The sequence below is a fragment of the Pongo pygmaeus genome, chromosome 9 (genome assembly GCF_028885625.2).
Source record: "Pongo pygmaeus isolate AG05252 chromosome 9, NHGRI_mPonPyg2-v2.0_pri, whole genome shotgun sequence".
Taxonomy (NCBI): Eukaryota; Metazoa; Chordata; class Mammalia; order Primates; family Hominidae; genus Pongo; species Pongo pygmaeus.
The window spans coordinates 130433691-130706188 of NC_072382.2; the positions used below are offsets into that span (position 1 = coordinate 130433691).

The following is a 272498-nucleotide window of genomic DNA, read 5'->3' on the forward strand; positions in this document are numbered from 1 at the left end:
ATGTGCTTTGAGGTTCCCCATCTCCCTTTTCTGTGCCCTCTCCCTTACCAGGGGATTTTTCCTGTGCCCAGGCATCCCATGTTTCTTGAAGTTCTGCCCCAGAGACAATTATTCCCTCCGGTGGAGTGGAGAAAACAAGAGACTTGGAATTAAAAGACACATATCCAAATCTGGATGCTTTCACATGCCAGTTCTTATCTGATTGCCCCAGAGCTTCAGTTTCCTGGAAATAGCGGTAACCACCCCACAGCAAGTAATTATTTTATTATATTATAGTAGTTAACAGATTTGGGTTTGATTTGAACAACAGAGACAAGAAGAATTAATTTCTGCTCTTGTAGATGAAGCGAAATTTTTTCAACCAGGTAAAATTCCCTAACTTGCTCACTCCATTCATTCCTCCAACCATCCATTCACTCAATAAACACGTATTCTGAGCCTACTATTGTGTTAAGTAGCACTAAGTGATGAGAGCTGAAAGAGAACTCAGACCTTGGGAAGGAGGCTAACAGAGAAACAGATGGTAAAGCAGGATAGTGGCTGCGGTGTTTAAAGCAGCCCAGCAGATGAGGAAGGGAAGCACAGTGCACCCTAGAGAGCTCAGGAAAGGTATCCTGAGTGAGGAAATGCCTACCCTTAGTGTGACGTGACAGCTTAGAGTGTAATAGGTAAAAAAGGCAGAGGGAAAAGAAGGCAAGGATGAGGCCGGTCGCGGTGGCTCACGCCTGTAATCCCAGCAGGTTGAGAGGCTGAGGCAGGCAGATGACTGAGTCAAGAGTTAGAGACCAGCCTGGCCAAGGTGGTGAAACCCTGTCTCTACTAAAAATACAAAAATTAGCTGGGCATGATGGCATGTGCCTGTAATACCAGCTACTCAGGAGGCTGAGGCAGGAGAATCGCTTGAACCCGGGAGTTGGAGGTTGCAGTGCGCCACTGCACTCCATCCAGGTGACAGAGTGAGGCTCTGTCTCAAAATAAATAAATAAATAAATAAATAAATAAATAAATAAATAAATAATGAAGGCCAGGATGAGCTGAGAGGAAAAAAGTTAATTCAGGCAAAGAGAGGCAAGAAAGTAGAGTAAGGAAAAACAGCATTTCTGTGTTGCTAGAACATCAGAAGGTGGAAAATGATGAAAAATATAGGTTTTCCTGGCACCCAAGAAACTCTAATTTTAGAAAGAGAACTCTAAACTCAACCCCTCCTCCCAGAACTACCTCTGAGACTATCTGATCCTTCGAAGATTCCCAGGTATGTTTAATTCATGCTGAAAATGCAAGGAAAAATAAAATGTGATCATCAAAATGTTCAAAGCTCCCTCCAAGTCTCTCTCCCATTTTCTGTCCCTTTTGTGAGCACCAATCCCCCAATGGTAGGAAGCATTTGTCTAAAAATAGCCCTTCTAAAAGACCCAATCTTTTCTGAGTTTCGTAAAACATCTGCTGAACAGTTTCCTATAACTGTTTTTGGCCATTAAATCAAAGCTGGCAAAAACAATGTTCTGTTTCTGCCTTTAAAGCACAGAATCGCCATCAGGCCTTCCTCTCAGACCCAGACGACAATGGGGCCAGAAATAGCCACGGGAGGCTTTGAAACACCTAAAGGCCCGGGTCCAAGCACAGAGTTACTAGTGTCTTGTTTTTCTCTCTTTTAAAGAGGCTGTTCATCTCCCAAGTACAGAAGAGAAACTTAGATAGGCCTAGCCTCCTGGGAGACGCTCTGCTCCCCATGCAAATTACCACCTGCAGTGGTGGGGCGGTGTGGTTTGTGCAGCTCAGGGCTGGCAGAGAGCAGAGACCGGTAAAAGTCTCGTCCTGCGTTGGCAGGGGCAGCCACACATGTGGAGTGGGCGTGGGGGTGAGCTGGCATCTGGCTGTATGGTTGCACCGTCTCTATCTTCTGTCTATGCTGTTCACTGGGCTCCTATTTGCTCAGGTGGCACAGAACATGGGGGTTTGCAGCACAGAACATGGGGGTTTGCAGCACAGAACATGGGGGTTTGCAGCACAGAACATGGGGGTTTGCAGCACAGAACATGGGGGTTTGCAGCACAGAACATGGGGGTTTGCAGCACAGAACATGGGGGTTTGCAGCACAGAACATGGGGGTTTGCAGCACAGAACATGGGGGTTTGCAGCACAGAACATGGGGGTTTGCAGCACAGAACATGGGGGTTTGCAGCACAGAACATGGGGGTTTGCAAGTCCAGGGGAAAATTCACAGACACAAGGTCGAAAGATCTAGTAGGTTCTGTCCAGACTGTGCTTCCAACTAGCTGAGCGTCTTTGGCAAGACGTTTTATCTCTCTGACCCCGTCCGGGCTGCAGGCATCAGTGCAAAAACTGCTAGGCCTTGTATACTGCAGGAGGAAGCCAGGGCTTGGTATGATGCAGACAGAGGAACTGCTCAGGGCCAGGCAGTCAGGCACTAAGAGCAGCTCAGTGCTGGAGGTCAGCTGAGGGGCACGCAAGTCAATGGCAGTGCTGGAACCGAGACCTCTGTCCGTGTGTACAAGACCCAGTCAGGGGCTGAGGACACGTGAAACTGGATCCAGCCCCCGGAAGAAAAGAGGCTTTAGAATGCCTGGTTTCTCTAGGATAAGACTTCAGTCTGTACAGTGAACTTGAGGATTAGGTCAAAAACGTCAAGGCAACCTCTTGATGCCAAGGAGTAAGAGGCCAGCATGACAGGTAAAGGGACACACGACTGAGAGATTCCAGAGCACAGGGAGAGTATCTGTGGTGCATGTCTATAGGTCTCACATGGCACATGCTTTGGGTCCCAAGACTTCATACTGTCTTAAAATGGGTGACGGGGACAAAGTCATCAAACATTCAATGCCATTGTCAGAGCTGGCTCAGAATGGAGATGAACCCATCTGTAAGCAAGGTGTGAGCAGATGGGGATGAGAGCAGCTAAGAGTGCAAGGCTGGAAGAGGGCTGGACGCGATGCACTGTGGCCCTCCTCCCAGGTCAGCTCTCCAGGCTTCTGTGCACTCTCTCCCAATTTGTACAGAATGGTCCTCACAGGCTTTGGTAGAAACTGGTTTCCATGTTCCATGTCCGTCATAATCTGTGATAGACTCATAAAACAATGGAGGATGGTCCCTGTAATCTGTGGATACAGTTAGGTGGATACCAGGTCTATAATTGCAAGAGCAAAATGAGGAGTGGGAGTGAACATGTCCTTCTCATTGTGGATTTTCCCTGAACATAGTCAAGTAATGGTCATGACAGGAGAGACGCTGACTCATTTTCTCTTTTTCTTTCATACCTCCTTCTCTCTGTCTGTCTTTTCCTTTCATCCCTCTGTCCCCCCCTTCCCTTCCCTTCTTCCTTCCTTCCTTCCTTTCTCTATCTCATACCAGTTTGTATTAGTAGCACTCTGAGAAGAGTTTAATTTTAAAAAAAAAGATTAATATTTTACCCAAAACAGCAAAGCCAAAAAACAGTTAAGGTAAAGAAAAATATACTAAGAGTGAAAAAAACCTTCACTTAACGCTACTGCTACCAGAAGACATGGTGCAAATTTGCTCAAAAAGGCATCATCTAGGAGATGCACGCAACATCTGAGCAAAGGATGCAAAGCCTGCCAACATTTTAGCTTGTTTGTGAAATTATTTCTGCACACTTGTCATTTTTTGAAGCAAAATGTGAGGTCTATTTATAGAACTATATTTATTTGATAGACTAGCATTGAATGGGCTGCTTTAGGGATTGCCTGTTGCAAATTAACTCCGCGTGTGTGTGTGTGTGTGTGTGTGTGTGTGTGTGTGTGTGTGTGTGAACTTGGGATGCAGTAATGAATAGCTTGGGCTGTGCTCATAGCTCCTGCGTTCCCACCCCATTCAAAACCTACCCCTCACTCTTTCCTGGCAGCCATGCACAGACTCCCAGACCAGAGCTTGGACCTGCATAGTGCCTCTGATGAGCACAGCATGTCAGCTACTAGTATAAGCAAAAGCTCAGCCAGGAAGAGGAAAGGAATGGGGCATCAGGTGGGCCAAAATGCTTGCATCCAATATTGTAACTTGGGGGAAAGCTTCATAGATGATCATTTTAAAATGAATTCAGTCAGTTTGCCATTTGGTTCTCATCCTGCCTATCCAGGGAGATGAAAGATCAGCCCCCAGTTTTCAAATATTATATTGGACCATGCAGTAACAACAAAGTTGAGTAAGACTCTGGGTTTGCCCAATCTCTGGTCCCAGGCTCCTGTCCCAGCCAGCCCTCCTGCCCAGCCTCTCTATGCTGCCGTGCTCCAGCAAGCATAGCTGTGGCTGTGATGTGCACAAGACACACGTGGAGAGGTCCCTGAACCCCAGGAAGCAGACCAAGCCTCCCTGGCAAGGGCCTGCTGCTGCTTTTCCATGCTGTGGCTAGGCAGCTGGAACAGCAGGCACAGCTGGGTCTGGCAGTGGGCTCTGGGCGTGATGTTCATCTTCACCTGTCCTTCATCAGCAGGTTCAGGGCACTTTGCATTTGGCCTGGGAGTGCAGCCCGCTGGGTCCTCCCCAACTGCTTTTAGGGAGCCCTCTTTTTTGCTTCTGCTTCACCCTTCCCTTCCTGTAGAAAAGACCAGTCCATTCCTTGGGGGAGGCAGACGTGACCAAGACACCTGCTGTGGGTAGGAAGGAAAGGGGAGGACGGTTAGGCCGTCTCAGCTGTGCCCATGGTGGGCTTGCGTGACTGAGTGAGACCACGACAGCTGTGAGTCCTGGATAGGGATGGATTCTACATTCAGAGAGAGCTCAGGTGGCTGTGGGTGCCATGCAATATTCAAATTCACCCAAGCCCTCATGCTGTGTGTGCAAAGGGGCAGGACTTTGGACCCCTCATTCTCTTGGAAGCAATGGAGCTTGTAGGGCTGAGAGGGCAGCAGGCAGCCTGAGACCTCACAGTAATGGGCCTCGGGCCCTCCAGAGCAGGCTTCTGATGGCTTAAATCTAGGGATAAGGAGAGAAGGCAGCCACGGACAGCGCTCCGTAGAGGGGAGGCAGCCTCCTGCACAGTGCAATGCTGGAGCAAGAGCACAGAGCCTCATGTGTGCATGCACACACACTCGCTTCCTCACTCACACCCCCCAGTCAGACAGCCCCAGCCTCCAGGCTGGCTCCTCCGCCTAGCTTTGTGTCTAAGGGGAAATTGCTCAGCCTCTCCGAGCCTCAGATTCTTTCAACAACAACAATAGCAACAAAAATAGGCATTTAAATAATACTCATTTTACAGGAGGGCTGTGATCATCGAGTACAAGAGTATATATAAAGTGCTTCCCAGTTAGTCAACAAGTATTTACTTAATTCCCATCTATTCCCTGCGGGTCTATGGCAAGCACTAGGAAGACCCTAGAGAATGAAGTCAACACTGTGGCTGGGGGTGCGGATGCCGGAGACGGACAATAAACACGTGAGCATGAGGCAAATGTGCATTCACAAGTGCTGACGATGACCTCTGAAAGATGGTGCTGGGATAGAGCAGTAGGGTGGCAGAGGGGGGCCCGGCTCTGCCCAGGACAGTCCTTGAGGAAGGGACATTCGGGTCACAACCCGAGGGTGACAAAGGGGGCAGCTGTCAAAAGTGGCAATGCTGTGTCCACTCCAGAGCACCTGCCATGTGTCACCAGGCTCTTGAGACTCAAAGTAGAGTTTGCGACCTGGTGAGGGAAGACAGACGACGAACCATGAGCAAAAGAAACTGCAATGGGCGTTGAGTAGGGTCCTGGAGTTGGGCAGATGGTAGGGGAGGGGGAGAATGCTGCAACCTCACAGAGTGGTCAAGGCAGGCATATTGAAGAGGTGGCATTTGAGAAAAGATTTGAAGATTGGCAGGAAAGAAGAGAATCATGATCTGTCTGCTCTGGCTTCTTTGGAGGACAAGCAGCTGACAGGAGAGCAGGAATAGCATCGGGAAGGTATGAGAAGGGCGACAGAGCCACTGCAGAACTCCCAGGGAGACAGAGCAGGGGCTCAGCCTGGCAGGGTGGCCACGAGGAGCCAGAAGCCGCTGGCCGCCCCAGAGAGTTGTAAGCAGATCCAACAGGCTTCGCTGACGAATGTGAGTTGTGAGAAACAGAGAGGTGTGGAGCATCACCGCAGGGGCGTTGGCCTCAGAAACTGGGAGCCTGGAAGGGAAATTGCAGAGCAGGAGAGGACTGCAATGAGCCGCTGTGTGGCAGAGATCAGGCGTTCAGCTGTGGCCGTGTGAATTCCGAGATGACTGTCTTGTGAGTTCCCTATGTGTGGAGTCAGAGGGAGTGGAGTTACAGGGGCTGGAGTTACAATGTGGAGTTACTGGCACATAGATGCCTTCTGGATCCCACAGACTGGAGGAGAAGAGAATAAAGGACAGAGAACCAAGCACACTCCAAAGCTAAGAGATTGAGGAGAAGACCGAGAACCAGCAGAAGGTGCTGAGTAGGGACCAGAGAAGCAGGAGGGAGAGCCAGGGAGAGTGGCAGTCCAAAGGCCCACCGAGGAAGCGCAGCAAGAGAGCGAGACTGATGGCATCACCTGCCACCAAGAATAGCAAAACAAGACGAGGACCAAGCATCAACATGCTCATTTCAAAGGGATCTGAGGGTTGCCCAAAGGCCTCCATCTCCAGAAGTTTCCTGTTCAGGGGTAATTCCCTCCCCACATTCCTGAAATTCCTGCCTAGAATTGCTGATTGGACAGAACAGCAAAGGCCAGGCATGGTTTCCAACACCAACCCACCTCCACCCTCGGGTTCACAAGCACAAAGGGATGTCACCATGGGTCTAACCAAAGAAAGTGGAATCAACCCTGGAGGGAAGGGGGTGATAACAGGAGTATTGTGGGGAAAAAATGGTCCAGGGAGTAGACACAAGTGACAGCCCTCAACAGTCACACTTTTCAAATAATTTTGAAATTCCCTTCTGATTCCTACACATCTCTCATCTGAAGATGCAGGTTGCTGAGGGCAGTGGGCACAGGCTGGAGGTCCTGCTTTTGTACAGAGACAGCAGCAGGCTGCCGTAGGGGGCCGAGGAGCACACAGGGAAGCCTCATCCACAGGTCCTGAAGCAACTTCCCCATCCCCTGCACTAGTGTTTACGGATAGGAAGGCCTGGGGCTGGGCCATGGAGAGGAAAGCCCAGGGTCTGGTCTGCCTGCTGCTGATAAGTAATTCCACAAGACAAGCAGAAGGAATCCAGACAGAGATCTAAGAACATCCAGATGCCCGGCGCAGCGGGCCCAGTTCCTGAGCCATGACAGGCTTTAATGTGCGCCCCAGCTCTTGGGGACAGAGGCCTGGCTGCCGGCCCTTCTGTTCTCTGGCGCAGACCCAGGCCCCCTGACCAGGGGAGGGGACTACTGGCTCCTTCTTCTCCACACTCCGAACACATGGCCCAGGCCCAGGACAGTTTTCAGAATTGAACATGAGCTGCTTAGTATGTACTTGATCATTTAAATGAGGTGTATGTGCAGGACCCTGTGCCAGGTACTTTAGATACTTCAATAGAGTTGATCCTCACAGAGAAGCAAGCTGAAAAATAATCTCTATGGTGTCGCTGAAAGGCAACCAGAACAGACAAATAAGAAAATGAGGCTCAGAACAATGAAGTACTTTTCCAAAGGCTGCACAGCTAATACACGGCCCCACTGCATTCCCATCCAGCCCCTGCCACAGCATCCCTGGGCCTGAGAACACGGCCCACCACCGACACCAGCTTCCCGGACATCTGTGGAGAAAGAGAATACTCAAACATTACATGCAATTTTTCTCCTTCTAAAGCATTTTGCATTAAGAAAGAAAGGGAGGGAGATCTAACAAAGCCACAGACCATGTATCAAAAAGCGCAGCCCAAACATCTCTGGATGCTCACTTCCCTGCATTCTCCTTTCTCCAGAAAAACAGTAAATTGCCTACTTCCTTCTCCTATGAGTTTGACAGAACAAAGAAGCACAGGACAAAAGCAGGGAAGGATGAAGTGACAGCCGCAGAACTATGGCTAATCAACTTGCCCCATATCAGAAAGGCAATGACCGAAGCAAGGTCTTTCCACGTGCCTGGGAAGAGGAGCTGCCCAGGGGAGGGGCTCTCCTTCCTGACTTGAGACCACTCGTCATTCTGCCCAGCAGATGGGATAGCAGTACCAGGAGGTGGAGAGAGGCAGAGAGAGGAGAGGAAAGAATGGAGTGATGGTGAATGAGGGAGAGAGTTGGGGAAGAGGGGGTAGGTCCAGAAGGCCAGGAGACCAGGCATGTTTAATTTGAAGGTTTCTTCCAGCCCCCAAGTCTATGAGGTCTGGTGATTAGGAGAGAAAGGGTGAGCCAGAAGCTGAGACTCCAGGACTTTCACTGGGAAAGGCCAAGCATGAAAGAAAAGGAAGCCTCTAGGTCTCTAGGGTTAGGATAGACAAGGAGCAGCTGGGGGAGAATGTGGAAAGCAGAAAATGGGGATGTGAATACATGAGAGAGGCTCTGAGATGAGTAAAAGAGAAAAGTCACCAAAGATAGAACAGCGAGCGGGATGGAGGTGGGCAGCGAGACGCATCTATAACGCACCTTATTCCTGTCCTCCACCTCCTGGGCCAAGGCAGGGGCACACGATTCTCCAGCCTGGGACCCCAGCTGCCCCTTTCATAGCCGCACAATCTCTTTGCAAGCTGTGGTTTGTGGGCCTCTGTAGTGCCTGAGTTCCCCACTAGCCCGAGCTCTATGAGAAAGTAGGTTTGTCTCATGCCCCAGGTTGGCACTTAGGGGTCACCGGTGGGGTGGATGGACAAATGAATGCAGGAGGCTCTTTCACCCAACGTGACTGATCCTCCACAGGTCTCTCTCAAGGGTCCCAACCCTACTCCCCACCAGGCTCTGCGCTGTGTGTGGGGGACTGCTTCTCTTCCCTCCGGATTTCCAGCTCTGCCTCCAGATCTGTCTTAGAGATGAGAAGCACAAGGTTGGCAGAGGTGTGGTCGTTGCGTTTGTCTGCTGCCTCCAATCTGTGCTCCGGCTGGGGGAGGTGGGGAGAGGGATGGGAGGTAGGAGGTGGAGAAGAGGCTGTATGAATACTGGAGGAGTAGAGAATTTTAGCCAGAGACTTCTTTTTTATTGCAAGGAATGGGAGAAAATGTAGTGGGACAGCAATGTCTTTTCCAAGCTGACCCTTTTTCAACATGAAAACAAAAGGCAGCAGTGGAAAGTGATGTCAGGACACCAGTAGTGTGTTTGAAAGGCAAGATCCCTGAGTCCAGTACCAACTGGCCCCGCACTCCCAAATCCAAGGCACTTCTACTGTAGTTTTTCAACAAATTTATATTCTGACCTGAGCTACACCAGATAGTACTCAGTGCTAGGATCAGGGCACAGAGCAACATAGACCCCCTAGGTCCCCGTCCCAGTGGAGCATACGGCCTGCAGGGGGATGGAGGATTGCGGTTGTGAAAAGCGCTGTGGCAGAAAAGCACAGGAGGCTCTGAGAGCACAGAACAGGCCACCTGGCTCCACCTGGGAGGTCGGGGAAAGCAGCTCCTATGAAGTGACTTTCAGGAAGAGGCTGAGGAGCAAGGAGGAGGAGCTCAGAGATGATGGAAAGGGATGGCACGGACCTGGTAGGCAGCCCTGGTTGGAGAAAGCCTGGCCTGCCTCAACCACAAAGAGGCTGCTATGGCTAAAGTGTAAAGATAAGAATGGGCCTAGGCAGCTCCACTGACAATGAGAAAACAGAAAGGCTGGGGACACAAAGACCGCCCTGGAAGCTGAGGGTGACCCAAAGCAATAGGCCTGCATACATGTAAAGTCGAGGCCTGTGTACGTGAAACCACCTAAGACGTGCAGTGACTCAGAAACAAAATGAGTCAGGCAGAGGAGGCCCACTGTGCCTTAGGAAAGGTGGGGAGTGAAGGAAGGCGGGCACCATGGAACCAGAGCCGGAGGACCCAGCTAGGCGCTGGGAGCAGCATTTGTAGCATCAGGGGATGCAGAGAGCAAGTCCAGGCTCTGCACTCACCATTGAGTTAGGCTGCGTACAGCCAATTTCAGCTCTGCATCCCAGACTGCAAAGATGGCAAGTGTTCAGGAAAAGGAATGAGCTCAAATAAGTAGGGGAGTCTTGGAGAAGGAAGTAGAGAAGGCTGGAGTTGAAGACGACTAAAAGATGGGTAAATGAGGTGGAGGGTATTCCTGGGTGGGGTAAGAAGAACAAGCCTGAGGGAGGGTGCACCCGGATTGTGTAGGGGGCAGCTGGTCAGGGGGATGGGTCGGACCTGCAGGGCACTGGGCAAGGAGGGCCTTTGAGTTCTGGTCAGGGGACGTCCTTGAGAGGCAAAAGAGGGCCACTGGAGGATTTTGAAAGGTGAGCAGCAAAACAGCATAGGTTGGGGAGAGCTTAATCCAACAGTGGTGCACAGCCCGGAGGGGAAAGAGGGGAGGGAGGTAAGTCAGGGGCCACAGCAGCCTAGGCTGGGCAGGATGGGACTGAGGGGTGCACCGCAGGCAGGGGAGAAAGTGCCAAGTCCAAGCATTTCTGAGCAGTAGCACGGACTGGGAGTGTTGGTGGAAAGCTGGCTCCTGGGTCTGAGTGACTGGGTGAAGGCAGGGCCAGTCTCAGTGCAGAAGGGCAGGCAGGGCTGGGAGAGGCCAGGAGAACAGATGGGGAAGGGGTCACTTTTGAGGAAACCCAATACACAAAATACATTAAAGGGAGCTGCACTGGTTTGAAAGTAGAGGCACTATGAGCCCTAGCCCTCAGCCCCCCATCCTCACACTCAGATCTCAAGGACTTCCCAGAACAAGGCTGGAAAGTCCCTGTTAGAGCAGCTGAAGATCGCAGACCAACCCCGGGGCAGAGATCAGGGGCAGAGATGAGGATCTGGGGTCACCAGCATGGAGCTGATAACTAAAGACACATATGGCATCACCCAGAAGGACAGAGGCGGTGCAGTGCTGAGCGGCGGGGAGGCTCCCACTAAGCACCCACCCTGTTTTGCTGTTTCAAATGCCAGCTCCACGGTGCCACAGACACCATCTCCTGCTCAGGACTGTCCTTCCTGCACTGCCTCTCCTGCATCAGACTCTGTCTGACTCCATCTCTCCCTCCCTTTCTATGTGCCCCTGGTCCAGCACACAGCCTCCTTGTCTTCTTTGCTTCTTTCTCTCTTCTCCCACCTGCACAGGCACCCGTCCATCTGGGCTCCTTGCTTTAGACTCTCTGAAGCTTCCCACCGCCACTGCCCCCTCATCAGGTCTTTTGGGTGGCATTTCTGATTTATTTTTAGCCCCTGTGCTATCCTGAGGATGTGAACAATATTCCTGAGTCATGGTTTTGCACGGAAGCAGAGGCAGACACTCCCTGCACATCTCTGAAGATGGCTTATCAACCTCTCGCCAGGCCTACAGGGGAGAGAGCTTTATCTGACAGTTCCTCTTCTGGATGGACGTTTTTCCTTCTTCCCCTCCACCTCCAGCTCAGCCTCCAGCTGCTCCAACCCAGGGGGCTTCAGTCAGAGAAGCCAGCTGTTCTGGGGCAGCAACTTGAGCTAAACTCACCCGTATCCACATCGCATCCTCAGTAGAGTTGGCTTCAGGAAAAAGGGATTGTGCAAAAGCCTCTGGTGTTTCTGTGATTGAAAACAGAGAGCAAACCAGTTCAGAGAATGAGCAAGGTGAAACTGTTTCTAAAGAGTCCTGTATTGGGGGCCAGAGACTTGGGTTCTAGGCTTGTCACCTTAAACAAATCACTTAATCCCACTCAAGGAGTATATTCTAAATCCCTCCTCTCTGCGAGGCTCCAGCCTGGGTTCTGGTTTCACCTGAGTAAAACAAGCTGATCCTAGTAAATCATAATAATGGCTGTATTTATTGAACAATTACCACATGCAATGCAACATACTAGATACTCAGAAACATTGACATTTTTCACAGGAAGAAACTGGATCTCAAATTGTTAATAAAGTCGTATGGCCAAGAAATCTGGATTTAAAATCATTTTGGTGTCATCAAATCCCAGTTATATCCACTCCAACTCTCTCTTTCTCCCTGGGCCTCTTCTAGCCCCGGTCGTTACCTGCCCTCACTGCAGAAGAAAGAACAACCAAATCTTAGACAATTACCCACTTGCCAGGTACCCCGGCTGGCAGGGTAAAATTCAGTGTTTGGGGAGCTCAGAGTGATGAGGGATTTGGAGATCCTTCACATTACAGACAACAGTCACCAAGCAGGACCCCACGCTTGGCTAAGCCTGTGAAATATCTAGACACAAAACATCTCTGCCAGCCAATGCTCCCAAATGGAGAAAAAAACATTTTGTGTCTGTAGCAAGACTTCACCCAACTCTATCATCCAAATTTTTAAAAGTAAATTCATTTGAATTTTGTCATGTAGTGCCCAATGTGACAGGATCATCAAGTGTAAGATTACAGTGTCAAACCGAAAAGACGCAGCTTCCTGGCCTCTTCTCCATGTCCCCTCTCTCTCTGTCAATCTCTCTCCCTCCCTCCCTTTTCTCAACAGCAAAGCCCTTCCCCCTCCCCTGGCCCCACACATATACCTTTGGCTGCAGCTTGAGAACCACTGCCTGCCTTTTAGATGCTTTGTGATTTCCCAACAGAAAATAGAAAACAATGTGCAAATTACATGGCTGGGGTAAGAGGTGGGAAAGAGAAAGAAGTCCTGAATCAAACTCAGAGACTAGTTTCTTCCAGATGGACGTGAATAATCCCAAGGGTGTTGCTCAGAGAGGGGCCAGTCTGCTGGCCTTGATGCAAGTCCTGGGACCCGGCTGTTCCCTGTAGGATATTAGTCACTTTATAAAACCTCTAGGCCAGTTTCCCAGGCTATGGGGCCCTATAGGCAATTTCCCATAGGGTCTCAGAGCCTGAGAACCTATGCATTTCAGTGCCTGGTGGTCGGTTCATGTTGCAGCAGATGTGATTTGCCTCTTGAAACATGACTTCAGCAAATGTCCCAAGACAAAGCTGTAAACTTTCTTAACTTCTCTCGCAGAGGGAGCTCCAGGACCCAACCCAGCATCCCTCCTTCTGGCCATGACACGTGTCAGAGCCTGGGGAAATACAGAGCTTTTGCCTTGAGGAAATGCCACACGTGTGTTTCCAAGAAGCCACACGCTGAGAGTTCCAGGGATGTTCTTGGGGCAGATGAAGGGACAGCAAAGAGCTTGGAGCAGGAAGTTCGGTCCCCAAGGCACTTCCGAGAGGAAGCTGAGGAGGGAGAAGCGTGGACTCATAGGTGGCCAGATTCAGAGGTCACCCAGCACGAGTCCCTTCCACAACACTCCTGTCTTGCATTCGTTGGGTCTTAGCTTAAACTCCACCTTCCCCTCCCCAGCAACTGATTTCACCATTGGATTCCTTTCTAGGTTTTAACATTCTTCAGTAGCTGACAATCACATGGCAGGGCAGGGTGGTAGGGATATCTCATCAATGATGGAGTAAGGAAACACACTTATTCATTATTCACTAAGTCTATCAGCCCTAAAGGTTTCTTATTTCCAAACAAGAAGGAATTCAGATTTAAAAGAGGCAGAGAGATCAGAATGGATGACGATTAGAAGAAGAGAGGAGGCGGGAGGCAATGCGGCCGAGACACCAGACCAGGAGGGGAAGAGCTCCAGGCATCAGACATCTGTGCTGGGCGGCATCGCCCGACCCACAGGTGAGCGCAGGCCCAGCCGGGGTCTTACAAAGAATGTCCTTGTGTGGACGTGAACGCAGTCAGCGATGCTATAGAGGTGAATCCCTGGACACACTCCCTTCGGGTGGCCCTGATCACCAGCCACTTGAGTCCTTGTGTCTGTGTCTTGATCTATCCCCGAATTACAATAGCAGCTTAGGATAAAGCTAAAAGCATGCCTCCTAAAAAGCAAAACTGGTATTTTCCTTCTTGATGATGAAATACGTAAATGTATCACTTTGTAGTGAAAAGATGATGCCTCCGTAATCAGAGAGGTCACCTTGAGGCCTGAGTATGTAGTTTGAGGCTGAGGGCACAGCCCTTTGTTCCAAAAGCTCCTTGCAGTTTTGCTGTTGCTTAGGTTAGATGATTGTTTTTACTTTTTTTTTTTTTAACTTGTTTTTATAGTGGCATCAATGTTCACATCCTATGAACTCTGTCCCCTAGAACCCAGAAATCTTTTCTAGAAACCAAGATATTGTTTGCTTCCTTGAATTGTCTTTAGAAGTGCAGAATTTAGGAAAGTGATGGGTGGATGCCACCCTGCCCCTTGTGATTGACTCCCGAGAGTTCGGAGGGTACCACGCCCACCATTGACTTGAGCTGCTGTCTTTTCTTCTGTTTGTGGCCATCATTGCCCCAGGTGTGCTAAGGAGACCTGTGTCAAAACTTACATCCCACATTCCTGCCTTCCACAACCTATTACTTGCAGTGTTAACCCTAAAATGCCCACATGTATTGAGCTGATCTTCTGCATTTAAGAATTTTTCCCCTGTCCACCAGAACCTCTGTGTGTAGGGGTAGCATTCATAAACCTGAGTTTGCCTTTGTTTTCTGCCCTTGTTAGACCCTGCTACATGCAACAGACTCAGATTTATATTTGTTGTAAAGTTGTAAAAATATTATGAAGTCATCCATTTTCCTTCCGTCTCCACATCACTTAACATCTGATTCACAACTTAATGTATGTCCCAAAAAAAGAAAAGAAAAAATGGTTGGGGGGAGCAAAGAAAGACTCTTTATCACTTAAAAGCAATAAAACTAGACTGTTCTACATTATATAATAATTAATAAATAAAATAAATAAATGTATCACTTTAGTTCTGAGGCAGTAGTGTCAGCTAACATAAAACTAACATAAAAACCAAATAAGATTTAAAAAAAAGGATTCCAGAATATGGGGCCTTATCCTTTATTCCAACCCCTAAATCCAACCCCCAAAGTCAACTGTCTACCTGCAGGATGGGCTCCTCAAATCCCTGGGAGGGGCTCTAAACCCACCATTGACCTTTCTTGAAGGTCTACCCAAGAAGCTTGACTCTGAATCAAAGAGTAAAGGTCAGGGCGAAGGAGAAATCGAGAAGCTTGGGAGAAGACAAAAAGAACACGCCCAGGCCATCCAGGGATCTAACTTGCCAAGTTTTAAACCAACCTTCTGAGCTCTAACAAAACGCACACCCCAGGGTATTAGGACTGATTTACTCTGGCCTGAGGTGACTTCCTGTTTTTGAAGAGAAGAGGTGGGTAGCAACTCAGAGATGGGTTCTGGGCACCGGTCGGCTTTGACAAAACAGTCCTCGCTTGACTTCAGCATAACTGGGGCAGATAGGGCGAGATAGGATTACTCCCCAAACAAGAAGTTTCACAACCAGGCAGTCCGCGTGCATAGGAGAGCGGGGAGTGGGGTTGGGGGGTGGGGTGGGGGGATGCCAATGCAGGGGCGGGGCTCCCAGGCCTGAGAGGGAGGTGACAGGCACTGGTGAACTTGCAGGGTGACTGGCTTCAGTTGTCTTTTCAGCAGGAAACCAAAAAACAGTGCTAAAAGAAGGTGACTGAGAATCAGAAAGACATACTAGCTGCTACTGCCCGTAGCCGGCCTTCTTGCGCTTATTCCTCCATTTAATCACCAGAAGGGAACTCACAGAGGGTGGCAGCTCATTGCAGGGACCATAGGACTAAGGTGCACAATCTGCTCAGTAGGGCAACAACCCACACTGAATTTTTTAAGTAAGACCGAGTTTCAAATACCTCAGTCAATAAAAGCCAGCAATTAGACCACGTGTCCTGTTTCAATAACGAGAGTGAGGTTGCCACCACCATGGGCAGCAATAAAGGTGTGAGCTTGGGTCTGACTTTGCCTCAGGGGTGCCCCCGGCTCAGCAACCACTCTACATCAAACAGCTCACAGATCCCCTCCTCCACTCACCCTTTTCCCCCCGCAGGTGTTCTTTTTCTGAATAGCAACAACTACCACACCCCAGCGTGTTGTTTGTTCACTGGTGTTCCTCCATTTTACCTTGAAACACAAGAAAGCATCCAATAAATAATGGCTAAAAGAGTAAGTCAGTGTAGGGAATCTGTTATCTATGTTTTTCCAGCCAAGCTTCTTATGTATAAGGCCCATGATCAGAGTTTTACAATTCTGTATCTTCTCGGTGTCCTGTACCCAGTAGATGCTTTAATAAACACGCACTGACAGATCAATTCCAGTGGATCCTAGGTCTGGATGAAAAGAAAGGAATAAAGGACAGGATCCCAGAGGGCAGGAGGGCCCACACTCAGTGATGCTGAGTGTTACAGAGAATGCGCCTGTCACCAGGATCCTGACACTTAGGGTGCTCACTCAACACCACTGTGCCTGGACCTTGGCTTGCCTCAGCCCAGAGAATGCTGCCTTGCAGTCACGTTCCTCCCCCACCAACTTCCCTTTTCCTCGGACGCTCTGTTTACAGGCTTTCCCCAACCTACGCTCAGTGTGACCTGGTCTCCATGTGGTTTCTGACATTCTGGACACCTAAGTCCACTAGACCAATCGCTCTTGACCCCCATTTAAAGACATGAAACCCTTGGTTTTTACCTAGCAATCAATCTAACTGCAGCTGACTTTCTCCAGGGGTGAATCTCTCTAACTAGGAAAGCACAATAAATTTGAGGGTGGGATAGGAATATGACTGGAGAAGGGTGGAAAAGACCCAATCATCTTACTTTTTTGTTATGTCTAACAATTGCAGGTGCTTTCATACAAACCTGTTGCCCTTAGCAACCATCCCGAGGACTATAAGTTAAGGTTTCCATTTCCATTCCACAAACAGAGCATGAAGGCACAGAAAGGTCAACCCTCACAGTATGCTGCTGGGGCACAGCCCTTCTGGCCCGGCTCCCACACAGAGTCCCCGTGCAGTTCTGTGGGGTAGTCCAACCCAGCCCAGGATTTGGGATCAGAGAGACCTGAGTCTAAATTATGCCACTGCTAACCTTGAAAAATGTATTTAAACTCACTAAGCCTTGGTCTTTCTCATGTGAAAATTAGAAAATTAGAAAAACAAAACATCTAGCTCACAGAGTGTGTGGTATTTAAATGAGATAGCAGCAGACACAAAATGCCTGGTCTGCATCTAGGCATTGCAGATATTTGATAGGGCAAAAGTCAGCATGTAAAACTGTTTTTTTTTTCTAGAATGCCAGGCACACTACCAGATTCAGCAAAGCTTGCAAAAATAATACTAGCCACCAAAAAGAATGAGAAAAGGGAGGACAAAAAAGGAGAAGAAAAAGAATTAAGGTAATTAGTCTATTTGCACTAAAATAATAATTGTAACGGTAAGTAAGCTAGCTGCTATTTGGATGGCTGGAAAGTTGTTAACCACAACATAATGCAATGAACATATATATATATATATATATATATGGCATAGAGGAAGGACGGAGGGATGCTCTCTGTATAGGAAGGCCTCACACAGTACCATCTGAAATGGGTCTTTATGGATGACTTGGACTCTGACAAGGAAGGAAGAGGAATTTTAGGCAGAAGGACTCACACATGATAAGTCAACACCCCGTGTTTAGAGTGGGGGACTGAAGCAGGGGCCGCCTGGGGAAGTGTGGGAAAAGAGACTGGGAAGGTAGGAGGGGCCATACCATGAAGGGCTCAGTTTGCTGACTGAGAAATGAGACTTTATCTCTGAGCCTCAGAGGTTCCCAGTAGCAGGAGGTGGGGAGACATGACCAGATTTGCTTTGGAAAGAACTATGGTGGCTGGGTAGGGGACACAGAGGAGGGGAAGTTGGAGCAAGGAGACGATTAGCAGTCACTCCAAATAGGAAAGTCACACATGGATAGATGGCACCATATGGCAAAAACAGTGAAATCCTCAACGTCAAAGGTGAGCCCCAGAATCACTAAAAACTAAATCTTAGGTTGGGTTCCCTGGCCTAGGCGATTCCTCCACCTCTGTGCAGGAGTCACCATGAACCCTATCTCTGCCTTCCAGCTGCCGTCCAATCCAAGATAAAGGTGAGTAATCCAAAGGAAAGAGCCCCGAAAACCAAAGGGAATATTTATTTTAAGTAGCTTGACGTCTGCAGGAAGGGGGGAAAAATCTACCAAGGCCTGAATGGGGAGTCATGACATTCACAGAGCCTAGCCATTGTGTAAAGAGAAAAGTTCCTCAAGATTATGTTTGTCCAAGAAATCAGACAGTTTACGGTCCCCAAGTCAAAACACTCAAGGATTGGAAGCCAGAGTTTCCTGGGCTGAACCCAGTTACTAAATAAAATGAAAAGGAAAGAGCAATTAGATGCCATGAATTGTTGTTAAGCAGGTGGAGTTGGTTGCCAAGGCTTGAATCCAGCAGATGCAACAGCAGAAACTGGGGCTTGCCAGGCCCCCCGCCCCCACCCTCTGCCCACCACCCCTGCTGGGGTCACTGTGACTGGATCTACTCACAGCTGCAAACACCCTCATGCCATGGGACACCAGGGAGCTTGAGCCTGTCTGAGTCATGTAAGCCAGCCAGATCATTGCCAGGCTCGCCCCAGAAATCAAGAGACCCCTCTCTTCTTGCTACTTGGGTGACAGTCTATACTGGTGTCCTGCAACAAATGACCACCAGAAGGAGCATGCCAGCCCTCCTTCATCCTTATTGGAGGTGTTGTGAGAGGTGGGGGAGATTTTATCACCTATGGGAGAAGAGGCTAAACCCAGGAAAACTATTCGTGTAAGGACAGTAGGGAGGAAAAAGGGAGGAGAGAGAAAGAATGACAGGGAGGCTGCCACGCCCTTCCAGAGCCTGCTCTCCTCCTTCTTCATCTAGCTCCTTCCACATCTACCCCGAATGAGCTCTGGAGCTGAACTTGGTTGCCCACAGAGTTCTTATCAGGACCACCCTGGCTGAAACACTGAGGGAAGAAGTAGGGACAGCGATGAGGAAAGAGTGCTGCTTGACATTGCCATGCCCTATCTGTGCGTCAAGTCACTGAATGTGACCTGTTTGCAGTAAGTTAGAATCCAGCTGCCGCCTGGGAAAGAAATACACCAGGCCCCTCTGGGCAGGTTGTGTGTGTTTGGGGTTGCCCAGTGACCCTGGAGATTGCTCAGATGTCTCCCACATGATCACACCCAGGTGGCCTTCAGAGAGGTATACACTCTGAATTAGGGTCACTGATGGAGTGGCAAGGTGTTTGGGGCTTGAAGATTTGCCGAAGTGTGAGTCTTAAAGATCATATTTGTGGAGAGATCCTGAAATGTCTCCACATTTGGGACATATTTGTGTTTGAGGGTTACAGAGCAAAGATTCTCTTATCAGCACAGCACGGGGTACAAGAATGGCAAGTTTAGCTCAGCAGTCAAAGTCATGAGAAATTCAGAGGGAGGTGTGAAATTTCTTCTTAAAACTGAAAAGCAAAAGCATTTCATAAACAAATGAAAAAGGAAAAACCCCAGCTAAAATCCGTAAACTATTAACTATATCTGTTTATTTAAAAAAAAAAAAAAAAAGCAGATGCAGAGCTTTTTCGTCAATAAGCTAAAAAGTTCTTTTTTTTTGTTTTTCGTAAGCCTGTTTTAAAGAAAGCTCCATTTCTCATGACTGACCTTCTGAGAATAGAATGAGGTGTTTTCTGCAGTGGAGTCTGATTATTTCATCACTACCGAAGAGCACTGAGTGATCACCCACACTGCATGGCAGAAAACAGAATGTACTGTTAGACCGCATTGATGCCATCAAAGTGTTTGTGGGGCGTAAAATTAATATTCGGCTTATGAGGGAAGGCCAGGGGAGAGGGTGGGTGTTGTTTTGCATCCCGCATCAGGACACCCTGTATTTAAACACACTTCGTGTCATTGAGGGTGGTCTCAGAACCCATGCACCCAGAACCAAGGTCCCCCGTCAGCCACATGGAAAGGCAGCACCCCATCCCTTCCCCTTAGTGCTTCCTGACTCTTCTCCTTTTGCTTCTTACTCCTATTTTTCCCCCTCCCGCAAAGAAAAGAGTCCTAAACCAGATCACATTAAGACCTTAGGGATGAAAGTAGCCATCCCCTTCTGAAGGTGTTTGCAGTCTACAGAATGGAAGGATTCTGGCCAGGGCTGCAGGAGGTAGTGGTGAGCATGAAGACAGGAAGGCTAAGATCAAAATCGGGGACCCTGGATGAGATTGGAGGGGCCTTCTGAGTGTACCACACATTCCATCAGATAAGCCCTAATCGTTTTGCCAAAGGGAGGGATTTGAGGGGATCATAGCAAAGGTTCTTTTATCAGCACAGACCCAGGAAGCCCTGCAAAGGTGAGGAGAGACAGCCAATGAAGGATGAAACTGAGTGAATTTTAGCTTCAGCCCCAGGTTCTGCTCAGCAAAAGTTGAAGATCTGGTCATTTATAGACTCCTGGACTTAAATCAGAAGAGCCAGAACCTCAACATAGCGAATACAGGAGCTAGGTGACACTGAAGGCACCTTACCCCTCCATATCCTGTAAAACAGGGATGATCACAAGAGAAAGTTGTGAGAGCTGAAATGGGCTGATGCACTTGAAGGCTTTTTCACTCAGAGATGGTCAGAAGATATTTGCCAGATGATTTCCAGATGTGCCAGAATGGGGAGCACTCTCTTTTGAGCAGGATAGCTCTCTCCCACACTTAATGTATGCCTGAGAGGAGAGAGAGAGACAAAGAATGATCAGACTGTACACCATTTGTGGACAAAGGGTCATCATAGGGCTTTAACAATTCTCCAAGAGCGCTGGTTCCACATAGAGGCTGACTTCACAGGCTGGCATTGGGATTAGGCCAGAGGTCAGATAGTAGGTGTGGCAAGGCCCCAGGTGGGCTAAGGCTGGCCGTGGAGACAGGTGGGTTTCCTGTTGAATGCTTCCAGGGAAGTCACGCCGTCTGGAACCTCAGATTTGGCAAATCAGCAAAGGAAAATTGGTCGCAATTATTTTCCAGGGCTTCCATGCTCTCTGATGTGTTAGATTCTTGTTAGCATTAACCAGAGTTAAACACTTGTTTTATTCTGTCGGTGGAGAGACAGGTTTTAGAACACCTTCCCTGACAAGGTTAAGGTTGCAGGTTCTGAAAATTATCTCCGGTCTCCAAAGTTTTTGTATTTCAGTGTCTTTGGTGCTTTTTTGTTTTGTTCTATTTTAAGGTAACTTTATAGTTTTTTTTTTTTTTTTTTTTTTTTTTTTTTTTAAGTACAGGTATGTTGAGCACAGAAACAAACAAACAAAAAAAAAAAAACATTGCAATAAACTTGACTTCTGAAAAGTCCTCTCATTCTTCCAGGGGAGGAATTTTGTTTTTTAGGAACTGTTTTTCATAAAGACAAAAGTCTTAGCAGTTTGGATTTCGGCCTTTGAGTTTTTCTTTTCATCGTGTAATTTCAAATTGTACTGAGGTCCTTTCTCCTGGAACCTAGAGAATACAGCTCAATGGCGCCCCCTGAAGGCCAACGTAGAGGGGTACAGTAAAAGAGGATAAAATGAGGAACCTCCAGCCCTCCCTATCCGACCAGCCAAGACAAACCACCATCTAGGCCCAAAGGCAGGTCAGCGTGTAGCAAAACCCAATAGCTGCATTGAAAACCCAGTTCTGACAACAACAAGCTATTTCTGCATGTTCCCACATAGTTGAGAAGAGATTGAGCTTTGGCATAAAACAAGTCAAAGGCCTTGGATTGAATTCCAGCACAGACAAGTTACTTAATCTCTCTAACTCACTTTCTCTTTCTGTATAATGTAGAATACAAAGTAATTTTTTTTATTGCTTACTATATGCAGGCTTTGTCCTAAATGTTTAGCATGTGTTAGCTCACTTAGTCCTCGCTAATACCTTCTAGTTTGTGTGCTATTAGTACCTACTTTGTACAAATAAGAAAACTAGGGCCTGGAGTGAGTCAGAAGCCTTCACAGCTGCTAACTGAAAAAACCAGGGCTGAACGCATGTGGTGTGGTCCGAAGCCTGGACTCACCGCCACATGTCACACTGATGCCCATACCTACCAGGTGGGACCACCGTGAGGACTAGAAAGAGAAATGTCAACCACGTAGCCCTGGACTGGTGCAGAATAAATGCCCAACAAATAATAGCCATAATTATTCCCATTCTTTGTCGACCACGTTAATAAAAGCTACCATAGAGGCAGGGAACCAGTCAGAAGAGATGACTAAGGGGATGCTTACTGCATGTAGGAAAATCAGTTAACGCTCATGTAACTGACTTATTTCCCTTCGTATACTGTCCTTCAGGTCCATCCATGTTGTCACATATGGCACGATTTTCATTTTTTTTAAGGCCAAGTAATATTCCACTGTCTGTATCCACCCATTTTCTTTATTCACCCATTGATGAACATTTAGGTTGTTTCCACATCTTTGCTCATCTTGACAGTGCTGCAACAAACATGAGCATGTTAATATTTCTCCAAGATCATGATTTCAATTCTTTTGGATAAATACCTACAAGTGGAATGGCTGGATCCTATATTAGTTCTGTATTTCTCTTTTTGAGGAACCTCCCTACTGTTTTCCATAGCGACTGTACCATTTTACATTCCCACCATCTGCGCCAGAGTTCGAATTTCTCCACATCCTCACCAACACTTTTTATCTTTTGTTCTTTTGATAACAGCCATCCTCACTAGTGTAAGGTGATATCTCATTAAGGGGGAAAATTATATGAAAAGGAAGCATCAAATTAATGGGCAAGAAAACCAGTACATAGTATTTGGACAGTTGGCATATTACTTAAAAATTATGTATGAATCCAAAAAATTAATTAACTCTTACTATAAATTATTAGTATTCTGATTGTTGACATTAACCTGTAACAACAGGAAAAAAAGTTGGTTCAGGAAGCACTTCCCAATTACATCTGTTACAAATGCAAGGAGAAACAAATACCAGGAGAAACTCCTTTGCATACAATATTTTAAAGAAAAGGACAGGTGAGTTTTGGGATGCGAGGAGAGGGGCAAGAAACTGTCTTCTATATGGAGAGGGATCTTGAAACATATCTTCCAACAGGAGGCCAAATGCAGGGGGGCATTGCTTTCAAGAAACTAAAGGTGCTGAGTGCCTCCCAGGATAACAGTTAATGAGCATAAGCTGGGTTTTCAAGAAGTCTGAATCTATTCAACTACGAAGTAGCTTCCTTCAACTGTAGCAGCCTTGAGAACTTGTGTTCTGCACCTACAGAGACCCCTTCTGCCCAAATGCTGGTGGTGCAATGCAGCCAACCGCTGCATCTCCCAAAAGATGCCGGGAAAGAGGCAGACACCCAAACCCACCCTGGGCCTGGGCAGACCCCTCTAGTCTCTGACAAGTCCGGGCACTGCTCAGACCTTCACGTGCACACCTAGGGCCCCTGCATTATTCAGCAAGCTCTTCCCAGGCTCCCATCTGGCATCAGGCTGGGAGATGCTGGGCACACGGATGAGCAGGTGGTGCCCCTTTTCCATGGGCTACCCAGAGCCAGCTGCAGGACAGCACTGAGAGCACACACCTATAATGTGGGGCAGAGGGTCACATCGAGGACCCTCCCAGAGGGGAGTTATTTGAGCTGCTCTGGAGCAGTGCAGACAAGAGGGTACAGAGCACAGAGGCCTGGGGTGGGGACTCCCAGGGACCAGGAAAGGCATGAGGTGGGAAGTGGGGAGCCAGGCTAGAAAAGGCCTTGTGAGTCCTCTGGGGGAGTTGCAGCTTGTCCTATTAGCCATGCGCAGGCTCTTTGGTTTTCAGAGAATGAGGATCATTCACAAGGGTGACTGGAGCTCCTGAGGGATGTGCACACCTGGCCTGAGGTTGAGATGACACAGAAAGAGTCACAGGGCCGGGGTCTCCCGCAGAGCTAGTTTTCTGTTTGAGTGTCATTTATCACCTCTTTCCAGAGGACAAGATGATGGCTTTATAACCAAAGGGGTTGGCTATGGAGGCCTCTATTAATTTCTAATTGAGAGCCCATAATCACCACAAAGAAAAGCCTCTACCACCCAGGACTTCTGGGGAGACTAGAATCCAACTCAGAGGTGGTTTATAACAAAACAGGGTGGAGAAGATTAAAAAAAAAACAAGGAGTTTAGGAAAAAAGGCATTACTAAATTCTCCTTCATAGCACATAAGGTTTTTAAGGTAGGTAAATCACATCAGCCCAGCCACACTCAGTGACCTTTGTGATGGAAGAGGTGACCACTGAACCAGTAAAGAAGTCACAAGGGTCCCAGGCCTGACCTTTAGCATTTCTGTGATTTTTAAATATCCATAAAACAAAGGTCCATATGAGACCCAATGGAATCAGAAGCCCAAGTCCCAGCTCAAGTGGGGCCTGGCCACAGCAGGCTCTGGCAAGTCTCTGGCCCTGCAATAAGCCCTGGGGGCTTCCCTGGGCTCTGGGCCTTGCCTCTCCTGTGCTCTGGGCAGCCTGGGTCCATGGGAGAGGAGTGAAAGTCTATTTGGCAAAAAGAACCAAACAGAGGGTTGCTCTGCTTTTCGAGAAAGCAGCACCATTGTCCTGAAAACCTCTACCTCCAGATCCCCGGGGATAACCTGAAGCCTGGAACATCACTGATGTCAGCTTCGTGAATACCCTGTCTTCTCCCACAAGCTCAGTGGAGGAAAGTAGATGGCCTCAAAAGCTCCTGTTCCCATGCAGGGGCTCCAAGTCAGATCACAGGCCACCTCCCCGGGTCCCCACCCCTGGCTTTGTCATAATCCTGGCTGCCCAGTGACAGCTCTCTTTCTGGGAAGGAGCAGAAAATGGGGCTCCCTGATGTCCTGAAGGGGTCTAGCCTCAAAGCTTCTTGCCAGGCTGGGAACAGGTAGAGTGGCCACTTATTAGGAGTTAAGAGGTCAGTATAAGTGCAGAACACTGTTTTTTAAAAGTGTGTCAGGAGCCAAGTAGACACATGGAAAAGACAATTCCTGATAGTCTCACTTTTTTTCATGAAATGGGAATTAAAAGAGTGTTAGAACAGGGGCTGAAATAGTAAAAGAAAGCTTGAAGTGAGGGGGTAGAGGTGTGAACTAGGCAGTAAGTGTCATGGAAGAAAAACCTTACCTAAAACAAGTGAAAGAGTTGATGAGAAGCTCTGAATTCTAGCTGAGTTAAAAGACCATGAATTTTAGTTGTAAAGTTGTAGTTTTTAAAAAACTACAGTTTTTTTTTTTTAAAGTCAGCATGGTTGTGTGATTTGTTTTATCCCTATTCTGCTTCTCAAGGCGTAAGATCAAAAGCAATGACTTGTAGCACTGAGCCAGGGTTGGGAGTTCATTGGATGTGTATGAAATTTATTCAGTTGACAAATATTTATTGTTTTTGCAATGCACTACTCTGAATATGAAGGGTGAAAAAAAGCAATACAAACTCTGCCCTTTTATAATCCATAAAATCTAGTGAAGAATGGTCATGACCCAAGAGAGCCAAGGGTAATGTTGATGGAGTGTGCTCCATATGATCAATCACAGGGGAGAGAAGAAGGAAGTGGGGAGACCAGGGGATCAGAGGTACCTGTGAGATCAAAGATCAGTCTTACTCATAAGAAAACTAAAAGAGTAAGAGACCAGTCTAAGACTAGAACATCAACTTTGCTATGGGAAGCAGTGATGCCAAGATCCAGGTCAGGACTCTGGGGCTGGAAAGGAGAGGAGCGGAGATGCAGGTCATTGGAGCAGGAGGTCAAGACTGGGAAGCCAGGCTGGTAGGACAGGCCATGTGCTGAGATCTAAAACAGGAGTTAAGGTAGAGAAGAAGTTTTAAGACAGGTCCACACTCTCAACTAATGAGGAAACACAACCTGAAATTTGGTTCACTGGGGAATATGGGCCACAGTGGAAGATGAACTTTTATTTAAAAAAAAAAAAAAGAAGAACATCTGGTGGGAGTTCTGGGTACTGAGAAAATATTCCACTCCAGGATCCAGTGCATGTAGATCAGAAAATGAGTAGCCTCCAGCGAGAAAGTGCATTTCCACTAAAACATTTGGGTGGAGAGAGTGGTATATTACGTGGGGCTTCCCAGAGAAACAGAATCAATAGGACAGAGAGAGAGAGCATCAGTCTAGCCTCACACTGCTAACAAAGACATACCCGAGACTGGGTAATTTATGAAGAAAAAGAGGTTTAATGGACTCACAGATCCACATGGCTGGGGAGGCCTCACAATCATGGTGGAAGGCAAAGGAGGAACAAAGGAATGTCATCCATGGTGGCAGGCAAGAGAATGTGTACAGGGAAACTGCCTTTTATAAAACCATCAGATCTCATGAGACTTATTCACTATCACGAGAACAGCATGGGAAAAGCCTGCCTCCATTATTCAATTGTCTCCGCCTGGTCCCTCCCATGACACGTGGGGATTATGGGAACTACAATTCAAGATACGATTTGGATAGGGACACAGCCAAACTATATTACAGAGGGAGATTAATTTTAAGAAATTGACTCCTGTGATTGTGGGGGCTGGCCTGCAGGCTGGAGACCTAAGAGAGATACAGAGTTTTTGCAATTTGAGTCTGAAGGCAGTCTGGAGACAGCAGTTCTTCTTACTCTGGGGACTGCAGTCTTTTTTCTTGAGGCCAGGCCTTCTGCTGGTTGCACAAGGCCCCCCCAAACACATCATGAAGGGTTATCTGCTTTACTCAAAGTCTACTGATTTAAATGTAAATCACATCTAAAAAATTCCTTCACAGCAACATCTAGACTAGAGTTTGACCAAACACCCATGCGTTACAGCCTGACCAAGTTAACAAACAAAATTCACCATCACAAGTGGTCTTCGTAATGGTAGAGGATGACGAAAAGCTTGACTGTAGATTCCTAAAACTGCAATGGCAACAGTTGGGGAAGAGAAAAAAGAGGGAGTGGAGCCACAGGTGAAGCAGGGAGAAGCAAGAGGTTAAGAGGACAATAGAGAAAGGGAAATTGGAGGTGGCTGGGGAGAAGGGGTTCCCTGTGCAGTGACCACATGTTGGCGGCATAAGCAGTATGGCTGAATATAGTCAACTGCAAATACCTGACCTTTGGTACAAGGTATTTTGGTGCCCAACCTGAGCTAGGATTTAAGACAGAATTTGGACTGGCCTTTGGGAAACAAAAGGGCTGCCCTGGCTCCTCCTGTGATTCCCCACCTTCTCCACATCCTCTGTCTCCTGGAGTCTATTCCAGATGCTCCATCTCCCTGTTGGGAGCAGTGGTGAGAGGCTAGGCTGGAGCTCATCAAGTTAGGTGCTGAGGACATGAAATACAGGAATGAGAGTGAGAAATACTCACTCTCAGTGCTGTGCAAGGTCAGGTCACACTACCTGCTGCCCTGAAAAATGGCCATGCCAGGTGTGTCAGGGCTCCCTGCTGCACAGAGAAGAAAACAAACATGCCACCCAATCTTGGAACTCACAGGCTAATGCTGACAATATTTTAGTAACAGGCATAAAAGACAACTGAACAGTTATAGGTTGGTTTGTCTGTTTTTATCCAAGATGGCAGATTCGAGGCTTTTAGCATACCTCAGCCACTTGGAAATAGAAAAATAGAACATAAAGGTTAACTCTGTGAGCTTCAATTCAAAAAGGAAAATGGGAATCTACCAGAATCATGGACACCCCAGATCTCAAAGAGAAGAATGACAGCAAACAGCCCCTGTGACAGCATCCGGCTGATAAAAGTGAGTGAAGCCCCACAAGTGAGAGAGGCAGAAAGCCCTCGTCTGTGGCTTATCTTTCCCCTGGGGATCTGAGCAACCCAGGCCAAGGGATTGCACTTTGCTTCTCCTAAGCCCTGGAGCTAATTTGGGGAGATGCATGGAGGTCCAGCGAGGTAAAGACACCAAGAAATGCTGTAGACATTTTCTTAGACCTGGGACTGAGAGCAGGACACCATTTTTAATCTGGGTGCATACTAAGTCAGCCATTCCTTGGCAACCCAGTAGTCTGGCTGTGCAGGCATTGTAGTCTCAGGCCAGAGACTGGAGCACCTGCTCTGGAGCAGAGTAGGAGCCTCCACAGCCAGAACTGTGGAAGGCACCTCAGCAGTAGGTGCTGGAATTGTGCTCTCCCTCATTGCAAGCCTGGGGTGGGAGGAGAGCTACAGCTGCAGTTTCTCCTGGATGGTGAGACTTGTAGCCGTGGCCAGCCTGGAGACCTGAAACTGATCTGTGTGTGCCTTTGCTGGGTCCCCTACCCTGCTCTCCTGAGATCGTAGTGCAGTGGGGCCCTTTCTACTCCATGCCCAGACAGATCTCCAGGCATTAGGAGCACTCATTCTCTTGGTTCAGCAGCCTGAGCTGCTCCACCATTCCTAGACATAAGATCTTGGTGCAATGGGGCTCTCTGCTCCTCGCCCAGGCAGGTCTCCAGATTTTCAGAGTACCTGCTAGCTTGATTCGGCAGCCTAAGTTGCCCCGCCCTTACTAGACATAGATTGTGGTAAAGCAAGACTCTGCTCCATGCCCAGGCACACCTCCAGGCATTCAGAGCACCTTTTCTCCTGGTTCAGCAGTCTGAGCTGCCCTACCCTTCCTATGCAGAGATCCAGGTGCAAGGGAATCCTCTCTGCTACATGCCCAGGAAAATCTCGAGGCATTCAGAGCACCTGCTTGCTTGGTCCAGCAGCCTGAGATGCCCCACCTCTCCTGTTCAGAGATTTTGTTTCAGGGGTACTCCCTCTGCTTCAGGCCCAGGCAGTTTCAGGCATTTGGAGTATTGCTCACCTGGATCAACACCTTAACCAGTCCTATCCTTCCTGTGCAGAGATCCTGGTGCAAGGAGGCCCTCTTTGCTTCGTGTCCAGGCAGATCTCCAGGCATCTGGAGCTCTCACTCTCCTGGATTAGGAGCTTAGGCTACCGCACACCCATCCCCAAGCAGAGAACTTGGAGCCAAGGAGGTTTTCCAGCTCCATGACTAGACACACCTCTGGGTGCCTGGTGGCTACCCACTGGATTCTCCCTTAGCACTGGTGCTTATGACTGCCATTAGGGGAACTGCAGGAGAACCCGCCTGGTCCAGCCCTACACTTTGTGGCTCCTGCCCCTTCAAGGCTGAGCAGGGAGCTCAGACCACTGGACATTCCACAAATCAGCTCATTGCCTGAGGCAACAGAGAGCTTCTCCCAGTAAACAAGGATCAAATATATACCCAACCACATTGCCCGCAGGTGGCTCATACCTATAAATGCCATCTATAGGCTTGTAAGATGAGCTGCACAGCCCAATATAAAACCTGCTGGAAGAAGTGCATATGACTATAGAAGCAAAGTCAAAAGACTCTACCCTGAATTCTCTACAGTCATGCCTCCTAGGAATTGGGGGAAAGAGAAAGGGAAAGAAAAAGAAAAAGAAAAATCCTAACAGTATAGGGTGAGAAAGAAAAAGAAAAATCCTACCTGCATGAAAATAATTACAAAAATTAGAAGTGCCAGCATCTCCAAATGAGAGGAAACCAGTGCAAGAATTCTGGCCCCATGAAAAATCTGAATGTAGTGACCACATCAGAGGATTGCCCTACCTCTCCAGCAATGGTCCCTAACCAAAATGGAAACTCAGAAATACCAGATAAAGAATTCAAAGCATAGATTGCAGGAAGCTCATTGATATCCAAGACAAGGTTGTAAATCAACACAAAGAAATTTCTAAAACAATTCAGGAAATAAGAGACAAAATTTTAAAAAGAAATGAATTAGAGCTTCTAAAACTAAAAAAACTCACTTGAATTTCAAAATACAACTGAAAGCTTTATCAATAGACTGGACCAAGCAGAAGAAAATTTCAGAGCTTGAAGCCTGGTCTTTTGAACTAACTGAATCTGACAAAAATAAAGACAAAATATTTGTAAAAGGTGAGTAAAGTCTTTGAGAAGTATGGGATTATGTAAAGCAACCAAATATACAAATTATTGGCATTTCTGAGAGAGAAAGAGAAAAAGCAAACGACCTGAAAAATATATTTGAGGGAAAAATTTAAAAAAAATGTCCCTAATCTTGCTAGAGAGGTACACATCCAGATATAAGAACCCTAGGTACCTGCAAGATACTATATAAAATGAACATCACCAAGGCATATAGAACAGAACATCACCAAGAACAGTCACCAGACTGTCCAAGATCAATGCTAAAGAAAAAATCTTAAAGACAGTAGAGAAAAAGAGCAGATCATGTACAAAGGGAACCCCATCAGGCTAACAGTGGACTTCTCAGCAGAAATTTTACAAACCAGGAGAGATTGAGGGCCTATTTTCAGCATTCTTAAAGAAAAGAAATTCCAACCAAGAATTCATATCCCACCAAACTAAGGTTCATAAGTGAAGGAGAAATAAAATCTTTTCCAGAAAAGCAAATGCTGAGGGAATTTGATACCACTAGATCAGCGTTACAAGAGATCCTTAAGGGAGTTCTAAACACAGAAACAAAAGAATGATACCTGCTACCACAAAACACAATTAAGTACATAGCCTGCAGACCCTATAAAGCAAAACACAATAGAAACTACAAAGCAAACAGCTGACAACTTCACAATAGGATCAAAACAGCAAATATCAATATGATATTTGTAATGAATATCATTACAAATGATAAATGTAAATGATCTAAACTCCCCACCTAAAAGCCACAGATGTCTTCAAGAGACCAATCTGATACATAATGACACCCATAGGCTCAAAGTAAAGGGCTGGAGAAAGATCTACTATGCAAATGGGGGGGAAAAAAAAAGCAGCAGTCATCATTGTCATGTCAAATAAAATTCAACCAGAAGACTTAACTATTCCAAATATATATACACCCAACATTGGCACCTCTAGTCCATAAAACAAATACTTCTAGACCCACAAAAAGACTTAGCCATGCAATAACAGTGGGGGACTGTAAGACCCCTACTGACAGTATTAGACAGATCATTGAGGCAAAAAACTCACAAAGAAATTCTGGACTTAAACTCGACACTTGACCAGTTGGACCTAATAGACATCTACAGAATACTCCACCTATCAGCCACAGAACCAAGATTGACCACCACTGAAATAATACCAACCATGCTCTCATACCACAGTGGAATGAAAATAGAAATCAATACCAAGAAGATCTCTCAAAACCATATAATTACATGGAAATTAAACAAATTGTGCCTGAATGACTTTTGGGTAAACTATGAAATCAAGGCAGAAATCAAAAAAATCTTTGAAATAAATGAAAACGGAGACACAACATATTAAAATCTCTGAGATACAGCAAAAATAGTGTTAAGAGGAAAGTTTATAGTGCTAAATGTCTACTTCAAAAAATCAAAAAGTTCTCAAATTAACGATCTAACATAACACCTAGAGGAACTAGAAGAACAGGAAAGACTAATCTCAAAGCTAGCAAAGGAGAAGAAAATAAATAAATCAGAGCAGAACTGAATGAAATTGAGACCGAAAAATCCGTACAAAGAATCAACAAAACCCAAAGTTGGCTTTTTGAAAGGATAAACAAAATCACTAGAATGGTAGCTAGAATAATAAAGAAAAAAAGAGAGAAGATCCAAATAAGAACAATCAGATATGACAAAGGTGACATTACAACCAATCCCACAGACATACAAAAGATCCTCAGAAACTATTATGAATGCCTCTATGCACACAAACTAGAAAATCTAGAGGAAATTGATACATTTCTGGGAGCACACAATCTCCCATGATTGATCAGGAAGAAATTGAAACACTGAACAGACTAATATTGAGTTCCAAAATTAAATCAATAATTTAAAAAACTTACCAACCAAAAAAAGTGCCCCAGATCAGACAGATTCACAGCCAAATTCTACCAGACATATAAAGAAGAGCTTTTATCAATTCTACTGAAACTATCTCAAAAAATCAAGAAAGAGAGACTCCTCTGTAACTCATTCTATGAAGCTCGCAACCCCCTGAGACCAAAACCTGGCAAAGACAGAATGTGAAAAGAGAACTATAGGCCAATATCCCTCATGACCATACAGGCAAGTATCCTCAACAAAATACTGGTGAACCAAATGCAACAGCACATCAAAAAGTTAATTCACCATGACCAAGTAGGCTTCATTTGCAGATGCAAGGTTGGTTCAACATATGCAAATCAATAAATGTGATCCACAACATAAATAGAATTAAAAACAAAAAACATATGGTCATCTCAATAGACACAGAAAAAGCTTTCAATGAAATTAAACACTTCTTCATGATAAAAACCCTCAAGAAATTAGGCATTGAAGGAACATAGCTCAAAATAATAAGAGCCATCTATGACAAACCCATAGCCAACATTATACTGAATGGGCAAAAGCTGGAAGCATTCCCCTTGAGAACTGGAATAAGACAAGGATGCCCACTCTCACCACTTCTATTCAATGAAGTACTGGAAGTGCTAGCCAGAGCAATCAGAAAAGAGGAAGAAATAAAAGGCATCCACATAGGAAAAGAAGAAGTCAAACTCTCTCTTTTCATGAATAATCTGATTCTATACCTTGAAAACCCTAAAAACTCCACTTAAAGGAACCTGGATCTCATAAATGGCTTCAGCAAAGTTTCAGGATACAAAGTCAATGCATAAAAATCGGTAGCATTTCTATACACCAAAAACATTCAATCTAGGAGCCAAATCAAGAATACAATCCCATTTATAATAGCCACAAAAAATACCTAAGATTATATCTAACCAAGGAAGTAAAAGATCTCTACAAGGAGAAATACAAAACACTGCTAAAAGAAATCATAGATAACACAAACAAATTGAAAAATATTTTATGCTCATTCACTGGAAGAATCAATATCATGAATATCATCATACTGCCCACCACCAATGTCATTCTTTACAGTATTGGAAATAACTATTCTAAAATTCATACGGAAACAAAAAAGAGCCTGAGTGGCCAAAGCAATCCTAAGCAAAAAGAACAAAGTTGGACGCATCACATTACCCAACTTCAAACTATATAATAAGGCTACAGTAACCAAAACAGCCTGGTACTGGTACAAACATAGATACATAGACCAATGGAACAGAGTAAAGAACCTAGAAATAAAGTCACACACCTATAGCCATCTAATCTTGGACAAAGTTGACAAAAATAAGCAATGGGGAAAGGATGCCGAATTCAATAAATGGTGCCAGGATAGCTGGCTAGTCATATACAGAGGAATGAAACTGTACCCCTACTTTTCACCATATACCAAAATTAACTCAAGATAGATTAAAGATTTAAATGTAAGATGTCAAACTATAAGAATCCCAGAAGAAAACCTAGGAAACCATCCTGGACATGAGCCTTGGGAAATAATGTATGCCTGTCCTCAAAAGAAATTGCAACAAAAACAAAAATTGACAAGAGGCACCTAAATGAACTAAAGATCTTCTGCACAACAAAAGAAACTATCAACTTCTGCACAACAAAAGAAACTATAGACAACCTATAGATCAGGAGAAAATACTTGCAAACTATGCATCCAATAAAGGTCTAATATCCAGAATCTAGAAGGAACTTTTAACAATTGAACAAGCGAACACCAAATAACCCCATTAAAAAATGGGCAAAAGACATGAACAGACACTTCTCAAAAGAAGATATGCAAGAGGACAACAAATATACAAAAAAATACTCATCATCATGAATCATCAGAGAAATGCAAATTAAAACTACAATGAGATACCATCTCACACCAGTCATAATGACTATTGAAAAGTCAAAAGCAACAGATGTTGGTGGGGCTGTGGAGAAAAGGAACACTCATACACTGCTGGTGGGAATGTAAGTTACTTCAGCCACTTTGCAAAGCAGTTTAGATATTTCTCAAAGAACTTAAAACAGAACTACTATTTGACCCAGCAATCCCATTATTGGGTATATACCCCCACCAAAAAAAAAAAAAATTATTCTACCAGAAAGACACATGCACTCATATGTTCACCACAGCACTATTCACAACAGCAAAGTCATGGAATCAACCTAGGTGCCCATCAACAGTAGATGGGATAAAGAAAATGTATATATACACCATGGAATACTACATACCCAAGAAAAAGAATAAAATCATGTCCTTTGCAGCAATGGGGATCCAGCTGAAGGCCATTATCCTAAGCAAATTATCACAGGAACAGAAAATCAAATACCACATGTTTTCACTTACAAGTGGGAGCTAAACATTGGGTACTTATGGACATAAAGATGGCAACAATAGACACTGGGGACTACCAGAGAAGGGAAGGAGGGAGAGGTCAAGGGTTGAAAAACTCACTGTTGGGTACTATGCTTACTACCTGGGTGACAGAATCATTTGTACTCCAACCTCAGCATCACCCAATATGTCCAGGCAACAAACCTGCACGTGTACCCCCTGAATCTAAAAATAAAAGTTGAAAAAAATACCATTGTACAAATTTTAAAACAACAAATAGAATTAGCATCATACAAACATATTCTGCTTGTGCCAGGAGCCGAGTTCAGAATCCAGTACATTCCTGTTCAGTTTTCACTGTCCACAAATGATCTGCATTGTGAGAGCCTGAACTCTCATCAGCTTGGGCTCTAGAATCTACACTGTCACCAAACTCAAGCATTTATTGACTGCCTACCATGTGCCAAACATCGTAATACACCTTGGGTCCATCGTTTCTGGGTTTTTTGTTTAGCAAATCGGCCCTGGGGCAGCCTACTGGCCCTCCTCTATAGGCCTAGACTACAGAAAAGAGACGGCTCACCTCTGACCACACCAGGAGGCACGGCCCAGTGGCCAGGCACTCTGACTGCAACGTCCGATCCCTCCACCACTCAACCACAGGGGAAAGTGTGTCATTCTCAGAGTCCTCTAGGCCACATCTAAGCTGCTGCGCCTTCCTTTCCCTCTCTCCCCACCTGTTTCCATGAATTAGAAGCCACTGAAATGTAAAAGCAAATAAATAACAAAGCTTAGCAGGGACTAAGAAGCTGAGAGGGCCACTGAATGTCCCAGCACTCCGCCTTCCTGCCCATCTGAGAGGCCGCAGGCAGCCAGGGAATCTCTCACTCCTGGGGCGCCAAAAGCAACAGGAGCCACTGACCAGAATTCCGTTTGCTTTTTCCCCTCCTCTTCTCTGGATGATTTTTCCATTCCCTCCTTGCCAGGGCTGCTCTGGAGGACCCAAGGGAAGCCAGGCCAGCTTGCTAACTCAGGAAAATGGCACATGTGGGCCATATTCCACATGCTTCATGTGGGTTCAAGAAAGGCCAGCCAGGGTTCTCCTGTAAGAAGTCTGATTTTTTTAAGGGAAGTGATAAAAAGAGACACAGATTAGTCCCTGCACCCCCTCCCATGTTCCCTTCTTGGCCCCTAGCACTGACCACTGGCCAGGGAGATTCTGTAAGCCTCCTTGTCTTCCCATTGTCTTACAAAGGATGAATCCCAAGGAGGCAAAGATGGGTCCAGGCAGTCCATGCAGAAGGGAGGCTTCTGCAGATTTCACTTAATTTAATCATTGTCAAAAGCCTAGCAGGAAAAACTAAGGAAATAAAACCTGAATTACTGGATTTTGGTTTTAATTACTGTGCTGAATATGCCTCCTCTATTTGTCATATTTTCACTTTGTTTGATCTCTGCGTTGACACAGCCACAGTCTGGAATGAGGGGATTCTCAACAAGCTTCCCATTCTCTCAAAATGCCCACTTAAAAGGAAGTCCAGAGCTCCCTTAGGACTTGCTTACCTCCTCAGTACTCTTGGCTTTCACATCCTCCTTTTCATTTCTTCATCCTTCAATTTTATGACATGCATTTATGAGAAAACTATGAGTACTTTTCATCTGATTTCCACACAATGGAGATGTTTTCTGTTTCATCCTGGGCTTTCAGCTTTAACCCCTTCAATGGCTCCTCGCCCTACAGCAGTGGCTGGACCCCTAAGCGCTGCATACAGAGGCCTCACGCCATTTCTCTAGCACACGCAGGCGAGCTACTTTCCCCTCCTGGACTATACCATGCTGTCTTCCAGCTTTGGCTGGAATCCCTAGCCCACCACGTTCACCTGAAAAATCTTGATTCGCCCTTCAAACTCCTGCCCAAATGTCCTGTGAAACTGTCACCAGGAAGGGTTTGATGTGTCTCTAACTCTCATAACGCTTTTTACTGTACATTGTGATTCTGTTTGTTCAGTCCTTCCGACTGCATTGAGCTCTTTCTGGGCAAGATCCATACGAGTTCATCTGTGAATGCTCAGAATGTAGAAATAGCATTGCTTGGCTGTGATAGGCACTCACACTCCTTCTTGTTAAATAAATAGATGAATGGATGGAGAGAGAGTGAGAGAGAGGGGAGGGAGAGACAGACAAAAGGAAGGAGGGAGGGAAGGGAAGGGAGAGAACTGGAGTTCTGATGCACAACTTTCTTTGTGTAAGATTATAAAGGTCATCTTTCTGTACCTACCACCTCTTTGCTGATGTCTTTTGTTCCATTTCCAGATGCTCAAAGCTCACGTCAAAAGAAAACCTCCACTGTCAGTATTCCATCCGCCTCTATCCCTCAGATAATATTCCTCTTTTCTTCAAATCCCTTAGCTCCTATAAAAATTACAGGTCCTAAGTCTCATGCCTTCATGACTCTTGAAGGGAGAGGGTGTGAGGGGGATGGCAGAGAAGCTAATTCACACTGTAGTACTGCTGACTATTACTTATCCCCTTTCATTTAACATTTGAAACTTCAGCAAAGTTTTTATTGCCTTAACCCTAATGAGTGAGAGTTATAAGATGTGGATTCCTCTGCCAGGGGATATATTTTGCAGGGCAAAAGGGAGATTCTGGACCTCTTTAATTACCCATGGATTTTATACTGTTTGTATAATCACACCAAATAACTGCTTTATCCAAAGCTAAAGTAGACCCATGAGGGTGCCTGCCTAATAGAGGCCCTTAAAGTCTCCAAAATCTTTATTTGGAATCTACAGAGGAAGTCTGGGGATTTGGGGCAAGTGGGGAATGGAGCAGAGAGATAAGGAAAAAGAAGGAAGGAAGCAAGAAAAGAAAGGGGGGGGGAAAAAGAAATCCTCTGGGAGCGTTCAGTGCAATTTGACTCCTCTCTTGCACATGCTTAATCCATGAGCCGAAAGTCTTTACAGGATCTGTCAGTGCTCATGGAAACAGGAAACTTGCAAGGAAGTCTCTAAAGAGGAAGATATGTTTCACAAGATAAATTAACACTCTGTAAGCCCAGAGATGGTCCTTGGTTGGGCATGAGCTAAGACAAAAGGAACACTAAAGGATTCTCAGAACATAGAGCATGGCGGACCAACACGAATGGGCACTCTGGAGGCTGTGGTTGCTCCTGCTGCCACAAAGAGGAACACCAAGACAATTGTCTAGATGAATAAGTCCCCCTCCCTCCCTGCCCTGACTGCTATTTCTTTAAATACCTAACATTTCAGGCAGACAATACCTCATGTCATTATAACCTAAGTGAATCTCAACTCCTCACTTCCCTCTATAAGCATAGAGTCTCTATCACAGTTTTCACTCCACTCTGCTAAGAAATAATCTCTGACTACCCAATACTGGGGTAGGGAGCCCTCCTATCTGCTCCCACAGCTCCCACGATTATGCTACAAAATAAACTGCCCCATAATCACCTGATTACTTGTCTGAAATCCCATACTCTATATACCCAGATAGAGCAGAGACTAGGCCCTCTTTACTCTGATATCCGTAGCTAAGTACAATGCATGACACATGATAGACATTGTCTTGCCATCTGTCAACTAAGCATAAGGCAGATATTCAATTAATATTTGTTGAATTGAATAAAATATTGGCCCCACTTAATAACAAGAGTAAATACGTATATAGTGCCTGCTGTGTGCCAGCCGCTGATCTCATTTAATCTTCACAATGACCCTCTGAGGTCTATACTAGCATTTTACAGATAAGAGAACTAAGACACAAAGAAATGGAGGTCTTGCCCAAGAACACCCAGGAAATAAGTGGCACACACAGACTGTGGACCCAGACGGTCTGGCTGCATAGCTGTGTTCTCAACCACTACACAGCATTGTCTCTCTTAAACTTTGAGAAACTTCCAATTAACAAACAATTACTCCAGCTATTCCAGATCTGGAGACAGAGAAGGCTAAACAAGCCGTGACTCCTTTTAAAAATATCCAGGGATATCTTGTATTAACCTGGGTCAGGGTTCCTTAAAGCATTCATACACCAAGTTATACTCTACCAATCTCCTCGAATGGTGTAAAGAGCATGCTTTGCAATGCACTAGCAAAAAAGGTTCTGTGGATCTTAAGTGCTACAGAGACCCCTCATTCATTCAAAATTCTTCCACTATTTAAAAATTTTTTCTCTTTCTAACATTGTGCTGAAATCCCCTTTATCATCATAGATGAAGAAAAAGGAATAGTATAAATATAATCCCCATGTTACAGGAACAAAATGATTCTACCACTTCAGGAACGCAGGGGTATATTATAACCATCTGATATGGAAATTTCTAATAGATTTTCAGTCTATAAAATGGCCCTGAGACAGTCTCCTTCAGGCACTACACCAATAGCACTGTGATAGACCTGTCCTTCACATTCGCAGTGACAGACCTGTCCTTCACATTCGCAGCATCCAGTTCCAGAGCCTCAGTGGAGGCCAGCACAGCATATGTCTAAATATTTAGAAGTTTAAATAAATCAGGCTAGCAAACTGGTACATAAATATGTTCTGTCCTCCTTGATAAATAAGCTTTTGCAATGACAATGTCATATAAAGCATGTTTAATAGTGTTAAAAATGAGCAAAATATCAAAGACTAATAGAATATAATTTATCTTGAAGGCTTGTTTGTTCTCTTAATGGACAAACAATGTTTGAGTGAGAATAAAATAAAGACAAATATAAAGAATAAATTGTAATATATTTATTCCAAAAACTTTATTTCTCACACTTACATTTTGGCCAAATTATTAATTATATAGTTGTAATCAGGATTTTCACATAATTTATGTTCTATCAAAAGTACTAACTTAAAGGTAAAATGTAATTTTACTCAAAATGTAAACATTTTGAATCTATGTTACCAAAAACCTAAATTAAAGTGAATATTAAGAGGGGGGAAATTAAAATTATTGTTCATATGTTTTCAGAAGTTTTTCTCTTTGAAAATTCTTTAAATTGGGAGGGGGGAGGGATAGCATTAGGAGATATACCTAATGTAAATGATGAGTTAATGGGTGCAGCACACCAACATGGCACATGTATACATATGTAACAAACCTGCACGTTGTGCACATGTACCCTAGAACTTAAAGTATAATAAAGTAAATAAATAAATAAAAGAAAATTCTTTAAATTATGTATTAAAATTAAAAGGTCAAGTACAAATTATGGATAATAAATATCAAATTTTAAATAAAAACTGATTATATTAATAAAAGCTGACATCTTAATATAATTTTTGAAAATTTAAGATTGTTAAATAATTTTATAAAAAGGAAACTATTTGGAATTCTAACATTCACTGTCTTTTTAACTCAAGTGTAAAGAATAATTATCACACTTGAGTCATGTCGTCTAGGCCTCCATGTGCACAAATGCAAGTGTAATATGAATTGTTCAGTATTGCAAAATGTTCCTGAGGCACCATGCGCAACTATTGCAAACACTGTGAAAATGTGTGAGTTCCTCCAAAACCACACCTCAAAACACCAAGACATGCAAGAAAATGGATTTATACTTCTTCAGGCAAGTCTCCCTTGCATTTGTGCCATTTGAGACAAAAGACTTGAAAGATGCTAAGTTTGTCTTTTCTCTTGCCTACGGTTAATTCTTCCTCCATGCACATCTGCCCGGCCCTTCCCAGTGCTGGCAGCAGCTCTGACCCCATGCCTGTACAGTTCGTGGACTCCGGGCAGAGAATGGTATCCCTGGGACCTGCCTGGCACTAGTCACACTAGCAGAAGCACATAGGTGTGGGGGCAGAAATATGTGCCTTTTCTTTCCTTTCCAGAGGACTTGCAACCTTACTTTTGATTTTCTCTTTTAATTAAGGGTTAATCTCAGAGCATTAATTTCCCAGGAGGTAAGCTTTCTGGATATATTTTATTATTTGTTTTTAATTATGATAGATTATGATCTGGATGGAATTTTCCAAACAAATTATCTTCTTAGTTTGTCAAGGTTTTCAAGTACATGATGTATTTTTGTAAATGTTCCTTGAACACATGAAAAAGTATTTTTAAATTAAAATATGAAAGTATGTACACATAATTGAATATCATATGTGTATATATACATAATATATGCATATATGTATATGTGATTAAATTGCATTTATTGATTATATAATTCAATTTACCAATAATCCTACTTGTTTTTGTCTGCATGATATTGCAAGTTCTGAGAAACACACATTGTAGTTTTCTCCTGTAATGTTATTTTTATCAAGTTTTTTCTTTTTATTACTTTTTATGTATGGCTTAATTCAAACATTTATATCTTATATATCTTCATAAATTATGCTTTTTCAGCTTTTCATAACTAGGCTTCTTTTCTTCTTTTTAGTGTCTCTAAATGTAAACTTTTATAAGATTAATTTTACACCTTCTTTCTTTTTATTAGCATTTATTGGGTGTAATGCTTATTCATTTCTTGATTTTAAACTAATCATTTCCACTTTAAGTGCTTTTCTAAGGGACAGCATATAACTGAATTATGTTCCTTAAATTCCAGTCTGATATCTCTGTTTTTAATAACACAATTCAGTTCATTCATATGTACTGCAATAATAAGAATGAGGAGGAGGAGGAGGAGGAAGAAGAGGAGGAGGAGGGAGCAGAGGAGACTCACTCATCTAATGTCGCCATGTTCTAAGTACTTTATGTAAGTGAACTGCTCAAGTCTCAAGCCCACTAGGGCTATTAATCACAATACCATATGGCTGCTCAGTTTATGTTTGCTATTAATTTTACTTTGCTTGTTTCTTCTTTTTTCTTTGTCCCTATTTTTTCTTATTTGATTAAGTGGCTATTCATTGTAGTTTCCCTCCTTGTTAGAGTTCTTCTGGAATTTCATCTCCCTTGAGGGCTAACATTTTTCTCCAAGTGCCCTTAATCCAGAATGTAATTCTGTACTATTGCTTGAAAACAAAATATCAACTCTTTCTCCCTCCAAGAGGCTTTTTTTTCCCATCTTTCTATATTCTAATACAAAGAGATATTTAAAACATTACCTCTTCCTACTCCTCTTTGCCCAAAAAGTAATATTCACAAAATTGTTCCTTTTCCACTCCACCAGCTCATTTTATGACAATTGTTTAATCCTGGAACAGTATTAGGATCTCCCTTATAGCCTGTATTGTCTATACCTTTATTTTAAGAACTATCGTCTAGCACCCACAGTGCATTTCCAGAACAGCCTACCATTAATCCATTAGATTTTAGTTTAGATTCACTGGTTGTTAACGTTATTTGACCATTTCATAATTTTCCCTGTTGCAGACAAGGGGTCAGATGCCAGCCTGATTGCTTCTTATTTATCTATAATTTGTTCTTTCTGTCTGGAAAATTTAAACATTTTTTACTCTAATTTTGAAACTTGGCAATTTTACAAGAATGTGCCTACTAGCATCCAATATTTATTATATGCTGGAAACTAAACAATTTTCATGTATTAATTCATTGAATCCTTAGAAGAAAACATTATGATACAAATACTGTTATTAGACCCATTTGACAGATGAGAAAACTGAGCTCGGAGATTAGGTGCATGGCCCAAGTTCAAACAGCTCATAAGTAGTGAAGTATTGGAGGCTTCAAGTCCAAATGATTTGTCTCCAGAATCTGTGCTGTTGACCACTCACCACGAGTACTTTTTTAAAAATTGAACTTGACTGGATCTTCATGCCCTCTTTGATTTTGTAGACTTAAGGTTTTTTTCAGCTGAGGAATATATCCTTCTATACTAGAGGTTTTTTTTTTTTAATTGACTTCCTTTTGTGGGTTCTTTTGTATCTACTGCAATTGGTTTAATTGTCTCTATATTAGTCCATTTTCAAGCTGCTGATAAAGACATACCTGAGACTGGGCAATTTACAGAAGAAAGAGGTTTAACAGACTTACAGTTCCACGTGGCTGGGGAGGCCTCCCAATCATGGGGGAAGACAAAAGGCATGTCTCATATGGTGGCAGAGAAGAGAAGAGAATGAGAGCCAGACGAAAGGGGTTTCCCCTTATAAAACCATCAGATCTGGTGATATTTATTCACTACCATGAGAACAGTATGAGAGAAACCACCTTATGACTCAATTATCTCCCACTGGGTCCCTCCCACAACACTAGGAAATTAGGGGAGCTACAATTCAAGATGAGATTTGGGTAGGGACACATCCAAGCCATATCAGTCCCCCTCCTTCACTGTTTCATAGTACCATGGACGTACACCAGTTTCAGGTCCACTGAGCACATGTAATATTCTGGTTACTTTTCTATCAGCTGCTCAAGGGCAGGTAATTTGTCATATTCACTGATGTATCCCCCTTATCTATTTTAATGCTTGACATATGGTAGGTGCTCAATAAATCTTGGCTATTATTAAATAAATGGAATAACCTCACTCCCAAATGTACTATGCAATGTTGATTAATACTCTAGCAAGTCCTCCAAACTCTTTCCTTCTATCAATCCATGGGTATTTATCTCACAGAGCCAGCTATGTCTATGCAATGTCTGGTTTACACCTGTATTAGTCCCTCTCACACTGCTAAAAAGTACTGCCCAAGACTGGGTGATTTATAAAGGAAAGAAGTTTAATTGACTCACAGTTCCGCATGGCTAGGGAGGCCTCAGGAAACTTACAATCATGGTAGAAGGTGAAGGGGAAGCAAGGCACCTTCTTCACCCTGCAGGAAGGAGAATGAATGCAGGAGGAACTATCAAACACTTATAAAGCCATCGGATCTCCTGAGAACTTACTCACTATCACGAGAACAGCATAGGAGAAACTGCCTCCCTGATTCAATTACCTCCACCTGGTCTCTCCTTTGACATGTGGGGATTATGGGGATTATAATTCAAGATGATATTTTGGGTGGGGACACAGTCAAACCATATCAACACCCTATCTTACAGGGTCACAGTCGGCCAGCACACTCTTTTTCCCACACAATCAGACTAAAAGCACAGTACTGTTTTTCTATACTCACAACACTTCTGACACCAAATGTGTGAGTCTGTTCCACCCCAAATTATTTCCCAGTTCTCCAAATACCCACTAGGTTTCCTACAATTCAATTCCATTTTCACGTTACCTACCTGGAGTTAGTTAATGTCAGATCCCACAAGTTACAGACTCAGTCCTACACGGCTGCCCCCACTTTAGATGCCAATTACGGGTCCAGGCCTCCTGCACTTCTGACAGACTAGCTATAAATCAGGGCTTCTCAACAGCCTCTCTTTGAGATCAATAATGTGCTAGAATGGCTTAAAGAACTCAGTAAAAGTTTATCATTACCTATGATTATCAATTTATTAGAAAGGAGATTTTAAAGGATACAGATGAATAAGAGATACATTGAGTGAGGCCACAGAGGGTCCTGAGCACAGGAGCTTCTGTCCTTGAGGAGTTAAGCTGCACCACTCTCCTGGAACATGGATGTGTTCTTGTTCACCAACCTGGAAGCTCTCCAAACCCTGGTGTTCAGTGTGTTCATGTGGTCTTCATTACTTAGGCATGATTGATTAAAGCATTGGCCATTGGTGACTAAACTCAATCTCCAGCTTCTCTTCCTTCCCTGGGTCAGAGGATGGGGCTGAAAGTTTCAACCCTCTAATCACATGGTTGGTTCCTATGGGAACAGCTCCCACCCTCCAAGAGTCACCTCCTTAGCATAAAATCTGATATGGCTGAGAAAGCTTTATTATAAATAACAAAAGAGGCTCTGCTCATACCCATCACTCAGGAGAGTCCAAGAGTTTTAGGAGTTCTGTGCCAGGAACTAGCGACAAAGCTCAAATATATATATACACACACACACACACATATATATATACACACACACACACACACATATATATATATACACACACACACACACATATATACATATATACACATATATATTTATATATAATTTATATCTATTTATATATATACATATATACTATATATACACATATATGTATATATACATATATGTATAGTATATATACATATATGTATATAGTACATACATATATAGTATAGTATATATACATATATGTATTATACATATATACATATATAGTATAGTATATATACATATATGTATTATACATATATACATATATAGTATATATAGTATAGTATGTATACCATATATAGTATATATATACATATATAGTATATATACATATATACTATATAGTATACATACTATACAGTATATATATACTATATAGTATATATACTATATAGTATATATATACTGTATAGTATGTATACTATACAGTATATATATGGTATACATACCATACAGTATATATATACTGTATAGTATATATATACACATATACATATATGTATATATGTATATACACATATACATATATATGTATATATGTATATACACATATACATATATGTATATATGTATATACACATATACATATATGTATATATGTATATACACATATGTATATATGTATATACACATATACACATATGTATATATTTATATACACATATACATATATGTATATATACACATATATTAAAATATACATTTATATATTTATATATAAATGTGTATATATATATTTATATATAAATGTACATTTATATACATTTATAACTATATATTTATATATACATATTTATATATTTATATATTTGTATATAATTTATATATATTTATATACATATATACACATATGTATACGTATGTATATATGTGTATATATGTATATATATAAAATTTTAATATTATCATTATTTATCATTTCATTTTTGGCCCAGTCTGGTCTCAAACTCTCTGGCCTTAAGTAATCCTCCTGCCTCAGCCTCCCAAAGTGCTGGGATTACAGGCTATATTTCTTATTATGACGCAATATCCCATAGACTCTGCAGCACTAATTTTTAAGCACATTTTAAACACCCTTGTATTAATAGAAAATAAGGAAAAGTTTTTAAGAGACATAGGAAATCCCGGAATCCCCAAAGGAAGGAGAGATCTATGCAGCCGGGGGTGGAGGGGGTCTGGAATTGTAAGAGTCTTTCTGACTGCAGCAAAAAGAAATGCTCATTCCACCCTGAGGGTTACACACCCACAAACCACCTGCTGCCTGTCATAAGGCTGGCTCTTGCCATTTCCTCCTCTTTGCCAAAAGCTTTATGCTTTCATCTTAATTGACTAAGATTTATTTCTCTGGTAGCACCACTCAAACCTTAAAATAAAGGCAAGAAATGGCATCTGGCCTCTATTTAAGCCCTCCACTTAAGACCCTGCCTCCCTTCTATTAACATTCTTCTTAAGACAGAAAAAGACAAAAATTCCCAAAACCAAAAATGAAGCATATTGACAGAATCTGAGAAGACTCCCCACAAACACGAGTCTGATGGAACTTGACTGATGAAAGCAGCCAAGGGTGTGGGGGATGAAGCAAGTGGGCCGGTCACCTTCCCATGCCAGTCTGCTCTCCCTCCGCAGTGCAGGCACTTCAATCCAGAGGGTGCCTGTGCCCCAGCCCTCCCTCACACCCTCATCAGGACTTGCCTCCACAACTAATGAGAACCTGAAAAGCCAGGAATAAAGCCAGGCAGAAGCAGCGCATTGCCTCCCGGGAGGTGTAGGCATCAGACTTAAGCATAAAAATGCCCTGTCATGCCAGGAGACCAACCTGGAAGAAGAGCTGCCAGACACTGGGAAGTTAGCTCAGCCCTGAGTGTACCTGACATGTGCCTGTTAACATGAAAAGGGGATTCAACGTAGGCTCCAGGACCCAGAGGACACACAGGAATCCACATGCTGTGTATATTAGCAACCATTTTGTTTGGTTAGCAATGAATCTTATGGGGAAAAACGCAATAAAAAAACGAGAGAGAGAGAAAGGGAAAAAGAAAGGGCACATCATCTTAAAGACTCTTGGAAATATCAGACCTCTAAAGAGGTAATTTCAATAGAATGTCAGGAGATATGGCATCTTTGAAATAGTAATAGGACACCTAAGCAGAAAACAGAATATGAGGTAGAAAGAAAGACAGAGAGAGAGAGAGAGAGAGAGAGAAGGCGTGGTGGCTCCTCACACCTGTAATCCCAGCACTTTGGGAGGCTGAGGCGGGCGGATCACCTGAAGTCAGGAGTTTGAAACCAGCCTGGCCATTATGGTAAAACCCCATCTCCACTAAAAATACAGAAATTAGCTGGGCTTAGTGGCAGGTGCCTGTATCTCCAGCTACTTGGGAGGCTGAGGCCAGAGAATCACTTGAACCCGTGAGGTGGAGGTTGCAGTGAGCCGAGATCGTGCCACTGCACTCCAGCCTGGGTGACAGAGTAAGACTCCATCTCAAAAAAAAAAGAAAAAGAAAGAGAAAAGATGAAAAGATATGAGCAAGATAATGGAAGATAACAAGCAAATAAAAAATATAATAGAATTAAGATGTTGGAAGGAAAAAGTAGAACTGAAATTGCAGAAAAAACAATCAGCAATTGGAAAATAGACTTGAGAAGTTTTTCTAGAATGCGAAGGAAAGGGCCAAAATGAAAACAAACAGAGGAAAGATGCTAGACATAGAAGGCAAAGAATAAAGGTCTAGTGTGAGCATGATGGTGTCCAGAGAAATAAACCAAAACGATGGAAACCAGAGCAATGACTGCAGTCATAGCTGCACGCTTTTGAGGGGAAAGCAATGTTTTTGAGACCAAAAGTGATCACCATATCCTAGACAAAATCAGCAACAAGTAGCCACATTCCATCACTCTATTGTAAGCATGTGGATAACAGGAAAAATACCTTAGAAGTATGCAGGTAGGAAAACCATGTTACTTATAGTGCAACAGAAAATAAGAGGGAAATAATATGCTCAGCAATGTTGTCTTCCACTTGTGAAGACAATAAGAAAACATTCTCAACTATACAAGACTTCAGAATAGAATACTGCGTACCCCTTTGGCACACACACAGCAAATGAATGAGGAATTTCAGAACCCAGATATGAGAGTGTCAAGGTGTCACCATACTGGCAGGCAGCATTTAAACAAATTCCATGTAAAGTTGAACCTAAGTAATTGTTTTAAACCATGGTTACAAAATTAAGTGCAAATGTCAGAAGTGATTTTAAGAGAGCAAATACAGAGTGTAAAAAATGAATATATTGGAACCATTATCTAGACTAAAAACTGAGGAAGAGGAAAAGGGAATGTGGCAAAGTAAAAATGGTGTAAATGTATATCATCTGTCGGAAAGGCTTTAAAAAGCAACTTTCTTCACTTTGGATAATTAAAGAAATGTAGATTAAAATAATTTTTTAAAAAACCAACTATCACATCTAGATTTCTCCTGTCAACAATTAAGCATGTTCAAATCTCTACAATCCTTAAAACATGTTTGGGTATATTTTCTTTTTTTTCTTTCTTTCTTTTTTTTTGAGACAGTGTCTCGCTCTGTGGCCCAGACTAGAGTGCAGTGGCATGATCTCGGCTCACAGCAACTTCCGCCTCCCAGGCTCAAGTGATTATCCTGTCTCAGCCTTCCAAGTAGCTGGGATTACAGGCATGCGCCACTACCGCCTGGCTAATTTTTCTTTCTTTCTTTCTTTTTTTTTTTTTTTTTGGTATTTTTAATAGAGATGGAGTTTCACCAGGTTGGCCAGGCTGGTCTCGAACTCCTGACCTTGAATGATCCACCTGCCTTGGCCTCCCAAAGTGCTGGGATTACAGACGTGAGCCACCACGTCCAGCCATTTGTGCATATTTTCAACCCCACATCTCCTGCTAACTTGGTGATTGCCAGTCTTCGTTGCATATCAGAATCACCTGAGAGCTTTCTAAAATATCTCAGTGCTTGGGTCCAACTCCCAGAGATTCAGATTTAATTTGTCTGGAGAGAGGCCTCAGCATTGGGATTTTTTTTTTTTCTTAGATGGATTCTTGCTCTGTCGCCAGGCTGGAGCGCAGTGGTGCGATCTCGGCTCACTGCAACCTCCGCCTCCCAGGTTCAAGCAATTCTCCTGCCTCAGCCTCCTGAGTAGCTGGGACTATAGGCCCACTCTGCCAGGCCCAGCCAATTTTTTTTTTTTTTTTTTTTTGTATTTTAGTACAGATGAGGTTTCATCATGTTGCCCAGGCTGGTCTCGAACTCCTGAGCTCAGGCAATCCGCCCGCCTCGGCCTCCCAAAGTGCTAGGATTACAGGCAGAATTTTTTCAAAGCACTTCACGTAATTCTATTATAAAAAGTTGAGAACCATGGTTAGCCCTTTCTCAGCAAAATTCCTAAGTTTTCATAAAACCTGTCTCCATTCCTTTTTCTCCTAACCTGTCCTCAAACCACAACCACCAGGTTTCTGCCCCATCACATCTCTGAAATAGTTCTTGCTACACTGAAGGCCCAGCAACTCTAACAGAATTTCCCTGTCCTCATCTGAACTGAGCTCTCGGTGGTTGTAGGTGCGTGTTCTGACCCTCCTTTTCCTGACGCACTCTCTTCCTTTGGGTGCTGTGGCTGCACATTTAGCTTTTTCTCTTATTTTGCAGTGTCCTTAGGAGGGTCACCCTCCCTACCCAGTCAGTACAAGTTGATGCTCCTGAAGGCTGGGTTGCAGACCCCCTTGTAAGAGGGAACCTCACACTTTTTGTATTTTTTATTTTTATTTTTTTTGAGACGGAGTCTCGCTTTGTCGCCCAGGCTGGAGTGCAGTGGCGCGATCTCGGCTCACTGCAAGCTCCCCCTCCCGGGTTCACGCCATTCTCCTGCCTCAGCCTCCCGAGTAGCTGGGACTACAGGCGCCCGCCACCACGCCCGGCTAATTTCTATATTTTTAGTAGAGATGGGGTTTCACCATGTTAGCAAGGATGGTCTTGATCTCCTGACCTCTTGATCCGCCCGCCTCGGCCTCCCAAAGTGCTGGGATTACAGGCGTGAGCCACCACGCCCGGCCGGGAATCTCACTCTTAATCTCCTTCATGAAAGACAGTCTCCTGCAAGCCGTGACCACAACTTCCATCTCGTCTCTGATTATTTCCAAGTGTGTTTCTCCAGCCTAGAAATGTCCTGCAAGCTCCAGGCCACACACCCCACATGCACATGACATCCCTTGCCACCTCAGGCTCTCCTGCACCTCTCTGCACTCATGACCCTCTCCCTCAATACACCACTGTCCATGCAGCCACCCAAAGCTAGCAGCCAAGATGTCTCTTGGAGCTCTCCCTCATTTTCACGCTCCACATCCAACCCGTCACTAACTCCTACCCATAGCCCCTCCTCAGCATCTCCTTTTTCAAGCACTTCTGCACCTCCGCGCACTGCCACCAACCCAAGCCCCACTGCTGCAGTCTCTCCAGCCTCCAGCCCATCCTTGCCTCAAGTAGGTGTTGAGAGTCACAGGTCTATGCTGTCAGCCTCCTCTAGATTAAAACTCTCTGATGCCATCCCAGTTTTCTCAAGAGAAAGTACAAAGTCCTTAGCATGGCCCCTAAGGGCTTTCATGGTCTAGTTCTGCCTTCCCTCTAGCCGCACCCCACCATCTCCCCTCACTATACATTCCAACAGCGACCTTGCAGATCCTCAGATGTGCCGAGCTGCCTCCTGACGTGGCCTTTGCCCATTCTTCTCCCTCTGCAGAAAAGGGTCTCCCCTACCCCACACACCCTCCCTCACTCCAGCTAACTTCTTTCCATTTTTGCCTAATCCACTCAAGCATCATTTCTGCATGGAACCCTTCCCTGACTTCACAGCCCACCTTCCTGTTTACCCACAGGTCTAGATGTGTGACTACACCCCCTAACCTTGTACACATGTCATTTCCTTTAAAATAATCACCATATTTATAATAATACGCTCATCTTTGTGTATTTCTGACTAAACGTCTGCCTTCTCCACCAGCCAGTATGTTCCACAAGGACAGGAACTCATTGTTCCCAGAAACTTTCAAGGAGCAAGTGCTCAGTAAGTGTTTAAGGACAACTTATTAAAGCAAACTAAATATGGCCTGAGGACTCTGCACCTCTATATTTGAGTACTTGTGGATGAACTGCAACTTAACTTGACTGGTAGACAAGATTGAAAACCTAACTTAGGAGTATGTGCCTGTAACAATAGCTGAGTCTTGGCCAATCCCAGCAGCCCTACTTCAACCATACACTGCTGAGTGTTCAAATAAGGCAAAGGACAAACTGTAACCAATCCAGCTGTTCTGTACCTCACTTCCGATTTCTGTATGTCATTTCCCTTTTTTTTTGGTCTATAAATCTTCCACTACGTGTCTGCACTGTATGTAGTCTCTCTGAATCTGTTGTGATTCTGGGGGCTCCCCAATTAGCAAATTGTTCCTTGCTTAACTAAACTCCTTTAAATGTAATTCAGCTGAAGTTTTTCTTTTAACAAACTAAATCTAAAAATTCTTTTATGTAACACAAGTGATTTTAAAAATGAAATTGTAAGAAATGACAAAGAAATACACAAAACATAAAACTAAATAATGTTAAGTTCAACCATAGCTATTTTGAAAATAGATATAAATGGTTTAAACATGTTGCCATATTCAACGATCACAAAAGGACATGTAAATTTTCATGTAATATAATAGTAAAAAAAGAAAAAAACACTGTACAAACAAAGCTTAATTTCTACCTCTTCTCCAAGAAAAACTGGAAAGGAACCTTTAAAGTGTTAACAGCAGTTATTCTGGGTAGTAAAATTATAGATTATTTTCAACTCTTCTTTATATTTTTCAAAATTATCTGTCGTGTATAAAAAATCAATCTTTTAATCAGAAAAAAGTTATATCTGTCAGTTGTGTTTTCTGTTATAGGTTACAGAAAACTGAATTCAAAGTGAGTTAAATAATAACAGGAATGTATGACTAACATAACTGAGGAGGTTGGGTTATGATTTAACCTGCTTTAGTTTCCTGCAAATCTCTTGTTTTCAGTCCATTTCTGTGATTAGCTTTATCCCCAGGTTGACTTCCCTCATACTGGTAAAATAGCTACAGTGGTTCCAGGCTTCCCATCCTCACACCATACTATACAGAAGGAGAGAAGCCATCTACATGCCACTCTGATTGGACCAGCTTAGGACATGGGCCCATTTCTGAACCAATCACTGTGGCTGGGAGATGCTGCTAGGTGATTTCTCCATAGCTAGAGCTGAGGGTACAGTCAACCTCCCAGAGCCACATGTATCACCATGCAGAGATACTGTTCTCTTACAAATACCTGCAGAGAACGTGGAAGCCTGACAGACATGTCCACTGCAAACATTTTGAAATAAGATACTGCTTACCTAATTTTAAAAATTAAAAGGCACTATGATGCAGTGAGAACAGCATTGGGGCCAACAGGAGGCTTGTGTTCAAAGTCATCTGCCACTGACTTTGACTAGATACAAGATCATGGACAGTTCTTTATCACTCTGCATGTTTCCTACTCTGTGAAATGGCGACCCAAGAGACTGTCATAGGAAAGGAGCACTCTCTCCACTGTCATAGGAAAGGAGCACTCTCTCCACTGTCATAGGAAAGGCGCACTCTCTCCACTGTCGTAGGAGAGGAGCAGTCTCTCCACTGTCATAGGAGAGGAGCACTCTCTCCACTGTCGTAGGAAAGGAGCACTCTCTCCACTGTCGTAGGAAAGGAGCACTCTCTCCACTGTCATAGGAAAGGAGCACTCTCTCCACTGTCGTAGGAGAGGAGCACTCTCTCCACTGTCGTAGGAGAGGAGCAGTCTCTCCACTGTCATAGGAGAGGAGCACTCCCTCCACTGTCATAGGAAAGGAGCAGGGTAATATGGAGGCTGATATGAATTTGCAGATTTGGTTGCAGGAAGGTAAAGAAGTTGCCTCCTGAGCGCCTCTCTTTTCTCAGTGCAGTAGGACGCAAGGTCCTCCTTTGGGAAGAAAGTGAAGTAGGGATATGAGAGGCTTACAGGGAGTAGAGAAGGTTGAAAATGCAAAAAAGTGAGAGAATGTTTGAAAAAAATCAAAGCTACACCATAGAGTCTTATGATTTAGAATAAAAACAGCTATGGGTGGGAAATGGACTCTGCAAATGTGAAATAGAGAGAAGCCATGAGAGAAGCCAGTGGTTAAAAAAGGATTCACTGAGCAGACATTTGCTTTGAATTTTCTAAAATGCAGATATTCTCTTTCAGTAAGACCTCCTTATAAAACTATCCACAAGGATTTTCACATGAGTCACAAGTATTCCTACAGAATTCCAACTAATGGCTGGGTGGCGTAAAAACTTACCTAACTTTTGAGTGTCATCAAGACTAAGCCATTCATGTTAAATTCAACTCAGCCTAGAAAAGACAAGAGAACTTCACAACAACAACAACAGCAACAACAGAGTAGCCTTTTTCTGGAGTCAGCAGGAGGAGCGAGTGATACAGCTTGGGAGTGCAGGATTAGGGATAAAGTTCAATAGGTGACCTACAGAAGGGAGTTCTCTGCAGAGGACATGGGGACAATATTACTGAAGTCCTCTTTTTTCCCCATCTCAGGCAAGGTGGGGTTATAGGAAGTACCCTTGGACTTTTCTTCAAAGTATCCAAGAGCTTACCTTCCTGCCCCCACCCTTTCTGTTTCAGTGAAAACTTTGCCTGGCATCCCAGCCTTGAGGAAATTTACCTCCATGGAAAAAATAAATTCTTATCTCTTGTCCCAGCTCTCAACAAGAATAGCGTAGCTGTTTCTTGTGAGTCCCAGTCTTGTTTGACAATATAATGAGATCTGGTTAAACAGATGAAAAATGCCTCAACCTGAGTGTTTATCTCAACCCTGCCAAAGTGTTCAGCGCCCCCCGCCACTCCACCCCCAGGCATTCCCATCTCTGCAGAGAGGGTCAGGAACCTTTAATGGCAGCCGATAGTCCTAAACTGGCATCTTGCTACACCAAGCCACTTTTGCAATAGCAGAAGGCAGGAGTTTCTGTCAGTTTGAATTTCCTGGAGTGTACTGGGCTGTGTCACAATCTCAATGCTGTCTGGCGGCAGTTTGTTCTCTCCAATCCCTGGAATAGAATAGGAAAAGAAAAGCAAGACTGCAAGAAAGCAGTAGAAGAGCAGGTTGGCAGGTGATACTCAACAGGGTATTTGTCTGGGAATGGGCTGGACCTGTGGGGGCTGGGATCCCACCAACACATTAACCTGACGAACCCTCGCAAGGTTCTGGGGAGCTAATCACAGGGTATGGCAGAGTCCTCAGTTCAGGCTGAAGAGTGGCCATGCCTTTTAAGCGAAGTCTACAGAGCACACAGTGAGAGGGAATTGGGAAATAATCTGATTAATGTATACAAGGTATGTAGCCAATCAGGATGATTTTGGATGAAAAGTGCCATTTGTCTTTAAATATTCAATGTGAGAATTACTCTGATCCATCAGATGCCAATCCACCCACCTCCCAGAGTTTAGCGTCTTGAGCTTTCTTTATCTTCCTCTGATCTTGAGCAAGGATCTCTAACGCTTATCACACTGTGTTTTAATTGTTTGTTTACATGGCTTTCTCCACCTGACTGAGCTCCTTGAAAACAAGGACTGTCATCTATCACAGACCTTGACACCTAGAAGGAGCTCTTTAGATACATAGTAGTTGAATTAACCAGTTAGTTAATGAATAAAATAAGGTAATTTGAAAAAAAAAACCCACAAAACTGTACGTGTTAAGGGTAGCACTTTGGGATTCCCAAGAACCCCTGCAAGAACCAGATGATCATGCATGCCTATGAACCACACTCCAAATCAAAGGAAAAACTGCTCAATGCAGTTTTTCCCAGCTGCTTCAGAAAGAAATCAGCTTCACCTCCACTTCCCGCTCTAGCACTGAGGAGCATGGCTATTCAGCTACTGAGCTACCTGTGTTTCTCCAGCTAGACTTGGTTTTAACTAAGGATCAAATGACTTCCAGAAATACTGCTGAAGGGGTAGAAAGATGCAAGTATAACTAGATATTCCAACGGATGGTAAAAGATATTTAAGCAAGTTATTTTTATCTGGTATTTACTTTCTTTCATTGGTTCACTTCATTTTAGAAACAGTGTATTGCATTGCATTGCACTGTATTGCATTGTATCATATGGTAACTTTATTTCCATGTGTTGCCTCCTGCACTAGACTGTGAGTTCCTTAAAGGCAAGGAGGGGCCTTGAGTTTTTACCTGCCACAGTGCTTGGCACATAGTACTTACTCAATATTTGCAGAATAGAAAAGTGAGAATCATTTAAGGGTCTAAGATATACCTATCACTTATATTTCACTTTGTCTTCTTTTGACATGGATGATGTTGCTTTTTATTATTTTTAATGATGAACATGGTAATTTAGACATAGAGGAAAACCATAAACCTTAAATGCCTTGTGTGGGTTTTTTGTGTATATTTGTTTTGGAGTTTTGCTTTCTTTTTTAAGCTTGTACAAGTGAAATGAACGCCAAATAGTCTAACTGCACAAACTGCCTTCCAATAATGGTGGCTTGCCCAGAGCCCAAGGAAGTCTTAAAAATAAAAGGGAAGCCTACAGTGAAGAATGTGAGGCAGGCAAGAGAGGAAGGGAATCAAGGAATGAAACCAATCAGGCAAGAGACAAGACAAACAAGAGCAAAGATGTGTATTACCATGTTCCCTTTAGATCACCTCCATGGTGTCAGGCCTGAAATAAAGCTGCAAGTCCTCCTGAAAATTGAGATGTCCCTTTTAAAAATGATCTCTCCAGTTATCATTGGGGCAGCTTGCTCCTCGAGGGGAGGGTCGTTAACCTTCTGCCCTCCCTCCCTAACCCTGAGGTCCCGAGGGGTATCTGTCTAAGAGACTGGTTTCCAGAGGGGGGGTCAGTATTCCTCTCTTAAGAGCCCCCAGAGCAAATGACTGAACAGATTAGGACGGATTAGACAGATAACAACCCAGACCTTTTTACAAGCACATTTTTCACCCGACACTCAAATTCCCTTCTGTGCCCCACAGTCTCACACAACCCGACGACTGGATAGTATTACTGAAATATCTTTGCGCCAGCCGAGTGCGTGGAACTGTGCAAAGCCAGATGTTCTTGTAACCCTGTTTTACTGAGTTATTTATATCCATATAATATTTGACATTTCCTGTGTTGTTAAAGAGTTGGGGGCCTTGACGTATTTTTAAGAGAACAGTGCCGACTTTTCATTTTTTTCTTTGATGCCTAGGACCAGAAATAAGTATTATAAAGAAGGGCTGTATTAAACACATGCCTAGACACCTAAAATCTACTTTATTTTAATGCCTTTCATCTTAAGTGACCTTCGTGAACAGAAAGATGCTAGAACCATCTAGAAGGAGCATATGAATTAACCCCACTATGCAATAAAAACATGTACCCATGGGCCTAAAATAAATCAGCCAATAGACAAAAACATTTAATAAGTATTGGAAATATAATCCACATTTTTAGGACTAAACTTTATGGAGTCTTAATACATGAACTATATCATCTCTTTGAACTTGATAGATATAGAAAGGGCTGGTTAAAGTATTCTCAGACTTAATAAAATATTAGCTGGCATATTTCTCTGGCTAAATGAAATAATGGAAACTTTATAGAGTTGAAAGTATTCAGTTGATCTCAAATGGTAGTAATATTTAAACTGTATGTGAAAATTGATATCCTAAGGTAATCATTCTGTTTTCTTTGTTTATTGTAAGGATCCATTCACAAAATATTATTTTTGTTTTTGAGATTTCCACATTTTTAAAAAGCTTTCCCCTTCATAGGATGTGACAAAGGGGGATGGGTCCTGATTTACAGCCAATTCTTGGCATTTCTGGTTGCTCAACACTGAACACAAGGGCCACTGAAAACAGAAGTAAGATATGAATTATTAGGGGTCTCTTTAGTTTTCAGAGTTGCTTTATAAGCTTATTCAAAACTACCTATGTTAGAGGGGAAAAAAAAATCAGCTTTCTTTCCTACAAGCCGAGGAGGTGTGCATATGTTATTGTGCAGAGAAATTTCCAAAATAGATTCCTTCTTCCACTTTGTGTCCTATTCCTGTGCCCCGCTCCTCGGCCCTGACTCCCCCGCACCCTACGCAACACACGCACACACATTCTCTACCCCTCCTCACTCTCTGAAGCTGAGGGTCCTCCTGACAAATCAAATCCCTCTCTCCCAGTTTGAGAAAACAAGATGCCACAACCTGCAGGGGCTCATCTGAGCACAGCGAGCCTGCCCACTCCAAAGCAGCAATCAAATCCCTTGTAAATCCTCTAAGCTGTGATAAGTCTCTAGTGTTCACATAATAGGGTCAGATCCTCTTGGGGCAGATAGGGCAGGACAGCCCTCCAGGGAGCTGGCTTGCTCATCTGTGTGGCCAAGTCCCCAGCTCTTACCACCAGCCATATCAGATTCTGCGCTCAATGATTCCAGGGCTGCACCGCTGCAGTGGTTGAAGTGGGGGAGGCAATGGGGAAGGCCAGCACACTCTAACGGCTGACTGGTTTTATTCTGGATCTGCGGCTCTCACATTCTTCTAGACCCTCACTAGGCTGCTAGTCTCTGGCTCTCAACTCAAGGTCTTGCCCCATCTCCTGAATCTTTGATTACTTTTCTCTTCCACTCATGTTTACCTACCATTCTTTTCTCTTTTTTTTAAGTTTTTTTTTAATTATTATTATACTTTAAGTTTTAGGGTACATGTCACAACGTGCAGGTTAGTTACATATGTATACATGTGCCATGCTGGTGTGCTGCACCCATTAACTCGCCATTTAGCATCAGGTATATCTCCTAATGCTATCCCTCCCCCTCCCCCTACCCCACAACAGTCCCCAGAGTGTGATGTTCCCCTTCCTGTGTCCATGTGTTCTCATTGTTCAATTCCCACCTATGAGTGAGAACATGCGGTATTTGGGTTTTTGTCCTTGCGATAGTTTACTGAGAATGATGATTTCCAATTTCATCCATGTCCCTACAAAGGACATGGACTCATCCTTTTTTATGGCTGCATAGTATTCCATGGTGTATATGTGCCACATTTTCTTAATCCAGTCTATCATTGATGGACATTTGGGTTGGTTCCAAGTCTTTGCTATTGTGAATAGTGCCGCAATAAACATACGCGTGCATGTGTCTTTATAGCAGCATGATTTATAGTCCTTTGGGTATATTCCCAGTAACGGGATGTCTGGGTCAAGTGGTATTTCTAGTTCTAGATCCCTGAGAAATTGCCACACTGCCTTCCACAATGGTTGAACTAGTTTACAGTCCCACCAACAGTGTAAAAGTGTTCCTATTTCCCCACATTCTTTTCTTTGAAAGACTCTCACTTTTTCCCCCACAATATATGTCTTCTGTCTTTGCTTCTTTCCTATTTACTTCAGAATCTTTTCCTGACTGCCACTGACAACCTCTATGGAACTCCACTGGGGCCAGCTGTGATTCATTGGGAGAGCAGGCAAACGTACCGGGAACCTGTTCACAATAAATGGATCCCGGGGTGCTGGTCACGGTGTTGGCAAAGAGGTAGAATTCTGTTCACAATCTTCTTCCATCAGCTTTCAAATCCACACCTGCAGTAGCTTCTCACAGCAGCATTTTATTTTCTGAAATATGAATTGCAAGTACCAAATGCAACCCTCTATTTCATCCAGCTGCCTTTGATGAAACAAAGACTCAAGTTCAAGAGCTATTTTCTCCAGAAGCTCTAACACTTTTTTTTCAAAAACATCAATTGTCTCACCTAGTTGGAGCTTATGAAACAAAGGTCCCAAGATATGGCACTGGGGTGGGAAAGTTCATTTTACATGGAGGCTTTCACAGTCACAAGTAATACCATTAGCCTAGCAACTTCTCTGAGAAAAATGGACTAATGGATGTGGATGACTTAAGACAATTGATCAATACCATGCCTAAAACAAGCAATCAAAAATATATAACCCTGGGGCTGGTAACAGTGAAACTCCTGAATGTGAGAACAGAATGCTTAAGTCTAAAGCATGACACCCACAGTGATAATTTTAAAAAAAATGGCATTCATTTTAGAAGAGTTAGGGGATATCTCTTCAGAGAATCACAGATTCTCACACGTGATGGCTGAATGTAAATAAGGAAACACGTGCCCAGAGCTTGCAGTGCCTGTTATCTAATAAGCACTTTATAACTTACAGCAAAATCATTGTGATTGTTATATCAGGAATAGGTGGAGTCTCATCTTCAAATAAAGAAATGGAGGCACAGAAAGAAAAGAGTGCCTTCTGCTGGGCAAAACCACCTCTCCTTACTTCTACCCCTAATTCTTATTCTCAGAACCAATGCTGTCTCTTAGAGTGGCCAGAGCAACCACCTTTCAACTCCCAATTCCCATCTTATCAGCATAAGAGTCAGGCATGGTTAAAAAACAAACATCTAGTCACCAGATGTCCCTAACATCTGGCTAAACCCATAAAACTATCCTCTACCACCACTGCCTCCTTTCTAACTCCAAAGTATATGGGGGGAGGAAAATTATGAAATCTCTGATGTCGTGAAATAAGATCTTGACATATCCATCTTTTTTCTTTCTTCTTTCTTTGTTTTATGTCCTGATTCTTTCCTCAACATTCAGAGGCATTCACATGGCCATAAGGAGAATTTTGATTTCTATAACAAGAGGATAAAAATAACATATATTTTAACATTCCATTATTTTTAATATTTAATATTCCATTCATCTAAGCACCTGGGAATCAAAAAGAAAGGTCCAAAGTGTACAATGGCATAAAATGTGTGCCAGAACACAGAGGAAGAGAGAATTAGAAGACAGGAAAGTGGTCATACCTCCTATCCTATCCTAAAGAGACGTGATGATGGCAACCTGGGTTGGTTAGAGGAACAAAGGTGCTGAGGCCAGGACCTTGGAATGTGTCAGTGCCCAACACAATAGAATTAAACCTTGGGGAATGGGACGAGGGGGGAAGCCCTCATAGAAATAGTCCAGCCCCATCAGCAGCCACTGCACTAGGGACCTTGGTAGAAACAGAATGCAGAAGACCATGCCATTCTATTCAAGAGATGCAGATCAGCTGACCTCAGCTCTATCAGGTAAGAGCCTTCTATCAACAGCTTCCTGGAAGAGGCCTCTGTCTCCTGCAATAGAAGCATTCCTTGCTGGGCTCCAAGGCTTTGCTGAGCCCCAGCATGGACACCAATTCGTGAACATCCCAGGACACGCATCTGACCCATAGATCAGGAATTGTTGCCTTACTCTTAACCAAGCAGAGATGACTTAGAAAGAAAAGCTCAGTGCTGGTCCTTGGATGTGTCTAGACCAGCGTTTCTCAGCCTCAGCACTATTGACACTTGGGGATGGGTAATTCTTGTCCTGAGCATTGGGGGATGTTTAGTAGCATCGCTGGTCTTCACCCACTGGATGCCAACAGCATGCCACCACCTCCTAGTTGTGGCCATCAAAACGTGTAGGGGCACAACTGTCCCAGTTGAGAACAATTATCTAGACAGTTAGGAGACCTTCCCATATTAGACTGAATCTGTACCTACCTTCAGTACCCCAGGGCAAGTTGTTTGATCCCTTGGCAGCTGCCTTTATGACCAGCAAGACACTGTTTCAGACATTATCTCAGTAAGTGCCTCTGTTTTAACAGTTTCAAAATATCTGAAACACTCACTACTTTCATCAATGCTATATCACACACGTTTAGAGTTGTGTGTAAACCAACAGCAGCACAAGGTATTTCTTTTCCTAGTACGGTAATAAATATAGTAGTTAATTGTAAAGGGGAAATTTGTATTAGCTTAAGGAGTTAAGGAGCCATAAGAGGAAGCTAGATAATGAAGAAATGAGTAGTAAAAACCTAAAAATGGGAGAAAGCCTAATACAGAATTAGAGACTGGCGGCAATTTTTGTGGAATTGACAATTTCTTGGGCATATGCTTAGGGAAGTATTAGGTTGGTGCAAAAGTAATTGCAGTTTCTGCCATTACTTTACTTTTAATGAAAAAAACTGCAATTGCTTTTGCACCAAACTAATATCATCATCGTCAAATATTTATTAAATATTTATTAGTAAGCTCTACCCCTTACCAGCTGTATTACGTTGAAAAAGTTTATTAATTTTTCTAATGCTTTTTGTTTGTCTGCAAAATGGGGACATAATAACCTACTTTACAGGACTGCAATGCAGGTGAAGTGAGCTAAGCCATTCAAGCACTTAGCTCAAGGCCTAACAAATCATAATCCCTTGACAAAGTTAGCCACTATTGCTATTTTCATTGTGATGGATTCATGGATTGAAGCGACATACGATGGCAATCATAATATTTTGCACAGCATGTTTTGAAGCTTTGACATATTACATCTTCACTCAGCCTTGTGACATAACACAGTGATCAATACACCCCTTTAACTGAGGAACCAACGGTGGACCAGGCTTGCTCCAGACACACACTTAGTACCTATAACTCTAGGCCAGGTCCTCTGATTCCTACTGGAGTTCTCTCTCACTAGGTCACTTTACACCATGCTGAGTCTAAAACCCTAAATCAGTTGGGATGATTCAAGCTGACTCAGACGGCTTAAACAAAAAGTTGTATTTTCTCATATAACTGAGCATCCAGAAACTGGGCAGATTCTAACACCATGAAATCAGGACTCTTCCTACATTTTGCTGAGATTTTCTCCATCTGCCTTTCTCTGGGCATCAGCTTTGTTCTCAGAGTAGCTTCCCCCATGGTCATAAGGCAGCCACAGGTAGAAACTGAGGCAGAGAGGGAGAAAATGGCTACTTATGGTTCCTCTTAAAAGTGAGAAAGAACATTTGCAGAAGCCTCTGCAATCTTTACCTCAAATAGAATGAGGGCAAATGACCACTCCTGAACCAAATGTTTTCAAGGACAAATGTGCTCTGGTTTATGTAGCCCATGCTGGAGCTGAGGATGGCTCCTCCCTGCCTGAGAAACTCAGGTAGTGTTGGGGAGAGATGTGCACCATGGTAGGGTCCCCTCAGGAAGAGAAGAAGAGGGACTGGAAGCCAGGTAGGACTCCAAACCCTTTAGGTGTTCAAAACTAAATGTCTTCTTATCGAGGACATTGTCTAGCTTCTACATTCTTTGTGGCGATCATCCAAAAACGGGAGTTTGAGATGAATCTGATAAAGCCCTCAATAAAGAAGTGAGATTTGAAGGTAGAGGAGGTCCAAGAGAATTGAGGGAATTATATACCCCAGAAGAGATCCTGGAGAACTAGATCAAAAACAGGAGAAGTCGCAGGTCTGAATGAAGAGAAGCTGAATGCACAAAATCCTCAGAAAGATGAAAATTCCTCGTAGATGAATTCCAAAGTCTTGACCATCCCACCAACTGCTTCACAGTCTTTCCTGTCATTTAATTTGCTCCAAGTAACAAAAAGCAGCTCTGCACCCTCCGTTATTTAACACATTGCAGGGAACGTAGCTCTTCAGCTTTTTATGGACGGTTTGTTCTCTGAAACATCATATATCTGTAGGAGGGCTTTAAGTGTTAGATTTACTTTTCGTTTCCAAGGTTTAGCAGCAGCTCATCCACAGATACTACCTTGTAATGGCCTAAAGACGTCCCCTGAGAACAGAGGTGAAGAGCTGAGAAAACCTTTCCTTACATGCCTAGGAAAAATGACTACGAGGAAACGCTTTCCTCCTGGGTTCAATCCTGAAAGCCGCTTCTCTGCATGTCCTCGCAGAAGGTGGAGAGGGGAAATCCAGTGGAATCCAGAGGGGAAATAACATCCTTACAGGTCAAAGAACAAAAGACGAGAGAAAGGCATGGAGTGAATGAGTGGCATTTTGCTACTACACTATTTCCTGAGTACACTCAACTGCCTGCCCAGACCCAACACCAAAAGGTAGGAGGGGACAGCTTCAAGAGCCGTGTGAATCTTCCAGGTCCCCATGGGACACCAGGACAGCAGTCCTGCGTGCACCCAGCTTCTGGGCTCCATCCGTCCTCCCTGCGTTCCAGCACAAGGCCCCAGGTTCTCACCCCACTGGTAGGTCAGTGCTAAAAAAGATTATCACCAAGAGGAAGGGACAGAAGCCTGAGAAGCTGACCACATAGTTCAAATGCATCAGCTCCATGAAGTTCTACCCAAAGTCTCCCAGATGACTCACTGCCACTACCCCCTTGGACACACCCTCTCTTTCCATCACTGAGTGCAGAACAGTTCAACCAGCTTGTCTATAGCCACAGCCCCTAGAAACTTGGGCACTGATTCAAATCCCCATGAACAAATTCCAAAGTTGGGAAATGGGGCAAAAAACAAACCAAACAAAAAGAAGAGGCCACTTGTTTGTGAGATTTTTCCCAGGCTCACTGTTTCGTGCATGTGAGGACCTGTGCTGGGGGTCTGGGGTCTTCGCCTAGTGAGAGGCCTTAGGTAGGTTGGCCAACAGGAGATGTTGTTGGACAGTCCGAGCAGAGGTTCCTCCTCTGTCCACACATGTGCTCACTGTTAATGCAAGCCCCAGCTTTCTGTTTCTGTTTATTTGTCTGGAGTTGTGTTGTTTTATTAACCAGAAACTTGAAAAGGAGGCTGTCTTTGTTGTGTTGCCATTTGGCAGAAGACTAGAGGTTACAGTAGCAAGTGGAGCCTAAACATTTTTTTTTAATCTCGATGAAAGTTGCTTCCAGATAGAAAAACTATATCCGATTCCCTGTCTGCCATTGAACCTCTGAAGGACTTCCCACACCTTACCTTCAAATAACAGAACCTCTGCCAACGAAAATGGAAAAACATAAATTTTTGCACGTAAAATGAAAAATCAGAGAGTGCAGACAGGCCTGTGTCAACAGGATATTTTTAGACATCAGTGAATTTTTTAAATGAAGTTTTAAGACATTTAAAAGTGTCCTCTGCACATGGGGCTGGGATGTGCTTTTTAGGATCTTTGCGACCCTTAGCTATCTGACCTCATTTTCAGCAGTGCATCAGATCCCCATTTAAAAGACTAGGACCTAGTGTGGTGGCCCACGCCTGTAATCCCAGCAATTCGAGAGGCTGAGGAGGGAGGATTGCTTGAGCCCAAGAGTTCAAGACCAGCCTGGGCAGCATAGCAAGACCCATTCACTTAAAAAAAATTATAAATCAAAAAGACTAGGAAAATAGAGACCAAGATGGGGGAGAATGATGTACATAAGCTCTCAGTAATTGGAAAGCAGAGGTGAATATCTAGATGCAACAACTCCCTGATAACCACACCTCTTAGGGCAAAGTCTCTATCATCATTCCTGATTTTATCTCTCAATATTCATTCATTGGCTTTCTTCCTAGAACTTAACCATCACCCCTTTATTGTGCATTTCTTTTGTCTTTCTCGCCACAGCCTGAGTTTCTTATCTCTACACTTAAAGAAAAAAAGAAATTAAGTGCAGAAAGAGCCCTCCTGCAAGGTTCTCAGAAACTCTGTCCTTGGATCTCAGCAGAATGGCTTTAAGATAGAGGGTGACCATGATTGACGGGCTCTGGTGCGGCTCACTTGTCTCCAGCCCTGGCCCTTGTGCCAGGAGAGGAGATGAGTGCAGCAGCTCAATCTTCCCTCTATTTCCCCCAACAGTCACGGGTGGCTAAGTCCCAACAATCAAGTTGTGGCAGTTAGAGGCAGGAAACGGAATCAGAGAAGAGAGACTCAAACTTACCCACCATGGAGAACCCAGTGTGCCTCCAGCTCTTCCAGGTCCCAAAGTCCCTGGCCAGATTTGCACCTGAACAAATCCTCTAGGGCTCAGATGGCCTATTGCTTTTCCCGAACTCCTTTAAGCCTGTGTCTGGATCCCCACTAGCTGGAGCTGCTTAGATACTTTCCAAGGAGCTGTCCTGAGGTTCCTGCATACAGAACTGACACCATAGGATCAAGTTGCGCACAAAATTCTGGCCTGAGAGTCAGGCCATGTGATCCCAGCCTTTCTCCTGACCACATGAAAAACTCAGAAGACAAATTGCTTCACTTTGGTTCTCAGTTTTCACCAACTCTGACATATGCTGGGTCTGAAAGTAGAAGGACAGAGTCCTATGGACCCAGTAAGAGATGCCTTTTGCCAGCACCTAATATTCAACAGTTATTTTCTGTGGCTAGTGCTGCCTTTGATCAAATAGAACATGTTTATGGAAGCTGTAGAGATGACACTAATACTAATACCTACATGGTGAAGATTGGGGGCTCAAGAGAGGCAACTTTTCCTACACTAATACAGGAGTAAGGAGGGAGTGAGAGACTTTTTTAAGTAGCTAAAGAGGATTGTTTATAAACTGGACTAGATGAACTCCTAAGGCCAAACACAATTCACTTTTCAACACGCCACAATGTGTGTGTGCATGCATACCTGTAAGCTGAAAGCTTTCTTGCATTAATAAATAGTTCAAGAATACTATTGGATTATCGTGTAGCCTAGCTTGGTTTAAAAGTGAGTCAGCAATCAATCACTTATACTTTCTGTTTTTCTGATAAATGGTAATTTATGAATACTTCCCTATATGGAGACTAATTTCAATGCAAATAGTTTAGCAGTTTTTTTATTAGACATTTTCCTGGTGATGTTACTACTTTTCAGAATAAGTAGACTTTGGCAACTATAGCTACTAAAAGCTGTAGAATTTAGTATAATCATATTTCACCAATTAAGTAAAAGAGGACATTTAAGGCAAAAATATACTTATTAATAGAGCTAATATTAAGAATTAAGTTCCAGATATGTGCTAAGTGCTTTAATACAGAACATAATTTAATCTTTATTAGAAACCTTCAAGATGGTTGCTATTACCTATTCTTATTTCAATGGTGAGAAAAATACAGCTTGCAAATGTTAAGTAACTGTCCAGGGTCGCAGAGCTCATAAGGAGCAGAACCCTGACAGAAGCTTAGGTCTGTTTGGCCCAAAGCTGGAATCTTCACCACCACACCATATTGCCTCACAAAACAGTTGGTAATGTTAGTTCAATGGAAATTACTGAATCATTCTTTACAGCACTATTAGCCAATCAAGTTTTTGACTCCTTAAGATATGTTCAACTTCCTATAGATCTTTCTTTTTCAAGGAGTCTTCTAGTGAGAAAAAAGGAATGACTAACTTTTTAATAGCAAATGTAATCAAAATATGGGCACAAATAAGTCTCTGTATGTACAGCATTACATGATTTTTCACATCTCACTTTGGAGACATAGTACCCTTAATTTCTTAATAATCCAGAGGAAATTTATGTTACTTTGTACCTCAATACTGAACCATTTATGTTACATTAAATATTGATATTTGCAGCTCATCTTAGCCATTTGTGACAAAGTTAAGCAAAATATCATGACATGATGCATTAATAAATAGCAATGTTGTGCATATAACTTCCTTAAAAGATGCACTCGAATGTTAATGTTTTTAAATATTATTGAGGTGTCAACTTTTCTCAGTTTTATCTACAGATTCAACACAATCCCAATCACAAGTCCAGCAGGTTTTTTGAGATATTGACAAGGCAATTCTAAAATTTATATGGAAAGGCAAAAGTCCTAGAGTAGCTAAAACAATTTTGCAAAAGAACAAAATCAGAGAGCTCGTGCTATCCATTCACACTATGGCTTTGAGATACACTATTAAGTTACCATAATCAAGCACTGTGTTGCTTTTTGAAAAAGGATAAGCATATAGATCAATGGAACAGAGCAGACAATCTATAAGCGGACCCACACAAATGTGGTCAACTGGTTTTTGACAAAGTACAAATGCCACTCAATGGAAAAAAATAGACTTTTTAACAAATCATACTAGAACACTTAGATGTCTGTATGCAAAATAAGCTAAGTAATTAACTAATAAACCACTACATATGCCTCACACCTTATACAAAATCTAATTTAAAACAGATCATAGGCTTAAATATAAAACTTAAAACTAGGCTGGGTGCAGTGGCTCACACCTGTAGTCCCAACACTGAGGCAGGAGGATTTCTTGAGCCCAGGAGTTTAAGACCAGCCTGGGTATCAGGGTGAAACCCTTTCTCTTAGAAAAAAAAAATTAAAACTACCAAATTTCTAGAAGAAAACATAAGAGTATATTTGCATGGCCTTGAGTATGGCAAGGCATTTTTAGATATGAGAGCAAAAGCAAGATTCATAAAATAAAGAAATAAAAATTGTACTTTATCAAAATTCAAAACCTTTATTCTGAGAAAGACACTGTTAAGAAAAGCAGAAGACAAGCCATACATGATGAAAATGTTAGCGAACATAAATCTGATAAAGGATTTGTTTTCAGAGCATATATTTTTATAGAACCCTCAAAACTCAACAATATGAAAAATAAAATACTGGACAAAAGATCTAAACGAGAGACGATACATGAATGACAAGTATACCTGTTAAAAAATGTTCAGCATCATTAGTCATTTAAGGAAATTCTAATTAACACCAAGGGTTGGTAAATATTAAGATTAAGAGCAACTCTGAAATCTGCAGGTGGGAATGCCAAACAGTACAGCCACTTTAGAAAACAATATGGCATTTTTTTGTAGAGTTAAACATTCACTTGCCATAAAACTCAAAAATTCTACTCCTAGGTATTTACCTAAACAAATTCAAAACTTATATATTATCAAAAACCTGTACCTCCAATAGCTTTGTTCATGTTCACCAATTTGGTGAGAAATTGAACAAACAAAATTTGGATAAAATATGATACATCTATGCAGTGGAATACTACTCAGCAATGAAAAGAAACAAGTTATTAATTCACTCACACAACACTAATGAATAATAAATGCATTTTGCTAAGTGAAAGATCAAATCCAGATCCCAAAGGCTACGTATTGTGTGATTCCATTTACATGACTTTATGAAATATATAAAACTATGGGGAAGGAAAACAAAACAGTAGTTACCAGGGGTTGTGGGTGGAGAAAGGGGCAGCACAAAAGAATCTGAGGGATGATGGAGCTGTTGTACAAGATGGTGATGCTACACATTTTTCAAAACCTGTAGAACTGTACACCACGAAAAGTAAATTTTATGATATATAAATATTAAATATATGTAGATATGTGTAAATATTAAAAATAACCTCAATTTCAAGAGAATACAAGATGAAATAAAGACTACAGCAACTGAATCTAACTGTATTGTAGATAGCAAACACTTTGAAGGGTTGATAAAGAAAAGAGATGATCTAAATAACTTTGGAAAACATGTTTTGATCAGATGCTGTAAGGCTGAAAACAAAAAGAACTATGCACAAACATTTGCATTTCTTTCTCCCAGGAGTATAAATTAGCAATTTTGAAACTACAGGTATGAAATGGTTGAACAAATAAGTAAATATATTGTTGATAGTAAGTGCCAGATTTCTCACTCTTGGGGAAATAGATTACAAATAATCAAAGAGGAAATTCTAGAATGAACACTGTGTTATTGGGTTGGTGTTGGAGGTGTCAGCATTAATCCATTTTTAACATATATACAAATTGGTATGTTCTCAATTGTGTCCTCCCAAAATTTATAGGTTGAAGGCCTAATCCCCAGTGTGACTGTGTATTTGGAGTTAGGGCCTTTAAGGAGGTAATTAAGGTTAAATGAGATCTTCAGGGTGGACCTTAATCCAATATGACTGGTCTCCTTATAAGGAGAGGAAGTAATCAAGAAGGCAAGTGCACAGAACAAAGGCCAAGTGAGGACACAAGGGGAAGGCAGCCATTTGAAAGCCAAGGAGAAGGCTTGAAGAGAAACCAAACCAACCGATGCCTTGATCTTGGACATCCGGCCTCCAGAACTGTGAGAAATAAATTTCTCTTGTTTAAGATGCCCAATCTGACATTTTGTTATGGCAATCATAGCCAAGCAAGATACAAACAAACACAAAGATACAGAAAAATCTATGTATATATTTAGGTTAGTATACACACATACATTTCCTTGTGGGTCTGCTGAGGGACCTTAGAAGCAGTGGCACCAATTTAGCAGTGAGGACACCTAACTCCCAAATCTTGGTTCCTAAGTACCATTCTCCATTGAAAGAAACCAGAGATTTTGGGAAAAGCAATTGATTCCATGGCTGGGGCAGGGAAAATACAAGAGGATCCTAGAGTATCTTAAGGCACCAGAAGGTAAGGAAGTGCTAAAGAAAAAAATTGAAAAAGATAGTACACATCAAATGGAAGCAGAAGTCAACCTGGAAGAGCTCTCAAAGAGCAAAGTCAGAACATATGAGCAACAAAATATATTATGAGAGGAATGGATTTCAATCCAGAGAATAAAACAAATATCCATGAATGAGTCCATACTGATGTTGATAGATTATTAAATAAATACATAAATAGAGAGAAGGAACAACTCTTCCTTACAAATGAATTCCATTACTGAATGTAAAAGGAATTAGTGCAAGCACTCCTAGCCCACCACAGTAATTATTGCTTAAGGTAAAATCCACCAATGAGTGTTAAAACCAATGAGCAAAAGAGTAAGAAGAAACAGGATATTTGTGTAGCTTCCAAGTATCTCCCCTCAAAATGCTTTTTATTTGCAAGATATCTTCTCCCAACTGCAAAGGAAAAAATAGCAACTTTACAGTGGCCCCTGGCCAGCAGCAGTTTGATGAAGTGATCAAGGTTAACATCATAATACTAAGATCAATGTCATGTACCCTGATATGGTTTGGCTGTGTCCCCACTCAAATCTCCTCTTGAATTGTAGCTCCCACAATTCCCATGTGTCATGAGAGAGACCTGGTGGGAGATAATTGAATTTTAGGGGCAGGTCTTTCTTATGCTGTTCTTATGGTCCTGAATAAGTCTCATAAGATGTGATGGTTTTATAGAGGGATTTCCTTGCACAAATTCTCTTGTCTGCCACCATGTAGGATGTGTCTTTTGCCTTCCACCATGGTTGTGAGGCCTCCCCAGCCATGTGGAACTGTGAAGCCATTAAACCTCTTTTTCTTTATAAATTCCCCAGTCTTGGGTATGCCTTTAGCAGCAACATGAAAATGGGCTAATACATACCCCCCATCATGAGTGCTGCACATCACCTCTGCGCTGTTCTGCAAAATATGTAACTTTAATCATGAGAAAACACCAAACAAACCCAAATACCCTATAAGGTATTATCTGGCCAATGCTCTTCAAAAACATCAAGGTCTTGAAAGAGAAGAAATGACTGAGGAACTATCACAGACTGAGGAGACTAAGGACACCTGACAATTAAATGCAGGGATTGGACCTTGGACCAGAATGAAAACCAATGTAGAAAAACTAATGAAATCTGAGTACTATCCAGTTAAATGCATGGTATGAATACTAAATTTCGATCATGGTACCATGGTTATAAAATATGGTAACATTAGGGGAAGCTGGGTGAAGTGTATGCCTGAACTATCTGTCCCGTCTTTGCAACTCTTCCTCCTGAGATGAAAGGAAGAGAAATAACAGGCAAAACTGAATCTTTTAAACTTCGAAAGAAGGAAGAGAGTTATGGAAATCAGTGAATTGGTATTATTAGTGAACAACCCTCACTACCACCTAAAGTGAATGGAAAATGAATCTATTTCATAGGACATGTTGATAGAAACTCAACTAGCAAACATGAGATTAGAAGTTAAACAATGCAAGTGAGCTCTAGCCCGGCCCTGTGGCTCTCCCTGCAAAGTCTGATCAATTACTTAATGTTGCTGGGACTCAGCTTTTTCACATGAGGCTCAGTTTTCACCAAATTAAAGATGGTGATAACACTAATGATGTCCTTTAAGGAAACAACGTATTTAAGCTGCGCCATGGAAAAAGAGGTAATTTCTGTTTGGGATTCTGTTTCTTCGTCTGGAAATTGAGCACAGGTTTCTCTCAGGTCCTGTCTAGTTACATGTGCCTCTAAGTGCTCCATAAAACATATTATATAAATGTTGTAAACCTAGATGACAGGTTGATAGGTGCAGCAAACCACCACAGCACATGTACACCTAGGTAACAAACCTGTGCATTCTGCACACGTATCCCAGAACTTAAAGTAAAATGATAAATAAATAAATGTTGTAATAGAAGAACAAGATCAGATTTTCTATATTCACTCATATCTTTCTTTGACAAAAGTAAAATGTGAGCTTTTTTATGTCCGTGAGTGGCTTTTCAATAGCACATGTATTAAAACTTAAGTAAAATTTTCTCTAAAGATAAATGTGAGAGGTGGAAGGGGACAATTCCCTTTACAAAAGCAATCTTGATTTATAAAGTTTTTAAAATGCTGAACCATGGTATTTATATAACTGTTTTCCAAATGCAAAAAATGTAACTTGTGATATAACCAATTATTAATTGATGCCACTGATACACTTGATATCAGCTGCATCACTAATGTCAGCTGTGTACCCATGGAACACACATATGGTAAATCTGTATATCTGCATCTGTGTGTGTATATTCAAACAAGTAACTGTGGGATGGAGGTTATTTTGTATGTTAGAATACCATATTAAAAATGTGCCTGGAAAATAACCCACTCTTTAGCTCTGACTCACATCATTGTTGATCTTGGTAGGTGCCACTGTCCTACCCAGCAGTTGCAAGGGAGCTGAAGTGAGAGGGCCTAAACACCAGCAATGTGTTCCCTTCATTCCTGTCCCCACTGGGGCAGGCAGGAAATGCCAGCCTCCTCACAGGAAAGCCTGTTGTGGTGAGATTTCCCGATTTACTTTATAAATGCAAGAAAGACAGATACAGGAGGAGATAAGTGCTCAAGGTTGTGAGTGCTTATCATCTCATGGAGTTCTGGGCCCCACAGTCATGGCCAGTTTCTCTTGTAGGGATGCAGGCCAAAATTCAGTTTGGTTCCAAGTGGAAAGAACTGTGCAACTGAAATATGCCAGTCATCAGACGAAAACCATTCCAAACAACTTGCTGGCTATTCACCCTGAGTGATGTTCTTTCTTTAGCAAATTAAGAGAACTTCACTTTTCACCTTGACTGCACATTGGGCTTACCTGGTGCTGGGGTTGTAAAAAAGATTGGGGTGTCTTGTTCCCTAAGCTAATAGCTGAAGTCATGATACCCACTTGACTCTTGCCTCTGTTGACTTGTGACATTTTCAGTAGGAACACTCTTCCCTGGCTCTGATGTTTTACTACTGATGACACTGAAGTAAAACATTTAGTGGAATGAAAAGGATAAGGAACCCAAAAGTACAAGACAATCAAGCGAGTGGCAAGCTGAGAGAAAAAAGGACATGTTGAATTAGCTCAATTTTTAATCAAGCACGCTCTAGGAGCTACCCAGGCCAACTCATTCTCTGGTCAGAGCTTGGGGAGGGGAGTGGTAAGGGTTGGTGAAGGAGAACACTATTTCTTCAGGGTCCACTTCACTCTACCCCTCCTCTTCTAGTCAATTTCTGTAAAATAGAACCCGTGATAATTATCACCTAAAGAAGCAGCATCAGGATGTATATAGACAGGGAAATATAATTTCCTACTCTTTCTATCTCCACATTACCAATCACTTTGAAGCAATGAAAATTTCAGAGTCAAATACTCAGCTCGTCTGTGTGTCCAATCTTTTAAAAAGAGAAAATAGGATTTGGATAAATATTTATGCCCCTCTTTCCCTCCACCAAAAATCTAGGAGAAACTTTAGTTCACAAAATCTGATTTTAAAACACACTAAGAAAATAAAAACATGACTTTACGTTTGATCTCTTATCTAGGGAAGCCAGGTTCCCTCAGAGGGACTCTCAAGGCTGTGAGTCCCCAGTGTTTATTGTGTTTAGTGGGCCACATTGTTTTGTGTTCAGCTGTGAAATGCATTGAAGTACTACTGAGTGGTCATGCTGTCTCTCTGGGACCCCACTGTCCCCTGTCTGTCAAAGTTGAGGGTAACAATAACAATAATCAAACATCAGACATCAGACCAATATTTAATCAGGCAAGTATTTATGTAGCATCTTTTCTCTAGAATTTAGAAGCACTTGACCAAACACATCTCAGTTCTCCAAAGACTGTCCTTAAGCACTAGTGCACTAGCATTAGGGATATCATGTATACCTTCTCATTCAACTATCTCCTCACACTTCACCCCACACCTACCAGCCCCTTTAAGAAATATACCTAAAACCTTTATGTCAAATGTAATTGGCATTGGTGCAGCTTGACTTTTACAAGTTCCCTTTCTTTCTTTCTTTTTCTTTCTTTCTTTCCTTCTTCTTTCTTTCTTTCTTTCCTTCTTTCTTTCTTTCCTACTTTCTTTTCTTCTTTCTTTCTTTCTTCTTTCGCTCTCTCTCTCTTTCTTTTTTAAATTAAGGTCAGAAAGAAAGGAAGAGGAAAAAGATAATGGCGTCTATGCTCTGGTTAACACTGTTCTCTATTAACCTCAGTGGCTACAGTATGTTTTGTATTTCTGTGGCACTTTTCTCAATGGTGTCCCAAAGGATTTGGGGTTTTTTCCAACTAACACAATCATCTTCCACCTCAAAGTCTCAATAGATAGACCAGTTGTCCCACTTATGCAATAATGTTTTGGATCCTTTAAAGTTGCTGATTTATTTCCCGTCAAACTGTAATGTCATGCTTTTTCTACAAGGAGTCCCAAACTTTATGCTTTCTTTTAATTGCGCTCTCTTTCCTCCTTTTCAGGGTTGAGTAAGGCCAGATTGATAAAGAAAAGATAGCAATCTTTGCAAATCTTTGCCTTCTCATCAATAGCAAAGTGATATTACTCAGGTCCTTTTCACTCCCCTTTCCCCAGGACACATGAATGAATGACTGATTCCATCAGAAAAAGCATTCCACTCTTTAGAATCATACTGAAATTATTGCAAAGGATGAATTCCATAGTTTTTAAACAGGAGCAGCAATGGAGAATATTTTCCAATAACCTGAAAAAATATATAACCATAGATGAAACTAGTAATGTGCTCCTTAGAATTATGTAATTTTAAGCTAGAATAGGCCTCAGAGATTATGTAATAAAATATAATAAATTAATTGATGTTTATGAAGAGATGAACTTGAGAAGAAAAATTTGCTAAGGGAGTTGGAGGGATGAATATACAGTACATAAAAGCTTTGGTCTTAGAACTCCTCTTTGCTTTAATGCATAATCTTACTTGTCCTCCAATAACCTGAGCTCTGCATCCTCAATCCTAGGGCACATTACATATACTTGATTTATGAATGGGAGGAGGGTAAATCTGTTTGTTTGGGGGAGAACCTTTCTGCTATACCGGTATGAATGGCAGATCCCTCGCCCCAGCAGCCCCTCTTTTGCCCCTCCTGCTACCCATCCAAGGATTTTCTTCTACACCTGGGATATGTATGAGTGTGCCTCTTTCTCTCTCTCTCTCTCTCTCTCTCTCTCTCCCTCTCTGTGTGTGTGTGTGTGTGTGTGTGTGTGTGTGTGTGTGTGTTGGTACATGATGGGAATTGAAGGTCACACACATCCTGGAATCCAAAGCGACCCCTGTCTGATCATTCTTTCTATGGTCCTTGCTCTGGGTTACTGCCTCTATTTCCTGAACTTATCTCGCTCACTAGATTTCCCACCCCTTCTCTCTCTCTGAAATGCCTGGGAGCTCAATCTAGGTTTGCAGCCTGTCAAGGGCTACAAGAGGATGCAGATAATGAGAGATAAGGAGGGTGAGTCCCTGTTGGCTACCCTTTAAAATCTGAAATTGCTTGTTTGAAGCACAGGAAGTGGCTTTCTGCCTTCACCATCATTAAAAGCAAAAAGAATAGAAAATCCACAAAGGAGGCAGAAACTCAGGGTGGTTTTGAACTTTATGCGGAGTGGAAAGAACCATAAAGACAGGAGCACTGCTTTGCTTTATACACAAAGCCACACATGGCAAAGCAAAACAAACAAAACAAAACACATCGTGGGTTCATAATAGATACTGATCATCAGAGTAGGTTCTAGAAGGGTTGAGTGAAAAGAGTCACCATTGTTTATTCCCTTTTACTTACTTGGAGAAACCAAATCATGGCAAAATATTATTCCTCAGTTGTATTGGTTTACTAGAGCTGCCATACAGAGTACCACAGATTTCGTGGCTGGAGCCTCAGAAATTGATCTCCTCGCCGTTCTGGAGGCTGAAAGTCCATGACGAAGTTATCAGCAAGTTGAAGTCTTCTGAGGTCTCCCTTCTTGACTAGTCGGTGGCTGCTTTTGCACTGTGTGCTCACATGGGCTTTCCTCTGTAATCGCATATGTCTGTGACCTAATCTCCTCTTCTTATAAGGACACCAGTCATACTGGATAACGGCCCACCCTATGATCTCATTTTACCTTGTTCACCCCTTCTAAGGCCCTGTCTCCCATCACCGTCACATTCTGAAGTATTGGAGCTTAGGGCTTCAACTTGTGAATTTGGAGAAGATAAAATTCAGCTCATAGTGCCAGTCATCAGGAGCAGAACCAAGACTGGAACCCAATGTTCCTAATCCTAGAATATTAATTTGCCTTATGTTCATATCATTTCCCTGGGCTAAATAATCTTACAGAAGTATATCATGTTCAAATTTGAAAGTATCTCATGATGATATAATATAGCCCTCTCATTTGCCAAATAAGGAAGCTAAGTCCTAATTGCCTTGCTCAGAATGATGGAGTACATGGATGATTCAGAGGGTCACTGTCCAGATATCTTCTCCTGCTCTCCTACTGGAGTGCCCGTCTTGGATTCCAATCTCTTGCTACTGTAACCTCCACACCAGAGTCTCTTGCTACCCAGGCTCTGCATTGCAAATCTATGGCCCAGGGAAGCAGCTTGGTATAAGCTGGCAAGAGAGCATAACTGTGGGGCAAGAACCCCCTCCTCACCCAATTCTCCCTTTGGAGGGGTAAGTTGGCTTTAATGAGTCCTCCCTGCCCCCAGCTGCCTCTCTCTTGCTCCTGCTTCATGGCAGCTGTTGCCAATTTCAGCAATTTTCTTCTGGTGAATTTAAGTCTCCAGGTGACAAGGGAGTTGGCCATATCCTCCTGGAAAATAAGATAGCCTGGGTTCTACTCCCACCCCACCCCTGAGCCTGGACTGGGTGGCTAGGGCTCACTTTCCCAGTGGGCATGTCACAACCCTTCCCATCACCACCCCCTGCCACATACACACAGCAGGCTTCCAGGTGTATGCTCATTTCTTAAACCCTATTTGAAAGGGACTTCAGATTCTTCCTTAGTTCATTCTCAGCTCATCTGTTTTCCTAAGACCACCAAGATTTTGATCATTTGCCTAACCCTTGGAATGAGTACCCATTCTGGCTTCTGAAATCACAGGAAGAATGGGAAATAGGACACACACACACACACACATGAGTTTCGTACAAAGCCTAGGACACTGGACCCTTCATCTGCCACCATCCCCCAGGGTGCTTGGAAGGGGCATGATCTCTCTGGTTAAACCATTTATGCACAAACGAAGCAGACCCACGAGCACTGATTTTGTGTAACCCTCCCTGCAAAGCAGAAAATGAATCAGTATCACTCAGGTAAAACTTCCCTGTCAGTTTTTCCTTAATAACAATGTGACAGTTTTGTTTTGTTTGTTTTATACTTCTCTTATGAGTTATTGGTTAGACAGAAGGGAGGTAGCTTAATAGTTGTTCCACTTCTCTGCCTAAGGATATCAGTGTGGACATTGGATGTCTAGCTGTGAACAAAACAAGCTCAACTTTTGCTTTCAGGGAGCTTACAAGATATTGGAAGGAGACAAACATTAAACAGATACATCTACAAATAAGGATGCAATAACAACTGTGAAAATGTGAAGAAGGAAGAGCTTCAAATCTAGAAGTGATCTCTTAGAAATCTCTCTCAGGAAAAGAAGGAAGGAAGGAGGGAAGGAAGGAAGGGGGGAAGGAGGGAAGGAAAGGAGGGAAGGAGGGAAGGAGAAAGGGAGGGAGGGAGGGAAGAAGAGGAAAAACTGAGGATGGTGAGATATTCGACAATTTGTTTAGTTCTCACTTTCTCTAATACAGCTGAAGCCTTCATTTTCAAATCTCCAGGTTTCCTAAAGAGAATCTATCTTTAAAGTGCATGACATCAGGGTAGGATGCATTATCTGATATGGGAGCATCTACTGTTTTATTTGCAATTGTTTGGAATAGTATGCTTGTTCCTTTGGGAGGGAAGATGATCTCCCCAAGAATCCCAAGAATAAAAATCTGGGGCAGTGGATCTAGTCCTTCAGGCCCCCTCCCCTCCCCAGGCCCCCTGTCTTGTTTTCCTAAGCAATGGTCAGGAATGTGCGGGGAGGGGGATGGCGGGTAACCCAGCCCTCTGCGCCCAGCCCAGGCAGCCCCAGTCACAGTCCCAGGCTGGCCTTTCACCTCATTGCTCTCCCGGCTGCTCTTATTAAGCAGCAAAATGTTTCAATATGTGGAACTCGGGGGGAGGGATGGGAGAGAAAAATCGGGATATTGTTGAGAAGGAAATAACGAATAACCCTGCAGCCAGTCCTCATACCCCCCACGTGGGGAGATCTGGGTGATAAGTGTGTTTTCTCCTGAAATGGAATCCTAGCAATTGCCTTTTGGTCAGAAATGTCCAGAGCCAATTGGGGAAGGGGGTAGGGGGGGCAGGTACTAAATAAATTTTCTCGAAGGTTCCAGAGCAAAGCAGTCAGGGATCTGGGTACCCAAAAAGGAAGGAAGAGAACGCTTGAGAAACAGAAGCCAACTCAGAGAGGTGCAGGAAGCTGTGGGGTTTGTTTTTGCAAACTGACATACTCCCATCTCCATCCTTACCTGTCACCTCTCCCCTGCCACCATGCCCCCCCCCCCCAGGTTAAAAACAACTGTGAACAACTCCCTGTTGCCAGAGATCCACAGAGGAGAGTGAAGGGCGGGGTGCCGCCCACCCCAAAGCACAACCGACTCAGCAATGCAGGTTCTATTTTGTGGGTAATGGCCCTGGGATTGGGCAGTGGAAAGGGCCCATATGAGCATTGACTCAGAAATCTGAGTCCCATTCAAGTGAAAGATTGAGCAACGTTCCAAATTTTAAGAAAACACAAATTTGACAACCCAGAAACAACTCCTTAACAAGAATGCTTTTAAATGTTTGAGGTTTTTTAAATTAAAACCTCATAATAGGGCTGTTTCTATGGCATTTGCAATCCACTTTGCTCTTATAGATACTGCCCAGAAAAAGTGGATCAAAAAGAGGTGTATTCTTGGTGGTGGTTGGGAGGGTGGGCGCAATAGGACTCAATAAGGGGAAGGAGTAACCCTTACGAAGGAAAAACATAAGGGCTCAAAAAGTAAAAGAGAACTTTACCGATATCAAGTTTGAGGAATGATTACTTGCATATCGATAATTTGGAACTTTCAAAGAATAAATAATCAGCTCAAAGAAGCCTGGGTCTGCATGTCTTCTTTTGGCTTAGCTTAGTTGTATGTCTATATTTATGATATGCGTGCATGATTTCTAGCGTGCTTTAAAGTTTCCTAGTAACAGAGAGTGGTTTCTAGAAAAGCAGCTGGGGGCAAACGGGTGGCTGTCCTATTAAGAACAATTCATCAGACAGCAGTTGGAATATTGATAAGAAAGCGGAAATCAAATTACAAGAAGGGGAAAGAGAAAGGAAGAGGGAGTGGGACCCAGAGAGCTGGCGGGAGGCAGCGAAGGGGAAAGCTGCAGTGCACGCATAGCTCCTGCATAGCGGCTCCTGCAGCCCCCCAGGATGCGCCCGAGCTGAGGCTGCTTGTCTGCAGGCCCTGGAGAGAGAGGCAAACTTTGACTCCAGGCACGCAGCGGGTTTAACTCCTCACTGGCAAGATTCTGGGAGCTCTGGGCACACAGGATAGGCACCAAGAACTAACACATCCTGGAGCTGCCCAGAGTTCCGCTCCTGCGGGCTTAGCAGGAAAGGGTGCGTAAGGTGAGTGCCCACTTGCGTCCGATCCTCTTGGGGCGATGCAGGGTCCGGGCGCCTCAGTGTGTCTCGCTGCTTGTTCTGGTTGCAGTCGGGAAATGCGGGACTTTGGGGTCTCCTCCTTTCTCCCATTTTCTCTGACTTTCTTTTTTTCTCCTTCTTTCCTCTCTGTTTTCTTGTAAATTACACTTCGACTTTCAAAAAACAAATGTAGGGGACCGGTGGGGTCGCTGGGGTGGGGGGAGAGACTGAAGAAAGTGCGCCTGGGCGGAGGAGGCGAAGGGAATCTCTGGGCCCGAGGAATATACCTTGTCCCTGCACTAGTGTTCTCTTGTGGCTTCAGGAGCCAAAAAAAAAAAAAAAAAAAAAAAAAAAAAGCTGGGATTTGTTAGTGGGGAGAAAAGTGCTTTATCAGAAACACATTGGCTGCCAGAGAAGCTGTGAGCTGCCACGTTAAAGATGGTTAGGAGAAGGAAGGAAAGGAAGAGGAGAGATACGGCCGCCAGAATGGGCTAAGTCAGAGAGAGACCCACTCACGCAGAGGCACCTGGCAACCTAGGGTGGCTTTTGCGCCTTCCAGCCCAAATCATCAGACCTAAGTAAGACGCCACCTCTCCTGCCACTAAAAATGAGGACCTGACAGTCATTGTAACAGTCTGTTCCCAAAAACCTATTTTCTTTTAAAAGAGAGGGGCTCTGGGAAAGGGGCCTTCACAGACCTCCCTAACCTTGCGTTAGTCTTCCTCCGTCGCCGGGGCCCCAGCAGGGAAGAGCAGCGCGGCTGGATGTTGGCAGAGAAAGGGTGGAGAGGAAGTCAAGCAGGTCTGTGTCCTGAGGGGCGAGCGTTGGCAGCTCTGTAAGCTTCTGCTCCTCGGGCTGCAAGAAAGGGGAGTCCTGCCTCCATCCTGGTAGCGTTCTCTCCTCAACACGCGCCAATAACTAGAACATCATGGAGTTCCCAGAACAAACTGCGGGCATCCCCAGTTCGAAACTGCCCAGGCCCTGGGGGAGGCGGCTGTCTGATTTCGGGCAGGGGAGAGTAAAAGGACTGTAGGGAGGAGACCCAATGGTGTGAGGTGGCTCTCAATCCTCACCGTCCCCTGGCTGGAAGCCCGGGGACGGGACTGAGGCGTAGGGAGAGTGCTCAATACCCAACCACTCGGACCCTCCCTCGCTGGACTAAGCGGATCTGAGCCTCCCAAACCCCTGCAGTCTCTCCATCTGCATCCCCACTTCATCACCACCATCCCACCATCCCACCATCTCTCCCTCGCTCCACTCGCGGGTAACAGAGGCTTCTCCCTCCCAGGCTGGTTCTTGGGCGTTCCCGACCCTTCCTCAGCAACCCACGATGTTTCAGACAGTCCCCGACACGTCGTCTTACGTCAAGGTAAGACATGGCAGCGTCTTTAAACAGGTGATGACCCCCAGCTTCTACCCCACCCGGGCCTATGGTCCCTTTTCCCTTTCCCGGGAAAAAGGGGTAGGGGTGGAAGTGGGCCCTACTCTCGGCTCGTGGATCTCAAGCTAGGGCGCTCCTGGCCAGATGAGAGTGGCACAGACCCTCGGGAATCCTAGGTTGAGAAGCAACGCTCCTGACGGCTAGTGTTTGGGAAACTGGGAGCAGGAGAGTCTGGCGAAGCCTGTGCGGGAAGACCCAGCAGCTCGGCGCGTCAGGTCCCAATGGGTGGTGTGCTCTGAGCCTCTGGCGCACAGCGTGTTCCCTGCATTAAGCGCGTGAGCGCGCTTGTGTGTGAGCGCGTCTGTGCATGTGTGCATGCGTGCGCCTGTCTGCATGTGGGCGTGTGTATGTGGGGTTGTGTGCAGGTATGCGGGCGCCACGCGCTTCTCCTACAGGTTAGACACGCGCTCAGCCCTCAAGCCCACCTTCTTTGGCCCCGCCCGCCCTTCGGAAGCGCAGATTGCTATATTTGACAGCACATCGAAGGGTTTTTTGTTTTTTTGTTTTCTTTTCCACAACAGTTTCCAAGAATGTAAACAAACTGAAGCTGGGACACCTGGGTTACAAGTTAAATGAAAATCCGCTGGCTGGGTGGGGCGGGGAGTGCGCACCGGGAGGCCCTGCCCATGGGAGGGGCGGCGACTAGGCCCCCTCACGCCGCGCAGCCGCGACCTGACGCCCTCCGAGTAGGGACCCAAAGCTTAGGACCATCTGAGCTAGTCCTAGAGCGGAGGAGGAAGGACTCTCCGCGGTGCTGCAAACACCCGAGTACTTTTCCCAGATTTCTGCCCCGCCCTCCCCATCCTGAAGCCCCGCCTCCAAGTGCTCCCCAGACCCGTCAGTGAGGCCCAGCTGAGCTCCCTCGAGTGTCGGGCAAATGCCAGGGCAGTGCCTGGGCCTGTGTGATAGGGTGCAGACTCTCGGGTCTTGTCCAAGGATTGCCAATTATGCGTCCAACCCTCCTCAGATCTCTCTAAAGGAAAATTTGTCACACGGACGCATCTTCCCACTCATACACCTGAGGTCTGAAGGAGTCACTCGTCATTTCAGGAAGGGAAGGCCTAATCCTAGAGGTTTGGCCCAAAAAGGGGTGTTTCATTGACAATGCCTGAGTGAGTGAGTGAAGGAATGAATGAAATACAGTGTAATTCATGTAGCAATAACCAGTGAATGGATGGATAGCAAATGACTCCCAGGAAGTTACAGAGCATACTTTTAGGTTAGACTAAGGCGCGCACGGATTGGCTGTTCCCAGTTTTCCTGAGAAGTTTAGGAAGACGTAACCCATCGCACTCCCACCACTCGGGGTACCCGAGCCCGGCAAGAGGAGCTCTCACTTCTAGCTCTGCACTGAGGATTGTAAATGGCCTCGGGGCGGGGAGCTGCAGTCTCTCTCCCACTCATAGGAACCCTCGAGTCCATACACACCCCGGGACCCAGGACCTCAGGGATGAGGAGCCCTAGAGGGGCACGTGGGAGCCCCGGAGCCCGACCCAGGCCACCGGTCAGGGACAAAGCAAATCGGTCCAGGATTGCGCAGCGGACCCCCCTGGGGGGCGAGGAGACGGCAGTCTGGGAGCTGTGGGCCGCCAGAGAAGCTGCTCGCTGCAGGAGCTCTTTTCAAGGGGGAAAAATGGATTTTTCAGCAGCCACAAAGTTTGTATTGTTGCACAAAGGGGTGCATTGATGGCGGCGAAAGGTCTGCGTGGCAGGGACAATCTTGGGTCTGTTCCACCGGCTTCCTCCACCGAACATTTGCCAGAGGGGCACAAACAGTCGCAGGCTGCCAAGCCCCTGCCGTTGCCCGGCAGGCACCCGGCTCAGGAGTTGTTGACAAACACCGCGGGCCCAGGCGCCCAGGCCCCATGAGGGAGGAGCCCAGCCTGGCCCCGAGGGGCCAAGGGTGCCCGCTCCACTGGGATCACGATCAGGACAGTGGTCTGGGCTCTGAGGGGTCCCACAGAGAGGTAAAGGAGGTAATTGCCCACACAAGAGCGCTTTAGGTAGGAAAGGGGCAGGGAAGAACAAGGGAAAGGGAGAGAGGGAAGAGGGTGACACTTAGAGACACTGACATGCAGTAGTTGATGGATAACCGCAACGACGTTAATAGCTACCTCTCAGCTCTTACCTTCGCCAGCCGCTGCTCTAAGCGTTGTGTCTGTATTAGCTCATTTAATATTAACGGCAATCTAAGGTGGTAGTCCATTCTGCAGGCGAGAAACTGAGGCATTGTGAGGTTAATGTGATGTGAGGGGCAGAGCCAAGATGCATATAGTAATGGCAAAGTTGTGCTGGCTGCCAGGCAAGTTCTAAAGGCTTATTTCGTCTTTACAACAGCCCTTTGAGATAAGTCCTATTATAACCCCATTGTACAGATGAGGACAGTGAGGCACAGGGAGGTTAAGGAACTTGTTCAAGTCCTCAGAGCTAGTAAGTGTAGAGCTAGAATTCAAACCTAGGTGCGCGAGTCCTCAAACTGGAACTTCCGCTCCTGACATTTTAAGGATGGAGGCGTGGAGGGACCAGGAGACCCAGTGGAGTAAACCTGACCCGCACCTGCACGATGCCAGCGCAATGCAAAGCACTTTCTCCTAGCGCGCAGAGCACATCTCTGAAAGCTTCTCGACCGTCCTTCGCCCAACACCCCCGCAGGACTGGCAGGGTCCTCCTTTTTTTCTCTTTGTGTACCCCCCAGGTTCCTTGCTCTGACTCCTTCACTTATCAGCCTGAGGATTGGGCCCAGGCTGCATTCTGAGGCAGATGCCGTCTTCCGCCTGTCCCCCGGACGAAAGGAGGTTGCTAGCCCCAGAATGTTCACAGCGACGCACCCCTAAGGTGGTCTTGCCGGCGGGTCTCGAAGCTGAGTTTCAAGGCCACGGATCTGTTCTTAGAGTGAATGCTGTTTGGAGCGGCTGGGAGGAGGGGGTCTGATGGAGATTGGAGAAGCTGAACCCACCTTGGCCCCATCCCAACGGCCCCATCTTGGAGCCGCCACTGGGCGAGGGTCCGGACACCTGGCTGGTCTCCACCTCTTGTCAGCCTGCTCTCTCTGGTCAGTATTGGACTCCCTCGCGGTTTCCTCAGCGACGCCGCGTGGTCTGGGGGCTCGGAGACCCTCCTCCTCCCCAGGCCGCCCGCCCCCGGCCCTCCCGCCGCCGCGGCCTCCCACGTAGCCTTCTGAACCCGCTCAGCGCTAAGGCAAGAACCAGCGTGGGGAGCGGGCCGGGCGAGCAGAGGCTCTAAATCTTCCTTCACTCTGTGAGTAGATGAAGTCTGAGAAACAAATTCAAAGCAGGCGCGCCTGCAGAGCCTTCCTGCAGAAATATTCCCCGGCATTCAAGCGCATCCAGGGGCGGCTTGAGCTGCCTTGTTTGGCTAAGGTCAGACGAGACTCGAGTTCTCCAATAAAAATAAATCTCAAATTAATTATGGCCTCGAGCGAGAGGCCAGACACTTGAAGCTGCATTTGTGCAGTCTGGAGTTCTGGCGCTTGCCCGCCCACCCCTCCGGTTTTCTCCCGCCCTCTCCTCCTCGCCCTTTGCCAGCTCGGATACCCGCTGCGGCCGCGCTGGACCAGAGGCGGGTGGGAGGGGAGGACGAAGGACGGAGGGAGACGAGCCGCCCGAGACATTCTGCCAGGCCTGGCATCCTGCGGAGTTTCAAGTGACGGAGCCACCCCTGGGTCTGGTACCCCGGGGACCAGGCTCAGATCGTCAGGTCCGCCCACCCCAAACCCAGTCTGGGGCCGAAGAAGCCCGGGAAGCCCGTGTCTGGAAAGTCTTGACCGGGTCAAAAGGGCTGACATTGAGCGAGCCAAGACACGTTTCGACCCGCCGCTCCCCTCCCGGGGGAAGCAGGACTTCCGCATCTTTGAAAATACTGTCAAGTGCGAATGGTGCGAGGCAAGTCGTCTCACCAGCGTTCCAAATGAAAATGCTCCAAATCCAAATATTTCCTGAGTATTCACGCCCATGTGCACGCTTTCTGTAAGTGACCCCAGACTTGGAAATGTGTGGTGGGCTGTTTTGTTGTTGGGACATTTTTTTTTCTCCAGTTGGTAGCTTTTGTTTTAAATACTGGGAAGAGCTTCCTTGGCTGTGAGCTGCCTCTGACTTGAAAGCCAGCCCCGAGCTGCTGGAAAGTGAGCTGTCGCCGATGGCACTCACACCAGCTCCTGTTCAGCAGCTCTGCCCAGTCTGGGAAAGGGTGAGGCCATTGGAGCCATGGCGAGCCAGGAAAGAGGGTGTGCACAAGTGTGTGGGCAGGGGCAGCCTTCCCCAAGCTAGGCCCAGAGACTGAGGAAAGAGGAAGGAGAGAGGAGAGGAGGGAGAGGAGAGGGAAGGGAAGGTCTGCCCCACTAACACAAGACAGTTTTCATTTGTAGCGGCCCTCACCGCAGGCTCTCTATCAATTTGTCTCAATGCAAACATTCAAAATATTCCCTTTGGCTGCTCGTGAAAACAATGTGAGCTGCCAGGATCAAACCATCTTTCCAGATGTCTGGTGGTAACCACATTAAACAGGGTAGACTTGTTTACTATTGTGCTTGGTTAGGGCGCTTCAGGATTTAAAAAAGCAGCAGCAGCAGTGGAGTTGAGCATCAAACCCCGAGTTACATAAAAGTAGGGCAAACTGACCCACTGGCATGCCAACACTGGATGGAGGAAATCCAAGATTCCCGCAGAGATCTAGTCAGAGTTAGGTGGGGTCTTCTTTCTGGGTGGAAACCTCTGTGAATGGACAGCAGCTTCTCCCGGGGCGCTGAAAATTGCCAACAACAGTGACACCAGTGACAGTCTGTAAGTCACAAAGGGGCAGTCGTGCCTGTGTCTATGCATCTAGTGGTGCCTATGCCAGCCTGTCCACTACCCCCCACCCATCTCCAAAACTATGAAATTGCCGTAGCTTTGGAGAAAGAGAAAGTGCTATGGAGTTCCACAGTTAAAAACTAAAGGGCAAGTCTTCAATTTAATCTAGTTCCATATTGAACAATTCCAATCGGGGAGGCAGCTGGTGCTGAAAGGAATTGGGGGACAGTATAGGGATGTTCGGGTGACTACTGATTAATGTAGTGAAGATGATCTGTCACTTGCCAGACCAACAGGAGTTGGAAAGAGAAACCTAGCCATGGTGTCTGCCACAGAGGTACCCTCTAAAGTGCTAGAAGGAGGGTGGGGGGCAGTCGCCACCTGTGGGATGCCATGAACAGCCTCTGCAACTGCCCAGCACCAGGAAGGGGGGCCTCCCAGTGGTGGAGTTGGAGTCCTTTCTGGCTGAAAGAGGAGCAATGTGGCTGGGGTGTGCGGGTTTCTGGTGAGGTCCGGGTGGGAAGCCGTCTCTCCGCATTCTCCTGAAAGCTCTGTTGTAGTTTGAAGGTCGGTAGACACTGGGCTGAAAAGGAAACAATTTGGGGTTTGAAAGGATGTAATTCATTCTTCCTTTCCCGTTAACCTCTTTCCTCTCTGGAAAGCATGTGGAAACGCTGAAGGGAGGAGTGAGAGGGCAGGCAGCCTGCCGCGGGGAGGAAAGGGTTAAGCCTGATTTCTTTTAATTGAACTCCAGAACTGGTGGCCCCAGGCAAAGGGGGGGACTGACCCCGCTAGCGGTAACCAGATGTGGCGGTCCCAGGGGAGCCCCGGAGCAGACCCCTGGATTGAGAAGCAGACAGGAGCAGGGGGGAGTCAGCCCGGCCCCCATTCCACCATCCACCCTACCCCCACCCCCCCCAACACGCACACTGAGTCTCAATTGCTGGCAGGCTGCACCCGCCGCCACTCCAGGTCTGGTCACGTTCAGACCCGTGTCTGTATTCGAACCCAAAATTGGAGCCGAATTGATGAGACTAATTTCTAGAGAGGGAGGGGGAGGGAGGGAGGCGAGTGAGCTCTCGGGCTCAATTGCTCCTGAAGAAATAAAGAATTAATAAGTCACCTTTTTTCGCCTCTGTGGACACCCTTCTGAATTTTTTTCTTCCAATTGACTTGGATCTCCTCTGGATTTTTTTTTCCCTCTTTCCCCCGTCGGACTCTTAAATAAAAGTGAGCAAGTCCAAAGCGTGGTCTGGAGAGCGTGGACAAGGTAACCTGTTTTGGATGTCCGGGAGAAAGGAGTCCGGCCGAAAGGGCCCAGCCCCCCGAGGCTGCTCCAACTGCGGCGCGCGGCGGCCCAGGAGGGAGGCGGGGAGGTCTCCGGTTTGGGCCGGGGAACGCCGGCCTCCAGGCTGGGTAGGGAGGACGGCAAAGAGCGCGGGCCTCCGGGTCTCACCCCGGGAAAAGTCTGGGTCTGCGCTGCGCTGTTGCGTGCTGCGCTCCTGGGACCTGCTGACTGTCCTAAAGGGAACGTCCCGCCGTAGTGTCAGTTCCCTGGGGACCAGGAAGGGCGACTCTTGCCTGGGAGTCAGTGCTTGGGCCGTCGGGTCCGGGTAAGCGCTGGGGGTTTGGCTCGAGAAGATGCGGATAGGTGGCCTAGGACGCCGCGGATCTCCGCCCTCTGCGGGCACCGGGAGCACAGGGTCCAGGCGCGCCGCCCCGAGGGGCCCCTTCTCCTAACAATGCGCCCGGAATGGAGTCCGCGCCCTGACAGCGCGGGTCAGCCCGAAACCGCCCAGAATCCGCTTCGATGAGTGGGTGAGCCGCTCCGGGAGTCTGCCGCGTCTCGGCAGCGGAGGGACTGAGTGGAAAAATTCTTACTGGATGCACTTTTTAATGGTTGGTTTGCCTCGGTTTGCGTCCGAATCTTCCCCGGCAGTAGGCGCTGGGTTACCCGCAGCCCTAGTGAACTCTCCCTCCATACCCCCCCCCACCCCCAAAAAGTTTGTCTCCGGCTGGAAAAAGCATTAATGAACGTATCTGTGGGAAGAAACGGAAAGTGAATGAGTCAGGATGGCCACCTTCGGCCAACCGCCTCAGGAAAAGCAAAGAAGCCAAAGGTCTTTGGCTTTGGATTTTGGGGGAAGGTGATGGGGGGAGGTGCAGACTTCGGGAATCAGGGCGCGGACGCTGGGCGTGGACCCCGTCATTGTTCCCGGCTAGCTCTTATCTCCCAGGAGCAAGTATCCTGTGTGCGCAGCGCATGAATGTGTCTGGGCATCTCCGCGTATATTTATATAGTGTGTGATGCGAAAAGCAGGACCAGCCGAGGGGAGGAAGAGGGGGTGTGGGGGGAGGGAAGACGAGGGAGAGCAGAGGGGAGAGAAGAGAGAGGAGAGCTCGAGGCGAGAGAGAGAGAGAGAGAGAGAGAGATAGGACTTCCTCCCCGATTCGCAAAGTGAAGTCACTTCCCAAAATTAGCTGAAAAAAAAGTTTCATCCGGTTAACTGTCTCTTTCGCTCCGCTACAACAACAAACGTGCACAGGGGAGTGAGGGCAGGGCGCTCGCAGGGGGCACGCAGGGAGGGCCCAGGGCGCCAGGGAGGCCGCGCCGGGCTAATCCGAAGGGGCTGCGAGGTCAGGCTGTAACCGGGTCAATGTGTGGAATATTGGGGGGCTCGGCTGCAGACTTGGCCAAATGGACGGGACTATTAAGGTAAGCGGCGGGGCAATGGGCGCGGGCGGCGGGGACCGGCCGGGGAGGCGAAGCGGCGGGCGGGTAGGTGCGGGGCCCGCGTCCCGGAAGACGTGGCCGCTCTCTCTTCCTTCCGCGCCCCTGCTTCGCGCCGGCTCCTCCGGCGCTCGGGTGGCGAGTCCTACTCGCGGGCCAGTCGACCAGGCGCCGCATTGAGGGCGACCTCTCCCGAAATCCCTGCCCCAAAGTGGAGCCCGGCCCCCTCCCACCTCGCTGCCCGCCGGGCTGCAGGAGGGGACGGCGGGAAACCTGGGGACCCCGGGTGCCGACTGGAGTTAAGGGCGAGAGACCTCGGGGTCCACCACTCCCACCGGCACCCGGGGCTCCCTGGCCCCAGCGCTGGGCACTGGGCTTCCTCTCGGCAGAGGCCGAACACGGCGGGGGCGGGGGCTGCAGTCGCCCCGGCTAGGGTCCCTGCCTGGTGGGCCCTGGGGTGGGTAAGTGGCCTCGTCGCAGGAGGGTAGGGGTGCAAGTGAGTGTGTCGGGGGATCTATCTGAGCGGGCTCCTCCAGATGGAAGCCCCTGTTTACATGTCAGCGCTTTCCCTTCCTCTCGGCACTGAGTCGCCCGGCTCTCGGCGCTGGAGAGCCGCCGGCTCCGCGGGACTCCTGGGCCGGCCTCGCCGCCTCTCCGGCGGGGAACCTTCCCCAGCCCCCGTCCGCGCAGATCCCTAGGGCCCCGCGCCCCCGCCCTTCGCGCCTAGGCGTGCGCCAGCTCCAGGACCAGGGCTCCTGGAGCTGTCGCCTCCGAGAGGGTCCTGCGTCCTTCGGAGCCGCCCCCGTGGCAGGGGCAGGCTGTGAGCCCGCGCCCAGCGCCCGCCTGGCCATTCCCACCCCAGCCGCCGCCGCCACGCCTGGGTCTAGGTTGCAAAGTGCAACCCAGGCGGAAAGGTGAGGGTTTGGGTTCGCGTCTCACTTCAGAAAAGTTGACTGCTGTCTCTGAAAGGGTTCGCCAACTGGGGCCAGGAGCAGAGAGGAGGGACACCCCCTAACGTGACGGGCCTTAGAGGACCTAGGGGAATGAATGGGACCAGGGGTTAGCTTCGAGGCTGCCGCGCAACACCAAGCGGGAGTTTGTCTGGAAAAACTATTAGGCTGGCGAGGTGGGGACTGGCAGAGCCCGCCATTCCCCAGAACCCGAAGGAATCGACTCCCTGCTCAGGGCTCAGCAAGAGAAGGCTAAGATGTTGGGCTCAGAGAATTCAAGAGATTTTTATCTTCTGGGTGGGGTCGTGGTTTTTATTTTCTAAGTTTTTTTTTAAATGAAAGTTTGAAATATGCTGACTTAGGTAAAAGACACCAACCGAAGGAACTTGCAAATCTGGAGATGAGATAACTGATTGTAATGGGTTAAAGGGAGCCTATAAGAGCCTATAAGAGCCTGGGTTCCTCAAACCCAAAGTGAGTAGGTGAGAAGTAGGTGACAGGGGATTCCTGCAAAGACCCGAGAGTGGGGGTCATTGGGCCATTTTATGCCTGTTTCTCTGCTTCCTGTTGATGTATTCATGCAAGTGTCTCTGTCTTTCTGGGTTTAGTAATGAGATGCTCCCCTCTAGAAAACTCCCTCCCCCCAATCAGAACAGTTACCACTTACTCTGAAGGCCTCTTCTGATCCAGAAGGGTGGTAAGATGGCCTCAGGGTCCTGATGTGGACACCCTAAGGAAAAGTGAAGAAATATGTCCACACTGCTTAAACTCTGCACACAGGCCCTGAGCAAAAGGAGGAAGCTGTGGTCTGTGTACCCAGGATGTGCTAACCTCTTTAGATACACACAGGGATTGGCATGGCAGGCCTCGAGAACAGGCTTAGAGCAGGAACCTGACACTTCAGGCCAAGGATGGGAGTGAAAGTCCTTCCTTTTTATGTGGGTGGTGGGAGCCATGAGCTCCTCCAAACCCTCCCTGTGAGCAACCTGTCATTCACCTAAGTTACCTGGCTAGGCTGAGTCCCCACAGGGCTACCTTCAGTCTCCAAGCATTCTGCAAGATTGAGCCTTTAGTGTATATTTTGGTGTTTAAGTTGTGTGAAAGCCACAGTTTTCTGTTGGCATGTGACCTCTGGATCTTGGGATTTCCAGAGCCTGTTCCCACAATAGTTCAAATACTGTGCTTGGAGAGGGCAGCGGACCAGGAGAGAGGCCAGCATTCTTCTGCTCTCTTGGTGAGAATGAACCATCCATTAAGCCTGTTTGAGATTCATAGTCATCACAAAAATGAAACAGTGGAACTAGGTTACCTCTACAGTAGTATCTTCCCAATCTTCTCAGTGCCTAAAATATGCTCATATGCGTTTACAAGAACACTTGCCTGTATGTGTGCTAAATCCAGCCCTACACTGATCGAGGTTGAAGACACTACAGAGAGAATCTAATTTGTGTACACAAATCCAGGGTGTCCATTTCCAGTTTGAACTGCCTGGAAAAATCAGGTTTGAGTGATTCTAGGATGTGATTTTATGCACCTGTATAGTTCTTCCTCAAATATAAGGCATGTCTATATTTCAAAATACCTGTGGGTCTTGGCACTTAGGTGGTATTTGGTGCAGGAAGCCAAGGAAGTCTGGATTTCTTCACAGAAGCCCTTTATTTTGTGCATAATTTGCACAACTCTATGTGATTACAAAATCCCAATCTTGTTGCCCTCCTTATAAGTCCCTCCGTATTATATTCTCTTCTCTTTTCCAAGAACAGCTCCTGGAAATGCTCTGACCATCACACTGGGAGAAGCAATATTTGCTGGAGCCATGCTACTCTTTTGTCACGGACAGGTTAACTTGCAGTATTAAACAACACCCTACCCACGCCCCTGCTTCCCACACTGATATTATCAGTGTTAAAAAGCACATGATACTGTTTGCTGCTTTAAGAAATGACCTGGTTTCAAAAACTGCATCTTAGTTTTAGGCTGGCTTCAGTTGAATCCAGTTAATTTCATCTATGAATGCCTGACTCAGTGCACATGGTGTGATTACAGATGGGGAGACAGAGAAGACAGACATGGTGAATGAAGGTGGGAAATAGAGAATGAATGGTGGATTTGGAGTCAGAAAGCGTGGGTTCATTCTCAGCTCTGCTACCTAGTAGCTGTGTGCCTTATAGCAAGGCACTTCTTGTATCTGCTTCCTTATCTAGAAAATGGGGCCAAAGCACCTCCTTGCCACAAGGCATAGGAAGAATTTTTAAAGTCTGCTACCTTGGCTGGATACACATTAAATGAACTTCATGTGCCTTACAGCAAGGCACCTCTTGAAGCTATTTCCTTATCTAGAAAATGGGGCCAAAGCACCTCCTTGCCACAAGTCACAGGAATAATGTTTTAAAGTCTGCCACCTTAGCTGGATACACATTAATTGAACTTTACTTTTGGGAATGGGCATACTAGGACAGATTGGTCAGAAAATTAGAACACAGGTCCAAATTTACCATCATGCATATTTCATTAATTCAACAAATATTTATGATGCATCTATTATGTTGCAAGGCTCTGCACTGTGTATTGAGGATAAAACAGGGGTCAAAAACCTCCAGGAATGTAGACTCTAGTGGAGGCAGCTGACACATACAGAGAACAATCTCAATCGAGTGGTGATATATCTTCTGAAGAACAATAACGCAGGTTAGGGAATGCAAAGTAATGAAGCTATGTGGCCAGGATGGTGAGGAAAAGCGTGTCTAACAAAGTCACAGTTGGGCAGAGACACTCTCTCGTCATTAACTCAGAAGAGTGCAGCACCAACCACACAGCCAGTCAACAATGGACAAGCACAGCAGGAAAGAAGGGCCAGGGTTACTGCTGGCTCTGCAAGGCCCTGGAGGGCAGGTTGTCACTGGCAGGGCAGGGAAACATCTGGACAAGGTTTGGAAGAAGTAGCAGAGTGAGGAATACTTGGGAACAGAGGCTTGACTTCTGTCCTCAAGAAGGTGTTGCTGCCTCCCTCTACCACACACACCTTGTAATCTCCATGTCACCTGGATTCACAAGAACTCCAGACAAGATGGTCTCTGTCTATTGATCTGTCCCCGTGACCACACAGAATTGCTCCCCTCAGGTAGTTACCAAGTGGAATCCTGTTTTGTGTGTGAATATTTTCCACCAAAAGGCTTCCTTCCAGTTCCACTGCCATCCAAATTTAAGTTTATAGGTTGGCAACTCCAAAGCTTTAGAGAGTGTTTAGCTTGACTTTCTCACTTTATGGGTGGGGAAACTGAGGTCTAGGTTGTTAAATGAATTGTCCGAGATCATACAGCTAACTACCAACAGAGTCATGGTGAAAGTTCAGGGCTCTGAACCCTTAGGCCAGTGTTCTTTCCACTATACCATGAAAATATCATTTGCTTTTGTTACATTTTTATGAATTATAGAATCATGGAGGCAGTGTGTGTGTGCTTGTGTGTGCATGTGTGTGTGTGTGTGAGAGAGAGAGAGAGACAGAGAGAGAAGTCTTTAAAAGAAAAATCATAAGGAATTTGGCACTTTACACTAAAGACACCTCTGGTATTTAATGAAAAATAAATAAAATTGTATCACCACCATCTTGAATTATTTTTATCCTTAAAGAAAAGAACAAATTCCAAATTTTTGGATAGAATTTTTATACAACTGTTTTCCAAAATAAATCCTTCTTTTCCAGCAGACAAAGTAAACAGTCTCCATTACAAGGAGACAACCAAAAATATAGTAGTTTACTGAAATACCCAAGCCCTTCTACATATCATGGGCAGGTAGACTGAATTCTTATTTCCGCTCCTTTAATAATGGAATATTGGACTATTTAAATAAAATCTATTAGAAGGCATCCTATGGATCCATCAAACTGTGATGTAAGTAGGTCTTGAATAACAATTGCATTAAAAAAGATTTGGGATTTTGATGTCTCTTTCTGTTTGGGGTTAAACAGTTAACTTGGCATTTGTTTAAAAAACAGTTGATTTAAACCAAGCCTCTTTCTAGGTATATAGCATTAGTCTAATGCCAGTACTAAGTTACCCCCAGCCAAAAAAAAGAAAGAAAGAAAAGAGTTGAGAAAATTTTTGTATTGATAGTTTTTTTGTTCTGTACTTAAAACATTCCTTTTAAGTCTATATTTTGCTTGTTGTTTTGTAACGAATTAAGTAGGCTAAAGGACATTGTCTGTTATATACACACAAACACACACCTACACACACAATCTCATAAAACCTTCAACCAGCCACAATAGCTTTTTTCGTAATCTCAGAGTTATGCAGGTGTCTTTTCCTCTGCAGAAGACTACACCCTGTTTCAATTTCTGTTGCTTTAATGATTTCATATCTATAGCGTTCTTCCCATTATGTATTAATTGATCCATGGGATGGTATCATTAAGTGATGTCACTCTTTGTGTATTATAGTTCTGCCACTGACCTGATAGACCCACCATCAGTTGCCTGTGCACTGAGATGTTTCCCCAGAGGCTATGGATAGGGTTATACGTCCCCACACTATCTGCAGGGCCAGTATAGTGCAAATCTGACAAAATTTAGGTAATCTATGGAATAACCCTTTCCTGTGCAAAGCTAGCTGGCCTTATGGGGATTGGTGGTACCTCAGTCTCAGGGGCATCATAAACTGACCAACCATATGAAAGTGATTGCATGTCTGTTAGGCAGGGACTAAACTATGTTCTGTGAAGATAGAACCCCAATGGCAAAAGGGCTCTGCCAGGAGATCTAGCGAGAAGATAAGCCACGTGTGTGTGCCCCGCAGAACGCAGCAAGTGTTACCATAGCCCTGAGAAAAGAAAGGATGATTTGAACTGGAGAGACAGAGAAAGACCTCATGATAATAGTTGTTTATGTAGGCCCTTTCATAAACCTCTTCACAGATCATACAGTCCCTTCACAGATCACTGACCCACACACTCTTGCATCCCATTCTCACAGTAGCCCTATGGGAGATAATACCATGATGTCTCTACTTCATATGGAAGAAGTTAAAGTTCAGAGGAGTGAGGCAACTTGCCCAAGAGTATAACTAACAGGGGACAGAGCTGGGTTTCAAGCCCAGTGTTTCTCATTCTCGATTCCTGCTTTTACTACACACACTGGCCACACTGCCTCTTGGCACTGGTGGATCTAAGCCTGGCCTTGAAAGATAGGTAGGTCTTGCACAGGAAACTATGGTAAAGGGCTTTCTGGGAGAGTGGAAGGGTACTTTGGGGAGGAAAGTATACAGGTGATGAAGAGGATGGGACTGGAAAGACTGAATGGAACTAGACTACAGAGGACCTTACATACTATAACAAAGAATTTGGGGGTGAGTATGGTGGCTCATGCCTGTAATCTGAGTTCTTTGGGAGACGGAGATGGGTGGATCACTTCAGCCCAGGAGTTCAAGACCAGACTGGGCAACATGGAGAAACCCTGTCTCTACAAAAAATACAAAAATTAGCTGGGCATGGTGGCACTCACCTGTAGTCCCAGCTACTCAGGAGGCTGAGGTGCGAGGATCACCTGAGCCCGGGGAGGTCAAGGCTGCAATCAGCCATGAGCGCCACTGTATTCCACCCTAGATGACAAAGTGAATACCTGCCTCAAAATAATAATAATAATAATAATAGCCTGGGTCTTGTAACATGTATAGAAAGGAGGAATGAAAACTTGTGACTAGAGGGATGATCTACATAGCTGTACAAGTCTCTTAGAAAAAATCCTTCCTACCCTCTGCTCCTTAGGAAATGAAGATGGGAGTGGCTCCATCACTTATCAGAGGCCACACAAGAAATGAGCAGCAGTCAGGATTAGACAACCAGAGATAGATTCAGGCAACCAGCAGTGCTGTCTTCTGTCTTCAAAGACACCTGTTGATTAAATATGGCATAGGGGGAGGGAGGAGAAACTCTATTTCACCAGATGACATAAAACTGTGATTATCCTTCTCATCCCTTCCTTCCCAGGGGATTTCACCATGAGCAATCTTTTCAATTGGGCCTTCTATCCTGGGCTACAATTTTAGTTCCTTTTGAGAATGAGTCAGCAGATAGTGCTTGAGAGGAGACAAAAGAAAAAAAAAATGTCTCTCTAAAACTCAAATCAAATTTCTGTGGGCCTTCAGACAAGTCTGACATTTTTCCATGAGTTGGCTGGGCCCCTGGTCTCAGTTAGGAATACTGACACTTCACCCCAGCAAACCAAAAACGCAGAGACTCATCACCGTCATTCCAAGTAGGATCAGAGATAGAGTGTTCAGATGCATTTTCAGATAATTCAGATCAACTTTACAGTAACTTCAAAATTGCTCATCCCTACAAAAATGAACCAAATGCTAACATATTTAAGAGATTTGCCATCTTTGGGAAACAATGTGTCTGCCATTTAGTTTAAGATCAAAATCTCAGAGTATGAGAATTTTTCAAATCACCTCAAAGGGAAAGCAGACTTGAACACTGAAATGCTTTCCCAAGAGCAAGCCCCATTTACCCAGCCAGTGCTATGTGTCCAAGGCAATGAAAGATCTTATGTCACATCTCAGTGCACACATGCAAGAGGCCGGAATTACAGGTGCCATGGGAGCTTTAACCTTGAATTTCTAGACATTGTGTGGGTTTCACATGTCTACTGGAATCTAACACTCCAGTAGCAGAGTTGTTAGGTCTGAAAATATGGGTATTCATTGATGTTATGGGAAAGGAATCGGAGAGTGAGCAATTCTGCAGTACCATTCATGTAGCAAAAGTGTGAAAACAAACAGGTTAATATTAGAAAATTACTCTGCTCGTGAGTTGTTTTAAGTTACTGCTGTTACAGTCTATGGAAAAGCATATGTTTCCATTGAAATTCTCATGTCTACAGAGTCATTTTGTCTTTAGACATTTATGACTGGATTCATACTCATTCATGTATTCAATATTCATTCATGTATTCATTCACCCAAATGTTGAATAATATTACCAGGCACCAATCTCAACAGAGCATTCATGTAAATGAACAAGAATAAGATTTCTATGCTATTTCTTCCAGACTTTGAGAGAGTAGAGATTTCTCTTCTTTCTGATTTTCAGCTCTGAGTATTGGAAATTCCAACAGAAGCAATACTCATTGGAGAAATCTTTATTTGTGGCTTATGATCATAAGGATGGTTAGACACATTTTCTTAAAGGTAACAACCAGTTTATATTCTCCATTGCCCCTTCACCCTTGGTGATATAATCTACTGTAAGGATATTTTTGGAAGGCCAAGGCTTCAGCCAAGGATATTTCTTCTTCTGATTCTCTCTTTCTCAGCTTTAGTTCCTCTATTTATATATTAACATGGGGCCAGGCACGGTGGCTCACACCTGTAATCCCAGCATTTTGGGAGGCCAAGGCGGGTGGATCACCTGAGGTCAGGAGTTCAAGACCAGCCTGGCCAATATGGTGAAACCCTGTCTTTACTAAAAGTACAAAAATTAGCTGGTCATGCTGGCACATGCTTGTAGTCCCAGCTACTTGGGAGGCTGAGGCAGAAGAATTGCTGGAACATAGGAGGTGGAGGTTGCAGTAAGCCAAGATCGTGCCTCTGCACTTCAGCCTGGGCAACAGGGTGAGATTCTGTCTCAAAGAGAAAAAAAAAAAAAACATGGAGAAAAATACTCTAGGTAAGGTGAAAACTGAATGAGAAACTGAGAAAGAATATTTATCATACATAAAGCATAAATGTCCTATTATACAAAGACTACTTACAAATCAATAAGACACACCACTTAACAGAAAATAGGCAAAAATGCTATGAATAGACAACATTAGAAAGAAAATACAAATGGGCAATAAATATATGAAAAGAATTTCAAGCACATGCATAAAGACATTCAAATAAAAATCATAAAATTCCAATGTTTATGACCTAGGAGGACAGCAGAGACTAAAACAGCTTAATGTCTCATGTTGGAAAGAGTAAAGGAAATGTCACTGTCTTATCCTCTTGGTAGGAGTATGACTTGGTATAATCTTTCCACAGAGCAACATCTATTTGAGAAGTTAAATATTTATACAAACTTGATAATGCCAATTCTACAGCTATGTTCACTCAGATATATGTACAATATGTTTATTGTAGCATTGTTTGTTACAGCAAAAGTTGGAAATAATCTAAATGTCCATCAGTAGGGGACTAGATAAACAAAGGAGGAAAGATTCATATAAGAAAATGCCATGCAACTACAAAATGGGATAAAATCAATTGTCGTATACACTAATTTAGAAAATTCTCCAATGTATATTATTACATGGAAAAAAGCAAAAAGTTCCAAAATATTGGGCCGGGCACGGTGGCTTACTCCTGTAATCCTAGCACTTTGGGAGGCCAAGGCTAGCAGATTATGAGGTCAAGAGATCGAGACCATCCTGGCCAACATGGCGAAACTCTGCCTCTACTAAAAATACAAAAATTAGCTGGGCGTGGTGGCGCATGCCTGTAGTTCCAGTACTGGGGAGGCTGAGGCAGGAGAATCGCTTGAACCCAGGAGGCAGAAGTTGTGGTGAGCCAAGGTCGCAACACTACACTCCAGCCTGGGTGACAGAGCGAGACTCCGTCTCAAAAAAAAAAAAAGCAAAGAGAGACACAAAAACAGACTTGTAAAAAGGTGAATGGGCACCAAGATTTTATCCTGAATGTGCTGGTCCCGGTGACTTTAAGATTCTAAATTGAGGTAAATACAGGGAGAAATTGGCTGGCCTAGGATCCAGAGACCTGAGTTCCAGCCCCAGCTCTATCCCAAACTAGCTATGGGATGTTAGGCAAGTCACTTCACTTCCTCATCATTCATGTTAAAGGTCTTCTCATATATAAAATGAAGGTATGATTTCAAAATTTCCTTTCAGCTCTCATGTTCATTTGACTCTGATCCTAGACAGGCTTTAAAACATTTCTTATTTGGGGGTGTGGATGATAGAACCTCACGTGGATGTTCTATCTGATCCTGTGTGGCTCTTCTCCCATAATCTCAGGGCTACATTTCATACTGTGGAGTGACCCTCAAGGCCAGGTGAAGGCAGGGGCTCTCAGCAGGTGCTTGGTGAGTTTCTCTGAGCTGGTTGTTTTTATTGCCAAGTGACACTGGAACTGTGCTAATCCCTTTTTGTTAATGCAAACTAAGAATAGGGCCTGACGCCACTCTGGGGTCTTAGATTCTTTTCCAAAATTTGGTCTCATTTAAAATCCAAAACACTCTTTGGCTCCAAGCGTCTTTCCCTGGCCTTTAAAAAAATCCTGTTTAATTGAAAGGAAATTGAATTTGTCTGGTTTTGATTCATTTACACTTAGCTCTTCTAAAAACAATAATTTGATGTCCAAGAAGAATTTTGAGTCTCTTAATGGGTTTTCTGGAAGGCTTTTTTTCTTCTTGTTAAAACAGGAAGTGGTGTTCTATGGGCAAACACAGTCAACCCCAGAAGGCCCCAATTCAGTTTGAAACTGTATCACCCACCATTTTGCATGGGTCCTCATGACCTCAAGCTAAGGCCTTTCTTTCCCTAATACTCACCTAAGAGAAAGAGATGCTCATCTTTTATCAGAAGGGGAATAAAAATGAGGAAGAACAATCATAGTTATAAAGAGAATAAGTTATCTATCCAGCTCAAGGTGCCAATATCTATTCAAACCTTTAAGACATGTACTTGATCCCTGTAACAACCCTGTGATGCATGTAATATTTCCATTTTGAAGAGGTTGGGTAAGTTACTCATGGTCATACAGGTAGAAAATAGAAAAGCAATGATTTGAACCTAATCCTGTTTACTTCCAAATTCCATAAAGCTTAGCCACTCTGATACATCACCAGATTGATACATACATCTCCATATAGTTTAGGCTACAAGCCCATCTATGGGGACCATGTAGGTTTTGTTACTATTTGTTTTATCTCTTTGTCTAAGTGACCACTATCCACAGTCTGCACTGGTCAGATTCATGAAACTGCTCAATTTTTCACCACTCTTTATTCAAGAAGGCCTATTTCCCAGGTAAGAAAGCCTGCCTGGCTTTGTTAGCAGGTGCACTGGTGTGAAACTGACAGGTTCTGTTTTTACATAATGATCCAATGAGTTGATTTTTAAATGTTTTATAGCTCAATAGAGAATGGCATATTCTTTGACCTGCCAAGGCTTCCTCATCTACCCTTGTACCTTTGTTCTTTCTTCCTTTCTTGCTCGAAATCTTGCTCTCTTCTTCATTCTATTCCACTCATATACACACAAAACTATACACAATTTTTTAAAAAAAATAACAGATTCAGGAGGTTATATAAAACACAAAGAAGGGAATGTTTTGCAAGGTTAAAAGGAAATCATTGAGTAGGGCTGACTTCAGGCTCCAGTTTCTCTTGAATAGCCTTTCTTGTTATTTCAAGGCTGATTGACTTATAACTGCATCCAAAGCTGCCTCACACCAGTTCCTTTTATCAGACCAAGTGAGACTTCCTGTGGACTGGCCCAGCTTCCTGATATATTTCCTTTTTCCTTTGGCAGAACAAAGAAAACCATAGCTCCAAGGATCCTTGGGAGCAAACACAATTTAGCCCTGAAGAACCTATTATTTTAAAATTTTCATTCTCAATGCGTAGGGCCAAGCGCCTGCCTTTGCTTTTTTTTTCCCACAGCATTCTGTGTAATGTCCCGATGAATCCTATGTGCAATTACCAGGGGTCGATGAACTACTTGAATTCATCCTAGTTGTAGTTTGATTTTATTCAAAGTAGGAAAATTAAGCCATTTTCAGTGCACAAGCACCCCCACCTCATACATGCATACACCTTCAAGAGGGATGTGGAACACCTCTCTACATAGGGTTTAACCTTTTGTTACCTGAGCTCAACACAACAGGCGTGCAAGAAATCCCCCTTGTCTAGAGATTTCAACCTATCTGTTTTTGCAGTTCTGACTCTAGAAACATGCATATAGGAAAAGAAGCTTCAAGGTGTATCCAAAGGATCATCAAAGTCAGTTGAAGAAGAAATTCCAGAAATTGAGTTGAGATCACTGCTTTTCTCTTTTGCCTGGAGTGTCTCCCACATCACTCCTTACAATGTGGCCTCACTATCCACTCTACACATTACTACTGAAAGACCTTTAGGCATGACCCAGGGTAACAAGGGAGCACTGTTAAGAAAGCTGCTTGTTTCTCTGTCATATCTCCCAAAGCACCTATCACACATTGCCAACTTAGGACAGCCACCTCCCCAGTAGTCTCGGAAAGAAAGAGGCCATTGACGGAGAGATAACTGAGGCTTCAAGATGTAGTGTGTCAAAAGATGGGAACTAGGCAAGAGCCCCTGGAAACAGAACTCAAGTATTCATGCCCCCAAACACCATGCTCTACAGTGAGGGTGTTTTCTGGAGCAAAGACATCAAGGCTCATTTAACCCACAGGGACTCATGCTTCTTTGGTCACTGGTCCTATTTTCTGACCATTGTCATAATATTCCTGGGTGATTGAAGAGGGCACTTTCCATGGGAACCACATGGGTAAGTGAGTAATCATGTAGCCACCCAAATTTTACTAAAGTATATTTTTCTCTTTAAAAGGATTGCTGATTTGGAAGAGGGTAAACAACAAAACAAATGTAGCTCTTCTGGCAAGAGGCATTTCTTAGGGCTAATTCAACATGGTTAATTCATAATGATTTTTCCTAACCCAATCCTCATTGTTATCATGTCTAGTTGAAAATGGATTTAAAGAATACTCACAAAGAAGAAAATAACTCAGAAACTATGTGACATGAGGAGACTGTGAGGGGGTTATGGGCACGGTTGGTGTGCTCTGCTTCGTATAACCTGCTTGGGCGATAGCAAAGGCAAGGGGTTAAAATGACTGCCCCACACTATGAGCTTGGGATCTTTCTTTTCCCAGCACAGTACTCTGTCAATAGCCTTGTACCCAGGTTCATGCCCAGTCAGGAATCCTGAAGAAAAGATTCATACATTATCTCAAGCAACTTCCCCTGCCCTGATAACACTGCCTGTAGAGAACCATGCTAACCTGCCCTTCGACTTCTCCATAATGAGAACACATTGGTCAAAGGCCACAAGTCTTCTTTCTCAAATACAGTCTTTGGTGCAACATAGGACTTCCCTAGAGGTGAGGGACTTGAAAGCCACCTGTACTTTTTGCACTTTTCTGGAAAGGAGAGGGAGAAAGAGCAGGTGACTTTTCTAGAAATGTCATTTCAGGAAACCAGCATGTGGAGACTTCCCAGGGTGCCTTGGGGAAGGCATCCAGCCCTGTGGCTGTGCTGCTCTGGGCTTCTAAGCCATTCCTTCTGGAGACTGTGGGTCTCTATAAACGTACTGAGTCTGAAGTGTGCTAAAGGAATTACCATGGCTCCCCCTCCCTGCCTTCTTGGAGTTTGCCCCCTGAGTTTTGTAGACAAGCCATGATGGGGCAGTAGGACTGGGTTTAGAGCTCATCAGAATTATTTATTTCTTCCTATCAGTTTGGACAGGGTATGACCCAGACTCTTCTCTGCCCAGAGCACCTTTTTAAAAAATTTAAAACCCTGTGTGTATTTCATGGGAAATTTCACACGCCTGTTTCTGATTCACTTCCAATTAAAGGCTCAAAACACTGGTTTTGTAAGAGCTCTTTGATGATTCAGATTCTTGTTGGTTCATCTTTTCTTTCTCTCCTAAATGTCCATAGAAGCTTAATAAATGTTGTTCAGACATTTGCATGCTTAACTGTTGAAAATAATTGGAAACAGGAAAGAATGTTTTGTTAGTGTGCACAGTACAAGCACACTTACAAGGGAAGGAGAGATACAGCCTCAGTGAAGGGAAACTCCTGGGAAAATAGGGGTATCCTTGAAGGTGGGTGCCTTGGTCTCCCCATCACTAGGCATGGGGGAGGAGGCTTTCAGCTCAGAGCTACTGAAAAGGGAGAGGAGCGTTACATGAGACACAAGAATCCTTTTTACTGTGGTCAGTTACCATCAACAAGCAGTCAGTTGCGTGGTCAGTCTCATCCAAGATGGAACAGGTGGACTGGCATTTTCCATATGCTAACACTACTTTTAACTCCCTTCTGATTGGAAGGAGTTCGTTGTCTGCTATTAGAGCAAGCCTCATTCTCCACCTCCTTTAAAAACTTTGATGGCGAAGTTGTCTGGGTGCACCTGTGCATAGCTCCCCTGAGAGAGTTTTATATATCGGTCCCTCTAAAGTGCTAATGTGGGCACCAGCTTGGGTGGTCCGAGTTCTGTACCTGGTTTTGCCTTAGGCTGGCTTGGTGACATTGGGCAAGTTACTCTCCCTTTCTCAGGGGGTCCATTTACCCAAAAGGATTAAGGCTTCTTAATGATCCTCTTCTTCCATGGATTTGGTAAAAATCTGGAGTAGTGAGTTGCTTTGAGTTTCTTCAAGAAAAGCGTGAATTAATTACTACACTTTGACTAACTCCTGGGTGGCTCATTAGATGGCTTTCTTGTTGCCAATGTAACAAGACTGCTGTAAACCATGCAGCATTTCAGATTCCGAGCCTTATTTGGACTTTTTACTAAAGAAAGAGCATTCGCCCTGTCTCTTTATTTGTCAGGCAAAGTTCAGTCAGCCAATATTCAGTTAGCCAAAGTTACCAAATGTGACTTCATGCCCACGCGATGTAAATATAATGTGTGAATGCTGTGTGCTGTAAGGTGCTTCTTGCCTAAGAAAGGTGAGACAAAACCTTAGGAAGGCTGGCAGTAAACCTCTGGAGTATTTTGCCAGATTACTGTGACAACGGCAGAATGATTTTGTGAAAGCTACATGCAGTCTGAAGTTTGAAAATCTAGGTTCAGACCCACTTATTAATTGTGTGGTCTTGGGTCAGATAATAACTTCTCTAATCTCCTTTCCTACCTGTAAAATAATAGTAGTACTGGTAGTAATAATACGTAACATTAATTTTTCTACCAACCTTACTAATAATAAGAATCAAAAGTAGTATGGAAGTAAAAGCACTTTGTAATTGTAAAGTGCTGTGCAAATGCTAGTTGTTATTATCTTAGTTATTATTCTCATTCAAGTCGATGCATGAATATAACAGATAATAAACGTAACTTAAATCTGTTGGGTTGCTTTTTTCTGGCCTTAGTGATTTCAAAGACTTGCTTGCATGTGGTTAAATTCATCAGTTAGTGACTTATTCATATCTCTTTGCCCATGTAGACACCATCCCCTACAAATGCACAAGTACAGATCAAACATCCCATATTCCTCCTTTGCCTCCCACGTATCCGGCCATTGTTCTACTTGTGAAACTCCCATCCCAATCAATGGGGGGTTTACGTAAAAACCGATGGCAGGATATGAGTGTGGCTTCAGGAATTCCAGGCTTATGCTGCTGATAAAGAGAGTTGTGTCAAACAGAAAACACCAGAGAATAAAATTCTCCTGTCCAACCTATGCTACAGCACTCCCTTGTGAATAGTTTTAAAACATCCGTCTGGCTGACCAAATACCTATGGCTGCCTCCACCCATACATCTACGCCACCTCTTCTATTATCTTCCCCACGTCCTTGTGGTAATACAGTACAGAACCAGGCTAGAAGTAGGTTAATTCAGAGGGAGATACCAGTAGAACTGAACTCCCCTGATTAAGGGATGTGAATTTAATTGGGTCGTGACAGTCTGTATTAAGTGTAAATGCTACTAATAGGTTTAACTGACTTTGGTGTGAGTGAAGGGACAACAGAACAAAAGAAGTAATTTGCCTTGAAGATGATCCTCTTTTAGTGTTGAAGTCACAAGTGATGGAGGCCCTTCTTTCACTTAACGAGGCCAAGAAAGCTGGGTTGGTCTTTATTCTCATCATGCATCATCAATATTTTAGGAAAGCTCGTATTGCTGTCTTTCACAGTACACTGCACAACCAAGTATGATTATGTGACCAGAAGTGAAGGGAAGGAGAACATTTGCCCATATTATACCCACACTGAAGTAGCTCAAAAATGAAGAGATGAAGAAAGGAAAATGGGGTTGACCATTTCCATTTAAGTGCTCATTCAGACATTTAGTATTAAAATGATGAACTTCTTTTACAATCTTTTTATTGAATGCGTTGAACCAGGTATTAGGGTTTTATTCTTGGCCAACAGAATTGGGATTTCAAAGTTCATGAGGCCGAACACTGAATGCTCAGACACTAGTCTGTAGTTCCTAGGGACCACAATCCAGCTAAGATCAGCCCTACTGCTTTTTCTCCATGACAGCAAATCACCACCAAGACCAAGATGCTGTATTGAAAGAGCATGCTGTGTTTTTCCACACTAACACCACAGAGTGAAGGTAAAGAGATTAGAGAGCATCTCAAATTTACATTTCAAATTATGAAGAACATCTGACACAATGAAAGCAAATGCAGCCTAGCAGAAAATTTATTTGTCTATCTTTATGATGTTGGATTGTATAAAGGGTTTGGACAAACTCATTGTCCTACCACCTTAACCATGTAAAAAAATATAATCTCTTCAGCTACTAAGTTTCTGATTTTGCATTTGATTTGGGAGCAATAGTATTTTATTGGGCAATACAAGGCTCCAAAATCTCTCTTTTGAAGATATTCATGTGTAGGAAACTCTGTAACAGATATAGCTCTTGCACAATTTTTAGGAGAAGAGATTTGGGAAACTTTATCAGTTTTTCTCAACCTTTTTAACTCTATCTTAAAGTCCAAGGAAAGTGAAAGATTAAGAAAAATTTCTTTATCAGGGCTGTCCAACAGAACTTTCTGCAAACATGGAAATGTCCTGCACTGTTCACTATGGTAGCCACTGTACTCTCTATTTGAGTGGCTATTGAATATTTGAAATATGGCTAGAGGAAGGAAATGTAAAATTGTGTTCTTTTTTCATTAAGTCAATTAAATTTAATTAGTTGATTAATCTAATTAATTAAATATGGTTAGAAGCTACCATAGTGGGCAGTGCAAGTCTGTATCATTCAAGTTGAAAACATCATCTTGAAATCTGAATTCAGTCAGAGGGGCATATTTACATGGATTATTTTGATCTGAGTCAGCAATGTGTTGTCCACATGGAGACTAACACTTCCATTTATTCTTATGACTAACATTAAAGCAAAATAAAATGAAAAGTGAATGTTCAGCATTATCATGTTGGCCTGGGGCTGGAGCTAAGTTTTCTATCCCATCTCCTGGCTTCATCATCAATTCTCTGCTGACCTTTAAGAATGTAATACTTTATTTCCCTTTTATCAAATGAGGGCATTTGGAATTTATCAAAAGGATATTCACGAATCATGATTGAATGTTTATTGGGCTTATCAAAGAAAGTTATGGGCTTTGCCCTATACCTTTTCATTGAAAAATAATCTTGGCCAAAAAGAATCCCTATTATACATAATGGCGATTTCAATTTCTCCATTTGCAAAATACTGGCATTGTACTTGCTTATTTTTAAGGTCATTTTTAGCTCTAATGCTTTATGCCACCACGAAAATATGATTTCCTATTACGTAGTGCTCCATACTATTAACAGATGGTTTGCTTTTCTAGTTCCCAGATCCCTATAACCATTTGTAATATTTCTTCTTAAGTATAAATGTGAACAAAGCAACTTTAATTTAGCAAATAACCAGCTAAAGTGGTAGTCTTTGTCTTTTTTTAAAAAAATTTTATTTTAAAACTTACTAGTTAGACTGGTAGTCTTTGAAACCCAATTTCTCTCCAATGAGTATTCCCTAGGTTTGTATTCAACACAGTTTGGTGGTTTGTCCTCTCCAAATCTCACGTTGAAGTATGATTTGCAGTGTTGGAGGTGGGGTCTGGGGGGAGGTGATTAGATCATGGGGACAGATCCCTGGTGAAGGAATTAGTGTCATCTCTGGGTGAGAAGTGAGTTCTGGCTCAGTTAGCTCGCCTGAGATCTGGTTGTTAAAAGAGTCTGGGACCTCCTCCTTCTCTCTCTAGCTCCTGCTCTTGCTATGCGACACGCTGGCTCCCCATTCACTTTCCACCACAATTGTATGCTTTCTGAGGCCTCATCAGAAGGAGATGCTGGCACCATGCTTTCTGTACAGCCTGCAGAACCATGAGCAACATGAGCCAAATAAACCTCTTTTCTTTATAAATTACCTAGCCTCAGATATTCTGTTATAGCTACACAAAATGGATTAAGCTAGTGCTGTTCTGTGGTACACTGTGTTAGTCTGTTTCCACATTGCTGGTAAAGATATACCCGAGATGGGGCAATTTATAAAAGAAAGAAAGAGGTTTATTGGACTTACAGTTCCACATGGCTAGGGAGGCCTCACAATCATGGCGGAAGGCAAGGAGGAGTAAGTCACACCTTACATGGATGGCAGCAGGCAAAAAGAGAGCTTGTTTAAAAACCATCAGATCTCATGAAACCCATTCACTGTCATGAGAACAGCACAGGAAAGACCCACCCCCATAATTCAATCATCTCCCACCAGGTCCCTCCCGCAACACGTGGGAGTTATGGGAGCTACAAGATGAGATTTGGGTGGGGACACAGAGCCAAAACATATCATACACTTTCCAAAGATCTATATCCTTGATATCCCTGAGACATGAAGCAATTTCTCTCTACCCTTCATACTTCTCACCCATGGATAATAGAAATATATGGCATGCTACACCTCCTGTGGTTTTAGAATTACTGTGAGGAATAAATACCCCAGTCTTTCTCATGGGGAGATCTGACCTCATTACTGAGGTCTCGCTAATGAGCAGACCTATAGCAGCTTTTTCTTTGGAAGTCTTCAGGTACACATCATTGCGAAGGTCCATCCTGTGTCCGTCACTGAATGGCATAAATTTGTGAAGTGAACTGTTTAAAACAAAGATGGGCAGACTCCTCTCAGAAAATGAGGCCATGTTCCTAGAGGTCCAACTCTATGTAATGGTCTTAGGGGTGATGAAGCACTGTAGTCCTGCTTCTCACTCATACCTGCCCTCCAGAAAGGATAAAATTGTAAATGTCCAATTAGAGTCTTTATTAGTCTCTTCCTAACTATGCAGAATTTATCAATAGTTTGACAGTTCTGCAGCTCATGCCTTTTCAGAAAAATCCCTCTTCAGTTTAAAACATTCCACCATTGTTTTTTGTTGTTGTTTTTTCAGATTGCATTGGGAAGAAGGTAAGGAGTATGTATAGAATACAATTCTGTGAACAAAGTGAGTGAGTTACTTGCTCCTTGAGGGCAGAAACTCTGGCCATTTGCCCTCAAGTCCTCAGTGCCTGACACGTATCCATGTATTAATTGAGCAGCTTCTATGTGCCAGTTGCTGGAGTACAGCAGTAAAGCAGACAGGTATGGTTCCTCCTTGGACAGAGGTAATAGTCAAGGCAAAAAAAAACAGGTATTGAGCTTGTTGTTATAAGTGCAAAGGGTTCTACGAAAGGGGAAGTATGGGGTGCCTTGGGAGGGCATAACATGGGGACCTAACCTAGTCTCAGAGGTCAAAGGCTTCCTTAAGGAAGTGACATTTAGGCCGAACCCTGAAAGATAAGCCTCGGAGTCAGTATGAAAGAGAACAGGCCTTTCAATAAGTCTTTGCTGGATGAGTGAATGGGAAATGGCCACCCGGGGCATTGCTAAATTAAGTACCTTGAGCTTAGTCATCCTAACCATAGTCCCCCCAGGCATTATCTGTGTGGCCATAAGCCATTTTCTTAGCCACTCTCTTCTTCAGTAAAGGCAAGTAGAGTGTAATGAAGAATATTGTGAGAGGACAATTACCTTAGAAGGCATTATCAGACTAATGTTTTACTGAGTGCATAGAGTACATATGTATAGGTTAATATGCCTTTACTATGCAATGCATCCAGAAATTTCAAAGTCAAGAAGATTCTAGGAGGCTGAATTCCACCTTTAGAAATCTCAGCCTATGAAAGCTCTGGGTTTCAACTTGATATAACTCTTCACTGGCCAGGAAAAAAAAAAAAAATAAAGGCAACTCTTTGGCAAATAGAGCTCTGGAAGATGCGCTGGCTGGCGCTGACATAAACTGCTGTCCTGATCTCCATCAAAGACGTGGGCCTTCTCATGCTGCAGTTTCCTCAACTGCAGAACAGGGAGATTCTTCCAATGATAATTTTACCTCGAAGTGATGTTGTAATAAAGATGGCGGTAAAAGCATTTTGCAAGATCAAAAAAAGAAACACCTACTAAACAGGCATGCTATCTATATCTGGTGTTTGTTAGAATTTCTGAGGAAACCCTCTGATCTAAGATTCTAGAGAGTCTACAGAGTTTGATAACTGGGATTGGCTTTTAAGATCTTTTCTGGAATGGCTGTTCCCTATACCTCATTATTACTTTAAACAACTTTGGCAGGAGATATCAGTAATGCCAATAACAATAATGACGATGATGATGATGATGATGATGGTTACTGAGTAGTTACTGATCAGCCCAGCACTGTGCTAAACACTTGAAGGATTTTTTTTTTTTTTTTTTTTTTTTTTTTGTGTGTGTGTGTGTGTGTGACAGAGTCTCGCTCTGTTGCCAGGCTGGAGTGCAGTGGTGTAATCTCAGCTCACAGCAACCTCCGCCTCCCAGGTTCAAGCAATTCTCCTGCCTCAGCCTTCCATGTAGCTGGGACTACAGGCACGCACCACCACGCCCAGCTAATTTTTGTATTTTTAGTAGAGACGGGGTTTCACCATGTTGGCCAGAATGGTCTCGATCTCTTGACCTCGTCATCCGCCAGCCTCAGCCTCCCAAAGTGCTGGGATGACAGGGGTGAGCTACCGCACCCGGCCCTTGAAGGCATTTTAGCACTTGACTTCCACCACAGCCCCAAGGAATCCATCTATCATGACTCGCACGCACCCAGTGAGAAGAACCAAGACATATGAAACTCAAGTGACTTGCCAAAAGTTGTGCAGCTAGCAGGTTCTGTCTGATACCAAAGACTTTACTCACTGCATATGTGAAATATTTTGAGATTTTCAGAATAAGAGCTCAGGGTTGCTAAGTGATTAAACATATACAATTAATTATTCCTGCCCTGGAAGACAAGAGTGTTACCATTAGCAGAAGTTTATTTTTGCAATTCCTCTGGCCTTCTGGTGTTCCCACATGCCTCCAACCCTTTTCCTAACTGTATTGCTTGCCTGTTGTTTAAAGAAAACAAAAATTTATTTTCAAACTTGTCCAAATAGAAATGAATTGCATTAAAAATAGTGAAAGCCACAGTGAAGGACTGAAAAGTTGAGGAGTCAATGACATTTGCAGAGCCCCTGCTGTGCAAGTTCTATGGGACTACCAGGACCGAGGCTATGTTTTATTAATAAGATCTCAATGTGTAAGGGTCATTTTATTATCTCCGTATCCCCCGTCCCACCTCGTTTAGTTGGATGATCTAGAGAGAAAACAGCATTTCTACCTTCTTGCAATGGAAACAATAGACTTTGCTTGTGCCACTTTTATTTTCCCACTGGGGAATCTGAGAGATGACCTGATTGAATTCCACCCATAAAGGTCATGCTTTGAATTCAAGGCAGAGGAAAAAAAATGAAGAAAACATTTTGCATGATACCCCACGAGTCCTGAGCATGCTGGGGCCTCTCCTGGTTGCATTGTGGTCTGCTGATAAGGATAACATTGATGACAAGCGGAACATTTCCAGGACAAAGGAAATTCCCTGTTGTGTTGTTTAAAGGAAGCCACCATCCACTAAGGAGAGAAAGGTTTGTGATGTAGGCACAGATTTCCTTGCAGGAGAGGCAGGGAGAGCTGCCAAGCTGCTTGTGAGTATGCCTGTCCCTAATTTCATCTGGGGAAGCATTTGCGTGGTTAGAAGTCAATAAGGGGTCATGGCAGTTTATGGCATTGGTAGGGTTAGGAGCCAGACTGTTAGAAATGGAGGCACATTGGCTGGGGGAGTAAAGAGGCTGATTCATACAATGCAGCCCATTTAGGAATCATAGCAAAAGCACCAGGAGATTTAGAGAAGTTGATCTGGTTTTGAGTTTAAATTCTGGACCTCCTTCTCTCCCCACCCCCTCCAAGCCAAAATGTCAGAAAAGGGCCTGGTTTCCCTTTATGGAGTGCAAAATAAACAGATCCTCAGCAGCAGGAGAGGGGCCTAGTTCCCCAGCCCATAATGCCAGAGCTGGGGGTGGGGGTGCTGTGGGGAAAAGCAGTTATTCTTCTGTCTGGTTAGTATTTGGCATTGACTTTCATTTTCTCCAACCTCTGTTTTCTAGAAGCCTGCCTGTACGGGAAGTACAGGAATAAAGAGAAGCTGATCGTGGGGGTTTTCTTGCCAGACTTCAAAGGAGGTGGATTTTGGATTTTTGATAGTTTGGAGAGTTAGTTCCAAAAGTAAAAGCTGCTTTGGGGACTTGAACCTAGACACTGGGATCTTAGCCATGCGCCCATCAGAGCCGCTGCTCTGCTCCTGATGGAATGGAGTGCTCTGGGCTTCCCACTCTCCTCTCCCAGTCCAGGAGGGCTGGAGCTCTGGGCATCTCAGGGTCAGCTGCGGTGAGCCTGGCCACAGGGCTCTGAATTCCTTCTGGGCTTTGCTTGGTTTGAGTGGGTGTGACCGCGAGTTTACTCTGGAGAAAACTGAGACAAAGAGTCTAAATTGGGCAGGATCTTGAATCTAATGACTTGTTTACAGACCCTGTACTTTTTCCAGTGCAGGAAGGAGGAAGAAGGCAGGGCACGCTCGTCACTGTGGGCATGGGCACATCGCTGTTTTCATCCTAAGTAGGTAGGACAGCTTCAGAAAGCAGCAGGGCATCTGCCTGGCAGCCAGCAGGCAAAGTGGCATGCTGTGTAATTTTCCAAGGTAGGGAGGAAGCAGTGGCGGCTTCTGCTTAGTCCTACCGGCTTGGCTTCCGGGGCACACGCTGCTCTGGGGAGAGTGCCTGACCCTGCCACATGAAAGGTCTTGCTTCCTCCCACTTCAGCTTCGAGCGATGGGGAGATTACCCTCCTCACGCCTGCTCCAAGTGCATCACAACCCAGAGCACCCAGCCAAGAATGCACACCTGTGACGGGGCTAAGGAGGCCTCACTGGACCTGTGTAAGGAGAGAGGAGATTCCCGGGAGGACCTCACTGATAGAAAAGCACACGCATGATGGTTTTGCTATTGTGTGACATTTATTTCATAATTGCTACCTGTAAGAAATTCCTTGAAAACGAAATAGTATATGGCAAGATTTAAGGACTTGCTCTTCCAGATTCTGGAGGTCCTTCTGGAGCCCAGGGATGCTGTTCCTAAGGCATGTACATGCTGACGGTCTACCCGCAAGGGCAGTTTGGGACTGCAGGGCAGGCAGGAAGTGTCTTTCTTTGTGTGCATGACAGGCGGTTTATAAACATCTCCTTTACTTCCCTTGCCAACCCACGAGTATATATTGCAATTACCACATTCTGAGGAGGAAACTGAGGCTCAGAGAAGTTAAATCATTCACTCAAGGCCACACATCTGCTGAATGTGTCATGCTACATCCACTTTGCACCTAGTTTGAACAGGTTTACAAAGCAAGAGAGTAACTCCTGCATGCCTGGGTGCCTGAAATGGAAAAGGGGTGGCTCTAAGATGTGGTCTACTACCTCTCCTGGACTGTTGCAGTTGGGTGTGGCTGATTTGAAATTGTGCTTCAAAAGAATGAGTTCTAGTCCCTGAATAGAGGAGCTCACACCACAATGCACTGTAGATCTTTGTGATCCAGAATTCCTCCAGATGTTCCCATAAGGATCTCTAAGGTGTTGCTGGGGATGGTACATGTATAGGGAGTGTTCCCTGGGAGCCTCTGAGCCCTCCTGGCAGAGAAGCCTCATAGATAATGGCATCCCCAGAAAACTCTACACTTGGAATGGGACCCAAATTAAATATAGCACCAGCAACACTAACTGAGCCACTACCTGGAATATGCCAAGATACAGCAACTAACACTTTATGTTTGTCATTTGCAAACCCTATCATGTCCGTTACTCCATTCAAATGCTGAGAAGTAAGCAGGGCAGCTATTATGATTCAAAAAAGAGGCCACATCTTTGTGGATTTGGGTTCTAATCCCAGCTCCTGCCATCATTAGATGTGTGTGGTCTGAGCAAATCCTTCCACTTCTCCTAACCTTAGTTTCCTCATCTGCAACATGAGAAACTTGCTTTCCAAAGTGCCTCAAGCTATAGGAGTGGGGATACGGGAATGAGTCTCCCCAACATTCAGAGGCTCCCCCAAAGCTGGCAGCCCAAGGCACACCACTGAGTGCCACTGCCTTCCCCTCCCCTCTGCTGGCCGGATACTGACCAATGGAGAAACCAGGACTGGGGTGGGAAGGAGTAGGTGGTAAGATTCTTTTTCACTTGTTTCCTGCACCTGGAGACAACAGCAAGACCATTATTTGGATGAGTTATTGTTTAGAGTTTTGTTTGTTTTGGTTTGGGTTTTTTTAACTTTATGAAAAGAAACGCCTATTTTTCAAATTTCAATTGTTCTTTTCTACTGCCTGTCCAAGCTCACTACTTTTCAAGTGGCCAATCCTTGGGTAAATCTTAGTGAATAGCAGTCGACTGTTATTTATCTGTGCCCCATGCTGGAGGTGCAGACTCGGTGAGACCAGCAGAGCAGCTGAGGTTAGACTCAGTGGAAAATCCAGAAGTGCAGATGTGGATCCAAATTGGGCTGAAAAAATCTCATGAGATCAGGCTTTCTTGGACTTCCTGCTTTTAGCCTAAGCACTATGTTCAACATAAACGAACTTTCGGTATTTTGAAACTTCCGTTTCTGATCTCAGAACCTGGAAGTAAAGAGCTGTTGTGAACATTTCCACAAATTTTTTCATGGTTATTCTGGAGGCAGAGTTGAACCCTGTAATTACGGAGCTTTGGGACTCGCTACACCCACAGTGGCCTGCCTGGATTGCAGTATGGGAGAGGGGAAGGCATTTTGGTGAAGAGTCCAGGCTTTGGAGACAGGCAGGACCCTGTTCAAATTCTAGCTCTGCCATTTCCGGCCATGTGACTGGACCTGTCAGAGTCTCAGTTTCCTCATCAGTTAGATAAAAAACAAAACAAACAAACAAACAAACAAACAAAAAAACAGTTCGTAACGTTGTGAGGACAAAATGGTCTGCGTGTGTGTGTACTCTTTCTCCCCTTTCCCCGTATGTGTGTGTGTGTGTGTAAAATCTGTAATATTTATTTACTTATAGCTTGAATAAGTTCCCCTGGGAGTCTCAGGCTGCCTGCCTCTGATAGATGTGACATTGTGAAGTTGCTGAAATCCACCTAATTAGCTGTCAAACAGTGCATTACACAAAGACAGCGAGGGCTCTGCATTCAGTCTAAGCTCTATAGGACTGGCACGATCTCTGGTGGACTTGAAGGACAACGGAGACTTACAGCAAATTTTGGGAGCTGAATTACATTCATCCCGTCTGCTCATGTTTCTGGAGCCTCACTTGCTTTCCTGGGACAAGCAAGGGCAAGGCGCTGGGCAGGTCAGTGCTGTGAGAAAGCAAGGTGCTCCAGTGGCATGGGGTCACCGACTGAAATGGACAAGAGCTATGCAGGGCAAGGAAAAAGGGAGGAGAGGGAGTCAGTGCCAGGGGAGACAAGGGACATGGAAATCCCACCCAAGACTGCTGAGAAACAGCACTAAGTTAGTAAGCCCATCCTGCAGGTGCTACTACTTCTTCTCTGTTTCTTGGCTTACTTTTTTTAAAAAACTCATTACATGCATCAAGTTTTTTAAAATAATGATTTCAAAAGTGTCACTTCATCCTTGTATAAAATTTAAAACATATAGAAAATTTCAAAATAAGAATGTAAAAGCACCCATAGTCTCACAATACAGAAAGCAGCCGATTCATATTTTGGTGCCCTTCCTTCCGGTCTTTATAATGCAAATATATAGACATATATGTATTATTTTATCTAGCCAGAATCATATTGCTTTGTAACCTCCTTTTATTCTCTTTATATTAAATTACGGCCATGTTCCTGTATCATTAAATATTACACTATATCACTACTTCTGATGGAAATACAGCAAACCACTAAACACAGAAGTCAAGTCCTGGGCTCTGGAATAGTATATATTATTTTAGTTATGCCCAGCTTCTGGACCTGGGATGGCATTTTGTAACAGAGGCAGCCTTATCTCTTTTGTATTTTCATAAAATCTTCAGTATAGGCTCTAAAAAGGAGCCCACGTGAAATGCTGAAAAGACGATGTTTAAAAAGTCACAAAGTCCCCCTAGAGTCATACAACCAGAAACACTGGGGGGTGGGGAGGCCAAGCCGGGCCTTTGCTCACCTCCTTGTGCCTCTTAATGCAGCCCAGATGGAAGCCCGTCCAAGAGCGCATTGCAGGCAAGCCCAGAGCCTGATCTGATAGCACAAAGACACCCACAACTCTGAATTTCCTGCTACCAGGAGGCCTCTTTTTGCATAGGCTGTTTGATTTACACATATGTGGAAAGCAGCCACTAATAATAGAAGGGTTGCCTCTTTTCTTCCGTTGTCAGACTCCGCGGGCCCTGCTCAGCGACTCCCGCGTCTCCAAGCAGCTGCCTGCCACTCTTTCTGCCCCTCACAGCAACAGGGTCAGCCGGGCTCCTTGTAAGAAAGAGGCCAGGCCCTCTGCGCCTTCTCTGTGTGTGGCGGAGGTGGGGAAGGTGCTTTCTGAGGGCTCTTTGTCTGGCGAGCAAGCTGGACCTCTGTGCAACAGAAGCCGCCTCTGGCCACCCCCGGCCCTTCCCCCTCCACCAAGTCAAGTTCTGCACAGCCAGTGTTTTCTCCTCCAGCCCCAGCTAACCTGAGCTCACTCAACTAACCCAGAGAAGCTTCTGGAGAATCTGTCCTTGCCAACTAGGGGCTGGCAAGTTTGTGAGAGAGAATTAATTCTCTGTGAGCCCCTTAAGACTAGTAACTATGTGCAGCTCACCCCTGTAGGATGCACCACAGAGAGCAGGAATGGTCAAGCCCTTCAGGGATGCCTTCTTCTGCTGCCTTGATTCACGTGGTGCCATCCACTCAATCATTCATTCATTCCGCCAGCCTGTACTTGGCACCTCCTATTCTCGGCATGGTGTAGAATATAGGGATGGAATGGAGGCGAAGACAGACGAGGTCCCTGCTGTCATAGAAGAAACAAATAATAAAAAGAGAAGAAACTAGAATTGAAGAGTCTGTGGTGGGGATTGCAAGGGAGATGCCTGTCAAGTTATAAAAGAGCCCTAATACTTTTTTGCTTTATGTTTGAAATTGTGACCCTGTCCTTAGCCTATTCCCAACCAGCCTCAAGCATGGTTCAGTCTCACAGTCCAGCTGCTGAGCTGTAGAGAGACCATCTCTTTATACAAGATCAATTATGGGCGCAAGAGCATGCCTGGCTCAAGCACACAGACCCACAGACCCTTGTGGTCAGGGAGTTCCTACATGAACCCAAACCTTTGGGGGCTGGGATGTTTACTCTTGGCACGCTGGGATTTCCTGTTTCTAAGAAAATGGGCCTAGATGCTCAGCTACATTAACCAAACAACATGTTGACACAAATGAATCTGAAGCTTGCCAGCTCCAGGATCTCTAGAAGGTCAGGTTTGGGAATGAAGGCATTTGGGTGACTTTCCAAACTCTGAATCCCAAGCTCAATGACTCAGTCCAGGTATTAATTTGAGGGATCTGCTTCCCTCCTCTTCCTGCCTAAGAAGGCCCCACTAAGTGGCTAGAGTCAGAGGCTCCCTGGTCATCCTGAGTAGTGGGAATGTTTCTCCTCTCTGTCTGCAGCTGGTCAGAGATGGAGGCAGCCCAGGTAGTATGGTAGGATGCTCCAAAAGACCCACCCCGCAGAAGCCTCCATCACGTTTCCGTCTGCCTGAAATCCTCGACATGAGTTCACTCCTTTGAACGTCCAGGAGGTTCACGTAAAAATGTAAAAGTTACCCCTGACATGACTTAACCATATGACATTTGACACATGACTATATGACATTTACTATATGGGCTGAGCCTAGCAAGGTCCTGGGAATATGGAAAACCTGAAACATTTTGACAGGGTATGGAGGAGAGGAGGGGGAGAAACCAGAGGAAAAGCTGACAAGGTCAAGGGATGCTTCTCAGAGAAGGGTGAAGGGCAGGAGGGGGATGTTCAGGCGAGGAGCAGAGCAGCCTGGAGATGCCAGTTTGGTGATGATGGACACCTTGGCTGCTTAGCCAGAGATGGCCCTCACAATGCCATTCCTGCTGTGCCCACCGCCCACAGTGCCAGCAAACACTGCAGGATTTGCTTGCTCAGACTTCAGGCAATGCAGCTTTGTCGGCTGGGGAGGATCTTACCATTTTTAACCTGTGTTTGAACCAAGAGATTTGCGTGACCTCCACAGGAAAGTTCAACTATCTTCCAAAAACGTATAAATTATCAAAGATGTATTCTATAACAAAAATGACAGTCCTTGAGATGTGGTGGATTAATATCGCTAGATCAGGAGCTACTCAGATGAGGTAAAGTCCCTTTGGGAAAGCGCAGAGCCTGGGGAATGAAGGATGGAGGCCAGTGTGCAGAAAGGCCATGCGGAAACACCTCGTGCAGTCATTCTCCTATCGAGCGCTGGGAACCGCGGGGTGGGGGAGAATCCAAACAATCGGGAGGAAAAATATCCCTGTCCTAGCTGTTCAGGCTGCTGTAATGGAGTCCCATAACTGGGTGGCTTATCAACAGTGAATGCTTATCTCTCAGGATTCTGGAGGCCAGGAGTCTGAGATCAGAGTGCCAGCATGATCGGGTTCTAGTGAGGGCTGTCTTCCTCACTGTGTATCTGCGTGGTAGAAAGAGGGCAAGCTAGCTCTCTCAGGTCCCTTTTATTAAGGGTACTAATCCCACTCTGAAGGCTCCACCTCCATGATCAAATCACCCCCTGAAGATCCCACCTCCTATACCATCACATTGTCCATTAGGATTTAATGTATGAGTCTGGGGAGGGACACAAACACTCACTCCATAACAACATGACAGCTGGCACCATGGCACGATTAAAGAGAAGAGAGGAGCAAGTGGGAGCTCAGGCAGTGTAGGTGGGATGGAAGCTCCCTGTGGGCTTGGACTCATGTAGGAGGGCTTCATGGAGGAGGTACACTGTGGTGCAGGAAGGCCCATCTCCATGGGTGTCTATGTCTCCAGGTGATGAGTCAATGTCTTTGCAAACATCAGAAACCCAAGAAGCATGGTGAGCAGGAACACTATGGGTAATCTTAGGAAATTTGTGCACAAGGACGGAGACATTCCAGAAAAAGAAATAAAAGAGATGCATTCCTATTGCCATATACGTGCTGAGCCCCATGAAGCAGTGACGCATGGGAAAGAAAGGGGAAGAAGGAGGATAAGTATAGGAAAACCCTGCTTGAGATTCCAAAAGTAGATCAATGGAACCCATTTGTTCTTTCATTGATGTAATCATCCTTTATTGAGTACCTACTATCCTGGGCAGTGTGCAAAATTGAGAATGCAATTATGCATAAGACATGGTCCCTGTCTTTGATGAATTTAAGATCCTTTGAAGGAAAGAGGTGTAAATGAACACTCACACTAAAAACAAGTGTTTTCATGGTGCTAGGTGCAAAACATCTCAAAAACCCAACCGCGGGAGCAACCAGCTCTACTGGAAAGACCCAACAGAGTCAGGAACAGATTTATAGAGGAGGAGGAACAATGGAGTTGATTTTTTCTTTTTTTTTGAGATGGAGTTTCGCTCTTGTTGCTCAGGCTGGAATGTAGTGGTGCCATCTCGGCTCACTGTAACCTCCGCCTCCCAGGTTCAAGCAATTCTCCTGCCTCAGCCTCCTGAGTAGCTGGGATTACAGGTGCCCGCCACCACGCCAGGCTAAGTTGTTTGTATTTTTAGTAGAGACGGGGTTTCACCATGTTGGGCAGGCTGGTCTTGAACTCCTTACCTCAGGTGATCCACCCGCCTTCGCCTCCCAAAGTGCTGGGATTACAGGCATGAGCCACCGTGCCCGGCCTGGAGTTGATTTTGAACATGACTCAGAATTTACCAGACAGGATATTCCAGGGAGAGGGACCAGCACGGAAAGGGTGTGAGCACGGGATGGTGTCAGGCCAGTGAGAGTGCCACTGATATGGGGCAGCAGGTGAGGAGGCAGGACACAGGTGAGGCCTGACCCCGGAAAGCCTATTGTGCCAGGCTATAGGGAATTTGGGTTTTCTGTTGTCAATGACGGGAAAATCAGTGCAGGTTTCCAGAAGAGGATGTGACAACTAACATTGTGTTCAATTGAGTTAAATAAGCACTTATAGAGTGCCTACCACATGCAGAACACTCGCTGAGTCGAGTATGGATGATACAAAGAAAAATCTATCCCAGGCCCTCCTGCTTACACTGCCTGAGCCTCATGGGACCCCAAATAAGTTTGGTAAGGAATGAGTGGGGAGAAAGGGTAAGGAGAAACAAGAGCACACATCGTCTTGATATAGGATCGAAATGGGTGCATGGTTCGAGGAGAGGCACAAAGGTTTATGGAGGTAGAGATTCCCAATGTCCCAGATTTGTTTCTGCACTCTCAGGTCAAAGCAGGCCTTATTTAGGAGGCCCAGTCATTCCTCATTTCCCTTCCTTGGTAATATCACTACGATTCTCTCTCCGCCCACCCGCCAAAGTGTTTGATGAAGCCTGCAGAGAATGATGGGGTTCAGTAAGAATGCCAGCAAAGACACAGCATAAAAGCCACCCAGAATGGGGCTGACAGCGTGGCCTCTTGATAGTCCCCCGTGCTCTGTCCAGGGGGAGGATGCTAGGCTGAGACTCTAGGTGTTCTCTTGGTTTAGATAAAAACTATAATTGACCACCACAAGTGCCAGTGGATGTGTGAGGGTGAGGGGAGAGCTGAAGATGAGTAGTTTGTTCTGATTTCAGTTTATTTTGGGCTCTTCTAACCTCAAGTCTGTGTTCAGCTAAAGATATATGGCTGCATAGGCAAAGGGACCCGTTAGGTGAGCCTGAAGGTAATTCTTGCATAATTCTCAGAAACTCAATCAGGGTCTTCCTGTATCTCCTGCTTCCTCCCCTTTCCCCTGCCTCCAACCTACACATGTTAGTGCATCCACATGCACACACATTCAAGCAGGACATAAGGCAGCTGGCCAGTCCGCTTCAGATCATAACCAAAAGTCTTGGCCCCTCACCACTCACCTGTCAGCCTCAGGCAGCCACGGACCCAGCATGGGAGGCACACTTCTTGAGAACTACCCTGATGCCCAAATGCCCACAAATGCCCACAAACCCTTAAATGTGTCTAGGAACCTTTCACCAACTGAAGCCTGACTGCAAGATAAAGCAAGGACCTTTGGAATGTAATAAATGATTTCTAAAAAGACATCTCATCATCCTTTCTTTCATTCTCTCTCTCTCTCTCTCTCTCTCTCTCTGTGTGTGTGTGTGTGTGTGTGTGTGTGAGTTGCCTCAGGGCTGGTGGTTTCAAAACTAGCAGCTGCAAACTTATGAAGGGAAAAAAAAACCCAAACCACAAAACCCCGTCTTGTGAAAACTGTGTGCCAGTCTAAAAGTGGCAGTCCGTGCAGGAGAAAAAGCCTGTTAACGTTCAGGGCAGAAGCAGGCAGTGTGAGATCACAGCTGGCTCTTGACAGTGAGGAGGAATTCGAATGTGTCCTAGGCATGGGGAGAGTAGGGGACAAGGACAAGGCAGAATAGAAGCAGGAGGGGACTGAGGAGTCCAAATCCTGGCTGGCCAGGGGAGGTCTCTCTGGAATGGCTCCCTGCTTCAGCTGAGCTCTCTGAAAAATTCAGCTTCCCAGATGCAAATCAGACCAGCTGCTACTATCACATCACTGAGTCTTCTTCCAGAACCCCCAAGGTCCGGTCTCCCCTCTCCATCCACTCAGAAGCTTCTGAAGCATGACTGGCAGACATAAATCTCCCCCAACCACTGGCTCAGCCCCCCTGCCCTCCCCTGAAGCTGACACCCACCCATGCTCCCCTGTGTAGGCTCACCTTTCAGAGCACTCCCGATTACACATTAAGACGCTGCCCCAACCCAGCCCCAGACTCCTACTCCATGGCTAGTTTCAACCTACAACTCAATCCAGGGGTGCAGGGGGCTGGGGGTGCAACCGGGAAGCCCAAGGGAAGACCCACTTGGAAAGAATAAGGGTCCTGCCTGGCCCCAACACTGGACAGAGGAAATCCTCAGGTGTCATCAAAGGTGAAGACTAGAGAAGGAGGGACACTAACCAGCCTGGCTATTTCTCCTGCCACCCTCCCACCCCCCTACCCCCACCCCCGCCTAAGCTCCACACCAATGGCCTCTGGCCAGAACAAAGTGGATACTTGAGTCACTTGGCTAGATAGTTGGGCGGCGCCCTCTTTTATATAGGAAGGGCAGGCCATCCATAGGCCCACAGACAGAGACAGGGAGGCCAAGCCCCAGAGACCACAGTGGAACAAGTGTCTTGGGGTGCTTTGCCCATAGGTGCAGCTTAATGAAGGACAGCCAGACGACACGGATGTAAAAACGGGGCAGCAGAAATCTAGTGTGAATATTATAAGTATTTGAGGAGAAGCAAAGTTAGTGAAGTGATCAAAACGGAATGGGGTTAATGACAGAACACTTCAAGGAGGAAGTTAAGTTCTGAGTAGAGTTTGAAGGAGGGGAGGGACAACGGCTGGGGCAGAGGGGGGAAGAGGAAGTGTGTTCTGCAGGGGAGGGTGCTGTGTCTTTGGGAAGGGCAATACTGATTGCATGGTGGCCCTGGGAGCTGTGCCACTCTTGAAGGTCCTGCCTGGAGTTAATATTTGGATATATTTTCAAAGAGGGAGAATCCTCTTCTGTATTAGTAATAGGCATGTCTGTAGTTGATAGAATGTAGATTTTGGAAGGAGCACACTTCGGAATCAGATCTGAGTTGAGATCTTAGCTCTGCCACTTATAAGCTGGGTAATCTCCCAAGCCTCACCTTCCTGAACTATAAAATGAGGAAATTATTTCATAAGGCTATGGTGAGAATGAAACGAGATAACTTACGCAAAGTCCTTAGTTCCGTACCTGGCAAACAGTAGCTCCTAAATCAATAATGGCTAGTATTATGTATATACTTTATAGCTTATGGGTTAGAAAAGCAGCCACAGCAAGCCCCTTTAAGTCCTCTAGAGGAAGAGTGTAAGGAGTTGGGTGGTCTAGAGGCTGATCTCAGCAAGTCAGGCCCTGTTTCAACCTTTCTGTGAGATGCAGGCAGCCAGGACCTGGATAGAGCCCAAGGGCCAGGTCTAGAGTAGTGGTTGCGGAAAGTGCTGATGTATCAGCTTCAAAGGCTGACTTGCTGCAGCCCAAGGCCTTGGTACACAGATTTGAGTGCCATCTGATTGAGAAGCAGGTACATTCAGCCACATGTGTTCATAAACGCGTAACAACTGGCTCTCCAGGTTTGTGTAATTTGCACTTATTTCATGATGCCCAGCTTCAAGCTCCCACTGGGCACACAGTTGAGAAGAGATGCATGCAACTGGCTCTCAGGAACCTCATGAGCCAGTTCCAGCACACCACTGCATCCAGCCACCCTGTCCCACAGCCACGGCCCATCTCAGAGCAAAAGAGGCACCTGTCCTCTACGTCTGGCCTAGCTTTGTCTAAGTGGAGAGGTAAGGAGTTAAACCGGAGAGAACACCAGGCATTCCTGCTCTCTTCTCTGTCCCACACCGGCCAGAAGTAAAGCTTCCCTCCCTGACCCACTTCCCCTCAGGCCAGTTCCATACTGACTAGCAAGTTCATTTTCCTCACAAGCTGAAACAAAACAAAACACAAAACATGGCCCTCTCCCTTGGGCCTTCAGCAGAGTAGCTCTGCTTTAAGAGGAATCACAGGGTGCAGCCCCAAATGCCATGGAGTCTCATAGTGCAACAGGCCGGGGGCTGACGCTGTCTCCACCAAGCTCACCATGCAGGTGGAGCGGCCAGGACATGGGCATGCCTTGGCCTAGGCAGTGCACTTCTGGATTCCCTTTGGGAGGCAGCAGGGAGGCTATGGCTTCATCCCTAATGAACTATCTGGCAGAGGCTATCACAGAATCATGGGACACTAGAGCCAAAAAGAGCTTAGTAATCACCTGTGTGTCCCTTTGCTGCACAATGAGGGTGCTGCGGCAGAGGCCGCACCTCTTAGCTGTGTCGCCTCTGGAGCTGGACCGCCCTCTCTGGCCTGCTGCTGGTGGTGCTCCTGTGTGTTGACGCTTGGACACTTTTTGAACAACATTTCTTCCATAATTGCAGTGGCCCCTGTGAGTAAAAGCTCCCTCAGGCAGGTTCTGTGCCTTCTCTTGTCCATTTTCCTTGGGCACCCCGTATGCCCTGAGCGTCCTTGTGACCAGAGCCACTCCTGTTTTGCAGTAAGGGAAGCCATCCAAGGAGCAGAGTCAAGGCAAACGTTCCAGTGCGTTCTGTATTGGGATTCTTCCCTTCAGGCACAGAAATTCTCATTTGCACTCCCCATTTGCCCTGGTGGGCATCCCAGCTGTACCTGAGTATCAGGTAAACCTGCCTTGGCTACATCAAGTCCAGGGATATGATGAACCATCTAGAACTAACCACATTCAATTAGTCCCCTAGCCAAGGGTGGGGTGAAGGAAATGAGAGGAACCTACAACTTTTTGCAACCTCTACTCCAACCACCAGAGACACACCCTTCTGCCTGATGTTCTTTGATTCAAGGAGTTGACAACCACTTTGGGTCTACACAGATATGACACAGCTACCCGTGTCTGCCTCGGTTTAGAAAGAGCTGGCTGAGCTCCTGCGTGAATCCTAAAGACAGGATGGTCACTTGAGTTTCAGCTGCAGGGAGTCTTCTGCTAGGCACCTCTGCTTTGTAACCGGGTGTGTATGAGGGCAACACAAAGGACTCCCAGCCCGGCTCCGCCAAGAGACTTTGTTGTGCTCCATGGTTCAAAGAAAAAAGGTAGGGGGAGAGATTAATGGAGCAAGAGGAGGCAAGCTTATTATATTTATCAACCATGTTCGCATTTCAGGTGCCCTGATTTATCTCACAGGTGGGAGGGAAGAACTGCTGGCAACCCTTCTCTCAGGGCTGTGAGTTTTGGAACAGGATTTCCTCTGCAAGTTGTCAAAGATCAGATAAAAGTCTTAATCTCAGGCACACACAGCCACAGGCTTTGGCCTCTGCCACTGTGTGTTCAGCTTTCAGTGATGAGACTGAACAATGGTTGGCGATGCTCTGCATTTAAAGAGGTGGGAAAGGGAAAAGAAAAGGATCAGAGTGGAGGTATGTGAGGCATATGGCGCTGCCCGTGGGAAACATGAGTGCACCAAGCAGGCTCCAGAATGAACTCAGGACTTAGGACAACTGAGGTCTCCTTTTGCTCCCTTTGGTGTCCTCGTACCAGGCGTCATGTACACTAAATGAATGCACATACCTGTCACCTTTTTTAAAAGGATGGCAACCAGATCATTCACCTCTCCTTCCCCATACCAAGAGCCCGGTTCTTGGGAACCAGGCTGGAAGAGCGTGTCCCGGGTACTGGCTGGTGGGACTGTGGCAATGGGAAGCATCTTGACCTTGTTCTCCAGAATGTTTTTTGCTAAAGAGATGCTTATTTTTTCAAAATGCATTCTATAACTTTAATGCCTTTTCAGAATAGAAGAACTGCAAATTTTAGGCACCACGTTGATTATGTGGCACTGTGTTAGGGAGTGCTCTGAAGAAACTATGTTGATCTGGCACTTGACCTTGAAACATTTCTAATATCAGAACACAAAGTTCATTCATGTTGCCAGAGCTAGTCAACTGAGTTAGCACTGCAAGTTTCAGGAAACAGAAAAGTCGAAAATCTTGAAATCTGGATTCTTTCCATTCTCAAGTCCCACTCTGATTTGTATATTATTAGCACCTTGACTATGCCTACCTCGTATTGTGCACTTGTTAAGTGTGTACTGTGTTAAAAACTTTACTTATATTCTCTCATTCCATCCTCACAACCCTATCTTACAGATGAAAACTGGAATCTCAAAGAGGTTTCCTAATTGGCCGAGGTCACCCAGCCTGCGTGTGTAGACCACACATTTACGGTCACCTTTGTGGATCAGCATCTCAGTAGCTGCGCTGCTCATCCTATTCATTTCTGTGCTTACTCAATAGGGAGAAGAGCTGGGTATGGAGCAAATCGGTGCTACTCAAGTCAGGCCCAGTATCAAGAACATGCATTCTATTCTAGAATGCTGATAAATACACTGGCAGTCCCAGAAAGTTGCTTCCAAAACAGTAAAGAAGGGCTCTGGAACAGAGACATATTTTCATTTCTTTTTGAAGGTTTCCCTTTGAGAACAAAGGTGGTCTGTGGTGCTGGGCCCTTCAAGCCCTGACACCCACTCCTTTTGTCTCTGCCTCTTGGGATCTTGGGGGAGCTACACCAAGGGCTGCATGATGGATACACCTGAAGGGATGTATTTATTTGCCAGGGAAATGTATTAGGGAGAAACAAAGACTAATTAATGATTTTCAGGAGAAACTCAATCTATGGAATGAATGGTTTTCCCAATGGGCTGGATTTAGAGGCTCACAGAAATCCTGCATGCTTCCATTGCCATTTCCCATCCTTTCTTAGCCTTTGCTGAATGTGTCCAGAAATCTTTTGCAAAAGAAAAGGCACCAGTCTGTTTGCCTTGAAAATGAAGAAACCAAAAAGTGTAACATCCTTCTTCCTTCTCAGGTGGAGTAGTTAACTTTACAAGTGCTTTGAGAGGTCCTGAGGAAAAGGCACATGCCATCACGTCCTCTCCCAGTGAAAAAGTTCATAATAATCTGTGCAAAACAGCACCTTTGGATAAGTTCAATGTGGCTATATATAGACGCTTGGCCGTTTCCTGTTGCTCTTGCAGCTTGCACAGGTTTGAAGGTAGGGTGAGGCTGTGACCATAAGCCACATGGTGACATGTACATTAGCCATGCCCTCTGCTTCCTGTGCTGCTTATGACCTGGGCTGGACTAACCCCAGCACTGCTAAGAGGCAGGGAGCCCTTAGGACCTAAATGTGGGGGGGTTGGTGAGTTTGCTCTCATCTTCTCTGAGCACAGGTTGCCTGGCTACAGATAGATGGTGCAAAACACACCAGCGAGCCAGTGTGCTTGTCTAACGGTCTGCTTGTGTAACTTTTGCACCACAAAACAAGAGGTCAAGTATGAAAGGGTGGTTAACAAATTGAGCAGCCCTTTTTTTTTTCTGTTAAAGGGGCCGTGTCAGAAAAAAACAAAAAACAAAACAAAAAAAAAAAACAAAAAACAAATAAACAAAAAACTTTCCTGAGTGAACTTACATGAAAAATCATTTGGCAAAACCCAAAGTTCATAGCCATGTGCTGAAAAGCCATCATGCTAGAAATAGTCATCATGATTTGACCTCAGAACTCTCTCTTATTTTAAGATTTCAAAATGCGTAAGTAGATTGGGCGCAGTGGCTCACGCCTGTAATCCCAGCACTTTGGGAGGCGGAGGCGGGCAAATCACTTGAAGTCAGGAGTTCGAGCTCACCCTGGCCAACGTGGCAAAACCTTGTCTCTAATAAAAATACAAAAATTAGCTGAGTGTGGTGGCAAACGCCTGTAATTCCAGCTACTTGGGAGGCTGAGGCAGGAGAATCGCTTCAAACTGGGAGGCAGAGGTTGCAGTGAGCTGAGATCGTGCCACTGCCACTGTGCTCCAGCCTGGTGGATAGAGCAAGACTCCATCTCAAAAAAAAAAAAAAAAAGAAAAAGAAAAGAAAAGAAACAAAAATTGCTTAACTAGACATGTCATGCAATTTTGGAGAAGAGATGTGTGGCAAATGTGACTCCAGCTTTACTAAACAGTGAAATAAATTAAGGCACCAAAATGTGCTGAGCCTTGTCTAAAAACCTATAGCAGAAGAGACCAGAAAAAAATTCACTGGTTCCCTTCTTTCTCCATCCATTCAGCCAATCAGGACCAGATTATTCTCCAGCTCTCTTCCTCCCTTCTCATCTAGGACATCTAAGGTACAACCGTGCATCTTAAAAAAGCTTTTCAGGAAATTCTGATGGGCAGACAGAACCAACGTGAGTCTCTGTCATTTTGACTCTCATGTTCTATATGGGCTGCTAAATAAAAACTTTGAAAGTCTTTCATGTGACAAATAGTTTTGGAGTGTATACTCTCTGCCAGGCATTGTGCTAAGTCCTTGGGGACACAGGTGAACAAAACAGATGAAGACCCTGCCTCCATTGAGTGTAGTCCAATGGAAGAGTGACACGAATCACACTTTTGCATAGGTGTATATCTAATTATAAATGTGGTAGGTGTTATGAAGAAAAACTAGAGTGCTCTGAGAAAGACGTTAAGGCCAGATAGATACAAGCCTGGGATTGGAGAAGTCAAGGAAAGCCCCACTTTTTTACATGACATTGACACAAAAATAATTAAGATGAGAGGAACATGCTTCGTTGCTTCCAACACATAACCAAAGCAAGTTATGATTCTAAAAAAACAACTAGTTACCAAAAAAAAGAAAAAAGTAAATGATCTCTTGGGCTTGACATGCCCTTGTTTTGCCCAGAGATGCACACTTCCTTTTACAATTGTTTGGGAGGTTTGTGGCAGAGAAAGAGAGGAAAAATCAGATCTCGAGAAGTAGAGTCCTTCAGTGACTTGCAATAGTGGCTGTTACTAAAGCATCTCATTGCTTCTCAAATGTGTCCAAGGGATGCTCAAAGTTGCTTTCTCAAAACAGGATTCTGTGTTCAACTGAGTGTGGGAAATTAAAAGGAACTTAAACAAGTTTCTTTGCATCAGGACTTATCAGAGCCTTGAATATGCTAATGGAGATCCTGAAGCTCCAAGGGAAAGGGCGGCACAATGCAGTCTGCAGCATTTTCCAATCAAATTTGATTGCAAGAGGTTTTTTTTCACTGAGTACCTAACTCAGTGGCTCTGAAACTTACATCTGCACAAAATTCCCTTGGGGAGTGTAAAGAATGCTGATTCCTCGGCTCTGGCTCCAGAGATTCTAATTCACTGGATCTGGAATGGTCCCGGGAATCTTCATTTTTAACAACACTTCAAGTGATTTTGAGGCAGCAAGTCCAGGATCCACACTATAAGAAAAACTAGTAGGATTAGTGTCCTGCTGGTGTCCCGGAAGTATCTCAGTAGCTCTACACACTTCCGCCATTCAAGCTTTCTCGGCTTCCCCTCACTCTTTAGAACCTGGCTAATGCTGAGTGAACACGGTCAAGTTAGTGGGCCAGAGTAGATAAAAATAATGGAAATATGCAAAGTGAGTCACAGACAGCAAATCCAACCATTGCCTAGAATTTGTTGGGTGTCACAGGTCAAGTTACAAAGACCACATTCGCCATTTGGACTCAGTTGGCAGGAATATCATGCATGTGTGATATAAGATGCTGTGCACTGAAAGTCCCTGAAGCTGTGCAAATACTGGATCCAGCAGAAGTTTTCTCTGTTGTGCCCATCTGCCTTTGTCTAATTAGCCAAGGGTCACTTTGGCTGCCTCCCTTCCTTTCACATGGAACAAAGGTACCCAGAGAGGCACATGTTGATGCATTCATATGCAAAGAATTTCTTGTCTTTCTCTCTCTCTCTCTCTCTCAAGTCATTGCTCAGTGAGGAGTCAGCTCCCACATGCTCCTCCTATCTGGGCTGCAATCAGCACAGTGAGGAGAGGAGCGACAGAGCACATGATTATGACCGGGGCTTGCTGCTGAGCTGCAGGGGTTCAGATTACTGCTACCTGTGCAATGGCAGCTTCCCCAGAGCGCCCAGGGGCTCCGAGGCCACAGACAGAAAATACCTTTGCTACCACGTGCTGAAAAATATCCCCAAAACCATTTGCCAAAGATTTGACTTGGTTAAAAGCGAGGTAGAGAGGGGTGGTTAAAGAGGGGAAGCTATAGAAAGGAAAATGCGAGAAAAAGATGTTTTGCATATTAAACAGCCCTGCTTTGTCCTCCAATTCAGCCAAAACGTTTAGAGGAGGCTGCGCTGTCCATGTCCACACGGCTCTGAACGTGCCTCATCTGGTCTTGGAAGCTAAGCAGGATCAGGCTTAGTACTCAGACGGAAGAAGGCTATTCTCGTGCATGTGCAGAGACCAAGATCATAGGGAAAAGCATGTCTAAGGTTGGGTTTTGTGTACAAATACTGTATAGGAACATAATTCAACCTGTTTAAAAGGGGAGGATGATTGTGGCTGAAACTACGGTGGGAGGAAGGAACATGTTACATTTCTTCAAAGATAACTGCAGATCGAATGCCTTCATCCTTGTGACCCGCGCTGCCTGCACTGTGGTGTGTTTTGCTTGGTTTGCACCAATGCCCTGGCTGGCGGTCACTTGCTCTTGGTGGCCAGTTTCATTTCCTGGTTTTGAGAAAATGTCAGGGAGGCCTGTTGCTTGGGCATACTGTCACTGAGGGAAGTGTGCAGTTTTAAAATGTCAAAGCCAGCAGGCTCATGTCCAGTGCATGCCATCAATCAGCAAATGTCCCTGGACCCCTAATGAGCCCACTGCAAGTTCAAACGGTAAATAACGAACAGATAAAGATCTTGCCCTAAAATCGCCTACCATCTAACCAAAGGGGCAAGATCAAAAGGGAAAGAAAAATAGTATCAATATGGAAAAATAAATGTACTCATTGCTGTAGTGTTTGTGGGCAAAGAATGCAGCTGAGAAAGTGCAGCCTCGTGGAAAGGGCCCCACGGAAGGGAGTCCAGAGGGTTGGGCTCACACTCTTCCCCTTCTCGCTTTGTGACCACGAATGTAGTGCTTCAGAACCTTTGTTTCTTCATCAGCAAAGTGGGGGAGGGGAATAATCCTGCCTTCTTCTCCAGTTTATTAGAGTAATTAAATAAGATTATAGATGTGGGAAGGCTCCTATTAAGATCAGTGTCTTAAACTATAAAATAATCCACAATTTTCCTTGTCGTTATTATTACTGATAACAACAATATGAGGGGAAATAAGTCTAGAAAATGCATCATCTGCCAGTTCCTTTAAAAAGAGAGAGAGGCAGAGACGGAGCTGGGTACAAGAATTCAACCAGCCTAGGTTGGTTGTTCTGGCACCTCAGTATATATTTAAAGTCCTGTATAATAACATAGAAGTAATCATGGTTATCATTTATTTGTATTGATGGATTTAAGGTGGACTTTATATTTCTAAGGTTTGGATACATCTAAGAAAATAGTATACTTCCTTAGATACCATTTGATTTTAATTTTCAGAGAGCTGATCGCCAATTTGGGAGAACTTTGTGACTGTATGTTTGGTATAATTCCTTGAGAGATCAATTCGATGATGGAGAAATAATCCTCACATTATCAGATGTCTAGATAAGATAGGAAAGGTAACTTTATCACAGCTGTGTGACCCATGACGGCCTAGGTAGCTGAGTGAACCAGGAGTCTGAATTTGGAAACTAAGTTGTAAAGTTCTTATGAACTTCCTAGGGCTTCCTGAGCCTCCCCTCACCTTTAGATGCCAAGTCCCTTTGCAAATTCATATCATTCCTGCAAACAGAAAACAGTATTTAGAATAATAAGATGTTTTTCAAATTTTCCTTCAAGGGTCCTATGAGCTGGCCTGATAAATTGTTTAACTTTGAAGGGAACTTTGAACAAATAGGACAAGACAATTGAAACACCTATCTAGAATTAGGACATGGTTGATCCCAAAGTTCTTAAATACTGAAATCTCCTTGTGGTATGCAGAGGCCAAATTGATCATCTTTAGGCAGAGATTCCTTAGGCATAATCGATGAGGCTATCCATCTAGCATAACACTGAGACTTTCTTGTGTAAACCCCTCACGCCCACTAAACAGGAAATGCAAGCTACTAGAGCTGAACATTCAACCACCCCCTAAGTCCCCACCCTCCACCCCCGCCCAGCATAAGAACATTATTCTTTGCTTTCCTTTCTGAAGAGCTGTAGACATTCATTCATATATGCAGAGCAATCAGACATCACTAGACAAAGAACACCTGGTAATAATTCTCACATTTTGGAATCTTAAGAAACTTCCAATGAAAGGGGTGATATGAGTAGGTAAGCCACAGCTTTTGGCGGTAGCATGAGCCCTCTGGCTTCTGAAACCCTAGAAGCCATAGATAAGATACACTCTTGTAGCAGGCTTGTCACACTTGAAATTCTAACTGGTAGCTTGATATCCTGAGTTGGTTTCTCACTTGAGCAACTTTGGTTGAGAATGTAGGAACCTGGAAAGATTTCTTGAGACATGCTCATTTTAGACACACCCAGAAACATGCCAGGTACAGATGACAATTTCCACTATAGGTAAAACATCTCAAAACAGAAGCCTAGGCTGACAGGGGACCAATAAATGCATTGTTTATTGGTTTCCCAAGGCAAATGCTCAGCAAATTCTGTATATATAGTCAACAGAAAATTTTGTTCAGATTCTAGAAAAGATAGCTGCTGTTTTGTCTATGTGTGTACTTTCTGCTATAGTAGTATTTGCATAAGTTAAATATTTTCAGTGCAATTTTTATTAGTTTTCAAAATGCACTTTTGTGGGTATCTGTGTGTATGCAGGTGTGTGGGGAGAACCATGAACATGACAAAGACCCCTTGTCACTGAGGGCAGAGCCTGACTCAGCATCCCAATACAGCCCCTGGTTTGCGTTCATCCCAAAGGAAGCACATTCTAACAACCAAACAACCATGCCAAGCCTCCGACCACAAACCCAACCAAACATTTTCAAAAAGATGTATATATTTCTGTGAAAGAATATGGATATCTTTCAGTGCTCAAGAGGCAGTTTTCTGCAGTAGATCTAACTCAAGTGGATAGGGACTTCTGAAAGCCCTTTTTCAAACTGAGTTTGTTGAATCCAGCTAGCTACATGGAAGGGATGGCAGGGCTCAGTGGGAGCAGGACACAGTAGGGGAGGCCAGGGTGCAAGCTCATCCACTCCCTCATCTGTAAAATGGGCTAATTCTCTGACCACCTCACCGCACTATTGTCAGGCCTCCTTCACTGGGAGCTGAAAAAGACAAACGCTGAAGCAGAAAGTAGGGTTTTTACAAACAAGGCTTGAATGATAGACACATATGGGGCATGCCTCTCCCACCACAGCCCCCACCATACCAGAACACGAGCTCTGTGCAACATCGTCCTCCTCTCTAATGTCTATGAGTTCTAGAACTTGAACGAATCTTTGTCAAGAATGTAGTCCAGCTCTGTCTCCAAACCATGAACTCATCTGTGAACAAGACATTTATATTTTCCTTTATCTTTAAAAATTGATTTCAAATAAAATAAATAATCCAGGAATGTATTCTGTAGAAAATTTAAATAGAGATCGAGTAAAAGCCCTCTTGCCTCAGGGTACCCCACAGTCTCACTTCCCATCCTAGAAATGGCCATCCAGGGCTTATTGAGGTGCCTAAGATAGCTCATGTGAATGATGTCACCGTTAGTCTTAGGAAATGTTCTTTTGGGCTCAGTTCCAGTTACTTTTGTTGTGAGGTTCTTGTGGAAGATTCACTTTCTATCTACCTGCAGATGAATGCTTGGAGCTTATGATATATAACATCGAGGGCTTGCTTGGCAGTCAGAAGTAGGATTGCTTAATCAAAACCTGTGTGGAAATAGCCTGTTATCTCTATGGACTTAAATGGTCATCAGCAGTTCCCCAAATTCAAGACTCCCACATCAACATCATTGAGTTCTGAAGCTGGAAGGGATCAACATCACCAGGTTCTACCATTGTTTGAGCCTTAACAAGTCATGGCAAGGTTTTACCTTAATATTGTCATTATTACAGTACAGTTTTAGAAGAATGAGTTTATAGGGGAGCAAACATTCTCCATGCTCCCCTTAACATCACCCTGCTCTCCTGACTTAAGTGCCATCCACCTTATTTTATAGAAGAAAATACTGAAACTCAAGACCCGCTACCTGGGCAGGGGTGGAGCAGAGACCAGAACCCTGGACCTCTGGCTCCGTGCTCTTTCTACTCTATACTCCATCTTCCACATCTGCTTTTTGCTAATATCCCATAGCTAAGAAATAAGATACAAACAATGCCTTGAAATACGAGACAACCAAGGCCTCACCTTTCTCTCATTACTCAAATGATGCAAAGCCCAAAGCCCTCTCCACCTGACTTCATCCACTACCGCCCGAGCTCTCCAAATGCTTTCAGGTGGGACACCCAAGTTCAAGGCCACTTTGATTCCTGGTTATCTTCTAGCTGCTAAGCCTCTGCATTGTATAGAGTGAACAGAGCCCAGCTTTACAGCCAGAAAGATTTGGCTTTTACTCCTGGCACCCCACTTCAAGCTGTGTGACACTGGACAAATCACATATCCTAGCTCAGGTGCAGTTTCTTTACCTGTGAACCGTCTGTCCCACCTACCTTAAAGAGTTGCCACGAGGGCCAGACAATGCAATGACTAAGAGCACTTGGAAAGGAGAATGCTGGATGCAGATGTTGTCGTTATTAGTGTCCAGCCCATCCTTTTTATGTACAGCTCTGTGAAGACATCTTCCTTTGATGTTAGACCCAAAAAAGCCAAGCAAAGCAAAGACCCAGGGCTACATTTCTGCTCTGGAGTCTCTTGTATGACAGTATCTATGTTGGGCTTTTCAGTGTGTAAACCAAAACAAAACAAAAAAGAAGAAAAATCAGCAGCAAATAGTGCTTGATTTTGCATTTTCCCTTCTGTTTTCTGATTGGAGTCTGTATGGCTTATGAGTGCAGAGAGAACCTCAAAAGATCGTGTTTGCTGCAGATAAGCACTGAACTCGATGTTTATCAGCACTTATCTCCTGCAAACTCATTCTCTGGAGGCTTCAAAGGCTGAAGGAGATCTCTTAGCCTTGCTCTGAGGAGACAGGCAGGCACTCCTCACTGGGGCTTCAGCTGCAGGTGTGGCCCAAGAGCACTTGCTCCATCCTTAGGAACATGGTTCTCTTGCTCTTCCCCATGCAAAAAAAGGAAGCAGCAGGTTTACCGAAGGTTTGGGGATGAGCTGCGGGGTAGAGTGAGCAGGAGAAGAAAACAAGTATTTTAAAACAAGCCCAGAAAGGCTGAGAAAGTAGGTAGAGAGGGAAAGGGAAAGGCACACTGCTTATGCTCCTGCTGCCCCCACCCCTCAACCCCCCTGCCCCACCCATCTCAGTCTTTAATCTGCCAAACAAGCCCATGAGCCTTCAAAAGGCGTTTTAATTCCCTTCATCTGCTCCCAGCTCACCTTCCCTACCTCCTTTGGGTCTGCCCACTACTCTCCATTCCCAAGGATTGTTGGCTGAGGGTGGGAGAGTGGGACAGTGGGAGGGAGGGAGGCAGTGGTGGGGGTAGGGGGAGCCAGCATTTTATTAGGCTGTTGAATTTGATTTATGAGGGGGGAAAAATCCTTCTCTTGCTTGCCACACAGGTTATTCTCAAAGTGAAAACTCTATGTTACTTCGAAAAAAAAATGGTGAAAGTGCCTACAGTTATGAATGGAGCTCTTTGTTACCTTCCAGATCGACAAGACAGACTGTTTGGTTCATGTCTGTGCACCAGCAAAGGAGTGTGGGGGCCTGGGAGACAGATGTGGCCTTAATTGCATGGAAATATTAGAAGATCGTTAAGCCATTTTGACAGGATTTTCCTCTAGCTGTGGGAGCAAAGGGCCACGTCTGAGCCGCATCAGGCCTGGCCAGAGCCACTGGCGAGGCCTCTCATCCCCACGTGTGAGGGACACATGGGCCTTGGTTCATGTGCCCTAATATTGGTAGGGAATAGATGTCTCCTTGTCACCAACTTCCACCCCACATCTCCGCCCCATAAGTGCAGAAAGCAATCTCCCAAGAAACCCTAAGGCCTGTAGCAGGAGTTGGAAGAGAAGCTACCTAGTGAAATAAATATTTGGGAATGTATACGCACATGTACATGGACAGAGAGAGATCAGACCATCTCCAACCTGAAAGGTGCACTCTATAAGGCTCTCCAGGGACCCACATGGGCCTGAACGAGGAAATGTTGTCACGACAAATTATGGTGTCTAAAGACAAAACCTTTTCTATCTATTCACTTCTTCCCTTTCAAAGTAACATTTGGTTACCGAAGTCATGACCCATGAGAGTCCTGTAATTAAGTCAGAGAAATCCTTAAACACTGTTGGCTCGCCAAAGAACAAGACCCCATAAGTATGGTCAACCTCGTTTCTCCTAGGCTGGGCTAATCATGGTTCCAATATACTTTTAGCTCCCCACTTCTTCCTCCACTTGCCCTGGTTCATTTTCTGCATGCTCAGAGAATGCAAATATTTTCACATTAGCTTAAATTAAAAATAATTAGGAGGGTTAGTCTGCTGGGAGGGAGGGAGAAGCCCCGCCCAAACTACAGTTCAGTAATCCCTTTGGGTTATGAGAACAACGTTTTAGATCAGCTCTTCCTCACTTAGATCAGACAATGTTAGCAGTCAGACCAGGAGTAGATTAGTATTATAGGGTCCTCCCTTCAGAGGGGTACACCTCTACAGCTCAGAGGCCACTTCTTAGAGTTGGGGTGGTGAGTGGTTGCTTAGATGATGTTTGGGCCTCAGTCTGGTGCCAGTGGGGATGGGGACTAGGTGAACAGAAAGGAAGGCTGGTGGAGAGATGAGGAAGGAGAGAAGGTGCAGCCACAGAGATCCTGTTTTCATGCCAACGTTGTTGTTAACCCAAAGGGAAAAAGGGACGAGCTCCCAGGCACGTTGGCATGCCAGCATCCCCAGGCTGCGTTTGACATTTAAGGAGCACCAGCAATGAGTTGAGGGGCTAAAGGCCTACAGTCTGCAAGCTCTGGCTTAAAATACAGTCACTCAGCCAGGCATGGTGGCTCATGCTTGTAATCCCAGCACTTTGGGAGGCTGAGGCAGGTGGGTCACTTGAGGTCAGGAGTTGGAGACCAGGCTGGCCAACATAACGAAACCCTGTCTCTACAAAAATACAAAAATTAGCCAGGTCATGGGTGCCTGTAATCCCAGCTACTCGGGAGGCTGAGGCAGGAGAATCGCTTGAACCCGGGAGGCAGAGGTTGCATTGAACTGAGATCGTACCAGTGCACTCTAGCCTGGGCAGCAGAGTGAGGCTCCATCTCAAAAGTAATAAATAAATAAATAAAATAAGACACAGTCATTCTGCCTACCGTGCCTCTTCAGGCTGGAGCCCCCAGCCAGTCCGGATGCAGGGGCATCTTACTGTGGACTCTCTCTCCCGCCTTTCCAGAGGACTCCAGATCTAATGGTTGTTTCAGGGCCCTGCAGTGAAGGCCACAACAAAGGAGAAAGTGCCGCAGTCAAGCCTTTGTGTCCCCCTCTCCTTCTTGCTGTGTGCTCTGCAGAGGAGGGGATAAGATGAGCATCAGATGAGCATCTGAGGTCCTGGCTGGCTCTCTGTGACCAGAAAGTCCCTGAGCCAATGAAGTGTTAATGCCTTTGCCCCTCTCCCCCATTCCTGCTCAGTTCACAGCTTTCCTGTCCTCTGAAATCCCTTCCTTGGTAGCCAGTTGCACCACCTCTTTACTTCAAGTTCTGCTACCTTCTCCTGAGGCAATGGCTCCCTTGCTTGGTTGGTTTCTGGGATGCTGCGTGGAGGAGGCTGGGGAAGCTTGTGCCCGGACTGTCTCGGGAGCTCACAGTGACGTCGACAATGCACTGCTTCCATTTGTAAATGCCACGTGCTTTCCAGAATGCTTTTGAGGACCTTATTCTTATTTCATCTAAGCTTCAAACATACCATCGTTCCCACCATATTTAATTCAGACTCTTTTCTCCTTTCCTGTTGTCACTTCCCCACCTGTGTGCACAGCCTGTGTTTACACAGCAGGTTTGCCGCAGCTACTCACTTGTCCAGGGTTACCATGCATATTCCCATAATAATCTGCATTTCACCTATTTAGCTCACTGTAGAAACTTAGCCAGTTCCATGGAGGAAAAGTCCCACAATTCTCCTAATCTCATAGTCATCAACAACGCCACTAAAATGATGGCATCATTTTTCCATAGACGTATTCCTGGCTTTTATCACAGTGCCCGGCACATAGAAGATATCCAATAAATATTTGCTAATGAATGCTAATGAATGAATGCATCAGTGAATGAGTGTTCTTTTGTGTGACAAATCTGTTTCATGGCCCCATTGTGAGACAAGACATGTTAAAGAAATATCCAGAGTGACCTTTGCATGTTTTGAGGAGCACATAGTCTGGTCACCAAACACAAGTGTCCACAGCCTGGGCTCTCCAAGACAGTAACCACTCATAACATGTGGCTTTTTAAATTCAAATGAACTAAAGTTGACTAAAATTAAGAATTCAGTTCCTCAGTCACACCAGACACATTTCAAGTCCTCAATAGCCTCACAAGGCGAGTTGCTTCTGCATTGCACGGTGCAGATTTTACAACAGTGCCAGCATCACAGTCATCTCCCCTGGACCAAATCAGAGAATTCAACTTCTTTCTATGGAAATGAATAAGAAGTTTAGGTAAAGGTTTTTGTTTCCTGATCCTGATTTTATTTTAAGATTGATGCTGACGAGTATGCATTTGTTGGTTTTACGCAGAATCGTCAGCACGTTTTACAGGCCATTCAGGCTGACGTTATACCTGAGAGCGTTTCTGGTTCATGATTAAAAGAAGCAAGAGGACCACAAGGTTCCCCATGGACATTTTGCTCTCACAGTTTCCCAAGAGAGAAATGTTTGAGAAGGTTGGCTTCACTGGCTTCATTGACTTTGGGTTTCTCATGAACATCACCAACCTATAATGAACATGGGAGATCTCAATCACACAGAAAACCAAGTGGAAATAGCAGTGCAAGAACTCTGAGCCATCTGGACATGGTGGCTCACGCCTGTAATCCTATCACTTTGGGAGGCCAAGGCAGGAGGACCGCCTGGAGCAAGGAGTTCAAGGCCAGCCTAGGCAACATAGTAAGACCCTGTATCTACAAAAAATAAAGAATAAATAAATAAATTAGCTGGGCATGGTGGTGTGCGCCTGTAGTCTCGGCTACTTGATACTTAGGAGGCTGAGGTAGGAGGATTCCTTGGGCCCAAAAGTTTGAGGCTGCAGTGAGCCATGATCATGCCACTGCACTTCAGCCTGGGCAACATGGCAAGACCATGTCTCTGAAAAAAACAGAACTTGACAACTTGGCAGGCTTTGACAATGAATCCTGATGAAAATGGAACTGAACAGGACAAAGGAGCTCAGAAATTTTTGAGGCGGTTTGGGACATCGCAGGGCATGTCCACCTGGTAGGTTAATTATCCATTTCCCACAAGTTTTTATAATGTGGAGATTGAGCCTTCCTGCCCTGAAGACACATGTTCTTGAGACAGACAGACAGGCATGGCTCTGTTGGGCAAGGTTGGCACCTCCAGAAGCTTCTAAGAATAGAACACTAACTGCCCCTTATGGAGTAACTAAACGAGTCCCAAGCCCCTAGGAACTGTCCGTGGGTTTTAGCTGGGTTTTCTGCTCAGCTAACTTTACTGAGCTTGACAAAGAAAACATCTCCATGTAAACCCAATGAAATGTTTTCTTTGGAGGACCACGGCAGGACTTGTTCACAAAATATCTACTTTTCCTGTAGATGGATGCCGGGAGACAGGAGACCCCTGTGCTGGACTGTCCAGGCTTAGCACTCCAGTCAAGCAGGATGTAGGCCAGCCCTGTGAGTGACTGTCTCCAGAGTAGCTGCCAATGGAGGGACCAGCTGTGCACCAGAGAGAGAGTCTGAGCTCTGTGATGAGAGGATGCTCGGCTCCTCGTGTAGAGACCAGGCTGTCCTCAGTTCCCCTGATTCCCTTTAGAAGGGAGAGCAAAGATGACAACCAATGGGCCCATGAAGCTCATGAACACTGAGTTATCTGAGCTTACTCATAGACAGGGTGGCCATATAATGCATCATCTAAAGCGGGATAATTTTGAGTGGGATAAGCATTTCCTGGAACAACAGCATAAAGCGGAACTGTTCCAGGCAAAGGGGCTGTAGAATCACTCCACTAATAGATTTTAGGGTTGAAGCCCTGGAAGGGATCTTACGGATCATCTAGCTCAGTCCTTTTATGTAATAGGTAAAGAAATAAGCCCAGACAGACAAAGTGCCTTTTCTGTACTATAATTTGTGAATTATAATAAGATGATTACATTTAGGGAGGGCTTACTATGTGATAGGCATGAGTTAGAACACTATTATTATTGCTATTTTACCAAAAAGGAAACTGAGGCATGGAGAGATTAAAGAACTTGTCCAAGGTCACAAGACTGGCAAGTGGTAGATGCAGAATTCAGATCCTGACAGTCTGGCTCTGCGGGTAATATGTCAAAGATGACAGACTGTATCTCTCACAAACCAGCAGAGTGGAGAACCCCCTCAACCCTCACATCAAAACCCTGTGGGTGCTGTCATTGTGCCCATTTTATGGATAAGGGGAGGACTAATTCACTCAGCTAGTAAGTGGCAACCATGTCTACAGAAAAGCACAAAGAAAATTATCGTGGGGAATTCACAATCTAATAGGAGAGACAGAACATAAACCTATGAAAAACCACAATGGAAGGCAATGGTTAAATAAATATAAAAGCAACGTGACAAGGCAGTCTAAGATAAAGTGCCAAATTGGTGCCAACAGACTTCAGCAGAATGGAGGTTCTTATGGTGGGCTGGAGTGAGCAGGGAGACTTCCTGAAGGAGGCAGAATTTGAGGTGTTCAACAGTTTGGTGAATGAATGAGATATGATTAGGCAGAGAAGACAGGGAGGCAATTCTATGCAGGTGAAGCTGCATATATATATTAAATGTACATTAAATATGCCTCCAAAGGTTAAGAGTGCAGGCGAGAAAGAGGTGGGGGAGTCTTACATAACAAGAAGAAAAACTATTTGAAATAGGACCTTAAAATGCAGGAGGTTGAGCAAGAAAGAGAAGGCATGGGAGGACGGAGCAGAACAATTGAAGGTGACAGAGGGAAAATGAACAGAGAGCACAAAAGGAAAGGAGGAGCAGAATGAAATAGGGCACAGGAACTGGGCAGAGACGGCCCTGGCTGCCGAGCTCTCCCAGAAAATGGACCTCCCCAGGCCCCACCTCCCTCCATCACTCCCATCCACAAGGTTTCTGCCACATGTCGCTGCAACAATATGGTAACCATATGCCCCGGGCCACAAAAGAACTAAACACCTTGGACAGAGCAGTTCACCCAGATGTGCTAGTTGGAAATACTGCACCCTCAGGACCTGCTTCCCGACCTGATGGGCCTGAGGTCACCAAGCATGGCTCCTCAGCCGTGAATCACGGAAAAGCAGCAGCCATTAAGAGCTGGAAAACGGATTCAGGGTCTCCCCCGTCTCCATGCCCTGAGAGGAAACGAAATAAAATGGATGCACGCCTCATCTGTGCGTCGAGTTGAAGCGGCATTCTTTTCTGGCTGCTGCCAGTCACACAAAGCGTCCCGGCTTATGTGCATGAGGCAGGACGTCCTTGCTTTGCGAGGCTGATTTTGCGTTCGTCCCCCTGCCAGGCTGCTCTCTGGGTGTTGCTGGAAGGGAGTGAAGCCCCCCCCCCCCCATATGCATGTTTCCTCGTGGGCTTCCTGTGATTGTGAGGGCCCCGGTTGCCATGGCAACTGCCACGTGAGGAAATTGTCGGATAAGATCATAGCTTCTAGGAATAGGACCTCAAGTGGTTGTTTGGGGAAAGTGGTCAGTGGCTTCATGTTTAAATTTGAACAAGAAACAGTCACTGGGTGTGGCTGCTTTAAAAAAAAAATTAGACAAGCCTAGGGGGGAAGGCTTCATCAAAATTACTCAAAGCACAAAGATAGAAGGGGTAGTCTGGCTGGTGCGGAGGTGTGGGCGGGGAGGGAGGGTCTGCATTTCCCATCGGTCGCTGAGGTTTTATTTAACATAATTCATTGCACACCTCTTAGGTGCCAGGAAGTATGCAAGCAACTGGGGATGAAAACTGGGAATCACATTGATGAGGTTCCTCTCTTCAGGGTGCCTAACTAGAATTTGTCCTTGAGAAAAAGAACAGGAGAGTTCCCATGACCCCAGGAATCGAAGAGACACCCAAGGGCACATGCCATCCACACTCCTTCCTCCCCACAAGGCTTAGAAAAACTGCAGAACCCGCCGCCTCCACCCCTGGTGGACAAGCCTCTGTTTCCCTTGTGGGAGCCCATCCTTTAGGATCTGAATGTTCTGACTCCTACCTTCCCTTTGTCACGCAGAGTCCTCTCTTGTCCCTGCAGACCCAGATTGAGATCCTCTTGGTCTAGCTGCCAGGTCAGACCCATAAAGACCAGGCCTCAAGGGACATTCTCAGAAGCCTCTTTCTCAAGCAATAGGAAAGCTCCGGAACTCCATCCTGGCTCCCAGGCTACTATTTCATCCCTGCAGTGGGTGAAATTCACTCCACGAGGAAGCCCTGCAGTCACTCCCCACGGAGGCTCTTCTTCCAAACTTTCAGCTCTCGGTGGTCAGGGAAGTCTGACCATTTATCATCATTAGAAAGCATGAAACTTTCAGTAGAGGATGGTTAAAAATGTCCAGGAGCTGGGAGATTAAGTAACTTGCCCGAAGTTGCACAGCCAACAAAGCTCCACATTGACCCAGCTGGTGGCCAGTGCCTTTTGTTAGAACAGATTTAAAGCAGCTGTCCGTGAAGGGAAGCCAGCAGTGCGGTGATTTGCTGCCTTTTGACCCCATCTGCAGCCAGGATGGCCAGGGCTCCTCTGCAGGAGGAGGCTGCTCCCAGTGTGGTCCAGATCTTCACCCATCCTCAGGCGGCACCATCGCTGGGATCAGAAAACCATTCTCCAGGTCAGGGACAACATTCACATCATGACAATCTGTAAGGTGCGGGCTGCAGGACAGCAGCCCCTTGTCTCGGAGCAGGGTTCTGGAGGAGACACAGTGCCCATCACCTGCCCTTTCTTTGTCCCAGAGCAGAGGAGGGAAATGACGAATCTTAGCATAGCAACACTTTATCCACCTGTGTGGCTGTGCTGCAGTGTTTTTCATGACGGGTACAGCCACTCCAGTGAAATCTGGTGGAATAGAGTCCCAGGGAAAAGTATGTGGGACAGCACTTGTGCTGGTGCATCCAGGTGGCCTTCCCAGAAGCAGCCCTCCCTTCAGACTCTCCCATGCCATCTGGGTTTTGTCGTGGTGGTTGCTGGTTCCATTTTTATCACCCCACCTTTGCTCCAGTGAGGCCTGTATTTAATACTTCCCACCCATCAGACTAGGTGAGAGAATACTGGCTCCGTCTTACAGAAGAGAACATCTAAGCTGCCTAATGGTAGTAAGTCTCAACATCTCAGTCTGGCTTTGCCCTGTCCCTTTGATACTGTGGGACCTACTTTAATGGTCAGGCCACCCCCTACTTTATTCTCTGAGAGGAGCTTCGTCCCGGACGGTCAAGTGTGAAGAATTACACCCAGTAGAGCATTGCCGACCCTTTTGTGGTTCCCACTGCCATCTAGAAAAAGCCACTGGACAGTGGACAGACCCAGTGTAAAGAAACAGAAAGTAAAACACACTGTAAAATGTTCTCTTCATGGGGTTCAGATGAATGTTCTGTCTCCCATCCTGTGAGTTTCCATATTCAGCACTTTTTGCTTTTCAGCAGTAAAAGCATTCTCTGTGGGAGGAGAATTTAACTTTGATCTTTAGAGATGCCCTTTAAATGTGGTTATGGTCAAAAAAGTGACTGTGAACACTCAAAGTCAACAGGCAAAGGTAAATACCACGGGAGACCTGGAGCAGCACTGAACGGGAGGCCTGTGAGGCACAGAAGGCCATGGCTCTGGATTCTGTTACAGGGCACAGTCCTGGGAGGATGCAGAGATCCTCTTCTCCATGCTCACTTAGGCTCATACCCTTCATTTGTAAAACGCCATTAAATAAAGTACTTTCGTCTGCAAATAATTGCAATTGCATCTTCTAGGAATTCTTTCTCTGGGTCATCCACTGCTGAGCCCCCTCCCCAGGAAGTGGAATTTTAAGTGAAAGGGGAAAGGCACTTGGGAGGGGGAATGAGGGAATGATGTTCAACAAGACTCCTTGAAAAGTCAGCCAGGGGCCAGGCGTGGTGGCTCACACCTGTAATCCCAGCACTTTGGGAGGCTGAGGCGGGTGGGTCACCTGAGGTCAGGAGTTCGAGACCAGCCTGACCAACATGGTGAAACCCTGTCTCTACTAATTAGGTGGGCGTGGTGGTGGGCACCTGTAATCCCAGCCACTCAGGAGGCTAAGGCAGGAGAATTGCTGACCCTAGGAGGCAGAGGTTGCGGTGAGCTGAGACCACGCCTCTGCACTCCAGCCTGGGAGACAAGAGTGAAACTCTGTCTCAAAAAAAAAAAAAGAAAAAAAAGAAAAGAAGTCAGCCAGGCACTCTGAGGCTCTGTGGCAGATTTGGCTGTGTGCTACGGCCTAAAATTGGAGACGGCAAAGTGGAAACGGCTTAGGGGAAGAGTAGAAGCTTTGCAGTCAGGCCAGCAGCATGGAGACTCAGGAGGTGAGGGGCCAGAGGCAAGGAGCAAACCTCTTTAAGTCTCAATTTTCTTTTCAATAATATGAGGATCCTAACTCATATTTTAAAAGGTTAAATGAGGTGATGATAGTAAAAGTTCCTTGGAGACTTCATGTCATCAAATAATACATGTTCTATTTGATCGTTATTTAAAAATGTGGTCCTTGTTTGGTTTTTGTCTGTTGTTTATTTTGTTTTTGTTGTTTGGAGATAATTCCACTATGTGTCTATCAGAGGACTTAGACTTTAATGCAGAGATCGATTTCCCCCTCACTGTGTGAACCTAGAAAGGTTATGCTTTATGCCTCAGTTTCCCCACCTGGACAGTCATGGTGCTGATTCCTGCCAGCCAGTGTCAATAACCACAGTGAAAGGATACTCAGACAGTCACCTCTACAGCTTTTGAATATGGGTTTTCGGTTGCTGAGTAAAATGCTCGGAGATGTTCCGGTTCCTATGGCTACATAAGAAATTACCCTGAAACCTAGTGGCATAAACCAACCATTAGGCTCATGAGTTTTGTTATCCTTCACTGAAGGCTTGTCACTCTCAAGTCTGGAGGTTGATGCTGTGGTTGGCTGTGGCCTCGGTTCCTCTCCTGCGGGCCTCTCCATACGGTTTCTCAGCTTGGGCTAATTTGAGCTTCCTCACAGCATGGTGGCGATTTCCACGGACTAGAGGCCCAAGAGAGAACAAGAAGCAGGTGGAAGTCATAATACCTTTATCACTTTGTCCCGGAAGTCATGCAAGGCCATTTCTTGAGGCAATCATAAAGTTCCATCTGAGTTCAAGGGGGAAGAAAATAAGCTCTGCCTTTTGATGGGAAGAGAGAGGCAAAGATCAGAAATATTCTGATGGTCATTTTGAGAAAACGACTGTGCCTCACGCAAAGGAGTTTTCAGTTAATGCTTGATGACTGACTAATGTTTCCCACCTTCTTCCTTATCCAACTTTCCATAAAATTTACCTCCTCTTCCCTTCTCCCTCCCTGCCCTTTATGCAGTGGAAATAAGGAGCAAGAAATGCCCACATGTAGAGAGGAGAGAGAAGCAAAAGGCTTGGCCTTGCTAACAGCGGCTACCTGCTCTTGGCACTTCAGATGAGACTTGGAGTGACCCCAACCCAGGCTGATCACCCCCACTGCTGCAGAGCCTGCTGGTTTCCCAATGCAGAGAACACAGAGGGCTTTGCACCTAAGTATCTTGTTCGCATTTCGTATTCTCTCTGACTGGCAAGAGAAGGGACTTCGTGTCATTATGCAAATAACGTAATAAAAAGCCAAAACTAGTGTGCTCCCTGTGGTGACCCTGGGTAACGGATATGCCAGAGATTAGCGTTCCAGAGCCCTGCACTGGGAGCGGCTGAGTGGGCCCACTGAGCAGGGTAGCCACAGGGAACTTGGTCGGGTTGCTTTTGACATTCCTTTCACCGGCCACCTCCAGCCAAGCTGGTCAGCCCCAGACAGCTGTCCTTAGGAGATTCAGGGCAGGACAGAGGGAAAGGAATGGGAAGGACACAATGGGACATTGGTGCTTCTCAGGCCCCATGTCTTGGGTCATTCTGTGTTAGAAACTCAGCCTACGTGTAAGGAAGAACAGAGAGAAAGGGTCTCCCACTCACGTCCACTTCTGGCATTTTTCCTCCTCTAACTCCACTGGACTCATAACTGTGAAATATTTGTTCCTTCCCACACATACGATAATGGCAGAAATTTCTGTTATGTCTTCCCGAATGAAATGGGGGAGATCCTCAAGCCACCCTCTTCCTCTTTCCTTGCCCCTCTGGAGGCTTTTCCACCTCGGCCTTAGCTAGACTGTTTGAAGATGCAATTGTTTGCTCGTCATTCATATCGGCCAGGCCATTGTGCGGCCGTGCTCTGACTACATCCCCATCACTCAACTGATGTGCACATGAAAAGTAACATTTGACTTAATCTAAGGAAAACAAATGTTGGAAGACACATTTGAGAGTATAAAAAGAAAAGATGCGTATAGGCACATATATGTGACAAATTCCAAAAAAAGTGAAGTTTTTAAGTTTGTGAATGCACAGATGTACCCATGCCATTCTTCTGATATTCACTGAGTATGTGGTGTACGAACAACAGTATAAATAGGTGCTAGCCACCTACCATTTTCATTGTCTCACAACAGATGCCTCCTCTGATTCACAGGGCTATTCAGGCTATGTAACAGAGCCTTATCTATGCCACCTAGAGGCCTGGACTCAGAAACCAGAGACAGGCAGAGGGCTGAGCCTGCAATGGAACGACACCCATGATTTTAAAGGAAGAGTGGACACGCAGATTAGTGAAATCGGCTCTGTTCTCTAGGAGCCCATGGGATTTGCATTTCAGGCTCTATCATCACCAAATCTACTTATTAGTAATTTAGGCAACTAATCTTTTAAACAATCAACATGTGGAGAAGTAGTTATCGCTCTGGCTTTATCTGAGCTCCCTCTTGACCCATCTCCAACCCAATGGTTCTCACGCCATTTCTCAGCATTGGCCTTCGTTAAAATGTTTTTTAACTTTTTTTTTTTTTTTTTTTTTGAGACACTGTCTTACTCTGTTGCCCAGGATGGATGGTACGATCATGGCTTACTGCAGCCTCCACCTGCTGGGCTCAGGTGATCCTCTCACCTCAGTTTTCCAAGTAGCTAGGGCCACAGACACACCACCACACCTGTTTTTTTTATTTTTATTTTTATTTATTTATTTTTTTTGAGATGGAGTCTCACTCTGTCACCCAGGCTGAAGTGCAGTGGCGTGATCTCGGCTCACTGCAAGCTCCGCCTCCCAGGTTCATGCCATTCTCCCACCTCAGCCTCCCAAGTAGCTGGGACTACAGGTGCCTGCCACCACACCTGGTTAATTTTTTGTATTTTTTAGTAAAGACAGGGTTTCACCATGTTAGCCAGGATGGTCTTGATCTCCTGACCTCATGATCCACCCGCCTCAGCCTCCCAAAGTGCTAGGATTACAGGCGTGAATTTTTTTTTTTTTTTTTTTTTTTTTTTTGGTAGAGAAAGAGTTATGCCGTGTTACCTAGGCTGGTCTTGAATGCCTGGGCTCAAGCATTCCACTGGGTTCAGCCTCCCAAAGTGCTGGGATTATGGGCATGAGCCATTGTGCCCAGCTTTTTAAACAATTATTTTCTTTTTTTCTTTTGAGACAGAGGCTCACTCTGTTGCCCAAGCCAGAGTGCAGTGCCGCTATCTGGGCTCACAGCAAGCTCCGCCTCCTGGGTTCAATCGATTCTCCTGCCTCAGCCTCCTGAGTAGCTGGGATTATAGGCACCCACCACCACACCTGGCTAAGTTTTGTATTTTTAGTAGAAACAGGGTTTCATCATGTTGGCCAGGCTGTTCTCAACCTCCTGGCCTCAGATGATCTTCCCGCCTCAGCCTCCCAAAATGCTGGGATTACAGGCATGAGCCACCATGCCTGGCCACATTTTTAAGTATTTACTTTGTCCCAAGAACTTCAGGTGCTTGATTTAGGTACTTTACTCATATTATCTCATTTTATCTTTATCCAGAATTACCAGGTTAGGTACTGATATTATCCCCAACCTACAGATGAGGAAATGAAGTTCTTGGAAATTGTACTAGTTGCGTAATGAGCAGCAGATGAAGCTTGGATAGAAACTCAAATCTCTCTGACTCAAGATTTATGCTCTAAGTTACAATAAACACCGGAGTTACACTTAAAGAGCTTATAGTCTAATTGAGAGGACAGAAAATTCACAAGAAAGAACCTGTGAAGAGTAGTGGTTATGTGCTTAGGCTGTAGACTTGAATTTGGATCCCACATCACACTAACTTTCTGTGTGACTGAGCAAGTTATTTCACTTTTCTGAATATCCATTTTCTCATCTGAAAAAATAGAGTACGTCCCTCATAGAATTGCCAGGAGGATTAAATTAGGTTACTCATGTAAACAGTGTTTTGTATTTAATAAGTGCTGTGATTATTACTACTTTTATCTGTTTTCTGTAACGATGACAGAGGGTGTATTATATCATGTACTAAAGGCACCTTGCCCAAACTGGAGGAGAAAAAGCATCCTACCGGTTCAAGTGCATTACTGATAGCATACCCCAGCTGGATCCAGGACCAGGAGGGGGTCGTGGAAAGGAAGCATTTCTATTGGCAAATGTGAGTGATCTGCTGTAGCTCAGATGCCACCCCAAGCAGCTTGCCTTGCCAGAGGTCTCTGGTAAAGGGGCATCATTGGGTACAAACGTGCTGGGGCACTTCCTTGACTAGAACAAGGGACTGTATGCCACCCTGTGGATCTAGGACTCAGTGGCTCTGGACCCACAGACCCAGCCTTTCCAGCATTCTGCAAAGGAAAGTGCTTCTCAGAAGCCAATGACTAAGCCAGCCCGGGGGTTCCTTTTACAGTGATAATTGTTGGGTCGAGAAGGAACCCCAGAGCTGAGCCCCACATAGGGCTAGGAGCCCAGGCCTCTTGTCTTTCTCACTTGGAAGTCAATTTTACATAGCATGGTCTAAAGCCTCCTGGACCCCACAAGTCTTTTAAATAATAACTAACTTCTCTTCCCTTGAATAAAATAATCAGCAACAATAGGAGAAGCAAAGTCATTAGAAACGGAAGGAATGTAGTCCCTCTGAGGATGGCTGGTGAATTTGCATGCTGGTGTTCTTTCTACACCCAGCCTATCACCTCAGTTAAGTACTTATTGATGATTTATCAGTGGAAAGTTCTTGAACGCTAGCAACATGCTCATTTCTGTAAAGAGCTTTAAGTACAAGAAAGAGTTTTAAGTTTAAACTTTTAAAAGTTTTAAGAGTTTAAGTAAAGAGCTTTATAAGACACACATGAAATAGCAACAGCTCCTCATGTGTAACAAGCTGCAAATAAGTGAAATTTCGGCCAGCTCAGCAGCTCCTCGCCTGCAGACAGCAGCAGCCACATCAAGTTGCCCAGACTCATTCCTCTTGTTTGCCTTCTCCGTCCCTACTCTGGTCTTCCCAGAGCAATTTGGAGAAGGCTTCCTACTGCCAGTGGCATCATAAAAATGACAGTGTACTTGCCAAGGGCATGATCTTGGGGTGCTCCTAAAGCTATTGAACTGCAAAAGGGGGTGCCATTTATTTGCAGAAGCGGCAAGAATGCTCTCCTTCCCAACTCTGCTCTTTCACTTGGGTCTCAAATCAGCTTGTTTGGGGCCTTATCTCCCCAAATCTTTTATTCCATTTAGTGACCCTCACCTCCCTTCCCTTTCCCATATTGCCTTTTCAAATTCAGCCCAGTGAGCCAGACAGGGAACTCTTCTCCTTCATCTTCTCTCTCTTCACAGCCCCCACGATCTATCTCTTCTTTTCTCTACATTGTAATGGAAAAAAAGCTTTTTGTCTAGCCGTGATTGCAAATAGAAGGGGGATGTGTGTGTGTGCACACATGCACACCCAAAGCAGTATTCTCACGAGCTGTTAACAGCTGAAAGGTGTCATAGGTCATCATCAGAAAGGTTTCATGGAAACAGGAAGCTCTCAGGAAGATCTCACTTACCTTACACAATGGCAAAGATAATTGTGCATCAGGGTGAAAGAGTAAAGAAAGGTTACTTGCAGCAAAAGGAACCACAAAATTAAGACACAGAAGCATACCTGAGTAGGGCTTGTCTAGTGGAGCAGTGAGAATAGTTAGAATTGGACAGAAGTTGCAGCAAGAGGAAGTTGTGCGATGTAAGGGTGGCAGGTGGGACAAAGATGAGCTTTGGAAGACAAGTGGCTGAGAAGAGATTTGCTGTGGTCCATCTCTAGGGAGCTCTCTGAGGTTTTTGAGCAGATTGTGGCAGGATGACAGCTGTATTTACAACTTGCAAGGGAGCTGGATCCAGCCAGGGAGCACACGAGGTGTACTGAATGAGGGAAGAGCATGTCAGTGGGTCGTCAGGGAGGGAAGAGTCTCAGAGAGAAATGCCCAGACTGGACAGAAGTGTGAGGCATTCCCAGTGAACCAGGATGCTCTCCTCCTACAACGTTGCCACTTGATTGGAGTTTCCTTGATTGTGAACTACATTCTTAAGGAAACTTCTATTCCAAAATGAGTTCAAACTGGTTTTGTGCCCTTTCTACACCTACACTCTATCTCATCACTTGTTTTTTCTAGCTGTGTACCACTTACTTCCTTAAGAAGTCTCTCCCAGGTCTGCCTCCAGAACCGCTGGCTTTGTGTTCTCTGTGTATTCTCTTTGCTGTGAGTCTTGATGTTGCCGTCTGCATGTGCCCTTGGTCAGGACAATCCTGAGTTCACTGTTGCCTGGTCCACCCTCCTTGGGATAATGATGGGAGGAACTTTTTGCCCATCTATGGAGCATCACTGTGCCCAGCCCTGCCTCCCGGGCTTCTTTGCCTCTGAGATTCCATCATCTTCTCCCCCAACCTAGAAGAGGGAAGGGAAAGAAATTATTTCACTGGGAACTCCAAGGTTCATGAATGATAAACTAAGAACGTAAGCCATTCTCTACAGCGGAAGATGCTACCTGATTTCTGAAATGTCGTCTCTTTTTGTAGCAGGACTGTGGTGCATATTCTTCACTCTTATCACCAAAAGACACTTGGGGTCACAGGTGGTAATGTGTCCTCTGCTTCCAGTGTGGAACTCAAGGAATTTCATGGAGTCAGGGACAGCTGTCTGAAAGGTTGCAATGTCACCCTTTTCAGCTCAGAACCATAATTCCTTGAGCCCAGATAACAGTTCAAAATTTAGGATACGAAGCCAAAGCTGATCTCTAGCTGAAATCACGAGTGGATATAATAACCAAGAAACAAATGGTTCTGACAAGTACAGCTTTACTCTGAGCATGACTCAAGGGCATCTGGTAGAAAATGAAGAACGATCCCAGCAGATGTTAGGTCTAGGGAGATCCCCTTGGTTGGGGGATGTAAGTGTTTTAATATTGTATGGGCAACTCTGCTTTGAATGTATGTTTGGATGCACCTACACCATCCAAAGACTTCTGGTGCAAAAGCAGGACTCCTAGAATATATTCCAGTATTTTTTTCCCTGATCCCAGCTGAAAACAGCCATAGAAGAGCCTCCATTTTTGAATTATGGCTGTCTGTCTGCTAGGGTGGAGAATGGCCCTGGGAGACAAGAGACAGCTCATGGAGCAGGTTGTAATTCTACAGGCATATGAAGAGCATTCATTCTGAAGAAGACATTTAATTCAGGAATGTGAATTACACAAGGAAGGTAGACAAATCCCAGCTTTAACAAGTGCCGTTCACCTATCACTACATTTTCAAGTAAAGGTGGTGTATCCATTTGCTAGGGTTTCCATAACAACATACCAGGGCTGGGTGGCTTAAGCAAAAGAAATTTATTTTCTCAGAGTTCTGGAGACTGGAAGTCCAAGATCAGCGTGCCAGCAGGGTTGGTTTTCCTCAGAGGCCTCTCTCCTTGGCTTGCCAATGACTGCTGTGTCCTCACATGGCAGCCCCTCTGTGCACACACTCCCCTGGGAGCTCTCTGTGTCCAAATTCCTTCTTCTTATAAGAACACCAGTCATATTGGACTAGAGCCCACCCTATCAGCCTCATTTCACCTTACCTCCTTAAAGGTCATATCACCAAATACACTCACATTCTGAGTACTGCGGGTAAGGGCTTCAGCATATGAATTTTGTGAGGACACAAGGCAGCCCCTAACAGGTGGCCTAAGAGAATCTTTTTTTGAATGCTAATAATCACGATACCTAACATGTTCTGAGCATGACTCACTATGTGCCAGAGACTGTTCTAAGTGCTTTGTATGTATTATCACATCTATTATCACAATTATGGATTACATATTGATTATGTAGATTATAGATCAATTATAGATGACTACCATCTTCTCGGAAGACTTACTTTGGTGTAATTATGTGACTGTAGTGAACACTATGCCCTGGTCCCTGACCTTGGATGCCTGTGATTCGATGAGACGTGGAATAATGGGAGATTCTTACCCTCATGTTTTGATTAGTAGCAGATCTCCGGAATGTGCAAAATTTTTTAGTTGTTGTTGTTGTTGTTTTGAGACTGTCGCCCAGGCTGACTGCAATGGCATGATCACGGCTCACTGCAGCCTCTACTTCCGGGGCTCAAGTGATCCTCCCATCTCAGCCTCCCAAGTAGCTGGGCACATGCCACCACGTCTAGCTAATTTTTTCTCTCTTTCTTTCTTTTTTTTTTTTTGTAGAAACGGAGTTTTGCCACATTGCCCAGGCTAGTCTAGAACTCCTGGACTCAATAGATTCTCCCACCTCAGCCTCCCAAAATGCTGGGATTACAGGCATGAGCCACCATGCCTGGCCAAGGCTTCTTTTCTTAATCCATGATCTCCCAAAGTCACACCCAAGTCAGTGATGGGATAATATGAGTGGGAGGACCCAACAACCTCTTTCAGAGGGTCTTGCCCTGACTGGCACTTCATGTGTCTGAGATTCCTCTTTTGTCCTTTGGCTGGCTGAGTCATCAATATTGAGATCTATAGGATGCACCAGCACCTCCTGGAGGGCCCTCAGCAAACCACTGAGCATTTCTTACAAGCTACACCCCCACACCAGATCTTCTCACTTAATCCACCTATCAACTCTCTGCTAAAACTATTTTTATCCCTGTTACAAATAAGGAAACTGAAATTGGCCTGGCCACAGCCATGGGCCCCACCCTTCCCTTGTGTGACCTTGAGCAGCACACCTAGCCTCTCTGGGTGGATCTCACTGGCCTTGCCTGGAAAATAAATGCTGAATCTCATCTCCCCCTCATTGCTGATGAATCCACTCAGCTTGTAAGAGGCATTTCTGCTTATGCCTGGAAAAATCTAGCATTCACACACCACCACAATACTATATTCCATGCCAAGTCACCACTATTCTTGGCCTCCCTATCCCCACTCTCCTTTTTGGGGGTCCCAGACTACAGAACCAATAAATGAACCCACTTTCATGATTTCTCCATCCCCACTCCACTGCCCAAAGTCCCTCCTCACCCAGGTAACCTGCAAACACCCATCTGGTTTGCATAAGGGCAAACCTGCCCCCTGGAGTGTGAGTCAAACAGGAACTTCCAGACAAGCTGTCCTGGGGCAGCCCTAGGCCACCTTGCCAGCTCAAAGCAAGAGTGTCACTTGCTTCGGTGAAGAGTGACACTGGGCTTTCTGTCTCTTCTCTGGCCCTGCAGGAGGCTCTGTCGGTGGTGAGCGACGACCAGTCCCTCTTTGACTCAGCGTACGGAGCGGCGGCCCATCTCCCCAAGGCCGACATGACTGCCTCGGGGAGTCCTGACTACGGGCAGCCCCACAAGATCAACCCCCTCCCACCGCAGCAGGAGTGGCTCAATCAGCCAGTGAGGGTCAATGTCAAGCGGGAATATGACCACGTGAATGGGTCCAGGTAAGCTCGCCAGGCCTGTGCAGGACTGGGGGAAGGCACAAAGTCACCAGATCTGCAGCAAGTGGCTTCTGGCACTGAAGGTTTTTGCAGCAGATGGGGCTCTGGAGCTGGGCCAGGAAGCCTGTGTCAGTCCCTAGAGAGCTAAGACAGAGAGGGCCACAGAATGAAGATGGGGTGAAGTAGGGCTAGGAAGCCCCCCTGGCTCTCTGGGGCCCATGAAGCCCTCAGAGGCCAGGTAGGAGTCAGGCCCCAAGCGCCTATGCAGACACTCATGAACACTTATTTCTTGTTAATCCCAGGCCCAGGTTCAGTCCTCTTGGGGACGGCTTAGCAATAAGCTACTCTTCCCTGTCCCGTTGGAGATACTTAACCCTTCTGGGTGGGTCTCAGCAGAGCAAAAGTGACCAAACCATTCTTTAGTAAGAGTGGAGAAGGGATGAGGAAGGTGTCTACCTTCCTGTGGGAGCTCATTGTGTCTGGGAGGGGGCAGGCACCTGGAAGGTGCGCATGAAGGAGGTACAGTACTGGGTTGGTTCAGGCTTTGCTTGTAGAAATGGAGACAGGAGGGTCCAAGGAGAGAAAATCACACAGTCATGGAAGAGGACAGTAGACAGTCGGCCTCAGTTTCATGTCCTGCCTCTGCCCCTTGGGCAAGTCATCGAAACCCCTCAGAGCACCAGCTTTCTCCTTTCTCAAACAGGACTGGGATATTCACTTCCTCACGGCTCCTTACTCTAACGTTACTCTGATGCCACAGGGAAAGGACCCGGGATGGTGCCTGAGACGCGTTAGGAAGGTGCTCTATAGTGACAGTGATTGTTATGAGCAAAGACTTGAAAGACAGAGAACATCAGTCTCATTCACAAAATATCAGATAATCTACTGGGCCAAAGGCACAAAGAGATGAAAATAAAAAGAGAGGGCCCTGAACAGCAGGCTGAAAACATGTGCCATTTATTCCACAGCCAGAGGCTGACTTTGAGCACAGATGTGACATTTAACCCAGAGGCTGACTTTGAGCACAGACGTGACATTTAACCTCATCAGAGCAGTGACTTAAGACTAGCCAGCTGACAGTCCTTAGGCACAGAGGGTAGGATAGGAGAGTCAGAAAGACAAGTGAAGAAGTTAGTAAAATATCCCACATAGGAAATAATGAAGTTCTGAACTAAGTGATGGTAGTGATTACGGAAACTGAAAAGGACAGATACATAAGGGCGATAGCAAAGAGATGATTAACAGGGCTTAGGTGAGTAAAGTGTGAATGAAGGGGGTACATGACAGGAAAGAATCAAAGGCGACTAAAGCCTGCACATTTTAAAAGTTGTTGCTGTGAGCGGCCACAGAAAGGTGGCACAGGAAATGCTTTAGGATGGGATGTCAATGTTCTCTTTGAGATTCCTTGTGAGCAATCGGTAGAACATCCAGATAAAAATGTCTACTAGGCTTTGGGAACTGAAGCTCAGATAATCTTTCAGGCCTGGAATTTAGGTTTGGGCATCATCTCTAAGGAGTTTGAACCGTGGAAGTGGATGAGGTCACTGAGGAAAGCAGCCTGGATTGAAGAGAGAGAAGGGAATGAGCATGGTTGGGAGGGAGAACTCCTCCAGAGCAGCCGGTGGCCCCAGACCTGCCTGTGGGAACTCCCAGCCCTACCATATTTCAACCCCACTAACCAAAACCAGCGACTGGGATCTCAGCCACCTTTCCAGATCGTAGGATTTCAGGAAGGCTCAAAGGTTCTGAGCCTGCAGCCCCTCAGATGAATCTCTCTCCAGAGGTAATTCTGATGGTGCCGGAGCTCCTAAAAGTCGAAGGACATGATGTGTTGAACATTTTCCCATATTATCTTACCACTTGTTCCTCACCACTATACTATGAAGTAGTTACTGTAACTTCACTGTTACCCAGGAAGGCAAGTGGGACTTTCAGGGGAGAGTGCTTTGTCTAAGGATTTAGAGGAGGCAAAGCTGGAGCCTGAACCCAGGCGTTTGGTTCCAGCCCCACGTGCCATCCATTAGGCACCTTTCTGCTCCCTCTGCTTGTGTGTCACGCTTTTGCACCACCATCTCATTCCTGCCAATGCCCACCTGGTGGGGAGGCCTATTCTACGATGCCTCCTAAATGGGGCCCTTCCCCAAGGAGCTCCCAATGCTTGTTGAAGACCCAGATCCCACTGGTGGATATTTCTTTTTTTTTTTTCTTTTTTTTTTTTTTTTTTTTTTTGAGATGGAGTCTCAGTCTGTTGCCCAGGCTGGAGTGCAATGGTACAGTCTTGGCTCACCTCCACCTCCCAGGTTCAAGCAATTCTCTTGCCTCAGCCTCCTGAGTATCTGGGATTACAAGCACATGGCACCACACCTGGCAAATTTTTGTATTTTTAGTAGAGACGGCGTTTTACTATGTTGGCCTGGCTGGTCTTCAACTCCTGACCTCGTGATCTGCCTGCCTCGGCCTCCCAAAGTGCTGGGATTACAGGCGTGAGCCACCGCACCCAACTTTGTTGGAGATTCTCTGGCCTGTTGTAACCAGAATCTGCCTATGCCTTACCTCCATTGCCCCTGCCTGGTGCAAGCCAGCAGCACCTCTCCTAGGCTTCTGCGGGGGCATCCTGCTCTCCCCACTTCCTCCTGGCTTCCTGAAGTCTATTCTCCCGACAGCAAGCAGCCAGAGCCATGCTTTCCTCATTTGTAACCCTCTTGCTCAAAACTCTTCAATGGCTTATGACAAAATGCAAAGCCTTTAGTGTGGCCCCACCATCCCTCCGACGTCCTCTCTACTGCCGCCTCCATCCCACTTCTTCCCTCCACACCAGCCTCATAAGACTCTAGCTGCTGCTCCTAGACCCCCAGGCACCCTCCTGCCTCAGAATCTCTTCCCCTGGGCTCCTTCATTCTGGAACATTCCTACTCCATCTAGTCATATGACTCTCTCCCTCACGAGTTTTGGGTTTCTCTACCTGAACCTCACCTTTTCAGAGGCCTCCCCTGGCCACCTGATCGAAACCAGCGCCTCCTCACTCTTTACCCTGCTTAGAGTGTCTGTCCTAGTTCTTATCACCTCCCTCACTGACATGTGGGCAGGGTCTGAAACGGTAGGTGCTCAATAAATTGTCGTCAAATAAATAACTGAATGAACACATGGCTGAGCAGACTCAAAAGAGAAGGTGCTTGTTTAAGGTTAGGATGCAGACCCAAGTCTGCCGACTCAGCCCCTTCAATGCTGAGCCTGCGTTGATGCATGGGCTTCTGAGTTCCATCTTCATGCTCAATGGAGACCCATGGGTATTTGTGTCTCTGGTGGGAAGGAAGTATGCTGTTCACCACTCCCTCCCCTGCTCCCAGAGAATCCTCAAGCACTCCAGGATACTGATCCTGGGCAAAGAGGGTCCCCCAAGGAAACTGATTTTCGGAACCCACTTGCCAGCTCATACCTGGCTCCAGTCACACCAAAAGCCAGCTGGAGAGGGCCCTTGTGAATATTCCAGTGAACAGACAGGATATTTACCTGGCTTTGGCTGCACAGAGCAGCAGCCTCTGCTTTTGAGTTGCTTGTCTTGACCCAGACCATCAGCAGGTAACAAAGTAGGTTCAGAAAGATTGATATCTTCTCACCCACCCTGGGCAAGCAGAGACAATCCTGTGGACTCTCAGAGCCAAGCAGCTTAGGCACAGCTATTGCCAGCACCCCACAAATATTCCCTAAGGGCTCACATGTAAGCTGGACTAGTGGCTAGCAGGAAGCAAGGAGTTTTAGAAAAATGTCATTGCTTACAGTGGAACCATGTCAGACCCTATCATTTAATTATGCCAAAAGCAATGACAGAATGAAATAAATGCCAGGCTCTCTAAATCTCTCATCCTGAACACTGTGCTTCTCATATCCTCTGCGTATTATTGATAATGACGGTTTGTTACTTGCATATGATTTGATTGTTTGTAGTGGTCTAATTCGCCATAACACAAAAAGATAGGAGAGGATGTTGTAATGATTCTGAACTTCAGATGAGAAAACCAAGGCAAGGTATACAATTTGAGATTGCTTGGCTCATGGGCTAGACCTGTGCTGTTCAATGCAGCAGCCACTAGCCACAGGTTGCTACTGAGCACTTGAAATACGGTTAGTTGAAAATTGAAATGTGCTCTAAATATAAACCACATACTGGATTTAGAAGACTTCCTATGGAAAAAGTGTAAAATATCTCATTGATTATTGATTATGCTGAAATGATCATCTTTTGGCTATATTGAGTTAACATATTAATATACTTTAATATATTATTAAAATTCATTTCATCATTTTGTTTTCTTTTAAAAATCTGGCTACTAGTAAATTTAAAATTATGTAGCTCAGCCGGGCGTGGTGGCTCACGCCTGTAATCCCAGCACTTTGGGAGGCCGAGGTGGGCAGATCACCTGAGGTCGGGAATTCAAGACCAGCCTGGCCGACATGGTGAAACCCTGTCTCTACTGAAAATACAAAATTAGCCGGGCATGGTGGCGCGTGCCTGTAATCCCCCCTACTCGGGAGGCTGAGGCAGGAAAATTGCTTGAACCCGGGAGATGGAGGTTGCCATGAGCCGAGATCGTGCCACTGGACTCCAGCTTGGGCAACAAGAGTGAAACACCATCTCAAAAAAAAAAAAAATTATGTAGCTCGCACATGTGGTTCCTGTTCTACTTCTATTGGACAGTGCTGGGCCACGGTGGTCTGGACTGTTCTGTGATTCACAGTGTATTTTTTCTGCATTCCTTGACAGCATGGGCTTCTGAGTTATATCTTCATGCTCACTAGAGACCCATTGACATTTGTGTCTCTGGTGGGAAGGAGGTGTGCAGTGCACCTGAAGCTACCATGCCCACTTGCTTTTCACCCCAGTAGCAAACCCTTTGGCCCAGGGGCAAAGGGTCAACTGCAGAGACTGAGGTCTGAGGATCTCAGAGACAGGGTGGCTTGCCCACATTGAGAGAGTTTTGTGCTCTTTTTCTTCATGTCTTCCTGTTGTGGTTGACTCTGTTAGGCTGGGTTGCCTTGAAACAGCATGGCCCATAGGTTCTGTGTCGCATGTAGACTTCAGCAACTTGATCCAAACTGTGGTCTGCAAATAACTGTCAGCTGCATCCTGTCTCAACCACAGGGATTGGGGAAAACATCCCGTGAAGAAAAGAATATCAGTTTATAGAGGGAAATGCAAGACTTGCCTTGTGAGCCTGGCGTTCAGGACCGGAGTTCAGAGCTAACCTGCCTTGACACTCCCTGGCTTGGCCCCAGGATCTGGATGCCCTGGACACCTAGAGACTCACATTCCACACAGAGAAGGATCAGTTCCTGTTCCCTGGAACTTGTGCCTCTCTCGCTGTGAGGCCCCTTTCTAAACTCCTGTGAGGCATACACAGGATCCTGGAAAAGTTAGCAGCATCTACTGTGTATGGGGATGAAAACAGCTAGTGGATTAGGGTGATGGGTGGATTATCATGGATAGTGGATTATCATGGGTAATGCTTTTTCTTTTCTTGGAATTTGCTTTTAAGTTATTGCATCTCCTTTTCAAAAACAAAAAAGTCACATCTATGTCCTACAGACATCCTAAAGGCAATACAGATTGTTTAATTTTTGCACAGAACGCATACTACGCAAGAGTCACACACCGTGGGTCCTAATGCAACCATGTGACTTGGGTAGCCCTCGAGGCCTCACTTTGGTCGTGTGAACATCAGGTATCCTTTGACAGTGAGCCTGGGCTCAGATGTGCAGGTCTGATGATATACCCAAGTTCAGATGCTCTGAGTTGACTAGGAAGGTAGAGAAGATCTTTGTATAGCCTAAAGAGGTAATCTTCAGGAGAAATCTTTGAAATCTCCCTTCATCCAAACATCCAAGATTTCACACCTTGTTTTAAATTGCCTAACAGATTGCAAAGCTTTTTTGGAAACCAGTAGCAGTGTTCACAGAACACACACAAACAGAACTCGAGGAGTAAAGAGCTATGTCCAGTGGTGGAAATGAAGGACAAGGGCTACCCTACCCTCGGCAGCTTTGCTGTGGCCTCTGTTGGCCTGAGATGGAGATGTGCTGAGTTATTACACCCTTGGGGCCACCGCCACCTCCCTGCTCTATTGTGGCAGCCCCAGGCTCTCTTGTCACCTGTCCCAGTGCTATCAGCTGCCAGTGGGCCCCAGCCCCATGCTAGCTGTAAGTGCAGGTCTTAATACAAATTAGCAGCAGTGCAGGCAAGCTGAATGGCAAAATCTCGTCCCGCACTCCCCCTCCCTCTTGTTTTCATCAAGCCCTCTTCACAGGCGCCAGCTGCCTCATTAAAGAGCAGCCTTTTATGCTGGGCTTCACCTGTACCCACCCTGAGCGGCAGCCGTGGAGCCCCATGGCCACACGCAGGGCTTGCGCTGGCTGCAGGAGGCACGGTGCTTGGGAGCTGCAAGAATGGAGGGAGGTCTGGCAGGCGAGCGGGCAAGGTATGGCTTTACCTTCTTTCTCTCCCTGAGCAGTGGGAGGAGGGCCAGCTGGGCAAGCGTGGGGAATCAGGATGGTGCCAGCCCTTCTCCCTAAGGACACCCGCCTGCAGGTCCTAGTGCAGAAGCCTGGGACCGAGGACAGGGCCATTTTCCAGAGGAGACTCACCCTGGCGGGCGAGCGGCCAAACCGATCACCTGTCCAGTTGGAGAGCAGGTGTGTGCACAGGGCCGGGGGAGGGAGAGAGGAGGAGGGAAGCGGAACTGGGAGAACTTCTGTGGGTCAGTGAATGAGGGGGTTCTGCCCAGGGAATGCGTGGCCATGGCCACCCCAGCAAGAGAGCCCCCTCCTCCTCTGCGTCCACTTTCCGTTCGTCTAGGTGCCCGTGGCTCCTCTCCTTACAAGGTCATGTGTTAGGCAGGTTTGGGGAAATGTTTCTTTCAGCTTTTCACATTTATTTTCCTCCATCCCTGGCACCTGGGACCAGCCCTGCCACCTGTGCCTGCAGTACATGACCATAACCATAAAGGCTCACTACATTTCAGTGAGTTCTGAGGTGCTGACTTCTCTGCACAGCAAGAGGTCAGTTTTTAACTCAGAAATCCCCAGGGGCCTGGCTGATGTGGAAAAGAATTTTTCCAAAAATCGTCTCCCCACCGTCCACAAAGGGTAGGAGCCCGGGGAGTGTGCCCTCCTGTCCCACCATCCTGCCCCCTGCTGTAGTTCTCCTTTCCGAGAGACCCCTGCCCATGCCCTGTGCCCTCTTGCTCTGGGGGTCCTCCAAGGGAAGAGCGTGCAGTGTGGAGCCCACCTCTCCCACAGAGGCCGCCTGCCAATGAAAACCTTGCTCACTTGGTTGCAGGCCAACTTAATCCTTCGAACTTCTGCAGCACTTGGACTGTTTCACAACTGACAAGGATGCAGGGAAAGGCTGCCAGACCATGTGCGTGAGTGTGTGTGTATGCGTGTGTGTAATGTGTATGCATGTGTGTGCAATGTGTATGCGTGTGTGTGCATGTATTGAATGTGTGTGCAGATGAAGTGCACATGCATGTGTGTGCATGCTCTCTGTGTTGAAATGTGTGCTTCCATGTGGGTGAAGTATGTGTGTTCCGTGTTGGAACGTGTACAGTGCATGTCTGTGCATGTGTGTTGAAGTGTGTGCACGCATGTGAGTATGCATGTGTGTGCACATGTGTTCTCTGTTGAAGTGTGTGCATGCATGTGGGTGAAGTATTGTGCACATGTGTTCTGTGTTGGAGTGTGTGTGCACGTGTGCATGCATATGTGTGAGTGTGTGCCTGCAGTTAGCCCCAGGGCGGATGAGGGGACCCGGTGCACTCGGGCCGGAGCTCAGCTCAGACTCAGGCACCAGGATCTGACTGGGACTGCTTTATCTCAGGCCAGGTCCTTCTGCAGCAGAAGCCAAAGGGCCAAACACTGGTGAAAAGCCCTGATGTGCTACTGCCTCCCCTCCACTGCCATGGGGACGTTAAACCTTCAGCAATCGGGGACTCTGTCGGTTGGTTTTTGGTTCTCTGCCTGGAAAAACAGTAGGCGAATAGTAAAACCTTAAATTCTAACATGTGTGAGTTATACATCTTATTTTCATTTTCAGCCCATGTTTCCCTCTGTAAGACATCAGGAAAAAATTACCGTCTGACTTCTAATATCTCAGTGGAGCATTTATCTCCCAGCTATGATAAGTGATCTTCAATATTTTTTTCCTTTCAGATTAAGAAACAAATTCATTTAATTTTCTTTATTGAATGTGCTCAGGCCTCCCCGCCCTGCCTGGGTCTCAGGAAGCCCTGGGCTGATCTCCCTTCTCCTGGGTTAGTGACTGCCGTCCCTGCTTGTGGGATGGGTGGGTCCCTATCTGGCACGGCCCTGCTCCTCAAGGCCTCGCTGTGGTCCGTTCCTGCCCCTGGCAGGGGATGGAGGACAGTGGCCAGGCCTTTGGAACGTCCGGAGAGGTTATGCAGCCTAGAGTTGGAAGGCTGTAATCTGAACCTTATCTGAACTCCTTGGTCTGAAGGCCTGGTTTGGAGCTCTTGAGAGAACTGGCTGTCTCCCAGGCTGCCAGAACCAATGCTTCCTGCTCAGTATAATGGCAGCTACAGCTTCTCCTTGGCCTTCCCATCGTCTCCTTTGGTCCTGCTGCTGCTGCTGGAGTGGCTGAGCAGCGGGCACTGGGTGTGACAGGGTGGCACCTCCCCCAAGTATGCTGGAGGTGCGTGATGCTGGGCTGGAGGGCATGCAGAGTGTGTTTGCCAGCCTGCTTCAAGGCGCCAGGTGGCCCTGGGTGGGACTTCACCCCTCCAGACAGCTGCCCAATCACCAGTGCTGCAAAATACCAGGTGCTGATGAAGTTCTGTAGTTCTAGGCTAAGTTGGATGATCTGCTTTCTCTCTTGCGAATGTCCATACTGCGTCCACAGTGAGCTTGGGGCCAGAGATGCAAAATGCCACCGGGCCAGCACCTCTCCATCAGGTGGAAGTTCCTGGATTCCATTCCTTCTCCAAGTAGCAACCAGCTCTTTTGCATGTGTGCTTGATAGTGAAGCTCAACACAGAAGACCCGAGTCCTGTTTCCACCTTGACTATCTGTGTGACTGAGCCAGGCAGCCCCTGTCTCGATTTCATTAATCATGAAAAGGAGATAGTAACCCTTGCTGTGCCTATCTTGGGGGCTTATTGGGAAATTCGAATACAACAGTGCATGAGAAATGCATTAAACTTATATATGTGCAATAGAAATAACTCACTGAGAAAGCATTTGCTGCCCATCTCCTATGTAAGAATACTAGGGTTAAACAAAGAAAGTGATGACCATCCCCTCAAGAACTCAGCAGTCAGGGGGCGCAGGCCAAGCTAAGAATCAGACAGTGTGACAAGTCCTTATAACCAAGGCGGGCACCAAGTGCTGGGGGACTGTGGGGAAGGCGTGTCTGGGAGCATGGACTAGGTTGCCTGGCAGTGAGGCTAAAAATGTAAGCTGTAGTCAGACAGGGAGGGCTGCGATGCCACACAAAGAAGCTCAGACCTTGGTCTGAGGGCACTAAGGCGCTGCCAGAAGTTTTTATGTACTGTAATTATAGGATTGGGCTGGGATTTGAAGAAAACTCTGGTGGCAGCATGGAGGATAGAAAGTGGGCATCATCGTCATCATGACACCAAGTGCGGCTGGGCAATGGCTCCATGGTTGTCATCGGAGCCCTGGGCTCATGATTCAGAGGCTGGGGCGAGCTGCCCTGTCAGTGCTGACCGCCTCTGGGCTTTGTCTCTTCTCACTTTAGGGAGTCTCCGGTGGACTGCAGCGTTAGCAAATGCAGCAAGCTGGTGGGCGGAGGCGAGTCCAACCCCATGAACTACAACAGCTATATGGACGAGAAGAATGGCCCCCCTCCTCCTAACATGACAACCAACGAGAGGAGAGTCATCGTCCCCGCAGGTAATTCGAGAACCAGGCTGCCTGGGCGCCATTCACTTCCCCACTCTCTGGGGGGGCAGGGAGCATCTAAACCTTTATCCGATACTCTATTCCCTGTGGAATTGCAAAATGGAGAAAGCTGCATGCCAGCCGGGAGTGGTGGCTTATGCCTGTAATCCCAGCACTTTGAGAAGCTGAGACAGGTGAATCACTTGTCAGGAGTTCAAGACCAGCCTAGCCAACATGGTGAAACCTCATCTCTACCAAAAAAAAAACAAAACAAAAATTAGCCAGGTGTGATAGTGGATGCTTATAATCCCAGCTACTCAGGGGGCTGAAGCAAGAGACTAGCTTTAACCGGGAAGGCGGAGGTTGCAGGGAGCCAAGATCACACAACTGCACTCCAGCCTGGGTGATGGAATGAGACTCTGTCTCAAAAAAAAAAAAAAAAAAAAAAAAAAAGCTGCACATTTTACCTTACTTCCTAGCAGCCCTTTAAGGCAGTATCCCAGATGTCACCTGATGTGTGGGTGCTAGAAGCCCCACCCTTAAACAGACCACATCACAGTCTCTACATCAATGGCCTGGTCCTCAAGGACGGGCTGCTCAGAGAGCAGAGACAAGGCCGCCTCCACCCAAAAGGAATCCCGTGAGCTCTGGATGTGGGCATCCCTGCCTGTGAGGACGAGGGCAGCTGCAGAGGCCAGTCCTTCCCTCCAGGCTTGTACTTCCCGGCATCTACCAGGTTCCACCTTTCCAAAATTACAGCCAGCTCTTTCAGTTTTAAAATAGAAAGAACTATATTTAACTAATGGAGCGCCTTAACTTGTGTGCCACAAGTTATGTCATTAGGTAAAAATAGCCTCTTTTTCCTAGGTATTGGTGCTGTTGGTCCCAGAAAATAAAATCATTGTTCAGTCCTTCAGTCCATTGGCTGGACACTCCACCCCAGCTAGCACCAGCAAGCTCAGCTGCCTGCACAAGAAGGGTGTTTAAAAACCGCCACGTGTAGAACTGGTGCCAGGTAGAAGGGGCAAGGATGTCCAAATCTTAAGCAAAGTGGATTACAGGCAGGGATTAAACCTGATCTTACCAAAATAACTTTACCAGAGAGGCAAAACTCCTTCCATTTGTAAAAGCATAAATGTAGTTGCCTCTGAAGTCAAAAGGTTAGACATCTCTTTGAGGTAGTCCGAAGGCATCTGCTTGTAGGTGTAAAGGCAGAAATTTTAAGGGCTGCCTCCTGCCTTGGCCAGTGGTGTTTGTTTTCCCTGGGAAGCTGCATCTCACCATATCCCTGGATTACAGCTGCCTCCCTGTGCTCTGGGCCAAATTCAAGAAGGTGTGAGCAAGAGTGAGGCAGGAGAGGGGTGGGGCTTGTAGGAATTTCTCTGTACCCTTTAGGACTTAGAAACGACTCCTAAAGCAATTCTAAGTTTGCTCTTCCACAAGCATCTGACCTAACAAAGGAAGAGGAAGAATCGCTTCCATTTATTGAGCGCTTTCTAGGTGCCAGGCACCACGTACATTGCTTTATCTCCATGGCATTACTCAAAACACCTGTCACAGGAGACCAGCTAGTAATGTTTAGCCCAGGTGTATCGTCTCCCTCCTCACTGAAAGCAGACAATGAAACCGTATTAGAACTGACAGGTGGGAATCTCTTTGTACACCCCAAAGCAAAGCTGAGCCTCACTGGGTCTTCACTCAAATGGTTTCAAACTCCCCTGCTTCAGCCAAACAGCTCCCAGCCTGGGAGGGAAGGCTTGCGGGACTGAAGGGTTTGGGGATCTGAGATTGTCTTTGAACCAACCTTTGACACCATCTCAGTTTGGTCGTCATTTTGGGGAAGGAATCTGGGAAACGGGCAGAAGTGGCCGGACTGCTATGTCGACCCTCCAAACCTTCTTCGATCAGTGTTGAAATGCTTTCAAAAGGAATAGCAAAACATCAGGCTTGGCTGAGCCAAATTACCTATAGCACTGATGGTGAAAATAAAACAAATTCATGTCAAGTGATTTTCAAAGCACTTCGTGTAATGCATTCTCAGGCTATGGATTTACTTCATTATTTTAGCTCCAGCTAGATCTTTTAGATCCTCACACATTTTGGCTTCCTCCAGGCTAGGCTGTGGATATGAGGGGAAGTCTCATTTGGGCAAGTCCACAAATAAAGGCAATAAAATATTAGTGGAATAACGGATTGAATTTATGGGGATTTAAAGACAAGTATAAATGTGGGCCCTAGTTAATCACTAGCTCCATGTTCAGATGGCAAGAAACTAGGACTAAATCATCCAGAAAATGCATTTGGAAGAGTTTAGCATGATCCAGAGTTGAAGATTTATAATTCATTGTGCTGTAGAGGGAGAGAAATAATATTGTTGCAGAGCCCAAAGCAAGGGAGGAAATAATAAAATAAATAAAATATATGGTGTAAAATTGAATTTGAGGCCTTGGATACTAAAAGTGAGGAACTGGGAGAAGTGAAGAATGAAATAATATGCTACATAATCCAACTCCCCCTAGGATATGCTTCTCTAGAATTCTGAAAAGGTGCAAAATTATTTCCATTTGCCAATGATCCATGCCTAATTGCTTCTGGAGAGTAAAAGAGCAAGAAATGTATCTGAGAGAGAGAGAGGAATACATACTTGTACAACAACACTTTAGAGGAGCTCCGCTTTTGGGCATCAGAGCAGTGTAACTCACAGGTGAGGTAAAGCAGGATGGTGAGAAGAGGAAAGGGGCTTTGGGGGAACCCACCTCTTCAGCTTAGTGAAGTCCTCTAATGGTTTCTATTGGAATCCCAGCCCAGATACTTACCAGCGATGGGGCTTTGGGCAAAGGACTTAACCTTTTAAGACTCCATTTTGCATCTGTAAAATGGGGATATTAAAAGATTTCCTTGGTAAGTAAAAATAGGGCTCGCGGAGCAGGTGGCACATAACACCCACCATCTGAGCCGTCACTGCTCATAGGGCATTAGGTTGTTGGAATGACATTCAGCAGCAGGCTGTGACCTATGAACCCAAACTCTCCTAACTCCTCCCCTTTGCCAGCTCCTCCACCTTCAGCACAACACAGCAGCCACTCTCGTGCATGGGCAGGGCCTGGGCACTTTGCAAAGCAGACTCAGGCCCTGCCACCCAGATTCTCACACATAAAAAGCAAGGTGGGATGGAGAGTCCAAGGGCAGTTGGCGGATGCTTGTGTAAAAGTGCTGGGAAACTTGCCTCTGGCTGCCCAGCTGTGAAGTGTGAGCCTTACTTCTTTCCCCACATCCACTCCTAGTCATTCAATCCTGGTTCCCAGCTTTACCGGCAGCCTTCACAGATGCTGTAGAATGAGAGGGTGAGTTGGTTGAGGGGTAGCACCGATATTCCTGCCTAATAAATATGTTAAATCAAACGGCTCGTTAGAAGCCGGAGGCTAATGGCTGACTTACAATAAAATGCCGAGTCTCTCCTCCTCCAGGAAGTCTTCCTTGCCTCTCCAAATTTTCACTATTCCCCTCCACTTATGAGTCCTCGAACCACCGCCACACAATCCATTGCTTAGTAGTGGTGTGCTTGCCTACCTGTTTCATGGGAATGAGTAGTTCTTGAAGGCAAGCGTCATGTAATTTTCTTCTATGATAAGGATATTTAAGGTGTTTATTGGACCCGCTAACAACTGGTTGCCAAGTGAAGAGATGGGCTTCAGACTGTGATAAGTGATAAAAGAGTTCTGCCTACTGTGGAACCTGCTGGAACTCATCACTTGTGCTGAAAGTGCAACATCCCCACCACACACACACACACACACACACACACACACTGAGGAGAAGGAGGTATGAGTGTCCTACCATAGAGATGGCCTCAGTGGTTAACTTACCTGTGTTCACTCAAGAGCTAAAAGGTTCTCCGCAACACCATCTCTCATCTTTGGGTATTTAAATATCTAAATAATGTTTTGGGGATGCGCTGGTAGAAATTTCTACACAGCTGTGCTCAAAAGGAGAAAATCTAGTTTGGGTTTCTGTTCAAGACTAACACCATTGGGTTTTTCAACTGCACAGATGGAATTGCAGTAAAAGTCTCTCTGTTTCTTTTCTATAGCCATCTGAGGGATCCGTGCTCTTTCATGAAATCATTAATATTCTTAAAATACAGATGGTTCCCCTTTCCAGAGACATTGGTCCTGGGGTCTGTGAAATTGTGTTTATTTTCATTTTGATGCCACCATTTCTCAGGCAAAGGCTCCAACTGCTCTCCAAAACTTTAAAGAGTGCTCTGTCAGGATACGTAGCGAGGCAGCTAAGCACCTCCCTGGAGTGCTAAGTGGTTCAGGCAGCGCCAGATGCCATGGAGCCAGATGAGTGTTCTAGGGGAACCATCTGGAAGGGAGCTTTCCCAGAGAGAGAGAGAAGGGAAAGAAAGAGGGACAAGGGGTGAGGGAGGCTGCCTAGGCTCTCAGGGAGCCTCTACCTTCCTGCCGTCCTTGCTAACAACGTCTTCTCCTCTGCAGACCCCACACTGTGGACACAGGACCATGTGAGGCAATGGCTGGAGTGGGCCATAAAAGAGTACAGCTTGATGGAGATCGACACATCCTTTTTCCAGAACATGGATGGCAAGGAACTGTGTAAAATGAACAAGGAGGACTTCCTCCGCGCCACCACCCTCTACAACACGGAAGTGCTGTTGTCACACCTCAGTTACCTCAGGGAAAGTAAGTGCCGCCCAAGCACCCAGGGCTGGGAGAAAGCTGGGCATGGAGCCAACCCAGGGAGAGGAAGTCAGTGCTGCCCGTTCATGTTGGGCAGATGCCGCCGGAGCAGCATCGTGGGGCCTGTAGTGTTGCCGAGGTCACGTGGGCTCCTACAGACCCTGTGAGGGGCAGACCCAATCCTGAAGTGTCAAAGGAAGTAAAACGAGAAATGGAGAAAAATAGAGAGCTGGAGGGGTCTGGCAAAGGCTGGTTACACTCTTCCCATGAGACCGCCTTTCCAGAAACTATTCCAATTTGAAAATAGATAGAGATGGATGGTGCCCTGGCTGGTGTTTTCCTAAGTGATTATTTAAAATTCCTCCAGGAAACTCTAGATTCAAGGCTTTTGGATTTAAGGTGTTGAAAATAATTTACATATTAGCTTCCTCTTAATCTTGGGATACTCTGGCACACCCTAACCCCATTTGACAGGGCTGCTATCTGCACACTTCCTTGGTAAAGAAGAGCAGCCAAAGGCGCAGGTGTGTTAGGATCTATTGGAGGCTTTCTTCCGGTACAGCCAAGAAAAGGAAAAGAGCTTTGGAAAGGGCAAGCTTAAGAAAGAAAGCAGGCAGTTGTCCAACAGATTTATCTAGTATGAGGTACTCTAGCACCAAGCGCCCATCAGTCTGATATGAATTTCATTTGATATGAAATATACACAGAGCAGAAGAACAGAATTATTTTAGTCCCACTGGTAACCTCAGCCTTAACTCTCTGCTGGAAATCCAGACTAGGTGGTATATCAATGCTACCCCTAAGTATGGAAGGATTGTCCTGGGGCCTGAAAAGATGGTGCTAGGATCACAGGAACACAGGTATGGGCTCACACTATGTAAAAGCGTTCTAGCAGCCCTGTGCAAAGACAGGGCAGCCTTGAGATGCTATTTGTTGTGAATGGCCAAGGCAGCTGGGAGTCTTGCAGGAGTTTAGCTTTGGGCAGGGGCTTGATGATTTTAAGCCCCCTTCGCAAGTTGAGATCCTTAGACAGCACCCCTGGGACCTGCTTTTTCTGGACTGGCTGGCTCTGGGTTGGTGAGCTCTGTTTGCTCTCCATCGTTCGGTGGACCTTTAACTCTCCATCTTTGGAATCCACCATCCCTTCAGCGACAGTGTTCCTCATGGGGCAGGGGCAACACGTGCTGGCTGGAGAAATGAAAAATCAAAAAAATGGCTTTGGAAGTTTCCACTGGTGCCTCTGTGCTCTCTGGTCACCTTTCCGAGGCGTCTGGTAACTAGTGCGAGAAAGTAGATGATGCAGTATTTGTTAGCTCCGGAGCAATTACCTCATGTCTGAGTCTTGCTGCAACATGAGGTCAGCCCAAGAAACAATTTCAAAAAAGGGGACAATTTTCCACCCAGTTTTTCAGACCTTTGGATAATTAACATTTTCTAATTCATATTTTCAGCTTTTAACTGTCTGTGGAATTTTAAAAAATAAGGACCTTTGAACAGAGTCCTGCAGTGATCTAGGCAGGCCAGGGTGGGTGTGTGGAGGTTAGCATGAGAAGGAGAGACCAGCAAAGCAACCTGATTCCAGCAGGAGTTTGCAGGAACCCTAAGCCCTTTCCTTCATTTGCCAGTAGAGAAGACAACAGTAGCATAGACAGCACGCTCTGAACTGTTAGTTAAAGGGCCCAGTGCTTTGAGACTCTTTGGTGGATGCCCTTGTTGGGAGAATGTTCAAGGCATTCTCTCCATGTGGGGAAAGCCCATTCATGCCATATGACCCCGGGGCCCTAACCAGTCCATAAACAGCCCAAGGCCCCCTAGTACTTCCTGCCACCGAACAATGGGAACACAGATGCTGAAGTGAGACAAATGCCTGAGAAGGTGGTCACTGGTCACCAGTAGAGAGACCTTCTATTGGAGAAGGGCAGATAACAAGGTTGAAGTGGAGGTGCAGAGGATGGCATTTTGGGGGGTATAGCATGGCAAGAAAAAATGAATTGCTTCTTTCTTTTTAAGAATATTTATAGACAGAAAATGCCCCCAAATCAATAAAAATATTAGGTTTCCCAAAAGGGACTTATTAGTGGAGCATATTTCCAGAGCGGAGAGGAGGTGGAATCCAGCTTGTATACCGAAGACATTTGAAAATGCAGGGCAGATATCCAGAGTTGAGGATGGTGGCTAACAGTAGTACATCCACAAGATGGGAAGTAGTTGTTCTGCCATTAAAATGATTACTGGGAAACACCATGAGAAGTGCTTAGGATACAATGTTGGGTGGAAAAGCTCATTATAAAGTGGTCTGTGCACTGATAGAAAAACCATGTCTGCCTGCGAAAGCAAAATTTAAAATAATCGTGTTAAATTAAAAAAAAAAAAACCTTGCCCCAACATAGTATTGAAATATCCTTTTGAGGAGCCTAGACTTAAAATGATCCACTGTCAGGGAGAAGGCTTTTAGATTCATGCTGCTTTTTAATTGGTGTCTACCTTGGGGTTCCAGCCTTGGGGACCCTCTAGTGTGAGGTGGTGGCTGGCTGCTAAGTGCCTGCAGGAGGCCATGGGCTGGCAATGGTGTCTGCTCTGTTTCTGCTCTGGATTGCTGGGAACTCCCCCGTGACAACCAGCACTTTAAACCCTTTTAAAGCCTTCAAACACTTTATTGTTTTTCCAGACTGTCTTCCAGTGGATGTTTTGTGCTTAGGAGGAAGGCCAGTGCTTGCGGAGAGTTTGAGGCGATGAGTCAAGGCAAGGGGAGAGGGTGCTGATTCTTTGTGCTTTATCATCTTGTCCTTTTGTTGGAGAGGAAGGTGGGGCTCAGATATTTCCACTTTAGCGAGAGATGGATGGAAAATAGCTGAGATCCTTCACTCCAGTGGAGGAAGTACTGCAGGGTGAAGGAAAGTTGATAGAGCAGAATCGGGGACCTGAGCCTGTGGCTGGTTGGAAGTCAGGAGGGTCCAAGTTGGTGGCACTTCTCTGATCTAATCTTTCTGGGCTTTAGTAGAAAGTCTAGAAAAAGGAAAACCTCATAGGATAAGAAGCTTTGGCATCAAATTTACACTTTCACAAAAGGTGCTTGACTATTTATTCTGGTGGTCTGGGAGGGGAGCTAGACTTTTACATTTTAAATGCAAATGTATTTTCCAGGGTGGAGAAGAAATAGCAGTTCTCTATGCCCCTACAGACCCTGTCTGATGGCCAGGCATGCTAGGGAGGTGCTTGTTCTTCACACCTGGGCATGTCAGCTGTGCCAGAGGAGCTGTGTCACATGCCACACAGGCGCCCACCCCTCCCCCACCACCGCCACAGGAAATGCAAGGAGGACTGTGATGGCTGGGGTGGCCACGGCCCTTGGGGTCATTCCCATGAGTCCTGGGAAACTCCAGAGTTTACACCTGTCAATCCCAGCACTTTGGGAGGCCGAGGCGGGTGGATCACCTGAGGCCAGAAGTTGGAGACCAGCCTGGCCAATGTGGTGAAACCCCGTCTCTACTAAACATACAAAAATGAGCCAGGCGTGGTGGTGGGCGCCTCTAATCCCAGCTACTTGGGAGGCTGAGGCAGGAGAATCGCTTGAATCCGGGATGGAGAGGCTGCAGTGTGCTGAGATCGCACCACTGCACTCTGGCCTGGGCGACAGAGGGAGGCTCTGTCTTCAAAAGAAAAAAGGTTGCCCCCTTGTGGACAACTATCTACAACACCCATTTTGAAGCTGAAACCACCGAGGCCCAGACAGCTTCAGAAATTGGTTCAAAGGCGTCCAGCCGGTTGAGAGCGCCTGGTATCTAAGACTCGGGCCTCTGGAGTCCCAGTCCCTGGCCTCGCGTTGCCGACGTTCCCCCGGCCCTGGAGACAGCAAGCCAGCCTGCGCCACACAGGCAAGGCCGCCTCACTCCCGGCTTTCCACGTGGACAGCCCGGCCACTTCCCCCACGGCATTTTCTGTTGCCATTTGTACCAAGAGATAAATGCTTTCCAAAAACTTTCCTGTGGCCTCCTGGAAGGAGGCCGATTAAGCCAAACCTATCACCACGCTAACTTTGTCCTTCTCTGGGCCTGACTGTCGGCCCCACCAGTATCTCTCCCAGACACACCCCGTGTGGCCGAGGAGCCTTCGCAGCAGCTGCTGCGGGAACGAGATTTGTCCCTTCTCAGGCCAAGGCGGGGATGGACCTCGAAGAAACGGAGGGCGCCGGGCTGGCAGTTCAGGGCCGCTGGGGGGAGTTTGCGCATGTCTGGGAGCCCCGAGGCCCCCGGGGAGGCGGGGAGGCAGGGAGAAAAAGAGCCTTTTTTAAATTTTACAAACAAGTTGGTTTTGTATGTCAATCTGGGTCTGACCTGGAAAAAAAACACTAAGAAACTGCGTCCTCAAACAGTGGCTGCTCAAAAGAATGAAATATACTGCGCGACCGGGAGACCACAGAAAAGGTGCCTATCTTGACTCCCATTTTTAATTTAAACTTTAATGGAAAACACATTTTGCGTTTTGTGGTCTTTCCACCTGCAGCCTCAGATGATCGGGCAGAGGTTTTGGGTCTGGGCAATTAAGCTAGTGCAATCTTATCACTTCCAGGCCTGGGTTTGACCGGTGAAGGAGAACAGAATGCCAGCTGAACAAAAGGCCGGGTTTCCCTGGACTCAGTAGTCAGCCAGGATTGTTGTTTAAAGAGCCCAGAGCCTTACACCCTCCCGCTCCTGCACACTCAGCCAGAGCTGTTGATATAGCAGTGCAGCCCAGAGAAAGGAGAGACCTGGATTCAATAGGCTGGCTGTGAGGGGGCACTGGTGAATTCTATGGTCACAGTGAGGCAGGAGACAAAGGCTTTGGCTGGGACTTTTGTGTCCGCTGGCCCAGGTGTCCCCGATGAAAAGCAGGTTAGGTTGAGGGAATGTGAAGCAGCAGAAACCGTGATTGTTGGGGTTCTACCCCACACCTGCAAAGCCTCACACTGCTCACTCCCCTCTCCTTTCAGATCCAGGTACTGTCTCTAGCAGCAGATGGATTCAAGCATGGAATGGAAAATGATCTTTTCCCCAGGCTTGCACTTTGGGAAGGCCATTCTGTTCTCAGCAGGAGCTACTTTATGCTTTTTAGAGCAAAAATGCCCCAATAAATAGATATATGTATATGCATACACACCCATATACAAATATATACATACAAAACACATACAGAAACTAACAAATAACCAAGTAGGCAAATCTTATACTTCAATTTGAACTGAAGTATAACACAGAGAGAAGTGCAAAAATCATTAAATGCGCTACTTGAGGCATTATCATGATGTGAATCCACCCACTCGCATAAGCACCTCCCAGGCCAAGGAGTAGAATTTCAGCCCCCTGTACCCTCTCTCCACCCCACAACCGCTTCCTCCACAAAACTAACCACCACCCTGCCTCCCAACCCCATAGGTGAGTTTTGCCTGTTTCTACGATTTAGCCTGGAGGCGGTGGGGTCTGCCAGATTGAGGACAGGTTTTGTGGATAGACCAGGATGGGGCTCCTGCCTCCTGCACTCTCTGGCTGTGTGATCCTAGGAAAATGATATGACTCTGCTGAATGTTGCTCCTTTCATCTGTAAAAAGGAAGAAGGGAACGCTGGCTCTGCGTGGCTTATGCAAGGATTAAGTGAGAGAAAAGATGGAAAGCGTCTGGCACACCGTGCATATTCAGGGAGCACTGCGTCCCCCCTCCCCCCCCTTCATCATGGCCTGTTTACCCTGATGTGCTGGTATCAGGAAGGAGGGGGAGCTCAGCAGCACAGGCCTGTGGCAGGGTCAGGCCAGAAAGAGCCTCAAGGCAGGAGAAAGCAGTCCAAAGCCACAGAGAGGGAGGCCGGACTCCAGGAGGACCTGCCTGCATCAGAACAAGTTCCTTAAGAAAACAGAGCCTGGGGAACTGATGAGGTAGAAATCGGAGAAGAGGAGGGAATCTGGGTCCCTTGGGAGAGAGGCCAGATGCCCCCAACTAGCCCCTCCTCGGGGAAGGCAGCATCTCCTTCTAGGAGTGAAACCTGAACCAAGGACGGTCTTTAGGGCAAAATCCTTTTCCTAGGTTGCCATGAAATATGCATTTCATGCAAGCTTTGGAGAGGTCAAATGACCCTTTCTCTCGACTTTCTGGGAGTTTCCTGTGGAATTCATGTGTGCCCAAAGAAGAACTTTCACCAACGAGGAAATTTAATAAATGTGGTTTATCTAAGGTTCGTGCTTTTGGCTACATCTGCACTAATGACTCACACAGTTTGCTCCTCAGAGACCATCATTTTTCTTTATTTGCTCCAGCAGTGAGGTTTCAGCCTGAGGGAGAGAACATTAGGAACAGAGAGGCAAGCATTCTTGGTCCTGCTTCTGGGATTTTTTTGTATTCCCTCCGAACGTTTGGTTCCATTTCTTCACTTCCTTCCAGTCGTGCCGGATTATTTCTTATTGCAGCAGAACCCATTCATAACTTTAATCAGAGGACAAGACTAATGCTCAGTAAACGCGTGTATAAAGAGAGCTATTGTATGTAATTGTGACATTTGTGGGAGAAAGGATGTAAAAATAGTAACGATCAGAGCTAGCATTTTTGGAACACTTATGAGCCAAGGTCCATTCTGAGCACATTACATGCATTATTTGATTTAATCTTCACAATGCCATTGAGTGGTATTAGCCCATTTTACAGATGAGAAACCGGTGGCAAAGAGAGGAGGGAAATCAGTGGAGGGCACAAAGCTAGTCAGTGATGAGGCAGGTCTAATTTTAAACTCTCATTTGCTTAATAAACATACAGTTGTGCTTTGCTTCATGATGGGGATAGTTCATCTTCATGTGAATACCACAAAATATACTTACACAAACCCACATGGCGTAGCCTACTACACACTGAGGCTGTATGCTACAGCCTGTGGCTCCTAGCTCACTAAGCTGTATAGCGTGTTATTGTACTGAATATAGTAGACAACTGTAGCACAATGGCAAGTATTTGTGCATCTAAACATTTAAAAGATACCGTAAAAATACACTATTACCGCTGTCATATATGTGGTCTATCTTTGCCCAAAACATCATTTTTTGGTGCGTGACTATTAACAGGAACTTGTCCCAGCCTGACTTTGTCATTGATATTCTTGAACATGGAATAACCAAATGTAGCTGGCTCTTGGATGTTACATTCATGTGACTGTCTCATTTCTAAAATGGCATCCACATAGCCATACTTTGGCATACAGCGGGCTCAATACCACCCCTGTCATCCCCCTCCTTGTTTTCTTCTGGAGCTGCTGCAGAGCTAGAACTAACAGTCACGTTCTAGGCAATTGGACAATTCTTATAAAATGCTCTTCCTCGGCCGGGCACGGTGGCTCACGCCTGTAATCCCAGCACTTTGGGATGCCAAGGCAGGCAGATCACCTGAGACCAGCCTGACCAACTTGGAGAAACCCTGTCCCTACTAAAAATACAAAATTAGCCGAGCATGGTGGCGCAAATCTGTAATCCCAGCTACTGGGGAAGCAGAGGCAGGAGAATCGCTTGAATCCGCGAGACGAAGTTTGCGGTGAACTGAGATTGCACCATTGCACTCCAGCCTGGACAACAAGAGCGAAACTCTGTTTCAAAAAAATAAATAAATAAATTCTCTTCCTCATCGTCTGGCTTGGTAGTGCACACATTTTCTCTGAGGCACACAACCAAACGCCCACAGCTGGGTGAGGCGGCAGCTCCATTTCTGCATCCCTTCCATGACTGGAGACTAAAAATAGGAGTGTGTCTGACAGCCCATTCCCACCCCTGGCACCCAGGCCAGTCCACTCGGCCACAGGGAGCAGGGAAAAGGGTTGTTTAGAAGAATTTTCTTAGCCTCAAATACATGTGTTGAGCTTATGGTATGTTTTGTAAAAGCAGATCCCAGCCCTCGTTGCAAGGGCTCTTTAAGATTTCCTTAGGAGAATCTCAAAGAGAATGGCAAAAATGCATTAAGTTTCACAAAATACAACCTTGAATTCACTTTAAACAAAGGAAAAAATCTAGTTTTAGGAAAGAAGGGAGAATGTGTTTTACATGTAACAACAACAACAAATTGTTTTTTCAAAGGGCTGGGTACAGAAGAGGTATGCATTGAAGTTTAATTTTAAAAGATTGGATATCAGCATTCTGAGATTACAGAAAATTCAGTGCGTGACTCCTCAGGTTCAGTGCGTGCTCTTAGACATAGGTGAAGGGAAGCAAAAGTTCCTATTGGAATACTACCACTCACCTCCTTCCCAACTCCCATTGCCCCCTCCACCAGTAACATACCTGAGCACCTTACCCTCACCTGTGAAAGGACCCATATGTACATAAACCTAGAGGATACCACAGCAGGAAGGAGTGATACTGGCTTCTCCTCCAGGCCATGGCAAACTACAAGCTGCAGGCCAAATCTGGCCAAAAGTGGCCCATGGACAAAACAAAACAAAAACTAAGAAGACTGTGCAACAGAGACTGTAGTTAGCCTATAAAGCCAAAATATTTACTATCTCCTTTTGATAAAAGAAGTCTGCCAACCTCTGCTCTAGTTCAAGAAAAAAAAAAATCAAAATCTAGACATGTCAAGTCACTCACCAACTGTCACATGGTGAGTTAATAACAACTGGAACAGACCCAGGTTTACTGATTCTCAATGCTGTGTTCCTGTCATGATTATGGCACAGGTCACAGCGTTTCAGAACTATGAATATGGCAGCTTAGGGGGTGTGGTGTTTGTTTCCCCAGAGAGCATTTCATTCCAAAGTATTCTGTCTCTTTACTCCATAAAACTATTACAGGCCTGTATGATTGTCTCCAACCAAATGGATTCCATTCGCTTTTCCTTTCTTTCTAGGAGTCCTCTGTCCCTCTTCCCCTCTCCCCATCTCTTTCCCTTTCTACTCCCTCCTCATGTCATCTCCTACTCTTGATTTCAGAAGAACATTTTGGTTATAACTTGTTTATGTTTTGCCTCTCAGGTTCACTGCTGGCCTATAATACAACCTCCCATACAGACCAATCCTCACGACTGAGTGTCAAAGAAGGTAAGTTTGTTCTTTTGTGCACTTAAAATTTTCTTCTGTACCAGACATGACAGTCCCATGCTGTTAAAGTTGTTGCAGAAAACCAGCTTGCTTGTTCCACTAAACTTTTCCTAGCATACAAAGACAAGCCAAAGATTTTCACCACTTGTGCTACCAGTTGCAAAAATACAATAAAGAAAGTTTTACAGTAACTTGTAATAATATCACAAAGATACAACTTGAAGTTGTCACTCCATGCAGGAAAACATGTTACTTTTAGAAAAAAATGAATGCTGCTTACTTTCAAAGTTGAAAGTTGGGAGTTTTCTCTGATGAAAAAATGAAATGAAGAGTTCAAGGATTCCAGCATGTCTACCTTTAAAGGTTTTTTCCCTAAGAAATTTTAGCAGCCGGTCATGGTGGCCCACACCTGTAATCCCAGCACTTTGCGGGGCTGAAGTGGGTGGATCACTTGGGGTCAGGAGTCTGAAGCCCAGCCTGGCCAACATGGCAAAACCCCCATCTCAGCTAAAAATACAAAAATTAGCCAGGCGTGGTGGCAGGTACCTGTAATCCCAGCTACTCAAGAGGCTGAGACATGAGAATCGCTTGAACCCAGGAAGCAGAGGCTGCAATGAGCCGAGTTCGCACCACTGCACTCCAGCCTGGGCGACAGAGCGAGACTCTGTCTCAAAAAAAATTTTAGTGATGTCAATTCATTTTTAAAGTGGTGGCTTAAGGGTTTGGTCTGGTTTGGTTTGGTTTTGTTGAGAAAGAAAACTGCCTTAGCAAATGACTTTTGCCAGTGAAGATTTTAGTACACGTCACGATAGCATTCCTCAGCGTCTTTATGAAACATCATGAGGAGTGGTTCAGATACTGTTAGATTTCAGGTATTGAAACAAGTGAATAATTCATAGTACCTGGTTTAAAGGAGAAAAAAATGTGAACAAATAATTATTAGGAACCAGAGAGAGACTGGAAAAAATATTTGTGTGGCATAGCACAAAGATGACAAAGAGGAGGGGACTTTTGAATAGGAGCTTGAAGAATAATAAGAGTGTGGCAGGCACTCTGTCCTCCTTGGCTCACTCTCCGTCCCCAGCTTTTCTTTAACTCACCCTCCCCAAAATATATAAGAAAGGCAGAAGCTCTCAGGATCAGTTACATATAGCGCAGCACTGCAAAACCTTTCAGAGAAGCAAAGGCTCTTCTAAGGGAAGGACCATTTGGCCCAAAATCTGCATGGGGTATGAAGGAAACAGAGACCAAAAGACACTAGCTGGGTGTCTTGCCCAAGGTTACAACTTTGATCACACAGCACTTTGTGTTTCCTGTTAACAATTTATAATTTAATAATGACTAGAACATTTAGCAGAAGAATTATACAACATAATGAATACGCTTTTAAACATTTGTGTTTTTCATTTGTTTCCTTCTCTCCTATCCCACCCTGAGCCAGTCCTGTTTCTGCCACTGTTTTTCCTTTCCAAATCAGATTTCTTGAGTTTTGTCATAAACACTGAATTTCTATGGATTCATTCTACATTGTGAGTCACATTTCACTTGATGACCTATTTTAATATGCTGTTGCAAATGTCTGTAAGAGAGAAAATACATTTTAGTGGCAAACGCATCAGATTGAAGGTCAGGGCACCTTTGGCTTCCTGTGAGAAAATCACTTCAGGCCCTGAACCTCAGTTTCCTACAGAATGAAAGAGAGGAACTCTGTCAGCAAGAGGCCAGCCCTGACTCTGGAGCTCTTGGCCTCTAAGGAGATGACAGGAGCGCTCACATTGCGAGGGCTCAAGAGCCACTGTCCTTTGATATGTTTTATATGCTGAGTTTTATTTCATTTGTGGATAGGGATCCACTTTTTGGAAGGAAGGAAAAAAGAAGGGGAAAAATGACTAGAGGGAGAGAGAGAGAAAGGGAAAGAAGGGAAGGGAAGGAAGATAGGGAGGGAGGAAAGCAAGGCTATAAGGAAGGAAGGGAAGGAAGGAGGAAGGGAGGGATGGGAGGAACCCTAACCTCTGAACTGCTGAATTCGGATTTTTTAAGTTTCTCCAACACTTCAGGCTACAACCTGCTACCAACATCAGAATTAGCCAGTGAGGCTCTGAAGCAGAGCTAATGAAATATTTTCTGACATTGGGCTTCAGATATAGGGTTTAGTTTAGAAACTGGTTTAGCCAAGTTGAAATGTGTTGCTAACCATCTCCTCCTCCTCCTCCTCCTCCTGTTTTATTGTTCAGCCGTGTCCTCTACCTGCCATACACATTTCCTTCCCTTGGCCCTTTTGTCTTTAGGGAGGACATTTGTAACACTGCTGGCTCATTCAGGCTTATTGCAGGAGCAGCTCCGTCTTGCTGGGTAGCAACCCCTCTTCTGAAGTGAATTAACTGTAGTATCCAGGCAAACACATGCTGCCAGGACCTCATTCAGGTGGTGCCGGCATTTATCTCCCAACATCGGGCCTGGCCTCTAGAGACGATTAAGCCTGTGCTTCGCAGGTGCATCTTTTGTCCCCAGTAAAGCTCTCTACTTGAGCTGTCTTGCTCCTCTATGCCTTCCCCTTGTGAGGTGGTCTGAATCTGTCTGAACGACCCATCAAGCCACAAAACGAAGTACATTAGCAAGACAAAGCTAACCAAGCCCTCCCTCTATCCCTCCCTGCCTCCTCCCCACCTCTCACTGGCTCTCCTGCTCTGCTCTAATCACTATCTATTAGCTATTAGAAGACATCAGGCAACCTTGGCTCCATCTTCTTTGAATAAGACACACACAGCCCCAAACAAACCCAGAGTTCATCAAGAGCACCAGAGCTGCGTGTGTGTGTGTGTCTGTGTGTGAGTGCACACTGGTGCAGTCCACAAAGGGCAGGTGCTGGCATCAAGCACAAAGCAAGGAAGTTGAGGAGATGCTGTCTATTAATGTGTCTTCAAAGCACTTATCAAACTAGAATGGCGTTTTGCTTTAAAATTGTATAATCACCCTTCCAGCTTGTCTCTTGAAAATGGCTGCAATCTCTAGGGGTTATTTGTGCCCAGAAAGTAAGAGTAGATTTTAAAAATTAATTTAGAACAATCTTTAAGCCCCTTTAAATTAAATATTCTATGGACATGGATTGGATCCAGCTAGAGCAGTTATGCTCTACCTTTAGTTTATCAAGGCTAAGGCACTTAAAAAAATAAACTAGGATAAAAGCTATTGTTATCCATTTACAATAGCAGCCACAACTGTCATCTATAAAGGGTTTTGAAATATATCAGACACCTTCACATGCTTTGCTTTGGAGCCTTGCACTGGGTCTTTGAAGTAGATATTATTATCTCTATTTTACAGACAAAGAAAGTGGGGTTCAGCACTATTAAGTGACTCACTGAAGGGTACAAGCTACTAGATGGCAGAGCAAGGACTCAAACCGGGTTGGAGGATTAGACTAGAACCCCCTCACTTTCTGACAAATACAGCCTTTCTCTTCCAGCTGCGTTTCTGCAAAAGCAATACTTAGCCTAAATGTAACTTGGGCAAAGATGTGAATGTTTTGCATTACTTGATTTCTGTCCATGCAGTTTTCCCACTATCAGCTCCATCTTCATCCCTAAACTCTTCTCTCTTTCCAAAGACGAACCAATACACAACTTATGCTTGGCATCAGCCCTTAGTTCCGACAGCACAGAGAATCACCTGGAGATCTTTCAAAATGCTGACTCTAGGACAAACATTGCATGATTGCACTCATAGGAGGTAACTGTCAAGTTTATAGAGCCAGAAGGTAGATGGTGGTTACCAGGAGTGGCAAGGAGTGGAAATAGGGAGTTAGTGTTTAATGGGTAAGAGTTTCCATTTGGGAAGATGAGAAGGTTCCGGAGCTGGATGGTGGTAATCATTGCACAGCATTGTGAATGTACTTAATGCCACTAAATTGTACACTTAAAATGGTTAAAATGGTAAATTTTATGTTACATATTTTACTAAAATTTTGTAAATGCAAAAATTAAAATAAAAATATACTGATGCCCAAGTGCCAATAAATGATGCATTAATTCAGAATCTCCAAGGGTGACTCCTGGGCATTGGAAGTGTTTTAGAGCTCTCTGGGTTATTCCTATAAGCCAAGCTGCAGCCAAGCTAGAGAAGCCTGCTTTATAGAACAGAGACAAACTAGAGAGAAATGAGGCCCATGTTAGAGCTACTCCACATTTTCTTGGAGACACACTGGGCAGTTGTCTGGACCCAGATTGTCCTAGAAAAGGAATAGCAGGCCCTATTGGTATATTGATAAAGGTATAGGTAAGTGAAGAGACTGTACGATCTTGATTACTTTTTTGTCATTGTCATTGATGACTGATTTTATTGATGCATGATATTACTGATTTTGACAACTGTACATTAGTACATCTCAGAAATTTCTTTCTGACATATCCTCATTCAGTCCTTTAAAAAGTAGATATGGTGTTGGTAACGTGATTTTATCGAAAGGACACTGGGGTTGCAGAAGTTAAGTAGCCTTTTCAAGTATATAAGAGTCCTGGAGCCAGGGCTACTGACTTTCCACACCTTGTTCTCTCCAGTCGTCCAGGCTGCAGATGTGCGTGTGTCTGCCCTGGTCCCAGGTCAGAGCTTTACTTTGTTTTTCTGGGCAAACCCTGCCGGAGGCCTTCCCAGCGCACTCAGCTGGCCCAGCAGCATGCAAGAATCAGCACATCTCCTCCTCAGAGCTTCTTTGCATGCCTGAGCCCTCATTTCCTTAGTTCCTCATGCTGAATCTGTTTAAATACCTCTGACTTTCCAAAAGACAGAGAATATTGAGTTCCTTGTTTATTAACTCCTGGAACTCATCAACCGGCCAAGGGTCTGTGGAGCATTGAGCTTCTAGCCCCAGCCTAGAGGCTTTCAGGACTGCCATTGAATGCGGAAACCGAAAACCGCAGCCCCACTGCAGGCGGAATGGCCATCTCCAGCCGTTGCCTTGGCTAATGGATAAAAAGTCTGTCGGCTTGCATGCTAAGTATGGAAAAGAGAGGGGAGAAACTACCTTTCTGTGTCCCTTAGAGTGAAATGCCTGGCTGGTGCTGAAGCCCATGTTAACGAGAAGCTGGCTTCTCTCCAGGAAAGTCCTAGGTGGCAGGAGCCGCGCACGTGGTAACAACAGCATTTTGGCAGCCCGGTAGGGTTTGCCAAGCACATTCCTATCCATTATCCCGTTTGTGCCCTCTGGTGCCATCACTATGAGATGAGAAGGCTGGTAGTATTATTATCCCCCTTCTGTAGATAATGAAAACAAGGCACAGAGAGATTTCAGGGTTCCTTAGAGGGCACCCAGGTCGTGAAGCAGAACGAGACTCAAGTCCGGGCCTTTGGTGTGTTCTGTCCTTCCTCTAGGCTGCTTCTGGAATCATTATCTCAGCATACTTGATTCAAGCATCTGACGACATCTTAAGGATTCTTTAATACTCTCAGTTTACCTAAGGTGGGCATTGGTCTCCTATTTCAGCATTATAGCATACTGATTAAAAACTTGGGCTCTGGACTCAAAGACTGTGACCTGGACAAGGTGCTTACATTTTTCTGTGTCAGTTTCCTCATGTATAAATGAGGATAATTGTAGTGTCCCTTCAGGGATGATGTAAAACTCATAAATCAGCACAATGTCTGACACACCAATAAGTGCTCAATAAAAGTTATAATAAGGATAGTAAATTGTTATTCTAATTTATTATAGTAAAAAGTATCATAGTAATTAACATTATTATTGAAAGCTAATTACAATTTTTTTTTTTTTTTTTTGAGATGGAGTCTCGCTCTGTCGCCCAGACTGGAGTGTAGTGGAACTATCTCGGCTCACTGCAACCTCCGCCTCCTGGGTTCAGGCGATTCTCCTGCCTTAGCCTCCTGAGTAGCTGGGACTGCAGGCGCCCGCCACCATGCCCAGCTGATTTTTTTTTGTATTTTTAGTAGAGACGGGGTTTCACCATGTTAGCCAGGATGGTCTCGACCTCCTGACCTCATGATCCACCCGCCTTGGCCTCCTAATTACAGTATCCCAGCCGCTACTTACAATATTTTTGAGGGTTTACCAGATGTTAACACCGTACCAAGGGTTGTGAAGGATACTATACATAGATAGCCAAGCTGCTTTAAAACTTATTAGGGGGCCGGGCACGGTGGCTCACGCCTGTAATCCCTGCACTTTGGGAGGCCAAGGTGGGCAGATCACCTGAGGTCAGAAGTTCGAGACCAGCTTGGCCAACATGGTGAAACCCCGTCTCTACTAAAAATAAAAAAATTATCAGGTGTGGTGGCATGTGCCTGTAGTCCCAGCTACCCGGGAGGCTGAGGCAGGAGAATTGCTTGAACCCAGGAGGCGGAGGTTGCAGTGAGCCAAGATCACACCACTGCACTCCAGCCTGGGTGACAGAGCGAGACTCTGTCTCAAAAAATAAAGCAAAAAAACAACTATTTAGGGAGACACACCTATGAAATACGAAGGAAATATAAAACTGCATGTAATCAAAATACTACAATGCATGCTACACACAAGAAATTTTCTGAGTGTAATGAAGAGATGGAAAATCATTAATGCTCAAGCTGAACATCTTCTCCAAATCCCTTATAGAACAGAAGAGATCTGAGGCCAGAGAAGGTATGGACCCAGCCACGGTCGCACAGGGAGTGAAGACAAATATATACATTTATTCCTATGTAGGCAGATATTATAGATACATGGTACCTTAGTCAGGAATAGACCTAAATTCTGTGATTCATGCTCTCCTCCATTCATTCATTCATTTCTTTCTTATGGAGAATCTTCTCTGCATAGAATACCAGGCTAAGCCCTGAAACTATGGTGAACACAGAACACTACCTACCCTCAAGCAGGTTCTAGTCAAACAGAGAGACAGACAGCTAAGTAAGTAAGGGACCACTGTGCTTTGGAGTGAGGGCAATTCACATATATTACCACATCTTTCAATTTTCCCCTGCATTTAGCTCCTGTATGGATGTCCCTTATGATTTGAGAGGTCGTAGTAAAAGATGGAGGCCTCCAGCAAGATGCAGCATGGCAGGGCTGGAAATAGATATTGAAGCAAAGGGAAGGAGGAAGGCACCAAGGAAACCAGCGTGTTTGCTGGGGTGGGTGTGTGAGTTTTCAAGTTGGGTTTTGGAGACAGGAGCCCAGGTGAGCCCTTGCAGGAATAACTGAGGCCTGGGTGTTTGATGTGGGTTTCAGGAAGACAGCCTGGGGTAGAACCTGTGCACCATGGCTTCCTGGAACCTGGGAAACTGGGTGCAGTTAGATGTTTCATTGTGAGACAGGAAGCTCAGAGAAGGAGCTGAGAGCCAGGGACTTGTGTCAAAATCATTGGGCTAGGGAGGGCAGAGTAGGTGGGCATGGAGCTGAAATAAGATTGACCATGAATTCATGATTGTTAAAGCAGGGTGATGGGGCCTCAGGGTTCATTAGACTTTCCTCTCTACTTTTATATATCTTAGAAATTTTCCATAACTCAAAAAATGCCTCAAGACATCTCTGCCTTATTTCTCTGGGCGAACAGGTTCCCGAGTACAGCATCTTTGTCCCTTGTAATATGCACTGCCTGTGTCAGGCTGATGCGCTCCCGGATGCAGTACTTGGGAAGGTGGGCATTTGGCAGCCTTGTATGTGTGTCTGTGCGGGAGGGCATGAGCCGGTGCTCAGTGTGGAGGTGGTCTGTGTGTGTGTTGCCTTGTAGGGTGCAACATATGGGGGCTAGGTCTGGAACATGTGTACTCGAAGGAAAAGGCCTGTAATACTGTGAGGTAATCTCCTGTTATTTTTAGGGAGTAAATAACATCTCTCATGCAGCAGGTTGTGTGGCCCCACAGGCTCCATCTACGTCAGCTCACACATACTTCAAATTGGAGGGTATCGCGGCCTCACAGGAGAGCCTGTGAAGAACATTATCATTGTATGTTCTTCCTTTATGATGAAATGTGCCTAAGCCATTCTTAGCAAAAGCAGGGATGACTGCTGGATGTGTGTGTGTGTACGTGTGCATGTGTGTGTGTGTGTGTGTGTGTGCGCGCTGTTTCTGTGGTCCAAAGGCAAGATTTATGATTATGGGATAGACAGTAGCTTGCGCTATTTTATTTTTTAAAAACTGTTTTCCTTTGAAATTCCTGAGTTAATGTTCTGTCTGCTTTCTATCTGACCCTCTTCGGAGAGTTGCATTTTTTTTTTTCACGAGAGAGAGATTAAGAGAGAGAGAGACAGAGAGAGAGAGAGAGAACGAGGGTGACAGAGAGAAACAGAGATCGGGGGAGGAGGGAGAGCGAGAGAACGGGAAACAAAGACTCGTTGTCTCTAAGCTGGAGCAGGCAGGAAACCCCAATCCCTCGGGAATTTAGCCAGCCCGCCCTGTCCTGGAGTCAGACTCCAGCTCTCTGAATTCAATTTGACAGCTTGTCTGGGACACTTTCTAAGTAACCATTATCCTTCCTTTCTCTAAGTAAAAGGACTGTTATTTCTTTTCGTGGGTGTGCTGTGTGAACTGCTATTGCACACGTGTGGCTCACACAGTGACTAGGACACACTTTCCTCAAATTATTGGAAACAGTTAGCCCGTTTCCTAAGACAAGTGTAAATTTGTTCCAGGATAATAAGGCAAAAGACTGAGTATCAGTCCACTGCCTTATTAGAGGTGGGCCTATTCCATCAGAGGAGGAATTTTGTGTATGTAGGTTTTACTTCTTTGAGGATTCTTTTGAAATAGACACAAACAACAATATCTTCCAATGATCATTCTCCCCAGTTTCTGTGTTAATTGATGGATTATTTTAATGAAACGCATCACCATACATCCCACTGTGGAGGGAACTCAGATGTCCTCAAAGCTACCAGAGGTTGTGCAGGCCACGGGCACAACTAGGGGTGACCACCTAGAGTTCAAAGGAGCCTGTCTTCTGCCTGGGAACAGGGCCATCCTGGGGTTTCTTTTAATTACTCAGACCCAGTTGAGTCACCACCATAACCTGAGGGACTGTGAGGTGATCACCTGCCCTTCAGTGTTTTCCTATTGGAAGATCATCCAGATTCAGCTCTGTGGGACCGCTAGAGACAAGTTGCAGAACTGTCTGGATCCCCCTGGAGCGTAGAGGTGTGATAGTTTTGCTCAGTAATACAGCTTTGCCCATTTAGGTTCTGACCCAAAGACCTGTCCTTCAAACATGACTTGGTTCCTGTCTACTCTATCTTCAACCACACTTTGGAATAATGTTTCCCCATTCTCCCTTTGCCAGGTATACCTTTCATCCATCTCAGTCCCCACCCCCAATCCATATTCTAGGAAACCACACTCACCCTTTAGGGCCATGGTCAGATCAGACAGCCTCGACCTCATTACGGTCTTGTCCACCCTTCCCCAGGATGCTTTGCTTATACCCACTGTTTTACCAATACAGCATTCAATAGATTCTAGCCCAGCAGTCTTCTGTCTTGTGAGATGGGAAGCGTCTTGAAGGTAGGGACTATTGGATGGACGGATGAAAATAATAGGCAAAGTACCTTAAAATGTTCCCCAGCAGTCTGGTGTAGAACTAACCCTTTGAGATGTTTCTACAAGGTGGATGTTTTGGCTCTATCCACTGCAGCTGCTGGTGTGGCATTGCCTTTCCTCCCTACCCTGCCCTAAATTTCCATTGCATGGGACCCCAGGGTGGTTCCTTGGAAGCTGTGATCAGTCCCATCCCTGAGCAAGGAGGGAAGACTGATAAAGAGCAGATTTCAATCACAAGATGATGGCACCAGAGCCCCTTCTTGGCCCAACCACCACAGGATCCTGCTGTCAACTGGACTCCACAGGCCCTTCAGGTCTCTGCCCATCAGGAGGAGGCTGAGGACACGCCAAGCCGAGGAAAGGTGACACTGCAGGGAGAATGTACCTTCTGCTCAATTCCACCTTCCTTTCTTAACTTATGCCCCAGACAGACAGGTGCCAACATTTGTTAAGCACCTACTATGTGCCAAGAAATTTCCTATTCACTTCACATTTATCCTTCATAAAACCTTGTTAAGTTGGCACTATGATTATTCCCATTTTACCTGAATCACAGGTATGATTTTAAGCCTGAATCACAAAGCTAGTATGAAACAGAAACAGAAGAGAGCCTGTTCCTGTAGTCCCCTCCCCACCTAGGCAATGGCAAGGGCTCCAAAATGACCCTTTCCTACTCCATCTACCACCCCCATCATGCATTTCCCCCAGATAGCTGATGTTGTCTAGTTGCTAAGATATATTCATCTATTGACTCCTGCTACCATCTAAAAAATCAGGAGCCTGACCCAATGCAATCAATCTCATTTGCATTTCAAGAAGCAATCTAGCAATTTAGAATTTTAGAAATTCCACTATAAAGAGGTTGTTTGCCAGGTGGAATGGAGCGGTGGTAATGGAGCTGCAAAGTATTTAAAAGAAACATGCTTTGTCCATGCTCATCAGTCAAATTCTTTCTTTCTATCCATCTCTGGAGAGAGAGGGAGAGGAAGCTTCTTCCATGCCACATGGAGACAAATGGGCTTCAGACATCTTCTAGTGAAAGGCCAACGTATAGGAAGCATCATTTGTGGTGGTTTCACAGATTTTTTTTCATTGTTATGCTTTATAATTTATATAATTATACACATATCCTTTTGTGTTTAATACTACATTTAAGAGGATAAAGAAAAAAGAGATTTAGAAAAGAAAGTATTATATTGAGTAACACTCTATCAATAAGAATTTCAATAAACTGAATTTAAGAAACCATCCAGGCACAGTGGCTCACACCTGTAATCCCAGCACTTTGGAAACCCAAGGTGAGAGGATCACTGGAGCCCAGGAGTTCAAGATCAGCCCTGGCAACACAACTAGACCCCATATGTATAAAAAATAAACAAAAGTAGCCAGGTGTAGTGGTGTGTTCCTATAGTCCCAGCTACTCCAGAGGCTCAGGTGGGAGTATTGCTCGAGCCCGGGAGATCGAGGCTGCCATGAGCCAAGATTGCACCACTGCACTCCAGCCTGGGCAACAGAACAAGACCTTGTTCTCAAAAACCGCAAAATAAGAGTGGGGGTGGATAAATTCAATAAATTTAATAAATTTGTTATTTGAGGGAAATAAAGTTTCCCTCAAATAATTTCATGGGTCTATCAGTTTCATGGGTAATCCTCTGCCTCTGTAAGCTTCATAAACCCTTGGTTCCCAAGGAGAAGAAGGAAGAGATGTCAAAATCAACTTAAAGCATCTTAAAGACACGTCCAGGATGCTCCAGCTGCCCCACCCTGCCCCATGTCCCTCCATAAATTCACCTGTGCCCTTGGTAGATGAAGCAATGAGGAGAACGTTGGAGATGAACACTTGTGTTCTTAGAATAATCTCCTTCCATTGCTCTGGAATGTCCCACCCCTGCACTGCCCCAGTATTGAGGGCCAGGGCTTCATCCCAGTGCTTAACTGGAGAAGAAAGGCATCTTCCTGCCACTACAGAGTTCGCCTCTTCTCACCCCTGTGCCAGAAGGCTCCAGGCCAGGCACTGCTCCTGGCTACTCAGAAGTTCCCACTTTGCCCTTTCTGCCTTCCCTGGGCTGTCTTTGGTCTTTCTGCTTATCAGAGCTGCCCTTAAATGCACCCTGAATAAATCAAGACCCTCGTAGGCGCCCATATGCTCTGCACCATTAATGATGGTGACAATGAATGCATGAGCCCTGCTACATTTTAGTAAAGGTGACATTAGGTAAACCTCCAACTGGGGCAGGGAACTGGTGCCAGGCTGTGGGACTGTTGCTGGGGGTCTCCAGAGCACCCTCCCCACTCGTTTTCATTGGACTCAGCCCAACAATGACTCCTCCTGCACTTCCAAGGAGGGGTTTTCATGACCCTGAGTGCTTGGCAGGGTAGATTTCCACTACAGTTCTCAGTGGCAGTTCACATCCACTGGGTGGGCCGTTTGGGTTTTGCATGTCTTCTAATTTATCTGCAGACTCTGAGATGTTACTGTTTTAGGCCTACCATCTCTACCAAGTTTCGCCTTGACACTGCACACTCATCCCACTCCAGACGACAGAGCGAGGACTCCAGATGCAGTTGGCCTTGCTTGATGCAGCTTCATTGCCATTGCTTGGTTCGCAATAGAAGTTAAAAGTGATCCCCGTTGGCTGTTTAGAGGAGAAGGGTCCCAAAATACTTTGGGGAAAAAAAAGGACAGGCCCATAATTCTCTACTGGGGGCCACCTCAGTACAGAGTGTTCCAAATGTGTTGATTCTGCCTAATATACTGATTTAGAAATTCCACCACATGGAGGTTATTTGAGGCGATTGGTAGCTGGAGGGTATTTAAAAGAAACTTGTTTAACCAAAGTCTCATCAACCAAATTCTTTCTTTCATCTATCTGGAGAGAGAGAGACAGACAGAGAAGCTTCTTTTGTGCCAGACAGAGATCTATGAGCTTAGGGCATCTTCTAGTGAAAGGCCAATGTATAGGAAACATCATTTGTTATTTTAATATAAAAACCTTTCTAATCCCTTTTTATAGATTTAATAACTCTCTCTCTTCAGAAGCCGTTATCTAAGATAATAAAGAGCATATTTCTCATGATATATCCTTGTTGGAGAAAAAGTCTTTGAGGAGGAAATATGGAGGCTAGAAACACTATCCAGGATGTGAGTGGGCTTTTTCTTTCTTGTCTCAGGGATCTGTAAGATGGAGAAGTTTAACATGGGTCAGGTGTGGTGGCTTACGCCTGTAATCCCAAAACTTTGGGAGGTTGAGGCGGAAAGATCACTTAAACTCATGAGTTCAAGATCAGCCTAGGAAACATGGGGAGAGTCAATCTCTACAACAAATAAAAAAATTACCCAGGCATGGTGGCATGGGCCTGTGGTCCCAACTATTTGGGAGGCTTAGGCACAAGAATTGCTTGAGCCTGGGAGGTCAAAGCTGCAGTGAGCCAAGATTGTGCCACTTCACTCCAGCCTGAGCGACAGAATGAGGCCCTGTCTCAAAATAAAACTTTTGAAAAGAGGCTTAACATGCCTCTTTGATAAAGTTTAAGTTCTTGTATTTGGCATATTCTAAAGAAAAGATGGTAAAATTAAGTGGGACAATTATTTTATCTGTCAAAATCCAACACACTCTTTAAAACCCGATTGAAGTCCTATCTGCCTCGAGATACGTTTTTCTTCCTCCTTAAGACTATAGTCTCCTCTCGGAGCCTCACCTCATTCACAGGCTATTTATGGACCTAATTACAGATTACCTTGTGGTCTTTAATTGTGAGTTTTCTCCTGGCTCTTTTCTTCCAGCCCTGTAGATATTCAGTAAATACCATTGAATATTTACTCAATCCTGCTCCAATAAAGGAAGAACCAGAAGAAATTAGCTTTGGTTGACACAAGAAAAATTAACTTCTTATGTCTCATGAACTAAACTCTGAAAAAGAGTATCAGCTAGAGTTCTATAGGATGCTTTAGAATATAGAAAGCATTTTTTTTTTTTTTTTTTTTGAGACAGAGTCTTGCCCTCTCGCCTAGGCTGAAGTGCAGTGACGCTCACTGCAAGCTCCGCCTCCCGGGTTCACACCATTCTCCTGCCTCAGCCTCCCAAGTAGCTGGGACTACAGGCACCCACCACCACGCCGAACTAATTTTTTGTATTTTTAGTAGAGACAGGGTTTCACCATGTTAGTCAGGATGGTCTTGATCTCCTGACCTCGTGATCCACCTGCCTCGGCCTCTCAAAGTGCTGGGATTACAGGCGTGAGCCACCACGCCCGGCCCTAGAAAGCATTTTCATATGCATGATCTCATTTATTCTCAAAAGATCCCTGTGAGGATCCAGTGTGCTATTTGCTTTTCCAAACTCTTAAATTTAGGAATAATCATACCACTCTCTCCTGCCCCTGCCAAGTATCTACCTTTTACAGAGAGGTTCACTAAGAGGTTCAGAGAGTTTAAGTCATTTGCCTCAGACCACACAGCTCATAACTGACAGAGATGAGAGGCAAAGCAAGGAGTGCTGACCCCCCAGCCCAGAGTTCTTTCCTTTGCAATGAGCCATTTCCCTATTTGGAATGGATTCATGAGAAATTATGGAATTTCTTCCCATGAAGATCTTTAAGAGCCCTTAGTAACACCACAAACAGTCCTATGCTTGATAAGTTTTAGGTATCACTCTTCCAAAGAGATGAAAATCATTCTTGGTATCATTTTGAAAAATCTTTGAGCTTAATAAGTCTTTGGCCTTTTGGGCCTGTCTGCAAAATAATTATCAGCCCTGCCCAATATACTAAAGGAGGTTAGAGATAGGCAGTTTTTTGCTATGAGTCATAATTTCAATTTCTATTAAAATTCTTACATGGCCACATATGCTTCCTCTCAGGCTTTGGGCCTCTGGGCCTGTGCTAATTTGCATGTCTGGTTTAGATAATGTCTGAGGTCCTTCCAGTCTGAAAGGAGCCTCTGATTCTGTGATATAATAAGTGAGATCACATTCCACCTTCCAAGACTTGATGGTTCTTTTTCTTTTAACTACTGTGCTCTGTCTGATGTGTGGATGCACAGCTCAGGGACTGAAGTGTTTCCTGCTCACCTGCCAGGCCACAAAAGAAGGAGTGCTCTTGGCCAGGTGTGGTGGCTCACGCCTGTAATCCCAGTACTTTGGGAGGCCGAGGTGAGCAGATCACCTGAGGTCAGGTGTTCAAGACCAGCCTGGCCAACATGGTTAAACCCCGTCTCTACTAAAAATATAAAAATTAGCCAGGCACGGTGGCAGGCACCTATAATACCAGCTACTCAGGAGGCTGAGGCAGAAGAATTGCTTGAACCCGGGAGACGGAAGTTGCAGTGAGCTGAGATTGCGCCATCGCACTCCAGCCTGGGGGACAAGAGCAAGACTTCGTCTCAAAACAAAACAAACAAAAAGAAGTAGTGCTCCTTCAGCATGAACTCACCTGTCCACTTCTGCTATACTGACCCCAGAGACTTGTCCTTTCCTGCAAAGCACTTCAGACATAGGTCAAAAGGCAAATCATGGGAAGTGTCGGGATTTTACGTTTCTTGATTTGAATGGCCATTCTAATTCAATGTGAATCCAAGACCACAGACTTGACAATCACCTGATTCAAAATATGCGAAAAGTACTTGAGTCTTTAAAATATGGGGTTCCTCTTACCTTTTACTATTACTCTCCCAAACATCAAAGAGATGCTGTCAAGTTTCTTAGCTAACTTTGCTATCCTACAACATAAAGCAACTCTCACTCATAAAAAACTAATTAAAAGGAATTGGCTTTCCAGAGGGACTTTAAGACCAATGTCGGGCAATCTGTCACTTTTCAAAATAAAATTATGGAACTATGTAGAGCTCTATTTTCATAATGTTAGATCAAGTCTTTGCTCAAATTATATATTTTCAGAGAAGCCCTCCCATCCCTGCACTGCCTACTTCCCTCCCCTGGTTTTCTCTTCTTCATAGCATTCATCGCCTTCTAATATACAATGTAATTTACTATTTGTCTTGAATGTCAGCTCCACAGAGGAAGGACGTTTGTCTAGCAATTGTCGTATTCTCAGCACGTAAAAGTGTCTGGCAAGATAGTAGACATTCAGTAAAACTTTGTTGAATGAATAAATGTGTGGTGGGACATAAGGCATCAATTAAATCCAATAAGTTGGTGATGGCGAGGGGCAAGAATGAGTTTTTGAGAGAAACAAAGGTGATTAAGATACAACCCCTCTTCCTAAAGATGATCACTTAGCGAGGGACACAAGTGTACAAAGAATTACACTCAAAGGCTAAGCAGGATACGGGCAGTAGACACAAGACAACTTACCCGCGAGCCTTGATCTGCAGAACTTTGAAAGCAAAGGACACACAAGCTGAATGTTACACAGACCCAAGAGTGTATCCCCTATGGCCAAGGAGAAGGGCAACCTCGCTGTGAACATCGCAACCTATGAGGGTCGGAGCAGGGCAGAGGGGGTTGCGTATAAACTGCCTCTCATTTATCCTCAAGCCTGATTACCTAAGTGAACTGTTATGTTTTCTTCTTCCTACCTGGAATCCTCTTAAACCAGAGGCAGATTTGACCTAAGAAGTATGCAATTTAGTTGCGTCTACATGGCCCAATATGGAAGGAAGTTTTGGCAAACACCCAGTTAATCTAGTCAGTATGAATTGCTTCTCCACATGAGGCTGGCTCAAAAATCCCACTTTGAGGCCTTATCAAAATAAATAGGTCATTTAGACATCTGTGTCACTTAGACACAGAGCCTGTGGGAGAAATGAAATAGAAGAAGGGTCCAGGCTCAGCAGGGAGCCTCACGTGGCCATGGCAAGGCTGTGCCCAGAGAATGTGCCACTTCACTCTCCACGCTTTTCATATTTAAAAGTCAGCCATTTCTTCCAAGCCTTTTTCTCGTAGGTCTTTTTTTCCCTTTGCCCATCTAATATCTTCAACAGTACCTCCATTATGCTCCACACAGCAGGGTCGGCTCCAAGGCAGAGGGGCTGTTGGATTCCAGGACAAGATCCTTGAGCAAAGGAAACCTGATCCAGGATGTTTTTTCCCTGTGAGTTCCAAGTTTGGGGAAAGCGTTCCCTGGATATTTTCCTCCTTCCAAGGTCTCAGTGGATGCCAAGCTCCTCTGTTGCTCTTTGGGATGTAAGATGCCGCTGAAGTGAAGGTTTAATAGCCCCTCTAGAATGGTGGGATGTAGTGAGGACTTGGTCCTGAGCTTCAAGGCCAGGTGGGCAGTGACGCTGGCACCTGACAGTGGGGGAGGAAGGAGGATGCTGGGTAATGCCTGGGCCTAACAGCCAGGCAGACCACCCGTAGCCATCAGCCCTCTCTGTCTTCTGGGGTGGGGTTTCTCAAACCAGGGTCCAGGAGAATAATCCACCTCTTCTTTTAAAAGAAAGCCATGATTTATTTTATTTTATTTATTTTTATTTTTATTTTTTTGCTTTGGAGACAGGATCTCACTTTGTCACCCAGGCTGGAGTGCAATGGTGTAATCGTAGCTCACTGCAGCCTTGAACTCCTGGCCTCAAGTGTTTCTCCCACCTTGGCGTCCCAGAGTGCTGGGATTACAGCCCTGAGCCACCACACCCAGCCTGAGAGCCAAGCTTTATTTAAATTTGCTAATCACTGTTCCGGGAGCACATGAATCAAACTGTCCTTCATCCTTTATATCCCTCGGGCTTCTCTTCCTTTTCAAGACCTTCCTCAATGGGCTTGGTAACCTCATCTCACCAAGATAAGCATGGTAGAGGGGCAAGCAGGATGGAATAGACTCCATGTATATGGTGTGTATTTTTAAAATCACCATTTATCACATGCTTATTTAATCCTCATAGCAACCGTAGAAAGCACCTGTTATTAATGCTTTTCAGAGAAGCAGAACTGGAGGTTCAAAGCAGCTGAGCAACATGACCAAGGTCACTCCACAAGGCCAATGGCAGAGCTGGGATTTGAATCCCAGGTTAACTGATTTGAACTCCCATCTCCTAACTGCCAAAATAATCCCCAGGCCCACCAGAGAGAAAGGATACCTTCGTGATGACATCCTAAGCCCTGCGTCTACTTTGCCTCAGGGCGGGGCTGAGGGCGGGGACTCCGGCAGAGACTGCAGCAGACGAGAAGCTGGTCCTGAGCTGCGGATTGGGAAGGTTCGGGCAGCGCAGCAGGTCTCACAGGTGAAGCACAGGATGAAGGAACGCTTAGAGGAGAGCAGCTTCTGCAGGGTTGGTGGCTGGGAGAGGCTGCTCCTCCCCAAAGACTGGACCTATTAGAAGCACAGGACCTCCGACGGAGATGTGGTTTTAGAGGATCACCTAGTCCAGCCCTCTACCAGTACATGTCATAATCTGTCGGACAGCCCAACAACAAAGACCACCGCTCACCTGCAGGTTCTTCCCTGTTGGAGTCTGGGAGTGAATCTTCCTCCTCATGGGCGTGGCTCTCTTGGGAAGTTGAGGGTTTTGGGTCTCAGGGCTACCACTGATTTGAGCATTTCTCCTGTGCATCCTCACTCTTTCAAGAAAGGAGGTCTGGATCTGGCTACCAAATCCCCCTGCTCTGCTGGGAGCATGAGCAGCCTTGCCCATTGCTCGGCTGAAAGGTCTGCATTCAGAAGCCAGGCTTTCCAAGGATAAACAGGGTTAGGTGCTGCCAGCCTTCTCCGCAGCAACCAAAATTCAATGAGAAGTTTCAGGGAAAATTCACCTTTTTCCACCCAGTCATTGAGAGCAAGGTTTTATGACACAGGGGATGAAGAGAGAGGCTTTTGTGGGCTGATGTCGCTGTGTTGCTGGCCTCTGGTCAGGTCACAAGGTGGAGTGCTGCATGCTGGCGGGGACGTTTGGGCTTTCAGACAGCTGAGGCATCAGAGCAGAAGGAAATATCTTCCCAGAGATGTTTGGCCATATTTCTAGGACCAGGTTAAAAGCTTCACACAGAAGCTGAGTTAACATTAGTATGTCTATGAGAGGGTCATGTCCAGAAACAGCTTTTGCCTTCCAACAGAGACTTTGCAGAAAAAAATCTCCATGCTCATATTTCTCTACCCCAGGAGGCTCTCCTGGAATCTAAGAGGCCATTTAGTGTCAAATTCAGCCCCACTAAGCATCACATAATGGTGATACTGTTAAGGACATCATATATGTGAGGCTGAATTATCCACAATGGCTGGCAATGTCTTCATCCTCCAGACTGAGGCTCTGGCCTCTTTGCTTTGGCAAGAGTTGATCTCAGGACTGCCTGAAACCAGAAACTCCAGGCAAAGCTCTTTGGGTCACTCTTCTGAAAAGGAATCACAATAATAAGATCTGTTATCTTGGTACTCTGTAAAGCCAAGGTGTCAGCCTTCACAACAGTGAAAAGTTAGTTTGTCAGAACCGGGGTGTGATTGTCTGCTGATTAAGCCATCTGCCACCATGGAAACGGACCAAGATCATCAGCTGGTGCACTGGTGCCGACAGCCACATTTTTACACACTGGGCCTTTGGCTGCCACCTCAAGTTTGTCTTTCCAGAAGTCAGTTCTCGGGAGGCAGACTCCAGGCACCACATTCAAGAGGGCCTCCATGCACACTCAGGCTTCTTCTCATAGCAGGCACACCCTGCCTGAGCCCCACTCCATGCGCTGACGGAGAGTCGGGGCAGGAGCTCTCATGCAGCCAGGTGTTGGGCTCTGCAAGGGGGTTTGTGGGGGGATGTGAGCCACTGGGTCAACTCCCTGGTCCAGGCTTCTGCATTCAGGTTATAGACATATCTCTGTGTGTATGTTGGGGACTAGAGATGACCACACTGCTAAATTTTTCTTGAGTGACTTTTAGTAGGAAAAAAATATGAACCCTCACTTCAACAATGACATTGTTTAAAACACATAAAATGCATACCACTTCACCAAGCAGCATTCAGGCCTTGACTTCCCTGTGGGAACAACTTTTTAGCCTATGCCTCATAAATAGGTGGATTGTGGTCCACTCAGAGGGGACACAGGAGTGATGTAGTCTGTACCCCTCAACACCCCAGATGGAAATCTTATGCCCGGAGGCTTAATTTCGTGAAGAAGTCAGGGTGGGAGCACTGGGTTCTCTTCAGTGAGTGATATCATGAACAATAAGAAGAATTGTGTGTACGTAGCAAGTACAAGAAAATATTGGCCAAGTTTATTCATTCAACAAATACTTACGGTCTACTAACTGTGTGTGGGGCCCTGTTCTAAGTGCTTGGATATATCAGAGAACACAACAGAGATCCCTACTCTTATGGACCTGATGTTCAGGAGGGAGGGAGATAGGAACCATAAATGACAAATACAAATTAATTACTGATTAAATTATGTGATAAGTGGAAATGGAAGAGCAGAGGAAGGAGGATGAGGGAGTTGTGGGGAGGAGGGAAATAATGTGGATTTGGGAGGCTGCCCAACATGTTTCTGGGTCTGAATATTTTTGGTCTGTGATACAAATCATATTCTTCATTGCTAACGTCCACTGAGGCCACCTCTGTGCTGGGCACTATGCTGGGTGTTTACTTGGGTATCTCATTGACTCTGCAAGGCTGGCCTGGTTCTTCATACCCCTAGGGCAGAATGCAAGACTTTAGTTCTTGGCCTTCTACATCTTCATGCTTTTTCTTTGGAGCAGAAATTGCTCTGAAAATGCTGGGTTTAACTTAAATCTTACATTGACCAGATGTCTCCTCGAGCCCCAGAGCCTACGGAGTGCTTTTGTTAAACCCCAGAGCCAATGGGCTCAGGCTGTCCTTTGTGCAGCCAGGTACCAGTGGGAAGATTTTCCGTGCAAATACTTGGGAATGAAAAAAGAAATGAGAGGGAGGCCTGTGGTCTTTGCTACTCTGACTCCACAGGCTGCTGGGATGGACATTGGATGAGACACCAGCTTAGGGCATGGCCTGTTGCTATTTATGACTCTGTTACTTCACAGTGAGAGCACAGCTCAGGCTGACTGCTGGGTGGCCTCTGTGTTTCTGTCACTTCCTTTTTCACCTATGTGAGGACTGTAGCATTGATTGAGACTTCCAAAGTCCTGTTAGCCAGGCTTCTGCCATCAGATGGGCCTGTGGGCACATTGCCCCATAAAACTCTGCCTCCTTCCTAAGGCCCTGGGGCATCACAGAAAGATGGGCCTGCCAAGCCACTGCTCCGATAAGGCATGCCTTTAACCAGGCTCCATCACTCAGAGCTACAGGAAAATCCCACGGACATCTGCCCTCTGTTGGTGACAGGGAATCCCATCATGCATTCAGATTTTCACATGCCTGCTCTGTCCCTGGAACTAGAATAAGAGAATAGGGAGAAAAGCCGATAAGAAGTCAACGATAACTATAGCCATGGCCATAATTTGGGCTCCAAAAGAGATAATTCTGAGTGGTTACCAGATAGCTTTCAGAGAGGGTTGAAGCCTTCAGTAGACTAATGATTGAGTAGAAAAAAATGTTTAGAAAACTTGACACAGATTTTATCCATGCAGTAAGTCAGAAGTCAAGTCAGAAGTTCAGATGACCTGTACGATTCCTGGAATTTAGTGTTTTTGTTTGAATGTGTCACTTCTCTTCTACTTTCTGTTTTGCTCCCACTAGAATTATCTCCTTCCCCCAGGCCCTCGGATCCACCCCACATACCACCACAAGCTCATTCTTCACCACACCCTGTTTTCTAGTATGGCTGCATGCGCAAAACCTCCATTAGTTCCCACCTGCAACGCCAAAGTCCCAGAGTTTGCTGAGCTACCATCAGCGAGACCTTGAACATGCCTCGGCCCTCTCTCCTCTCCCTCCACATTGCTCTACTTCAGTGGTACAGCTTCTCCCATGGCTGTCTCTAGACCTCACCTTGACATCTCACCACCCACCTCTGCCTTGTTCCTGCCTGATGCACTCTTCCCTCTCCAAAGAGTCACCCGGCCCTAATTCCACTCACCTCTCCATCAACCTCCAGGAGCCCTTTATGTGTCCTCCACGCCTTAGGCACATGACCCGTGTTTCCTCACAATCACAGTTACCCTCTCATACTCACATGCAAGGACGAGGAACTTGTTTCCTATTACTTCACACCCGCTCCCTGGCCATGCACACAATACAGTGCAGAAGTTGGTCCCAAATCTATTACCAGAGGCCTAAGCAGCAGCCTCCTCCTGCTCAAAGAAAAATGTTCTGCCGCTGCTGACATTGCACTTTCTCTGCAAGACATCTCAGAAAATGCCCATCAGAGCCTTCCACCTCATTCCAAGCTTGCAAGCAAGCTGGTCTTTCATTTGTCTTGTTTGTTTTTAAGCAAGAAGAATCCCTTTAGAGGAGGAATTAGGAAAGAAAAAAAAGTCAAACAAAAACAAAAACAGAAGGAGTGGAGCTTTGTCTCTCTCTTTTGTCCCCTGCCTTGCCCTTCCTCCCTATCCCATCCCCCTCACTTTCTCTGTTGCTTTTCATGCCAGTTGCTAAAGACTGTAATTTTAAAGCTGAACTAGCTTTTCCAGAGCCTTGAGGAATGTGCATCTGCACGTGGATTTTTCCACAAAAAAATTGTCCGTGTCTTTTGGATCTTCTTAGCCAGAAACAATGAGGCCAGGCACTCAGAGTCCATCCGTCTTCCCAACTCTTATTCTAATTTGTTTGAGAGGCTCAGAAGGGGCTGAAGGGCGTGGTTGTCTTTCACCCTGTCAGACTCTGTTGTTTGGTGAGGTTTGTGCTCCATTTGTCCGGATGGTTTTTATGGTTTCTTTGTTGTTCATGGAATAACTTTGAAGGTCATAATTCTGTATCCTCAAGCTCCTCTGCTATTCCTGCTCAATGTCTCAATGGGACTCATACCACGAGAAAGGGAAGGAAGAAGTTTCCAGCTAGTTAGTTAAGCAATTTCTCAACATGTTTGTGGAAGCATGTGGAATCTTTCAAGAAAGAAGTTATGATCACAAAAGTTCAGATTTGAGGAGTATTCTCCAAGACAATCGAGAAGCAAGCCCTTAGTCATGCCCAGGTGGGGAGCAGGTCTCTATCCACTCATTTCCTGATCCAGCCCCTTTCCCAGCCACATTTCTGGCCTCTTCCCTTTCTCTGCAGTCATCAGCCCAGCCCTCTCCACTATCAACAGAAAAGCCTGAGACCCCTCAGAGAGCCTGGAATGTGCTCCCACCGCTGTGATGTCGTCCCACATCATCCATGTGCTGAAATCAGGGGCTGGAGTTGGCCCCCAGGAATGTCACGGCCATGGGCTTTGAGACACTCTTCTTATGGGCCTTTCACCCAATCCAGACCTTGCCTGCTCTTCAGAGCTGCTTGAAGGATTTTGCTACAGAACTATGGACATTTAAAAAATGTCTAACCTTGTGTCAATTTATATTTGTAGAAAGCTTCATAAGGTGCTTTTCCATATGTTATCTCATTTGATCATTTCCACAACCCCATAAGGTAGATAAAACATAAATTTTTATTTCCATATTAAAGAAAATTGAAGCCCAGAGGAGACTTTTGATTCATCCCAGGCTTCACAACAAATAGTGTCAGGGAGAGAACTTGAACCAATCCTCTGACTTCACATTCAGGGTTCTTCCCATTACTTTGGCTCCCAGATAAGACTACAGTCTTCTCAAAGTCAGAGTGTTAATGTTCCAACCCCAGGGGGTGAGTACATTTCCAGAATTTAGGGATGCTTTAAAAGCCATTGCTGAATTGAATTTTATTTCTCCTGATCACTACAGATAATGCTCATGCAACTTTTCTGAGAAGCAGGCGATGCTAATGTGCCCCTATTTGTTATTGTTCATTAGACCCTTCTTATGACTCAGTCAGAAGAGGAGCATGGGGCAATAACATGAATTCTGGCCTCAACAAAAGTAAGTAAATGTTTTATAGTTCTTTGGAGGAAAGCATGTTTCTGAGGACGGGGTTGGAGAACAGGATCATGAGATACAGGAGAGCAGCAAGCATTTGTTTCCCTGCTTTTTGAGTAGACATCAAAATTATTTGCCAATTTAGGGCCTTTCCATGATACCAGTCCTTGAAAGACGACATGGGATTTTCGTTTAGATTTTTGAGTTTTGTTTCATTGCACTTGGTTTTAGAACATTGGAAGTTTGAAGGTTTTCTTGAGACAAGGTTCTGTACCAATGAATGGTCACTGTCACTGGGTTTGGCTTCTGTTATTTAAACCCAGATAATGACTCTCTATAACTTTGCTCCCATAACTGTTGAGGCTAAGTCATACCAATTTCCCCATCCCCCTTGATACTGAGTAGACTTCCTCATATCATCATCTCACCACTTGGTGAAGAAATTGATGTCTCAGAACCCTGCCATCTCCTCAACAGGTTATCTTCTGTCCCTGATAAGGAGATGCCGGGGGGTCTGGGACATCAGTTTTTCCACCAAGTGGTAAGAAGATGATATGTCGAAGTCTACCCAATATCTCCCAATAAGAGAATAAGGGGAAAGAATGACTCATGAACTCCTGTACCAGAAATCAATCTTGCCATGCCTAGGAAGCAAAATATGAAGCACATGAACAGGTGGTAAAGGGAATTCTTTCAAGAAAGAGGTTGGGGTTACAAATTAATGCACAAACAATAACTGAGACCCCTTCCAATTATGTGTATTAATTATTTACTTACTCTGCACATGACATTTGGCAATATAAGATTCACAAAGATGAATCAGATATGCACTGGTCCCATAAATGGAAGAGAGAAATCACACACACGCAGAACTCCTTTCATCTAGTTGGTATCAAGGAAGGCTTTGTGGACCTGGTAGCACTTGAGTTAGCTCTGGAAGGAGAGGCAGGATTTGGACCTGTGGCGATATAGGCTGGGGAAGACATCAGCTTGGCATGTCTGACAGTCAGTGAGGATCTCAGGTTCCTGGAGTTTAGGATGTGTGATGCAGAAGAGGTTTGGAAAGGTAAGAAACAGAATTGTAAATGATGCTATGAAGATAGGCTTTAGTTCTTTAGGCAATGAAGAGTCACTAAGGTTTTGAACAGTGACGCTTATGGTGGGTTGTGGGGAGACAGAAGAGTAATGAGGACACTAGTCAGACTAAGCCACAAACCATGCAAGAAGCAATACAGATCTGCGATGCAGAAGTGATCGTGAGAATGGAAAGGGTGTGTGAGAGATACCAAGGCGGAAACTCACAAGACAGGGACACCAGAAAGCAGCTATCTTTGCTCAGATGTCACTTTCTCAGTAAGGACTTCTCTAACTTTCCAATTTGAAAATGAAATCCACAGCCTCAGTACCATCAGTGATGCTATACTGTTGGTTTACTTTTTAAAAATTTGAAAATGAAAAGGTGACATTTAAGCAAAGACAAAATTTTAAGAATTTAAAAATGCATTTATTATTGTCTCTCCCATTGGAATGCAAGTTCTACCATGAACTGCTTGTTCATTCCTGAATCTCCAGCCTGGAGAACAGCGCCAGCACATAGTAGATTCTAGGTAAATGTTTCTAAAATAAGATGAATAAATGAGTCAGTGGAGAGTGGGTGAAGGAATGAGTGAGAAAGCACATCTGTCAAGACGTCTCGCTCCCCTCGGGGAGCTGGGTCCTACTCACTGCATTTCTTTCCCTCTTGCCACAGGTCCTCCCCTTGGAGGGGCACAAACAATCAGTAAGAATACAGAGCAACGGCCCCAGCCAGGTACCTGCTCAGGATATGTAATCTCTCCTTTGCTTCCTGCACGGTTGTTGATTCCACATGGTCAACTGATGGAGGGTTTAAACAATATACCACATATGTTCTCTCTTATTTCTTTCAAAGAGGGTCTATCTTTGACCCTAATAGTCCTGTGAATGAAGTAACAGGTACTGAAATCAAGTGGAGACTTGTTAAATATGAAAGGTGAAAGGAACTTGAAGATGAACTATTCCAATGCTTTATTTTGTTAAATAAAGAAACTGACGCCCAGGGAGGTGAAGTGACTTGCTAAAAACCATACAGCTGGTTAATGAAAGAAATAGGGCTATAATCCCAGATCCCCCAAATTCCTGTCCAAGCCTTTTATGCTTCACCAAACCTTACTTTCAGAAATATCCCCATCCTGTGATGGGTCAGCTTAACAATTAAGGCAGAGGAACTTTTAAAGCCATGGACCTGGAGACTCCGTATTGGGGAGGAACTTGGAGATTTCTGGGTCTATCCTACCCTTACCTCTACCTTACTTGTGCTTGTGGTAAAACAGGGCGTTGACTCTCTAGCTGGGCTCAGTTCCACTATCTGACCCAAAGTCTGCCTCCTGGAATTTCCACTCAAGCTTTGCCTTCTGGAGAAGCCTTCCTCCTGCTTTCTCCGAAATCCTTTGCATATCTGAAGACAGCTGCTGTGCCCAAGCCCCAGCTCCTCTCTCTATCTTTTTATGTGATGCAGCTGAGATGAAGTTCTGAACAAGTCATTTGCTTTGGGGTAGGCGAACATTGTTCCCCAACTCCACAGAAGGCAGAGCAAGAGAAAATCAATCGACATTTCACCTGGAAGGTTAAGAAAAAATTTGCTGACTGTGGATCATAAGTCAGATGTAGCGAGTTTTAAAGACTGTCCAACAACAACAAAATTATGCATTAGGCATCACCTGCCGAAAATAGTTATCATATTAATGGTGTGGATGAGAAAAGATGGTCTCAATGGGCTTAAGGACTTTTGAAGTTAATTTATGGTTCTAAGTAGAAACCTAAAAATCATATCGATATTTTTAAAATTCCAATTATAGTAGAAAACATAGCAAAACTGTACAAAATACATGACAATTTTGCCAAGTCGAGACCCAGCTCTCTACCATGATTTCCTCAACTAACAAAAAAGGAGATAAACCTCTCACCTAAACCAATATTGCAAAGACTTTTTATGGCTAAATAAACACATACGTTTTGAGTAAAGTGAGATTTTAAGAATAGTCATTCTATAGCTAAAATATACACTCTGGTTTGTGCTGGCATTTCTGGCTTGTGTGACGTTTCAAATCACAGAGTGTTATACTAGAAGAAAACTGAGGAATCCAGTAGCCCAACCCACTCATTTGGCAGATGAGAAAACTGATTCCCAGAAATTGTCCAACAAGTTATTTGTTTATCACATAGCTGGGGCTAAAACCCAGGCTGCTTGGTTTCTAGGCATGTGTTTTTCATGCTACATTTAAAAAAAACAGATTAATAATGTTGTATTAGGTAGAGCTATTAAAGACCAGTAACCATGAGGCCTGCTTTAAGCTCATGGAGTCAGCTGTCAGTTGTATCATTGAATATTATCCAGTTCCTTTCCAAATGATTTCTTTGTTTTGCTTTGGGTAATGACAACATTATCTGCATATTTTAGATGCCAAATAAGAAAAAGTAATCTTGTTCCTATTCTTTGTTGTTTCTGTAATTATTGAGATGAAGACCACAAATGTCATCAAGATCTTTGAGATCTGCAAATAAAAGCAGTAAAGTTTTCTGAAATCAGTCTTTCCTGTGATCTTGAAATAAAAGTATAAACGCTTATGGTTTTCTTATGGTTGGTACAGTTGTCATATTTTTAATAACACTGAACCAAATTTCCTTTTTTTTTATTTCCTTAGATCCGTATCAGATCCTGGGCCCGACCAGCAGTCGCCTAGCCAACCCTGGTGAGTTTACCTTGGCCTGCAAGCCTTTTTTGCCAGAATGTTTCGTAGCTTTGTGAAATCACAGAGACTTCTGTCCTAAGTCCAGACACCTAAGTGGGGAGTAACATGCACCTCTTTCCTTGAAATGTTCAATGTCTGTTTCTGGAGCATGTGAACAAAAGGTCAGGGTTTATTATGAGGTGTCAAGCTTCGTTAGCTGAGGATGCTTCCAGGAATAAACACATCAGCACTGCACATGTGCACTTAGGTGTAGATAAGTAATAAGTGGCACAGGTAGGCGTTTCAATTGGAGAAAATGAGGAAGAAAGAAAAGAAGACAACTCCACTCAGCTCTCAGTTGTCTCCCGCATGCAAGGCACAAGTTAATAAGTATTCCAAAGTGTTTTATTTGTGGTTTTAGAAAGTGTTGCCAAGTTATCTGGCCTTATAAAAGAGATGTGCCCCAGAAAAGTTGCAGATATAGTCAATTTGACCTTGTACTTTAAAGATTTAGTATCAAAAATAACTCTCAAGAGGGTCCTTCTAAACCAAGTCCATCGAGATTGGGAGCTAGCAGGCCCTTGCCGTAGTGTGGCCCACTCACCTTCCCGTCCCAGGGACTCTGCCTACCCACTCCCTAGTGCCCGGACATTCCTGCCAGAGGAGAAAGAAGCCACCCAGCATATTCTGGGTATTTTTCTCTCTGCACAAGTTCTCTGTAGAACTTAGAGCTGCAAGCCAAGCTCTAGGACCTGCCAAGGGCCAATCCAGGTCCTGTCCATCCAAAAGCTAAAGCTCATGGTGCAGCTTCTCCCAATGACTCCTACAGTCATGCCTTGCCCCTGACTCTTTATTGCTGACAGAGAATTCCCTGGGGGCCTGACCACTAATTAGAGATCAGACAGTGATTCAGGCCTTTCTAGATGAAGAGATTCAAAAGCCTTGCCAAAGAGGTTGAGGGGGGATGTGGCTCGCCCAAGATCACACAGCTAGTTCTGGGCAGAGTTTGCACCTCACTTCCCACATTCCTTTTACCAGGCCTTGGGGCAAAGCATCTTAGGATCTAACCTCACTTATTGTACCCATCTCCAAGGCAAGCAGAAAGGCAAATCAACAATGACATAAGAAGGGCTTGTCAAGTCGATCCCAATGTCAAAGGAAACAAAAGATTTCTTTAAAAGGATGAGAAGCTCCCTGCATTTAGGGAACTGGGTTCTGCCTTCTCTGGGCTGAGGTGTTCTGTTCTCTCCCGTTTGCCTAACGGCCTGCAGGAAGCGGGCAGATCCAGCTGTGGCAATTCCTCCTGGAGCTGCTCTCCGACAGCGCCAACGCCAGCTGTATCACCTGGGAGGGGACCAACGGGGAGTTCAAAATGACGGACCCCGATGAGGTGGCCAGGCGCTGGGGCGAGCGGAAAAGCAAGCCCAACATGAATTACGACAAGCTGAGCCGGGCCCTCCGATATTACTATGATAAAAACATTATGACCAAAGTGCACGGCAAAAGATATGCCTACAAATTTGACTTCCACGGCATTGCCCAGGCTCTGCAGCCACATCCGACCGAGTCGTCCATGTACAAGTACCCTTCTGACATCTCCTACATGCCTTCTTACCATGCCCACCAGCAGAAGGTGAACTTTGTCCCTCCCCATCCATCCTCCATGCCTGTCACTTCCTCCAGCTTCTTTGGCGCCGCATCACAATACTGGACCTCCCCCACGGGGGGAATCTACCCCAACCCCAACGTCCCCCGCCATCCTAACACCCACGTGCCTTCACACTTAGGCAGCTACTACTAGAAGCTTACTCATCGGTGGCCTTCTAGCTGAAGCCCATCCTGCACACTTACTGGATGCTTTGGACTCAACAGGACATATGTGGCCTTGAAGAGAAGACAAAACTGGATGTTCTTTCTTGTTGGATAGAACCTTTGTATTTGTTCTTTAAAAACATTTTTTTTAATGTTGGTAACTTTTGCTTCCTCTACCTGAACAAAGAGATGAATAATTCCATGGGCCAGTATGTCAGTTTGAATTCTCAGTCTCCTAGCATCTTGTGAGTTGCGTATTAAGATTACTGGAATGGTTATGTCATGGTTCTGAGAAAGAAGCTGTACATTTTCTTTATGTTTTTATGACCAAAGCAGTTTCTTATCAATACACGGGTCTCATTATGGGGTTCAGTATGACACAGAATCATGGACTTAACCAGTCATGTTCTGGTTTGAGATTTAGTGAAAATAGAGGTGGGAAGCTTATAATCTAGTTTTAGGAGGACCAAATTCAGTGGATGGCAACTGGAACATTGATTGTAAGGCCAGTGAAGTTTTCACCCAACTGGAATTTGATGGAAAGAAGGTTTGTGTGTTTAAGACGCCAAGGGCATTGCAGAATCCCTCTCAGTGGACAGTATGCACTCAGCTGACCACTCTCTCTAGAAATAGTCAAGATATGAACTAAGAAATTTTAATGCAAATACATACATTCCTGAAAGACGGGGAATTAAATAACTAATTTTTTTTTTAATGATGACAGTAGTCCCAGAACTTGGAAAAGTTGTAGGGATTTCTAAACTCAAGCAGATTCGCAAGCGCTGTGCGCTTGTCAGACCATCAGACCAGGGTCAACCAATCAGAAGGCAACTTACTGTATAAATTATGCAGAGTTATTTTCCTATATCTCACAGTATTAAAAATAAATAATTAAAAATTAAGAATAAATAAACGAGTTGACCTCGGTCACAAAAGCAGTTTTACTATCAAATCAATCGCTGTTATTTTTTTTAATGTAATTTGTACATCTTTTATCAATCTGTACATTTGGGCTGTTTGTATGTTTTTATAGCTGGTTTTTAAAAAGCATAATATGACTATAGCTGAAAAGGAAACAGGGCTGTTTAAGTCACTGACTTACGAGAAAGCAAAGCACTGGTACAGTTATTTAACAGGCATACACAAGCAAGGAAAGATAATCCATTTAGATCTTTAATGCTTTGGAAATGTGTGTAACAGTACTGCAATAATCACAGCTCTGGGAAAAACAACGAAACTTTCCCTTGTGGAGAGGAGGGATTTTCCTGCTCTATATATGCAACATATTTTTAGACATTAAAATATATATAATTTTGCAGGTAATTGTTGACTTTTTTAACTATATTAAGTGTTAAGCTGACAACTGTCAATGAAGACCATGTTGTAAAATAATTTGACTAAATAAATGGTTCCTTCTCTCAGCGCTGAGGACAATTTTCTTATTTACCGCCCCCATTAGGTCAAAGGGTTTTCCCTGGGGAACTTTCCTATTTACTTCTTGCACTATCAAGAATTTTTCAAATGTACATACTGCAGTACAGCAGAAGGTAAAAAAAATCAGTGTGGTTTTTCATTGTTGTTGATGATGTTTGTAGTGTTTTTTTGTGTGTGTTATTTAAATTTTCCTCCAGCCTAAAAGGGCTTTATAAAACAGCAGCTAAGGCCATGGATAAACCCATATGTAAGGACTGGAGCAAAGCGAGCTGGTCTATCCAGACTTGTCTGTGAGATTTAACTCTGCAGCCTCCCCCGGGCACTTCAGACCCAGATGGCCACCTTCTGCTACTCCAGCAGGGAATAAGCGCCCTGCTTCCTTCAGGTCTCAGACCAGGATTTTATGGCTCGTGCAGATTTTTAAGGTCGTTTTTCTTCCCAAGGAAGAAACTTGCCTCCAATTGCTTCACTGTTAGGTAGCTTGTTTTCATTTTCTCTATTTTACAATGAAAAGAGTGAGACCTGGGAAGTCCTTGATTTGCAAGGAATTAGACTCACAGCATTGGTAACCCTAGAACCTTCTTAGGGTAACACTAAGTACCTTCTAGACAACATGTCCACCTAAATGAAATGGGATGTGTTTCAGAACATTTGTCTCCAGTTTTTTTTTTAATCTTGCACCCTGCCATTTAAAAAGATGTGTAAAGCACATATTCTCAACATATGCACATTGATTTATAAATCATATATACAAACTGTTACATTATTCTTCATATTAGAAAACAAATACAAAATAGAACACTTTAAATGGTGTTATAAAAATAAATTGAAACTGAAATTCTACTGTTTTCCTCCTATTTTCTCTATATTGAATATCCTCTGCTATTAACTCTCAAAACAAAGAAGATGATCTTTAGTGAAAAAAGTGTGTATGCATGTACTGGGTTTCTAGTGACTTCCAAGAAAGGAGAAAATTAAAACTTGGTATTAGTGGCCCAAGCATAGAAAGAGGAATGATGAGGGCCAGGTATGTTTAAGAACCAACTAGCTGAATTCTTTTGCAGATCTCCATCTTAGCCACGCAATTTCCCCATCAATTTTGAAATCTGCAAAGTATTCATTAGGGAAAATGGAGGCATATATTTCTGAGTGCTGTAAGAAGATGCTCAGCCCATTAGTTCATTCTTTTAAAGGTTTTCTTTATGTGTCCTACTCAAACACTGGCTCAGGCTCATCTTCTCTACAGAGTCATAGAGCTTTAGCCAAATCTCGCCCCCTGAATATGTTCCACAGTGATTTGTCCTATGCCTCAGAAGCTGGCCCACTGGCTGACAGGACTGAGGCACCATTTTCTCCTCATAAGCATTTGTACAGAGGGAGGACTGGCATTTAGTCCCCTGCAATGCCCAGATTGAAAGTTTGCTAGCTGGCTCCAGGGCATGCAGCAGACTAGTCACAGAGGACAAACAGAATCTTTGCCCCCCTGGCTGCTAGTCCAGTCTTTTCCCTACTGGATCATTCTGTGCCTGTGCCATGAGGTTTCTGCCATCTAACAAACAGTGCCAGCCAAGCAAAGCGGGCATGCAGGCCTGCAAGTGGTTCTCATGGAAGCTGTTCCTCCCCACAGTTTGGGACACTGGCCAACAGTCCTTTAGCAGGACGTCGTCTTAGTCCATTTGGTCTGCTATAACAAACTACCATAGACTGAGTGGCTCATAAAAACAGAACTTTATTTCTCACAGTTCTGGAGGCTGGGAAGTCCAAGATCAAGGTGCCAGCAGATTCAGTGTCTGGTGAGGGCCCGTGCCTTGGTTTATAGAGGGAAACTTCTCACTGTGTGCTGACATGGTGGAAGGGGCAAGGGAGTGCTCTGGGGTCTCTTTCATAAGGGCATTAATCCCACTCTTGAGGGCTCCACCCTCAGGCCCTAATCACCTCCAAATACCTTCACATTGGGGATTAGGTTTCAGCATATGAATTTGGGAGAAGGAACAGACACAGTCAGTCTATAGCAGAGGTCATCTTTCTTCAGTGTCGAAAAATGTTGTTGAGTCCCACACAAAGGAAGTTCTATTTATTTTATTTTATTTTATTATTTTATTTTATTTTATTTTATTTTATTTGTGGAGATAGGGTATCTCTATGTTGCCCAGGCAGGTCTCAAACTCCTGGCTTCAAGCAATGCTTCCACCTCAACCTCCCAAACTGTTGGGATTACTGACTTGAGCCACCACGCCATGCCTATTTTCAATATCTGTTATTTTAAAACATTTTTAATAGTCAACAGCCACTAAAAAATGTAATGACACTTAAAAAGATTGTTATTTTACTTAACCAATATCATCTTCATGCAAGTAAGCAATGAAAATGGGAAATGGGAAATGGATTAAGAGGTTCTCAGATAAGGTTTGCTAGTTTAGACCAAATAAGATCAGGAGGTTCTAGAACACAAGGGAGGAAAGGAGCATCTGTCCACCCCAAGCCAAGGTACTGCCAACCCAAGGCAATGCTTAGTGGAGAAATAAAAAACTGAACAAAATGCAGTACTTTCTGTGAGAGGTGGTTTCAGTGGACTTGGTTTCTTACCGTATTTCCTCTAATATCTGTTCATTACAAGCATCATGTAAACCTGTTGCCTTAAAAACTCTTGAAAAGGTGTTCTTTGGGAGAATGTGCTTGGGGGAAGCAACTCTTAAGCATGGCTCGCTGCTGCCCAGCCCCGCTCCCACACCTCTCTCAGAAGTTCCTCCACCATCAACAGCACCACTGGGCTTGCGTCCAGAAGGCCCTCAAGGCCCTCAGGAGGTCGAGGTAAGAGGATGCTTTGTATCAACGGGGGCAGGGATGGGAGAGGTAATAAGAACCGGGATGGGAGCCAGGGGAGTGACTGGGTTCTGGTGAGCATACAGAAGCTTTGCTGTTATTCAGGAAGGAATGCAGGTTTTGCAGAAAGCACATTGGGCATTTCATCACGTAGAAAGCTACTGAAACTGACACTACACGCCTTCAGCCAGGGAGTCCCGCTAAGGGATTGTGAGAGGCCAGCTGATTCCAAAACTACAAATCCCAGTCTCCCTCGAGGGATGGACACTTGTGAGAGGAAGTGGGTTAGCCAGTCAAACCTCCAGGGTTTCAGCCAGCTGAGAAAGGATAGGGAGGGAAGTTTTAAAAGGAATGTGGGCCCACAAGCCTGGGGTCTGTCTCTCTCTCTCAGTCTGATGCGGCCTCCTGTCTAATTGTTTCAGTCTGTCCGAGCTGGTAAATCCCTAAGCACATAGTCAATTTACACTCAGCTTAAAAGCTCTAGAGGGAGACAGGAAAAATTTCCAGTGAGACCACTCACTCACCTACAACTGCTGGATTAACCTTCTGCATTTTAACCGAGTTAACTCATATGTTTTCTTAGTGGGAGGAAAGAGGCAATTTGAGTAGACAAATGAAAATGAATATAATGGCCAGAAACCCTGGGTTCAAATGCTGGCCCTTCCACCTACTGGGTAACTTGTCTTCATCGATGAACTAGGACCTGAGTTATATCTCCTGCATGAGTTTCTGTGAGGCATTGGACGACAGTGTGGAAAACCCATTGTAGACTGCTGTACAGGAGGTTTATGGATAATCATCGTTATCTGCTAGTATTGGCTAGTGTTTTGCAAGAACATTCATTAAGTCCTTGGTAACTGGTGGGCACCCTCTTTGGGGAGTTCAGTGCAGGGTCATTTTTGTTTTGTGGTCAGAAAGGCATTTTCCAAATGGGTGCAAAAGAGGAATAAGTTGGGTTTTCCAGAGAGCCTTTGCATATTCCCCATCCACGGCCCTCCCAGTGCCCCACTTGGGCTTTTGCCCTTCCTTAGCTCTATGTGGGCACCTACAGCCAGGGGGAGCGTGTGGCCAAGCTGCAGGATGTTGCAAATAAAATGAGATTTTATAAAGGAATGCTAAAAATGTGCTTTGACAGAAATGTTGGATGGGATTTTTCAATCGGCTAAGAAATAGAGGTTGGAAGCTGGGATTTTATGCCCAGCAAGCTCGGAGCTTAATTTTTCCATCTATAAAATGAGGATGATTTAATAACTGTACAAGGGTATCACTGGAGTTAAGTAAGATAATGTACATAAAAATGCTCTGTATGTTGAAAAGAACTAGGAAACTGCAAGATTTCCTAGGTATTATTGCCAAGGTCTTACTATCTTCATTGAGAGGCAACTCCTCTTTACGTTCAAAACTCTGTACAGGTCTCTGTTCCTCTCTGATCTAAGATAGAGTAAAGCCACACTTCTATTCTATTCTATTCTATTCTATTCTATTCTATTCTATTCTATTCTATTCTATTCTATTCTATTCTATTCTATTCTATTCTGTTCTGTTCTGTTCTATTCTATTCTATATTGTGAATATACATTGTGATTTTTTTTAAAAAAAACTGTAAAATCTTGAAATAGTCACAAACTTCCAGAAAAGTTAGAACAGTACAACGAACAATTTTTAGTGAATCATTTAAGAGAAAGTTGCCAACCATGCTTTATCAACCCCAAATGCTTAAGCATATATTTCATTTAAACAACAACCTTTTCCTACGTAGTCCAGTATAATCAAGAGAATCGAATAACTAATGCAAGTGGATTACTCCTATGGAATCCCGAGGCACCATGCACTGTTGGCTGATTGTCACCACTGCTGTCTTTTGGAGCAAAAGATTCCCATTTCAAATCACTGATAGTGTATAGCTGACATCTACCATTAGTCTCCCTTGGTCTTTCAGATCTGTGACAATTTTGAATATGACAGGTCAGGTATTCTGTAGAATGTTCCCCAATTTGGGATTGCTGGTATGTCTTCGTGATTAGATTGAGCCGAGGCTTTTCTGAGAGGACCATAGCAGAAGTCATGCTGCCTTCCTCTCCCGTATTCCATTGCATGGTGCATCATTTCAATGTATCCCATTATTGATGAAGTTCACTCTTTGTTTAAGGCTGTGTCTCCCAGGCTTCTCCTTTGGAAAGTTATTCCTTTACCTTTTGTAATTAATGAGTATTTTGCGGAGGTTTACTTTGAAAATATGTAAATATCCCATTCAACATCAACTTTCAATGTATTCATTCATTTATTTATATCTCTAAGACTCATGGCTCTCTATTTTATTGAGTGGATATGATCTGTTCTTTAATGATTACATTGTCCCAATGGAAGGACATTCACGCTGGCTTCTGTCTCCTTTGACATGTTCCCATCAGTCTTTAAGTGCTTCCTTACTTTCTCACACAACAACTTATTTTGGAGTTTGTGCCCCAGCCCTGGAATTAGTCATCTCCCCATGGATTCCTAGTTCTTTTTAGTGGAAAATGCTATTTAGAACCCAATACCCGGGGGATAGATGTGCCAATTGCTAATGGGGTGTCCCTGCTCCCAGGCTCACTCAGTGTACAGAGCCAGGCAATAGACGTAGATACATACCTACACATACATTATATATGTATGTATGTGTCTATATGCACTCACGTATATACATACATATACAGTCATGCCTTGCTTAATAACGGGGATACATTCTGGAAAATGTGTCTTTAGGTGATTTTATGGTTGTGAGTATCATAGAGTGTACTTCACACACCTAGATGGAACAGCCTATGACACACCTAGGCTACATGGTAGAGCCTATTGCTCCAAGGCTACAAACATGCACAGCATGTTACTCTACTGAATACTGTAGGCGACTGTAACACAATGGGAAGTATTTGTGTATCTAAACATGGAAAAGGTATAGTAAAAATATGAGGATAAAAGATAAAAAATGGTACACCTGTATAGGGCACTTACCATGAATGGAGCTTGCAGGATTGCAAATTAATCTGGGTGAGTCAGTGAGTGAGTGGTGAGTGAACGTGAAGGCCTAGGACATAATTGCCCACCACTGCAGCCTCTGTCAACATTGTACACTCAGGCTACGCTAAATCTACAAAACCTTTTTCTTTCTTCAATAATAAATTAACCTTAGCTTACTGTCATTCTTTATAAAGTTCTAAATTTTTTAACTCTTTTACTCTTTTGTAATAACATTTAACTTAAAACACAAACACATTGTACAGTATAAAAATATTTTCTTCATATGCTTATTCTATACACTCTTTTTATTTAAAAAAAATTTCGTTTTACTCCTTGAAATTTTTGTTAGAAACGAAGACATGAATTCATATTTAGCCTATAAACTGCCTGAGGCTGTTTTACAGTTAACTTTTTAAACATATAAGTAGACATTATCTACATCTATCTAAAATCTATCATCCTAAAATAATGATAAAAATCTATCATTCTAAAGTAATGATACATAAACAGTAACATAGTTGTTTACTACCATTATCAAGAATTACGTACTCTACACCTGCTAGACTTTCATAGACTGGCAGGGAAGTAGGTTTGTTCACATCAGCATCACCACAGACATGAATATTGCATTGCCCTTCCACAGGGCATGAGCACCAATGTCACTGGGTGACGGGAATTCTTCACCTCCATTATAGTCTTGTGGCACCACCATTGCATATGGGGTCTTTCACGGACCTAAACATCGTTATGCAGTGCATGACTGTATATGCTTATACATTTATATCTATATTTATTTCTGCTATCTATATGACTATGCAAATACGTTTATTTGTGTATTTATTTCTACTATCTATCTATATTGAAACCCTGAGTTCACTCAGAAGCATTCATTTCTAATCCAACACTGGATGGTGATTCCCCTTTTGTGTCTTAATTCCCTTATTTGACAGTGAAAAGAATGGTTTCCATTAGACATCCTATGAGCCCTTCCTTGTCAATCCTTCTGCATGCACCCAGTCTTCCATCTCTGCTGCACTCCTCACCTCCATGCAATGTGTTCATCTCGCTGCATTGGCCCTAAACTCCCATCCAGGCCACCCCGCTGCATGGGCACCCTCCTCACCCCACCCCAGGCAGTGCCTCTGTGTGGATGTTGTTCTCACCCTGTTCAAGCTCTGAAGCCCCAACCCAGGCAACCCCTCCACAGGCAAACCCTCCTCAACCGGCTGTAGCCCTGACAGCCAGCACAGGCTGCACGCCCTGCGTCCCATGCTCTCTTTACTCCACTTGGGCACTAACACTTCCCAACAGGACGCGCCACACGGATGTCCTTCTCACCCTGTTCAGGCTCTGATATCGCTACCCCCTGACACCTGCCTTGCTCTGCTGCACGCATGGTTCCTGGAGTCAAGACTTCAGTGGGAGGGGGAGGAAGAGGGAAGGAAGGGGAAGGAAGAAGGGAAGATGCGTGCTTACATGTTTACAACAGCACATATCTCATTGGGTGTGTGCATGTGTTGACCATGCATGGCAAAAACGGACCACGCGATCCATTAAATTGTGGTTTTGGCTGCTTCCGTATTCACACACACACACACACGTGCACCCACACACACACCCTTGTGCCTTTTGAGATGCAGAATCTGGCAAGCAGTTAGAGAAAGGAGAGAAAGAGATGAAGGAGTAGTTAACCAGAGAGGCTAACAAGATAGGAAGGAACGAGACAAGACAAGTAAAGAAAATGAAATGTTAAAATCTTGTTTTAGGTGTGCAGGGGAGAAATTGGAAGGGGAAGGGGAACAGAGTGTGGCTGGTAAGGATGAAAAAGCAATGTTCTGGGTTATAATGTTAATGTTTTTGATAGAGGCTGGGGTGAAGAATGCATGGCCTTTTAATTATTTTTGGTTGTTGGGTTCTGTCAAGAGAGAGTAATACAAGACCCCAGGATCTGTTTGTATCTGAAGTCTGTGTCCTCCATTAGACAATAAGGGAATGAAGGGCAGAAACTTTGTCTAACTCCTTCTTTATAAGCCAGTGCCTGGCTTCTAGAAAGATCCAGAACATGTCTATTTGTCAAACTGCACCTGCTGGACAAAAAGTGTCCAAACCCAATACAGCTGCCCAGCAATTCTGAGGGAAACGTGAGCTGTCTGGTCTGCTCAGTTACTGTTAATTCCAGAAATACACAGAGAAAATAAAAATCATGGAAGATGCAATTAAAGTATGGAGCTAGACCACTGTTAAAACTTGCCAGCAATTTTTACCAAGCCAGCCTTTGATGTTAATTGATTTCCCCAGAAGATGCAGTATCTCTTTCCCCACTGATGATTATATTGCCCAGAGCCCCTGGCTTTCAGAAATGTTTAATCAAGCATTGCATATATTCAAGCAATACTTTCCAGACACCTCAGCTTTTCTTGACAGCGTCACCTTCCTTCGCTCTTCCTTTGTCTCTTTTAGGAACATCAAATCATCCAGTGATTTTCTGCGTAACTCAAAGTTTTGTCATTTAGAAAAAAATCATAACAGAACAGATAACCATTAGGAAACCAATTTGCATCAGACATCCATTTGAGAAGTTTAAAATGTGGGGAATGCAAACTCTACCCATAGGGACTTAGTCTGTAGGGAAGAAATATGAACTTGCCACTGATTTCTGAATAGCAAAATTAATTCAGTTATAGCTAGATCTGCCTTCATAAGGATATTTCTGATGCTTCTCAGCCTGTTCCTTTTATACTGAATATTTACAAACTTCAGTAATCACCTGATCAGAATCCAAGACATAAAACTCAAATGAATCCAATTTTTCAAGTGGCTTCAACTCAGCAACCAAATCATAGGGTTGCCATTTGTGCTCAAAGCCAACACTGCAAGGTTTTGGGTAGATGAGAATGAAGAGGGAGAAGGGGAGAAAAGAAGCTCTTTCCTGCCGGGCGCAGTGGCTCACGCCTGGAATCCCAGCACTTTGGTAGGCTGAGGCAGGTGGATCACCTAAGGTCAGGAGTTCAAGATCAGCCTGGCCAACATGGTGAAACCCCGTCTCTACTGAAAATACAAAAATTAGCTGAGCATGGTGGTGCAAGCCTGTAATCCCAGCTATTCAGGAGATTCAGGAGGTAAAGGCAGGAGGATCGCTTGAACCCGGGAGGTGGAGGTTGCTGTGAACCAAGATGCCACCATTGCATGCCAGCCTGGGCGAAAGAGTGAAACTTGGTCTCAAAAAAAAAAACAAAATAAAATAAAATAAAAAACAAAGATGTTTCCATCCCCACAAAGAGCTATGTCACCAGAGACACAGGCATCCCCTATGATGTCCTGCTCATTTAGGAAACCCATATTCCTAGAAGATCAAAGCCCATTACCTCTGAGGAAGTTTGATTAATTCCGGGAGGGATATTATGGGTATTTGTGGAGTTTCCAGAAAACTCAAAAGAGCCATAAAAATCATATTTACATACAACATTCACCTAGGTTAAATTTCTTTGCAAGAAGTGTCTAATTCTCAAGAGATCAGCTATTCAGCTTGTTGAGAGCTAATTACAAATGGTCCCTTAGCTTTGCTCAGTCAACTGGCCAAAAGGCAACGGAGAGGAAATTGGAGTTAAGACAACTGCAGTCGGTCCCTGGAGGGAGCCTATTCTACTGCCAGCATTCTGGCTAATCAGAATGGATACAGATGGACAAGTATCCTTTATGCATGAGGGCCTGCTGATTTTCCTGGGCGAGAATATGATAGAAAGTCGGGGGGCTGATGCTGGGTTTCCAGGAAATCAGCTTAATGATATTAATGCAAAAATATAGTTCAGTAAGAGATGTAGCATCTCTAGGTGAAAATCGTCTCTCACTAAATCCTCAACCATTCTGATCTCTGAGCAAATAGAAAGATTGGCCTAACCATGGAATTTCCTGGTCTTGGTGGATTTACAACTGAAGCTTCAGCAGATGACCCGAGTCATAACTGCTGGCTGCACAGCAAATTCAATTATCCCAAATTCCAACACATCACCCCTCTTCCTGCCCCTCACCCCTTTCTTATCACAATCTTTTCTGGGCCATCAACCCCCACGGGGTTGTCTGAGCCCAAGTTTAATTTCTCTGCAAGCTCTGAGCTAAGAATCGATGCTGAAGACGTCTCATCAAGGAAGAAAGCCACATTCTTGATGAAGAGCAGTGACATAATTTCAGACCCAGCCTGGCCTAACCAGTACAAAGAGTAAGTAAATCAGTCCTGTCCCCTTTTTTCTAGCCATCTCCAAGGACAAAGAAAACAGCATTAGGATACACAAAGTAATTTTTCTAACAGCATGGAGGCCCTTACTGTTAATGAAGGAAACTTTTGAAACAATTTTATCTGCTGAGGTTTTAATCACCATAATGCATACCACATACCTGTCATTGGTCTCCCTGCTCTCAACCTGGCCACATATGGTCAGAGAACATCCCTTCATTATTTAGAGTGGCTTCATAGAAGATGGCTCCTTTGAGTTGACAGGCATTCATGCAGGCTTCCTGGAATACTGGGAATTTACTGTCAAACAGTCACGGCAATGAGGGAGACAGGAACCTCAGGAGAACAGGAACTCTTGGAGGGAAAGCCTCCTGGCGCTGGAACAAAAAAGCTACCAGTGTCCAAAAGGGCAGGTGTTCCTGGGTTCCCATGACTAAGGTCCCTTCTCACAGCTTGCCACTGGTCGTTCGTCTCACTACCATCTTGCCTCAATCTCTCCGTATTTCCCAGTTAAAACGTTTGAGCAGGAAGATCTGGTTTGCCTAGATGGTTACTGTCAGTGAGGTACCCTAATGGGCCAGCCTAGGCCACCCCTATGGCCAAAATCAGGACAGCACCAAGTGCGAGGCCACCCAGGACAGCATCTCCCCAGAGTGGCCCCACTGTCCAGGACTTACTGGTATCCATGCTTCACCCAGAAATCTTATATTATGTTATGGAAAGTAAGCAAATGTCATCTTAGAGAAGGATGCTACATCGCCACTGGGCCTAGGCTGAAATGTGGCGTTTAGGAACTAACACTGAGTGCTATCGATTTTCATTTAACCCTTGTAACAGCCCAATGAGGCGGGTGTTGCTCATCCCAGTTCATAGTTAAGGATTCTGAGGTTCTGAAAGGACACTAGCATGTGGACTTGGACCCTGGCCTGCCAGCTCCACCCCTGAGTTGTTTGGCACTAGCAGCACCTTCTGACTCTTGGCCTTTTCTGCCTGCTCCACGGGAGACAGACCACCCCGGCAGAGAGCTGCCTCCACCACAGAGCTGAAGCACAAAACCCTTCACAGTTTCCAAGGCCTTTCTTTCCTGTAACATTCGTCACTGTCCATCGTACCCACTGGCTTAATGTTTGTCTCTCTCCACTGGAAGGAGGCTCCACGAGGGCACCGCTCTGGTTTTCTTCCCTGGTGATCCCAGCACCTAGAAGGACGCCGGCCCGCTGCCTGTGCTCAGATACGTTCTCAAATGAACAGCTCTCCTGTGACAAGCACACGTTCGGTCCCCACTTTACAAGTAAGGGACACGGCCTCTCAGCAACTCCGGGCCTCGGGGGCTAGGGCAGTCTAGGGTGCCTCATCCCGCAATGGAGCCCGCGTATGACAACGTAGAAGCTCTCTGGGAGGAAAAAGGAAGCGGTTGGGGAGTTTCTAGAAGTCTACCTCTGCAGAAACATTTGGCCAACCAAAGAAAGGTTTTCAATTTGTTTTATTTTGAGAAAGGTTCCTGGAAGACCCCCCCCCACCCCACTCCACCCCACCCAGGGCGGAGACGTCCACCTGGCAGCGCCTCGGCCCAGCTCCGGCCTGACCACCCAGGTTCATCTCCCCCTGCCCGCCGCCTCCCACCCCCCGCCAGGCCCCTCCTCCAGCCGTCTGTGAATCCAGCCCATTTAAAATTCCCTTTGAAAAGACCTCTGTTTGGGTGAGGGCCGATTATCTGAAAATAGGTGTTATTGATTACAACCAAGTGGTCTTTGTGGAAAGGGGTCCACTTGAACCAAAATAAATATTTGCCATTACAAAGAACAAGCCGGTCCCTGTGGCGGGCGGGGGCGTCCTCGGCCCTCTCTGGCCCCCTCGGCCCGGGAGCTACGCGAGCGCGGATTGTGTTTCCCCGGCGAGGACAGGGACGCGCGCGGGCGGGGCGCAGGGGCCCGGTGGCTCCGACGCCGGAGGCTTGCGGCCCAGGGCCGGCTGCAGGCTTGAAGCCTGCTCGGGGCTTGGGATTGTATTTTCTTTGGCTTTCTGGCGCGCTCCTTATTATTTATTTCTTTTCCCTCTGTTTTATTTTTATTTTCAAGTTGCCGGCCAGGCTGGATGCCGTCCATTCACCCCGCTGCCTTGGAGCGCTGCGCGCAGACAGCCGGAGCCTGCTCGGGCTCAGCCCCGGGGGTGGGGGGCAGCCCAGGGCGCGGGGGGCGGGGTACGCGGGTAGCAGCTCAAGGGTGAGGGGCAGCCGAGAGCGCGCGGGGCGGGGTACTCCGGGAGCAGCTCCGGGTGGGGGGCAGCCTTCGGCACAGGGAGGTGGGGGGAACTCAGGGGGCAGCTATGTGTGGAGGTGGCCGAGGGCGCTGGGGGCCGGGGGATACAGGGGGCAGCTCGGGAGCAGCCCGGTGGGGGTGGCCGAGGGCGCGGGGAGCAGCTTAGGGGTTGGGGGCATCCTTGGGCGAGGGGAGGTGGGGGGACGCAGGGGGCAGGTGACGCAGGGGGCAGGTCGGGTGGGGTGGCCGAGGGCGCTGGGGGCCGGGGGATACAGGGGGCAGCTCGGGAGCAGCCCGGTGGGGGTGGCCGAGGGCGCGGGGAGCAGCTTGGGGGTTCGGGGCAGCCTTGGGCGAGGGGAGGTGGGGGGACGCAGGGGGCAGCTCGGGTAGGGGTGGCCGAGGGCGCTGGGAGCCACAGGGGGCGGAGGGCTGGGGAGAACAGGGGCACCGCGGGGTTGGAGGGAGGACGCCAGGCTGTGCGCCTGCCTGGCTGGAGCGACAGGAATCCATCTTGGCTGTGGGTCCCTCGGCGGTCCAGGGATCTCGTGACCCGGCAGTAACAATTTGGTTTTCCTGAAAAGATGATGGTAATTCGGTGTCAGACCTGGGGGTAGGAAGCAGCTGAAACTTGGACCCCCACTGGAGTCCCCCTTCTTCCATTCTTTTCTCAAACGCTCTCCCTGCTTTGTGCCCAGGAGGAGCACAGACCTTCCCCTCGAGGGTGCTCGTGGGCGGCATCCCAAGGGAGCCGGAGCCTCTGAGAGGTCTCCACCTGCCCCTGGAGATCCCACCCTCACCTCTCTGGAGCCGCTGGTGGATGGCGGAGTGGCGGGGGAATCTATGGAGAGGGAGGGAATCCCCTTCTCTGTTAGTGTGGAGACCAGAGGCTTTGGGGAGCCACTGTGCCCCCGCCCCCAGCCAGAGTGGATTGTCCAGGGCCCAGTGTGGAGGGCTAGAGACTGAGAAGGAGGGAGCAGGAAGGCCTAATTCCGGTGGCTCTAGAAGACAGGAAAAGCTGGGGTCAGAAAGAAGGGAGAGGGGGAAACCGAAAGAATGTAGAGTAAAGCATTCCTGCCAAGTGCGGATCACCGGAGAGCTGAGCAGCTGCGCTGATGGAGTGGGAGAGGGATGGAGAAAGAACTACAGCTATCAGGACCTTGTGTCACACACAGGACCCGGCTTCCCCTGCTGGGCTACAAATCACAAACTCCTTCCTAAACCCAGCTTCTTCTTACATGGCTGAAGAAGGCATTCCTGGTGTTTTTGGCTTTCTGGCGCGTTCGTTATTATTTATTTCTTTTCCTTCCGTTCTATTATTTCCCTCTCTGCCTCTGTCTGTCTTTGGCAACTATTTCCCTCCTCCCCAAATCCTGGCAAGAGCTACCATCAGCCCAGTGTGCATGGGCAGCATGCCCCAGGCCAGCCCCTTAGAGCCAGGATGACTTTCCAACAAGAAGGGACCCCAGGGCATGGAAGGACCCTGGCATGGAAGGAGGAGAAAGGACTCCTCTCCGTGGAGGCTTCAACTTCCCCCTGGGAAGTCACTTCCGGTAGGAAAACCTGGCTGCCTTACCCCTGTTTCCTCCAAGCCACAGCTAATGAGGAATAGTTACCCACATCCCATCCCAGTGTGAGGTCCGCCTAAGCCTGGGAAGTGGGAAGTGTCCTGTCAAGGTGGAAACTTCTCAGCAGCCTCAGCAGGCAGAGCAGGGCCTAGGGTTTCGAGGAAGAGATGGCTCTGCAGAAGATGATTGCTCTTTGCAGCTCAGTTCTGGCAGTCCCTGCACCAACCTATGAACACATTGGGTGGCAACCAAAAGCAGGTATTTTTAGAGCTAAAAATGACCTTTAGGGGCATGTAATCCACCGGTTCCACCACTTGTTGTAAAACCAGAGTCCAGCTAGATGTGCTGGCTTACACCTGGAATCCTAATGCTTTGGGAGGCTGAGGCAGGAAGATCACTTGTGGCAGGTGTTCAAGGCTGCAATGAATTATGATCATGCCACAGTGCATGTCAGCCTGGGCTATGGAGCAAGAGGCCCACTCAAAGAAGCACCAAAAAACCAGAAAACAAAACAAAATAACAGAGACCGATGTCCAGGTCTTTGGAAACCCCTAGAGCACCAGAAAATCCTGACTCCAGAGGTCTGCAGAGGGGCCCAGGGATTCTGTTTTCATAACATACGCTCTCAGGTGACTGTATCCACTGCTAGGCCGGACGGATATCCCCTGCTAGCCCTGAAAGATACCCTCAGTGGTGAGCTGGTAAATGTTAGCAGCTGGCCCCTGAGGGGGGGCAAACGTGGGTGATACAGTTTGGCTGTGTCCCCACCCAAATCTCATCTTGAATTGTAGTTCCCATAATCCCCACGTATTGTGGGAGGGACCTGGTAGGAGGTAATCGAATCATGGGGACGGTTACCCTCATGCTGTTCTATGATAGTGAATGAGTTCTCACGAGATCTGATGGTTTTACAAGGAGCTTTTCCCCCTTGGCTTGGCACTTCTTCTTGCTGCCACCCTGTGAAGAAGAACATGTTTGCTTCCCCTTCTGCCATGATTGTAAGTTTCCTGAGGCCTCCCCAGCCATGTTGAACTGTGAGTCAACTAAACCTCTTTCCTTTGTAAATTACTCAGTCTTGGGTATGTCTTTATTAGCATCATGAGAACAGACCAATACAGTAGGCCCTGAGTGATCACATTTGCCGATTCCCAAGACATAAGCTTTCCGCCACCACTGATGTCAGGGTGCCAGCATGACACTGAATCCAGAGCTAGGAAAAGATGCACCCATCAGCTCTTTACAGGAATGCTTCCACCCACTAGGGGCCACAAAACTGAAGTGACAGCTCCTTGAGGACAGAGCCAGGAGAGGATTCTGGATCCAGGGGCCTGCCCCACCACACTGCACTGCTTCCTAGTTAGTGACTGCTCTCTTGTTTAGCAGAAATCATGACCAAGTAGTTCAGGGATGGCCCTGGTCAAAGGCAGGGCCAGAATGAAATCAGGAAGCTGAACAAGAAACAAAAGCACAGTTGGTCTTTCCTTCCTCTTCACTTTGCAACAGAGGCCTCAAGAGTGTGGGTGACGGGGTAGAAGGAGAGAGCCTGACTGCCCATGCTTGTGTTCTGCGAGGGGAAAGTGGAAAAGGCATGAGAATGATTCTGGCAAGTGGACATAGAGTATTGGCAAAACTCAGAGGCCACAGAGAAGGCATTCTTGCCAGCTGGCCTGAGCCGATTCCACTCAGGGCCTTGGAGGTACGGTGGCAGTGCTGTAATGGGTGTGGAGAAATGGGTGTGGAGAGCAGGGTCAACTTGAGAGAAACGGGACAAAGAGAAGACTGTGCTTTACTTTTTTGTGTTTCATGCAGAGCCTACCATAAGAAAACACCAGAAATTGAGTTCACATGAAAACTAGTTAAAAAACAAAAGCTAAGATCCTGCTGAGCTTGGATGTTCGGAGGTGGCTGCTATTTGGAAACTCCCCTTGCACGGAGTCAGGTGGCTCATTGTTCAGGCTGCCGTCTGTTTCTTCCTCACCTACAGCTCCAGTTCGTGGAGTTGTAGGATGATAGGCTTCATTTTAGGGATGAGAGAACCAGAGACCCAGAAAGGTAACATCTTCTACCCAGACTGCACTGCTATTTATTGGAATTCAAATTTACCAGACCTAATCCAGGCCCAGAATTTCATCTAGCTCCACTACAATGGCTTCTCAATTACCTTTTGTCAAAAATTATGATAAAAGAAATGTATTGTCATGATAGAAAATCTGTAAAATTCGGAATATTAGAAATATTAGAAGTATTTGAAACCCCGGGTCTAGTGGAAGTGACTCACAGCATGATCCGGTCAGCTTTGTGTGGGAGCATACTGGTCATACTGGTCATCTGAGTTGTGGGTTTCTCATTTGTCCTAGCAGAGGATATCTGTGGGGCCTAGCAGTGGATACAGTCACCTGAGAGCACATGTTATGAAAACAGAATCCCCGGGCCCCTCTGCAGACCTCTGGAGTCAGGATTTTCTGGTGCCCTGGGGGTTTTCAAAGGTCTGGACATCGGTCTGTGTTATTTGATGACCAGTATGCTCCCACCCAAAGCTGATCGGATCATGCTGTGAGTCACTTCCACGAGAGCCGGGGTTCTCAGGAGTCAGCATTCTCAGTCACCAGGAGAGCTTAGGAAAATTCCTGTGACAATCCTAATGCCCAGATTGTCCCCCTACAGCCATTAAGGCAGACTCAAAGGGTTGAGGAGTGGCAAGCAGCAGTAGTTTCTGAGGCTCTCGGATGATGCCAATGTGTGTCCAAGATTGAAGGCCACTGGCCTAGAATATTCTCCACCCAAGTCTGCATGACTGGCTCCTTCTTCCTATGGCTTGGCCCTTGGTGGCTGCTCCTCCCCTCACCACTCGGTTTGAGGAAACACCCTCCCTGTGAGTTGTTCTCCACGTCATCACACTTGTATATTTTCTTGTATCGCTATTTGAATTTTTTTTTTTTTTGACATAGAGTCTGGCTCTGTCACCCAGGCTGGAGTGCAGTGGTGTGATCACAGCTCACTGCAGCCCCCACCTCCTAGACTCAGGTGATTCTCTCACCCCAGCCTCTTGAGTAGCTGGGACTGCAAGTGTGCACCACCATGCCTGGCTAATTTTTGTACTGTTTGTAGAGATGGGTTTTCACCATGTTGCCCAGGCTGGTCTCAAACTTTTGGGCTCAAGTGATCCGCCCACCTCAGTCTCTCAAGCAGCTAGGACTACAGGCATGTGCTACCTTGCAAGACTATTTTTTCCATTTTTTTGTAGAGATGGAGTCTCGCTATGTTGCCAGGCTGGTCTCAAACTCCTGGGCTCAAGTGATCCTCCTACCTGGGCCTCCCAAAGTGCTTGGATTATAGGCATGAGCCACCGCACCCAGCCTGTTTGAAATTATTTTAAATGTATGCATGCATTGCTTATTTTCTGTCTCCCTCCTCTAGGAAGTCAGTCCATGAAGGTGGGCCCTGGACTGCCTTCATTGTTCTATCCCAGGGGCCTCAGCAGGCCCCAGTGCCGCAGGCTGTCAAAACACATTTGATGAGTGAATGATAGAGTGAGTGAATAAGTGAAAGAATGCATTTATGTTTACTTCTGAGTCTTTTTGGGTACACGTATATACAAATATATATGCAACAAAATTCTACATTTTAAAAAACATTTCACACTTAAAACCTTTTTTAGCTAAAAAATGTTTATAATTTCTGGTACACACTTCTTTCATTTGATGTTTTGAGGACATTGTCTAAAATCATTCCTTATTTTTAAGATGTGGTGTATGGAGTGTTGTGCTCTCACATCCTGAACTTTGGACACGTTTCCTCTTCCTGGACTCCCCTCCACCCATTGTTTGACTAACTCTTCCTTTTGCTTCACATTTCACCTCCATGCCTTTTTCTCAGAGAAGCTCTCTCTCCTCGGTGCCTCACACTAGGTGAGGATGCCTTGTGCCAGTTCTCTCCTCTGACATTGGTGTGCCTGTCAGCTGCCCCAAGAATATGAGCTCCATGGAGCTCCTAGTGTATTTTGTTTTCTAAATGTGTCTGTAGGACATTGCTCAGTGACCAAATATTTGTTAAAAATAGCAGGCTGGGCGCGGTGGCTCACGCCTGTAATCCCAGCACTTTAGGAGACCGAGGCGGATGGATCACGAGGTCAGGAGTTTGAGACCAGCCTGACCAACATGGTGAAACCCCGTCTCTACTAAAAATGCAAAAAATTAGCCGAGAGTGTTGGCGCATGCCTGTAATCCCAGCTACTCAGGAGGCTGAGGCAGGAGAATCGCTTGAACCCGGGAGGTGGAGGTTGCAGTGAGCTGAGATCGCGTCACTGCACTCCAGCCTGGGCAACAAGAGGGAGATTCCATCTCAAAAAAAAAAAAAAAAAAACAGCATAGCATTTCACACTGCATTAACTGATTTCCCTGTCGTAGTACACTTAGGCTTTTCACCCCTACACATAATCCTGCAACAAACATGCCTTTATGTGAATTCATCTATTAGGTGTCTGTGGTAAAAATAATCCCTTAACAAGGAATATGATTTTGTGGTTAATTCTGTGTCATGTGTTCTACTAATTGATCTTCTCAACAGCCACATGGGGTTGGTTTCATTATCATCAGCTTACAAATGAGAAACCCACAACTCAGAGAGGGTAAGTGAGTTACCAAATTCATATGAAAGCAACTGAAAAAGAATTTGGACTCAGGCCTCCAGGAGTCAGGAGCTGGCCTGTTCCTGGGGAAGCCTGTGAATTTTGACCCAGACTAACCTGTGCTTTCAAAAGTGCCTGTTCTGCTATCTACAGTTTTTACTGGGATTAAATGAGTAGATACTTATAAAGCACTTAAAATAATGTCTGCTCATAATAAACTCTGTATAAATGTTGAATATATAGATACATAGTAGCTCTGCCCTGACTAGCCGTGTATGGACCATGAGCATGCATCTTAACCTCTCTGGGCCTCAGACTTCTCATCTGTAAAATGGGAGTCATGGTATTATTTCAGCTTTATTGTCAGGAAAATGTAAAGCACATGGAATCTCATAGACTCTGACACATGGTAACAACTTCCTCTTCGAGCCAGTCTAATCTCTCTAGAATGATAAACTTCTATATTTAAATCACAATTTCAATTTTTTTATGTCTTTCACGGTCATTTTATCACCCCAGCAATGACTAGGAGGCCCAATATTTTATATATCTCTGTTAAATATTCTAAGCATTATTAAGAGCTTTCTGGGTATAGCCAAGCCCTCTTAACCATCAGAGGCGGACTACTTTTCAACCAGGTCAGTTTCACTTTTGCGATCTGGAAGTGTATGGCGCCACCTGCTGGCCAAAGCACACCTCGCCAACAAAGTGCAGGTTAGTTCAGGATTGCCCATTCTAGTAGGATTCCCTCCTCGACCCCCACCCTCCCCTGTCTTCACTCCCACCCAGAGGGATATCTGAAGCATAGGATGGGTCAGACTCTTTCTGAAGCTCATTAAGACACATTATTCCTCTTGAACAGGCCCCCCCTGCAGAAACGTAGGGGCCCTAAGTTTCTCCACTTGTGAAATAACAGGGTAGGGTCAGGCTTTGCCTAGGTCCCTCTCACCGCTAAGCTTCTAGGAGTCTGTGAGCTCACCTCGGAGGCAGGCACAGGGAGGAAGGTGAGCTACTGTGTCTCAGGTTAAAATCAAGCCTGGAAATGGAAAGCAAGTCCAGGAATGTAGGCTGGGAAAAGATGAGGCCCAGGACAGAGGGAACGAGGGCACAGCAGAGGACCCCCGCTCATCAGCCAGACCCACCCTGCCTTGGCCTTGCCCATCATCGCCAGAATAATCATCATCGCTCAAACTACCGTTTATTGGGAGCCCATATCAGACACAGTGTTAGGTTCTTTACATAGCATTTTGTTAAATATTATTTCGTACTATTATCTGTACACTATCCCTTTAAGGTAGGTATTATTGTTGTTCTCAACTGGAAAAAAGACTCAGAAAGGCCAAGAACTTGTTCAAGCTAAACACAGCCAATAAGTGGGAAATCTGGGATTTGACCCAAATCCGTCTGTCTTCAAAGCCCCTGAACTTTGCACCTTATTTCTTGCCTTCATCCCTTCTCCTTCCTTGCCTACTTTTTTCTTTCATGCTTCATCAGACTGTGTTTTTCAGAGGCTATCACAGGTTCAGGTTGCATCTGGCCATTGATGTGGGGAACTGAGATAACCATAGGGATAATTATGGTCTCTACTTGCCATTTTTAGCTCAACTAAAAACAACTTTGCTGGTGGCCTCAACAGCCCACTCATTAGTGATTGCTTACTTTCACTTTGTTGGTGTAGATGAAGGTGCCTCCGTGTCCTCCCTTCCAGTGAGGGCTTCCCAGCTTCCTCAGATGCTAAGTGCAACTGTAGATACACGTGGCCTCTGTGTTCCCAAAAGAAGCAGTGCAAGAGTGCAGTGCTTTCTCCATTCCCAGACTCACCTGCCTTTCTGGTCCTGGCTACCACCTTCCAGGTGCATTTTCCTTCAGGAACAGTGACCGCCAGGCACGAAGTTTGTGGGTGGCTCCAGGAAAGGGGAGAGGCGCAGGAAAGAACGCTGGGCTAACTAGCAGGCAGGCACCCTGGCTTCTGACCCCCGCTTCCCCACTTCACAGCTACATGACCTGGGCAAGTCATATGGTCTCTGAGACTCAGTTTCCCCTCCTGAAAAATGGAAATGACAACACTTTGTCTGCCTCCCTCAAAAGTTAGTTTCTGCCTCTAATTCTCTAATCCGTCCCTCATGCCAACACAAGAGATATAGTCCCAAAATACTTGTGTAATCATCCCATGCCCCCTCGAAGACTCTGGTGGTTTGACTGATCAAGCCAGGACTCAAACTCAAGTCGGCATGGCACCAAACCTCTGCCTCTTTGGACCGTTCCTTCCACGTGGCCGTGCTGTGGCCATGTAAAACTGCATGGCACTTCCCAGAGCCCCCAGGCACATTCATGCTCCTGTGGCTGTTCGTCTGGAACATGTGCCCACCTGGTCACACACCTCTCTACCCTTCACCTTTCCCTCTGTCAAGTCGTAGCCACACTTCGAACCTAGATCGACTGCCTTCTCCTCCTAGAAGCCTTCCCCTGCCTCCTTCAAGCACTTTTTTCATACTTAGTTTGTAGCCTTTATTCATTTCATTAATTTACTTCATTTCAATTTTAATATACTTGAGCACAAAATTTTCCTCACAATGCTGAGCTCCATGACCCTAACCCCAAAGGGTCAGAGGATTCTAATCAAAAGGGGGTTATCCAGAACGCTCTGGGAATTGAATCCCCCCTCTCCAGCCAAGCCCCCACCCCATGTACTGGAGTGGGATGTCTCTCTTGAGGATACTTCGTCTGACTTTCTACCCAGCCAAAATTCCAAGGAGGTTTGATCTTCAAAGAGCTGGTAGTCTTGGGCAGACTGTCTCCCATTGGGAGCCCAGCTTATTCCCCAGCAGGGTAGGCAGAATCAGCCCTAGAGTCACCCTGCAAAGAGAGGGAAGCTTTCAGGAAGGCAAAACAGAAAAAGCCACCATCTCTCAGGCTCAAAACCACACAGCAGGGGCCTCTGGAGCAAGATCCCAGCAACTGCTGCAAGAGCACCCACGAAGGTGAGGGAGGGTGTCCCAGAGATGTTGGTATTATCCGCACTTATCCCTACATAGTGATCTGCAGAACATTCTATTAGGTGAAGAAAACCCTGCGGAACGGTGTTTCTAGAGTGTTACCTTTTGTGTAAGAATGGAACAGCATGTAAACACTAACATGTCACATATGCATTGCTTACATCTTTCACAAAGAAACCGCCACAGGATACAACATAATAAAGGTGCTTTTACCCTTTATACAATGGGAAGAAATACAGTGGAGGGTACAGGAGCGGAAGCATGTTTTCTAAACCCTGTGCTGTGGTTTTGAAATTATATAAATTCCTTGCATAATTCATAAAAGAAATGGTGAAATCAAAAAAGGAAAACAATAAACAGACTTTAACGATTGGAAATAAATGGAAACAAATGAACCTATGTCCAGTTGGTACCTGATCACACGGAGAAAAGAACTACTTCAAGTGACTTTAACACTGTGTTGATTGTACATTGCTATATAAAGAATATCTATAGGATGGATGATTTAAAAATGTTTAATCCCAAATACTTTTAAGACTGTAATCAATAATCTTATTGTTAGCAGCGGAGTCAATATTGTTTTTGTTGAAACTATTGTAGGTACACGGCATAAGACAATAAAAAGGCTCTCCCCAACATCAGCAGTTTTCCAATTTAACTCTCGTCCTCTGAACTTGTTGGAGCTCCTGGATCTTTTCTGCAGTAGGCAGGACCCTTGCTTCCTCTTTTTTGCATCCCCAGTGCCTGGCTCACAGTAAACCCAAAATAAGCATCTCTTAAATTGAAGGCAAACCCAAAGCACCAGGATTCTACTCAAATCCCCCCAACTCATAGCTTAATCCAGCTGAGACGGACCCCTGCAGGCACTGTTCTTGTCCCCCAGGCCTCCACTGGTCTCCATCAGGCCCTGGCCTGGGCTCTGCTTTCTTTGCCTTGAAGCATCAGGCGCAGGGTCTGCTCCGGGACCAGTGTCCTCCCCTTCATTCCTCACCTTCAAACCCATTGCTCCCACCTCGTGTTGCCATATCCACAGCCATTTACTTTCAACAGATGGATTTTAACATCCATTATTTCATTGAATTCCCTCCTTAACTCTATTACAAAACTCCATTCTACAAATAAAGAAACTGGGGCTTAACGAAGTTAAGTCATTTTTCCAGGCCCCTTGACAAATGACTGGTCGATGACATAGGTCAGTCAAAAGTTCATTGGACAGATGTGGGTTTGAATCCACTACTAGCTATGTAGACCTTGAGCAAATCATTCATTGGTTTATTTTATTCATTATAACCATGTATGGATTGTGTGAGGAACTCTGCTGGTGCTAGGAATACAGAGGTGAGTAGAGAACACAGGGGCTGTTCTCCAGGGAGAACTGAGGCTCCACTTCCCATGTCAAAATGGAAATAATATCTGCCTCTACATCAAAGACTGAAATATAAATATGTGTGTGTGTGTGTGTATACATACACATATGCACACACATAGTTTTTTATTATATATATATAATTAGTATATATATTTAGTGTTTGTGTATATTTAGAGAGAGAAGTATGTATATTAGTATTAGGAAGATACTTTGCACCAACGGGCTAATCAAATCTTCAGGACACCCATGATACTTCCATATACTGACCTGGTGGATGACCTAGAGATCATGGGAAAAGACTGCCTTTTCCTAGAACCTGCAATTCCAGAGGTGTTCGTTCAGCACTGGCCAGGGCTCTGTCTTGTACTGAGCAATGAGTGGTTTCTCCCAAAGTATAAGACACATCCCAAGAGCATGCGCCAGTCATCCGTGGGTTTCCGGGAAATGTGTGATGGCCCTGGGGAATCTCCTCAGAGGGTGGTCCCTCCTAGGATGTCGACGAGGGATTTTAAACTCATGGGCTTTCAAGGCGGACTGCCCAGGGTTTGCATGCCAGCCCTGCCATTTTCCAGGTAGTGTCTCTGGACACCTTCCTTACCTTAGCTGCTTCAAGTGAAATAAAGGTATAATCATAGTCTTGACCTCATAGGATTGCTGGAAAAATTAAATGAGGGACTGTATATAAAATGCTGTAAACAGAACCTCGGACATGGTAACAACGTAGTAAATAACTCCTAGTAAATAACTTTCTTCTGCCACTGCACAAGCCCTGGGGTTTCCCACTTGTCTGAAGGGTACCGATGTCTTCCAGAACACCCAAGCAGTCAAGAGTGCGCTGGGTAGAGACGCACCCCAGCTCCTGGCCCCTGCAGCCGGTGGTGCAAATCTCCCTCTCCAAGGGGCTCAGCTCCAAGGAGTCCAGCTGGGTGCATCTGGCTGGGGAGATTAAATTATTTTTGAATTCCTAACTGAATGTTCTTTTAATGGAAACTTAATGACAGGCATTGAAATAGATTTCCTCCATAACCCCTCCTCCCACTCCCCCCACCCCCCACGGCTCTGCCTTGCGCAGTTCCCGATAACCTTTATTCCCTGCCCCTGGACTTTTATCTCCCCAATGACAAACAGCCCTTGCCGGACAGAAAGAGGAAATTCCAGTCATTGTTCTCAAACTTCTGGCTTCCAAAATAAAATGTTCTATCTCCCCTGTCAAGCTTTGATTGACACACACTTCCTGTAATGGCAGGCAACAACGGCCCAGGGGCGGGGCCGGGTTCATTTGCATTCTTTCCTTCAGAAGCTGTCCTAACGTTTGTTCTAGACAGGGAAAGATCCCTGTGCTATTCACAGAAGCATCCTGTTGAGGACCCATATTCCGTTTCATGAAAAATCCCCAAGGAAGACACTTCCTCAACCATCTCTGCAATCCGCCCAGGGAGTTCTTCTGGAAGGTCCAGTTGCACATCCCCTTAGTGATGGACACAGAAGGACAGTCACCGACTAGCCCATGTCTTAGATTTGGCAGCACAGAAAGGATATTTCCCTTCTACCTTTTCTCTCTTAAGAAATATATAATTTTTAAACATTTAGTGCTTTCCATTAAGGACAACCTCCCAAATCTTAACTCTTAAATATTAGAGCTTAAGCCAACCTAAGTCCAGGAAGATTCAACCAGGATCAAACGCTCTTAGTCAAAATCCCCATAGCAACAGAGATGAACTGGGCAATTCAAAGAGAATCAGTCTCAAGGAAAATTTTGAATATAATAACGCATCATGGGATGCAGTTTTTCATGAAGGAAATTAGAACTGTTGACGTGCTTTTAAAATCAGCAAATAGAATAATCCTGCATCTGTAGCAAATAGCAGTACTAATGCAGTCAGATCCCACTGGGCAAAATGTTACTGCATTGTAATAAAAAGGCTGCCTTTAGCAGTGTTGTTAACCTACAAGCAGTTTGGCCTTCTGAGGCTATTTTTCATTTCTCTTTACTACTTGAGCACCCATTCCCTTGTTACCCCCTTTCTTAAAATGCACAGGAGTTTTATGCGCTTTGGGGTTCCAGCCACTCCTTAAACCTATCAAAAGTTACCTGTTCCAGGCCTCATTTCCTAGGGGCTTAATTGGATGTACCTGTGCTAATGGTTGCTAGAGGGTCAATGGGAATTTCCATTAAAAAAGAGACTCCAGGTGCAGAGTGTCTTGATCCTAGCAAAGGGATATTTAGAAGCAGATGGGCTTCCACCAAATAACCCAGAAGTAAATACCAATCAGAAAGATGTATGTTGTTCACCTCCCTAAACAATCAAAGGGAATGGATTGCTTATGACCATCTCACTTCCAGCCATCTACATGCACGCTGCCGGCCAGCAGGAGAATACACCAGGAGGAGTGCATGCTGATGGGAACAAGTGTCAACACAGTTTCCCTCCAGTTTATGAAGGGGCTACATCATGACAGTGGGCCAGCAGAGAATTCCAGCTCTCTCAAGCTTGTGATACCTGATTTCTTTTTCCTGTCAGCACATTAAATTGTGGTGCCAAAGCACTCACAGGCACAGAGTGAGAGTTCCACATGGGCCAGCTATGGCCACTGTTATGGCCACTGACAAGGTGTGCAACCCTAAAACCATCAGACTTCCCACTGTTCTTAGTCAGAAGGATCAGAGTGGTGCATGGATCTGTACAAATACAGCCCAGGCATGGAAAAACATAAGCCATCCCTCCCAACAACTGTGGGCAGCTGCCGTTTTATGTGCCAAGACTCACACTGGAGAGGCGTGATGGAGCTGTACCGGAAGGGGTGTGTCTGCGGCCAGGGTCATTTCCTCCTGAGGACTCCAGACAACAAATGTGTCCTATCTGCTTCCTCTCCACTCCTCCCGCCCCTTCCAGGAGACGGTCCTCTCTGCAAGAGGATTTTCACCTGGAATCTGACTCAGTTAATGCATAGTAATAATAATAATCAAAGTGCATGCACAGTTTCAGAAATTTACTATATTAATCAACACACTGAAAACATTTTGATTCCTAAGCAGCTTTGAGTACCAGTTTTTTTCCAGGACACATTCAGAATGATGCAGGTGGGAATCTGAAGAAGAATTTCACAGTAAAACCTTCCCCTGAAGGTCGATCCTTCCATAAGCTGGTCCCTTTTAGGAAGATGGGCTCTAGGGGAAAGAAAGACATAGTAACATTCTGACTGTGGGGCTCCATCCCATTCCTCTCTTTCCCACTTCTTCTTTAGAAGTAGCATTCCAGTACAAACTCTAGGTGGAGGAACACATGAAACTGTTTCTTCTCAGGTGCATTAATGACACATTCCCTTCTCTACTGACTTTGCACCTTCCAACTCCTCATTGCTGTCTTGGAAGAGCAGGAAATGCTCTTTATAAACAGATTTATAGCCCTTTAAGCCATCCAATACAGAATGAAAGAAATATCATCACCACTTTTTAACTAGAGCATTCTGTTTTACAGGAAGGTATCATCAAGATTCTAGTGTGCAGATTTAGCCTCTGTCTAAATGTACCACATGAGAAGGTTAGAGCCTCAAGTTGTTCTTTGTGTAAGCATTTTCTTATTGTCATTGATTGGTTGGTTCATCTCCGCAAATTAGGAGACAACTTTTCCATGAGTAACAGTCCACATTAAAAGTGGAGTCGTTCTTATCAGTAGAATCAAAATGAGATTATTATTGTCCCCTGATCCTTTCTAAAGTTCATAACTTCTTTAAGGAAACTTTAAAAAATATTTTGTTTGGCCTGTTCATGAAACTTTTGATAATTTTGTCTGCTCCAATCCACCTTATATGAGCTCAAATAATCATATTTAAGATTTCAAGAGAGCACCTATGGCTTCCATATGCCAGTTTCATATAAATGCATTGCACGTTCTAATACAGTAGCCTTGTAGAGATGCATGTCTTGTGGGATCCCAGTTGCGGGGCTCAGGGGTCTTTGTGCTGGTAGATTTGAAGGCTCTCATCCTACTTTCGTACCCCTAAATTGTTGACTGCTTCATAATGCTTATAGCCACTAGGAACTTTAGAGACTTTGCTTTACTCCTGTTGAAAAGCCACTGTTACATTTTGGTGTCATCTGTTTCATTGACTTCTGACAAGATGAAGTTGGGGTTGTCATAGCCTGTCTTCATCCTGGCTCTAGCATCTTTCTCATTATAAAGGCACATGGCACAGTGAGGGGTCTCCACTTCCACTGTCTTGCTAAAGTTATGGAAATCCACTCGGTATTTCCCTTCTTTTGTCTTGGATACTATGGGAGCAAAACGGTAGCCCCAAAGCACCTCCTCTGGGACATAGGATGTCCGGACTTGGCAGGTAGCACTGGTGGACTCCACTGTGCCATCTAAAAACACCACTAATTCAAAGTCCTGCTGGAGAAGGGTCTCCGCTGCCATGTGGAAGAAAGGGCTGTTGTGATCAATGACATGGTAAATTGTCAGTGGGGAGATGAAGAATAAATTTTCATTCCCAGCATCAACTACAAAGTTGATATTGATCTGGTCCAAAATAATGGTCTCTCCTTCAGGAGTGACTGTGGTCTTCAGAAGCTTTCCATAAATGTGACTGCCAATAAGAAGGCTCTTCCTGAGATTAGCCACTCGGATTAGGAGGCAAAGCTTCCCTCCCCGTTTGCTGATCACTGCGTTCTTGCTGAATGTAATGGTCTTGGCACGTTTTTTGGGCCTGGAGATCTTGGCTAAGATGGCCCCACACATGAAAGAATTGATTATAACTCCAAGTATAGACTGAAAGATAAGCAGAAAAATGGCAGTGGCACACTGTTCTGTCACACACCTGAATCCATATCCAATGGTCACTTGAGTCTCCAGAGAAAACAGAAAAGCTGAGGTCAAGCCATTAATATTCTCCACACAGGGAGTGTGATTGGCAGAAGGATGGAACTCCGGGAGGTCTTTGTGAATGTACGCTACTGCATACCACAGGAGACCAAAGAAAAACCAACTCCCCAAGAAGGCTGTGATGAAAACGGTCATTTTGTATCTCCATTTGAGGTCAAGTACCGTTGTCCAGATGTCCACAAAGAATATAAACCTTGACTGTGCTTCCACATTGCCAAATTCTATGTTGCACCTTCCATCTTTGGAGACTAGCCTTGTTCTTTGCCGAGAATGACCAAAAAAACGAGTGACGACCCATTTCCGAAGATGTTTGAGCATACTTTCTGTCAACACCCTGATCTGAAAACATATCAAAGAAAAACAAAAAAGGATTATGTTTATAGCAATAGTGAACTAGGTGACTCACATAAAAGACCTAACTATGAAAAGATCATTCAAAATTATCTGGGTTACTAATCATTTGGCAAGCTGACAAGTTTATTCTGGATACCACAATGCTATTTCTGATAGAAACTTTCCACTGGAAGACCATGTTACTCGAACATAAAGAGGCAAAATAATTACAGAGAGCTAGAAATGAAGACAAACTGAGTGATTATATATTCAAGTGTTTTCTGACCTCAAGGGGTCTCACACAACCTTAAATATGTTTGTAATAACCAATTATGACCTGTATTTTTATTTATTGAATATTACTTAAATCACCTTCTCATAAGTTTAGCCTTAAGCAATAATTTCTGAGAAATCACAAACTTGAAGCATTATATATGTTTTCGAGATATAGAAAAATAAATAACTGGTCAATAAAACACTCATCAATATACTACCTAAATCATCTATGTACTTCTATTGATACGCATATATCAAGAAAAATCCTAATTCAGTTCTGTTCTCTCATTTATCAAATGAGAAAACTGAGATTCAGAAAATTTAAATAACTTGTCCAAATTCATGTACCTAGCCAGTGGCAGGATGACAACTAGAATATAGGGCTCCCTGCCTCCAGTCTAGGGGAGCTTCTACCACTCCGTGTCTCAATTATCAAATGTTATATTCTAAAGTCACACTTCCCTAAAATATTTTTAGACAAGTATTGGTCATATTTCTTTTTGTTAAATGCTCAACACTATTTAGAACAGAGCTCAGATCCAACCAGATGGTCTCACAGGGCTTCTCCATAAATCTACAAGCCTGTTCCTACCTTCTCCCCATGGTTTCCCAAGATTCCCAAAAGAAATAGTATGAGAGCCACCATCAACACATCTAACACTTCCTTCCCTCCAGAGCTGGAGGATTGGGGAGCACTGATTTAAATAATACTCCATAAAGACAGACCATACTTTATTCATTCCTATATCCCAATTGCTAGCACAGTTGATGAGTGCCTACTGTTTATTCAGTAAACGTAAATGAAATAATTCAGTGAATGAATTACATTTTTCAAAATCCTATTTGCTCAATTGATTTTTTATAGATGACATTACTGTGACTTTCATTTTACAGCAAAATAGCAAAGGGCCTGTCCCATAAACAGCCAACAGTGGTGAAACCCAAAGTCATAAACGCTAGATTACCTCCTCCCCTACGCCCAAGAATATCAAGGTGTGCCCACCCTGGTCCACAATGTCTTCAGGGTATTTTTCATTAAATGCAAATATGTTTTTTAAATAGATTTCAAAATCCCCCTTGAAAAATGTGTTTATTTGTAAGAACTAGGAAGCGAAACCAACTGAGTGATACATTTTAAATAATAGTGATATCCCACAGTGTCTTGTTCAAGGCCTTAACCCAGCTGAAAACACAAGAAGCCAACACCAAGTCGAAGCGGTGACAAGAAAACCACAGCTGTGGTGATTTGAAATGTTGAGGGCAGGTTCTAAAGACATAAAAAAAGAAAATGCTGCCAAGAGAATAAACAGCAGTGCACATAGTCAGAGGGCCCTCCTCTCATCCCACACTGCCCTTATTGACCTCAAGTCCCCAACGAGGATTAGGGGATGGTGCATGTGAGGTACAGAGGAGGAAATGGTCTTCTCCTTGCCTCGCACACACATCCTTTGCCCTGGTCCACACTCATGTAGACTGACCTCTCTCCCAGGTGCATTCAGGGTCGCACTGTTTACCCAGCTCTCCAGAGAGTGACTCTCAGCTCAAATAGTAAATTCTAAAACCAACATATATCAATTGAATCCACATTCTCTTTGTCATACATTATAATTCCAGAGATGGCTCCTAACACACCAACTTCTGAGTTTTTTTCCCCAGCACCCTGCTCCTCTAGCCTCCCTTAAATTCATTTTACTTTTAAAGGTAAAGAAGATTTCTGTAGAGTGAAGAAGTACCCCCCTGATTGATCACTTGAATAACGTTGAGTTTCCATGACTTCATTAATAATGAAACATTATCTGCCTGGCTTTCCAGAGAGGTGATTTCCCCAGCCTCCACTTACCAACATCTCAAACACATTCTGACTGGAAGCATTCATGGCTGGAAAAAGCAAGGAAGTGGTGCTGGTTGTTGGTCTTTCTATGCAGACTGATTTCTTTTAGACTCAGCCTAATTTATTGTAGGCGACAGTCAGTGGACTGACACTAATTTGTGTAAACTTGGAAACACTTAATTTGATAGTGGAGTCCTGTGATTTAAACCAAGGCAATTGGTTGTTCTCAGACCAGGCCCCAAGCTGAATATGTATTTTTTCTTTCCAACATCACATGGCTTGAATACCAACATGCTAAGACATGACAAGCCATCAGCTAAGGTCTCTGGGCAGCAGGCGTGGATTGGGTTCCAGCATTGCCTTCCTCTCCTTGGCCATGCTCTATTGCTCACTTGTTTCTCCTAAAAGTTGTGCCTAACTAATAACTACTGGCCGGAAACAGTTACTTATCATGAATCTCCCAGCCTATTCTCTGAAACCCACTGAAATACTGAGTTTTCCAAGTGTTCACAAAGATGCAGGTGAACATACAGACATAGATAAGTACATATTTACAAGACAAAAGTAAGATCACACCAGGAAGAAACAAAATACCATGTTAATCTCTCTATACAATAGCTATGTAAGAAAGAGACTTAAAAGAAGTCTTTATCGTTGGAAGTCTTTATTATTCTGGAAAACCTGGCATTTACTGAAGGTGTTTTTTACATGCACTGGGTTAGCCAATGCTATTGATTTATTTGTTCAGAGTGAGAGGGATTATTCGTAGAGAATGCAATGATACAGGATAAATTCATCCACTAACCAAACCTGTCATTCACATGGCAGACCTATTACTGCACAGATCCTACTTTTTTCAGATAATGGCATTTAATTTAACCACAGGTGGAGCCAATATGTATTTTATGAACTCTTAGGTGATTAGAGATTGTCCCTGGTGTCTGGGTTATATAATATGCTCAGTTTTTAGGTTCCTTTCTATTGAAATCAGTAAATCTTAATAGCAAGCAAAGGGCTGCACATTAGCTAATATTTACCAAGGTATTTTTAGTGGCTTGGCAAAACAAGTGGATTACATTACTGCCACTTTTTCTTTAGTGCCTCAGCGTTTTGTTCTATAAACAATCCATTCTCAGAAAATAGACATTTTGTGCACTTCCCAAACACTGATTGTATGCTTATTCTGTAGGATTTCAAAGACAAATAGAACTCTTCCTGTTCTCAAGGAGTTCATAGTCTAATGGGGAAGTGAACTAAGGAAATCAACCACAACTGAGCATGGTTGGTATAATGCCAAAAAGAATAACTTTTTAAAAAGATCCCCATCAGCTGGGGATCCATCCTTTCTTTGCAAACATACTTCAACTAGCAGAAAACTCTTTGCATTTATGTATACATTAATTTATTTATCAATCATTATTCAATGATGATATGTTGATACCCAATGTTGACTGTGTGTGCTGACCATTGTGCTAGACATCAGAGAAGCAATGGACTCCATCCTTGTTATCGTGCAACTCCCATTTCAGCAGAGAGGGTGGTGCAAATGAGTCAATAAACTATGAAATGACCAGTGACAAATGCCAGGATATGAAACAGTGGGAGCACTCCGGGGAGCACCTATTTTGATGAGCAGAACCGTAACCCTGAGGCCAAGCCCTGAAGATGAGTTAGAGTCACATGTAGTAGAAACTCTACAAATATTTGCTGAATGATGATAAATAAATTAATCAATGGGTATATAAAAGCAATGAGCTTACTGTCACTTATATCACTTAGTATCTGGTGGCTCCCAGTCTAATGGAAATGTCTTGTGTGTGCACTACTAACCACACTACAGTGTCGTCTTCTATGTGACCCAGGCAGGGGCAACCAAGGAAAGAAAATGTGGAGGAGATGAAAGAAGTTCCAAGTAAGCAAATAATGGAGCATAGAAAGCCTCAGTGAGACACTGGGCTGCAAAGGCAAGCTAGGGCCAACGCACTCTGCACTTGGTGTACCATTTGACATCTTTTTTCATAGAACTAAAGGAGAAACTGTTATAAAGAACATTCTTCTAGTTGTGCTTCAGAGAAAACTCATTAAAATTCTAAATAAGTCGGAAGTCTCCTCCATTTAACAGCCCTTCAAATTCTTGAAAATAAACATATTTTCTTCCTGAATTTCCTTTTCTCCATAAAAATATGTGCTTCATTTGTATGCAACATCTACTTTAATCAGTATGTGTTCATTTTAAGGGAGGGACCAACAGTTTGTGGTCCTTACTGAATCTGATGAACCCAGGTGCAGAAGCTCTTCTTCCACAGACATCCACTTGAGAACAATTCGTTAAGAATTTGGGATTTCTTACAGCACTTACCACCCCAGCCTGCTCAGCAGTCAAACAGCCACTATGTCAAAGAGGGGAAAGGGAAAATAGGCATGGCTGTTATTGCTTCTGATTTAGAATTAGAAGTCTATTATTCCTCTACAGAAATGGAAAAAAAAAAAAAAAAAAAACGCTTATTGCAGTCTGCCTTTCAGCCAAATCTCTCATAGCTCATACACATCCTTAGGTAACTTTAGGACATTTCTGAGAGTCAGGATTTCAGGTTAGAGGTAGGAAATACGAGCTATGTGGCCTGACAGGAGAAGTCAGATGATTTTCTCTAGTCCCTTTCTAACCGTGATGGAGAAGAAATTCATTTCTATGAAAAAACTACTGCTTTGCCAACAGTCGATTGAATCCGGAAACATTTCTTGAGGATTTTCCATTGCAATGATTGAATGGGATTATGGGGCACAGCCTCTTCCTTCTTAATCAATATAATTAAACAAACACATTATTTATTGAGCATCTACTATATACCAGGTGCTATGCTAGGAAACAATGCAAGGTAACAGTCCCTGCTCTCAAGTTGTTCACAAATAAGTAATTCAAGAATTGTAATGTGGCAGGTTTGCTGCCTTGAAAAGATTGAGGACAGGATGTTAAGGCAGCCCCAAAAAGGAGACTCAGAAGGTTGGGTGGGAGTTGGGCTTGTATTCTTACTCAGCTTTGCTAAGGAAAGAAAACAACTGCATCTAACTGCTGCTGTAGAGGACTTCCTGTTTTCTATGAAAATCATCTCAAGCTATTGGAGGATCACCACCCTGCTGGATCTGCAAAGGTTCAGATCCCCAAGAAGCAGTAAACCATCTAGCTCCACAGACTACACTTATCACATCCAGAACCTCTAGTGGACTGAGAGTGGCATTTCCCTTCTGTTCAGTAATGCCAGAGAAGTTATCTCTGATGTCTTTACCACTATCAGGCAGCTCACACGGGAACAGCATGGGCTCTTTTTAGATAGAACTTGGCAAGGCTGGTAGAAACCATCTTTCCTGGCCTCATGGGCATAGAAGAGGGCATCTGAGCTTCAGGACTCTTCCAGGCTAGACTTGGGAATGCACTTCAGAAATACCCTACTTTTTTGTAGGGTGACCATACTCCTGGGTCCCCACTGCTGTGAACCACAGTGTGTCTGTATCCAAGGTGCGAGTGCAGCAAAGGCCTTCCTAGGTGCCTCCCTCCTCCCAGAGAAGAGAGCTTGGGGAAAAAGGGCTGGAGCATCACAAGGTCTGATGGTGTTGGTACTCTCAGGAGGCACACCATGCTCTGTAGGCGTCTCTGGGCCAGCCAGCCAGAGTATCACTTTCTGAATAACTTGGCCTTTTGTGCACAGGGGATCAGGAGAAGATAGGAGATCCTGGCCAGGAATGTTCCCAGAAGAGGTAACAGCTAGGGGCAGCATGGCAGAGTGGAAGGGCTTCTAGCTCAGGTTAGCACGGACATCGATTTGAACCCTATCTCTGCCACCCAACAGTCAGGTGACCTGAGCAAACCACTGACCTTTGCTGAGCCTCAGTTTCCTCACCTGTGAAATGGCTATAATATACTCTCAAACATTGTTGTATGATTTAAATGCAATAGCATAGGTAAAGTTCCTAGAAAATAGCAATTATGCAACAAATAGCTACAATTATTATAACTGGTTCACAAATTTCAAACTAGCATGGCAGTTTAACCAGGGGTCACTGGTCCAGGCCAATCGGGGTCTGCCACGCAGAGCAAAATGGGCCATATTGGAGACTACAGCCAACGGAGGAAAAGGCTTCGTGAGAGTGATGAAGGTTCTGACAACATATCTGGTCTATCAACTATGCTAGCTTCAGAGCCCATTCTCCCAGTGTGCAACAGAAGATCTGGAAAATACAAACATGTTTTATAAAGGTTTTCTCTATAATCAGGGCAAAAGCCTTGTCTTGGAGAGGTGGGAACAGGATAGAGGGAGAGAATTATCCTTGGCAAGGCTGAACAGAGCCACGGTACCGAGGCTTGATGCTGTTCTTCTTTCACCCTAGACGTTAACTAGGATTGGATCTGTGGAAAAGCAGGCCTCTGGAAAGTGACCTCATAGTACCGGCGAGGTCTTGGTTCTCCTGGCACATGAGGCTGGGTCTTGCTCCTGTTAAGCACAAGCAATCTCACAGATCATCAGCCTCAGACCAGGCCACTCAGATCATGATGGATTGGGATAAAACAAGGCCACTCTGTAATCATGTCTGAACACCAACAAAACACAAACATTGTCCAAGCCACAAAATGGCCAAATATCCCCCCATCCTGGCTATGATGAGTGTCTGCTGTTTCTTTCCCCAGAACAGCTTTAGCCTCATGTCAGTCTTCTCACCTAGATAATGAGAATTATCAACATATTCGATCATAGAATCATCACTACTCCCTAACAGCCCCTAATCCAGAGCAAAGCATTGCTTCCTTAAGCCTCCCCCGCCACATCACCTGAAACATGCCTAGATCCTACGCAAGTCCTTTCCAAAACCCTCTCAGTGAGACGCCCCATGATTGCTTATGGTGCAGTTCTCCATAGCTGCAAAAAGTCCAGCTTGCTCAAATACAGGATACTACTGGTGCTTTCTGACTGGAGGGCACTGACCATGGAAGACCCTAAGAGCACAGGAAATAAGTATAACTATAACACAACAAAACCACTTTACAAGCCCATTGGTGAGAACCAGTTCCATTCCATGGCTTCCACAAGTCTTACATGCCTATGTGCAATTGGTACATATGTTTGTTTCTGTATGAAGAAGTGAAGAATCAAGGATATAGCCAAGTTAAATAGAAAAAGCCATTAAAATGAGTTAAAAATTTCAGGTTCGGCTTTTAAATTCTATCTAGCTAACTTGTTTCCCAAAGCCATTGGTTATCCTAAGATAACTCACCACAAAAACCTATACTTCTTCTTGGCACCTTGATTGGGTCCCAGTGGGAAGCACTGGAAGCTGTGATGTCCCCACCACTGGGAGCTAGTGAAGCCTGAACCCAGGCAAGGTGTTTGTGATGGCTTACCAGTCTTTGGTGGCAGCCCGCATTTGCTATAGTCAGAAATCAATGCTTTGGAAGGTGGATGCTTATCCTGTATGTATTTTCTTTTTCATTTCTTTTCTTTCGTTTCTTCTTTATTTATTTATTTTTGAGACAGGGTCGCACTCTGTCATCCAGATTGGAGTGCAGTGGTGCAATCATGGCTCACTGCATCTTTGACCCCCTGGGCTCAAGTGATCCTCCTGCCTCAGCCTCAAAGTACCTGAGACCAGCCGGGCGCGGTGGCTCATGCCTGTAATCCCAGCACTTTGGGAGGCCAAGGCGGGTGGATCACGAGGTCAGGAGATCGAGACCATCCTGGTTAACACGGTGAAACCCCATCTCTACTAAAAATACAAAAAATTAGCCAGGCGTGGTGGCGGGCACTGTAGTCCCAGCTACTCTGGAAGCTGAGGCAGGAGAATGGTGCAAACCTGGGAGGCGGAGCTTGCAGTGACCCGAGATCACGCCAGAGCACTCCAGCCTGGGTGACAGAGCGAGACTCCGTCTTAAAAAAAAAAAAAAAGGACCTGAGACCACAGGTGTGCACCACCATACCCAGCTGATTTTGTTGTTGTTATTGTTTTTGTAGAGACGGAGTCTTACTATGTTTCCCAGGCTGGTCTTGAACTCCTGGCCTCAAGCAATCCTCCTCCCTTGGCCTCCCAAACTGCTGAGATTACGGGTGTGAGCCACCATGCCTGGCCGCTGTATTTCCAATATTGTTTCCTGTTGTTCTTCATAATAGTTTCTTAAGATAGTTCAGAAATGCTAGCATGTCTCAGCTATATGAAGAAAGACCAAAAGAAGCACTTGGTCCCTGCCTTGTTCAGAGTTTTAAAGAGAGAGCAGCACATCCTCAGGGACTGTGAGGAACAGTGACAAGGAGCTGGAGCACCCTAGGGGACAGGAGAAACTCACTGCCACACAATGGGAGCTACTTGGCTATACTAGAGATTTTCTAAGAATTTTTCTCTTCTAAACTTCAGAGAGTACTGCACTTTAAGGGAAAGTGTTGCTTTATTGGATGTAAGTGGGTTGAGCCAGGGTTGAGAAGGTAAACCAAGGTAAAAGTGGAAGTGCAAAGCACAGATGAATGAAGAAAAAGGCTGGGGCTGATAACAGTCTCCAGAGAGTGTGGAATGGCCATTGAAGCAGCCAGAGAGGGCTTCTGTAGTCTGCTGCCGGTTGCTGGAGACACACGCTGCGGCAGTCTCAGTGAACAGCGCCCCCTGGAGCACGATGCCAGCGGTGCCCCTCTGGAGTAGTGGCATTCTGGGCCCCCAAAGGCCTGTAGTGTCATCCCAGGCACGGATGTAAAATCTCTTAAAGGTGTTGTTGGATTTAAACTCATAGTAACTCTAGGAGGCTGGGAACTGAGGCTCAGAGAAGTTAAGTAACTTATCCAAGGTCACAAAGCAGAAAGCCCAAAGAGCAAAGATTGGAAGAATCGAGATCTTCCCAACTGACGAGTCTTTGCTTTTAAGCCCTAAAGCATATGTAACACAGTTGGTAAACAATGTAGAGGGAAAGTAAATATTTATTCAGCATCAACTTACTCTGCACCAGGAATGGTTTTCTATACATTTCCTTGCTTTGCGTGAGTGATCACATAAGAAGGTGACAGCTAGCAAGGGTCCAAACCTTTTTAGATAGTGAGCATAAAACGATCAGGAGGGGACAGTTTTCTGGGGTTTTGCAGCATCTACAAAAGCACTACAAGAGGAGGAAGGAGAGGGCTCGATGGAGAGGGCAGCAGGTACCCTGCGTTGGATGTGAGGGTGTGTGTTGGAGGAGAAGGCCCACAGGCCCTGATGTCATGAGAGGGGCCTGGTAGAGCCAGGCAGAGTTTAGAAATGGTTATGATATCAACAGAATTAAGAAGCAGCCATGAGAGCAGCTGAAGATACACTGTCCAGCATCATGCATTTTTTAGGAAGCTTCTGTGGATTGTCCTGGCATAAGCAAATGACCTGAGGTTGTGGGAGTGCCATTTTACATTTAGGGACATCTGTAGGCCTCTACAGGGTGTTGTTACTTCTTCTATAGGCAGAAGTTTGGTGTGATGACAATGGTTCCTGTGGGAAGAGGAGGCAACCCCCCCAACCCCTCCTGCCCACCCGCCAACCCACCACCTGGTGGATAAGGAAAACCTGCCAGTGACGATGAGCCAGCCCCATACACTCACTGCTCTAGCAGAGGGCAAAGCTCTTGACCTTGGAGTCAGTACTGAGGTCATGTCCAGGAAGCAGACTGGGGATACAAAGGCAAAAGGATACATCAGAGGCCCCCCCGCCTCCAACCATAGAGGCTGGAGCAGGTCGTTTAACCTCTCTGGGCCTGCATCACCTGCTATTTCCTTGGCTGGAAACCCTTGGCGCTCTACTCTTCCCCAGGCCACCCCCACCCCCTTGCCAACTTCTTGACCTCAAGTTAAATGTCATTTCTCAGAAAGACATTTAAATGTTAGTTTCTCAAAGAAGGAGGAAGATACCCCTCCCCATTTAAATCAAGTTTCCTCTCCTTGCAATATTTGACAGTATGCTTTCCTTTCATTTGTGCTATGAACAGTAATTTTAACTGATACATTCACTTTTGTGCTGTCTCCTCCACTGCCATGTCCCCAGTCCCTGCCTGCCCCAGCACAGGCAGAGAACGGAGGCTCAACAGGTATCTGTCAAGGAAATAAACAGATATAGGAAGGTGTAAATGACTCAAAGTGCTTGATTTTTGAAAGTGGCTGTGGAGAGGGCAATGCCAGCCTAACACCACTCTCTGATGCTGGTGGTGGGACTCAGTACTTGCAGAATGTGAAAGGGCAAATGATTAAGTCCCACAGCCTTTGTCTAAGAGGCTCTGCATAACCAAATGCTTACCTAGCTTTCTTGTAGCCTGGGGTGTCCAATAGTTGCTTACTGAAAATCAAGCCACTCACCTCTGTCAGAAGAGGTTCAGGAGATGATTTTCAAACCTTCATGTATAAGTAGACCTTGGGGTGACCAGCAAGAGCTGCTTGGTTTGGGATTCCACCTGTGGGGCTCAGAACTTGTCACACTGTCTCTGTCAGGGCCCAGGGTGGGGATGAAGGCACAGTAGAGAAGAAACCTGGTAAAATACAACACACATGGCTACTGTCTGGAGACAGAGGACAGGCCCACACAGAAGCCAGGGTGAAACTTCAGTCAGTTTGGACCAGGAACACAGAGGACCCTCCACATCAGCAAAGGTAGAAAGGTCAGCTCGGGCTCCGGTGGACTCAACTTTAACCCAAGTTCTCAAACCTCTACCACACACTCAGGCCACACCTCCCTAACTAGTCCATTCTCGTTTCTAGTGAATTTAGGATTGAAAATTAAATTAACACAATGATCCACAGTCTTTCCTATTCTCATGGTCTTTTTATTCTTATTACTATTAAAAAGAACACTGCTGCATTGAAAATACCATTGTACACATGTAGATATATAATTCCATATTGAAATCACCGTATACTCTCAAAAGATGTATGTAGACAGAAATTGTGTATGATGAATCATATTACATATGCATTAGGATATTAGATATTTATACGAATCCTATAGTGGATTATTTTATAAAGTGAAGAATAATTTTTGCAAATCAAATAATCATTCTTCCACTTGTTTATCCTGTATGTGTGTTGAGGAGGAGATGGTTGTTCTAAAAACCGGATACTTCTGTAATGAAACTGTTCTTAAGTCTCATATTCAGCCGCCCACCTCAAATGGTACCAGAGTTTAATGAAGGAATTTCAGTGTTTATTAAAAAGTTGTAGCTATTATGTGTGCAGAGATCCTGTTATTAGTCTGACCCTTCTGGTTCTCTGTGGTTTGGTTTGGTATTAAATCAACTCAGTCTTTCCAGACCAGAAAGGAATGGATTCCATGTGGACGAGAGGCCTGAACATGCTTTACCGAGTGTCTGCAACAAGAAAGTGCACTTTGTTTTAAAGAAAATATATAGGATGCCCAACCTTGACAATTTATAAAATGGAAAAAATTCAACTAATGTCTTGAGTATGGACACTCGGGGACTAGTATTCATTATGTTGCATGAGGCAAAGAAGGCTGGTGTAGGCCAGCTTCCACAGACATGCAAGATCTAAGGCACAGAGCACCAGGTGCTTGGGTTTGGAGTGGGATCTGGATGCCTTCTAGGCCCACACCTTAGTATGTTTGAAGTTTCTCTGTCCCAGTCCCAACAAGTGGCCTATGGGGTAAGATTTAAGAAGTAGGTTTCTAGTGTTTGAATCTGAAATCAGTCACTTACTAGCTCTAACATTGGGTACTCAGTGTGTCAATTTCCTCATCTGAAAAATGGGGGCTTTTATATCTATCTTACAGATGGATGGAAAGAGCTTAGACCACACTTGGACATAGAACATGATCAAGCTATTAATACCTTGAGTCACACTACGTGCAACTCCAGTTTCTCCTTCAAGCTCCCGCCATGCATTGAATGAAAGGAGGCAATCTTGTCCCTATCTGTGAGGCCTTTAATCCTGGGCTGCTCTTGCTACTGTGCAGGCTGCAATAGCATCCTGCTTCTCAGAAAGGAGGTGAGAAGAGCCAGGCTCTAGGGTAGTGGATTAGTGGAAGAGCCAGCATTTCTGTTGACTCCGTTGCTATGCCCCACGGGTATCATTGACCCTCAAAGGGTCAATGATTACCAGTTTCGGCTTGGGTTCTGCCAAGCCATCAGAGTTACATTAATGGGGCAGCACGTCATCACCCACCCTCCCATGTCCAAGTGCTTTCTGGGAAAGCCCTGGAGCCAGAGGGAGCAGAGCCAGCAGCTTCGGTGACCCTTTGTTCCATGCCATAGAGCTGCCCTTGAGCAAATGCTGGAGTCTTCTCACTGGGGCTCTTCTTGCTGGCATTTAGCATGCCCCCATCCTCGTTACCAGGCAGAGCCCACCCAGGAGCCCTCTCAGAACAGGACACTGCCCAGGAGACTTCCCAGCTGCGTCCTCCAGCAAATGTCTTGAACTGCTGTTGACCAATCCTCGTGTCTGCCTCTGAAACAAGGAGGACAAGCGGGAAGGGGGACATCCCCCTAGACCTTAGAGCCATGCCAAGGCAGGCAAGCTCAGGGCCCTCACTGAGACCCACCTCCCAGGAGAGGCCGGTGGTGCCTACAAAAGGCCTGCTGACGCACTTTCTCTCATTCCTTTCCTTGTTTCTTTTCACTCAGTGGTGTGTATAATGACCTGGAAAAGGTAAAATTAAATTCCACTTTATTTCCACTTATTTGCCGTTCTATCAAAAGAAGCGTTTCAGTCTCAAAGACGTTCCTTAACCTCTCTGAGCTGCACTTTTCCATACTATATTGATGATTCTAGTGCCTTTGTTGTTATGGGGATTCAGTGAGAAATACACATATCCACATAAAAATGAGTATGTGAATAGCAGCATTATTCATAATAGCCAAACAGTGGAAGCTTTTGAAACAGTTCATGTCCATCAGCTGATGAATCAATAAATAAAATGTGACATATCCATACAGTGGAATATTATTCAGCTCTAAAAAGGAATAAAGTACTGGTAGATGCTACAACATGGATGGACCTGGAAAACATTTGGCCAGTGAAAGAGGCCAGAGATCGTATGATTCCATGTAGATGAGATGTTAGAATAGGCAAATCTACAGAGAAAGAGAGTTAGACTGATGGCTGCCAGGGGCTGGGGAAGAGGCGGATGGGGAGTTACCGCTAATGGGCACCAGGTTCTTTTAGGGGTGATGAAAATGTTCTGATATTGATTGTAATGATGGCTGTGCAACTCTGTGAATACACTGAAAACCACCTCTTACACACTTCAGATGAGTGGGTTTTATTTTATGAGAATTATATTGCAATAAAGCTGGGATAGAAAAAACAAACATGTAAAGTGCCTGTCACACAGTACAGTCTTGACCCACTTCCCCTCGACTCTCACCCCACTTCCCCATGCCTTTAGGCCCTTGTTGGAACCTCGGCTGAACTCGGCACCTGCCTTCTCTAGCAAGTGGCTACTGTGATCCTGAAGGCATCACCATCAAAATGATTTTCTTTGCCACAAGAGCTTGGAGTACAGAAAGTATTATTCTGCTCAACCTCACTGCTAAACAGAACCCCTGCTAGTGTGGGAGATGTCTCTTCTCCCAGGGTCTACAGGAGAAGCTCTTCCCTGCTGCTACCCAGGTGTGTTTGGGTGAAGCAGTCCAGGCTGGGCCGTGGGCCCTCATACCCACCCACCCACCCATCCACCTGCACCTGGGCTCCACAGGTCTGAGAACGGTGTTTGGTTATGATCCTGGGTTAGCAGCTCCAGGGTGAAGTCCCTCACATCTCCCAGTGCCAGAGGGCAGGTCTGTGGGATGGGAGGAAGTTCACAGCGTCCCTCCTACTGCACCAGCCAAGCAAGAGCTCCGTCTCTCGGCTCTCCTGGGAGCTCGATTTCTTTTCTCCCTCTTTCTCCTTCTTTCAGCACATCTTTTGTTTGAATGTTTTTGAGCATTTTGTTCCTTGCCCATAGCCCTTGTGTTACTGGAGTCAGCAGTGCAGATGTTTCAATTCCTATTTGAGCCAGCCCCTCCAGAGACTCAGCATGACCTCACAGACAAGCCAGAGCCCCACGGGCCCATTCAAAACCCCTTCTTGCCCCACATTTCCCCTGTGCCACTACTTCCCTCTGCTCCCCACCCCACACCACACACACCAAAGAGAGAAGGATGGAACGTGACTGGGATGGGGAACTTGCTGTTTTCTTGGGTGACAACAGGGCACAGAGTTGTGTGGAGTCCACATTCAAGGACTCACGGGAGAATGAGAGAAACCTCCCACTGTGCGTGTCCAGAGGCTGGGCCCTTTCTCAAAGGCAGGGCTGGATGTTCCTTGCGTACTTCCTGAATAAGAGCCACTATCAAGAGCTACAAAGAATGTCCCCAACCACCACCTCCCAACATCCTAATCTGGATTAGCACAAATCGTAATGATCTGTTTGATGACACATCTGCAGGACCAAACCTATATCTTCTTAAATATCATAGATGCATGATGGGTTTGGGGAAAGAAACTGAAGCCCCTGGTGTGCTATGAGTACTAATCCTATGAAAAGAAACGAGGTGGTCTAGCTGGAGCACACGTGCAGGCTCCCCACTGAGTCTGTGGCCTTGAAACACATGTCTGGAGTCAGGCTTGAATTCCAGCTCTGCAGCTTACTGGTGCATGACCCAGCAGCTCACCTGGGGATTTTACAGAGCTAATTTCTCAATGTAATCGATTAAGCCTGGAAAACAAACAAAAAATAGTTGCTAAGAAACGTAAGGGACAATAAAAACCCTGGAGCTCATTGTGAGCTGTTTATGGTTTTTCTTTCTTTTTCTTTTCTTTTTTGTTGTTTTGGACATGCTGTCTTCCTGATTGGCTTTTCTTACCCTCCCACATTTCCAATAATTATACCCATTTTCATTGATGGGTTTATTCTTTTTCCCCAACATCATTTGAGTCCTGACCTTTCCCTCCTTGCCAACGTCCCCTGAGCTTCACTGGAGCAGATGGAGAAAAGAGGATAGAAGGAAGCCCTCTAGGAATTGTGATGAGATTGACAACTGGGCTTAGTACTAACCAAAATGCTGGCTCCCTGGCACCCAGAGGGTGTGAGGTCCAAGCTGTGATCAGCATTAAGATTGAAGACATTATTGCAAAGAGCCAGAAAATGAGGTTGGCAAAGCAAAGATGGGGCTCCACAGGTGCCTTGAAAGTAGTGAAGGGATAGGCTATAAGGCAGTGTAGAGCTGGGCTTAAATGCCACCTCTTCCACTTGTTATCAGAGTGAGTTATTCTGCTTGTCTAAACCTGAACGTTCTCCTCCATGAACATGGAAATAAGGAAATCTGTTTCCCAATGCTGAGATAGGATTAAGTGTGGGAAGGCCCAGTAGAGGATCTGGTATGGGGAAAGCCACAATAAATGCCAGGTTCCTTCCTTGTTTAGCAGGGCTGAGGGGCTCTGATGAAGAGATCAGGACTGGGACAGCCAAAGGCTGAGTTGGCGCTTGGGGAAATCAGTTTTAACTCCCAGGTCTGGATTTGGGCAGGCAGCTCTCACCTGCCAGACCCAAAGACGGTACCACTGTGCCTATGTGAGCTGCAGAGGAAATGCAGGAAAGATGCATAGTCCTGCTCGGGGCTCTTGCCAGGTCTTGGGAAGTCTTCTTTCTCCCTCCCCTCATCCCCTCCTGGAGCCTCTTAAAGAAGGCTCTCCCACCAGAACTTCCGGGCAGGAAAAGACAGCAGGCTCTGAGCTGCTTTCAGGGGGCCTGTCAGAAGCATCTTTGTGTACATGAGGCCCAGAGGGAGAAGACTGTTTATCCGGCTGCTAGGGACAAATTAATGAAGTGGTGAAAGGCTGTGGATCAGAGAGAAAAAGATTACCCATGAAACGATGAGATTAGGTTAGACAAGAAGGATGCAATTGTGCCAGACCAACTGAATTTCCTCTGAGGTTAGCATGACCAGCCTTCCAGACCAGGAGGCAGCCAGGGCACAGGGCTTGGTGATGGACGCCTGGCATGATCCTTTCTCTGAAAGCTCTTGGCCGGGGTTGCAGGTACCATGGCCACCAGGCTGGGGTGAGAGGTGCATGTGCACCCTCAGAGTGCGGGGCAGAGAGAGGACCACAGAAGAGGGAGAAGGGGAGGGGCAGCTCCACATGTGATGTACGCTGGGACAGCACATCTGGGCATAGGCATCTTCGACTGAAATTCCTACTCTAAAAAAATTTCCTAGCACCATCTTCTTCTCCTTCTTAGCACTGAATACAACTGATTTTATATTGATTTTGTTCAATTCAGATCATCCTCAGCTCTGCCAATGGCACACCCACCCCTGAGTCAAGCGAAACCTTGATTCACCCTTAATTCTTTTCTTCCTCTCACCCTCACATGCAATCCATCAGCAAATCTTGTCTGCTCTTTCTACAGAATATAGTCAGGACCTATTGTCCTCTTCTCTTCATGTCCTCTGCTGCCAGGCCACCATAATTCCTCAGTTGGGCTACAAACCTCACCTGCTCCTTGACCTGTCCACCGTCTCTTTCTCCTCCTTACACTAGAGTCCACACCATCAGAGTGAGGAAGGAGTCCTGAAAATCGGATCATGCCGCTGCCTTGCTGAGACCTCTCTCAGCTTCCCCTTGTTTTGATGACCTCAAGGCCCCGTATAGCCAGGACTCTGCCACACTCCACAGCCCAAAGTCATCCCCTCTGTCACCTAGCTCACTATGTTCCCACCCCCTCTGCTCTGCAAGCGTGCGGCGCAGCTCCTGCCCTGGGCTTCGGCACCTGCTGCTTCCTCCTTCAGGGCTGCTCTGCTCTAGGTCTTCCCATGTCTGGCTGCTCCATGTCACTAGGGACCTAGCTCCATCACCTCCTTCTTCGAGAGCCTTTTAGCATCCAATCTAAGGTAGCACCCACTGCTCCAGTGGGAACTCCATCCTGTCTTGGCTTCTTTCCATCTCTTATCAAGAGCGGCTGTCAGGTTGGTTTTTTATTTCCCTGCTGGTGACGCGTTCACTTATTGTCGATCTCCCCTCTACAGAACGCACCCTCCAGGACAGCAGCCCGTCTTGCCTTCCTCTGAATACCCAGCATGTGGACCCACAGTAGAGACTCTAGAAATCTTTCCTGACCAAGGTCAGTGCCCTCCCCTGGGCTGGGAGTGCCACAAGTGCAGGGACCTGTCAGCTGCATCCCTATGTTATACCCAACACTGCTCACTGGGCCTCAGGGCTCTCTCCAAATACAGAAGGCCAGGGGAGAGAGAAGCTATTTTTTTCTCTAAGTTGTAGCTGAGCTAGTTTTTCACTTGCTCACTGAACTAATGACCAAGCAAACCTCCAGGGATGGTGTGGACACTGCATATGGTGGATTCATAAGTGCCAATGCTGACAGGCGGCAGGGACGAGTGCCTGTGCATTGGCTCAGGATGCAACTGGGAGCATTGTCCCCCGCTTGTCTTTTTAAGTTAAGCTTAGATTTTCTACAGTGAGTAATAGCACATAGATCTCATGTATTTTGAACTCAATATTGTGCCTGAAAACATACATAAAAATGTGTTTCTGGGTATTCATTTACATTTTTAAAAACTGTCTAATTTTCGCATTTATTGGCTTAATAAATGGTTTAAAAGTTTTAAAAAGTGCAAGAGCAGCTAAACCCTGTGCAAGAGCTTGGAGAAACTGAAGAAAACGTAGATAAAATAGAGTGGGCAAAGGGAATGCGAGAAGCTCCACGATGGTGAGAGATGGGGAGGGATGGGCAAAGGGAATGCGAGAAGCTCCACGATGGTGAGAGATGGGGAGGGATGGGGGGGGATGGGGAGGGATGGTGAGGGAAGACGAGGGATGGGGAGGGATGGCGAGGGATGGGGAGAGATGAGAAGAGATGCAGAGGCAAAGAACACTGGCAAGTAAGAGCAGCTAAGAATGAAGAGACAAGGAAATGCATGCTACAGACCAAGCAGAAGTGCCCAGAGAAAAACATCCACTCCTTAAGGAGGTTCGCAACACAGCCGTGAACCCTACCATGAAAAACAGGCAAGAACAGTTAAATGTCAACTCTGCACCACCATATTTGATTGACGATTAACAACTGTTCAAATGGCACATGTCTCCGTGGCAACAGCTAGGGTTTGTTGAAGGAGTGAATGGAGGAATGAATGAAAAATGGGAAGGGCACATACTTTTCAGAGTTATTTGAAGGTGAAGGAAGACAAGATGTATAAAAGAGGCTAGCCAATAATAAATGTTCCACAATGTTTTCTTGAAACTAGTTCAGTCGGGTTAATTTTCCTTCTCATCCATGGACCAGAAATCACTGACATTAACAGATCTTACTGTGTCCCAGGCAGTCTCCAGGGGTAAACTCAGTAGTTTACTGAGTGTCTATGTCACTCTATGACGTAGACAGCATTATTACTCCCAGTGTCTAGAGGAGGAGACCAAATACCAGAGAGGCTAAGTGATTGATCCAAGTTCACAGAGCTAGAAGATTAGAATTTAGTCTACTATAGGACTCAGTGGGTAGCTATATGTCTACGTTGGGTTTAATTATTGGAAGAAACTCATTAAAACTCATCCTTTCCCATATGACTTTCTTTGGCACAGACCTGAAAGGTGGTAGTGTATTTGCTACCAGACCCCCATCCCACCAGGCAGGTCACCCCTCTTATGTGATTGAAGGCACATAAGGGGTTGATTTCACTCTACAGGATTGGGGTTAAATGGTTAGTCCCTTCTAGGCATGGAATTACCACAGGGGAAAAGGAACAGACACTTGTTGAATCTCTGTCATGTACCAGCAACTGTGGCAGGAGCTTGTCAGAAATTATTTCATTCAATCTCACAGCGACCCCATGAAGTAGGTCTAATTTTCTCTATTTGACAAGGAAGGGAACTGAGGTTTAGAGAATTTTAAAAACTCACATGAGGCAGAACTGGGGTAGGAACGCAGCTCTTTTTGAGACAGGGTCTTGCTCTGTTGCCCAGGCTGGAGTTCAGTGGCACAATCATAGCTCACTGCAGCCTCTACCTCCCCAGCTCACGGGATCCTCCCGCCTCAGCCTCCCGAGTAGCTGGGACCACAGGCAAGTGCCCCACTGCGGGCTAGTGTACTGATTGTAGAGATGAGGTCTCACTAGGTTACCCAGGCTGGCCTTGAACTCCTGGCCTCAAGCAATTCTCCTGTCTCAGCCTCCCAAAGTGCTGGGATTACAGGCCCGAGCCACCGCTCCCCGCCAGAACCCAGGTCTTAACCTGATGTCTCCACCCCAAGTTCCCTAAAGATCTGGCCCAGAAGATGAGTGAATTCTGATGTCTAAGGCAGGAGGGAAAAGGAAGGAAGGTCTGGGGGAAAGGCTGGCCCTCCCTCCTCACCTCCCTTCCCTGCGTGCCCTCTCCTGGCTCGCCCTCCCTTCTGCGTCTGTCAGGGCATCTGTAGTGGGAGCTGCCTGTGCTGGGCACTGGGGTACGGCCTTCACAAGACCCAGGGAAGTGGGGGAGCTGGGCAGGAAATTAAAAGGAGCCAAATAAACAGAGTAATTATAGATTGTGATAAGGACTTAGGAAGAAACAGTAACTAGAAGTGACCTTGAAAAGTACCCGTAAGTAGGCACTGGTGCTGCAGACGGCGCGGGCAGCAACGCGCAGGGGAGAGAGGAGGCGCGGCAAGGCCCACAACTCGCCTCCGCCGGGCCTCCCGCTTACCAGCAGCAGCAGCGCCCCCTGGCGCCTGCCAAGGGCACTGCGCAGAGAGCTCGGCATTGATTTCAGAAGGACGCCCGAAAGGACACCGGCCTGGCCCCAGGCGAGCCAAGAGCCAGGCCTCGGATTTCTCATCTGTCAGATGACAATGATGCTATCTACTTCCCAGGGCCATCGTACAGATTAAATGATGCAGTGCTTGGGAGAATCCGTATGGATGAGCGACACTATAGAAACATGACTTGGATTTATGGCAAGAGGGACTTCAGTGAGACATGAAGAACTGTTGACTAGAGAGGTCGGCAGGACACTGTGGCAGGTTTCCAGTGAAGAATTCCATACTGACAATGTAAAAGAGAGGCAATGACCGTCTGACATAAGTGCGTGACACTGCATAGGTTTCACTGTGTGAAATGCATACATGAGTTCTTGTAGAAATGAATTGATTTTTTTAAGAAGTGACTTAAGGGAAGGCAGACGTGACTTAGGGAACTCAGGTAGTCTCTGTGCCGTCACTAAGTCAGGGATTCCAGAAGATTTTCTCTGAAGAACAGTCACCAACTGGATTATTGAAAATTAGCCCACTGCCACCTCACAGGTGGGCCTTGTAACCCACATCGGCTGGACCAAGGGGTCTGGAGACGCAATAGCCTGGAAACAGAGTGACCCCAAGGGGCAGGTGGGATGCAAGCACAGAGGAAACAAGAAAATGCTGAAGGAAGCTGCTCAGAAAAGTGGAGGCCAGGTGGCTCCGAAACCCAGGTGTGACCACAGAGGAAAGTGCCCTGAAGGCCAGAGACCAAGCTCCAATCACCAGCTATGTGACACAGGCACGCCCAGCCCCTTTCCTGATTTTCAGAATTTCCCTGTCTGGGAGATGAAGATCATGTCGCCGGGGCCCGCCTGTAATACTTCAAAAAACATAAAAACACTCTATGCACCATGTAGAGGATTATTTTTGTGAACTCCAGGGCAGGGAGCGTCAACAGCTCAGAGGCAGCACTGGCATCTGCCTCAAGTGTCCTGCCTTCTCTCCATCCCCAGGCACACGCAGGGCCCACGAATGCCCAGCATCTGCTCTCCAGTCACTGGTGAAATATGGGTGGCATTCACTGTGTCTGCATTTGGAAATTAGCCCACCTGTGGTCTGGCTGTTGGCGTCCCTGGGGCTCCCTAACCCACACAGCTAAGCAGGCAAAGACAGAAACTCTGGTGCCGCCAGCTTCCGCACGCGGCGCTTTCCTGCGGTGGGGTGCTGACTGAGCAACTGAAGCAGGGCTGCAGCATTCACTGGCAGCTGAGACCCAGGATTGGGGGCCCTAGTGGGGCTGGGATCAACGGGGATGGTACCGTGGAGGGGCATGAGCTGGGACATTTAGAACAGAAAGAGAAACATGCCGAGTGAGGAGGCAAGATGTGAGCAGCAGGGCTAGCGGGTATCCCTGGGACCTCAGACAGAAAGGAAGCTGCAAGGGAGCTTGTACCCAGTGATCACAGGCTCATTTATGGGATAGACCCAGGCAACCTGAAGAAAGGCAGAATCAGAGCGATAGCCAGAGGTGACTGTCATCAGAAACATACCTCTGCTCCCGAGAGCCACTGCAGAGCGGGATAACTGGGGCTCCCCTCCCTGGTGCAAGCCCAGGAGTGAGGGCCTTGTGATAAGATTTCCAAAAACACCAGCCTCGTGCCCTGCCTGTCGGTAAGCGACCACCGGAACCTCTCCCAGAAAGATAGATGCAGGCTCCGTGTCTGTAGAAGTTTGTGTCCATTTCCCTCTGAAATGGACTCCTGCCTCTCCACACCCCCAAAACCCAAGCTTCTTCCTGACCTCCAACCCACATCCTAACGGGTGAGGTTGAAGTCTAATTTCCTCTGGCCTTCAGTGAGGATGAGAAAACCAGCCCCTTCATAGATGAGAAAGCAGTTTCAGCCCCCAGCTCTCGGCCGTGCTTCTCCAGGGGCTGCCTATTCCCAGCTTCAGGTCCCAGTGGCTGTGATCCGCCGCGTGGGAAGGAATTTGCCTGCTGTGCGCTGGGTGCCTGGGTCGCCCGCTCACCTTGCTGCAGTGCCATCCTCCTGCTCTCTCCCCACCCCTTTCCCCACTGCCACAAGACACTTAAGGGGCAACTTTGTAGAAATCCAAATCTGTAAACTCCACAGGCTGGGAAACACCCAGCCAAAGGAGCAGGTGTATCAGTAAGAAGGGGAAGAAACTCCGAGTGCGGCACGGGGTTTTCTCCACTCTCTGGCAGCCTCTGTCCCCAGCAGACCTCACCCTGCCTCTTTAGTGGTGACCATTGCCCAGGCTGGGTGTGAATTCTCATGCACAATGGATTCATGCAGGACTAGGAGTGAAGAGACCCATGCTGGAAAGGACTCTCAGACCTGGTCCTGGGGAGCGCTCTGGGGGACTCCTGGCTCCCCTTTTCCACTCCCTCTGAGGGGATGGAGTATTGGGAGAGGAAACAGCCCTCTCTCCTACCGCCCCCTCCATCCCCCGCGGGGCTGCCCTAGAAGCAGACTGGGTCGGGGAGCCTGGTTGGTAGGTTGGAACGTGCTCATGCTCTGCCAGTTCGCTGATGTGTCATGCAGCCACTCTTGTACCTGCCATCCCTACTCATCCTCTCACGGGAACCGGAGCTTCTGCAGCATAGGGACTGTGTCATCACACTTCACTGAGGCCAGCACAGCGGGGGCTTCCCAGAGGTCTTCTAAGGTGACCTTAGCCCATGCTTGTGGTTTATCTCTGAACCCAATTCAAGCTCCCCATACTCTGTGCATAATTCATCAGCGGTCCAAAACTTCCCTTAACAGCACCCAAATACCCTGATCCCCAAAACGGTCACATGCACTTTCCAGCATGAGACCGGGATTACCCTTATCTCTCTGAACATCTCATCACTGGACTCGGACTCCAAGGGGCCACACACTTCACAGAGTCTTCTCCTGTGAAAAGACCCACAACAGTTATTCACAGTTGCTGAGTTCTGCTGAGCTCCTCAAGGACAAATGGTAGATCTGGATAAAGCCAGAAAGCTCCTGAGAATTTAATCAAGGGCAATGAACCATGAGACTTCCCCTACGGGTAGTCACCTGAGAGAGCTTGGGCTGTTTTAACTCTGCAAAGACGGTATTAACCTGTTGCTTTCAACTGTGTTGGGTTGCATATTTAAATCTGCTCCCTGGGGATATGGTGACACACTGGTAGACCCCAATAAATACAATTCCTGAATCCCAGCCAAGAAACACTGGTGTGTGTGCAACTGGAGGAGAGGGAGGGGCAGGGACATTGGGAAATTCTAAATAAATGGAAAAATCTGGCTTGTATTTCTCAGATTATTCAAAAAGAATCTTCTCTTAGAAGCATCGGTGAGTCACATGCATCTAACCAGAATGCAAAGTTTACAAAGCATGGTAATGGCAGAACACAGCACAGGGCAGATACACACATGCAGAGACGGATTCTTGTTGCATACTGGGGAACCGATTTTGAAAAATAACAACAGGCTTCTTCTGAGAGAGGAAATTATTTATCCAAAACAGTGCTGGGAAAATTCAGATTTACATTTTTCCTAGGGCCTTTGAGTTGCGTATTCCTGCAATGAGTGAGCTGGATTTGATGAGGCTTTACAATGATTGTTCAAAATTAGTGTTTCAATGCTCTGGTTTTAAATGGAATGATTTTGGGTTGGGTTTTATATTTGACAGCTAAGGACCTTAATAACAGTTTTTGAGAAGCAACTCCTTAGGGCAGAACATCTTTGGATCCTCAATAGTTTTGAAGTGACCTGTTCTCTGCACTATTTTTGGTTTCTTTCTGCTATTTTTCTAAAAAGAATCCAGGAGTTTCATGTGTAAGGGCATCGTTCTTTTTTCTGTTTGCTCACAGATTCGGACAAGGCAATGGCAAGAAAAGCTGACACTCTGCACATCCTTCACAATCTTCTGCAAGGATGGCTTAGAATCATCCTGCCTGGAGGAAGGAACAACCTTTGACCTTAAGGTAACTTAAGGTTTGACCTTAAGGTTTATTGTTGACTTTTCTTTTTCTTTTTTCTTTTTCTCTCTCTTTTTTTTTTTTTTTTTTTTTTGAGACAAAGTCTCACTCTATCACCCAGGCTGGAGGAGTGCAGTGGCACGATCTCAGCTCACTGCAACCTCCGCCTCCTGGGTTCAAGCGATTCTCATGCCTCAGCCCCCTGAGTAGCTGGGACTACAGGTGTGTGCCACCATGCCTGGCTAATTTTCAAATTTTTAGTAGAGATGAGGTTTTTCCATGTTGGCCAGGCTGGTCTTGAACTCTTGACCTCAGATGAGCCTCAGCCGCCCAAAGCGCTGGGATTACAGGTGTAAGCCACTGCACCAGGCCTATTGTTGACTTTTCTAGGGGTCTATCTTTTATATGTCTCTACACTAATTTTTTTCTTCAGCATTTTTTTGAAGATGTTTGTTTTTGTTCTGTTTTCTTTTTCCAATTTCTGCACACCCTGCTTGTTCATGATGATTTCTGAACCACATAATCAAGCCAACCACTTTTTGCTATTTCACAGCAGTACTAATACTATTCCTGAACCATATATATTTCAGGAGACAGAGCAGATTGGGAAGGCCTAGGCCCTTTTCTGTATACTTTTGGCTTGAGCCTAGGTCATCACAGTCTTGAATATGGGAGGGTGAGTGGAAGGAAAAGGGTCTGTGCCATTCAAAGTGTGCTCTTTTTGTGGACTTTGGGAGTCTCTGGCTCCTGTTTCAGAGCTCCACTTCATCCTCGCCTGTCCCCATCACTCTCTGCAGCTGATCAGCCACCAGACTTTGTGTCTTCTGCCTCTTGGTAATCTCCTCCCTGATTACCCAGCCGTGGTCTTACCCTACTCTAGTCCACCTTGCACTTTGCAGGTAGAGCAACCCTTCCACAATGTAAATAAGATCTCACCCCGGTTCTCACCACCTTCCGGGCACTGCGCAAGTTCTTCAGCATCACATACTAGGTCCTTCATCGTGGCACCCTGCAGCTTCCCTCACCCCTCCCCTGGCCACCCACCCTCAGCCACACCAGCCTGGTATTCCCTGTGTAAGCCATGCTCTCTCTCATGCTTGCATATTTTTGTAAATGCCATTTCCTTGTTCTAGAATGTTCTTCCCCCTGCCTCCAGTAGGCCCCTTCCTTCCCACCCAGCTTGTTTAGGATCATGCTTCCATGAGGTATTCTGTAGGAAAAGTATGATGTACTTTCCTGTGCAGGCAGCGATGATACTATGAGCTATATTTCTGTGTCACAGTCCCCACTCATCAGGTATGTCTCCCACTAGCATGTGAGAGCCTGTTTCCAAGCACATATCCCCTAGCCCAAGTACCTGCCCTCCAGAGCAAAGCATTTCCCAAGCCATTCAGTGGTTTCCCAGGACCTAGCATCCAAAACACAATGAGTTCTCATTACAAGCTTGTTGAAAGGCAAAGGAAGAAAAAAACCTGTATGTATAATAATAATAGTCATGAGAAAGACAAGACTGAAGAGAAGAAAGACAATAGTCATCACTGGCATCTTAAATTGTGGAGCCAAGGGGAGGAACATTTGGGTCACCCTCAGGATCAAACTGCCAAGCCAGAAGCAATTCCACTGAGAGGGCACCAGGAAGCCTTCAATGCATGGAAACCCTGGAGCAAGTAAAAGGCAAAGCATGTGAGTCACAGCTGAATCCCTGGACAATCACTGAGCTGTGACAAGGTGCAGGGTAGACTTGTAACCTAGCACAGAAAAACACATTACTGAGGAAAGGAAAGGAACGTGAATGGGGAATTTTGAGTCTTAGCTCTTCACAGAAAAGCATGCTTGGCAATTACAAACTTCTTATATTAAAAAAAATCAGGCAAACCAAAAGTCATTAAAGCATTAAAGATTAAGACCCACTCGCAAGGAATTCACATACTCTGCTTCTTTGCAAGGGCAGTCTAGCACCTACACTGACTTGGTGCACCTCCTTACACAGAAGAAATCCACCTTCATGACTTGAGTATAAAAAAATGCTTTTCTGATGGCCCATACATTCCCAGATATCTCTACCCCATCATGCTCTTAAAAGCTGAAGCTGACTTAGTGAGAATCCATTTACACTAAACAGTGTAGAGTAAGACAACACAAGCCAAGCCCATGACTGAAGGGAGCCCACAAAGACTGGGCAGCTCCTCCAATGTAACCAAAGATTCAACCAAAGATTCTAACTGCCCTCCAGTCCCAGGGCTACAGAATGGCCCAGGGAAGGCAGCGTGCAGCTCGCAGCTAATAATCCAGGTACAACCAGCAGACCAAAAGCATCCAGTGAGGGGCTCTGCCAAGTCCCTGTCCATAATAGATCCTTAGCACAATCACTATGTTTTGCTCCATTTTGTAAGCCCAGCTAAAAGGAGAAAAATTCAATCATTTTTCCTAAAGGTTGCTGGTTGCAAAAGACCAACTCCTTTTAAGTTGTCTACGCACCAAATCTATAAGATACAGATATTGGGAGAAGGGGCTCCATACCTGTTCAGAGCAGAGATAAACAGTTGGCATTGACTGGTATAGAGCAATTGTCACAACAGTCATTAGGGAGCTGAACAAACGTTGAGAAATCCAAATGTATTAATTCAGAATGGTGCAAAATTCCTATAAAGTCCTACATCAGAAAATGGAAGAAAGACATCTGGGTGAAGGTACTCAAAATGTCTTGCTAACTCTTGCCTTTTCCTGATACATGTTTTCCATAATAGACCCCACTAGCACCTTGATCCTCTACCTTAAAGATGGAAATGGCTTGGCAGAGGTTGTGTTACTAGGCAGAGGTTGTGTTACTATTGTGTGCTACAATAGAAAGGATGCCACCAGAGATGAAAACCCTACACACATCTCTGCCACCAAAAGAAGACTTTGGAATCAGGCATGATGCAACCAAAGATTCTTACTGCCCTCCAGCCCCAGGGCTGCGGAGTGGCCCAGGGAAGGCAAGATGTAGCACACAGCTAATAATCCACATGCAACCAGCACATCAAAAGCATCCAGTGTGTGAGTTAAAACCGTGCTTCTATCTATCCCCCCAGTGGACAGACAAGTCTGCCTAGATTTGAGGTGGGGAAAAGAGGTCTAAATTTTCACAAGAATTAACTTCTTTTTCCTACAAAGAGACAATGAGGTGTTTCTCCTCTTACCTCATGGATTGCTGGAGTAAGTGTAGAAACAAAAACTCATTTTCTTGGTCTCCAAGAAAGCAACCAGATTCTCGATGTGAGCAAGTCCTTGCACCTTTGATGCAAGAGTGTGGATGTGCTGGGTGAGGGTACCCGAGGCCCTGTTGATTTTATGAGTCTGTGGGCCAGCTCAGACCGGCTGCCAACTCATCTGTATGCAACAGCTCTCAAAGAACATAGTTTACTTTATAACCGGATCCAACAAGAGTAGGCGTGGCAGTTAAGTGGGTGAGATACCAAAGGTGTTGAGCTACCAAGGCTAACTAAGAAGGATTTGTTTATGGAACCCTGGCTTGGAACCAGAAGGCTGGTATGCTCATGTCGATGGTGTCTAAGTCAAAGGCATGAAGTTGAACACGTGCGCACATGAGGCTGAATGTTACAGGGCAGGGAAGTAGGAGTCCCCAAGGAGCCCCTCACAAGTGTCTCCTGTTCTGTGAATCACTCAGTGGCCCTAGAACAGCAGTCCCCAACCTTTTTGGCACCAGGGACCAGTTTCATGGGAGACATTTTTTCCGTGGACCAGGGAGGTGGTGGGGGAGGATGGTTTCAAGATGATTCAAACACATGACATTTATTGTGAACTTTATTTCTACTGTGTTTATTTATAATAATTACTTTATTTCTATTATATTCTATTATATTCCTTATTTCATTATATTATATTCTAATATATAATGAAATAATATTCTATTCTATTATATAATATTCTATTCTATTCTATATTATTATAGAATGAAATAATGTATATAGGATGAAATAATGAAATATTCTATTCTATTATGGAAGGAAATAATATTCTATTCTATTCTATTCTATGAAATAATATTCTATTATACTCCTTATTTCATTATGTATTATATTTTAATATATTATATTATATAATTTAATATAATATATTCTAATATATTATATAATATTTCAAATATATATTATATTACAAATATAATATATTATATTACATTACATTATATTATATTATATTAGAATATATTCTAATATATTATATTATATTAGAATATATTCTAATATATTGTAATATATTAGTATATATTACAATATAATATAATATATTAGGATATATTACAATATATTATATGATATTAGAATATATTACAATATACTATATTATATTATAATATATTAGAATATATTATAATATATTAGAATATATTATATATTATATTATAATATATTAGAATATATTATATTATTATATTATAATATATTAGAATATATTATATTATTATATATTATATTAGAATATATTAGAATATATTATATTAGAATATATTAGAATATATTATATTATAATATATTAGAATATATTATAATATATTAGAATATATTATATTAGAATATATTATAATATATTAGAATATATTATATTATAATATAATATAATATTAGAATATATTATATATTATATTAGAATATAATATAATATTTGAATATATTATATAATATATTCTAATATATACTATATTATATTCTAATATAGTATATATTATATATTAGATTCTAATATATATTAGAATCTAATATATTAGATTCTAATATATAATATATATTGTATATATATTTTATATATAATTATATATAATATATATAATATATAATATATTATATATTTTATATATATTATAATATATATTATATATAATATATATAATTATATATTATATATTATATATATTATATATACATAATATATATTATATATTATATAATATATATCATAATATAATTATATATAATAATATATATCATATAATATATATGATATATTATATTCTAACATATAATGAAATAATTATACAACAGCACCATAATGTAGAATCAGTGGGAGCCCTGAGCTTGTTTTCTTGCAACTAGACAGTCCCTTCTGGGGGTGATGGGAGACAGTGACAGATCATCAGGCATTAGATTCTCACCAGGAGCGCACAACCTAGATCCCTCGAGTACGCAGTTCACAAAAGGGTTCAAGATCCTGTGAGAATGTAATGCCATTGCTGATGTGACAGGAAGCAGAGCTGAGGCAGTAATGTGAGCAATGGGGAGCGGTCATAAATACAGATGAAGTTTTGCCTACCTACCACTCACCCCCTGCTGTGCACCCTGGTTCCTCGCAGGCCACAGACCAGGCGTGGGGACTCCTTCCCTAGAAGGTCAGGCTGACCTGACTTTCTCTTGGCCATTCACCAGCCACCCTGGTCCCGGGGCAATGCAGAGCTTTACATCACAGACTTTGCACTTCACTGGTGGGGTTGAGACCCTGCTCTACCAACTGCAAGTTACCTAGCTTCTCACCTCAGAAGTCTACAGTGGGAAGCTCAAGAGATAGTGTATGTAATACACTTGTCGTTGAATGAACAGGGTTGAAATCCAACCTACTCACCTTCTGTCTTCCTCCTCAGCCCACCCCCTAGGGCCATCTCCCACTAGGAGACTGAGGGAGAGGGGGTCTTACCCCACACCCCTCCTGAGTTGCTCTCTTCCCACTGTTCCTCACACTTCACAGCTGGTAATCACTCGAAGCATTGATTGGGTTTGCATGAAGCAAGAGTGGGTGACTGTGGGCTGCCACATGCCCCTTCACTGCCTGTCCCCTCCTCCACTCAACACCACACAAGATAGTAGGAGGGATCAACCTCAGCTCAAGAGTCAAAGAGATGAGAAGCATCAGAGCAGCAGTATAGCTTGGAGACCATACACCATGTTGCTGACACCAGTCCCTGGGGCGGGACAGCTGAGTCTCCATGATGCTCAGAGAGGGGATAAAATGGAAACAGACACAAAATTTCATGGAAAAGGCACTTTTGCTTTCAAACATTTGTAAGCATGACCAGTCATTACAGACAAGGAAAAAGAACATAGTAGGTTGCTATGGTCTGAATGTGTCTCACAAAATTTATATATTGAAACATAATCCCCATGAGATAGTTTTAAGAGGCAGGGCCTTTAGGAGGTGATTAAGTCATCAGGGTGGAGCCCTTCCAGATGGGGTTAGGGCCCTTATCAAACGGCTTGAGGGAGGCGGTTCATTCTCTTCTGCTGTGAGGACACAGTGTTTGTCCTCTTTCTGCCTGTCTGCCTTCCACCATGTGATGCAGTTGTCAAGGCCTCAGCAGACACCAAACCTGCCTGTGCCTTGGTCTTGGACTTCCAGCCTCCATAACTCTCTGTGGTTTATCAATTATCCAGCCTCAGATATTTTGTTACAGCAGCCCAGACAGAACAAGACACAGGTGTAAGTGAAGCCACTTGCGGAAGGGTTCCCATGTGAAGTGAGATGGGAGGAGATCCACACTAGGGAGCTACAACACGGCGAGGGAAAGAGCAACAGGTGGGGAGTCCACGCTCCTGCTAAATCTGGCTTTCCCCCTTCACACGTAGCCTCCTGTGGGCACGCCTGTCCCTGCTGCTGCTTGCCGTCCTTGGGTTCACCCCCTCTGTCCACAGGCTCTCCCTTCTGCATCCCTCACTGTGTGGCCCTCTACCTACCTTTGCAGGCCTCCCAATCCCCCCAGTGGGATATTCCCAAGCCCCAGGTTCACCCAACCCTACCTCTGAGCAGGCCTGGGTGCGGAGGCCAGGAGAACACGCCCTGCAGCCCACGAAACACAGGGAGAGGAAGTGTCCAAGGCCAAAGGGGCTGCACTCTGAAGGGACTGAGCACAGGAGGACATGAAGGGAGGCTGTCCCCGGGAGAGGTGGGCTCCTCTGAGGGTGCCTTTGGCTGGAGCACTCTCGCATGGCCATGGAATCTTCCTTAGACTCCATGGCAGTCTAGGATGAATCCTCCCAACCTGCTCTCCCTCCTCCCCTCAGGGTCTGCCCTGAGTCCTGGTCTGAAAACTCCTCAGACAGGCTCCCTCTGACTTTCCTCACCTGAGCATCTCCCTCAACAAAATCTTGGCATTTTTAATCCCCTCTTGGCATCTGCTTCTCAGAGGCCCTGGACTGGTGCATGAGGCTCTTCAGATGGGATGTGAATTGTCAGAGAGCTTGGCAGGAGGCCCTTTGGAGTCCCACAGAACAACTCAGGAAAGGGGGCTTCCCTGACCCAATGTCCAGTGTGGAGGCCCTAGCGGGTAGGCATTCTGAGCTTCCCCACCTGTGTGGGCTGAAGGCATGTCTTTGACTCTTGTGATCCAGCAGACAGCTGTGGAAATACAAACACACACAGAGAAACATGTGCCTCCTCCAGGTAAGCATTCATCCTCACAGAATAAAACCCAAACAGGGAGGAGTGTTTTTTAACTACCTCATTCATTTGCAAGGCAGGTACCTTTTGCACAATGGAGCCAGAATGTCTCATTATTATGCACACCAGGGAGTTATCTTACCTTCATCCCCCACTCCTTGCCCTCAATCTTCAAAACTGGGCCCTTTTGGACCTGCTGGGAATGAGAAAGAGGCCTGTTGCTAAGCAACAGGGAGGCCAGGGGATGCATTCTCCCTGTTCCACAAATCCTAGTCTTAAAGCGCAAATGATAGCGTTTGCCCTGATGGAATCCTACACCTTCCAGTACCCCAGCGGGATGCACTCTCAGTCCTTCCTCCTAACCACTGTCTTCACGGAGAAATTCTGCTCCTGCTCTGGCGCCTGGCAACTGCTTCACTACCTCTGTAGCCACGAGACAGCCTGAGTCCTCCACAGTGGGACAGTGTGTGACAATGAGGAGACAGCCCAGCTCCTCTTTCCCTGATTCAGTCCGGCCCCTCTGTGCTGTGTAGCCTCACCAGGTTCCCAACACTGATGAGGTTATGCGCCCAGCATTTACTCCTCAGACTGGACCTGGAGCCTCCCGCCTCTGGACCTGAGTGAAGACCAGAGTCAACAGATGGTTTTCTTTCTCTTTCTCTTAAAGAAGTTTGGAACATTTGAAATATATTATCCTATTCATGACAAATATTCCAACAGGAGTCATTCAGATAAACAAAAAGCCTTTCCAGGTGCTTGTCTGATTTAGAGGAAGGCAGCACATTCCCATTCACACAACAGAGGGGCCAGGTGCCTCTGAAAGAAGAGCTGATGTGTGGGGCTGAAAACAGGATCACTGGTTGAAAATGCCTATAGGAAACAGACTCCCCAGGCTAGGGTTTGAGGTTGACTCTGGAGAAACCCAGGAAGGGTGTGGATTTGGGTTCTGCATTACTTAGGGTGGGGGGCGAGGCATGTCCTGGAGAGAGGGGGTTGTGTGAAAATCTGCATACAGGATGACTGACCCATGAGCCCCTTCCTCTACTCAGCACCCAGGTGCCTCATCCCAGCCGCATACGAGGACTCTTTAGGGAAATCCAATGGGCTGAGAGGAAAGACCTCCTAGTACTGATGCCTGAGTGTTCCTCCACCTGGCAGGACCAAATGCAGCCCTCTCCCTCACAGTTTCCGATGAGCTGACTAGTGGCACTTTCTTAAATGACGGGCAGCCAAGGGTCATCAGACATTTGAGGAAAGGCTTTAACATGAAAAAGAAAGGTCAAGGCAAACACAGAAAGGAAACCTGGAGTAAGTAGAGGCCTAGCAGGGGGCAAAACACATGTCTAAAACCCTCACCTTCCTTCAGAGAGAAAAGACGATATTATAGATGTCAAACAAGAAGCTAGAAAAAGAGACTCCAAGAACAAGAAAGAGCACTTGGAAATTTAAATATTAGAGCAGATAAAATGATCTGAAAACAAAGCTAAGAAAATCTCCCAATAGTTTTTGTGAAGGAACAATAATAGGAGAGACAAGATAAGGAAAGGATAGAATCCATGCAGGAGAGACAAGATAAGGAAAGGATAGAATCCATGCAGGAGAGTCAGCAATCACAGAATGATAGGAGGTGGCAGCCACGATCAGGTACCTGGCCAACTTGCAGCTGCAGCTGCTGAGGCCCTCCACAGCCTCTGCTCCAAGCACACACTCTGTGGGCTGCTCCTAGTCACTGAGTGAGGCAGAGCACCAAGGCAGGCCAGTTCTTGGAAGAGGTAGGCTCTCTGATGGGGCTTCAGCTCCGTGATAGCTGTCCCCTACGAGGTGCACCCTCCAACCCTCCCTCCCTCTCTCCTTTGCAGGGGTCAGACTTGCTGCCCCAGCCCCCAGCCTCCCTCAGATTCCTCCCCACACTCTGTCACCACCATCTCCCTTAACAAAATCCTCTCATGTTTCATCCTGTCCTGGCATCTCCTTCCTGGAGGACCCAGACTAGTACTACAAGTTCCAGAAAGAAAGAACTGAAAAAATAGAGGGGAGAAATTATGGAAGAATGATATATATATATATTTTTAGTTTCTCAGAATGAAAGGCCACAAGATTCCAAATTGAAAGAGCCCACTAAGAACCCCAAACAAAAAATGTAAACCACATCAAGGCAATCTCATGAAACCTCAAAACATTGGAGATAAAGCAAGAGAAATATATTGCACATCAATGATTATGAACAATTGTTCACCAAAAGGGCACTTGAATCCCCAAAGCCAGACAGGATGCTATGAAACACAGTGGAGCATTTTCAAATTGAAATGTTGAGGGAAAATAATTCTATACCTAGCCTAACCCTCAATTAAATGTGCAGGTGGAATAAAGACCATTTCAGGTATACAAGGTTCAAATTACCTCTTCCAGACCATTTCCTAGGAGATGTCTAGAAGATGCATCCACCAAAGAAAGGGAAGAGAACCCCAGATAATGGGACACAGGAAATCCCAAACACAGGGGCTCCCGCACGGGCAAAGAAGCAAAGGGGCTTGCCTGGGTGATGGTGAAGGGCCACTCTGCAGGACATCTGCCCAGCTGGCCCTGAGAATAGCCAGCATGGAGGGGTGGCCACCTCTCAGGAAAATGGGACAGACTGAGTTGCCCATATGTGTTAAGAGGGTGTTTATGGTTCTGAAGGGGATTTTCAGGATGAATCAGTGATAGACATATAGAGAACTATGTAAATAAGAAAAGAAGAACATTGTTAACTCCACTAAATGCAAGCAATTATAAAGGAGAGAAAATGTACTTATAATACCCTAACTTGGTTGAGCTGTGAACAATATTAGAGTTATCAGAATGCAACATTGAGTATTGATCTAATAAAATTTCTGATCTAGCTACATGGGAGTGTAGAGAGGAATATAGAGGGGATAATGTGAACAAGAGCCTTTTTAAACTTTATATGTAGATTACTTTAACAAAAATAAATTTTAAAGGCACAGTCCCTTTTTATCTTTGAATAATTTACAGTGAAATGGGGCAAAACGAAGCAAACACCCTGATGGTGGATCTCTATGCCATGCACTGACCATGGGTCTCCATGCCATTCAGAAGGAGCATCTGATTTGCCCTGAACCACAGTCACTCACCTGAACCACAGCTCATGGAGCCCTGGGAGAGGTAGCCATCCCCTCACACCCCAACACACCCCAAGTAAGAATGGCGCAGTAACTAACGCTGAGTGACTCGGGGGTATCCTCTCCTAGCATCCACTTTTGGGTGGGGGGAAAGGGATGAATCCTCTGCGTACAGCTGTCACCATCATCTGCATTTTGGCATCTTCCCCTATTTTCTCCCACAAGCCCCTCTAAAGATTTGGCTGAGGGCAGAGAACTTTTTTCAGAAATGCAACTCCAAGACTAATGCTCATATTTGGACGGTGTGGTTGTGATTTTTTTCTGGTAGATAGTATTTCTTCTCCTTGACTCCAGCTCCAAGGGAGGGCTGGTCTTGTTCAGTGATGTGGAAAACATGCTTGGCAGCTGCGAGAGTCAGACAGGAAGAGCCAAGCAGTGTCCACTGGCGAGTCTCATTGATACATGACTTCATCACCACAGACTTATGCGTTTTGCAAAACTAGCTCACTGACATGTATTCAAACACAGTAAGACTGAGTTGCCTCTTTGCTTCATGTAGCCACAAATCTACAAGCTGTTTCCCATCCATACATAAGGAATCCCAGGCCACTGCTCTCTACAGATTCTGACCTGTGAATGCCCTTCTTTGATTGAGGAAGGGCAGCCATGCAGATGACACCACTGGCAGCAAGGCACATCATCTTACAGGCCCTCCAGCTCCTAAATGGAACAGGACAGAGGGACTCTGCTGGAAGAGGCTCTTCTACCTTTAAGGCCTGATTTTCTTGAAAGCTCCTGTCTGGTGAAAGAGTGATGGTAAAATCCAAATGTGTTTGCGACAGCGGAGGACTGGATAATCCACTGAGATGACAAGAAGGAAAGAACATTGCTACATACTCTCACAAGGGAAAGGTTTTGAGAAAGCCACATACAAGAGATAAAAATGCTTTCCCTCTGAAACCTCGCCTGCCACTGCAAATGAAAGCATCTCACTCAGTGAGAAATTCCAGGTTGAAGGCCTTTTTTTGAAAAAGAAATCGAATTGAATGCAGGGAAAATTTGGATGATTCTATTTAATTCATCCAAAGCTTTTTGAGGGCCCTACTAAATAAAAGGCAGCATGCTAGGCACTTTAGGAGTTGAAACGATAAATAAAACATGGCCCTTGCCCTTTAAGAATTGAATCTCTTATAGAAGAGAAGACAGTCACAAACATAATAAGGCATAAATGCATAGGAAGGGTTACGAATATACAGAAGTTCCGTCCAGCTGGGAAAACTGGAGAAGCTTCACAGAGAAGGTGCTGTTGGACTGGACACTACAGAAAGATTAAAATTACAGCAGGTGGTCTTGGAAAGTGGGGAGTAGAGGAAGGAGAAGCAGCATGGAGGCCAGAGCGTAAAGGGGAACTAGTCAAGGGGAGAAAGCCTGGCTTAAAAGAAGACGTGCTGGCAGACAAGGCAGAAGGGTAGGTGGGAACAAGATGGCAGGACCTGCTGTGCTGGGACGGGTGACCTTTCATCCTTCCCTAACTGTGGAGACCCCTCCACACAGGGACTGTGGCCTCCTTCTGGGGCAGGGACCAGCTCTTGGAATGCAGGAGCCAGGGGCCTTTCTGTAGGAGGAAGCTCACCACTTCTCTTTGTTTTTTATTGTCAATCTTGAGGAACTTTGCCATGTTTTCCCCAGAATTTCATATTTACAAACATTGTTTCATATTTTGACATCCCTAGTAGGTTTTTGACAGACACAAAATGTTTCCTTCTCTAGGATATTGTGCAAACACATCCCATAGCCCAAACTTCACACCCAGAGACACACAGCAGGTTATTCACGGAGCCCCGACACTCACACCAGTCAGAAAGGGCATCACACAAGGAAGAGAAGGAGCCAGGAGCCCTCAGGCTTGGCCTCATTCTGCTCTCTGCCAGACTTTCTAGAAAAAGATGCCGTCCCTCTGCAGTGCCCTGAGGCCTGCTTGCCGCTCAGAAATGCTCTGGAGACTAAATAGACTCTAGTCAGTTTCCCTGAAGCAAGCGCTTCATCAATGCTAAGCAGCACGGTATTTTTCCATCTCCCCACCCTTAGAGATGAATAGGGTGCCGACGCCGCAGGCTGTTCCCTTTAGGTAGACCGCGTGGAGCGCCCGCAAGTGGACTCGATAGCGCTGTCCTGGGAACGGAACCTTCCCGGACTGTGCACTTTTAACCCTGCAGGTTCTCAGCTGTCTGCCGTCAGAAGGAAAGCATTCACACTCCAGTTCCCAGGAACTGCAGCCAGGACTCTTGGGTTTCCACCACGGATTCCTCTGCTGAAGGGCTGCTCCGCGGTAGCTTTCCTCCCGAGAAGCACAGGAATGAAAGGCGGTGAGCCCCATAGGTGAAGATGATCATCTGTTCACTCTGCAGTTCACAGAACCTTTGATGTTACTCTATCGTCTGGATCTCTTTTGCCTGTGAGGGAGGCGGAGAGGTATTTAGGCATGAGGCAGCAGAGGTTCAGCAAGAGGTGCTCCTGGAGGGGCTTGAACACCCATCCTAAAGGGGTCCTGGTGTTGTCGGTGGTGAGACCGGGGTCAAGGCTGCACTCAGGCACTAACCCTGTGAACCTGACTGCTCAGTAGTTTCCATAGCTAGGTACCACACCAGCAATCTGAAAAGCCTCGGACCTCCACTCCCCAAGCAGCTGCTTCCTGGAATGAAAAGAAAGGTTCATAGATTCACAAACTCCCTGCATTGGAAGGGAATTTAGAAGTCACCTCTGGCCTGCCCATATTTCCTGTGCTTTCTGCCTCAACAACATCCACCCAAACACTCCGGCCTGCAAGAACCTTCTTCACACCTAGCCCTCGGAGCCCAGCCCTCTGGAGGTGCGCTCCCACCCGCCCCAGTGAAATAGGACCATCACCTCCTTCATTCTAGACATCATGCTCCTATTAATGCCCCTTAGAACTCATAGGGTGATTTGTATTGAGCTAGAAGTGACTTGTTTCATTTACAAGTGCTAAAGAACCCATACGTCGGGAGGCTGAGGCAGGAGAATCACTTGAACCGGGAGGCGGAGGTTGCAGTGACCCAGATGGTGCCATTGCCCTCTAGCTTGGGCAACAGGGCAACAAAAGCGAAACTCCATCTAAAAAAAAAAAGAACCCATATGTCTCCCAGCCTGCGCCTTCATGGCTTGTTGGCAGTTGACTTGCACAAGAGAACACGGATGATAGATAGAGAACCAGGGCTCAGATCCCAGACTCCACCTCCACTGTGCTATGGAAGCATAAATACTAAGCAGATTACAAAGACAAAATACTCTCTCTCAGTCTTCAAACATTCAGGAATTGGGGCAAGGAACTTAGCAAACCTCAAGGAAGACCTAAAATGTCTCCTTCCCAGTGCCCAGGCTTGATGGTGAAATTACAAGGGCAGGTTGGAGAGTGCCTCCTCTTTTTCTTTTTTTTTCCTTTTACATTTCTCTCCTTTTTGACACATTTGGAAAAAAAAAAAAAACCTGATAAGGTCTACCAAAAAAATTGTGGGCAACTTACTAGAAGTTTAAAGAGTAAATATATAAAAATACATCTCTGGGAAAGGCTGGCGTGTGTATAGGTCGTCTGAGCACTGTGGCAGAGATGGCTGTCTGGTAGGCTGGAGTGATGAATACAAATAGGGCAGGAAGACAGGCCAAGAGCCCCACGGTGGCTTCACCACAGAAATTCTACTTTTCATTCTGAAGATGTGGCCTCACTGCTTTCCTGACCTCTGTCCCCAGCAAGCAGAGGGGAGACAGCGGCCTCCGAAAGCCTTCTCCATGAAGGCTTCCAACCCCCAAGTCAGCGGTCATACCCTCCTCCCCTAACTCTCGCACTCTTGCAGGACTTTGTTGCTACTTCTCAGGTTGCTTTTACCCATGATCATGGTTTTCTCCTTTACTGGCTTGAAATCCTAGGAGGAGGGTAGGGACCTCCTCTGAGTCATCGTTGTATCTCCCAAAGATCCTCACACTCCAGGGCTCCCAAGAGTGATGCCTGTCCAAAGAATGAATGTAGGATGACTAAAATTGTGTCTTCCCTTTTCTTTGCCTCACCCAACCTGCTAGTCCAGGATGCCTGTTCCCCTGCAAAGTGTCACCACCCTGACCCAAGAAAGTCTTTTCTAAGAGGTGCCCTCTGGGGTCTCACACGTACTCAAGATCAAGGCATCGGTTGCTCAAGGTGTCAAATCCATAGAGCCCACTGCATCTTCCACAGGGCTGCCAGGACATGCAGGAGGCCTGTACTGTGCCATCTCTGGCAGAGTGAACAGGGGAGGTACTTTTCATTCTGTTTCTGGAGAGACACCAAGACCCACATCTGCAGGGGGTTGGGCTGAGGACAAAGCTGAGTGGCCCCTACACTGTGTGCATAACCCACCCCCTCCGCCTCCTCTCTGAAGACCCAGGGTGTTACCAGGTCATGATGGTCTGGCTGATGATCTTCACTGGGGGCTACAATTCCTCTAGCAGCCAGTAGACTCTGGGAGGACCACCCACCATCCCCTCAGTCGTGCCAGACATGTCAGATTCCCACAGAGCAGGCAGTTCAAGCTGGGACCTCTGACCAGAGAAGCAACCGATGGCGATGGCCCTGCTTCTCACATTCCTCTGTGGAGAGAGGAAATCTGGGCTGGGGAGTTGGCACGGAGTGAGGCCAGAGAACCATGCCGGGGCCCTTTGGCAAGCTAAAGCCAGGGGCTCAAGGGAGATCCTGAACTCTACATTGTGGTCAACACTGGCCTGTGTCTTTCTACATTCCATACTTCAGCATCTCACTTTGTTCCAGATCCTCAGTTGTCTCACACGTGTCCTTGTAACATCTGAAGTCAAAACAAGTAGGTTCCCACATTCTCAGCTGCTCAGCAGCTGTGCTCACTGAATGCTGGGAGGAAGTGGGCAGGGGTGGGCAGGTAGCAAATTCCTCTTGCACAGATAGACACTCGGCATGCACCTTTGCCCAGGCTCTGGAAATCATCAGCTTCTGCAAAGACAAAGCAGTGCAGAGACCTTGAAGTCAACGCCCTTCAGCCACATAGATGATGTGACCTGCCCCACTCCTTACCATGCTGTTCAAAGATCCACCCACAGCTGATGCCATGGGACAGTCTTTTTGGCATGCCCAGGGCCTACGGGACCAACTGCAAACCTCAGGCCTCTCCAGAATGTCCTAGAACTTCCAAAGAGCGGGTCTCACTGGCCTTTTGGCCAGGGTCCCTGCACTCTTTCTGAGCCTG

The 272498-nt window shown here is 45.3% G+C and overlaps 2 protein-coding genes and 2 long non-coding RNA genes across 11 annotated transcripts; 1 reads left to right on the forward strand and 3 right to left on the reverse strand.

The window, feature by feature from the left end:
• The first annotated feature begins 82821 nt into the window (after positions 1-82821).
• FLI1 (Fli-1 proto-oncogene, ETS transcription factor) lies at positions 82822-204816 on the forward strand. Of its 5 annotated transcripts, none has more exons than XM_063671610.1 (9): positions 82822-83323; positions 150624-150835; positions 160602-160756; positions 165244-165447; positions 174415-174480; positions 197772-197837; positions 199585-199644; positions 201557-201604; positions 202855-204816. In XM_063671610.1, the coding sequence occupies exons 1-9, from the start codon at positions 83309-83311 to the stop codon at positions 203382-203384; spliced, it is 1356 nt and encodes a 451-aa protein (XP_063527680.1). In that variant the 5' UTR covers positions 82822-83308; the 3' UTR covers positions 203385-204816. The 5 variants fall into 5 exon arrangements, with proteins under 5 accessions (XP_063527680.1, XP_063527681.1, XP_063527682.1 ...); XM_063671611.1 differs by lacking the exon at positions 82822-83323 and adding an exon at positions 85129-85415; XM_063671612.1 differs by lacking the exon at positions 82822-83323 and adding an exon at positions 85943-85963.
• LOC134740291 (uncharacterized) lies at positions 84279-88577 on the reverse strand. The gene is made up of 2 exons (XR_010127668.1): positions 88494-88577; positions 84279-84728 (listed from the first exon to the last, which is right to left on the reverse strand). It is a non-coding gene; the product is annotated as an uncharacterized LOC134740291 (long non-coding RNA).
• LOC129007707 (uncharacterized) lies at positions 109949-114057 on the reverse strand. The gene is made up of 3 exons (XR_008492385.2): positions 113766-114057; positions 112220-112381; positions 109949-111615 (listed from the first exon to the last, which is right to left on the reverse strand). It is a non-coding gene; the product is annotated as an uncharacterized LOC129007707 (long non-coding RNA).
• A 25863-nt stretch (positions 204817-230679) lies between the features above and the next one.
• Positions 230680-260000, reverse strand: KCNJ1 (potassium inwardly rectifying channel subfamily J member 1). Of its 4 annotated transcripts, XM_054441346.2 has the most exons (4): positions 259870-260000; positions 245558-245655; positions 243364-243533; positions 230680-232920 (listed from the first exon to the last, which is right to left on the reverse strand). In XM_054441346.2, the coding sequence occupies exon 4, from the start codon at positions 232897-232899 to the stop codon at positions 231781-231783; it is 1119 nt and encodes a 372-aa protein (XP_054297321.2). In that variant the 5' UTR covers positions 232900-232920; positions 243364-243533; positions 245558-245655; positions 259870-260000; the 3' UTR covers positions 230680-231780. The 4 variants fall into 4 exon arrangements, with proteins under 4 accessions (XP_054297321.2, XP_054297320.2, XP_054297319.2 ...); XM_054441345.2 differs by lacking the exon at positions 245558-245655; XM_054441344.2 differs by lacking the exons at positions 243364-243533; positions 245558-245655.
• Positions 260001-272498: the final 12498 nt, after the last annotated feature.

Excerpts from the sequence above, each read along its gene's own strand:
- FLI1 (XM_054438890.2), top strand. Across the intron at positions 174,481-197,771 it reads ACGACTGAGTGTCAAAGAAG|ACCCTTCTTATGACTCAGTC; the intron begins GTAAGTTTGTTC and ends ATTGTTCATTAG. Across the intron at positions 197,838-199,584 it reads GAATTCTGGCCTCAACAAAA|GTCCTCCCCTTGGAGGGGCA; the intron begins GTAAGTAAATGT and ends CTCTTGCCACAG.
- KCNJ1 (XM_054441344.2), bottom strand. The coding sequence starts at position 232,899 with ATGCTCAAACATCTTCGGAAATGGGTCGTCACTCGTTTTTTTGGTCAT.